The following is a 288,358-nucleotide window of genomic DNA, read 5'->3' as shown; positions in this document are numbered from 1 at the left end:
AGTTCCCCCGAGGCTGATGTCGCCTGCCGTGAGATGCCTCAGCACCCTTCCTCCCCTGGGTCCGACAGTCCCGCTCCACCCTGGCCGGGTTCCGTGTCATTCCTGTCCGTCGATGGGGACGGTGGGTTCAATTTTTTAAATTTCCGTGGGCCAGTCTTTTTTCTCCTCTCTCCTCGTGACCGGCGCGCTCTGGCTTCATCCGCGGCGAACCCGGAGGGTTCCCTCCACGGGGTCGGGTCCGTTGCGTATTCCTGTATGGCTCCCCTTATATCTTCCTCTGTAATCAGGTTCACTCGTTGGCCTTCGTATTCAAACGTGAGGGAGAAGGGGTACCCCCATCTGTAGCGCACCCCCTTCGTTTTCAGCATCTGGGTCAGCGGGCGGCACATCCTCCGTTTGGCCAGCGTGTATGATGAGAGGTCCTGGAAAATGGCCACCTGAGCGTTGTTATAGGTTATCTCTCGGGATTTCCTGGCCTCCTCTAGAACCTTCGCTTTTTCAGTATAGTAGTGGAAGCGGACCAGAATTGACCGGGGGCCCCCAGCTCTTCCCCCCGCTCTATGGATCCGATCAAACGTCGGTTCGGTTGTCATCTCATCCGAGAAGAGGAGGGTTATGATGTCCCTCACCACCCGGGTCAAGTCTCTTTCCGTCTCCCCCTCCGACTCCGGCACCCCAAAAATTCTGAGGTTGTTCCTCCGCTCTCTGTTTTCAAAGTCGTCCATTTGTCTTGCCCTCTCCTCAACTCTCTTTTCCAGGGCCGTTAGTCTCAGGGCCGTGTCCAGCTCCTGGGTCGCTGCTGAGGACTGGTTGGACTCTAGTTGTGACAGTCTATCCTCGACTTTGTCCACTCTGCGGTCCATGTTTTCCATTTTTTGGGCGATGTCTGCCCGCATGTCCCTAATCTCCTGCAAGACCGAGGCAAAGCCCTTTTCCATGGTGAGGGTGGGCAGGGGTGGGGTCTCGGAATGGGACATGCCGGTCCGTCGGTCCGGGTCGCTGTTCTCCCTGCTGGTGACTTGGTAGCGGTACTCCTGGAGGGTATGGCGCCAACTCATTCGGTCCTCCTACTTCTCCCCTCCGCTGGTGCGCCCCTGGGGGCAAGGGACAGAGCCCGGTCGGGGAGCGCGCTCTCTCTCCTTCTGGTGTGGCCCTCTGTGGGGGGCCTCTCGTGGGCGAGCACTCGCCCCACCAGACCTCCGGTGGGGGCCTCACACCCCCTCCCCCCCTTGTGTCCTCTGCCTTTGGTCAGCAGTTCTTAGGGTGGGGGGGGAGCGGCCATGGATGTCCAATAGCGGTCTGTTGGGGGGCTCTCAGGTGTGATTCCCCCAGCGAGAGCCCCCAGGCGGGCACTCGCCCTGGGATAGAGCCCAGGGGCCTCCACCTAGGGAAGTGATGAGCTCGAGGATACTCTCCTCCGAATGTTTTGTGTCACCTCCAGGACTGGGGACGTTTTCCCCCTCGTCTTCCTGACTTTTCTTTTTTTTTTTTTTTTTGGGCTCGACAGGGGGGGGGCGGGGCCGACTCGCCCCTCCGAGCCCTCCGGTGCGCCCCGCGACTGGTCCCCCGGGGTCCTTGAGGGTTGCGTGGGGGCTGGGGCGGGCTCCCCCCACCTACCTCGGCTCCGAACTCGGGAGCGCGGGCAGGCCGCCTCTCCTTAAGCGGGACGCGGCCCGCGTATCTTCCGGCTCCTCAGCGGGGGACTTCCCCTCCGCGACGGCTCCTTGGTCGGGTGCTGCAGGGGTGTCGCCGGCTGGTCTTCTGCCGGGGCGCCGGCGTGCTCCGTGTTCGGGGAGGAGAGGGGGTCGTGCGCGCCTTCGAATCCAGGCCGCCGGCGCACGCCACTTCCTCCCTCGATGGTCAAGACGCTGCCTGGGGCTCTCCGGGGCTCCTCCCTTCGGGCCGCAGGGCTCGTTCTCGGGCACTCGGGGGTCCCCAGATACCGCTCTTTCGCCCCGGGGGGCACCCGAGGTTCACGGGTTCCGCGGACCGTGAATGTCCCGTGGGAGGGTCCCGGGGGGGGGCTCAATCCCTCTGCGTAGCCCAGTTACGGCGGGAGCGGCGTGTTCAGGCTGCCATTGCCTGTGCGCCCCCTGGTGGCCTCCGAGGTTCTTTTTTGATGTTTATGTCAACCTCTGGTTCAGCTCATGGACGAAGAAGGAACTAGAGGTATAGAGGAGAGAAGCGTGAGAATTGTGCAAATCGGACAATTCAAGACTCGCGGCTCCTCGGTGCGATCATAAAAGTACATGTGTCAGGAACCAGAGTGGACAAGCTGGGCGCACATGGTACTAAGGCAATAAGATAACTGATCAAAGGTCCTCTGAGCAGTATAAGAAAGGACAAGTGATCTTGCCTAAAAAAGAATAAACAAATCCAGGCTAAAAAGGACAGGCAGAACTGAACTGTGACAATTCCGTTGAACTTATTGACATCAGAGCAAGCGCGACGAAGAGAGATATCCACAATGAACTGTGATAAGAAAGAAGAAGGACGACGAGAAACATGCCGGGACCGGTTCCAACCTCCTCCTGCACCACCACTGCTGAGAATGAGTCAATTATAAAGACTGTAAGGTTAAGAAAAACGCATGGTAAAACGAATTGTATGCTGGTACTGACAATAATAATGTGCTTTATGAGCGTGGTAGCACCAATATCGACAGCCCTAATATTATGGTATGTGGAAGCAATACACCCATTAGAAACGTTTTTACCAATAATTAATATATCCACTACTGAAAGCCCGGTTCAGGTGATTACTTATTCCCTGCCCCCAATGGAAGAAAGACACAGGGAAGATTTTGGAAATAATACATTGCTATTGATCATGAACATCACACATGCAATTCTAAAGAAAACAAATTGCTGGGTATGTGCCCATTTACCACAGCATGCTGGGAAAGGAATAGGGTGTTATGTACAGCCACTACCATTAAGTTCTGCATGTAGTGCATCTTTAGGTGCAATGTTTTATGGGAGATGGAATGAGAGTAGTACGGGTCAATTAGACAGAACCAACATGAATGAGTTTGAGGAGATAATAATGAAGCCTGTGGGTTGTTCCATTTTCCATAAAGCAAGGTAATAGCGCCAGAACCCACGAGGAAAAGTACATGAAAGATAACACGACAAAATAGACGAGATAGATTGTCCCCACCAGAAAAAACATCTGTAATGACGTTTCGTGTAAGAACAGAAGGGGACAAAGATGCAATCCCCCCATCTTACACAGTGAATTATAGCCCAAGAACTGTCCCTTTTTGTCTAAAAAAGAAAGGCTCTTTTTCAGTCCGAACATATACTGGATGCATGAATACAGTGGTATTAAAATGTGAAATAGAACCAGTATATGTAGGTGATCCAGTTTATTTTATATGTGGAGAGAAAGCATATCCTTGGTTGCCCAGAAACTGGGGAGGTACATGTTACCTAGGTCTACTGTTCCAAGGAGTATTCCTCTTAGAAACAGCAGACATGGCCAGACTATCCAGAACTAGAGTCAAAAGGACTGACGAGGGTGTTTTAATACCAACTGATGTAGCAAAATCATTTATTCCATTCTTAGGGCAGATAATGAACTCCTATAATATAAGGCAACTGTCCAGAATCCTAAAAAATATAATAAACACAACAACAGATATACTATTTAACATGACATTGGAGGAAAGAGGAATCAGGTTAATGATGCTGCAAAATAGAATGGCTCTCGATGTGATCCTGGTTGATCGTAGGGGAATTTGCAAGATAGTGGGATCAGCGTGTTGCGTTTATGTCGATGACTATTCCCCCACGATCTTTGAAGCAATAAAGAAAATGCACGTCCTACGCTCTGAACTCCCTACTGGAGAAGGAAGCTGGGGAATAGTATCTTGGTTTTGGGGAATACTACGTTCTCGGGGATGGAAGTTGATCTCAATATTAGTAGTGGTGTTTGGAATATTTCTAACGTGCTGTTGTTGTATACATTGTCTACCCATAGTTTGCACTTAGGTAACTGAGGGATGTACGGAAGGATGTATGCATATGATGAGAAAGAAAAAACAATCTCATGGTCGAACTGACCAAGACCCAAATAAGATGAGAGCAGTAAAAGAGTTGATGGCAATAGATATTGATGAAGACGATGATGTTTACGATAGCATGCAAAATTCAGACATAAGTACTTCAGACTCATCATCACTAGAGGAGGTTTCAATAAATAGATGAGACGTTTGGCATACGCGCCAAAGGAGGGTTTGTCAGTCTAGAAAAATGGATACCTCTACTTTGTGACCGCAAACGTATTTTGGTGGCCGTGGGCCAACCGTCTCATGCACGATATGACAGAATATAGGTTTTCGAGGTTGCCGGTGAACGGCCATTTTGATGTAACAAGAATCACCATTTTGTTTTCTAACCATTGCTCATTGCTTTCTGTTCCTATTGCTTCGCAGAATATTTTCCGCTTACACTGCTCGACTGTAAAACATTGTTGTCTGTACGTAAAAAGGACAAGGCCGCAGGGCCAGAGGATAACAAGAGTTCGTTGAAACACAAACGTAGGCAGCGCCAGGAAGAATACCCGGCTCCCTCCCGAATGTAGCCTTGAAGCAGATCTGCAGGGCATTTAATCATTTCGCAGCTGCCAGCCAGTCTCGTTATATGGTAGAATATGTTAGAATAATATAGCTAAAGGCTTGAATTATGCTTTTCTTACGGCCCCCCTTTGCTGAGCCCGCTAGAGCGTGTCGGCTCCCAGGACACGAATAGCACCTAATAGATAGGAAGGTCCGTAATGTAACTCTCCCCCCGTATGTAGCTCGCTTCCAAGAACAGAAGCGCTGTGTTCTATTCAACAACAGAAAGATGCCTCCACACTCACAAATTGCAAATTGTTACTAGATGTCACGAGCCGCGCAACACCGCCCGCCTCCCAACGCATAACACCCCCCGCCTCCCAGCGACACCCTACCTGTGGCAGTGGTCCTTCCCGGGCGCGCCCCTTCATAGGCCGTGGCGCCGGGCTCCCCGTATGGGGGAGGCGGCGCACGGCGTCATGGAAACTGTGGCCGCGATGGCGCTGGGGTGGATCGGTCCTCACCACCCCAGCTTCCTGGTCACGTGGGCAATGCCCACGTGTTGCTGAAGGAGCGGCCCGCCCAGCCAATCCTGTTGCCACTTCCTGGTTGCAAGGGTCACGTGATACGCGATGCCACTCACGTGACCCAGTGAGGAAGCGATCACGTGACCCAAGCACCGGCTCAAAAGAACACTGAAGCCGAGCTTCCGCGCTTCTCAGCTGTTTTCAGCATTGCGAGTGGCGTTGTGTTTATCCTGGATCTTGACCTTCCGGCTTTTGAACCCTGGCTTCCGGTGATTTTGGACTGTCTTGCCTGCTCCTTGGATTTGGTTGCCTGGATTTTGCCTTGTGGATTTTGGACTTTCTGCCTTGCATCATTGGACCTGCTTCTTACGGATTTCGGACTTGGCTTTTGGAACTTTCGAGTTTTGCCTTTCTCGGATCTTGGACCCTTTGGCTTTGGACATTTTGGAACTGTTTCTGGAACTCCCCTTTGGCTCAAGGTTATTTTGGACTTCGGCTCAACACCACGTCAAGCCCAAAGTGAGGGGGTTCTGACCCCCAGCACCCCTGGCTGTCTCCCCATCCTGGTTCTTCTCCCATGCTAGGTAGGTCGCACTCCATTTTCTTGATTATTGGTCATTCCCAAGTTACTGCCTTATACTCACACTCACCTGCTTTTCCCTTGCAGCACCTGGTACCCGTGTTCCTGACCCTCTACACCTGTGGCCTCAATAACTGGTGAGGGAGTATACTATTCTCTCCTTCACTGGTGCTTGGGGACGGAGGTACCCATAGACATCGCAGAGGTTCGTTGTGACAGACTGAGAAGCCTTCTCTGCCTTGGCTATGGATGCCGCCGCCGGGGACCAGGTGGCTGCTCTAGTACAGGCCATTACGGTTCTCAGAGCTGATATGTTTGCTGCCACGGCTGCTATCCATCAACGACTTGACACTATACAAAGCGAACGCCATGCACTCCCTCCTGATCCTGAATTTGGGGATAGCACTTCTCAGATGAGCCCACCAGCCCTTGTTCCGACTCCTGCCCCGGTCTACGTTCCCACGCCGTTCCCCTTGGCCCCTCCTGAAAAGTTTCAGGGAGACCCCAGCAAATTCCGTACTTTCATTAATCAGGGCAAACTTCATTTTTTATGCCGCCCCCTAGCTTTTCCTGATTCCACAACGAAGGCGGCATTCACTCTCACACCTGGGAGGCATAGCAGCCGCCTGGGCCAACCCATTGCTAGAAACAAACAGTCCCGTACTATACGATTTCGATTTGCTAATCACGGAAATGACAAGAGTGTTTGATATCAGACACAAAGCACAGACACGGGATCTAGAATTGTTAGAATTGGCTCAGGGTAAGACTCCACTAGTGGATTACATTACTCGCTTCAACCAATTGTCAGTGGAGACAGCATGGCCGGAGAATAAAAAGGCCGCGGTGTTTTATCGTGGTCTAAATGAGGCTATGAAAGATGCACTGGCAGTTGTACCTTCGCTGCCGGCACAATATCGCGAACTCGTGGATCTGGCACTACAGGTCGATGCCCGAAGGGCTGAGAGAAGAGTTGAGGCTAAAAAATCTGTTCCCTTTTCGAACCCCAGCACCAGCGATTCCACTACTGAGCCTATGCAAATTGGTGGGGTCCGTAGCCCCATCACGGCTACCGAAAGGGAACGCTGTAGAACCTCCAACGCATGTTTTTACTGCGGGTTGAATGGCCATTACGTCCGGGAATGTCCTCGACGTCCTAAACCTAAAGCAGAGGTTTTTCGGAAAGCCCGTGCCTAAGTGAGGGGGTTCGGACGGGTCCTCCCTTTTCTTCCTCCTCACCTGCAACATTAGCGGGACCCATGCATATTAAGGCCCTTCTATTTTCCCCCGGCAACACTCCACATCAGGTTCACTTGGCGATCGATTCAGGGGCCACGGGGAACTACGTCGACATAGCACTAGCCGCCTCACTGAACTTACCCATTTTGAACAAACGACGACCGGAACCTGTGCAAGCTGTTGACGGTTCATTGCTCGTCTCAGGCCCAATCAAGCAACAGACAGCACCATTGCCCCTTGTCATCCACGAAAAACACAAAGAAACCCTGTCATTTGATCTTATCACGACACCACAATTCGGTCTCATCTTGGGTCTTCCGTGGTTGCGAACCCACAATCCAATCGTTGATTGGGCCCAGAGTAAGGTGTTATTCGAATCCCCCTATTGTCAAAATCATTGGTATACCCTGAGCCGGTGACCTCCGCTTCCCAAGTGTTGGGCGCTTTGGCCCAGTTGCAGCTCATGGATGAGCAGGATATGGAGTCTGATCCTCCTAACCATGTCGTGGGAGTCACCGCTTCTGGCATACCTGCAGAATACAGGGATTACCTGGATGTTTTTGACAAAAGAAAGGCTGAAGATCTCCCGCCACACAGACCTTTTGACTCCCCCATCGACCTCATCCCTGATGCCGTAATTCCTTGCGGTCGGATCTATTCCTTGTCTCCCACGGAAGATCAGGCCATCAAGGACTACCTACAGACCGCCTTAAGAATAGGCCACATTCGCCCATCACAGTCCCCTGCTGCCAGTCCCATCTTTTTCGTCCCCAAAAGGGAAGGAGACTTACGTCCCTGTGTAGACTACCGCCGTCTCAACCAAATCACCATAAAGAACCGATACCCGATTCCCTTAATAAACCCCCTTCTAGACAATCTTACTCATGCTGTACTGTTTACTAAACTTGACCTCAGGGGGGCCTACAATCTTATTCGAATAAGACAAGGGGATGAGTGGAAAACCGCCTTCTGTACCTGACATGGACTCTTTGAATATACTGTCATGACTTTCGGACTCTGCAAAGCCCCTGCGACATTTCAGAGATTCATGAATGACATCTTCCATGATATCCTAGAAATATTCGTCATAGTCTATCTAGACGACATTCTGATATACTCCTCTTCTTTCTCATCACACGTAACTCATGTTAGAGAGGTACTCCACCGGCTTAGGACCAACGCCCTGTTTGCCAAGCCTGAAAAATGCCTCTTTCATGTTACAGAGGTGGATTTCTTGGGGTTTCACATCACTCCTAAAGGTCTGTCCATGAATGCGACTAAGGTTGATGTTGTTCTGAACTGGCCAGTACCCACGACAATTAAGGCTTTGCAATCATTTCTCGGGTTCGCAAATTTCTATAGAAGGTTTATTGCAGGGTTTTCCTCCATAGCTGCACCGCTTACTCGCCTGACCAGTCCCCGAGAACCATATGTTTGGACGAAAGCACAGGATCTGGCTTTCGAGACATTAAAGGCAGCCTTCACTTCCGCTCCAATTCTGCAGCACCCAAATCCTGATTTACCTTTTATAGTGGAAGCAGATGCCTCATCATTTGCATTAGGGGCGGTGTTGTTGCAACATTGTCCTGCCTCAGGGTTGTTGCACCCCGTCGCCTATCATTCCCGCAAGTTCACTGCTGCAGAACTACATTACACTGTAACCGAAAAGGAGTTGCTCGCTGTTAAGGACGCATTTCAGGTTTGGAGACACCACTTGTTGGGAGCAAAAAATCAAATCATCGTTTATTCTGACCACCGTAACCTGCAAGACCTGGCGAACCTGAAATGCGTAAACAGTCGACAAGTCCGTTGGCACCTGTTCTTCTCCACCTATGACTTTGTCATACGACATCGTCCTGGCACCGGTCATGGTAAAGCAGATGCTCTTTCACGTTTACAGGGTGGAGAGTCTCTTCCTGTGTTCCCTGAACACCTCCTGGGCAAAAATCATGTTATCTGTCTATGCACTCCTTCAACCGACCTGGTCAGTTCTGTCCACAGTTGGGCTTCTACACATTCCAATGAAATGAGTGAATGGGATTTAGTCTATCACAAGGGGTTACCCTTTATGCAAGGCCTATTGTTCCTCCCCACCACGGACACGCGTATTCAGGCTCTCGAGTGGTCTCATGACGCTCCAGTTAACGGGCATCCGGGACAACAAAAAACCCTTGCATTATTAAAGAGATGGTGTTGGTGGCGGTCCATGCGCAGAGATGTAACTAACTATATTTAAAACTGCCCAATCTGTGCTCAATCTAAAAATACTAAAGGACGTCCGTTGGGTCTGCTTCAACCATTGCCCATTCCTCCCCGCCCCTGGCACACGGTAACAATGGACTTTATAACCGATTTGTCGAAGGTCCAGGGTCATGATACCATATGGGTCGTGGTGGATGCATTCACCAAGATGGCACGCTTTGTCCCATGTACCGGCGCATTCCTTCAGCACCGACACTAGCCAGATTGTTTTTTCAGTCGATATTCTGTCTCTTCGGATTACCTTCAGTAATCATTTACGATAGGGGTTCCCAGTTCACCTCTAAGTTTTGGCGCTCCCTCACTCGTCTCTTGGGCATGGATGCTCGTTTCTCGTCTTCATATCACCCCGAGACGGACGGCCAGACCGAACGCTGCAATCAGACACTAGAACAGTATCTTCGCTGCCTCTCTCTTCAACATCAATATACCTGGTTCCAAGTTTTGCACCTTGCAGAATTAGCATATAACAACGCACCTCATTCTGCCACCGGTTTCTCTCTGTTTTATTCCATTTATGGACAACATCCCAGAGTCTTTCCCATTCCTGACTTCTCCACTACATTGACTCCTGCGGCAGCCGACTGCATTAGGGATCTGAAAGGCGTACATGCTCAGACCCTGGTGCATTTGAAGGATGCCCAGACCGCCATGTGCCGTGCGGCCAATAGACATCGTGCCCCGGCCCCTTGCTACTAGGTTGGGGATAAGGTCTGGTTGTCCACCCGCCACCTACGAATACCAGGTTGCCGTAAGCTCCTTCCCCGTTTTGTTGGCCCGTACCGAATTTCGAGGGTCATTAACCAAGTAGCCTTTCGTCTGACCATACCCTCCTCATGGCGCATACACCCAGTGTTTCACACTTCCCTGTTAAAACCTTGTCGGCCCCTCACGAGGCCACTGCTGCCGCCGGCTCCTCTTGTGCAAGGGTCCTCAGATGAGTATGAGGTGAGGGACATATTGGGATCGCGTCTTCGTAATGGGGTCTTGTACTACCTGATTGATTGGGCCGGCTTCGGCCCGGAAGAGAGGTCATGGGAGCCTGCATCTAATGTTCACGCCCCCCTTTTAGTGTCACGATTCCATCGGGAGCATCCGTCCTGCCCACGTGGACGTGGGCCTTTTGGTGGGGGTTCTGTCACGAGCCGCGCAACACCGCCCACCTCCCAACGCATAACACCGCCCGCCTCCCAGCGACACCCTACCTGCGGCGGTGGTCCTTCCCGGATGCGCCCCTTCAGAGGCCGTGGCGCCGGGCTCCCCGTATGGGGGAGGCAGCGCACGGCGTCATGGAAACTGTGGCCGCGATGGCGCTGGGGTGGATCGGTCCTCACCACCCCGGCTTCCTGGTCACATGGGCAACGCCCACATGTTGCTGAAGGAGCGGCCCGCCCAGCCAATCCTGTTGCCGCTTCCCGGTTGCAAGGGTCACGTGATACGCGACGCCACTCACGTGACCCAGTGAAGAAGCGATCACGTGACCCAAGCACCGGCTCAAAAGAACACTGAAGCCGAGCTTCTGCGCTTCTCAGCTGTTTTCAGCATTGCGAGTGGCGTTGTGTTTATCCTGGATCTTGACCTTCCGGCTTTTGAACCCTGGCTTCTGGTGATTTTGGACTGTCTTGCCTGCTCCTTGGATTTGGTTGCCTGGACTTTGCCTTGTGGATTTTGGACTTTCTGGCTTGCATCATTGGACCTGCTTCTTACGGATTTCGGACTTGGCTTTTGGAACTTTCGAGTTTTGCCTTCCTCAGATCTTGGACCCTTTGGCTTTGGACATTTTGGAACTGTTTCTGGAACTCCCCTTTGGCTCAAGGTTATTTTGGACTTCGGCTCAACACCACGTCAAGCCCCAAGTGAGGGGGTTCTGACCCCCAGCGCCCCCGGCTGTCTCCCCATCCTGGTTCTTCTCCCATGCTAGGTAGGTCCCACTCCATTTTCTTGATTATTGGTCATTCCCAAGTTACTGCCTTATACTCACACTCACATGCTTTTCCCTTGCAGCACCTGGTACCCGTGTTCCTGACCCTCTACACCTGTGGCCTCAATAACTGTTGAGGGAGTATACTATTCTCTCCTTCACTGGTGCTTGGGGACAGAGGTACCCATAGGCATCGCAGAGGTTCGTTGTGACACTACAATAGATGTTTGAAGGTGTCATAGTTGTCAGAGATGTCCATCATCACACCAAGCTCAAAGAAACCCAATAAAAGGGGGGTGTTAAACATGTCATAGCTGATTGTTTGATATGCATTTTGTATATATGTAACTGATGTACGTAATTCACTCTCTTGCGTCCCTCGAGGTCTAGAGATACACATCGAGGGCGTGAGACCGAGTTGGCCAACTGAGACTTTTGCTTTGCAATAAACCCTAGCTTTGGGAATATAACCTCGTGTCTGGCGTATCTATCGTGTGTGGTAACTCGCCTTGTTTCCATAGACGTTAGGGACCCCTAGGGGCCCCTTTCAAATAATTCCAGGAGTGATCCAAGGGACTATTGAACTTGCCATGCACACCATGATCAAAATGATATGGAGAATACTGTAGTCGACTATGCTGCGTATGAGTGATGCTTTTTGTGTAGTGCAAGGATGGTGGATTGTGGGCTGTTATTCCCTACTAATTTTAAGTTGTAAACCAAGTAGGTGCTTGTTGGCATAGATGAATTTATTGTTCCGTATGTATAGTTCATTGGTGTCTCCAATGCTACATGAATACTTCATAGTTGATCTAAAAATATTATGGCAATTTCAAAGAATCAAACTGAATACCAACAATTATAAGATGGGGCAGAGTTCTAAAACTAATGCTGGCCTCCACTAGGGATGGGCAAAATGGCCGAATCTGGATCCATGAAAAAAAAGACAAATTCTGGCCAAAATCCACTCACCTTCACCCTTTCGGCCATGTAGTGAAATAGTCATTTTTGTTTCCTGCCCCAAATCTTGTTTTTGGTCTATTTTGCACTTAGGTGTGACAATATCTGCTAATCAGGGGTCTCTGTAATATTTTGGCCTGCTAAATGTAAGATATTTTGTATTCCTATGAAGGGTCCGAAACTGCTGGCAGCTATTTAGCTCCTGCTTCTATACTAGGAGTGCCTGGTTAGCTTAACACTAACAGTTAGTAGGAGCTAATTTTGCCTCCGTAGGCCAAAAGGTTCCTTACAAACATGCATATGTTATGTTATGTTAAGCTGATTTATACAGGGCAACACTGCCATATTCATGGTATCCAGGCGCTCAAAAGGGTCATTAACTTTGAGTGGTTGGGAATGTAAAGAAGAAGATTTAGGATACATCTAGGACACATTTAAATATAATGGATCATACATAACGGGTGAAAAGTTAAAGTGTGGATTTAATGTGGAAGATGCATTTGCAGTGCACTGTTTACTGGCTCCTGGTTCCCCATCAGTAGCTCCTGCTGACACTCAGGAGTTGGTTTTAGCTCCTGCTCGCCTAAGCTTAATCTTAAATAAACACCACACAAAACTGTAATTTCATCAAAAAAAGTTGTGGGCCAGGCTGTAATCCGGTCTCCCAGCGAAACAGGATATCAGACACATTTCACTTGTTTCACTGTGCTGCAATAATTTCACCTAACCCCCTCCTCCAAGTAGGTAAGATGCAACATATCTATGCAAAGATGCAACCTGATGTGGAGTGCGAGGAACCTAGATCCAGACTGGTGAAGGTATTGCTAGACTTCACTGGGTATTGAACTATGATGGTTATGAGACCATAGTGGCTCCACTGGAATAGATAACCTGCAAGAAACAGAGGCTCTTGACTTCGGTTACAAACTAATTATCCAGAACGACGCTGCCCCTAAGGGCTCAGGACTTTCCCTTCAGTTTGTTTGCTTCTCCTCACCTACTATTTTTCCCCAGAGTTCTTGCTGGTCTCTACCTCTTGTCTATCTCTATTCACTCCTCCATCTTTTTAGCCTTTACTTATACTCTTCATTCTCATTTCTCTTTATTTCACTCTTCTCATTCTTGCCTTACACATACCCTTCCGTACCTGTTATGAAACCTTTCATCCTTCAATCTCTCCCCATCCACTTCTTCCATCTCCCATCCCTAGTACACATTAAGCGTCTCCCTTGCACCATCCTGCCTCATGCATAACCATCTACATCACCAAGCTTTCTCTTGCATCCACCACTCACACAACCTGTCATTGCTCTCTCAATTATCTCTCCAAGTGTCCCTTTCACTATTGGCTTTCAACTCCCACTAAGCCTCTTTGCTGTGCAGTCTCCTTTACACCTCTACCAGCACTGTCCTTCTCTCATCCAGCCCTCCACTGCTCTATGCACCTTTCTCTTCAATCTAACTCATTTGTTCTGTCAAGGAAATTCACCACTCAGCAATAGCCCAGTCTCAAGAAAGGATGAGAAACGTCTTTAACGGCATTCAGCAAAGCAGCATACAGACATCCACAGAACAGGATGGCACGAAAACACCCTGATCCCAGTGTTTGGACAGAACACAGTAAAGCAACCCCCCTTCTCTGGTTTACGTTGCGTTTATACTTTCACATAACATGGTCTTCTATGGAAGGGGCATGCCAGACAACTTTAGATGACAACAGTATTAAATGTATCGGGTTATCTTATGACCATTTTACAGTTTTCTCATAGTATGGTTCATAACTTCAACTACCTTCTCGCCAGGGTGGGCGCACCTTGCAACATGGAGCAGACTTATTCTGATACACTTTTAGCAAGTCAGCAGTATCTAGCTCATACTACAGTTCTCACAGGACTCGGGCAGTGCCTGATCTGCTTAATGTTGCTTACTCTACACACTAAAGCCATCTTGCCAAGAACGGCAGCGATTTACATCTCGCTTGTCTGAGCCAGAACGGAAATATGTAGGAAGCGAGCAGTCTATGAAGCAGGCTGCTCATTGAAGCTTACCTGAAGCACATTCGGTTAAGGCATGTACAAAGCGACACAGTGTTGGGCTGGTTTGAGGCAAAGAGGCACAATTCAATAAGGCAGATACAGAGGAGGATTAGCTTTGCAAGTATGGCACAGAGGAGCATTACATGAATAGCCGCATATGTACATTTCTATCACAGTTCTCAAACCCAACTCTTTCCCACTTTTCACCTTTATCTCTCCTAGTCAACATCTCTCCCACCCACTTCCACCTGGCCTGGTTCACCACTCACCTACATTTTAATCTGTGCTATCACATTTACCTCTCCAGGTTGTTCTGATCCTATGTCACTCATTCTAAGAATATCTGCTATAAACCTCACAGTTTCAATTTTGCACCTCCCACACTCACCCTTTCTCACTCACCTCTCATTTTCTTAACATAGTTTTTATTTTCCTCTTACCTCCATCGGTTCATTTTCCCCACCGCTCGATCAATGTCCTGATTTTCCCCTTTTCACACACTCTTTATTGCTTACTGTCATGCGCCTCTTACCGTGGCGCTTGATGTCCAGAGCGCGATTGGGAGGCCATGGGTTTGGCTACCGCGTTAACCTCGGCAGGTAGCAGTATAGTGTTCCACGCACACTGGACGCTACTTAGCTACGCCCAAGGTGCTCCGCTTTGCGTTGCAACCTCTTTGGTTACTTTCACTGCTTCGGCTGCATAACGCTGTGAGTTTTCCGCTTGTTCCTTGCTAGGAACCGTTCTTTACTTTTGGTTTCCCTTCTTGCTCTCTTTTGGCCACAGCTCCGCTCTGCTTCGCTCTCTGCTCTCCGGCTCCGCAGGCGTTTCTGTTGTTCCACGGTCATCCGGCCGCCCTCTCTCCCTCTCACTAGCCTTCCTGTTCCCTTGTCTGTAACCTACCTGTCTCTCCTCCTTCTGCAGCGGACTCTCTTTCCGCCTGTGATCTCCTCGGTGGGCCTCACTATTCCTCTCATACTGCTGTATCGTACTGGATTAATGCATTCTGGAACACTCAGACTTCTCCCTTGTCAATTCCACATCACCGTCATAGGAGCCCATCTGCCCTTCATTCCAGTGACGATCCTCTGCTGGAACACTCTGGATTCGTCTTCACAGGGTTTTTTTTATCCCGTAAGAGGCTTTTTCCCCCAGTTCTGTCTCCTTCCAGGAGGGAGTCACCAGGGGAGCTGTCTCATAGCTTCCATTGTGGCTTCACTTTGGGAGAGACACTCTCCTCCAAAAAAAAAAAGGCGAAGGATTACAACGCCCACAGACCTCTGCTACATACCAGCCCGGATTCAGACTCTGCAGGTGAGGAGGAGGAGGAGGAGGGCGAGAAACGGAACCCTGGGAAGACAGGTGAAATTGACAGTTTGCAATGCCCAAATAAAGATATGGCCACGGCCGAACAGATCCAGGAGCTAGTCGCTGCTGTCCAAAACATGTCAATTGAAATGCAGAATTTAAAGGCAGAAAATAATGTGCTTCACCAGATGGTGGCTACTCGGGACCCTAGACATACCTATTTGCCCCAGATGGCTCTACCTACTGGCTAGTATGATGGGGCCCCAAAGAAGCTAAAGGAATTCTGCGATGCTTGTCAAGTACATTTTGCCTTCCGTGCCAATACCTTTTCAACAGATCACTCCAAGGTGGGATATTTAATCGCTAACATGACAGGTAACGCCCTGGCTTAGGCTACTTCATTAGTGACCAGCTCCTGTCCATGCTGCAGGACTTTGAGGCATTATAGGCCAACTCAAGCAAACATTCGAGAGGCCAGAGATCACATATACAGCATGCAAAGACTTGCTAGATGCCCAACAGGGACAGATGGATGTCCTCTCTTACGTCCCCTCATTTAAGAGACTCTCTACAGAAGCCGGATGGCTGGAACAGTCCCACTATGTGATTTTTCAACACAGACTCAAGGATCAAAGATGAGCTGGCTGGAGCGCCCCTTCATGCTTCCTTTTCTGAGCTAATATCTGGTGCTCTGCAAATAGAATTCCGCCTCCAAGAACGAAGCCACTCTTCGATGGGCGACAACCCCCCTCCTCCGGTTACTGCCTCACAGAGGAATGAAGAACCAATGCAGATTGGCACCACCCGAGCTCCTCTAACACCAGAATAACGGAGATGCCAGAGGGAAAAAGGCCTATGCGCCTATTGTGGTTCGGATGCTCATCTGATTAAGAACTGTACAGAACTTCCATCCAGACGTTCGGGAAACGCGCACCCTCGGTCCTAGGAGGGACGTGTAGCCGAGAGTTTCCTTCCAGTCCCTATGTTTCACTCTCAATTGGACCTACCCCTACAACAGAGGACTCCAGACTCAGGGTGATTGGAGTAAGCCTTGATATAGGCTCACAAAGGTTAGAAGTAATAACCCTCTTGGACTGTGGGGCAGCAGGCAACTTTGTGGACACTGTCTGGGCAGACAAGGTGGGGCTTTGCAGGCTGGACCGCAAGGAGGACCAGAAAGTTGAAGGAGTGGATGGTTGTCCTCTCAGTTCCGGTCTTATCACACAGACCACAGAGGACCTGCACCTCACCATTCTTCAACATTCAGAAGTACTGAGGTTTGATATCATACGCGCAGCACATTTTCCCATGATTTTGGGTATATCTTGGCTTCGTAAACACAACCCTAGAATTAATTGGTCCACAAACCAGTTGACCTTTGACTCTTATTACTGCAAAAACAACTGTCTCCAGAATTTGAATTTTCAGGAAGTGCGCACACTTCCACCGAATACCAGCATCACTGTTAGAGTACATTTGGTTCCTTTATGCCTGACCGAATACGAGACGGTATTCGCTGATCAGGTCCACCTTGAATTAGAGTTAGTACCAAACGCTTTGGTTCCTTTTGGGCGGATGTTCACTTTGTCACAGGTTGAAAAGAAAGCTCTACGCTCTTACTTAGATAACAATCTGAGTAACAGTCTCATCCGACTTTCAAAGTCACCTGCCGGGGCCTCTTTATTTTTCATACCTAAGAGGGATTTGCCAGAACTCCGGCCTTGTATCGATTTCAGAGGCCTCAATAAGGTCATCGTTCGGGATCGCTACCCTATGCCCCTGATTTCGGACATCCCAGAGGTGGTACATGGGGCCAGAATCTTTTCCAAGTTAGACCTGCGCAGTGCCTACCATCTCCTAAGGATCCACGAAGGGGATGAATGGACGACTGCATCCTGTACGGCTTTTGGGTTATTTGAATACTGTCTGATGCTATTCGGCCTGGTAAATTCCACTGCGATATTCCAGTGATTCATGGACCAGATCTTTTCAGACCTCTTGTTTATTTCCATAATTGTCTACTTAGACGATATTTTGGTTTTTTCCCGGAACCAGCAGGAACACAACATCTATCTTGGAGAGGTCTTGAATAGGTAAAAGACTCATCATCTCTTAGCTAAATGAGAAAAATGCCTGTTTGGGGTGGAGTCTGTCCCCTAATTAGGATATGTGCTATCGCAGAACGGCATAAAAATGGAGAAGAAGAAGGTGGAGGCCATCCTCAGTTGGACAGCTCCTACTTCAGTTAAGGAAGTACAGAGTTTCTTGGGGCTGGCACATTTTTACAGATGCTTCATCCTGCCTTCTCAGTGGTGGTTCTACCCATAACACAGGTACTAAAGAAATCCACTACCTCTTTTGTCTGGAACCCCAGAGCAGAAGAAAGCTTTAACAGGTTGAAGGACCTGTTCTGTACAGCTCCCATACTGCTTCATCCAGATCAAAATAAGCCCTTTGTACTGGAGACTGACTCTTAGGCAGCCGCCATCGGGCGGTTTTGTTGCAAGAATTCAAAGGAGAAGAGCATCCGATCGCATATCTTTCCCGAAGTCTCACCGAAAGTCAATGGAACTATTCTGTATTGGAGAGAGAACTCTTGGCCATGAAACTCACCTGCAAGGAATGGCAACATCTCCAGCAAGGAGGGTCACATCATTTCACGATAGGAACCGACCATAAAAACCTCCAGGTATTACAGTCAATGGACTGTGTTAGCTCTCGACAGGCCCAGTGGGCCCACTTCTTTGCCCAATATGATTTCAGGATCACCTACATTCCGGTCTCACAAAACTCTTTAGCAGATGCATTATCACGCAAGACAGCTCAGAAACCTGCAACATCTCCTCTACCAGACCGTTTTTTCCCTCAAAATCACATCATCACGCAGATCACTCAATTTCTCCAAAAGGTCAAGAAAGCTTGGAGTACCAAAAGGTACTCACCCCCACCCACAATAAAGGCAGGACCCTGGACTGGATCGCCACCTTGAACTGCGATACCACCATTACCAAAACCACCCCTCAACACTGGACAGACCACTATCTCATTGACTTTACATTATCACTCAATAAAGAAGCCAATAAAGAAAGGACCATGGCACCATCCCTACCTACTAGAGCAAAAAAACACATAACCCCCGACAATATCATACCACTCCTACTGCCAACCCTGAATGCCCTCCCTGACAATCTAAATCCATGATGCCTTGTAGAAAGCTACAACCATGCTATGAAAAATGGACTTGACATCATTGCCCCACTAAAAATGCAAAAAAGCAAACAACAAGCTCACCTCAACAACTGGTTCACCCCCACCTGAAAGAACTAAGAATGCGCAAAAGGAAATTAGAATCCCAATGGCGCAATACTCCCACAGAAGAGAACAAACTACAGCTTAAACTCTTCGCCAATAACTACAAGAAAGAAATCCTTCTCACTAAAAAGAAGATATTTTATGAAAGAATAGAAAATTCCAATTCCAACACAAGAGAGCTATTTGCTATACTAAGGGAACTAGAATTCTCCATACCCCCGCCTGACAGCATAACCAAGGATAAGCAATGGTGTACCAGCGTACAAAACGCTCTCTCTAACAAAATCAAAATGCTCCAATCCAAAATCAGACAAAAAGATTCCTTAAGCCCTACCATATCATCACCCAGTCACCACGCTAATACAACCAATCCATCTAACCCAAATCCATTCAGGTTCACCAATATATCTATCCTAGAAACTGAAAGGGTTATAGCCTCACTTAAACCATCGAATTGCAAAGGCGACAACTGCCCACCCCAAATTATTAAGGACGCTGCCAGGGACCTAGTGTAACGCTTACCTTAACTCTGCGGGGACACCACTCTCAATGCTGATAACTTTCTTCTCTGGGTGCGTTGTGCTCAACTAATTCTTTATCGCTACTCTCCTTCCTGAACCTTGTATCTAATGAGAGAACACAGGAACAACTTATTAGAAGGATTCTTCCTATAACCAGGATATAACTATAATTCCCACTGTTCTTTATAATTACCTTAGGTTTTTATGGGGGGAGCTCTCCATCCTGCAACTGGCAGGGGCGCTAGTTCTGAAGACTGAGGAAACAGAAGGGGTCGGAACTTCACTGGACGGAAGGCGCTGGCTAGAAAACTGACAGGGAGTACATTGAGGAAAACACTAAACCAGCCTGAAGAACTCACACTTCTAATTCTCCCAGAACAGCTGTGTCAACAATGCATTAGTTCAATAAACGTTAGTAAACACACGCCTGAATAGAATGCTTGCATAAGTGTTTCAAAGGTTTCTTCACAAAAAAAAAGAAGGTGCGCGCCTAATGTGAAGCGTAAAAAATTCTGTTCATAGACTTGTCAGGGAAAACATGTGCGCATGGCGCTGAAGGAACACTTGCATGTGACGCATGACTAATTGCTAAAATGCGCGTGCCTACTGAGGAGAGCGAATACACGGAGTGTCTCAACAACTTGTTACAAAAAACAACTTGTGCACAATTCAAAGAGCGGAGCGCATATATTAACTGGTTCACCTCATACACTCAAAAACTAACTCCAACCCTCTGTACCAGAGGAACAGAGACAAGGGCAGGACTAAGGAAGGACAAGGATTGGGAAGATCACTACGGACAGTGAAGGGAAAATACTGAGGAAATTATGCAGGAGTTCCGGACTTCGGTAAGCGTCTCTGATGAAATTTCAGACACGAAGCGCGGAACGAAAAAGGGGAGGGGCTTGAATACCCAGTGAGGTTTGAGTGATTGCCACTAGACTGCACATTCTATTTCAAGGAATTTCGTGGGCAGCCATGTTGAAATCTAATGAAGTGTCCTACTTTTAACCACCATGTCCTCTTTTACCTTTAACCCATGAATTTACCCTGCTGCACTAAGAACCTAGGAAAATCTCTGAAGGAAAACCCAGTGATCATGACACCTAGCCCCCTTTATACCAAAACTGATCAACGCATCCTTCTCCTCTAACACCATACCTAACAATCTCAAAGAATCTTGGGTCCTGCCTCTGCTCAAGAAGCAAACACTAGACCCCGCTATTCCCACCAACTACAGGCCCATCACTACAATACCGTTCCTGTTAAAGATAATAGACAGAGTAGCTTACCTACAAATCCAGCAATACCTAGAAACCCACAAACTCCTTGGCACACACCAATCAGGCTTCAGACCACAACACGGCACGGAGACAGCTCTCATCGACCTAAAAACCCAGATCAACAAAATCAATAACAAAGGAAAAACCGCCATGTTACTCCTCCTCGACCTGTCGGCAGCCTTCAACCTGGTGGATCGCGCAGTCCTGTGTGAACACCTGGCCTCAGCAGCCCACTTCTCGAATGAGGCCATAAACTGGATACAATCATTCCTGGACAACTGCACTATGAGAGTCTTCTCTTCAATAGCCTCAGCAGACCCCATCAGCATAACTTGCGGTGTGCCTCGGGGATCCTGCGTCTCCCCTTCCCTCTACAACATGGGTGCTTAACATACGGCCCGCGGGACAGTTGCGGCCCGCCATGCCCTTTTGACCGGCCCGCGAGGCACAAAGACTTTTCTAATGGAGGGCGGCCCGCGGCCACCCTCCATTAGGAAAGTCTTTGTTGTCTTCCGGCCGGTGAAAACACTGGCCCTCATTGGCTCAGCACACACACGCATCACGTCGCTCCTACGAGCCACGTAATGCGTGTGTGCTGCACCAATGGAGGGCCAGCACTACGGCTGGTGTGGTCCATAAGGCTTGATGCCGGAAGGCATTTCAGCCTTGGACCACGCCAGCCATAGTACGATTCCAGCGTTCCAGCTTACCTGTCGCTTACCTGCCTGCCTTCCAGCACGACTCCGGTAAGTGGTCTGTTTGTGTTTGTGTGTCGGGTTTGTTTTGCTTTATGTTTGTGTGTGTATGTTGCGGGGGGGTGTGTGTCGGATGTGTGTGAATGTTTGTATTTGAATGTATTTTGTGTGTATGTTGAGATGCGGGGGTTGGGGGGTGTCGGATGATTATGAATGGTTGTATTTGAATGTATTTTGTGTGTATGTTGAGATGCGGGGGTGGGGGGTGTCGGATGTGTATGAATGTTTGTATTTGAATGTATTTTGTGTGTATGTTGAGATGCGGGGTGGGGGGTGTCGGATGTGTATGAATGTTTGTATTTGAATGTATTTTGTGTGTATGTTGAATGCGGGGGTGGGGGGTGTCGGATGTGTATGAATGTTTGTATTTGAATGTATTTTGTGTGTATGTTGAGATGCGGGGGTGGGGGGGGTGTCGGATGTGTATGAATGTTTGTATTTGAATGTATTTTGTGTGTATGTTGAGATGCGGGGGTGGGGGTGTGTGTCAGATGTGTATGAATGTTTGTATTTGAATGTTTTTTGTGTGCTGAGTTGGGAGGGTGGGGGGTTAGGGCCTGTATGGGTGCATGTTTGTGTGTGTGCTGAGTTGGGGGGTGGGGGTTCGGGTCTGTATGGGTGCTTGTTTGAGAGTTTGCTGATTTGGGGGGGTGGGGGGTTCGGGTCTGTATGGGTGCATGTTTGTGTGTGTGCTGAGATGGGGGGGTGGGGGGTTCAGGTCTTTATGGGTGCATGCTTGAGTGTGTGTTTGCTGATTTGTGGGGTGGGGGGTCCGGGTCTGTATGGGTGCATGTTTGTGTGTGTGCTGAGTTGGGGGGTGGGGGGTTCGGGTCTGTATGGGTGCATGTTTGTGTGTGTGCTGAGTTGGGGGGTGGGGGGTTTCGGGTCTGTATGGGTGCATGTTTGTGTGCTGGGGTGGGGGGTTCGGGTCTTTATGGGTGCATGTTTGTGTGCGTGTGCTGAGTTGGGGGCTGGGGGGTTCGGGTCTGTATGGGTGCATGTTTGTGTGTGTGCTGAGTTGGGGGGTGGGGGGTTCGGGTCTGTATGGGTGCATGTTTGTGTGCTGGGGTGGGGGGTCCGGGTCTGTATGGGTGCATGTTTGTGTGTGTGGTGAGTTGGGGGGTGGGGGTTCGGGTCTGTATTGGTGCATGTTTGTGTCTGTGCTGAGTTGGGGGGTTTGGTTGGGGGTGAGGGGGCCATGGGGTGGGGGGTTTGGTTGGGGGTGAGGAGGCCATGGGGAATAGTGTTTGGTTGGGGGTGAGGAGGCCATGGGGCATAGTGTTTGGTTGGGGGTGAGGAGGCCATGGGGCATAGTGTTTGGTTGGGGGTGAGGGACATATGGGACATAGTGTTTGGTTGGGGGCGAGGGGGACATGGGGCATAGTGTTTGGTTGGGGGTGAGGGGGACATGGGGCATAGTGTTTGGTTGGGGGTGAGGGGGCCATGGGGCATAGTGTTTGGTTGGGGGTGAGGGGGCCATGGGGCATAGTGTTTGGTTGGGGGTGAGGGACATGGGGCATAGTGTTTGGTTGGGGGTGAGGGGGCCATGGGGCATAGTGTTTGGTTGGGGGTGAGGGGGCCATGGGGCATAGTGTTTGGTTGGGGGTGAGGGGGCCATGGGGCATAATGTTTGGTTGGGGTAGGGGGCCATGGGGCATAGTATTTGGTTGGGGGTAAGGGGGCAATGGGGCATAGGGTTTGGTTGGGGGTGAGGAGGCCATGGGGAATAGTGTTTGGTTGGGGGTGAAGAGGCCATGGGGCATAGTGTTTGGTTGGGGGTGAGGAGGCCATGGGGCAATGGGGCATAGGGTTTGGGTGGGGGTGAGGAGGCCATGGGGAATAGTGTTTGGTTGGGGGTGAGGAGGCCCTGGGGCATAGTGTTTGGTTGGGGGTGAGGGGGCCATGGGGCATAGTGTTTGGTTGGGGGTGAGGGGGCCATGGGGCATAGTGTTTGGTTGGGAGTGAGGGGGCCATGGGGCATAGTGTTTGTTTGGGGGTGAGGGACATGGGGCATAGTGTTTGGTTGGGGGTGAGGGGGCCATGGGGCATAATGTTTGGTTGGGGTGAGGGGGCCATGGGCATAGTGTTTGGTTGGGGGGAGGGCCATGGGGCATAGTGTTTGGTTGGGGGTGAGGGACATGGGGCATAGTGTTTGGTTGGGGGTGAGGGGGCCATGGGGCATAATGTTTGGTTGGGGTAAGGGGGCAATGGGGCATAGGGTTTGGTTGGGGGTGAGGAGGCCATGGGGAATAGTGTTTGGTTGGGGGTGAAGAGGCCATGGGGCATAGTGTTTGGTTGGGGGTGAGGAGGCCATGGGGCAATGGGGCATAGGGTTTGGGTGGGGGTGAGGAGGCCATGGGGAATAGTGTTTGGTTGGGGGTGAGGAGGCCCTGGGGCATAGTGTTTGGTTGGGGGTGAGGGGGCCATGGGGCATAGTGTTTGGTTGGGGGTGAGGGGGCCATGGGGCATAGTGTTTGGTTGGGAGTGAGGGGGCCATGGGGCATAGTGTTTGTTTGGGGGTGAGGGACATGGGGCATAGTGTTTGGTTGGGGGCGAGGGGGCCATGGGGCATAATGTTTGGTTGGGGTGAGGGGGCCATGGGCATAGTGTTTGGTTGGGGGGAGGGCCATGGGGCATAGTGTTTGGTTGGGGGTGAGGGACAGGGGGCATAGTGTTTGGTTGGGGGTGAGGGGGCCATGGGGCATAGTGTATCTGGGAGCCCGGAAAACTTAGAAATAAAACTGCAGCTTTAAAAACGTTGTATTTATGTTTGCGGTCGCTTTTGAATAACATTTTTTACTAGTTTCTCAGGCTCCTCCGGAGACCCAAAGTGATAGCCACAGCAGGCAGAAACACAACGCGGTTATGTTTACATGCCGCATAGTGTTTCTACCTACAGCTGATTTCCCATTTGGGTTTCTCTCGGGCTCCCCATGGGGAGCCCGAGAGACCCAAATGGGAAATGCTAAATGCTGCGTTGTTTCTGCCTAAATCTGCTTTCCCTTTTGGGTCTCTCGGGCTCCCCATGGGGAGCCCGAGAGCCCCAAATGGGAAAGCAGTTTCGGGCAGAAACAACGCGGTTGTTTTCCGCAATGCCGCGTTGTTTCTGCCCGAATCTGCTTTCCCATTTGGGGCTCTCGGGCTCCCGAGAGCCCCAAATGGGAAAGCAGATTCGGGCAGAAACAACGCGGTTGTGTTGGAAAATGCTGCGGTTTTTCTTTCTGAGTTTCTCAGGCTCCTCCGAGCTGGAGGAGCCTGAGAAACTTGGAAAGAAAAACCGCAGCGTTTTCCAACACAATAATGTTGTATTTATGTTTGCGGTCGCTTCAAAAGCGACCGCAAACATAAATACGTTTTTAAAGCTGCGGTTTTATTTCTAAGTTTTCCGGGCTCCTCCAGCCCGGAAAACTTAGAAAAAAAAACACAGCTAGTGCTTATTTTTAAAAAAAAATAAATAGCACTTACCGAGATTCAGCTGCAGCTTTCCTGCTCTGGTCTCCGGTCCCCGTCCTCCGCGTACAGCACTAATGAAGGGAAAGCCACCCAGCGGTAGCTTTTGTTTACTACAGCTGGCTGGCTTTTCCTTCATTAGTGCCGCAAAAGCAAAAGCCAGAACAGGAGGGCATCCATTTCATAAAATGGATGCGCCCATGTGCTTGCTTTTGCGAATTTTGAGCTTGAATAGCTCAAAATTTTACATAGGAAGTTTTAAAAAAGAGAATGCTAGTATTTTTTTTTTATGTTGCCTATCTATTTTCTTAAATAACATTTTTTACTAGACCATGCCTTTAAAGCATAGGAATAAATTACTTAAATTCACCCACATGATCAGTAATATAGAGGTCACATTTGCGGACCTTAAGAATTATGTGGGGGAGAATACACTTAAAATCAAACCATTTCACAAACCCATGAACAGAGATGTCCTACTCCATTACCAAATCATCATAGCTGACATACTAAGATGAACATTCCATTTGGCCCGTTACTTATGCTAGAAAGAAACCACATGGAAATGAACATGTATCGGGAAGAAGCCACATTTCTAACACAAAAGTTGATTGACAGAGGATAGCCCAGAAAGTTGATAGAATATTCTGCAAAATGAGCTCTATATTACAATAGTGAGGCCCTACTCACATCCAAGCAAAAACAGAGGACCAGAATTTGGTGTGTGTTACCACATACACAAAATTGTCATTGAATATAAAAAACCTAGTGAAAAAGAATTAGAAGAAATGTTTCAATAAAAAGGAGATGTGTGGATAGTGGCCCATTTTTGCTTACAAGAAAAGCATAAATACAGGTAGATTGTAAAAATAAATAACTTGATGCATTAAACTAGGGATATCAGGGTGCCGAAAAGGATTACCAATGAATGGGGTTTTGGTGCCTGTGAAGGGCCATCATGCATGTGGGGAGTGTAGTGTTTGTGCACTCACTACACATACTAATGAGATTAACATTGGTTTGTCCAGTGGGGGGCGTGGCTAGCTGCGATGTGAATGAGACGTGTTCTGCGTGAGCTCCCCACGCGATCCTGCTAAACCAGATACTTCTGTGCTTCAAATAGACTGTAAAACCCATAACTTGCACAGCGTTATATCACGCAACAGCAGCCCAGGAGAGGAATTAGCCGCCCGGGAGAGGAGAAATCAGCAGAGTCAGGTCGGTGAAGGCTGCCACCAAAATGGTGGCACGACCCTGTAGGAGGAGAGAGCCTTGAGAACTCCCTCCGAAAAGAGCCTGCACACCCCGGAAGGCCCCCTGAGCTAAGTGGGATGGATCGAGGGCCAACAGATATCACTGGTGACACTGACGAGAAAGGGAAGAGCTGGCCCCAGACTGCGAGGCGAAAAGTGAAGGGCAGATCAGGGCAGAAGTGAGGAACTGCAAAACGCGAACCCTCTACCGAGGCACCAGCAACACTTCAGTGATCTGCTCGCAGAGAGCAGCCCAAAGCTGGACCGAGCCGCCGCAGACTTCCTCTGCCCAGACACCAGTAAGGCTCCAGTGACCTGACCATGGAGAGCAGCTAGGAGAGGTAAGAGCTGCCTCCCTCTGGCGCCCCCCCTGAGCATCCCTGGAGCGTGAACAGGGAGAACAGTGGACCAGCAAGAGCCGACACGCATATTACAGTACTCCAGAATCCTTGAGGTGATTGCAGCCCTGCAAGCGTCCAAGGAGACCGACATAGGAGAGGTGAAAAGCGATGTGAGCCTCCTGCGACAGGACGTGCGCACCTAGCCAGCAGAGTGGGTGAAACGGAAAGGAAACTGGGGGATGTCTCAATCTCTGCAAAGAAATTGCAAGAACCAGTCCAAGATTTGAAGGCAAGAGTCTGGATGCTCAAGGGCAGGGCCGAGGACGCAGAGGAAATGGCGAGGAGAAGCAACGCCTGAATCCTGGGGTTGCCTGAGGGGGCAGAAGGTAGTGACCCCACCACCTATATAGAAAACATGCTCCTCCAGGAAATCGGATGAGGGCCTCTATCGCAGGGGTTCAGAGTGGAAATAGCCCAGAGGGCACTAACGAGAACCCTCCCAGAGCCACCCCCTCGGCCCATTATTGCACAACCTCTAATTTACCTGAACAAGGAGAAGATCCTGACCTTTTCCAGGTCAGGGGGGGGGGATCCGTCGTGAATCACCATTACTGCCGATCTACCCAGAGTACACTATTCAGGTCCAGAGGAGAAGTGGCCAGGTTGTCCCGACAAAAGAAAGACTCTGACTCCAGGGCATAAAGTACATGCTCCTGGACCCTGCAAAGTTAAAAATAATTCACAAAGGAAAATACCTCTTTTTTGAGACGCCTGAATGGGCGAACGTTGCATGAAGTAGATGCCAGAGAGAAAAGAAGAAATCAGAGGTGCCAATAGTTGAAGGGGAAACAGCAATGTAAATACTTAACAATGAATGCATAACCCAGATATGAAAACAATAGTGGGGGGCCCAGGAACTCAGTTTACAAGACTTTATTCAGACAGTATCCTTGATTAAAGCTATTGGGAAGGGTACAACGAATGAGAATTTCCACCTCCACTTCTCGTTTTCTCACCCAATGAATTCTGTTTTGCTCCTCTACCAAGTCGTAGTTAGAGTAGTATAGTACTCGGTCATCAAACCCCAAGGTGCGCAGGGAACAAATGATGGTTGGGCCTCTACAGGTAAACCCCAGTGGGAAGTATGTTAAAGTTTATGTTGGGGAAAGTTTGTTCAAGTTACAACACAGTCTTATTAATCACACAGGTAGGAGCACAGCAGAAACCCATAACTTAGTAGTGCAGTGGAAAAGAAAGTGGGAGCTCTTTAGTGGGATGGGGAGAGTGGTGGGGAACGAAGAGAAACCCGATGGCAGAGACACTTAAAATCTCCTCCTGGAATGTAAGAGGACTATATACCTATGTTAAGAGGGCACGAGTGGCTAAGTACCTACGTCGCAAAGGGATCCAGATAGCCCTGGTGCATGAGACGCACTTTACATCAGAAAAACAATCCCAGATACTGAGAAAATGGGATGGGAAAGGGTTTGGATCGATGTATTTTAATTATGCAAGGGGAGTCCTTATTTGGGTGGCCCCCACCGTCGTTTTCCAACAGATAGGAGTACAAACAGATACTAAGGGGAGACTGGTACTGCTACACAGGTTCCTTGACAGGAAGGAAGTTTGTTTGATCAATATTTATGCACCCAACAATAGCACAGCCACCTTTATTCCACGCCCTATATACTAGACTGGCCCCCTTTAGAGGTATGACATGGATCTGGGGAGGAGGCTTCAATTGCACATTGGATCCGGAGCTGGACAGTTCAGATGATAGGGCGCTATCCCTATCCCCCCCGACCAAGGTCCTGAGAATGCTGATGGAAGAACTAGAACTACAAGACATCTGGAGATGGGTACATGGACCGAACAGAGAATTCTCTTCTATTTGAGTGTGCATAACGTATATACACGGATAGATTACATTCTCACAGGCAAAGACCAACTGGGGGACTTTGTTAGTGCCTCCTATGAGGGAAGAACTCTCTCAGACCACTCACCCCTAGTGGTTGAGTGGATATTCAGCAACCATTGTGCCCCGATACCCACGTGGAAATTTAGAGTAGAAACCCTATGAGACTGCCCCTTCAGGGAAGAACTTGGTCGGCAGATAGAAGAATATTTCAGCTTCAATATGGATAGCGTTAAGGGATTGTGGACCGTATGGGATGCTTCAAGGTGATTATAAGGGGCGCAGTCATAGCCAAGACAGAGGTCGGGGGGTCCAGAAAAAATTGGAACAACAACTGGTAGATACCGAGGCTAAGATTAAGTGGATAGAGGGATCTAGGACCAGGACGGTGGAATCAGAAGGGAAGCTTATCGAACTCAGACAGGAATGTCCTGAACACTAGAAAAGGTTGGGGAGATACAGCTACGGAATGTATTCAGAAAAATTGCACGGGCAAGGGGATAAGCCAGGTAGGTTGCTGGCTTGGCTAACCAGAGACACAGGAGTTTGGGAAGGGATTGTCGAGATAACAGATGAATGCAGTGAAAGTTGGAGGTTACAAAAAGAAATAAATGAGACCTTTCGGTCCTTTTACCGAAACCTCGGGAGGCACCAAAGGGAGGGAAATAGCAGAGACCCTGGCAGATACTGGCTTTCCCACACTGAACGCGGAGCAGAGGAAAATGCTGGACTCGCCACTCACAGCAGAAGAGCATAGGGAACATAGCCTTGCTCCCAACAGGCAAAACACCGGGGGAGATGGCCTCCCAGCAGAGTTTTATAGGGAATTTACAGATGTAGTGGGCGCAGAATTACTCGTGAGCTTTGAAGAGGCACACAAGAAAGCAAAACTACCCAATAGTATGGAAGAATCCATCATACTCCTGATTTTGAAGCCTGGCAAGAATGGGAAATTTTGCGAGTCCTACAGGCGATATCACTAATTATTTAAGACACCAAAATCCTCACAGCAGTGTTAGCCGAGAGATTGAAAAATTGAAAAAAATGATTACAACACTAATACACCCGGACCAAACAGGTTATGTCCCGGGCAGAGCAACAATAGAAAACCTAAGGTTAAACACTGTAATAGACAGAACACGGAAATGGCCAGAGGGCTGCGCAGTAGAGGCACTAGATGCCATCAAAGCATTTGACTCAGTAAGGTGAGAGTGGCTGTTTGCAACCCTAAGAAGCTTCGGCATGGGGGACAACTTCATGAAGTGGGTCCAAATGTTCTATTCAAGCCCGACTGCAAAAGTATGCACTGGCAGATACATATCAGAACAGTTCCTAATCCACATAGGCATGAAACAGGGTTGTCCCTTATCCCCCTTGCTGTATATTCTGGCACTAGAACCCCTAGCAATATTCACGAGGAAAGCATTCAAAGACACAGGACTCCATGTAGATGGGGTACATCCTGTTATATCCCTATAACCGGAAGATATGTTATTACATTACATAAAACACCCGAGGACAACCTGGAGTCGTATCTAGAGGTGGTGGAGAATTTTGCAGTACTGTCGGGGAACTCGATCAGCAAGACAAAATCCTGCCTATTTCCACTAGCGGGTTTGGTGGGGGTGAATGAGGAATGTCTCCCATGCCTGGGGCTACAATGGAAAGTCCATACCTTCAGGTACATAGGAGTTGATATTCACCATGACAAAAGAGACACACACCAACATAATACACTGAAGGTGAAGTCTGGGTTAGAAATAGCACTCTTAAAGATGATGGCCCTCCCCCGCCTGCTGTACCACTTTGTAAATATTCCATACCTCATAACCAGGGCCTTCTTTAATAACCTAACCTCGATGATAGGCAGCTTCATATGGGGGTGCGGCAGAAGAAGGGTAGCCCTGAACGTCTTATGGATGGAATACGCAGAGGGAGGACTGCACCTCCCGCATTTCGAACTCTACTACCTGGCAGGACCGCTCCAGCATGTTGCACGATGGTTGGCTGACTCGGAAACAGGCGATCATACCTTGATGAGCCGAGGTATAGACCCGTTCTTTCTAAAAGAGGTGTTGTGGCTCAGAAGGAAGAGGATCAAGGACCCCCTGGGTCTCCTGCAGTTAAGTAAGAATATATGGTCCAGAACCAAGGCGATACTAAAACTCAAAGAACCCTACTCCCCCTAGAGCCCTCTGGCAGCCATATACGGAGTTAATGTAGAACATTTAGCACAGGGTAGAATGTACTGGGAGGACAAGGGTGTAGTAACGATTGGAGATCTTTACTCCTCAGAAAAGCTCCTAACATTCCAGGAATTGAGAGAAACATTTGAGATACACATGGGCCAGTTCATAAGGTATTTCAGAATATTACATGCATTAAAAAAAGAATGTCCCGACTTCCTGAGCCAAGGTGAAGAGAACACGGTACTAGGACTGCTATACGACGTGTCAGAATGCGGACATGTAGTGTCTAGATTGTATCAGGGACTGCTAGAGGCATTACCCAAAGATCTACTCAAAAGGAAAAGCGCATGGGAATCATAGATAGGCAGGGAGCTCATGGAAGGGGAGTGGTGGAAAACGATGCTATATCCCAAGAAGGTTTCAATAAATGCCAGACTAAAACGAGCCCAATACTACACACTCCATCGAGCATACATGACCCTCAGTTGATATTGTGTTTTTAGGACGCAGAGGTAAAGAGGTGCCCATGGTGTGGAGTAGAAAAAACAGATATGGGGCAAATGTTCTGGTCCTGCCCAGTAATCTGAGGGTTTTGGCTGGGAATGGAAGCAAGGTTGAAGAAGGGGGGCATAACAGGATATGAATGGTCGCCAGAAGCATGCCTCCTTGGGGTGTACATATGCCTAAAAAAGCTAAGCCGTAGAATAGGATGATAGATCTGGCCTGGGTACTAGCAAAATGGAGAATAGCAATGGCATGGAAGGCACGGGGACCCCCACACATAGAGAGATGGTGGGAGGACCTAAAAAGATGGTCCAATTGCAGAGGCTGTGGTGTGGTATGTAGCACTCCAACTGGGAAGAAGGGAAAGCTCAGATGATAGAACGACCTGGAATACCCTAGTGCATGTTCTCTTCACCTCACCCTATGACAAACACCCCTGATAAAATAGGCTTACCGTACATGGAGAACAAATTGGTGAAGGGAGACAACCCGGGGAAGGGGAAGGAAGCCAAGAGCTCATCAGAAGATCTCGATTACCAATGGGAGAGAATGCCAGCGAACCTTCAGAAGATGATAGCTGTGTTTACAGTTCTAGTTTGAGTTGGGGTTTGGGACGGACCGGTGGACAAGGGATGGTGGAAAGGGAATGAGTCATATGTGTAATGTGAGATCTTGAATGTGATAATGTATGGTAAGAGCTCAGATTATGTTATAAAATGAATAAACAAATACAAATGTTTTTAAAAACGTTGGTTTGTCCAGCTTGCAGACCGAAATGAACTTTACCAATTGTGAATCTGAGAACGTAATCTAACACATTCTATCCCCATGTGACCTGAAATATTTTGGTAAAACCACACACATGGTAAAAACTAGAATGATAGATCACAGAAGCTGCATCAAAAACAAAATCTTGATATAACCACTAGTTAAACACTTTGTAGAGAAATCAAGTGGACAGTTGTACAGAAAGTATTAAGCAACAGTCAACATGAAATAGAAAGCAAGTTGATGGAACTTGAACATTGATTCATTATTCGGACAGACAGTCACATACATGCCTTAAGTGAAAATATTGACTGCTATATGTTGTGGTAACTGTACTAAATACGGTGTTGCTTCATTTCACTTAAGGTTAAATTCCAAGAACTACTAGTGGGTTAGACATCCGCCTTTCAAAAATTGTGTTTCTTATCGCTGCATCTTCAGAGTCACATCTAACATGGAGAAACAGGGTATCATTTGTGTTTTTTAAATACGCATCACCCTTTTTGAAATTGTGTTCCATATCGCTGCATCTTCAGATTCCCTTCATGTATGGAGAAATAGGGCACAATTAGTGTTTAGTAAATAGACACTACAAGATGGCCCCCGAGTTTGACTCAAACCCATGGAACAACGTGGAGCGATCACGTGTACTTGAACAGCTGACTGTGACGCCACTGGTACTCAGAGGATACAGCAGTGATTTAGACACTGTAGACACGGCTTGGGCTTAAACAGCTACCGCAGCGGTGTACGGAGCACATGTCCTGATCGACACGGGAGCGCCTGTCTGAATCGGGAGACAGGTTAGTTAATAATAAAGGTTAATTGATAATTTACATCGATCTTTATGTGAGGACTTAGGACTGCACAAGAAAAGAGATTAATAAGGCATCAATGATGTAGTCTTACCCGTACACCACACAGATACAGACACATGGGGCCTCATTACGAGGTAGGCAGTAAAAATCTGTCATTACCGGCATGCCGGTATGAACGTGTCCATGCAGTACCCACTCTACAAACAACGTACGATTACGAGTCTGCGTGCACGCGCGTCCCTGCATGCCGGTAACGGATGCAACGCCTTGCCAGTAAAGTCCCCCACGTCCCCATAGCGGCATCAAGGAATGCGTTGAAACCTCCCCCGCCACCATCGGCACCCTAAATAACAGTACCGCTGATAATGGTACCGTCATTACCAGTACCGTCATTACTGGCACCGGAAGTAACATCATTGCGCCGGAACAGGAAATCCACCGGCGGCCATCTTAAAAAACACAACCCATTGCAATCCTCCGCAGACAGGACCTGATCACCCAACTTCCCAATCCCTACTGGTGGACAATGTCAAAAGCCACCAAGAAAGGCGCAGCACATGTGCAAAAAACGTGTTTCAGTGATGATGAGCTGAATATGCTTGCTGATACGCTAGTGGAGCAGGCGGATGTTGTTTTTAGTGCAGACCTGCGCCGTCCAGCACAGCTACAGAAAAATAAAATATGGGAGGAGGTTGCCAGAAAGGTGAGTGCAGTTAGAACCATGGCATGCTCCGTAAAGGACTGCAAGAAGCGGTGGGACAACCTGCACATGCGAGTCCGTAACATCTTATCGGCCAACCGCAGCCAGGGGCAGGCAACAGGCGGCGGTCCAAACTCCCCCATTAAGCTGTCGAGGTGGGAGGAAACCTGTAGCTCCACTATCGACATGGAGGCCATTGAAGGAGTTGGTGGAGCAGAGTATGGAGTACCATCATCGTCTGATGAAGGTGAGTGACCCTTTGCGCACCACAGAAGTCCTCACAAACATCTGACATCCAAAGTACAATGTAGGCCAACAAATGTGATTTTGATGAGAGCAAATACATGGCCCATCATACACACATACACACATCCCTGTCGAGATGATGGACCCACCACTGTCACATCAAAACCCATGCTGCATGCGGCTCCTATAACCAATAGACACTCGATACACAAACAAAAATCACAAGTCCCACAGCACGCAAGCCACAACACACCTGTTGGCCTCACAGCAGACACCATGGAAAACATGTCTACACCAGAGGGATGCCAATACTACCCCCACCCCAATCTTGCAAGCACCCTGTCCTCCACGCCAACAAGCATGCAACGAACCACAAGGCCCAAACTGCACAAACACTAAAGCATGCATGATGCAAGGACTCCCATCACTGATACCCTGCCTCTCTGTCCCCCACAGGCAAGGATGCAGACAGCGATGAGGATGATGCAGCGGCACAGCCCAGGACACCTGCCAAGAGGTCCAGGGCTCAGGACGATGGCACCAGGCCATCCACGTCCAGGGGCACAATGATGAGCCAAGGGGCTCACAAGACACACACCAGTGCCCAACCGGCTGCACAGCCCCCAAAACAGGTCCATCAAACACCTGCTCCTGCCCCCCTGGAGACACACATTTCACTGGATGAGCCCACATTTGTGGCAAGCAACCATGACGGCAAGCAGTCGGCAGCCACAAGTTCAATTGGGGAGGTTGCTGCATCCGCCCAACATAGTGCCAATGAGGACGAGGGACATGAGAAGGACACCTATGAAGGAGGCAGCATGTTGGTAGATGGTGGATAAATGCCCAGGCTGCAGGACACACCATTAGGGCACCTCTCAGCATGAGCCTAAAGGCCAAGGCAGCCAGGAGGAGTGGTCTCCAACAGAGGACAGCCCCTCTTGCGCACGTCCACACCAGCCATGCAAACATCCACTTCCACCGCAATACGGGACCTGGAGGGACGTTTGACGAGGATGTAGGGCCGTCAAGGGTCCATGAATGCACTTGTGTTGCCGATGGGGAGGCAACACACCGGGCGATGAGAGAGAACATTGTGGCCATCATCATGGCTGTAAATTGGAATTCAAAGCGGGTCCATGAGGGCTTTGGTTCTGTGGCCCAGATATTGGAGAGAATGGCCAACACCATGGAGCAGCATTGTCCTGCGGCATCCGAGCCACATCATCCACTTCCTCGACTACAACGCCTGCTAGCTCAACATAGTCAAGCCCTGTGCGCAGGTCCCTGCGCAGCATGCGCCGCACAGACATGCAAACCCCACCATCGAAAAGGGAGCTGCAGTAGCAGGGGTACCCTGCACGTTTTGACTGTCAGTGCATCTGGACACATGTTGTGCTCTTGATGTGTAGGGATGTAGGGGGGTGTAGGGTGGGGGAGGGGCTGTGTGGGGGTGTTGGGGGTGGGGGGGTGGAGGGGCTGTGTGGTGGTGTTGGGGGGAGGGGGAGGGTGAGTGATTTCATTGTGTTCAACTGGAACAGTCTACATGGGGGAACATACTCATGTTTTTAAAAGATCATGGGCCTCATTACAAGGTTGTCGGTCCGGTAATAACGATACCGGTAAAGCATTACCGCATTGTTAACCAGACCGGCCCGTCACGACCTGCAAAGCAGGTCCTACCAGCATCGACAGGGAACCGCTGTGGCCGTGCACCACCATACCGGCATGTGCGCGGGCGCCCAGGCACCGTGCCAGAAACACTGGCATGCCGCAAGGAAGAGGACATTATGAGTCACACGGACATGCACATACCGGCGTCCAGATGCCAGTAAGAAGGGCCTCCATGATGCCGGCAATACCGACATCACAGATCACCCGTTAATAGTAAACTGCTGTGTTCCCAACTGCCACAGGTGCACACAATCAGCACAGGTGAAGGCAATGGAGCCTGGCCCTGCACAAAAGGAGCACACCCACACACCACACCCCTTCCAAGACCAAAATGATTCCACTTGCAGTTGCGATACTGGAGCTGGAGGACATGCCTGCACTGCTACTCCTTGAGCAGGTAGTACACCAGGGATTACAGAGGAGACGCAGGAGGAGAAGGAGGGTGAGACTGCCCCAGCAAATTCCACCAGTGCAGGCAGTGGTTCCCCGCAGGCAGCCACCAATCCCTCGCCAGTCCATTCAACTTAACCCCAGCACAGATCCACACCCTGTACCGCCTGGACATCATCACCATAGTGGATCTAATACATGAAGCCTTGGTCAGCCTGATCAACATCTGCAATGCCACCCCCCCTCTGCTGAAGGTGGCGTCTGTTCTCCACTTCCTGGCCACAGGCACCTACCAGCACACAGTGGGCCAGCTTCATGGCATCTCGCAACCATGTTTCTCCGGTGTGCTAAACCAAGTGCTGGATGCACTCCTAAAGCACGCAAGGGCCTACATATCCCTACCACGGACAGTACAGGAGGTGAATGACACCTAAATAGCATTTCATACACTGGCAGGCATGCCCAATGTCATTGGTGCCCTTGACTGCACCCACATGGAGTTGGTAGTCCCGCATGCCGTGGAGGTGGTGTACCGCAATCGGAAGCTATACCACTCCATCAATGTGCAGATGGTGGGTGATGCGCAGTGAAGCTCCTCTATTTCTCTTCCCTTATTGAAGTTGTTCCCATTTCTCTGTTCTCTCCTACCATGTAGCATCTTCTACGATTCGACCCTCTGAACTTTGTGACAAACTCTTTGATATACCTTAGGCCAGGTAAGTAAAGCAGGGAGCAGGAACCAGACTGACCCAGGTAGGTACAAAAGAAAAGGATGCTCTTTGCTCTTGGTTACAGCTTACAGGTGGGAGAGCAGGGTCTTAGCCTACACTCCAGGTTCCCACCTTCACTCCAAGTCCCCAACCGCCTTTCTTGGAACCTCCAAATCTCCCAGGTTACACAAACCTCACCACATTCCACAAGGTCTCTTAATACAATCACATAGACACATACACTCAAGTCACGCCAGCCTTCAACATGTCAGGACAAACAACCTAAGATAAACCAAAACACCTCCTAACCTAGCCTGCCATGCCAGGTTCACGGGACTGCCACTCCCGAGCACACCCTTGCCACACATGGACAAAATTACATACCAACATTCGTAACCACCAAGGAACTGAACCTTCTTCCACCAAGGACTACAACTCCCTGGCCACAGGTCTGCCACACCTGAGTGCACACCTCACCCCACCAACCGAGGCATATCTCACTGGCCACAACATTGCCCTAAGGCATCCCTGTAACAAAACAAATAAATACAACATCCATGTAGCAACCTACACTTCATCCCTTTTCTCACAAGAAAACACATAAAAGAAATGAAAAATAAACAAAAAGCGACTTACACCACAAAGAAGACACTAAACAAATGCGCAACCACATAGGCATGGTGCGTAAAGAGACACAGACCGTTTGAGTGAAACCCACAAGCGTATTGTGAAAAACTCCATGCAAACACAGCAGGGTGGAAACTACTTGTGATTGTGAGAAAAATCTTAGATTAGCAAAAAAATGTTTTTCTAAAAGTTTAACTTTCTAATATCTCTTACCAATGTCTTCACAACTACATATGTCTAACATGTTCACATGCGACCATAGAAACTTCACCTGTATACTTCAATAAACACTGGTTCATACTTTGTGTGCAGAAATAGGAACTCCAATCCTAATTCTCAAACTGCATAAACTGGCATCTGCAATCCACAAAAAACGTCCTCATAAGGACACTCCAGAAATATATGCTAGTCAACTAACTAGAGATATAAATGGAAACTCATTACCAAAACATCACCACCAATATGTCACATGTCTAAACATTTCATGGAAAAGCCCATGCATGTAAGTGTCCTTATTAAATGTCTCCATGTTTACTCACTAGGGCGCACTCAACCTTTATGCCCCACGTAAACCTCTACTCTTATACTGTATTCTCCATTTGTCACTTGTCCTTTATATCCACCACAGGATAATACTACACTAATGGACGCTCTACTACATCTGTGTCTCATCTCACTACAATTATCCACCACAAGATAACAGTTCATTCTCTCACTGCTGTGCGTGCATGAGAATGCTGAGGAACTATCGAAGGACATTTCCTCTAATGCTCATCTTCTCCAAAGCTCCACGAAGGAACAATGGTGCCAGGTCCTTTGCATGCGTTCCAGTCAAATGGCTATGCTGGAACGCAGGGGCTCAGTTTACCGTACGTCACCAACAGCCCCTGATACCCTCTCCATAGATCCCAAATTTGCTACAGACGCTATCCAACATATGTACCTCATTGACTGCTGGGTTACAGGGATTGGACATGTCCCACAATCCACTTGTTTTTCTAAGCGCAATGGCGCTCGATGCTGCAACGCCATCAGCAGCTTCCCAACGGTGACAGCCAGTGTCCCCATTTCCCTAGCTGCCCTTTTTTTTAAACATACATTTATATTGACATTTTATCAAACCGTTTTCAGTTACAACTTATTTGACTCATGACAAAACAACCACACAAACAGCTGAAATGTCCCCTCCCTCTCTCCCCACCCCCACAAAACTCCAGAGATGGTTGCTTCCAAAAACAACCAAAGATGTGATACGTGTAATTCAAAAGAAAACAGCTGTCTGGACCATAGCGACCAGGGGTGAGCCTGCTCTCTAACCTTAAGAGCTGTGACTCATACATTTGGGTAGCTCTGTGAGTCAGGCGATGGAAGCCTCCCCCCTAGCCCTCCCTCTGCACTGTAATTCCCACACCACATTCTTGTCCCCCTCGATCAGGTCTTCCCTCCCGCCTCTTAACTCACACCCCATTTAGCAATCAGTGGGCCCCACTCCTCATGAAACACTTCCACTTGATCATTCACGATGGCCGTTAGCTTCTCAATTGTGTAGATGTCCCTAGATTTCTGTTCACAGGCCACCCTGTCGGGGGCTCCTGGGGACTTCCACTTTTGCACAAGTGCAATCCTACCTGCTTGGAACATTGATTGCCATAGTCTAGGAAACCTCACTTCCCCACCCTCCGCCGGGGGGACACCCAAGAAGTTCTGAAGGGGATCTGGAATTAGGGGGATCCTTCATCCAGCTAAGGACCTCTGACCAATACATCTGGATCACAGGGCAATCCAACAACATATGAAACCTTTTAGACCGCTGTCCTCAGGCCCTGGGGAAGAGCGGGGAGGAGCACCAAAACATCTTGGAGAGCTTAACAAGGTCTCTATGCCAGCCATGGAGAACCTTAAAATTGTGCTCTATTGTGGACGTGAGCAGGTTACCATGGAAGACAATTTTGAAAATCTTGGACCACTTCTCCTCTGGAATTTGCTTCCCCAGCCAACCCTTCCACCGTGGCTTGAAATGTTGTCTATTCCCCATCTCTGCCGTGATCATAACCCTATACAGTCACAAGAGGATACCCTTCCATCCCTCCATAGAATCCAGAACCAGCTTGAATTGGGTGAAGTTCCTTGACAAGTTACCTTCCCAGTTCCCATCAGTAAGCAACCCTCTTAGCCTTAAATAACAAAGATGGACATTGAGTCTCTCCCTACACCATCGGATAAGGTCTCGTTGCCTATGAAGGTAGCTTCCAAAAACAGCTTGCCCACCCGCTCCACTCCTTTGTCCGACCAGATCTGGGAGTGTCGAAAAACCCTCCTTTGCTAAGTCTTTTGGGGGCCACCTCACTGAGGAAAGCGGGGGCGGCCAGTAGGACAATTGGCAGCTAAACTTACATTTCTTCCATACTGTCCACAGAACCCCCAAGTTGGGGAGAGATGGCAACGATAAGGGAATCGTACACAGCGGGGCCCGCAGATAATCACTAATCATTTTTGGGTGTGCTGCAACGTCTTCGTGGAAGGTCCAATAAATGCCCAGGTCTTCCTTCAAATGTTCTACCAAAACCCTTAACTGAGCCGCCTTGAAATAGGTATGAAAGTCGGGGTAAGTAAACCCCTCTCCAGTTCCTAGGCAATGTTAGTGTTGAATGTTTATTCCTGGGGACTCTGTTCTGCCAAACAATTTGGGCCAGCACAGAGTTCAGCTCCCGAAGGTTACACCTCAGGGACCACCGTAGGCAAGCTCGAGAAGAAATAGAGCAGTGGAGGAAGAACATTCATTTTAACAGAAACCATCCTCCCATACCACGAGATCACCCGGGGAGCCCACCTCGCCAAGTCCTTCCTCAGTGTCACAACCATTGGGGTATAGTTCAGGGAAAACAGCCTGGTCAGATCTCTGGGAAGCTGGACCCCCAGGTACGTAAGTGCCTCCTTTTCGGCTCTCATCCCCTTACCAGGCAGGAGCCCTCAAGTTGGATTGGCATAATACAGGATTTGTGCACATTAATCTTGAGTCCTGAAAAACGTTCAAAAGTCGTAATACGAGACAGAAGCTCCGGGATCGATGAATGCTTATCTACCAGGTATGCCAAAATATCGTCCGTGAATAAGGACAGCTTGAAGGACGTTTCACCACAAATAATATCTTTGATTGTTGGGCTAGCCCAGACCACAATCGCTAGGGTCTCTAAGGTCATAGCATACAGCTGGAGTAGCAGGGGGCATCCCTGCCTCGTCCCCCTAGCGAATGGGAAGGAGGCAGTGAGATTTCCATTAACTAGCACCCTGGCCATTGGGAGCCATAAATGGTTGCTATCCAACACCTCATATGTGGCCCCACCTGAAACTGGCTGCCCTTTATGATGCACCTGAGTCCAGCCACTCATTTCCACGCTCCAGGACCACCACTCCTATTAGTCCTTTATCTGGCAACTTTGAACTCCATGGATGCCTCTGGATTTCTCTTCCACCATGGCATCTCAACTACAGTACAGACCCTTCAGCTTCTCATGGTCGGCTTTCCTCAAGGGCTGGCTCACCCCAGGCAACAGGCTTCACTCCACTTCACTCCCCCCCCTCTCCTGGGCTCATTTTCAGGACCAACCCGTTGCCAAAATGATGTACCCTGGCCCAGGCAAGTAGGACAAGGAGCAAGAACCAGACTGACCCAGGTGGGTACAAACTAAAAGGATGCTCTTTATTCTTGGTTACAGCTTACAGATTGAAGATTAGTGTTTTAGCCTTCACTCCAGGGTCCCATATTCACCCCTAGTCCCCAACCGCCTTTCTTGGAACCTCCAGATCTCCCAGGTTCCACACACCTCACAAAATTCCACAAGGCCTCTCAAGGCAATCACACAGCAATCACACAGACACATACACTCAAGTCACAACACTTGCTTTTCTTCTAAAAAAAAGTGGCCGACATTGGAACAACCTCTTCAGCATCTTTTCTGTTACCCCTGATCCTCTCCTTCGTTCTCCTGCCATTTCTGTTACTGCTCTCTCACCCCAATACCCTAACACTCTTTTGCGACTTCTCACTGAGACGTAATCTGGCGCTCCCCTCTCGATTTATTCCTGGTGAAGATTTCGAAACTCTGCCCCTCTACTATTTTCCATACCCTTCTCCCTGGCCTTTATGTCCCTCTTCCACTTAGTCTGGTTCGCTCATTACTTAAAACAGCAGTATTTGGACCCTCTTGTCCCGGCAAGTTCCATCTTGGCTCCCTTCTTCCTGCACCTGCTAAAATACTCACATCATCTGTTGCTGTATATACTCCAGGAGTTGGGCATAGGACCAAGTGGGTCCTCATAGCTGCCTTGTGCACTACCTTTGATACTGTCAGCCTTTACGTCATACTTAAACATCTAATTGGAGGCAGTGCCATAGCCTGGTGATCTTATTTTCTTACTAATCCCTCTCAGACAGTCTTCATGGCCTCTTTCTTCTCTTCTCCACCCCCTCAGGTATGACCTTACTCAAGGCTACTCTGTTGCCATAATTCTTTTTAGTCTTTATGTACAGCCTCTTGTTACATTCATCACCACTTTTAACTTCACCCTTTACACTTAACCAGATGACACCCATTCAGCTCCTTTTCTGTCTAGCCAAGGAGCTGTGTGCCACCTCCCGTTTCCAAGCCTACATGTCAACTGTTGCTTGCTTAAAATCCCCTTCCGTGGGCCTCTTCCCCTCTCCTATCTTCTCTGTTAAGTACCTTCGAGTAAGATTTGGTAACCTTTTTTTTCTCACTCCTCAGATCAGCCAACTCTCCAACTTCCATTTTTAGCTTTAGCTCCTGTCACATCTTTGCCTTTCTTACTTGTTTTGCTAGCACCTCTGCCGTCTCTGCACTCATTCTGGCATGTCTTGACTGTTGCAACTCTCTTTCCTTGGGTGGCCCTCCCTACCATATTCATTGGCCTTAGCTTCTTAAAAACGCGACAGCTCTCCTTGCCTATCCACCACTATGACTGCTTACCTAGCTAGACTTCATTGACTTCTAGTCCTCTGATAATGCTTATTAGGACCCAGGACCCCCGTGGTCAGGCCTTGCCCCCGTGCCTAAAAGGAGACGCGAGGCACAGGTTTTAACTCTTCGGGTTCCCGGGAAACGCACTGGCGAGCCCGGGTATGCCCACTTCATTTCACTTGCGCATGTGCGACGGCGAACTTTGTAGTCGCGCTCACATGACACCATCACAAGTCCTACAGTGGGTTCAGTTCAAGGCCCTCAGCATTATGTACCGCTGCCTCTCAACTGGCAGACCTTGCTTTCTGCCTTCTCGAGTCCTCCCAGGTATATGCACTTGATCGGCGGGCCTCCTACACCTTCTTATTGTCTACAGCTTCTGCCACACTCACACTGTAAGACATTTGGTCTTTGTTCTTGACCCCACTCTTTGTAACCGTGCCTACATCTATTGGACAGACTCCCTCCTAGCACGTCTTTTTGCTTAACACTTTCAGCCCTATCTGAAGACCTGGCTTTTTTCCTCTGCCTTCCTGCACTGGCTTGTCCTCCCCTGTCTCCCATAAATTGCCAAGGAACACCCAATTGGTGTATGGGCATTCTGCACACTTGCATGGCTGGCCAATCCCTTTTTGTGAGATTGCAGCTTGCACTGCTGCTGACAGTGCTGTTCTTATTCTTTGGGAGGGCAGCGTGCACATTGGTTGTCTGTGCTGGGAAAATACGCCAGGGAAGTATCCACTGTTGCTACCTGTGCTGTACATTGTCCATTGGTGGGGACCCTTCACTTCAACACTTGATGGAAGTGCTCTCTGCCAAGACGCTTACACTCCTGCCTGGCGGTGCTTTATGAAGGAAGCTTGCACTGCTGGTAACTGTATTTGAAAGCTTCTTCTGCGGGACTGTCTTCAACGGGGGGCAGGGGGTGGGGGACATTGAACTGCCGCTGCACGTGCTATACAGTGATCCTGCTCTGTGGAAGGGAAGCATGTACTGCCTCCCAACTTAGTGGACATTTTGTGGATGCACAAGCATTTACTGCCGCCCAGGGGTGTTGCTAGGTCTGGAAAAGACCCGGGGCTATGCTAATGTGGAACTGTTGGGACTGGGGGCTAGCTAGCCTTTTGGTTGTAGCTCCTGAGATTCTATCCGGGGCTACAACCAAAAGACCAGGGGCTATAGCCCCCTTAGCCCCCCCTAGCAATGCCTCTGCTGCCGCCCAACTTAGTGGACATTTTGTGGATGCACAAGCATGCACTGCTGCCCGTACTGAACTTACATTGTGAGAGAGGGGCGCTTGCACTGCTGATCCCCATGCTGGACCCATGGTGGATGGGTGAAGGAGTTTAAACTGCTGCTACCTATTGTGTGAGGCATGCCTGCAATGCGGCTACCTGCACTGTATCTGTGCTGAGGGCCATGTGGAATGAGCGCTTGCTTTGCTGCTCGGGATGGATATGATTCTGTGAAACTGGCCCTGCTCCTATGCTATACGTCTGTTGTAGGTGGGAACCCTGCACTGTTGCTGTCTGTGTTGTACCTACTCTTTAGGAATGATGCTCACTTTTGACTGGGCTGTGCTTGTTCAATGGGAGGGAAGCTTTTGTTGTAGTTGGCTGCACAGTACCAGTTGTTGGTGTATGTGTTATGTGGGAAGGGGGGCTGCCACTGCTGCCTCCTGCTATACACTATTCTGTGGGAGCTAAGTGTTGTAATGTGCATAGGCGCGTGTGGAATGTTGATGCCGGTTCAGGAATCAACATTCCACAAGGGCCAGTTGATTTCTGACTCTGGTGGTGGTACCTCGACATTGGGGTCCATGCAATAAAGAACTTAAATACACTTACCTGTGTGAGGAGATCGTGTCATTGGCGACGAGGATTTGTGTGGACCCCGGCTTCACGCGTGCGTTGCTGTTTCGGTTGCCATTCCCACTGCTGTCGGCGCACCGTTTGCCCGATTCGCGCAGCGAAGAAAACACACTGCAAAGTCGTTGGCATCTATCCGAAAGGCCCGGAGAACGCTGTTGGGGTGCCGGAGGATTGGCGGGGGCCCTGTTGGGGCACCGGAGGATTGGTGCTGCCCGTGCTGTCATCACCGCCAGATGGCAGGTGCTCCGCGTACGGAGGGCTCAGTGGAGTCGCATTGAGGTGACGGTTGCAGGCGGGCTCCGCCTGGACGTATGCGGCCCTGCCTGGCCGTCTCATCACCGTGCGAGCTGACCAGTCACAAGTTGGTGTGACTTGCGGTGGCCTCTGGTGGCTGCACAGGAGTCCAGCCTAGGCTCGGGTGAAGGATTGGTCAAGACGGGTGAAGGAGTGGCCCGGGACGCGATACGGATACGCGTCCGCCCCATTGTCCTCTTTTTGTTTTGCCGGGTGCTGCCATCAGGGGGCGGGGCTATTTCCTGAGTCTCTGCGTCCGTGGGGGAGGAGACGCGGATGTAGCGGCTTCTCCAGGCTACGTCCTAGGAGGATTTCGGAGTGTTGCTTCGTGTTCCATGCCAGCTGAGTGCTGCGGTGCTCACTTTGGACAGGTTGACGGCAGCAAGTTGTTGATGGATACGGCTGCTATGGTGCACCGGTAGGTTGCTTTGGCGTTTTGCATACTGGACTGTAATTCCATGGATTGTCTGTCTCACGGATTGCCTGGATTGCATCTGACACTCTGACATTGACTTACTTGGGGCCAACCGGGCTGATTTTGAGTACTGCATTTTATGTTTCAGTGCATGAAGACAAAGTGACAGTTTACAGAGACGCTTCCTCATTGGTTTGGGACAAGGAATCCTTTTGGTTTCACGAGGAGCGTACTGTTTCCTGGTTTGGGGTCTGCAAATTGATTTTTGGTGACCAGGGCACCCTCGATTTAACATATTACATACAGCTGCAAGGCCTCCACCTGCCTTTTTGCCAAACCCTGGTGAACCTACTGCCCCTTGGGAGCAGTGGGTGGATGCCTTCAAAGTATACCTGAGGGCCGCCGGCGGTGCAAAATTCATCGATGATGAAAAGGAGGCTGCATTTCTCAATTGTATTGGTACTGAGGGGTTGAGGGTTTTTCGTCACCTGCCTGGAGAGAATGTAATGGTTCCAGGTGGCGGTGAGGGAGAGATGGTTATAAGTGCATATGAGACTCCCCTGAATAAAATGCAAATTCGCTTTGGTAAAAGAGTTAATGTGGTTTTGGAGCGATATAAATTCTTTTCTAGGGCACAAGGATCCACGGAAAGCATAGATACTTATGTTACGGCATTACGAGCGCTAATGGCCACGTGTGGGTTTCCTGGTAATGGGGATGAACACATCAGGGACCAAATTATGATGAAGACCTCTAATCAAAAAATCAGAGAAAGATTGTGGATTGAGAGTGACCCATCCTTAGATAAGGTGTTGGAGATTGCAAGGGCAATTGAGGCATCCAAGACGAGCGTACAGATTGTTACTGAGAGGGATGCGTCTAGGGAGGTGGTTCATGCTGTAATACCAAAGAACAAGAAAAATGTGGATAAGGTGAATGGTCAAGGGGGCAGGCGGTCTAAGGGTAAGGATGGGTGTAAAAATTGTGGTTGGTCCAGCCATGCGGCTGATTCTAAGTCCTGTCCCGCTAGCAATGTTGAATGCAGGAAATGTAGACGCGTGAGCCATTATGCACGCATGTGTAAAGTGCAGGTGGTGGCTAATGTGGCTCCAGATGATTCCAGAAGGTTACAAGAAGGTGCCTCAGGCGGTAGACCTGAACAGGGTGTGATTCTGCATGTGGATGGAAGTGTGCGAAAGGGTCCCTGGGTTTCATTATTGGTGGATGAGCATCCTGTGGATATGTTGGTGGATTCAGGGTCACCTTACACATTGGTGGCTCCAGAAGTGTATCATGAAGTATTGGGTAAACAGATTTCAACTTTGTTGGCTTCGGACATCAAGCCATGCGCATATGGGCAGAACCCTATTGATGTACTGGGATACAATTGGTCCAATTTTTCCTTCAATGGGAGGCAATCTTTGGGTAAACTGTATGTGGCCTCCAAGGGCACTAGTGTGTTGGGTTGGGATGGGCAGGCAGCTTTAGAAATGCAGATTCATCCGGCTAAGGAGGTGCCAGTTCTCAGTATTGTAGAGGGAGCGGTGGATAGCAACATAGTTACGCCAACGGTGCTCATGAATGAGTTTCCAGAAGTATTTTCGGATACTCTCGGTAAGCTCAGAGGTTTTGCCCATCGCATCGTGCTGAAGAGGAGTACAGTCCCTAAAGTACACAAAGTGAGGAGAGTGCCGGTAGCGGCAAGGGAGGCATTGAAAGCAGAGTTGACTAAATTACAGACGGCAGGTATAATTTAACCTATTGAGTCGTCAGAGTGGTTGTTTCCCGTGGTCTTGGTCAAGAAGGGTGATGGGAGTATCAGAATGTGTGTAGACCTTAGGGAGCTTAATTCTAGCATTTGGGTAGATCGGCATCCCTTGCCGAACATTAACAAGTTGTTGTTGACATTGGGGGATGCAAAGTATTTTTCCACCTTTGATTTGTCAACGGCGTACCATCAAATTGACCTGCACATTGACTCTAGGCCTCTCACATCATTTGTGACTCCTTTTGGGTAATACTGTTTTTGTTGCATGCCATTTGGCCTTGCTTCAGCTTCTGCTGTGTTCCAACGGTTAATGCAGCAGATGTTTGGAGGGGTGTCTGGAGTAAGTTATTTTCAGTACGACATCTTTGTGTGGGGCAGTAGCAGGGAGGAAAATGATGTTAGGGACAGGAAGATCATGCAGATTCTTAAAGAGACAGGTCTGACTGTAAAACTAACCAAATGTCAGGTGGGTGTGGAGGAGGTTACCTATTTTGGTCATACCCTGAGTTCGCAGGGTGTTAGCCCTAAGGGGGAGTTGGTACAGGTTATGAGAGACACGCCAGTTCCTGCCAATAAATACCAGCTGAGGGCTTTCCTGGGCCTTGCAGAGTATTATGTTAAATTTATATCCAACTATGCTGAGAAGACGGTGGCCATGAGGGCCATGATGAGGAAGTCAGTCAGATTTGTGTGGTCTGAGGAGTGTGGGGCAGAATTTGAGCTGGTTAAGAGAGATGTGGAAAATGTTCCGTGCCTGAAGTCATTTGATCCCAAAAACAAGACTGTACTTACGGTGGATGCGAGCGAGATGAGTTTGGGTGCGGTGCTAGAACAATGTGTGGATGGTGAATGGATGCCGGTGGCCTTTGCCTCGAGGATGCTGAGAGATCTGGAAACCAGGTACACGGTAATTGAGAGGGAGACCTTGGCTGTGCTGTGGGCTTCAAAACATTTTAGGACATTTCTTTGGGGTATACCGTATATAGTCAGGACGGACCATAAACCGTTGGTGCAGGTGTTTTCTACCAAAGGTGTGATGGCGGTATCCCCAAGGATTGCGAGGTGGTCGTTGGAGCTACAGGATTACAATTTCTCTTTGCAATATTTTCCAGGGAAGTGTAATGTTGTGGCGGATTGTTTGTCCCGTTTGCCTGTGATGGAGGGTGACAGTCACAATCAGGCACGGTTGGTGAAAGAGGAGGACTTGCAGGGGTGTCAGGTTGCTTATGTGGCTTCTGCTGTGGAGAAGTCATTGTGGGATGTGGAGTCTGAGGCTGATGTTGAATTAAAATGGATCAGGGAGGGTCTGGTTAAAGGTTGGCATACCGTCAAGGACAAACCCGAGGGGAGAGGTTATTCCCAGGTATTGCATGAATTGGCTGAGGGTCCTTGGGGTGTGTCCAGAGGTGTCAGGTTAATTCCCCCTGTAAGTCTAAGAGGTAAAATTGTGGAATTGGCGCATGCTGGCCATTTGGGTCAGTCTTTGACCAAGAGGAGACTTAGGGAAGATTACTAGTGGCCGTCTATGGACAAGGATGTAGAACAGGCGGTGAAAGATTGTCAGGCTTGTGCCATCAGTGATGAAAGCAAGGTATTGCATCCCCAACCTGTACATCCTGTGGATGTCCCTGAGCAAGTCTGGACTAAATTGGCTTTGGACATCATGAGTCCTTTTGAATGTCTGCAGCCTGAGTGTAGATATCTGTTGGTTTTGGTGGACTATACGTCCAGGTGGATCGAGGTAGCCGCCTGTGGTAATATCACTACAGATTCTGTTATTGCTTTTTTGAGGAAAGTGTTTGACCGTGAGGGATTGCCGGCCAACTTAGTTACAGATAATGGTGTGCAGTTCACGTCCAGAGCCATGAGAGAATTTTTGGATCAGCATGCCATTTCCCATCACTGGACTGCTTTATATAATCCATGTGCCAATGGTCTGGTTGAGAGGGCGAATGGTACCATTAAGTCTGCTATACAATTGGCTTTGGCTAATGGTTTGGATTGGCAGGAGGTTGTGACACAGTACCTGGCTGCGTATCGTAGGACTCCTTCAGTGGCTACGGGGAGGTCTCCATTTGAACTCATGAGGGGCCGAAAAGCAGGAACTATGTTGAGAACTTTGGCTTTGGGTGGCGGTGGCTCATGTAATGTGGATCTGCAAGGTATACATCGCAGTATTCTGGCGCGCCAGGAAGCTATGGTTTCTTCCCAGAAATTCAGGAAGGAATTAAGCGTTAGGCCTGGGGATAATGTGTACATAAAAAATCCTAGGTTGGTTCACAAAGGCAATGGTACGTTTTTACCCCCGAGGAGAGTTGTGAAGACTGGTAAGGATCATGTACAATTGGAGGATGACTCCGTGTGGAGTAAAAGACGTGTGGTGGTGGATGGAGTCAAGCGTGTTGGAATGTCAGGTGCAGATTTGAGAGTAGAATCTCAGGAAGTGGCTCTGGATTTTGATCCTGTGGGGTCCCAAGGAGTGAGGTGCGAACAGGAAGAGGATGTTCCGGGCTCTTCTGGTTCAGGTGTGAATGTGGAGAGTGAGATTGTTCCTCCTCAGCAAGCTGATGTGGGCAAGGTGGGGGCCGCCTCGCTAGGCGGTGTGGGCCCCCCATAAGGTTTAGAGACTACATTTGTTAAGTGTTGCACTGTTGTGTATTTTAGGTGCGATGGTCTTGATTACTATTCTGTATCATTGCGACATGTTTTTGTTTATGGATGAAGGGCAGCTATATGTTAATGTTTCTTTCACCATTACTTTTATTTCCTGTTCACTTTGCATTTTGTTAATGTTGTTTTTGGTTATGTAAGGGAAGAGGATATGTTGTAATGTGCATAGGCACGTGTGGAATGTTGATGCCGGTTCAGGAATCAACATTCCACAAGGGCCAGTTGATTTCTGACTCTGGTGGTGGTACCTCAACATTGGGGTCCATGCAATAAGGAACTTAAATACACTTACCTGTGTGAGGAGATCGTGTCACTAAGCTTGCAGGGCCACTGCCTGTGCTATACCTGTTCTCTGGAAGGAAACCTGGCACTGATGATGCCTGTGCTGAACCTATTATGATAGTGAGGGAAGATTACACTGTTGCTGCCTGTCCTCTCGCTGCTCAGTGAGTGTGAGAGAAACTTGCCTCACTTGCCTCTGTGGTATATAGAATGCCAATGTGCAAACTGGCCTGGCAGTTTATTTCCGGGGGATAGAAACTGCCAATTGAATGTGTGCTTAAGTAGGCAATGCAGTACTTAGGCTCGTGAGGGTGACCCTGGGCACATGAGGTCATTTCCAGCATATGAGTCTGTATATGGAACATGAGTCTGTACCTAGGCATGCAAAGTTATCACTGTGCATGTGGAGTAGGCATGCTTGTGAGAGTACACCTGTGAAGTTGAACCTGGCATATGGAGCTGCTCTGTCATATGATGGTGGTATGTGGGTCTTTGAGGAAATAACTTGTCATATGATGGTTAAACCTGGATTATGGTGCTGGTCATGGGCACGCAAGGCCCAACCTGGGCCTATGAATGTGTCCATTAAAGTAGGAATGTAGTCCTGGTATTTGATGGCTCTCTATTGAATGCAATATTAAACATGGACGTGTGAAGGTTTTCCTGGAATATGCTGGCATGGCTTGTGAGAGTGGATATGCACATGTGAAGGTGTCTCAGATATGGTCAGAAATGGGGGAAGTTGGTAATTGAAAAATGACAGTACTTCATGGAAATATCAAAATTATGTATGTGACGCTATTTGGGTGATCTCTCAGAACTCACTTTTATGTTGTCTTCTCAGCCCTACATCAACCAAAATGTGGAGACTTGCTCTGCCACTGTCTGCATAGAGCTGCAGATGAGCTGAGGATACACAATACTGCTGTGTCTGGTTTTGGAATATGAACCTGAAAGCAGGGAAGAGATTTCAGAAGTGCCTGGTCACTGGGGCGGTCTGTGTTTGCACTTAAATGCTACGTACCTGTTAGCCTAAAGTTGGGCAGCAGCTTGTGGTATCTTCACGTTACTTCACCTGGGCGCATGTACAAATGGTAGGCACCCTGGAAAGTGGAGGTCATAGGCTAGCCCAGGTGAACCTAAATATGTGTGCAAGTGGGGCGATGCCGACGAAAGGGCCACAAAGTCGCTCCCATAAACCCGATGGCAAGTTCTGCTCCTGAAGTGCTACCACAGAGCTCCTGGGGACACCAAAAGCAAACATGGAACGGTAACGGAATATTGGTTTAAGAAGCAGTGCAACACTTGATCAATACAAACAATGGGAGCCAAGGTGGAATTTACTGGTACCCACCCGTCTGAACAATGGCAGACGAGCGGCAACTGTCAACAGACAACAGCGCACTAGCAAACGGACCCGATTGTGAAGGTTGCTCTAAAAAGATTGTCCAGTATTAGCCCCATGTCTGACTTTATACAAAAATAGAAGATGTCACTAATTTTTGAAGCAATATTGTATTTTGATTATTGAACATTTGTATGGCGCCTATAACAGCAGAAAGTGTTTCCAGGCACCACAAGACAAAAGAGGGAGAGGACAACAGAGGAGAAAACAACAATAACGCCTTGTGACATTCGGACCGTGCAAGTGCAGTAACTAGAAGTGCAGGGGTAGGGGATGATGGGGGCGAAGGGAAGGGATAAGAAGAGGGATTGCGGGATAAATGGAGGAGGGAGAGGCCACAGGGGCAGGGCAAGTGCCTGGGGAAAATAAGGGGAGGGTCAAGTAGTGCAGGGATGGGAGTGGACCAGCCTCAAGGCAAGTCAGGGAAGGGTGCCCATAGGAAAGTGCTGGTAAAAGTGTGCAGGGGAAACTGGTTGAGGAAGGGCCTGGCCCTGGTGAGGCTCATAGGGACACAGGCAACCAATTGCAGCATCAGGGGGAAACTTACAAGGGAGGGGGAGAAGGAAGGAGGAGGAGAAAAGGAAGGTCTTGAGAAGCTTCTGGCAGAGAGGCCGTTCCACAGGGCGGCTCCTGCCGAAGAAAGAGATCTACCCCCACTCTCTGCTTGGAGAAACATCTGACCTGCAGAGAGTTGATGCTAGAGGACCGAAAGACTCCAGCAGGGGGTGTTTAGGGAGAGAGTGTTGGATGTAGCGAGGTCCCAGGCCCGAGAAAGCCTTGTGGAGGATGCAGAGGGTCTTGAATTTGATCATTGCAACCACCGAGGGCCAATGGAGAGATTTTAGGGCTGGAAAGATGCAGTTCCTGGGCTTGGGGCAAAGGATAAGTCTTGCAGTCCTATTCTGGATTAGTTGAGAAGGGGTGGAGGGAGGAGAGAGGAAGGGGGTGTTGCAGTAGTCCAGCATGGAGAGGACCATAGCTCGGGAGACATTGAGGTTCTGGGGGAATGTGAGGAAAGGGAGAATGCCTCTGAGGAGGTGAAGCTGGTAGTTGACTTTCTTGGCCAGGTCAGAGATATGATGTAGGAAGGAGAGAGAGGAGTCGAAGATGACACCAAGGTTTCTGGCAACACAAGAGGGTGAAGGGAGAGGGCCCAGGGAAAGCAGCCAAAGAGTTGAAGCGAAGGACGGGGCAGAGGTCCCAATGAGAAGTATCTCAGTCTTACTGGCATTAAGGCAGAGATCATTAGAAGCACACCATGCCAAAATAGCAGTCTGGCAATTGGGAATCAGAGAGGAAGAGGAGGAGGCGTAAGAGGAAGGAAGCGTAAAGGAGAGTTGTGTCTCATCAGCATAGCACTGGTCATGATGAGAGAAGGTGGAGATCAGGTGGGCAAGAAGGGAAAGGTAAATGTTGATTGATTGATTGATGGATTTGTTTATTTATAGAGCGCCTTACACCAAGGCACTGTACAATGGAACAACTCATACAGTGAACAACAATAAACATTGGGAGCAAAATTACATAATGAATCATTCGACAACAAAACAGTGCAAAAAGCAATTAACTGAGGGGGAGGGGAAGTGGAGAGGGAGTAGGATTGGTGAGGGGGAACAGAGAAGGATAGAACTAGTGAAGAATAGAAGGGAGGGAGAATGAAATGGGAGTGGGGAGAGAGGAGTTAGAAGAGGGAAAGAGGGGGGAGGAAGAGAGAACAGGGGAGACCTTCAAGGAGGAGAGTGGAGGAAAGGGAGGAGAAGGGATTTAAGGGAAGTGCGAAATGAGGGAAGGGTCGTAGAAGAGCGGATTGAGAGGGGGAGTGAGTTCCAGTGATGAGGAGCAAGGAGTTGGAAGGAGCGGAACCGGGAGGAAGCACAGGGGGAAGGAGATACAGTGAGGAGGAAATGGTCAGCAGAACGAAGTGAGCGAGAGGGGGAGAAAAAGGTGAGAAGGGAGGCGAGATAGGGAGGAGCAAGACCATGTAGGGATTTGAAAACAAGGCAGAGAAAGCAGAATTTTAACTGTAAGTGGAAAGGTAGCCAGCGAAGGTGAGAGAGCGAGGAGGAGATGGAATCACGGGAGGTAAGGAGACAAAGAGTACGAACAGCGGAGTGGTAAATGGATTTAAGGGGGGCAAGCTGGGATGCAGGAAGTCCAAAGAATAAGGAGGAGCAGTAGAATAGTCGGGAAAAGATGAGAGAGGAGATAAGGAGTTTGGTCGCATGGAATGTGAGGGAGGGACGGATTTTGCAAATGTTGTATAGGTGGTAACGGCAGGAGCGAGAGGTAAGTGAAATGTGTTGTGAAAAGGTGAGAGAGGAGTGAAATATAACGCCTATATTACAAGCATGGGAGGAGATAGGGAGGTTGGAGGGGGGAAAGTGGATGAAAGGGGGAGGAGAGGGAGGAGGAAGTGAGTTAGAAGGGAAGAAAAGGACTTCGGTTTTATCAGTATTAAGAGAGAGGAAGCGGGAGGACATCCAGTTCTTGATGGCTGTGAGACAGGAGAGTTTGAGATGGAGGTCAGGTGTGAAGGAGGAGAAAGAGAGAAAGTAAATGTTAAAAAGCCACAGTAAGAGGATAGAGCCCTGGGGGTCGCCACAAGTAGAGAGTGAAGTAGAGGAGAGAAAATGGCCCAATTGCACTTGGAAGGGTGGATTTTAAAGAAAAGAGGTCAACCAATCCAGTGCCCGGTTCGTAATGCCGAGGGAATCACAGAGCTGATTTATGAGGGTGGAGTGATTGACTGTGTCAAAGGAAGATGATAGGTCGAGGAGAATGAGAACAGAAGGAGAGTTGGAGTCGAGGTTTGTGAGCTCCTCACGGGTGTTCAGGAGAGCAGATTCCGTGCCTCTGGCCGCTCTGAAGCCAGAATCGTGGTCATGGAGACAACCAACAGTGTGATGGATTATATGGGAAATTACCAACTTCTCCAGGAGGTTACCCAAGAAGGGGGTAGTGGAGATAGGGTGGTAATTAGCCAGGCAGGAAGGGTCAGCAGATGGCATTTTAGGAGAGGGTGCCCAAGGGAGTGCTTCAGGGGTGATGGGAAGGAGCCAGTGGCAGAAGAGTGGTTGCAGAACTCAGCCAAGGAGGGAGCGAGAGAGGTAATGTTGTCCTTGATAGTTCTAGAGGAGCAGGGAAGCACCTGTTTGGAGGAGACTTTCATAGAGCAGACTGTCTTGGTGACCTCATCCGGTGCTATGGGTGATAAGGAGGAGAGTAGGGGGAAGGAGAGAGAGGGCCAAGGGAGGCCAGGGTGAAGGCAGAGGAGGAAGGTGGAAGAGGAGAGAGAAGACAGGATGTCCTGAGTTTTGGTTGAGAAAAGAGAGGCCAGTGCCAAACAGAGGACCTGAGAAGGGAGATGAGAGGTGGAGACTGCAGCAGGATTGGCAAGTTCCTTGATTTTCCTTGATTTTGAAAAGTTCAGCCGTGTTGCAGAGATGCAAGCTTAGATATGGCCCATTTCTTGGAGCAGATGGAGAATCGGTATTGCCTTTGAAGCAGGCGACAGGCCAGTTTGTCAGAGGATGTGCTAGAAGCCAAGCACTTCTGTTCCGCAGCTTTGCACTTTCGTTTCAGTGAGGCTAACTCGGAATCATAGCAGCTGTTGCACTGGGAGGCAGGCTTCATGCAGATCATCTCAGTCCTGTGAGTTTCATGTATTCTGCCGCCTCCGCTCTTTTTATTCCATAGTCCAGCCACAGACAAGGTCTCTGCCGGTAGTGGCACACAACCTTCCCCCAACACGGGCAAGCAAACAGCACTATATTAGTTCACTGAGTACGGCCAGCCCTTTTCAATGCAGTGCCCCTCATCTCTGGTACAGAAAAACCCTGCTGACACCGGGCCCAGGTCGAGAGAAAAAAGCAGGGGGGTGGCGCGGAAGAACCGCCCGACAGGATCTGGAGAGCAGAGGTGTAGCCTGCGGTCCCCCAGCTCCCGCTGCCCCCATAGCACACACCGCGCCTGAAAGGGGGGAATTAGGTGGATTGGGAGAGCTCTAACTGTAGTTTATCCACCTACCACGCCATAATGGGAGCCATGGGGCAGCGTCCGTTGTCCTCCTCGAGGTGTCGACACTGCCGGCTGTAGCACCAATCAGTTATAGGGCACCGAGTATGCAGACCACAGGAGCCGTACATCCAACGCACACCGACAGTGCCAAATCATGTGTTGTCTGGGGCGGCGCTGATCAGTGCACAATGTTCACTATGGGTTCCAAGAGTGGGCTCCAGTGGGTCAGCTTGAAGGTTAAACATTTATCATGGGCCAGAGGCATCTGCAATGCGGTGTAGAAGAGAGGCTGCCGGCAGGCACACGCCTGGCCCACCGCGGCAGTATCCGGACGTGGGGTCACCTTTAAGGTGCAGAGACAGTCCGCAAGAGTAAGTAGTCACCGTGGGGAGGTCCAGGGGTTTGCGGGTGTCCGGGCTGTACTATTTCGTGTTGCGGCCCCAAGGCGAGCCGTTCCGTTGCCGCAGATGCATCCAGGTCAGCAGGCTCGCCGCAACGTGGTAGACTTGCCCCACCAGAAGGCTCGCCAAGTACCTGTGCTGGGGTGTTCTGTTACGGTGTTGCGGGGCCCAACACCCAGCAGGTAGGGACGAGGACGATGTTGGGCACCCCTGCTCCATCCACACCAACTTCTATGAGACCGCACTGTGTCCAAGTCTCCAGCAGGGAGTAGCAGTCGGGGCCAGTGATGCGACAGAGGAGTCGTCGTTCGATCAAATAATCTCGCCTGGCCCCATGCAGCGTGAGTGAGCCCCCCGGCGATGATCGTCTGCTGAAGGAGATATCACCTTCACGAGGAGTGTAGGATTATGCCGCAAGGAGGGACCAGGGTTCAGTAGTAGCTGCCACAGTGGTGATGCGCGAGGTCCGAAATGGTGCGCGGCCCCTCCCCTCACTGGGCCGCGAGCACCGACCCTTGCGCACCCAAGGAGCCGAGCACCACAGAGGTGCGGCGCGGGTAGGGACAAGAGGAACTCACCAGACGGCCTAGCAGCAAATCAAGGGAAGGAGAGTCAACTGCAACAGGTGAAACAAAAATGAAGGGAAATGAGGGCTAGGGCCTAGGTTACACAAGGCAGAGAGGAGAGCAAAACATTTCACAAATCGAGAGGCACAGCTGGTAAAGTGCAAACCCAGAAATGATAGTAAGGCAAAGGCAAAAAGGCATAGCATTTGACACAGCACCATTTACAGCTATTTACAATATGTTTGTTTTCCATAATGTTAAATGTTGATTCTTTTTAAGGGGTCTGTACTGCTGTTATCGTCAATCAACAGGAAGTGAGGCAAATACAAATGTATACAAGAAATGCTCCTTCTTTCTTTAACCCATATAGAACTTCAAAAGAATTTTGATGTATATCAAACCAATTTTATTAATTCATGGGACAAAAAACAATTTTTTTAAAACAGAGGAAACCAAACTGTGTTTCCAACTATAATACAGTACCTATAAGAGGAGTAAACATTGAACAAAGTTCAAAAAGTGCTGTCATACAAGATCAACTTCTAAAGTGTCAGTGCTTCTGTGAAACAACAGGTACAAAGACAAAGGACTTCTAACCACATCAACACAACTTTATGATTAGAGACAATAGTTTGACAAAACGATTTTCCCTTAAGTACTCATAGGTTCTCAGTTTCCTAACTTCCAGGTAGCATAATTCGTGTACTCCTCGTATATGTACTGTGTTATAATTCGAAACACAGTTTGGTTTCCTATTGTGTTTTTTTAAAAATATTTCTTTCATCCCATGAATTATTAACATAGATTTGATATTAAAAAAACATCTTTTGAAGTTCTATATGGTTTAAGGAAAGTAGAAACATTTGATTATTTTTAAGGTGTCTGTATTTTAAGGTCAAAATCCTTTATGGGGCTCCGAAAATATTCTTTTGCTTTCAGCTGTGGTTTAGCTGCTGCATAAAAAAAGGGTTGTGAAGTTGGGCCAGTTGAAGCCGTTTCCAAAGAAGTTTTTTTGTAAGAGAAGTTTGTGAGGATGGCCATTTTGGAAAGGGGAATATACAAGGGGAATATACAGTGATTTGGAATGTTCTAAACATTTCCTGTACTTAGGTTCTGCAGTTGATGCTGTATGAGAAAAGTAATAAATGGCAAGCAGGCAGTACACCCTGGTGTATGTAATACAAAAAATCCGCAATTCTGGGTCATTTAATCAGGAAGAGTGTTATTTTCAGGTGACTTGCCTTGACAAAGCTTCAGGAAAAGGGGCAAAACGCATCAGCGGTTGCGTCTGTCTTAACCCTGGCCATGCATTCAATTATTTTCTTTATCTGAAATATAAATCAAGCATTTTTTTTACCGTCAAGTTAATTCTCCTATTTTGCACTTGTTTCGAAAGTTGGAGGTATCTGGGAGCACTCACCTTTACTTGCATGTGTGGTGCAGGTGAGTAAATATTGTATTGTGTGTGCAATATGTTTGGCCAGTGCTTGCCTTTGCATTTTGGGACTTTTAGTTTTATTTGTTTATATCGATGAGAAGCAAACATAGCAGGACTGCAGGCTGGAGGCAGGCAAACACACACACACACACACACACACACACATTGAAAACCCACGTAAACCTAACTCTTTTGAACCAATCATAGTACCAACATTTGCAAATCTTGTCACTTCAAGCAACCAAGCCAGGTACACAGGAGCCCTGCCCACAGACATCTTCAAGATAATTCTCCCTCGGGAGGCTCCTGCAAGTCTGTTCAAGGCATTGCTCAACTCTTCCCTATAACTAAAAGTCATACTCACAAACTTGAAATATGCTTTTGTCAAATCCCTACTAAAGAACAACAGCGAACCCAGGGGACCCAGCAAATTATCAACCTATAATCAGCATGGCATACCCAGAGAAACTCCTGAAGAGGTGCGGCTTTGTGAAGTCAATAATATCTTACATAAATTGTAACTGCTGGGCACCACCTTTATCGTATCGCCCTCCTTGATGTTACGTCTTGAAGTTAACAGTGCGCATGCGTGAGCCTCGCTCTGGCCACGCATGCGCGTTTGTAATAAAGACGATCCGTGCGGCAGTTGCCGCCGGGACCCTGGAACGTACGGACGTGTGGCTCATTGTGTCAGTGTGTGCATGCGTGCTTGCATCAGTACAGGGTGTCCCGAGGTACGGGTGCGCCCTTCACATTGGCGACGAGGCGAGAGAAGCGCTCGGCACGTGTAAACGTGTCGTTTGTGGGCATTTTTCTTCACGTGTATTACGAACTCGACACGAGTGATGGTGGCCATTTTGTTTTCGGTATGGGAGGCAGTAGCGGCCCGTGAGGGCGCTCGTGCACTGCCCACATACTGAGGAGAACGATACCTCAATTTTTGGACACTCTGCAGCCCTCCAGCTGGGAGGACTGCATTTCAGACCTGAATATACAGGTTTTAGGTGATCAGCTGCCAGAGGACATCACCACAGTGCCACAGCCCAAGGGGCCAAGTACATCAGAGCCAGTTTCAGCCAGGTTTGCGGCCTCTACTACCAACTGAGGTGCCTGTGCGACCTGTGAAGATGGCGGACAGCGATGGAGAAGCCCCTCCAGCGGCAAGAGTGGTGAGGAGGCAGCATGGATCCTTACAACCCATGCAAGAATTCGACACATCAGGCCCACCTTCGAAATTGGGCCCAAGATGGCTCCTATGGATCAAAAAACTGGATATGTTGTTCGCCGCGACCGGAGAAACCGATGATGATTCGAAGGTGGCGACACTGCTATACTCAGCAGGTACAGAAGTACTGCGCATTTACGAATCTCTCAACTTACCAGCAGCGACTTATACAGCCGTCAAGACAGCACTTCACAATCACTTTATCCCTTTGTCGAATGTTGACTTTGACAGGTTTGTCATGTGCGGAGAGAAGCAGCATGGCAACGAGGCATTAGACAAGTTTTGCGCACGCCTAAGACAGCTGGCAAGTACCTGCAGGTGGGCAGACACAGATGTAATGGTTCGCAATCAACTGATCCAAGGCTGCAGCTCAAGCAAGCTGCAGAGACAGATTCTGAGGGAGCTGGGTATGACTCCGACGCAAATATTGGACAATGGAAGGGTGTACGAGCTCGCTGAAAGTAGAGGGGCGAAAATGGACGCCGCAGTACGCCCAAGCAAATGTGAGGAGGCCTTTGCTGTGGGAAGACAAGCTCAGCCGAAACCACGCTAGACTCAAAAGCATCAGGAAGCGACAACACCGCAGGGTGCCTCTGCCATATGCCTCTATTGTGGATATGACCTGCCACACTCAGAAGATTTTCCAGCAAAAACCAGAGTCTGCAGGAGATGCAACACGCTGGGACACTATGCCAGAATGTGTCGGGCCGCTGCCTCGGTTACCACTCAGAGAGGGCCAGCCAGAGCAGGTGGTGGTTTCAGGAGACAACGTAGTGTTGCCGCGCTGGAACAGGACACCCAAAGCTCAACATTGCCGAGGAGGAAGAGGAAGACGAAGAAGTCTTTTTCATTACGAATTTGGCTACGGGGACAAAGAAACGCAGACAACCGACATGCGCCGTAGACATTCAAGGGACCCCCACACAAGTGCTAATAGACACAGGGGCATCGGTGTGTGTGCTAGCCACAGAACACTATGAAGCCATCCTGGGCCCGCCTCCCCTGGACAAGTCGAGTGCCAGAATCTTCATGTTTGGAGGGGACACCCCGTTGCCCATCAGGGGGGTGTTTGTGGCCCCTGTGGCCCGTGGAGCCAAAGTCATTAAAGCTAGGTTTTTTGTCACTGACATCAGCCCACATTCCCTGTTAAGCTGTGCCGCCTCGGAGGCTTTGGACCTTGTACACTTTGCACTCAAGGTCTACCAAGGAGACATCGACTCACTTCTAGAGAAATTTGCTAGTACCTTTCAGGGGATAGGCAAGCTGAAGGCAGAACCAGTGCGACTACACATTGATGAGACCATCCAGCCTACGGCACTGAAACACTGTTGTATCCCGTTCCACCTCCGATCCCAGGTTGAAGAGGAACTTAAATCACTCATCAGAATGGAGCAGGGTACCATCAGCTCGAACTGCATACAGACTCGAGGTGCATTACTACCTTCACCACGCACAAGGGTCTGTACCAGTTCAAGCGCCTCAGCTTTGGTGTATGCTCTGCCGCAGAGGTTTTCCAAAATACCATCAGGGGTGATCTGGCGGGACTCAAAGGGGTAATCAATATGAGTGATGACATTCTCGTTTTCGCCACATCCCATGCTGAGGACATGAAGAGGTTGGAGGCAACCCTACAAAGACTGAAAGACCTAGGCCTCACCTTGCATCGGGTAAAATGTGAATTCTTCAAGGACCGTATTGGGTTCTTTGGGTTCGTATTCCACGCGAGCGGGGTGTCTCCAGAGCCGGAAAAGATCAATGACATCCGTGAGGCTGCGGCGCCCCAGTCGCCTACTGAGGTACGTAGTTTTCTGGGAATGGCTAATTATTGCGGCAGATTCGTCAAAGGGTTGGCGTCACTCTCTGAACCCCTGCGGGCCCTAACAAAGAATGACACTGTTTGGGTCTAGGACAAGCGTGAACAGGAGGCGTTTGTGGCAATCAAGAGAGCACTCTCCGACCAGGACACAATGGCATATTTTGATCCAACTGCGGAGTCTGAGATCGTTGTGGATGCCAGCCCTGTGGGCCTATTTGTGGTTCTCATGCAGGCAGACGCCAGAGGTGACATGCTACCCATCGCGTATGCGAGTAAGGCCCTCACGGAGACTGAGAGACACTTCCGGTTATACATCCTCGGAAAGCCAGTTACCGTCGTAACAGACCACAAACCCCTTCTGCCCATCCTAGCGGGGGTGTCCTCGAAGCCTCCTCCGCGGATAGAGCGCTGGATGCTCGCCCTCATTGAATATGGCGTCAAATTGGTGTACCGACTGTGAACGAACAATCCTGCGGATTACCTGTCGCGCCACCCCAACAAGGACAGTACGACAAGCCAAGGGGAGCTGGTGGAGTGCCAGGAATTCATCCACAACACCGTAGAAGGGGCAATGCCGGTGGCGCTGGCCAGGGATGTCGTGGCACGAGAGTCATCCAATGATGAGGTGTTTAGGATCATCCAGGCCGCGATTCGTAGCGGGGAATGGAGAGATGTACTGCAAAACAACACCAGCCGGGAAGAACGAGGCCAAAAAGACCTTCACGCGCTATGGAAAGTCCGTGATGAATTGTCAATTTCAGATGATGGACTGTTGCTGCACGGGCGGCAAATAGTTATAACTCGGTCGCTAAGGACCAGAGTACTAAAGCTGGCCCATACAGGCCATCAAGGGGTAGCGAAAACGAAGGCGAGGCTACGTCCGAAAGTATGGTTCCCGGACCTGGAGGGCCTAGTAGAATCACATGTGAAGGGATGCCTGCCGTGCCAAGCAGCGAGTCCCCTTGAAAGAGCTCCACCGATCAACTCCATGGAGAAGAGTGAGAGGCCATGGGGCACGGTCCACGCTGATTTTGGGTCAACCGGGAGGGGCATGTACTTTTTAGCAATGGTTGACCAGTGGTCGAGGTATCCAGAAAGGGAGCTAGTCGATTCAACAGCAAGCGACAACACAATCCTAGCCCTGGAAAAGATGTTTGCCACGCACGGCTTCCCGGAAGTCCTGTGTTCGGACAATGGGCCGCCGTTCACGGGAAGCCTGTTTGCGCAATATCTGAAGGAAAAGGGGATTCAGCACAGAAAGGTTTCACCGCTTTGGCCCTGTGCGAATGGAGAAGCGGAGAGGCTCATGAGGACGCTCAATAAGGTCTTCCGCATAGCGGCCAATGGTGGAGGGGAACTGAAGAGAAACCTCTTTGAATTCAGTCGACAGGGGTTGCACCAGCCGAAGCTTTGTTTGGGCGCTGCCCGAGAGGACTCCTCCCAGAAGTTGAGGGCCATGAGCCAGGGGTCATAGACAACGACCGAGTGAGACAGGAACGAGAGGCCCACAACGAGAAGGAGAGCGGAAGGAGAGGATTACAAGACAAGGAGGTAGCTGTGGGAGACTCTGTGCTGGTCCGGAACCGCAGACCCGAAGGGAAGCTATCGCTGCCGTACGAACCACAACCCTGGACTGTCACCCATGTGAAGGGGTCAATGGTAACGGCGGCGAGCGAAAGGGGAACCGTCACCCACAACAAGTCATTCTTCAAAAAGGTTGACATCCGACCCCAAGAAACTGGAGTGACGGAATCTGCAGCACCAGAGAACAATGTCGAGATCCCCGAAGAGGACACAGCAATGGACCCCCCACCAGTGGCAGGGGCCCCGACATCAACCCCGACCAGCGGTAGGCGTTACCCGATGTGACAGAGTCACAACCCACCTGTTCGTCTCAAGGACTACGTCCTGGACTCGGTAGACTGAACGGTAGACTGGCACAGGTCAGCAACCCACCGGTGGGCCAGTTAGAACTGTTATTGGTTGCATTGTTTTGTTTAAAGAAAAAAGGGATGTTACATCTTGAAGTTAACAGTGCGCATGCACGAGCCTCGTTTTGGCCACGCATGCGCGTTTGTAATAAAGACGGTCCGTGCAGCAGTTGCCGCCGGGACCCTGGAACGTACAGACGTGTGGCTCATTGTGTCAGTGTGTGCATGCGTGCTTGTATTAGTACAGGGCGGCCCGAGGCACGGGTTCGCCCATCACACTAGATACTGACCGCAAACAGTTCTTCAATCAGCATGCTTGGCTTGCCACATTTGAAACTACAGAGCGTATTACAGAAGCAATCCTTTTGATGTTCTTCTGAAATCAAACCAATCCTCTTGCCTGATAGTTTCAATCCATTTTGCATTGTGTTTCAGGCTTCAAGTCGTGTTATATTAGCGATTCTCTAAATCTTCTTCTGGTGTTTAATCTGAACTTAAATACCACATTGCATTGAAGATTATTAAGATTAACTGACACTTCTAGTGATCTGCGCCCATTTTTTCTAATGTATTTGCATGATCAGAAATGTTATAGTCAACATAATTTAGCATTTTTTCATCTGGATTCCAATTGGTTGCAAAGCATTCTGGCCAGGATTTTTGCCACCCTAGGCAAAAGGTAATTTTGCCGTCCCCACTACCAACCCCAATGCATACTGACTTTTGTGAGGATCCAGCAATGAGTCGCGGACACAGCGGGTTCATGATAGTTGCTATATACGTTTATTATATAATTAGCCATTCCCTGCATAACATAGACCGTTCTAGCATATCTTGAAGGTCAATGTAAGTTGGTAATTCATAATGTCACTTCTGTCCCCTTTCTAAAATATCGGAATTACCACTCATCGCTTCCTGGTAGGTCCCTGTGACTTATTAATAGTCATTGAAAAGGCTACATGTATAGGTAAATGTCTTCTATCATTATTATTATTATTATTATTAATAATAATATTATTATCCACTTATAATGCACCGGAGCCCGCAATCATCAGGGCGCAGAAAAATAAAGAAAGAAAGAGGAGACAGGGGACAAATCGGTCATCCGGGAGTTTATTACTCAAAAATGATGGTTTGCAGCCCTGTCCTAAATTTCAGTAAATTGCTTTCTGCGCGCAAGACTTTAGGAAGTTTATTTTATAGAGTGGCTGATTGTACGGCAAATAATCTGCCCATGCCTCTAGCGCACTCCTGGGAACAGATGGGCAGACCCCGTCACTCGATCTGGTGGCTCTACTCGAGTAATGAACCTTAACACAATCTTTCAAATAGCCTGTGGCTTGGCCATACAAACATTTGTGGGTGATTTTCAAGTCCCTAAAATGGATCCGAGCTTCCACCAGGAGCCAATGCTAGCTCCTTCCGTGGTAAGAAATAGGTTCATATATAGGAACACTTTTAACAATGCGTACAGCATCATTTTGTAAAACGTGGAGACGCCTAAGGCTGTTTTTACTGACCCCAATCATCAAGGCATTGTGAGCATCTGAACTCAGAGAAGATTCAAAGGTAACGCCCAGTGTTTTAACTTTGCAGACAGTTTTAAAAGAATGGTTCTCAACAGGGAAACCAACACTGAATGTCCAGTTTGGATCTATCTAGCCTGGGATTAGCAGATCAGCTTGAGCTTGGTTTTCATGGCATTCAGACACATCCCATTATTAGACATCCAATTCTGAATTGTGGCACAAACTTTATTAATACACTCCACTTCCTCTATGTACTTGCTGCTCAACTCAAAGACAAGCTGGGTGTCATCAGCATAATTGGTATAATGCACACCCGGCTTGTCCAAAAGGTCACAGAGTGGGCGGCAGTAGACATTAAAGAGAGAGGGGGACACACAGGCACCCTGTGGGACCCCACATTCCAGATGGTCGTCAAACGAGTGTGGATTGCCCCATGCTATCCGAGACATACACCCAGTCAGAAAAGATTTGATCCAGGCCACAGCCTTTGCCGAATAGTTACCTTCTTTTGTCAAGCTACATAGCAATTTATCATGGTTGACAAGGTTAACGGCTGCTGACAGATCTATGCGTGGTATAAGAACAGTATCTAAGTTCCATCGATTACACAGGCCCTTATGAGCGTGATCAAGCGCTCAGGGAAGCGCGAAACGCGTCGTTAAGGACACTGCCTAGGCGTCCTGTATTGCTTGCTGTGTGGTTTTGCCATCTATTTTGTATTTTTTACCATTCATTAAACTCGACTTTTCCACTTATCTGGATTCGAGTTTTTTTTTATTTGTTGGGATCCACTGACCTCCTGCATGGAGTGCAGGTTTTTTCTATCCTCCATGTGTTTATATATATATATATATATATATATATATATATATATATAGAGAGAGAGAGAGAGAGAGAGAGAGAGAGAGAGAGATAAAGGGGTTGGGGAAAATGCCTCACTATCCTTAATCTAAGAGGTATTTCCCTAACTCAACCAAAACTAAGGGTTTGTCCTGTGTCAAGATGTCCAAAGCAAAAATGTCCTGTGTCCGAAATCCTATGCTAGCCCTCATTAGGATAGGATAGGGTGGTAAGGGTATTGTCTTTGGCTTGCAATGTGCACGCATGTTGAAGTTCAACAAAAAGGTATAACTCCAACAAAAGTTCCAAATGGATAATGTTCACAGTTACGGGTTTCTCTCCACAGAATTAAAAGTTCAAAAAGAATAACCAAGTTCTTTATAACCCAAGACGTTCAACAAAAAGGTATAACTCCAACAAAAGTTCCAAATGGATAATGTTCACAGTTACGGGTTTCTCTCCACAGACATAAAAGTTCAAAAAGAATAACCAAGTTCTTTATAGCCCAAGAGGATGACCCCCTCCTCTTGGTGTTGCAATCCACTCAGGTGAAATTAATCCCTTCGCCAGTTCTTTTCCAGATTCAATGTAATTCAAAATCCTAAGGGCATGAATCTTCCTTGGGATTCTCTTTACAAGATATCAAAACTTGGGGTGTGGGTCCCAGACTTGCAAAACAACTGCTATACTCTCCTGCAAGGTCTTTTGTACAGTTCCGCTCAAATATCTCTTTGTAATCACTCCAACCTGCCTGGTATACTCTCCTGCCAGGGCTTTTTAATTTCGCTTCATGGGTGCGAGTACAAGTCTCACAAATGGCCTGGTATAATCTCCTCCAGGACTTCTGCAATGTTAGATCACTTTATGAACCACAGGGCATGTGTCTTCCCCAGATTCCTCTTCTCACTGGTGTACTTGGATTCTCTGCTTCCCCATGTACTCGGACTATGAGGATTAAATGCAAATACATATAGGGATGTCTTGCTCCCCACTCATGTACCCCTTCTTGCAGTCTCTTTACATCTTTCTCCTGTGTCGCATTCCTTCATCATGGGCTCACCGGTAGTTTGGTCTTCTCCTGGGTTCGCCCGAGATTTTGTTCGGGTTCGCGCTCTGCCTTTCTCTGAGTTCAGGTCAGCTTTCACTTTTCTCGTGGTTCGGGCAGCTTTCCTTGACAGCGGGTCTAGTGCTTTCCTAGCACCCCCTCTGCAATGAATCGCACCTTGGTTTCATTTTCCTGCGGCCTCTCTCGCTCCTCCTCTCTCAGGGGTCTGCTGTCTGCCAGCTGCGTTTTATCATGCTGCTGGTGCAAAGCCTGTGATGGCTTCTCTCCTTGCTGGTGGCGCTTTCCAGCAATGGTTCAGTGTCCCGTTGGTTTCCAGGCTCACTGGTCTGGTAAGGAGTCTCTGGGTTGGACTTCCTTCTCGCCATATCTGCTCCAAAGCCGTCAGGGTTCTGTCTCAGATGAGGAGTCCATCTTTCTCTCACCTGCTGCTTCCATACCGCTCTGCACATCATTCCCTGTCTTCCCAATTGGACCCTGTGAGGGTTTCTATCTGGCTTCCAGCTGTATGGGATATAAACTCCCACACTGGTAAAGGAAGCCGACTTACACCAATCAAATTCGTTAAATCACTAGACTGCTCACTTGGGTTCACCCGAGTGACCTTCCCTCTTGCAGTCCTCTTTAGCTGAGTATTTGTCGTTTCACTTAATGTAAGATGTTTAAAAGTTCTGTCAGCTTTTGCAGGATATTGTGGGACACTGTCACCATAAGTCATAAAGGGATGAGGAATTCAGGAGGAATCCTTAAAAGACAAGCGGGACCCTGCGTAGGTTCAGGATCAGGATCAGGTAGCAGCTGCCATCCCCATGCCATATGGGGAGAGGCTACGCCTGGGAAAGGAGTGATGACATCATCAGATTCATCACACTATACAGTGTGAAGGCATAATGAAGTAGACACAGACAACAGATTCAAGTTTGGTTCAGAAATTGTTTATTAACTTAAAAAGCAGGATGCAGTGAGGCCTAGCATGCCTTATGCTAAGGTGGAATTTCCCTACCTGAAGAAATGAAAGGATAGTCTGTGTCAGGAAGTCCAAGTCAAATGTCTTTCTGTGTCCAAAACCAATACATGTCCTCACAACTAACTGTATATAATGTGTAGGGATGTCAGCACCAATATAAGTAGTGTTCAAAATAAAGTTCAAAGCTTCTTCCAGCTTTTGGCTTGTAATCAGCTTCCCCTTCCCCAAGTTCAAAACAGTTCTCAAGACACTGGGGTTCCCTTCCCCAAGAGTAAAAATCTTCCAGTTTTTCAAAAACAACACAGTTCCTTGGGCCACTTCCCAGCTCTCTTGATATTGGTTCTTTTCACTAGTTCACATAGGTAGTTCAATGTGTTAACTTTATGGATACTTTCAGTGGCTTCTCCATAAAGGGGGGCACTTGGTCTAGGCACAGTTGTTGGACCACATGGTCCACCCATTACAGGTCATGCAACCGATACCCCTTTCTTGGCTGCTTTTCATCAACAATATGCCACTACTTCCATTTAACAGTGAGGCTTGATTCCATACACTGGTGTCAAACTCTTCTGACACTGTCCCGTGGCTTTGTTGGCCACCATGCACTTGTTACAGCTTCCTATATTCTCCTGGATCTTGCAGGCTTCCTCATAACATGCAGCTTCTTGAACTCTTTTGGCTGTTGCTAATACTCGTTTTCTCATCTAGTGCGATTCCTTGAAATTTGTTGGTTTGGCCAATGCTTAATTTCTCATTGCATACCCTTCTTGGTATTCTCTTGACTTTGCCAATACTTGTGCCTCAAATAATACAGTTCGTGGTATGTGCCAAATTCACCAACTTTCTTTCGCTCCACTCAATGTTCACGAGTGCTCAAAACTTGCTTTCGATATTCAAAAGTACTTGAAATGCCTTTCATTTCGTTGGCATATCCACCTGCCAACCTGGAGGTTCCCCTTCTGTGCACGCGCACCGGTTGGTGCTCACAGCGTTGCGAGGTTCTCTGCTACCAAGGGGTTTCACCTTCCCGTGCTTCGCTGCTTCTCCCAGTGGCTGTGCATGGCGTTGCCCCCTGGCGATGCTCCCGCTGCAGGTCAGGACTTTGCTTGGTCTCCCTCTCGCGGTCTGCGACTGGCTTACAGCGTCTCTCAGCTTTGCTTCTTCCTGCACAAACTCTGCATCTCTGAACGGGTCTCAAGCACTCTGCGTGACATACTGCTTATCTGGAGTTGCTTTCCCAGCTGCTGCTTCTGCCTCCATTGCTGTACTGATTCCATCTTTTAAAGTTCCCGCCATCATGATTGGACCAAAAAGGACTAGACCGCTCACGGCTGAAGCAGTAGTCCTGCCTGACTCTTGCTATCCTCTTCTTCGTCTCAGTACACAGTTAAGGTCTATATGTGTATACATTATTAGAATGAGGATGTGTTGCTCTAGGTAGTCTCTTCCTGGTCCCAGTAGAGTACTGTTGATTCTTGGAGAATATTCTAGTGGAAGAACAGGGAAAGGGTTGGAAATAGCCTATTAAGAATTGTGGGATGGAAGGTTCATTATGAAAAGGAAATGGAGGATACCATGTCTCACCTAAGGATGTCCTCTCCCCACTCCCCAATTTCCCTCCACCCAGGTAATCCTCTCTCGCATATCCACCACTAGGGCCAGGATCCAAAAGCGATGGTCTTTCCCTGGCCACCGGAGAGGAGGATACAGGGTGAAAAGAAGTGAGGACACCCTTAGGTTCCTCACAATAGTCCCCTCATCCTAGATGTGTCCTTGCCACATTAGCTGCATGTCTTGCCCACCACATTCACAAGCTGCTGTTTCTCCATCATGTTTTAGACCTTTTCATAATAAGGTAAAATGAAATCACCCTCTCTTACACACACAATATATAATATACAGTAGAGGCTGGAGTAGAAACTATGACCAGGCCAGGAAAGATTAGCAATACAAATAGGCACAATCTATGATGTCAGTAGATATCCCCTTCCCACACTCCTCCCCTCGACCTCCCTACCCCACACACACAGACAAATGGCAGTTTTGGGGGCTATTGTGAGCCTCTTTAATAGCATACAGTAGACGTCTATTTAAAGCTTGTTGGAAAGAGGCTATTGTTTCCTTTCCCCAACCCCACTGGATCCCTGCAAGCACCCCCAATTTGGAAGTGGAACCACCACTGGCGGTGCTTGCCATATCTCTGCGTCCATGTCCATCCCTTAAGCCTCCACCATAGAGGGTGGCAGAAACCACTGCTCCAGTCACTGAAAGTGAGAGGGTGTTAGTTGCTAAAAGTAGCTTTGCTACCACCACTGCTAGCTACGGGTGGGTGGTAGACCCCTCACATCCTCTTTCCAGGTATCACGGATGGAAGAGACATACCCTTTGCTCCACTGCATTATTCTGGTGTCTTAGAGATGGAGAGGATAGTAGTAAACCAGCTGGCCCAATCCCCAAGCAGGTGGTACACTGGCCAAGGCACTATCTGGTGTTTCAGGAAATCCACCTGGTGAAAATGTTTTGCCCAGGCAGATTACCACCAATTTACTGGCACTAGGGCCATGAACAAAAATGGGCCAGCGGCTTTGCCTTCCCGCCAGGACACTACGAGATGGAGTGGAGACATGAATGCTTTACTTACACCAGGTTTTCTAAACAGGAGTTTTAGTGCACTGTGCAGCTGGGAGTTTTAAGTCCCATTTCTCACACACTGCCCAAAAAAGGTACTCCTTGTACTACTTAGTTTGTTGAGTAAAGTCATTAATTGTGTTCCATGAACGTGTGCTCCGCTGCTTCCTTAACTCAAAACAGGTACAGTACTGGATCAAATATTGCAAACTTTATTCACACAAAGGAAAGACAACATGCAGCAGAAGTTGAAACTTCCCTGACATACAGGAAATGTACAATATGGGTATCAGAGCAAGTGATGCAGAACCAAAGAACAGAATTGAAAACTCCCATCACACATTGGACAGATGCAGCACGGTCAGCAACACTGCAAGCTACTATCACACATCAAACAGGTACAGCATGGGAAGCCGCACCTCCAAATTCCCGACTCAGGAACCCATAAATCACAGTCTATGCAGCAGTTCTGCCAAGTTTCCAAAAGTGTGAGCTTTCCTCACAAATAGAGCACACATAGTTCCAATATGCACAGTAGCAGCACATGCTTCCATCACAACGAGAAAAAACAGACAAGGACAACATAGACCATGCTATTGCAATCTTTCCTTAAAAACCACTAGGTACTGCATGGGCAAGGCTAGTGGGCGCTTTTCACAAACAGGTACAAAATGTGCAGTCACTTCTAGCTTCCATAACAACCACATATACATACAGCATGGACAGGGCTAGTGCAAGATTCCATCTCAAACAAATACAGCATTTATAGAGGAAGAGCAAACTTCTGTCACAAACAGTTCAGCATGGTAAAGTGAAAATTGCCTCATAAAAAGTCAATGCAAGCGTCCCTCACAAACAGGTACATGTATAGAGTGGACAGGCCAGTGCATGTTTCCAACACAAGTGGGTACATGTACAACATTGGCAATAGGTTACATGTTTCCCTAACAAATAGGTGCATGGACCACATGGGTAAGGCAAAGCAAGTTTCCCTCACAAACAGGTACTTTAAGTGCAGAGTCACTGCAAGCTTCCCTCACAAACAGGCACACCATGGGCAGGGTCAGTGCACGTCCTCTGCAAACAGATACTGCCACAGTCAGTGTAAGGTTCCATCACAAATATGCACAAGTAAAGCAGTGGTAGAGCAACTGATTGCAAGGGTCTGTGCATACTTCACTCTAATCAGTACATTTATGGCACAAACAGAATCCGTGCTAGATTCCATCACATACTGATACAGGTACAGCATGTACAAGGCTAGTGAGGTTTACCTCCTAAACTCGTATAGGTGCATCATGGCCACAGCCAGGGCAAGATCCCTCAAAGGACAAATTGCATGACACAGGCTGTAACAGTGCAGGTTTCACTTCAAAGATAAGGTACAGCATGAGTTCTAGATCAATACAGCCTGCTATCTCCCATGCATGGGAACTCGTCTTTCATATGAACTGCTACCCCATTCAACAGATTTTCCCAGTTACCATGTGCTGGCTGGGGAGAGGGGCGGGTACAGATTGAGGGAGCACTGTGCAAACGTACCTGCTTTGGTGCACTCGTAAATAGCTCATTATTAAACTTATGTGTGTGGGAGTGGAAGGGCCAGGTGAAAATGATGATATGGTAAGCACAGTTCTTGCTGGCCTGCTCAACACACACAAACACAGCACTGTTGCCCATTGTAGAAAGCCTTCACTCCGAAGTCTGCCCAGAATGCCCACATGCCAATTTCAGGCTGTCCAAGCAGGTGGGAAGGGATATCCAAAGAGCAAGTCCTAAATCCTAAGACTGTTGGGCAATGCAGCTTGGTGCATATGTGGCCATTTGGATGGCAAGCGCACTGGAGGCAAAGTGCCATCAGCGTATTCTATATTCGCTGGCACACTCAGTGGCTTATTAGTTGCTCTGCCCCTGCTTTTAATTGACATATATTTGGAGGGTGTAAGGGTGCAGACGTAGGAGGCTGACACACAGGTGGCATGTTGTTGGTTAGGTTATAAACTTACTTATTTCTCACAATGCCAAGAGAGTTACTCCCTTCCCTTGGCTTTTCTCATAATGTTCACATATATCAAGGGGAATTACTCCCTACACCTAGTCTCTCTTAGACTTCTCACAATGTTCGTAAACACCAGGTGGAATCACTCCCTTCCCCTAGTTTCTCTTAGACTTCTCACAATGTTCATAAAAACCAGGTCAAATGACTCCCTTGCCCTGGTCGCTCTTGGGCTTTGTTCCACCACCAACCTGGCTTGCCAGTTGGCCAGGTACTGCTATCATGAAGAACAATGTTCACAGGACTATGTCAAGGGTAATGCTTCCTTCCCCTTGCTTTCGCTGCTGGGTTCACAGTCAACCTTCTCTGTCAGGTACTGTCAATATGAAGATCAACAAAGATGCACTGAGCTGTTGTTATGGGTGCTTGATCTCCTTTATGTACAGTCTACCTGGTTTACTCTCCTGCCAGGTACTATGACTATGAGGAACAATGAGGATGCTTCAAATTGGTGCGGATCCCAGACTTGCATGCACATTCCACCTGATATTCTCTCCGGCCAGGTCCTGTGACTATGAGGAGCAACAAGGATGCCTTTATGGGTGCGGGTCCCAGACTTGCATGCACATTCCACCTGGTATTCTCTCCGGCCAGGTCCTGTGACTATGAGGAACAACAAAGATGCTTTTATGGGTGCAGGTCCTAGACTCACACTTTCTTTCTTCCTTTTCAGGATCCCAGACCCTATATTCACAGTATTTTTGGGTTTCCCAGTTTCTTAACCACTTGGTTTGAGCCCTGTCGCCTACCCCAATACCTGCATACCTTTTCTTTCAGTCCGTGGTGGTCTCTGGGTCTTTTCGCTGCCTGCGGGCCGCAGTGGGGCTTGCCTGAGCTTCAATTGGCCTGTGGCAGCTCTGCAGCGCCAAATGTCTTCCTGGTAGCGGTTTTGCTGCCTAAGATCCTCAGTCACCTGGAGACTGCTTCCACAAGCCCCCCCGTCCTCTCTTCTCACTGGGGCCAACCCCAGAGCTTTCGTGTTCTTTGGTGGTGTCCTGGTCTTCTTTTTTGTGCACACGGAACCGGCACTTACGCTTCCTTCAGGAGGTCTGACTCATTTGCCAAGTCCTTCTTCCCTTTTGATCTCACTAACCGAATTAGCTGTATCAGATTGTTTTAACCACTCACTTTGGTTCCGAGGGGTACTCCTTAGTACTTTGGTCCAGTCTCCTAGGAGTTAACAGTCCTCTTCTCAGTACTTCCTATTCTAGAGGTATAAGAAAAACATATAGGAACATTAGGAATGGTAGTGGTGTGGGTTGGTGAGGAAGATGGGCTCGGGTAGGTGAGCTATGGGAATATCATGTTCTCCTCAGGTCGTCACTAATCCCATGGGGTGTGTCTCTCCCCATGAGATCCACCCGCTGAATACCAGCCCCAGGGGGACTATCGGGTAGCGGCCTCCCCTCCCTGGCCTCATGGGAAGGGGCTCCCCCTAGGGAAGAAGGGACGACATCCAAGGATTTGCCAGAAGGGTCAAACCTTTTTTCAACCATCAAGTAGCTAGTATGACATTCCAAAATGTTCAATTAGTTTAATACTTATGACTGTAAGATACATTTTTGACCAGCATTAATGTTAGAAGAGCTACATAAAATGTTGACAGGTTGAGTGCTAAGCATTTGCACTCAACATGCACATATTCTCAGCCAGCATGCTTATCTTGGATTTATAACCTGCACTGGATATAAATGCGCTAGCAAAGATAGCAGGGTTTGATCAGTATGGTTCAGTATTGTTTGGGAAGTTAGCACAGAAAATCACAACATTATTTGGCCATCTTTTCTTTGTTAACTTTCCAAGAAATGCTAGATAATGCTTGCATCTGTGAATTCAACCAGATACAAAGAATTTCAACTTTTAAATAGTGTGTGCGCCCAAAATAAGGTCTATTTTTTCATTAAGTAGTTTAAAGTAGCATGAATACATATGTATTACATCTACTTCAGCTGCAACACATCAATTGTGGTGTTAGTACTCCGAATCAGCCTTTCCATATCTATCAGGTTGTTCATGCCAAGTAAAATGTTCTGCAAGCTCAGCATACTCTTGCCTATTGTGAAATGATGTGGATAAGGCCCTTTAACTCTGTGTTGATAAACTTGATTAAGACCCATACAGCCAGCTCATCTGCGTCTGCTCCTACCTGATGGGTGTACTTTGCCTGGCCCATGTTCTGCTGACAGAAGTGTGGGTGGTGATTTAAATAGGTTCCAAAAGATAACCCCTATTCTTCACTATCTCTACCATCAGGGGATGTATAGATAAATATTAATTAACAAAGAGATAGGAAACCAAACACAAATGAGCAATTGTAGGTATCAAACCGGGAACACAAGCACCTCTCTAAATGATGTACCGGTACTTATATCTTGAAAAAATAGATAAAGTACAACTAGACTATCCAAAAATATATAATTTATTGCAAACAAAAAAGACCCTAAGCTAGCACAACAGTTGATCGTATTGAATACAATTGTATTACTCCATTTTCATAAAAAAATCACAACTCAGACAAATACATAGACACAAATATAGCAGCATATCACAACATCACGAAACGAATGTGTCACAAAAAACGTATATGTTCCCGACATGTAGCATGTTTCAGTTCTTTATGCCTTTATGTGGCTGAACTTTCTAAACAATTCTTTTTCATTTAAAATTCCTTCAATATTGTGCGAAAGGTGTCCTAGGAACATCCACCAACGGATGTTGTCAAGGAGCTGTAAAACAAAAGAGGCAAACAAGCCTTCAGTTCCCAGAGGTACCATCCATAATACAAATCACAACCTTCCCCACTAAAGTCAGTCCTGAGCCTAAACCGTGAGAAGAGATAAACGCCTGTCACCATGACCGATTCCTCAAGAGTCTGAAGAGTCACCCTTGAAGTGAAAAGTAATTAGAAAGCAGTAATTACAAAGAAGAGCTGTTAATTGCGACTTATTGTAGGGCAATATATCAATTAATAAGTTTGCCTGACCACTAATATAGAGGTCAATTCCGTATGATAGGTGCTGTAGTCACCCAGGGTTTGTAGAGAAATAGAACCCACCACCAGAAGTAAAAAAAAGAAGAAAATTACATATAAAATCATGTTTCAAAAAGAGGTCCAAATACCTGAAAAGTATCCAAAGCTGATATTAATCGGCTCTCAAACGTGTGTATGTAATATTAATATCATGGGCATCGACCTTGACGCCAAAACAACAGGGTCCGAAGTCCACCGCAAACTGGAAGGCAAGCAATAACAGTGAATGCGCCAGAAGAGGACTATCTGGAAAACAACGTGCCCCATTAAGTAGTTGGAAAAATTCATGAAAGATAGGTGCACAGATAACATCCTCACATCGGTCTCCTAATGTATACATATGCCCCCAAGTATTCTGTACACATCGACTGGAAAGTTTGAAAAATTCTTTATATCACAGTTGCTGCTAAAAGTCAGTGCAACGTGGGTGAAACAAAAACCGAGTTTGTATTATGCGGACTTAATTCGGTAGGCTAAATACATCACCCTAAACCACACTCAAAGCGGTCACAACCCGCGGGAAAAACTTACTTCTAGAATGTAACATGGACAAACACTCTCGCCTCGGAAGCCGGCACGACTGAAATAAACAACCTACGCGCTGCCTGTGTCTACAGCGGTGTAGAGAGAGGACTGGGACAGGGCAAGGTGTTCATTGCAGCACGGCCCCATATTGGAAGTAAAAATGGCGGTATAAAAGCAATGTGCAGAGCAATGTTACTAGTAAAACACCCTATGATGCACAATATTGTTGGAATAGCAATAGCATAGGCATTAAACAGAGAACCACGATATTCCACAAATTCAAAATAGGTTTTTCTCTCAATTTGCGAATACCATTTAAATATATTCGTGGCACAGGGCTGGACCGAATAACCAGTATTTTTAGTACGCACATGCAATCCAGTATGCATTAATATCCATTTTTCCTTTATAATACAATTTTATACAAGTGCATATACATTCTTTTTATCTCTTTTCCACACAATGCGTTGTAGTATATTTTTAAGATACAATATGTCAGCGTATTGAATGCCAACATACAACTTGATTGAAAACAGAAACATTTTCATTTAAGTTTCAATGCAATTATGAACAAGTGCTTATTGTTTCAGAAAGTACATGTTTTCTTCTATTCTTGCATCATGCCATATTTGAAATTTAATATATGCTGTAACCAGGCACTAACATAAGTGCTATACAAATATGTAAAACGATGCAACATCCTTATTATTTGATAGAACAGATATCAAAGCTGTCTCAAAGGTGGACTTGGTGCCAATTGACATTCTCATTGATCCCTACAACATGGCTTTGTAGTTTAAACATCTTCTCGTAACTTCTGATAGTGCTTCTGCAGTGTACACTTACAATTCCACCTCTACAGCAACCCCAACAATTATAAACCTCTGAGACCACACAGAGCCTCGTAAAACAGTGATTTAAATAGGTTCCAAAAAATTACCCCTATTCTTCACTATCTCTACCATCAGGGGATGTACAGATATATATTAATTAACAAAAAGATAGGAAACCAAACACAAATGAGCAATTGTTGGTATCAAACTGGCAACACAAGCACCTCTCTAAATGATGAACTGGTACTTATATCTTGAAAAAATAGATAAAGTACAACCAGACTATCCAAAAATATATAATTTATTGCAAACAAAAAAGACCCTAAGCTAGCACAACAGTTGATCGTATTGAATACAATTGTATTACTCCATTTTCATAAAAAAATCACAACTCAGACAAATACATAGACACAAATATAGCAGCATATCACAACATCACGAAACGAATGTGTCACAAAAAACGTATATGTCCCCGACATGTAGCATGTTTCAGTTCTTTATGCCTTTATGTGGCTGAACTTTCTAAACAATTCTTTTTCATTTAAAATTCCTTCAATATTGTGCGAAAGGTGTCCTAGGAACATCCACCAACGGATGTTGTCAAGGAGCTGTAAAACAAAAGAGGCAAACAAGCCTTCAGTTCCCAGAGGTACCATCCATAATACAAATCACAACCTTCACCACTAAAGTCAGACCTGAGCCTAAACCGTGAGAAGAGATAAACGCCTGTCACCATGACCGATTCCTCAAGAGTCTGAAGAGTCACCCTTGAAGTGAAAAGTAATTAGAAAGCAGTAATTACAAAGAAGAGCTGTTAATTGCGACTTATTGTAGGGCAATATATCAATTAATAAGTTTGCCTGACCACTAATATAGAGGTCAATTCCGTATGATAGGTGCTGTAGTCACCCAGGGTTTGTAGAGAAATAGAACCCACCACCAGAAGTAAAAAAAAGAAGAAAATTACATATAAAATCATGTTTCAAAAAGAGGTCCAAATACCTGAAAAGTATCCAAAGCTGATATTAATCGGCTCTCAAACGTGTGTATGTAATACTAATATCATGGGCATCGACCTTGACGCCAAAACAACAGGGTCCGAAGTCCACCGCAAACTGGAAGGCAAGCAATAACAGTGAATGCGCCAGAAGAGGACTATCTGGAAAACAACGTGCCCCATTAAGTAGTTGGAAAAATTCATGAAAGATAGGTGCACAGATAACATCCTCACATCGGTCTCCTAATGTATACATATGCCCCCAAGTATTCTGTACACATCGACTGGAAAGTTTGAAAAATTCTTTATATCACAGTTGCTGCTAAAAGTCAGTGCAACGTGGGTGAAACAAAAACCGAGTTTGTATTATGCGGACTTAATTCGGTAGGCTAAATACATCACCCTAAACCACACTCAAAGCGGTCACAACCCGCGGGAAAAACTTACTTCTAGAATGTAACATGGACAAACACTCTCGCCTCGGAAGCCGGCACGACTGAAATAAACAACCTACGCGCTGCCTGTGTCTACAGCGGTGTAGAGAGAGGACTGGGACAGGGCAAGGTGTTCATTGCAGCACGGCCCCATATTGGAAGTAAAAATGGCGGTATAAAAGCAATGTGCAGAGCAATGTTACTAGTAAAACACCCTATGATGCACAATATTGTTGGAATAGCAATAGCATAGGCATTAAACAGAGAACCACGATATTCCACAAATTCAAAATAGGTTTTTCTCTCAAATTGCGAATACCATTTAAATATATTCGTGGCACAGGGCTGGACCGAAAAACCAGTATTTTTAGTACGCACATGCAATCCAGTATGCATTAATATCCATTTTTCCTTTATAATACAATTTTATACAAGTGCATATAAATTCTTTTTATCTCTTTTCCACACAATGCGTTGTAGTATATTTTTAAGATACAATATGTCAGCGTATTGAATGCCAACATACAACTTGATTGAAAACAGAAACATTTTCATTTAAGTTTCAATGCAATTATGAACAAGTGCTTATTGTTTCAGAAAGTACATGTTTTCTTCTATTCTTGCATCATGCCATATTTGAAATTTAATATATGCTGTAACCAGGCACTAACATAAGTGCTATACAAATATGTAAAACGATGCAACATCCTTATTATTTGATAGAACAGATATCAAAGCTGTCTCAAAGGTGGACTTGGTGCCAATTGACATTCTCATTGATCCCTACAACATGGCTTTGTAGTTTAAACATCTTCTCGTAACTTCTGATAGTGCTTCTGCAGTGTACACTTACAATTCCACCTCTACAGCAACCCCAACAATTATAAACCTCTGAGACCACACAGAGCCTCGTAAAACAGTGATTTAAATAGGTTCCAAAAAATTACCCCTATTCTTCACTATCTCTACCATCAGGGGATGTACAGATATATATTAATTAACAAAAAGATAGGAAACCAAACACAAATGAGCAATTGTTGGTATCAAACTGGGAACACAAGCACCTCTCTAAATGATGAACTGGTACTTATATCTTGAAAAAATAGATAAAGTACAACCAGACTATCCAAAAATATATAATTTATTGCAAACAAAAAAGACCCTAAGCTACCACAACAGTTGATCATATTGAATACAATTGTATTACTGAGACAAATACATAGACACAAATATAGCAGCATATCACAACATCACAAAACAAATGTGTCACAAAAAATGTATATATTCCCGACATGTAGCATGTTTCTTCAAAAAGGGCCTATAATAACAACAGAGATGCTTTGCTTGAGAAAGCAAACAAAGAACGAAGAGAAGTAGGGACTGTATTTGTTAATACCTGTTACTCACCGAGCCGGAAGGTGTGCGTGACCCCAACCTGGATCGAGATGTAGGATGAGCCATAGACGTCTCCGAAAACCCAGTTCCCCTGATTTCAAGAATCAGGCTTCCTCTTCGAGAGGGGCTCTTTTTCACAATGTACCACTCTGCTATTTATGTAAGAACAGACAGAGTAATCTATAATGCAAAAGAGCGGGATTGAGCGCACCGCCAGACCAATGCTGCAAGAGATACAGAAAAGGTTTTGAGTATTATGTCTAACTTGTTTCGTTTTAATTAATTCTATTAAACATAATAGAATTACCGGTACCTGAGATAGTATGTGTGAGTAGACCTGAGAGGAAATCCGGGACCAGTTTCAATAATGAAAACAAATCCAAATGGTTGATGAAAACGATAGGAAAAAATAATAAAATGGGGAGGTTAATATAGGGAGGACAACCCGAACGGAACGAGGGACGCACTAGGGCCAGGTTGGTGCATGTCCTGGAAAGCATTCGTAAATGCACTTCAGTAGAACGACCAAACAGTCTCTCAGTATACAAACACAGTTAATCCTGAGTTGGAGCAAAGGAAGTCCTTGATAAGCAGCACTGGTAAGAATGATCTTATAGTCCAAATAGATGATTCAGGTAGAACAGCAATGTAGCTGAAGCGGATCTCAGCAGATCTTGATCGAAGAGTTGGAAACTCCAGATGGAAAGCAAGGGCGCTTGTGCAAGCGTAATATGAATGAGAACTGGAGTTCAGTTTTGAGCGGAAGTGAAGAACCGCAGAGCCCGTAGAACTGAAGGATGAGCGGGGAAGCTCCTGCGGTTTAACGGTAGTAAAGGAAACTACCGTGGCAACAAGTCCTTAGGGTAATCCAAATAAGCAGAAACAGAGTACAAAGCCGAAGTCTGGTAACAAGAAATCAGAGTCAAAGATTCATGGAGGGTAATCCGAGGAAGGCAAACAGTGCCGTAGGCGGGCTACGAAAAGGCACGTAGTAACGTACAATTAGCAGCAACGAAGTTCCCGCGGCTGAAGGCTTTAAGGAACAAGGGGGCGTGGCTTCCGTGTAAGGGAAGCACGTCCGATCAGCTGACTAGCACGTTTACGTGACATGAACAGTTTCCAAGGCAACTTGTAACGATGCCAAAACGGAGTCCATGGTTGGGAATTTCTTCGTAAGAAAGCTCTTTGCTGCCGTAGTGTAACAATACCTTCTCTAATTTGTCTTATAAAATTAAGACCATCATCAGCAAGACATGGAAGAAAGTTTATAACAAAAAATAAATATTACCCCCGTTGGTAGCATACAGAAAAAGCCAGAACCTGCAAAATATACTTATCAGAAATGATGTCACCATAAAACCTAGTTCACCTGTGAAACAAACTACACTGTGGGGCCTACCTTCTGTTATTGGTCACATCCCTTGTGGCCAATGTGTCATGTGTGACTTTACAAAAGTAACTAAGTCATTAAAGATCAGTCCTGATGTGCTATGGAACATGAGCAGAATGACCAATTGTAACACACAGAATTTGGGCTATATGATAACTTGTCCCTGTGAACTCCGCTACATTGGTAAAACCAATAGAAAATGTCGTACCCAACTGATTGAACATCGCAGTTGCATTAAAAACAAGGTGTTAACAGCCCTGATGGTGAAACATTTTGTAGACAAAAAGCATGATTACAGCAATTTTAATTGGGTAATTCTAAAGAGAGTTGAAGGTAACAACAAAAATGAGATGGACCAGAAGTTGTTACATTTCGAACAGAAACTGATTTTTAAACTACAAAGCCATGTTGTAGGGCTCAATGAGAATGTTGATTGGCACCAAGTCCACCTTTGAGACAGCGTTGATATCTGTTCTATCAAATAATAAGGATGTTACATTGTTTTACATAGTTGTATAGCACTTATGTTAGTGCCTGGTTACAGCATATATTGAATTTCAAATATGGCATGATGCAAGAATAGAAGAAAACATGTACTTTATGAAACAATAAGCACTTGTTCATAAGTGCATTGAAACTTAAATGAACATTTTTCTATTTTCAATCAAGTTGTATGTTGGCATTCAATACATTGACATATTGTATCTTAAAAATATACTACAACGCAGTGCGTGGAAAAGAGATAAAAAGAATTTATATGCATGTGTATAAAATTGTATTATAAAGGAAAAATGTATATTAATGCATACTGGATTGCATCTGCGTACTTAAAATACTGGTTAGTCGATCCAGCCCTGTGCCAATGGTAGTCGCAATTTGAGAGAAAAACCTATTTTGAATTTGTGGAATATCGTGATTCTCTGTTTAATACCTATGCTATTGCTATTCCAACAATATTGTGCATCATAGGGTGTTTTACTAGTAACATTGCTCTGCACATTGCTTTTATACCGCCATTTTTACTTCTAATATGGCGCTCCGCTGCAATGAACACCTTGCCCTGTCCCAGTCCTCTCTCTACATTGCTGTAGACACAGGCAGCGCGTAGGTTGTTTATTTCAGTCGTGCCGGCTTCCGAGGCGAGTGTTTGTCCACGGCAACCGGCCCTGTTACATTCTAGAAGTGTTTCCCGCAGGTTGTGACCGCTTTGAGTGTGGTTTAGGGTGATGTATTTAGCCTACCGAATTAAGTCCGCATAATACAAACGTGGTTTTTGTTTCACCCACGTTGCACTGACTTTTAGCAGCAACTGTGACATAAAGAATTTTTCAATCTTTCCAGTCGATGTGTACAGAATACTTGGGGGCATCTATCTATATACATTAGGAGACTGATGTGAGGATGTTATCTTTGCACCTATCTTTCATTAGTTTTTCCAACTTTTTAATGGGGCATGTTGTTTTCCAGATAGTCCTCTTCTGGCGCATTCACGGTTATTGCTTGCCTTCCGGTTTGCGGCGGACTTCGGACCCTGTTGTTTTGGAGTCGAGGTCGATGCCCGTGATATTAATATTACATACACACGTTTGAGAGCCGATTAATATCAGCTTTGGATACTTTTCAGGTATTTGGACCTCTTTTTGAAACATGATTTTATATGTAATTTTCTTCTTTTTTTGACTTCTGGTGGTGGGTTCTATTTCTTACAAACCCTGGGTGACTACAGCACCTATTATACGGAATTGACCTCTATATTAGTGGTCAGGCAAACTTATTAATTGATATATTGCCCTACAAGAAGTCGCAATTAACAGCTCTTCTTTGTAATTACTGCTTTCTAATTACTTTTCACTTCAAGGGTGACCCTTCAGACTCTTGAGGAATCGGTCATGGTGACGGCCGTTTATCTCTTCTCACGGTTTAGGCTCAGGTCTGACTTTACTGGTGAAGGTTGTGATTTGTATTTTGGATGGTACCTCTGGGAACTGAAGGCTTTTTTGCCTCTTTTGTTTTACAGCTCCTTGACAACATCCGTTGGTGGATGTTCCTAGGACCCCTATCATACAATATTGAAGGAATTTAAATGAAAAAGAATTGTTTCCCCTGAAGAAAGTTCAGTCACATAAAGCCATAAAGAACTGAAACATGCTACATGTCGGGAATATATATGTTTTTTGTGACACATTAGTTTTGTGATGTTGTGATATGCTGCTATATTTGTGTCTATGTATTTGTCTGAGTTGTGATTTTTTTATGAAAATGGAGTAATACAATTGTATTCAATACGATCAACTGTTGTGCGAGCTTAGGGTCTTCTTTGTTTGCAATAAATTATATATTTTTGGATAGTCTGGTTGTACTTTTTTTTTTTTTGAAACGTTTTTTATTATATTTCAACCAACAAAACAATACAGACCAAATATATAATACAAGATGCATAATACAGTTTCGAATGTGTTCATTATACAATTTGATCTCCGTTCCCCAAAACCCACCCCCCCCTACGAGCCCGTCAAGTCTGTTCACTTTGTGTTTACGCTGCACGGTGGGATCCGTTCTCCATTAGAATCCGCCAGGTCTGGCATCGTTCCAAACAAATCCGCTATCAGTGATTTCCAAGCCAACAGGGTTCCCACCTCTTCTTCCCCTTCCCTTATACTGGACTCCTGCCATACCATTGTCTCTGCTTCCGCCCACTTTTGCAATTCCTTCCACCATATCTCCACCTGTGGTTTCTGACAGGCCTTCCACCCCATGGCAATCCTTCTCTTAGCCAGCACATATGCCAAGTCTTTCAATTTGTTCACATGCTTCAGTTTCTGCGATCTAGGGAACCCCCCCAATAAGCAGGCCCAAGCTGACTCTACAACCAGTGCCACTCCTTTATCTGCCAGTCTCGCCGCTATTTCGCCCCAGAAGCGCCCAACCACAGGGCAGGACCAAAACATGTGTGTCATGTCAGCCTGTTCTTCGTCACACTTGGGACATGCCTGTCTACCTGCATTTTTAAACCTCGATATCCTCAGGGGTGTCATGTACGCTCTATGCGTAATATATAATTGTATCTGTTTCAACCTAGCGTTTCTCGACACCTTCTGATGATACCACAAAGCCCGCTCCCACATCCCATCCTCCATTGGGGCTCCCACCTCAGTCTCCCAATCTAATCGGAGTTGCATTGGTTCTTTACCTATCCTAAGCATCAGCATATCATACAACCTTGAGATCTCATGCCCTCCCTCTGTTATGTCATATATAGTGTCTACTGTATCGTCCGGCTCTGCTTCGAGGACAGTTTCGGGCCAAGTCTTTTTAATTTCGCGCGCCAGTCTATGATATGTAATATATTGGCCTGCGTGTAAACCTGTTTCCTCGCCCAACTCCTCGAAAGTTATGATGGATCCCTCCCGCCAAACATCACCAATCGTTGCCAAACCCACTGGCTCCCAGCGGCTTCTAATCCTCTTTCGCAGTTGCTCATCTCCAGTAGCCAGTGCCACCAGCGGTATCTGCAGAGAGCGCGGAGCTGAGGTTTCCATCATCCTGCACGCGCAGTTTCCACAATGCCATCCTGCATCTAGTTCCCTGCCATAAAAAGTCCCTGCATATGCTATTCAGTTTGGCAAAAAACTTCCCAGGTATGAGGTATGGAATGTTCCCAAAATAATGCAAGAGTCTGGGCAGGACCACCATCTTAAGCATTGCACTACGCCCCATCATGGCTAGCGGCAGCTTTCCCCAAAATTGCATACTGTGCTCTATCTTTCCCACCGCTACCTCTGTATTGTGCTTGTGTTCTTGTTCAACCGTATGATACACATCTATCCCAAGGTATCGAAAGGTGTCAACCGCCCAAGGGGCTTGCAATACCGGCAACTGCTCTGCAAGGAGTCCCCTATAGTTACCCAACGGGAAAATTACGGACTTCTGAGGGTTCACAGCTATTCCAGACAGCTCCGCGTACCGATCCATAACCTCTAAAATATACTGGAGGTTCTCCTCGGGATGCTTCAGATACAATAACATATCATCTGCATATAAAGAGATTAAGTGTCGCTCTCCACCCACTTCAATGCCTATGGTGTCATACTGCTGTCTGAGGTATATAGCCAACGGTTCCAATGCCAATATATATAACATAGGGGACCATGGGCATCCCTGTCTAGTACCTCTGCTTAACCGCCATCTCTCTGAAATAACTGCACCCGTCTTAACTCTAGCGAGCGGCGCACTGTATAACATCTTTGCCCATCTGACATATCCGGGCCCCATCCCATATTCCTCTAACGTCAACAGCAACCATGGCCACCTAACAGAATCTAAAGCCTTTACCGCATCCAAGGACACTACTGCCATATCACCTTCATTCCACCCCACCCATTCAAGGACTCGGTGGAGTCGCCTGTGATTATGAGTTATGTTTCTGTTTGGAACATAGCCCGTCTGGTCCGGGTGTATGAGTTTATCTATGACTCTCCGCAGTCTGCTCGCCAAAACGGCTGTTAATATCTTGCTGTCTTGATTCAGCATTGATAGTGGTCTGTAGGAGCCGCAACTGTGCCCAAGCTTATTTGGTTTAGGGAGCGGAATTATAATTGCTTCCCTTAGCGACTCCGGCAGCTGTCCCGCCTCAAACGCCTCATTTAGCATGTTCAGCATCGGAGGGAGCACCTCTGCCATGTATGCTTTATAAAACTCGCTCGGAAACCCGTCCGCCCCTGGGGTTTTACTAGTAGGCAATTGTCTCACCACCGCCTCTAATTCTTCTAAAGTGATTGGTGCATCCAGCTCCTCTCTCTCTTCAGCACTTATCCTTGGTAGGCCTATATCTTCGAGTGTTTCTTTTATCCTCTCTTGATTATCCTCTTCAACATCCCCATATAGTTCTCTGTAATATTTGGCAAATTCCTGATTAACTCCCTCCTGGGTGTCCACTACACTACCGTCCTCCCTTGTTATCGCCCTGATGGTGGGTCTAGGGGTTTCGCTCTTATATAACCACGCTAAAAGCCGTCCTGTTTTGTCACCTCCCGCGTGCTGCCTCTCTATATATTTCCTATAATTCAGTTTACACAACCTGTCCCAGTGCTCTCCACACGTTTGTTGAAGTTGAAGTATCCGCTCCGCATGCGGACCATTATCGCCCTCTTCTCTTTGTGTTTTTTCTAAGTCCCTCTCAGCCTCCCGTAAATCAGCCAGGATACCGCTTTGCAGGCTGTGGGACTTCGCTATGGCCACGCCCCTCAACACTACTTTAAAGGCCTCCCACAATGTGCACGCTGAGTCTACACTACCCGTGTTCTCCTCAAAGTAGGTTATGATCTCGTCCCTAAACTCTTCCTTGAACACAGGTTCCTTGAGCGCTTCCGCTCGGAGCCTCCACGTCGGGATCCTCGCTCTTGGAGGGCAGTACTGCCAAGTGACAATCAAGGGCGAGTGGTCCGACAGGACTCTCGCTTTATATTCCGCCTGCACCACTTCCATTATTAGGCCTGACGTAGCAAAGACATAGTCTAATCTGGTGGACAACTGGTGTGGGGCCGAGTAATGAGAGTACTGTCTTTCTCGGGGGTGCTTCGCTCTCCATACGTCAGTCAGGTCAAAATCACTGAGCAGTGCTTGCAACACCCGTGCCGCCGGGGCGGGTTTTTCCATTTTCTGGTCTGATCTGTCCACCCTTGGGTCTAGTACGCAGTTAAAATCCCCACCCCATAGTACCGCACTTCCCATACACATACCCAGGGTAGAACTCAGGGTTCTGAAATACCTCGCTGTATTCTGATTGGGAGCATATGTATTGATTACACTTATCTCTCTGTTCTCTACCAGGCCCCTGAGTGCTACCATTCTCCCGTCCGCTCCTGCAGTTTCCTGTAACACATGAAAGGGGACATGTGGGGCCACCCAGATAAGGACCCCTCTAGCATAAGCCGAGTATGTTGAGCCCACCACCACTCCTTTCCATTTCTTCTTGATCATTCCCAGTCTCTCACTTGTCAGATGGGTCTCTTGTAATAACGCAATGTCTATTTTTTGTCGTCGCAAGTATAGCATAACCTTGTTCCTCTTCAAATAACTGTTTAGACCCCTAACATTCCACGTAATCATTTTAAGGTCCCCCATGGCCCGTTATGTTTTCCGCCCCCACCTCTGCAACGCAATCAACTGTTTGTACCCATTTTTGTCTGTTTAGGCTCGTATCCCAGTTCAAACTCCCCTTAACTACACACACCCCTGACACTCCTCCCTTCCCCTTCTCCCACCCAACCACACCCAACTCCCCACACCTCCCACCCCCCATATTCCCTCCCAACCCCCCCTCCCCCCTCCCCAACTGTTGCCCAGCTCCATCCCTGGATCTCAGGCTCGCCCGCATCTAGCACTTTTCTGGCTTCCGCCTGTACTCAGTGCTCCGCGGGGTAAGGCCGCACTACTGGCTAGCCTACTAAGACTAGTATGGGAGGGGTAGGGTGCTCGCGTTCTGCCGCTCCTATTTGCTAAGAATTCAACACACACAACTGTACAATTACCACATATGTCTATCCTCTTTGCTATATTCAAGTCCTTGCGTTCACTCAAGTCCATGGGATCTGCTTCAGGTGCCACCCGTACCCATTAATACCCCTCAGCCATAGTCATCACTCATAATTCTAATGGATACCCACTGCGCATCATATCCCGCCACATGTAATGTCCCAGCCACTTATCGTGTTACTCCTGCGCCTGATCCGCCTCCTGTTCCGGGCACCCCTGAAGGTCTAGCCAGGTCGTCGCTTCTTCGGGCGTGTGGAAAAGAAACATCTTGCTCTTATGTATCACTTTTAGCTTCGCGGGATACAGCAGCATATATTTGATCCCCACCGCACGTAGCCTTCTTTTGATCGCCACGTAGCTGTATCGCTGCCTTTGGACCAGCATCGTGTAATCTGGATACGCCGTGACGGTGCACGACGCCCTCTCAATGGTTCCACCCTTGCGGAAGTATTCCAAAATCTTCTCGCGATCCTTATAGTTCAGTATTTTCGCTATGATAGGCCGGGGGGGAGCCCCCGGTTGTGGCCTCCTCACGAGGGCCCTATGCGCCCGCTCTACAGTAAAACCTTGCGAGAGTTTTTCGGCCCCGATTTCTTGCAGGAGTAAATTTTCGATGTAGTCTGTGGGGTCTCGGCCTTCCTCTCCCTCTGGGAGTCCGACGACGCGAATGTTGTTTCTCCTCGCTCTACCTTCCGCCTCCTCCGCCCGATTCTCCAGGTTAGCTACTTGCTGTTTCAGCGCGTGGACCTCCTTTGCATTGCTGCTACTGGTGTCCGTGTTGGTTTTCACCGCACTTTCCAAGCAGCTCGTTCTCTCCGCCAACGCCCTGACATCTTGCCTCAGCAAGGTGATATCGATGCCCACTGCATCTATCTTGGCCTCCAGGGAAATGCGCAAGTCAGCCATCGCTAGCCCCCATGAATCTTTTAGTTCCGTGATAGCCGCTAAAATCTGGTGGTTTTCGATCGTTATGGCGCTCTCCATCGGTCCTGACGCTCCCTTGAGTGCCGTGGTCGCTGGAGACAACTGCGTCTTGGCAAATGTTTCCATCGTGGACTGTTTATTCTTGCTCTTGGTTATGGTCCCTCTTCCCGCCATCTTGCCTGTGGGCGCTTAGTCTCTGACGTGTCTGCTCCGCACTTCTGTTCCGACGCACACCCAGGGCCCAGAAAGTTGACCAGGAGAGCCTCCGTACCGGCTTACATTCGCCGGGCTGTTCCTGGAGTGGGTTGTGCTCTCCCACGTATTGGCTCCTTTTGTTGATCGCAGGGGGCAACTCCTTATATCGCTTGCCCCTGACTTTTGGGCTCTTGCGCAATGTGCACCGCTGGGTATATCCTCAGCCGTCTTCCCCGCGCACCACCATATACCGTGGTGCCGGCTGCGTTTACGCACTGTCACATCCCACTTCAGTGTACCACTGGGCAGCACCTACCAGCATAACAGTTCTGTGCACCATGCCCCCCTAGCCTCTCGCATGTATTCTCGCTGGCTCACCTTCTCGGTCTTGTCGTAGGTGGGGTCCTCACATCAGATCCCTGTGAGCCGCTATCCCAAAGTCCATGTGGCATATCCCTGCGCTTTCACCCTTCCGCGCAGACCTGTTAATTATGCCCCATTTGGCGCTCCGTCAGGGGCCAAGAGCTCTGGGTCCATGAGTCCCCCTCGCTGTAGTGCGGCGCACGTTCGTTCTTTACAATGTTCCAATTATGGCCTGCGGGGAGCCCCACGTTTCCAGAACAAAGGGAAGTGTTTCCCTTCCAGTCGTGTGCCAGTCCTTCATGGGCCTCCTGCTTAAGCTTCCATTCGTTGGTCTCCCCGTGTTATGTCAGCATACACAATGCTGGTTGCAGGGCCTCCAGTCCTCCTCTGAGCTCGCCGCATCCACTTCCAGCTCCGTTCTATTTGTTCAGCTGGGCAGCGGAGCCTCACCATGCGTTCGGCTTCCTCGCATAACACGCCAGCCAATGGTCTGAGTGACGCTCCTCACGTCCTCTGCCGCTACATTATATCTATCTCGTTCATCATTACTCGCGCCTTTCCATTTTAGGCCCCCGATGCTTTTGTTTCGTTTTCTGCAGGCAGCAGGAGCCGCGCATCGAGTCAGCTGGTGGCCGAGGAAAGCAACCTCGGCTTCGCGTGTAATTCTCCCTCCAGGTCGTTAGCAGGGGATCGGCCCGACTTCTTTGTGGCAGGGCAGCAACGTGCGGTGCGCTTTCATCCGCACTGCAGTTACGGCCGCTCATCCTTTGTTCGCCGCCATTTTGGATACAATGTATCCATGCAGCTAGGCTCCTCGGGTTCCTCGGTCTCGCCGATAATTGCCCAGTCAGCTGAAATCTTCTTGGGTCTGGTAGCGCATACGTTCCCACGCACGCACATCCCTTCTGATGACAATTTTGGACGGTATTACGTGCTTTTCCTCAAGGATCAGTGTCGGATCATCGGAGCAGCTCTAGCCCGCACGTCCTACTCCATGGCTGGTAAGCCACGCCCCCCCTAGTCTGGTTGTACTTTATCTATTTTATCAATATATAAGTACCGGTACATCATTTAGAGAGGTGCTTGTGTTCCCAGTTTAATACCTACAATTGCTCATTTGTGTTTGGTTTTCTATCTCTTTGTTAATTAATATACTGCTGACAGAAGTTCCAGAATTCTACCATGACTTTTGACTTACCTGATTTGAGTGACATGGTCCTGATCAAATTGCTATATAAACATTTCTTCCTTCTAGACCCCTGTGCTTTATTTGAACCAGCCCATGTAGACTGCTGCTCAAAAACCTGCGCCAGTAGGCAATAGCCCTGCTTCCACTGCCATGTTAGAAACTCCTAGAAATATGAGCACTGTGATTTGCAGCAGCACAACTCTAATTGCACAATGAAATGTGTAGCTACTTTAACTCATATTGGTTTCCATCTCTCTTGTAATTCATGAAAGTAGAGGGAGAAATCTGCCTTTTGGCACCCGCTGCTGGCCAGTTTGCCCAGTGCTTGCACAGGCCCTGACTCGGGCAATGCTATTCAAAAACTAAAGATGTATGATAATTTCAATACATTCAATGTAATTCAACTTTCTGATTGAAGTAATTCAAAAGTTCAAATATTTTTAGAATTACAGTACTTTCTGTGTTCATTCTGATACTTGCTCCAAACTCTTCATTCAACTCTTGACTTCAAAGTTTTATAAAGTTTGCATGCTTTCACATTGTCTGCGTTATGTATAGCTGTTAGAATTGTGCTTGCTAAACTACAGATGCTTTAATCTAGTTTTATTCCAAAAACACATAAAGGAAAGAGATTATATGAAAAACGCATACTCTTGTTGGAAATATTTCTTGGATGTGTGATAGCGACCAGTTGTTTCACATGACCTGGTTTGGATTCAATACTAAAAATTCTGTTTGTTCATGTGTGAATTTTAAACAATGTCATGTATCTTTCATTGCACTAGTATGATTTGTCCAGTATGGTTCTCCATGTTAGTTTTGATTGATTGGTGATTTTGTTCACATTTCAATGAATGTCTGCTGCAGATGGAAAAATTAGATATCATCGCATGCCCTTTTAATGGAAAAGATGTTATTAAAGAAAACGTGTAATCTTGATATTCTTTCATGCCTTTAGTATTAAGGCTTGATAATGTTTGTATCCACAAGCGTTCTTTCTTTAAAAGTGTTCTTTGTCCAATACCGTCTCTTGAATGTTTTTAAACAACTTCCAACAAACAGAATCAAAGCGATGATATGATTGAAGCTATGAAATAAACAACATTTCATGGAATAACATTTCTCCTATTACACCAGATCAATAGAACCTTACTGTAGACAAGCATCCACTCCAATAGAATCCAAGCATCCACTCCAATAGAATCGTACTATAGACAAGCAATTACTCCAATGTTCCCAAAATCATCTTTTTAGAGTTACCTTTCAATTGAACAATAGACTACATGATTAAGATCATCACTGCATTATGTTTTTATTTTGTGTTGCTTGAATATCATTTGAGTGTACACTGCATTCCTGTTCTTTATTTACGATAACATTTCGTTTTTACCCATTTTTCTATTTCTTTTTTTTCTTTACTTACTATTTGTGCACTTTTGTGCTGATGTTTCAAAACATATTTTAGTTCATGTTTCTGCTATAAATTTTCATATTAATCCTTTAAAAAAAAACCTTGAAGGCAAATCAAGTGTTGGCTTTCTTGATGTTTAGCTTTTTTAATGTTAAAAAAGTGTTTACAAATCAATCATTTGCATAACTTTGTCCTGTTTTGAAATACATAAAGTGTAAAGAAAGGTCCACCTTCAGTTTTATAAATGTATCAACCAATCCACTTCCAGTAGCAGAAAGGGATTACCATTTTTATCATCAGGAATGTATCAGTACATGGGACATATCATGCATAATTACATTTAAAACACCAGTGATATTTTTCCTGAAACATGAGAAAACATTTGCTGCAAATCAGTTTATAAGACACCGTGCAATGGTTTCCTGTGCATGAACTGAAAAATTTTCATTTTCCAACATTAATTCCCAGGCCATAAAATTGGGAAGGAAAAAGGTTGGTGGGAACCACAAACAACTGGCCACTGGGTGTTTGTTTTACCAGTTAGACCAGGTTGGTTTAGTATGACAGAAATTATCAGTCTTTGTTGACTAGACTGGCTTTCATTGCTTGCTTTATTAACATCTAAGGTGCTGACCCGTGTTTTGACCCAACAGGGGTCTATATCAAGGCTGTGCAGGTTCGAACCGCACTGCGATGGACATATAGTTACATGTCTATGATAATATGTCAAGCAACAGTTAAAGGTGACATAAAAAGGGGGGGCTAATGTGAGCCGTGCGAGTGATGGCTTACATTAACCCACCCTTTTTTTGTCACCTTTAACTGTCGCTTCACGTATTATCATGGAATACATGTATCTATATGTCCATCGGAGTGCGGTTTGAACCTCTGCAGCCTTGATAAAGACCCCTGTTGGGTCGAAAAACGGGTCCGCAGTTTTCTTGCAAATGGCACATGTAGGTCAAAGTACAGCTATGGGAAAGGTCTGCCTGAATTTCAGGGAGAAACCGTGTACACAGTGGCATTGTTTTTTGCAGCTGGAAATGCCAGGAAAGTCAGGGTGTGAATGGGCCTCATTATAACCCTGCCAGTCTGGAATCAGTTTGCCGGTAATTCTGTTTACCGGCATGCTTCCGGACTGGCAGAGTACAAGTTTACTAGTGGGGTGGCATGATTTACCTCCAGCCAAGAGCTGGAGGTAGGTCAGGCACTCCATCGGCAAAAAACAGCCAGTATTACCGGTGCCGGTATTGGACTCCATGGAATGGGGATTAACCTACCATTGCTGGCACCTGTAAACTGCTGGTAATTCTGGCAGATTAGGCGCTGGTAATGGTATTACCGTTTGCTGGTTGGTATCCCACCTGATTTACCAGTGGGATACCTGCAAACTCTTAATGAGGCCCAATGTGTTGAAGGGAACGAAGGAGGAGAGGGGGACTATAGGAGAGGGCATAGAAGGTGAAGAAAATAAAGGGTGGATTTGAGGAGATGAATAAATGTAAGCATCAATGCATGATGGAGAAAGGAATAGCACTCAGATAAAATGAATAATGTGACAGGAAGGACTGGAAGGGAAATGAATGTATGATGGGGGCAGGGACACGCCTAGAAGTGACCGAAATTGTGTGTTGGACACAAAAATGTACACGGGGCAACCCCATAATGGAAGAGTGAAGGTTACAAGAAAAATACAATGTATGGTGGAGTAAAAGAACACATGTGAATGTGCAAAGAATGTAAGAAATGTATAGAAGTAAATGTTTGTGGATTATGGGACAGAGAATGGAAATGAAGCAGATCAAAAGCTTGGGAGGAGAAGCAAAGATCAAACAAAGGTGGAATGATTAGGACCAAGAAATCACAATTCCTCACCTATTCACTATCACTTGTGTAGACCCTCACAGGGAGCCCAGCCCAAGGGGAGGAGTTACAGGGTTATGTAAGCCCAGAGAGCCACTGCAGCTGGCAGTGAGATTTTGGTGTAAATTGGAGTAAGTTGGAGCAAGAAAGGTGTTCAAAGCAGTAATGGAGATGAGAGAAGGCTGAAGATGAAAGAGTGAGATAAGTCATAAGTAGTAGGAGGTTGTTTTGAGATATGAGAAGAAAGTTGTGTTGAGTCATCAGGAGGAGGAGGAGGTAGGTTTGAGAGATAAGGAAGAGGTTCAATTAAGTAATTGGAAGGATGGTGAAAGACATCTGGAGGAGGTTGGTTCAAGAGATTGGGAGGAATTTGGTTGGAAACATCAGGAGTAGTTTGAGGTGAACATCAATAGGCTAGCAAGGTCAGAGTTCACAACATCAGGAAGGTACGAGAGGGCATGATTGGCCCAAGGCAGCGGGTAGTGGTAAGACCCTGACATGAAGGCGTCTGGAACAAGTTGGGAGGAGGAATGACCATGTGACGTGGCAATGAGGAGGAGCAGGATGAGAATAGGAGTAGAGAGGCGATGAAGAGGGTAGGCGTCAGGACTGTAAGGAAGGTAGGTGATGGAGGCCCCTGTAAAGTCCACCTCTGGGAAACAGGAGAGGCAAGCCCTTATGTCTCAGTGGAGATGTTACAGATCAAAGGGGATCAGAGATCCCAGAAACCATAGAAGAAGGCTGCAGGTACCTCTTAAACATGGAATTGAAAATCAAGCTGTTAGAGACCTCAAGAAGACAAGAAAGATGTGGTAACCCTTTAAACTCCAAGACTTAGAACCAAAGACATTGAGGATCCAGAGAAGACCACAGAAAAAGGGTGCAGGCAGTACTTATGCCTGTTACTAAAAGCCAAGGAGAAGAGATTCTCATAAGTCCAGAGACGAAGGGTGCAGGAACCCTTTGTAAGTGAGGATCACGAGAGGAGAATATCCAGAGAAAAAGGGTATGGGAAACTATCTAACCCCAAGTTTGACAACAAAGGTCTCAAGAAGCAGAGGGAAGAAGGGCACAGGAAACCCTTTAAGCCTGAATATATGTCAAGCTGCAGGCTCACACCTAGGAGCCCCAGGCCCAAGAAGGCTCGTTCAGTTTCCTTTGGTTTACATTTGCAGTCCCGGTTTGTTGTTTTGCCCACCTTGTAGAATTTTCCCTAAATAAAAGAAAGTTGTTTTAACTCATTTCCATCTTGGCCTGGTCATTGATCCCTGTCATCTTCATGACACAATCAACCATCTCTTACTTACAGAGCCCAAAGTGCCATGATGGAACACTAAAGGCAGACGATTTGCTATAAAATACCAAACTAACATAGCACGTAGACATACACGCAGACCTTTACTACCACCATCGTATATATTCAGTTTATGGGCTTGGTCTGGAGTACTGTGCCAACTTATGCAAGGTTTTGTAGATTTGTGCAATATTTGTGACACCAGATGATGCCTGCAATGCGCTGATTTGCCAGCAATGTGTGCAATGTTTGCATATTTCTTTCTTGGTCAACAAATAACCCACATCCAGGTACCGTGCGTGTAGGAACTGCAGAAGGTAGAGAGTGAAACAAGGAACTGGTAACAGAAATGCTGGAATAAATGGTCCCACATAGCTTTCCATCTATAAGTGGTGGCTGTGACGACTGCCCCCTCTTAGTGATGTGTCAATTTCCTGCAGGTGTGGCCTGCAGTGATTGTGTCCACTGTGATGTGCTGCTTTCCCACAGATGCAGGCTGCAGTGATTGCCTCCACTCAGTCAGAGGCGTTGCTAGTGGAGGCTGAGGGGACTATAGCCCAAGGTATTTTGGTTGTATCCCTGGATAGAAGCTCAGGGGCTACAACCAAAAGGCTAGCTAGCCTCGAGTCCGGACATTAGCATAGCCCCACATCTTTTTCAGACCTAGCAACACCCCTGCACTCAGTGATGGGGTACTCTCCTGCCGGCTCGAAAGCTTTGCATTCTTTCCTCTGGGAGATGGGCCACTGCCTGCGCTAATGTCTTCAATGGCTGACTCTTCTAAGCAAAATGATGCCCTTCCATGATTGTCTCCTTTGAGTGATGGTCTGCTTTCCTTAAGGACGGAGTGTGGTGATTGGCTCTTCTGACTGATGTGCTGCTCCCCATACAAGCAGTAGCTGCAGTGGCTTTGCCCACAATCGTTCGTTGGGGGGTTTAATGGTGCATTTTGTTTCAGAACCCAAATGTGAAAAGAGTTGAAAAGGAAAAACACACTCACCTTGAAAAGGCTTCACCAGAATAAACATATTAGCGGTCTGCTTCAGTTGTTAGTTTTAATTCGTGATTGTTTGCAGCACTGTAGTTAGGGTCGGACTGGGCAAAGATTTGTCTCGGGCCCCAATAAAAAAGTGGGCCACAGTTGCAAATGGGAATTCATTCCTTTTGTGACAAACTGTTTTAAGTAGTAAACCAAGTGGAAGGATTTTGATCAAAAGTGATGCGAATTGTGCATTTTAAAGAACATTTATTCTGTAACAGTGGTCAAAACTACTAACCGCATGGTGAAGTAATTTATCAAACTGGCCCACATGTGCCAAAAATATGGCCCATACTAGTATTTTGTGTTTTTGGTTTGGGCATTGCCCTGTAGGCCAGTCCGAGTCTGACTGTAGCTTCTTTTTTGTTGACAAAGCAGCATTGACGTTGATACAACGATAATGCAGCATTGAGAATATCGTGTTTTAGTAGCTGCAATGATGTCAATGCAAAGATGTCAACGCTAGCACAGCCAACACAGCGATATTTAAGTTAAAAAGGTCACACTGTAGAAACACTTGGTTCGTTGCGTCGAGCTATGCAGTCGGGAGGCTCTTCCGCCGTGTGTCATTCTCCACTACGTCATCATAGCCCGCCTTCCGCACACAATCACGTAGCACGCGTAGCACAGTCTGTAGACGGCGGTCCAGGGCCGTGAGGTGTGGTTCAGCCAGCACGGGAGTGAGGTGGTCTACGGCCAAGGATTCACGCATGACGTCGCTCAGGCGGTATGCGTCAGACGCCAGGAGCTGCAGGCGTAGATATGTGGACTTCTTTATCCTTTTGGAAGAAACAAACAGGAGTTTGTGAGGCTGAGAAAGCAAACAAGAGATCGGACAATGGATGGGGATGAGTGTACCAGTATATATGGATAGCATAACACAAGAGTGACTGGGAGTCTAAGAGAGAGGACGAAAAGACCGAGAAGGGAGATTGATTCTCGCTTCCTGTAAGGATTCAGAATTATATCTGACATGGGATGGAGAAGAAGATTTGGAATTAAGGAGCTCTCCCACCTGACCCCTTCAGTCATGATAAATTGAAGCCATCATCAGTGCCCAAAGTGGGATGCAACATCGAGAGGGGGTGTGCATCTAGCAAGGTTGTGTCATAGGAGATGGATGTGGCCGAAAGCTGAGGTCTGCAACATGGGAATCCCTATTAAAAACTGAATGGTAGATTTGTTCGAATTCCAGCTGTACGAAAATGACATACAAAACTTCGGGGGAGAACCCAATATCCACTCCTTACGCAGAATGGATACCTACCTTTGTTTTGGGAAAGGCACATTTTAGTATAAAGGAAGGTAGGAAGATGGTTTGGTCAACAATTACTTCCCATAGGTAGAATCTACATACATTTTATATCTTTTTTTTTAAATAATTTCAGCATAAAAAGTCTCTTAAAAATAGTGAGAAAGTTCATATTCTTTGCAATCATCACAACACTCTAAAAATATACTAAATACATATAAAGACAGAACACTTATACACAGTTTTTAAAAAAATTGAAAAACAGTAAATGGGTTTCTCACATCAGTACATAACTCAGCCTATAGAAAGAATCCTATTAGGTCTTTATTTAGATCATTTATGATCTCTAGGTTCTTAAAAACAATCTATTATTTATTCTAGACTGTAAACTCGACATGTTTCAGTCCTCTAGGTGGTAATGGGACTTTCTTCAGGAGTAATCTTTAGTTGTGTTAAGAGTGGATGCATTGCTGTTTATAAAATCTTCTTTTAATGAAGCTTCACGCACTAACGGGGAAGGTAACTGAATTCCCGAGTGTAGTTGAGCCCTCAAGGAAAGAAGAAAAAGCCACTGAAGTTGGACAATTTTCAAATGAGGAGATAAATTCTTCTCCATGTTCCTCTATATGTTGAGGCTGGATAGTCCTGGTTTCTTATTTCAGTTTGAGCAGATGGGGGGGAGGGGCTCAGCATAGTATAAATAGCAGGGTAAGTCCCTTCATCGTTTCTACAACTCGACAAGTGGATACATGTAGCGGTAAAACAATGGCAGACATCTTGTAACGTAATGGCAAAGTGCTTGTGCCTAAAAACAAATGCATGACATTAGGACACAACCCGATCACAAAAAGACAGGGGTAATGAAGTAAGAAAAATTACCCGAGCTAAAATGTCTAAAAGAATCAAAATTTTCATACAGTTGCATAGGTTATAAGACTGCAACACAAAATCAAACCAAACTGTACGAATGCTGAGTAGCAATGAAATAATGGCAGATTGCAACAGCTTCTATATGTCATGATTAAAAATATTAGAATGAGCTAAAATCATCAACCAATTGTGTTGATCACAGTTTAAACAGCACAGGATAAAAGCAAAGTGCAAGTGCTTAATAGCAGCATGATGTTAGCAAGGTGCAAGTGCTTAATAGTAGCATGATATTAGCAAAGTGCAAAGCTTTGATAGCAGCATAAGGATAGCAATAAAGTGCAAGTGCATATAAATGAGTGAAAAATTCATCAGTCAAAATAGCAACATGAAACAGTTAAAGCGCAAGTGCTTGAATACAAAACAGTAATTGATAACATTGATGGATGATAAAAAAGATCAATAGGCTCAAAAAGTGCAAATGTCAATACAAAATTTAAAACCTTGAAAAGCGAAATTGCAAATGCACTGCAGCAACCGGACAAGATATGTAGAAAGAAATGACGGGAGTGTCCAAGGTAAAAAATTGATAGCTATTCAACAGCAAGAAGAAATGTGATGATGTCATAGGATTACAGATGTTACTGAGCATCAAAGAAGATGCTACGCCAAAACAAGATAAATAAACAAAATATTCAGACCATAAAGGAAAGAACACTCCATGTACCAAAAGAAACCTATAAATAATGACCAATAACATCCCCAACTCCCCCATTGACACAGAAGCTTAATTACTTACTTAATACTTTAATGTGGTATAGAATGAAAATAAATTCAGACTTTACACATATTACAATTTACAAGAATTACAAAGCATTGAACTTAAATCATAAATATATACAGATATATAAAAAACATAAGTAAATCTCAAATATAAAAGCGGCAGTTAAAAGGAACAGTTACGCATTACCTTTCCTTATAGGATTTACAAATGATCATATCGGGGTAATGACTAATAACTAAGTTGGAGTTGGAATGAGTATATTTAGAAATAATGATCAATTTCTGTCTCAAATAGGGTACTCTATGCATTCCTAAATCTCCTCAGTATTGGGGCGATTCCAATCCACACTCCATAGCAAGTTCAACCTGTTGCCAGATATTGTAGAATGCTATAAATAGATGCATATTGCTAGAGTTAGTGCAATAGCGCCAGAAAGACGTTTTGCGTATGGTTGCAACATCATGTACAAATTCTCCCAGATAACGTAAAATTGTGTCCTTCAATATCCGGCATTCAGTGAGAAGATGTCTGGCTGTCTCTAGGCATTCTGAGATTTACAGAGACGGCAAGTACGCTTATCAACCGGGATGTTCTCCCATGCACCTCTAATGTACAAAGTAGGCAATTGTTCTAATCTAAACAGGATGATGAAGCGTCTGAGTTTTCTGGAGGGGCAGAGGTATAGGTAGGCTTGAGGTTTCATGAAATTATATAGTCTGTATTTCACAAAATGATAGGTCTTAAGGCTACTTATATGTGCGAAATTCTCAAGCCAATCCCACCGGTCTACTTTTTTTCCTAGTGCATAAAGGGTTTCCTTGGTGACAATTGCCCCTTGATGTATCCATCCAATGTCTAAGAGAAATTCAGTCATATCTTTATGTAGGGGCGAAGTAGTATATTTTTTAGTCACCTCCTGATGGATCACAGTTAATAAGGGGTTATTGGTACCACCTATCATCTTAAGGTGAAACCCTGCTCTTTTCCTCAGTACCATTGCTTTCAAAGAAGGGAGGCCCAATTCCAATCTGATCAGGGCCATTGGTACCCCGGGGGGTAGTCCTAATATCCGTCTCCAGAACTTGCCCTCCAGCACTTGCAGCCACGCAAGATTCATTGTGTGCAGTGACTCAAGGCCATAGATGATCATGGGGGCAAACACTTGAATGTAAAGATGGCGCGTACCCCAAAGGGTAAAGCCACCCTGCTTATTTGTAAAAGAGGAAATAAGTGAGGTGACTTGCATGGCCCTAGTAATTCGACCCTGTCTACAGAGTGAGTAATCGCCCATGGGCTCAATTTCGACTCCTAAATAGCGATATGATGGAGCATAGAGTATGTGATTTCCATGTACTATCAGATTCACACGCGATACTCTTCTCCTAGTAAATCTTAGCACCTTCGTCTTATCCAGATTAATGGTCAGGCCATTAATCTTGGCATAATCCCATAGGGCAGAAGCAGAACGTCTCAGGCCACCTATGGTGTTATCAAAGACGACCAGATCGTCCGCATACGCTAATACCGCGCACGGTACTGTACCTACTTTAGGAGGGCAGTTATCAACCTCGGCTAATGCTGCAGGGATGTCGTACACATAGAGATTGTAAATCAGGGGTGCAGTAACGCATCCCTGTTTTACCCCACTGTCTTGGATCACCTTTCGGGTCATGTTTCCTTCCTGATTCAATCTTAGCCACGCCGTGGTATTCTGATGGAGTAATCTCAGGTAATATAATATACTTGACGGGCATCCCAATTTCTCTAACTTGGCCCAAAGCCTCTCACGGGGGATGGAGTCAAATGCGGCTTTAAAGTCAATATACAGGGCATACAACGGGGGCTGCCCCTTACTAAGTGCCCGTGTACGAAGTATATCCATGACCAAAAGGTTATGTGAGGTGGAAAAGTCCTGCCTAAAGCCGCATTGAAATCTGCTGAGTATTTTATAATTTTCTACCCATTTCTGCATCTCGTCAAGCAAAAGTGAGGCAAATAATTTGCCTGAGATATCAAGCATGGATAGCAACCTATAGGTATTAGGGTCAGTTCAACTTCCTTTTTTAAATACAGGAATTAGAATGGCTGTTTGCCAGGACTGGGGGATAATCCCCTGCTCTAAGATCTTGTTAAAGAGTAGGGAAAACAAGTCAGCCCAAAATATGGGATGACTCTTGATCACTACGTTAGCTAGCCCGTTGGGTCCGGGGGCTCTAGAGGACTTAAGAGCCGCTATTTTATTCCGTATTGCCTCCGTTGAGACATCGAAAGGCAACTGAGTGGGGGCCTTTTCCAAAGATCTATTTAAGGTTTCCTCTCCTCCTGAATTGCGGCCTAATAAGAATTTTTCCCATGTCTCCTTACTTATTGGATTAATTAATGGGCCTTTGGTCTTCTCTCTGTTCTCATTTAGGAGTGACCAAATGCCGCGGGAATTTCTAGAGCAGATAGTTTGTATCAACTGCTGGTATTTAAGATTTTTCTCTGTTATCTTAATGGTCTTAATCTCTGCTCTGTATCGATTTTTAATTTTTCTTAATTTCTCGCGGTACAGGGCCCTGGATAGGTTCATAAGCTTCATACTTCGAATATCCGCTCTTAAGCCTCTCTTGGCATCCCTGATTTCTCTATTGAACGGGAGTACAGCCCCCCTGTTTTTAGCATATATCTCTTATTTGCCGTGGCATGCTGCCCTGAGAACCTGGTGATCCAATCTTCAATCTCATTTATCGCCATAAGTTTGAAGTCACAGAAGCCTAGAGCTGAAATAGGTTCAAGAGCTTCAGTGGCCAATCTTATGTTTCTCTCGGACCACACTATTCTGGATCCTGCACAGTTGGCTTGGATGTTACCCATGTTCAAAGGCATGGGGGTAGAGCTAGGGCGAGGGATCCGGAATGTGCATTGCAGCGACGCATGGTCGCTCCATACATTAGGCTTCACAACCATATCGACCACTCTAGACTGCAGCTCGGGACACATAAATATGTAATCTAATGTACTAGATGATGATCCATTAGACCAGGTGTGTTTACCCGGCATATCTCCCAGAGTACGGCCGTTAATCATAGCCATATCCCAAGCTCCGAGCAATTGCAGCCAGCCTAATCCTTCAACCTCCCTCTTTCCATGGGTCATTGAGCACCTTACATTGAGATCAGGATTAGAGGATATAAGTGTTTCATCTATCATCTGACAATTGAAATCCCCCATGACCACCACGGCGACATTACCCGTTCTCAGCCACCAAGAGGCCAATAAATCCTGTATTGCCTCTTGAAGTGAGTCACGGACCAACTCTCCTGGAGGGTTGTAAAGATTGATTAGCAGGAGCCTTCCCAGACCATTTTCGTCATAATATTCTACTTCTACTGCCAAAAGCTGCTCTTCCGCTTTACACTGAATCTTGCGGGACGTGATCGTATTTACTACCCCAATTAATAAGCCACCATATGGGCGTCCCTTACTGCCCCGTTTAGCCACTGATTGATGGATAACAAAACCGTCCAGGAGTAATGGGTCCAAAGACCATGTCTCTTGGAGACAAATGCAGCTATATTGTGACAGTAGGTCTACCGAGCCCTCCGCCCTCAGAAGGTGTGAGAAACCTCTGCAGTTCCATGAGAGAAGTGAGAAGCATCAATGGTTCTTTAACAGTTGCGGAATGGACTCTAGGAGTGACTTTAGCACTTGCTGTATTTCAGCCAGGGCAGGGTTTTCCCCTCCTCCAGATTTAAGCATATTAACCGCAGGGGCCATTGTCATAGAATCCACTGGTTCAGGCAAAAGAACCTTCTCCAGTGGGTCCACATCAATATCTATGTCCACAGCTAACAGATCTTCTTTGTATTTTCTAATTAAAGTCGCCGTAGTCAGAAAGGTACAATGTATAGCAGAGACATTAGGATTTGGGCCCTCCAGAGGTTCAATGAATAAGAAATCCTCAGATTTTAGGACACGGAGTTGAGGTATATGGTAAAGTCTTGCTAGTAACTCTGAGCGTGTTAACCAGGGATTTTTGCCACTGGGTTACAGGTTCTTGATGTAGCAAATCCGATTCGTGTTTATATCATTCACTGACCTCTTCTGGGGCAATGATGGTGGCTCGACCGATTCTTCTTGCGGCCGTGGCTCAGGGATATACTCCAGCTGTGTATGCGTACTGGATTCCAGATCAGGCTCAGCAAACATCACAGATACATCCTCTACATCCGCTCCCGAGGGCTTCTCATCGGGTATCAACCAGTCTGATAGAGGGCCCTTTGCCTTGGCCGCCCTTTGGGCTGCTCTCGCCATTCTTTTCCTGGCCTTTTTTGATCGGGTCTCAGGTGCTGGGTTAAGTCCTGCTATAGGAGGTTGGGCACATTTTGCAGCTGACTTGTTTTTCAGTGCCTTTTTTGCCAATCTACGTTGTTTCCGTGTGGGAGGGGACAGGGGACTATGCTCCCGCTCTTGATCGTCAGCCTCCTCGGGGATTATCTCCATTATACTATTGCTGCTAGGTACATGTTGCGCCTCGCCCTCTTCCATCGCTACTTCCTGCTCGTCAATCTCATCAGCTATATGCAATGCAGTCGATAGATTAATTTCTGCCTCTTCACGAGGGAGGCCCATTGAACCTAATGCCGTGGTGATGGTGTTAGTATTGGCCAGGATACGTCCCGACATCTGTAGGAGTATCTTAAGGGCAAATTGCAAAGCAGCCACCGATGATTGAAGTTCAGTTATCTTTGCTGAGCTAGGGTGTTGTTCGGTATTATCTTCAATCTCATTATCTGGTACATCCTCCATCGATGCCATTACTAGATTAGGAGATGCAGACAGACGTCCGCTGCTTCCCAGAGCATTATGCTCCCCCGCAATGCTGTTCATGCTGTTTTCTTTCAAGGATGTTATACCACTAGATAGCCTCAGGGGAGTTTGTACCCGCATCTCTCTCTGTATAGTCAGGCAGAGATCTAGAAGGGAGTTATTGTCTATGTCATCAAAATTGGTGGTGTTTTGGGAGACGCCATCGTTATGTATCAATGCTGCCGTTTCCTCGATCACAGTGGAATTGGTGGCCAGGGGAGGATTCACAGAGAAAAACTCGGTTATGACCCCTTGCGCCACTGGCAAAGCATGTTTGGCATTCTTTTTAGCTTTACCCCCTTTCTTATGGGGCTCTTTAGGTTCCTTTATGGGTTGAGACTTGTTTTTACGTAAATTATATATCGAGTGGGAAGCTCTTCTGCCCCGCTGGATGTCTGCGTTATAACTCACTTCAATTCAGAATCCAGATAATATAGATCACTCCAGACAAGGGTACTAAGAGTGGGCTGGTGTTAATATGCAGGGATAATTCCCCTTATTCTGCACAGGAGAGATGAATGGATTTCCCCCCTTTCCCCTCTTTCCCCGAGACCCTCCCTTACCAATATGGTATACCGGGGAGCGTTGTTAACCCGGATAAAAGGCCGAAGCCCGCAGTCTCCGGGAGATACTAGTAGACTCCCCTTCTTCTTCAAATCAGCTCCAGCTTACTTCCAAGGTAGGGGGTCGCACTATCTAAGCGGGACAGCCAGGTCGATGGAGGGTGTACCGGCTCCCAGCACTATGGCCAGCACTTGTGAGGAACTCGCTGCCTCTTCTAATCCCAGGCCCCCTCCTCCTATCAAGGAGAGAAGCCCACCAGGATGGAGCGCCCAGTGAGTATATACTCTCACACTGATTTATGAAGTGGGCACTGCAGAGCGTGCCCACCTCTTTCCGGGGGGCTCCTTGCAGAGATGAAGCCAAACACCCGGGACCTCCGCAGCTAACTGCGTGCCGTGACGTAGCCTATTGGGAGCGAGTGCCGCAGGGAGCCAGAGGAAGCCGCCGCGCCGTGCCTTGCAATATTTATATCAGCTGTGTAAATTTTGTGTCACGGTGCGGCACGGCTCAGCGGCAAGCATCCACGTTATTCCGTTCCTCAGGGTCCTCAGGGTTCTCACCTGCTTTTGCCTGGACCTGCCTGCACTTCTCCCTGCTGCCTGAATCTCTCTTTCTCCTTCGTTTCTCCCGCAAGATGTTTCTCCGTCACTCGCTCCGTCGCTCGCTCACTTACTCGAGACGCGAGATACGAGATTCGAGGAAAGAACCCACTAACGTGGGCTTGCGTGGATTTGCGTGTCAAGCCGCACCTCTTGCTTCAGCACCAGCACAGGCACAACTTCTCACAGAGGCCGCCTCCGACAACGGTATCAGCCACAGAAGCCAAAACAGCAAATCAATGTATAAAAACAAAGATTATAAATGAGAAAAAAATGACCTCATGCTGGCAATTGGAGATCTAATACAAAAGCCAGTCTAATGAGCAAAAAAAAGGGTAACTATAGCAGACACTGCCACTGGACAACAACTATATATGACCAGTGTGTAAATTCAGAAAAGAACATGTGTGATACCACATGAAATGACGCTAAAAAGAAAAAGGCCATGATACACAGAAAAATCCTCTATGAAAACCAATTGAAACTCCCAGAAAGGTATATAACTCCTCGTCAACATTGTGACCATTTGGTGTCTTGGTGTCAAAATCCAGTATATATTTAGTTTCGAGCTGTCGTAATTTTAAGACACGGTCGCCACCTCTGGGGGTCTTGGTCACATGTGCCGCTGAAAAGAAAGTGAGCAGCCGAAAGTCATTATCATGTTTCTCTTTAAAATGCTTGGCCATTGGGTAGGCCCGGTCCGAATTTTTTATGGCCCTTAGGTGTTGCAATACTCTCAGCTTTAATTTAAAGGTGATGCTGCCCACATACCATTTCTGGCAAGTGCAGCATAGGACATATACCACAAATGATGTATAACAGGTCATAAGAGGCTTAATGTCATGATGAATGGAAATCACTGGGTGAATAACGAATTTCTGTATAATAGCATATACACAAACTTTGCATTTAGAACATTTTGTAAACCCCATCGAGGGAGCAGCAAACCAGCTAGGAGTCTTGGAGGTACTCGGTAAGATCCTTATCCAATCTTAAAACTCGCCAATGTTTTTGGATAATTTTTCTCACTTGACCAGATGAACCGTCATAGATGATGATAAGACGTGGATCATCATTGTGACAGACTTAATGGGTCTGTTGCCATGTAACAATTCATCCCTTGATAGGGCACGTGCCTTGTTGCAGGCAGTCCCAATAACTATTTTGGCATACCCTTGTATATATATGTACATCATTGTCTGATTTTATTTCTGTTTATTTTCCCACACAGATTATTTTTTTTGGTGGAGGTATATAGATGATGTTTTTGTTATTTGGAAGGGCACAGAAAAGGATTGGTTATCATTTGTTAAGCTCATCAACATCAATCGGGTGAATTTGATTTGATATATATATATATATACCAACCAAAGCAGCAGTCCACCTAGTGTTCCTTGTACAGAGTTAGCCCCACTCCCTTTGACTTATTGTCTGAAGTAGACCAGTGGGGAGCATTACGCTGTCTTTTGGCAAATGTCGCTCAGAAACAGACACAACATATGCAGGATTACTGTTTCTGTAATCTGTGTCCCTAACAAGTAGGTACAGCATGGATAGAGCAATTGTAAGTTTCCCTTCCAAACTCATACAATATGGGCAGGGCCAGTGCAAGTCCCATGCAAATAGGTACTTGTAGTGCATTCCTTCGCCAGTGCAAGCTTCCCGTATAAACACGCACAAGTACAGCATCGGTAAGGCAACTGTCTGCAAGGGTCTTTGCAAACATCTCTCCCAAATGGGTACAAGTAAAGGACAGAATGGAACAATGCAAGCTTCCCTCACACCCTGGCAGAGGTACAACGTGTACAAGGCCACTGAAAGCTTCCCTTGCAAACAGTTACAGGCGCAGACTGACCAGACCATTGCAAATGAGTACATGTACATCACGGGCAGAGCCAGGACAAGCTCCTCTCACAGACACAGCTGGCTTAGGCTTGGCAGTTCCAGGGAGAGATACATTTGCAAAAAACAGTTCCAGCATGGGTGCTTGCTGCATGCAGCATGCCAGCTTCCATGCATTCTGAGCTTTCTGCTTCCGGATGCCCCTCATTCCAATTCACCAGCTCTTACAAAAATCTGGCTGGGGAGAGGGGCAAATATAGGGATGCAGGTAGGGGCGTGGAAGGGGTAGGTGCGGACAATGGGCTGGGAAGTACAGCTTTTGCTAAGGCTACACATGCACAGCACCTTGTTAGTATGCTGAATCGCTGAAAGGAACTGTGATCTTTGCCTAAAAATGAAAGTCTCCACTCCCTGGTCTGCCAAGTATGCCCGCTAGCCGATATCAGGATGTTTTATGAGGGGATGAGCCACGGGGAAGTCCTTGGACCACAGGCCTGTGCAGCTTAGCTGGAACACAGCCCTTTAGAGCGCAAGCGTCCCACAGGTAAAGTGCTAGAAGCGATCTAATATTCATTGGGCCACATTACGGGTCCGGTGGTAACCATGTCGGTGGCCGGGAAGTCATGCACCGGTAAAATGTTGTTTCCCATAGTCCCAAAGGTCTCTATGGGAGTAGGGACCACGGAAGCCGGTGCTTCCGTGAAACTCTGCGAGTGGGTGCCGGGGCACCCGCCCGGCAGAGTTGTTGTATGCCAGCCCATAAACAACAGAGCCAGTAATCTTACCAGCACAGTTGTTTCTGGATGCTTGTACTGAGGCCCATTGTCACCCAAAAGTGGCCTATGAGTTGCTCTGGCCCGACGATTAAGTGTTCCCTGTTTAAAGGGTCATACCTTTTTTAATCATCAAATTACAAGTATTCAGCAACAGCCTTCCAAAATGTTCAATTAGTTTAGTGCCTTTTACTGCAAGTTTAATACACCATCAAATGACCCACATAAAACTTTGACAGGTTGAGTGCTACTTATTTAACCTCAGCATGCTCATGCAGTCAGTCAGTACGCTAATCTTGGTGTTATAACCCTCACTAGATGAGCCGAGCGGCATACAGAGGCAAGCCCTGGCCATTGCCGTTTAGCATTGATCGAAAGTTAGCACAGACAATTAGAATTCATTTGGGTAGTTGTTGTTTGCTAACTTTACAAGAAAGGCTATTTAATGATTGAAGCTATGAATTCACCCACATACAAAATATGGCAACGTGCAAGCATGTTCTCAAAATAAGGTCTCTCATGCAGGAGTTTTAAAGGTGCATGAATAGATCTAGATTAGCTTGAGAGCAAATGCTGCAACAAATCAATCATGACGTCAAAACGCAGAGGCAACCCTGCGCATTGGTTAAAAACGCTCTATCTGTCAGACTGTTCATGCTAATTACACTGTTTAAGAGAAGGTGTTTTGCACGGACAGCACACTTTGCCCTACTCTGAGATTGTGTTGAACAGGCAACGGGAGACAAGGACTTCACCTGTTTCTGTGCCTGTTTATGCCTGAGTCTGCCGTCTGCTATACCCCATGCCCGTCTCATTCCAGGTAACTTTTGACCAACACTACTGCACTACTCCCAGCTACCCCATTGCCTCCACCACGTGTGTCTGTGGCACCCCAGGAAATAGTATCTAAAAGTGCAAAATCCGTGTGCAACACTGGACTGTTATGTTAAAACTGCCACTTAAATACTAACGGACCAAAATGCTTTTCAGCTCGCTGCAAATGTCCGGTTTAATGCATATTAGTGACCTGCACACCAGATTCAGCCTGAATGCCCAAAATACAAGCCTGTTTGATTCTGCCTGAATGTGCTCACTACTGCCAGCATCCCAGACTTAGCTCACTAAAACTAGGTGCCTTCTGCTGCACCCATTTCAATCACTGTCAATTTATTAAATTGCCCCCTTAGCCAATGCATTCCAATATGTTTAGCTATCTTCGGCGCTGCGCCCTGTGTCCCAGCCTAATTGACATATCCTGCGCTTAGGTGCTACCCCACTGCATCCTTGCCAAATCGTGCTATTTTGAACTTAGGTGCTATCCCACTGCATATTTGCCCAATTTTGCTATTTTGAACTTAGGTGCTACCCCACTGCATCCTTGCCAAATTGTGCTATTTTGAACTCAGGTGCCACCCCACTGCATATTTGCCCAATTGTGCTACTTTGAACTTAGGTGCTATCCCACTGCATATTTGCCAAATTGTGCTATTTTGAACTTAGGTGCTATCCCACTGCATATTTGCCAAATTGTGCTATTTTGAACTTAGGTGCTATCCCACTGCATATTTGCCCAATTGTGCTATTTTGAACTTAGATGCTACCCCACTGCATTTTTGCCCAATTGTGCTATTTTGAACTTAGGTGCTACCCCAATGCATCCTTGCCAAATTGTGCTATTTTGAACTTAGGTGCTATCCCACTGCATATTTGCCAAATTGTGCTATTTTGAACTTAGGTGCTATCCCACTGCATATTTGCCCAATTGTGCTATTTTGAACTTAGATGCTACCCCACTGCATTTTTGCCCAATTGTGCTATTTTGAACTTAGGTGCTACCCCACTGCATCCTTGCCAAATTGTGCTATTTTGAACTTAGGTGGTACCCTTCTGTGCTGTGCCTGCTGACCTGTGCTATGCCTTACGGTCGTCAATAGGTGAAACCAATTACTTCATGTATCCCAAAGTAGACTTTTGCATTTAGGTGATACACTGCCATAGTTAGCTTATCTTTACCTGCCTTGTCCGCCACTACCTGTCCATGTACCGCCCATGATAGCTACATTTAGCCTGCCCACTGAATGCTGAACTTAGCCTACCTATGATAATATGCTGTATTCAGCCCGCCTATGTTAGCTACATTTAGCCTGCCTATTGAAAGATGTACTTGTCAACTGTACTGCCGATTGTACTCTAGTCAATTGCCACCATCCCAAACTTAGTCGCCATCTACTATACCTGAGTTAACTGCCTCATCCGCACAGACCCTAACCCTGATCAGGCCGGACTACACAGCCTACTCTAGTTCATTCTGCCACCCTCCACGGTGACGTCACAAGGTGCAAATCTTACAAGCCACATTAGCGCTTCTCACTTTAACAACTTTCCTAGTCCACATACCTAGACTCACTCCCACCATTGAATACACTACCCACCAACGCTCAGCTCACTCCCCTGCCATGACACAGACTCTACCTCAACCATTATTAAGTCGGAATGACCAAACTGAAGAACCTCAACAACTTAGAACCTTTGAATCTAAACCATGCAATACCATATCTAGAAATGCTAGACTCCGAGCCAGACTTGCAAAACTATATGAACCACGCGCCAGAACACTGACCACATCTAACCGTAGCAAACCCTCACATAATAGGGGCATAGAAAAACCACACAGCCTACACCCAAAGACACAAAATGCATGTATGCACACTCCTGCCACAACCCAGGAAAAGACATGCACACCCCCATCCACCAGCCCACTTCTAAAAGGTGCACTAGTTAATGCTAGGTCCTTGATTGCTCATGCCATTGAGATTGCTGATCTTATCCAGACCGAAACTTTTGACTTCCTGGCCATCACGGAATCCTGGCTCCATGCCGCCGCAGGACCAGCCATTATGCTAGCAACCCCCAACGACTACACCATCCTAACAGCAGATAGAAGCGAAGCCCGCGGAGGGGGCATAGCCCTTATTATTAAATCTAACCTATCCATCAGGCTAGTGCCCTCGAACAACACTAATTCATGCGAAAGCCTAACAGCTAAACTAGCTATTAACAACTCCCAAACCCTCACTATCCACCTTATCTATAGACCTCCAGGCCCTATTGGAACCTTTGAGGAGGACATTTCTATCATCCTCTCGCACAACCTAAAACAATCATCACAAGTCATCCTGCTAGGGGATCTTAACCTAGGCTTCAATGACCAAAATGACCCACAGGCAACTCGAATAGCCAACCTACTCTCTGAACTAGGCTTCTCACAAAAAGTACTTCACCCCACCCACAACAAGGGTAGAATACTCGATTGGGTGGCAGACCACAACTGCAATGCCTCCATCCTATCGATCTCCCCACTAATTTGGACAGACCATCTCCTTATAACTTTTGCTCTAGAAACGATCAGACCCACTACCGCCTCAGTCCAGCCAGCACCATCCATCCCAACCAGAAATAAGAAAACATCACCCCGGACAACCTACTCCCGCTCATCCTCCCCACACTTAATTCACTACCAGACAACCTGGACCCTGAAACACTAGTGTACGAGTACAACAAAGTCATGTCCTCTCCCTTGGACATAATTGCACCACTCAAAGTGAGACGCAGCAAACCTAAAGCCCACCTCAACTCCTGGTACACCCCCTATCTAAAAACTCTTCGTACCATAAAAAGACAATGCGAGGTCGCATGGCAATTACAACCATCGGAAGAAAATAAAAGCACCCTGAGTGATATATCTACCCTCTACAAAAAGGAAATAATAGCAGCCAAACGGGAAACCTACAACAATAGAATAGCCCAATCCAACTCTAGCATGAAAGAACTCTTCATTATCCTAAAGGAAATAGAATCCCCCATCTCAGTGCCTGACAACTGTGTCAAAGATAAAACATGGTGCACCAACATTCAGCAAGCCCTAGCTAATAAAGTAACATCTCTCCAATCTAAAATTGCCACGAAAAAATCCTCGCTCAGTCTCTACACTAAGCCCAAAACAGATATCACCCCTCCTAAAAATAGCACCAACTACCCTCGCTTCAAATTCTCAAAAGTATCTACTATTGAGACTGAAAAAATCATACTGTCACTCAAACCATCTAATTGCCAGGGGGATCAATGTCCTCCTCAACTGATAAAGGACGCAGCTAGAGACCTGGCTCCCTTTATCTGAAAACTCATTAACGCCTCATTCGCTACAGGGTCCATACCAAGCAACCTAAAAGAATCTTGGGTACTCCCTTTGCTCAAAAAACAGACACTAGACCCTGCCATACCCCCAAACTACCGCCCAATCACCACTGTGCCATTCCTCTTAAAAATCATAGACAAAGTGGCGTACTCACAAATACAGAAACACCTTGAAAACAACAATTTACTAGGAGTACGGCAGTCTGGCTTCCGTCCCCAGCATGGAACCGAAACTGCCCTCCTAGACCTAAAGGCGCAAATTGACGAGCTAAGGGATCAAGGCAAACCAGCCTTACTCCTCCTCCTGGATTTATCTGCCGCATTTGACCTTGTTGACCACAAGGTCCTCTGCAGGCACCTGGATACAGCCGCGCACTTCTCAGAAGAAGCCACAAAATGGATCCAATCCTTCCTCAATAACAGGACAATGAGAGTCTTCTCCACCACTGCGGCAGCAGACTCCATACCCATTACATGTGGTGTGCCCCAAGGATCCTGTGTTTCGCCTACACTCTATAACATCTTCACTAAGCCCCTTTTCGATAAACTGGACCTTCTTGGTATCACCTACACAAATTATGCAGATGATACCCAGATTCTCCTACCACTTACCGGTGATTACGACAAGGATTTGGCCTTGGTGAACAGAGTGTATCTCATCATCCAGGCATGGATGGCCACACACAGTCTATGCCTGAATGATGACAAAACTGAAATCATCATCCTGGGCACACCACCCATCCTCAAAAAACTGGGCACCAACTACTCCTCCTTCAATATCGACAACAACCAAATCACAACCGCCCACGCGGTTAAAACTCTGGGTTTCTACCTGGACTCCACCCTTTCTTTCAACAAGCAGGTGAATGCGATGGCTTCAGCAACCGCCTATACCTGCAAATTGATAAGAGCAGGCAAACCCTTCCTATTAAACGATAGCTGCATCACACTCGCTAGAGCGCTCGTGTTATCAAAACTGGACTACTGCAACTCGCTCTATATTGGGGCTAACAAGGAAGTCATCAAAAGAATTCAAATTCTGCAAAACAACGCGCTTAGAGCAGCACTTTGCATTCCCAGGAGAGCCCACATCACCGCACTCAGACGAGCTAACAACTGGCTCTCTACTCAGGAGAAAATCCAACTAAAAGTTGACTCTTTGGTCCACAAATGCCTTAACAATGCCGCACCGCAGTACCTCTCTGCCAGATTCACCAAAATAAAACCAACACGACTTACTAGATCTGCTAACTCCAATAACCTATCCATACCTAGAGTCAAACTGACTAAAGTCGGCGGCTGCAGCTTTCAGGTGAAAGCAGCTCAACTCTGGAACGCCCTTCCATCCACCTTGAAGACTGACCAACCCTACCCCACCTTCCGACACAACCTTATAACGTGTATCAAAAATGCAGATACACTTTAGATCATCTACTGCCTGAACATATTCAAGCCTAGGAATCTCTGCCTAGGACCGTAAACACATGCTTTTACACGCCACATGCTGTATATTCCTGTATATTTTGTGTATACTCCTGTATATTTTGTTGTATACTATTCTTGTTGATCTATTTTTGCTATTTTTGCCATGTGATCTTGTAACAAAGTTTTGATCTGTCGTATAAAATGCGCCCGGTTACCCTTGGGTCTGGTGCCCAATATAAGTAATAACAAACAGGCTATTCTGCTCCTTGTTGCTGATCGTGTATGAAACCCCTCCTCACACCCCGTTTCCCTCCTGCTCCTACCCTTGAGGTGTCTGCTTCGCCTGGTCCATGCCTCTTGAGGTTCTAGGGGGAGAGGATCTACCATGACTCACCTGCTCAGTGAATCAGGACTTCTTCCTGCTAGGCCTACATGTTTGCGTTTGAGACAGAATTTGTGGTGAGAAGCCCAAAAATAGGCGTCAGTAGGAAATAGACCAGCTTTAATTGCCAAATTAGTCACTCATTAGTCACTCATAAAGACTGTGAGCACTGTAGTTTACAGGACGGCATCAGAGGTAGAAGTGTACTGAAAAAAGTAGTGGAGCTGTGGTCTCAGCAGTGCAGAGGGTAGGTGGAAGCATAGTGCAACATGTGACAAGTTGGGGCGGCCGGGGCGTTCCAATAGTCTAAGTGACTAATAACTAAGTCTCCTATTACAACTTTACACTTGCACAGGGACATGAATGGACAAATCCTCTGTTTAGAATGGTGAATATGGTCGTAGAAAGAAGAGGAATGGTAAACAGAAAAAAATAAAAGTAGTGGAACACTGTTCCCGACCGTTTCTGCTTACTTCGATCACTGGACGGAATCACTCAGCCACCTTAGGTCAGATTGTTTTTTTTTTTTTTTTGTAATTCATGATTACAGAGGGAAAAGACTGCTGTTTTGTGTCCTTTCTGGTCTGCACCCTAGTCAGGCTGCTAGTTTACCTAGTGCGGTGAAATCGGGATGAGCCAGGTTAACTGTGCATAGCATACATACAGGAGAATGAGCTCAGAGCTCAGTATGGGCTAGAATTATGATGATGATGATTATGATTATTATTATTATTATTATTAGGGTATCTATTGTGTGCAGACCAAGCTTTGGGAAGTAATGGAGCACTTTACAAGTAATAGGGGGAAATACACAGTGAGGAAAGCAGAGATACAAGGGAGCGGCAAACTTACAAGGGGAAGTGGGAAGGTGGGCAAATTAGCAGCAAGGGGTCCACAATCAACTAGGGGAGGGAACGGGAGAAGCAGATCACACAGTCTTAGGTTGGGTTCCGACTTGAGTGTGTGTGGACCTAGGTATTAGGGAGAAGCCATTCCTTGACGAAATGGTCTTGAGCGCCTCCTGAAATTTCAAAACCAAGGGGCGAGTCTTGTGTTGACGAGGAGGAGTTTCCAGAGTATTAGAGCATAGGCAGAGATCGCCTGTCTTCTGGTTCTTTTCTTCCTGCACCAGTGGAGTTCAAGTCTGCACATGTTCTTAATTTTGGTTAATTGTAGGCCTCCAGAGAAGATGCTGGGTTTCTTGGTGAGGTAGATTGGGGACGTCAGGGTGATAGCCTTGTAGATGATGCATCAAGACTTGAAGGTGATACGTGCTTGTAGTGCGAGTCAGTGCCGTTCAATGAGAGTTAGGTGACGTGGTCGAATTTGCAGAGTCCTTTGATGGGTCAGGCTTCAGCATGTAGAACACCTCTCATGGGTGCCTGGATGGTGGATGGAAGGCATTCCAGAAGGGCTTGCCACGATCCAGGTGGGAGAGGACCCAGGCGTTGATAAAATATCTGAAGTTGTTTGCTCGGAATCAGCCAATTTGATCGTTAAAAATCAATCGAATGGTACATTTGACTGATTTCGGCCAGTACCATTCGATCGATTTTTTAAAATACTGAACACGTGGAGCGGGCTTGCAGGGGTGTCCCCCGTTCCACAAGTTTGGTATTTTTGGACTTGGGAGTTGCAGGGATGTCCCCCGCTTCCTCAACATTGGAGGTGGGGGGCCAAAAAAAAAGAAAAAGAAAAAAGAAAAAGGGACCCTGCGGTGTCGGATTTGATCCGCGTTAGAGGGATGGATCTGACCCCGCAGGGGAAGTTGCGGCGATGAAGGAGGTAAGTAGGGGGGGGTGTAGGGCATTTTGGTTTGTTTTGCAGAAGTGCAAAGCGATTTGCGACAAAATTGACTAGGTTCAATTCTGCCGCAAATCATTACACTACGGTCAAACAACCCAAAACTGTTTGCTCGGATGAAGGGAAAGTTCGCACCAAGCTCTTTGTGTCTTTTTCTGTGTGCTACTTGAAGGAGAGCTGCTTGTGAATGTAGAACCCAAGGGACCTGGCGCAGATAGTCAGCTTGGGTCTGAAGCATTTCAGGTACATAGCGGAGTGCTGGGTGTGGATGTCAGGGTGTTCGATGTTGTTGGTCAGCAATAAGAATTCGGTCTTCGGGAGTTGAGCTTCAGTAAAGTACTGGACATCCAGGACTGGATCAATGTGAGGCAGCCCTTGAGCCTTTGGATGTCTTTGATGGAACATATATTCAGGTAGAGATGCATATCATCTTAGTATTCATAGATGTGAACATGTGCGGAGCCAGGAGGGTTCAGAGCAGTACCTTGTAAAGGGTGAAGATCAAGGGGAGATGGATCCTTGCGGGACTCCACAGGTGATGGATGGGTTTGGTGATCTGGAGAAATCCATTTTGACGAATTAGTGGCAGTTAGCAAAAGTAGGATTTGAACCAGCTGAGGACAGTTTCACTGATCCCCATGTTGTGCATGTAGAATGTCAATCACTGTCCGATGGCCTACTGTGCAAAATGCTAAGAGGTCGAGGAGAACCAGGAGCCAAGGATGGCCATCTTTGAGGATGGTAAGGGCATCATTGATCACCTTAATGGTAGCTATTTCTGTGCTGCATCTGGATCTGAAGCCATATTGGTAGGATTGAAGGAGGTTGATCTCTCATTGCTCTAGTTCTACAGCAGACTTAAATAGGGCAATACGAAACATGTGACAGTCCAAGGCAAACTAGGGCTCTGGATGTTAAATCCTCTACTGGGGGATTCCACACTCATTTGAGCATTGGGCAACAAAGGAGCACCCTGGGACATATATTTCAGGAGGCAGGAGTAGGGTATGGTGCATAAACAGATTCACACATATTTCACACCACTATACATTCAGAATATAGATGGGAACGTAGCTAGGAGAAGAAAACTTGGATGGTTTCCTATATTAAGAAACCATTCGGACAAAATGTTCTCAAGACTGCAGAATTATAATAACTGCTGCTAGACCTGCAATGTTAAATAGGTGAATCAGATGATGCTTCATTGAGGGCAAAGTTTAATTTCTGTGTGCGCATTGCTATCAACATGACAGGGATTTCCCATTTCTGCCCAGTTTGCCAACTTAGATGTGGGTGGAGGGTTTGAGAAACCGGACGGTGTTCTCCCACCTACTCCCACAGGATCTTTTATTCAGGTGGCCAGGGATGGCCCATCGCTTTTGTATCCCGACCCTGGGGGTGGACAAGCGATGGAGGATTACCTGAGTGGAGGGTCGCAGGGGATTTAGAGAACACCCAAAGGTAAGACATGGTATTCCCCCTTCCCCAATTATACACCAACCCACTCTCCCTCAGTCTTAATGGGGTATTTCAAATCACGCCCCATCTCCCCCTCACCATGTCCAATAAGTACTGGGACGAAGAAGAGACGATCAGGAGCAATGAGGAATACCCATAGAAACAACATGGGAATACAAAGGGAAGCCGACCATCTAACACCTCTGAATTGTCTCACTAATAGAGTCAGGCAAGGTCAGGCACTTTCCCCCAACTGTGCACACCTGACACCACTTGACATTCTTAGGAAATTAGTTGACAAGAACGGAACCAACTGGGATCAGATGATTCCGTGGGCCTTGTCTGACATAAGAAAAACATGTCAAGCCTCCACTGGTTTCTCACCCTTTGAATTACTGTATGGGCGAGAAGCGATGGTTTAGACATGCTTCGAGAAACATGGGAGGAAAGGGAAGAAGCTCCAATACCACTTTCCCAGACAGTCTCTTGGTTAAAAGAACACATGACAGCTGTTCGTTCTCTGGTACAAGACCACCTTGGTAGTACCCAAAGTCAACAAAGCCGTCTTATGATAAGAAAATCTCCCTTGGATCATTCTCCATCGGGCAAAAGGTCCTTGTACTTCTCCCTGTTTCAGACAACAAGCTTATTTCTAAATGGCATGGGCCATAGGAGGTATTGGACAAGACAGAACTTTGTAATTATAAGATCGCCCTACCAGACCATCACCAGAAGACACAGATCTACCATATAAACTTGTTGAAAGAGTGAAAGCAGAACATCCTGAGTCTAATGCCACAGTGTTATCTTTTTTAATACAGGAAGAGGTGAATAATAACACTCTAATTCCGTTCTGATATTACTAACACTCAACAACAAGATCTCTTTGAGTTGCTAGAACAATTCCCAGACGTTTTCTGTGAATTGCCTGGCAGGGTGAAGGGAATATACCATCATAACCGCACCCCTGCAGGCAAGGTAGTACATCTTTAGCCTTATCGACTGCCTGAGGCCCGTAAAAATATTGTCATCAAAGATGTAGAGCAAATGTTCCAGGCCAACATAATTGAACCATCTACCAGTCCCTGATGCTCTCCAATTGTGCTAGTGGAAAAACCAGACAAAAGTTGGAGGTTCTGCATAAACTTCTGGAAGGTGAACAACATCTCAGCCTTCAACGCCTACCTAATACCTCGCATTGATGATCTCATCAATAAATTGGATAGTGCTGTCTATTTGTCCACCATATACTTAACCAAGGGTTATTGGCAAGTCTGACTACACGGACCAGCTAAAGAAAAGGCTGCCTTTACTACCCCGATAGGTCTATATCAGTTTAAAGTCTTACCCTTTGGGTTACATGGTGCTCCAGCAACTTTCCAAAGCTTAATTGATAAGATTCTCCAACCGTATTCAGAATTTTGCGGGGCATACATCGATGACAATGTAATCCACAGTCCAACCTGGGAAGACTATTTGTACCATCTATAGACTGTAGTAAGAGCCTTACGAAAAGCGGAATTAACAGCCAACCCAAGAAAATGCAAGTTGGCCCAACCTGCCGTTAAATACCTACGGTTTTATGTCGGAAATGGCAGCATTCAACCTCAAGAGGAAAAGGTTAGAGCTGCTTTGACTCCCCTATGCTCAAAACTAAAAAGGATTTGAGATCTTTCCTAGGGTTAATTGGGTATTATCAGATATTCATACCTAACATTTCCAGAAAAACTGCTAGAAAGACTGGCAAACTACGAAACGCAGACCCCCAGAAACTTAAATGGCATGAAGAGGACAAAGTATGCTATCAGGCCCTCAAGCATATGTCAAAGCCCTATTCTCAAGGTAGCAGACTTTTCTAAAGACTGGTTTAGATGCAGTATTATCTCAGCAGCATGATGGGCTAGAACATCCCATTCTATATACCAGTTGAAAACTGTTTGCCTGGGAAAATAACTATTCAATGAACGAATTAGAAGCTTTAGCAATCAAATGGGCCATTATGCATCTCAAATATTACTTATTGGGCCGAATGTTCAGATTGATCACCAACCATTCCCCCCTGATATGGATCAGCCAAAGGAAAGAGTCTAACCTAAGGGTTATGCAGTGGTTCTTGGACTTGCAACCCTATTGCTTCTCCGTGGAACATCGAAAGGGCCGAGAACAAGGAAACATAGATTTCCTTTCAAGATTCCCCCGTGAAGCAATTCAGTCCAAACGCATAGGGGAAGGATCTGTGAGAAACCTGATGGTGTTCTCCCACCTACTCCCCCGGGATCTTCCATTCAGGAGACATGGGAGGGCCATCTCCTTTGGATCCCGACCGTGGGTGTGGACAAGCGAGGGAGGATCACCTTAGTGGAGGGTCACAGGGGATAGGAAGAACACTCAAAGGTGAGACATGGTATTCTCCCTTTCCCAATTATACACCAACCCACTCTCCCTCAGTCTTAATGCGGTTCCCTCAGTCTTAATGCGGTATTTCCAATCACACCCAATCTCCCCCTCCCCATTTCCAATAAGTACTGGGATGAAGAAGAGGTGATCAGGAGCAATGCGGATTATCCATAGAAACAACTTGGGAATACAAAGTGAAGCCGACCATCTAACACCTTTGAATTGTCCCACTAATAGAGTCAGGCATGGTCAGGAACTTTTCCCCAACTGTGCACACCTGACTCCACTTGACTCCAGTGAGGAATTTAAAAGGTGTGGTTCTGCACAGGTGAAAGAGCGAGCTGGAGATGCAGTGTGGAGCATGGGGGCCAAGCAGCAGAAGGAAGCAGTAAGAAAGTCTGTGCGAACCTGGAAAAGAACAGAGTCCGAGACGCTGACCTGGTAGAATCTAAGTGATTTAACCGAACCCAAAGGTTCGACTTGCCAAAAGTTCAACTTTAAAAAAAAAAATGTAATTTCCCGCAAATATAAATGTGGGGGGTCCCACAGCCCCCCATATTACCCCTATACATTGTTTATATACTGTGATGCTGAAAATGTATCGGAGGGACAGGGCCTCCGTATCCTTGTCCTTTACTGCTTTTTATCGTGTGTTCTGTTGTATTTTCCGCACAGGAGTTCATGTGGGACTCCTGGCGGTGCAGCTCTCTCTCTTTTGGTTTGGTGAACGGACCCGTGGGATACCCTTATGGCACCCATGGGTGGGGGTACAACCCTGTGCCCCTAGTGTATGTTATTGAGCACCTGTGGGTGGCCCGCAGAGCAGGGTATGGGCTGGTGGCAACTCCATGCTGAAATTGACAGGTGCGCGAAGTATCCTCCATTTTGGGATACCCCGGCCCTGCCATTGGGATCCTTTGATTCCTGATGGAAAACAAGATGGCCTCTGTGGCCTCTTGCTTTCTATTCCCCATTACCTTGTTTTCCCAAGGTCCTGGGAAGCCCTGACTCTGTCCCTTCCCCCTGACTGACTGTTGGGTGGAAGTGCCATATATGGTGTTGTTGTGAAGGCCCGGCCAGACTGGCTGGAGCCTTCCCGGTGATGTATGTTGTGGGTACCTCCTGTGGGTGGGACCTGGGTGAATAGAGTGTGTGACGAATATGCATTCTGTGTTGTGGGTGTCTAGTATCTGGTGGTTGACACAATGACTGAGACAACCCTGCCCGAAACCGGTATGAATGCAGCTTGGAGTGTTGAATGGCTCGGTACTTGTCCCAATACACCTAACTTGTTGTGAGTGTCTGGAGAGAAGTGAATGGCCTGAATACCTTGTGTGCCTGATCGGCTGCCTGCCTGCATGAATGCCCGTAGTCGTGATTGGATGCTTGAGTGTGACCCAGCGTAATGAATGGGAGATCAACAGTATATCTGGGGACATCTCACTGCTAGGAATCGTGTTCAGAAGCTGAAGTCCACTACGACGAGTAACTGGAGTAACTGACGCTTGACCTTGAAGCCCTGCTGGACGAGAAGAATTGCTGTTACTCTCCTTCACAATCTGAAAGCTGCTGTGCCTCCAAGTACTGAGCCAGAGAGGACCTGGTAAGGCGACCTCTTCTGCTGTGGAACTCCAAGGAGAAGCACTCGGACTGTTGTCCGCCACTGTTGACAACCGCCGTCGCCGACCGGAGCCGCCGTGCTCCCGTTTGCCTAAGAACTTCAATTGATCATCAGACGCTCTCGTCTGCATCGTCACCCGCTTGTCTCCCGCTGGAGAAGGCCTGACCGTCGACACGCCGAGGAGCATCCACCGGTGGGTTTCCCGCCACCTAAAGACCACAGAGACGCCGACGACTCGACGCCCTTGCTGGGCCACAGTTCTTCATCATCTCTTTGCGGTCCAGAACTATCGTCACCGAGGTGCCCCGCACGCCTCTTCCTTGCAGGACGCCAACGCTCTGTCGTCGACGAGCACTGCTAGGAACGAAGCTGCCACTTCCCTGCCGTAGTTCACCCTGTTCACCGTTGGACGTTCGACGACCGGTGACTCCTGCCTTAAAGGGAGGGCACTCAAGAAGGGCCGTCGATTCCCCGACACCGAACGCCAAGTTCCGCGACACCTCTCGACGATCTGTGGCTCCCGCCTGAAAGGGAGGCACTCAAGAAGGATCGGTCGACGCATCGTCGGAGAACTCTACTCCACCAGGTACATTGGGGGGGGTAAAACCTTAATAGAAAGAAGTGAGACTATTCAACATATGGACTGGGCTTGTGCGATATATCCTTATTTTACAGGTTGCCCAGGTGGGGGGATCTCCACACAGAACTGTGTCTAGGTAACGGGGCCAGCATTCTGACTATTGTTTCAACCATCTTACGTTCCTGCCCATCTCTATTGCTGGTTTCCTCGTTATTAATCTGTGTGACATTTTAACCATACAGTTGATGCACTTTAATGAGATTCGATAACATTAGTGGCACCACTTTAGAATTGTATATATTTATCATTATTGACTTCCGAGTACAAAGTGCATTATTGTGATCGTGTACATACCTTTGAATATTAATTATATAAAGACTGTGTTTTCAGTAATACAGTGTGTGGACATTCCTTTGTGGGGGTTCGGGGACTACACTGTACTTAAGAACCAGCCCGCATCACCTCCTGAGAAGCTAGGCCTTGATTGCTCGTCCATTGCTACCTTATAGAGAATCTTGGCTGGGGTCCTCTGTGCCTCTCCTCTACCATATAGAGAGCGGAAGTACAGACACCCCCTACCAGTCTTTACATATACTTTACCCCCCACATATATATATATGCAGGAAATTGGGTTCAAACTTTTGGGAGTCGAACTTTTGGGGTTAGGTAAAATTGTTCTAAACCGACCTGGTATGCCAGAGGGGGTGCAGTGTGGCTAGGTGTCCTTGTCTCCCAGGAGCTAGAGTGCGATACTCCACTGCAAACTGCTGGCCATGTTTAAAGAACTGCTTGTTCCCTTGGGATGTGTGCCCATCCCAGTTGTATCAGAGGGGCTGCTGGTGGGACCCTGGCCTCCACCCAAGCAACCGTCGGAAGACTGCTTGCCAGTGCTGCGCTTACCGGTGAGTTTCCTGAGAGAGGAAGAGAGAAACTTGGTAGAGTGCGGGTGGCTGGAGCAGAATTGAAACGTTGTTTCAAGCGGCATTAAAGTAAAGAAAGTTCAAAGGAAAGCGAATTGCAAGCGTTGCGAAAGGAAAGAAGACAGAAAAGGAAGCAAGGTTTGATGCGCTAGACACGCTGAGTTAAAAGGAGAAATGTTCTTCAAAAGTGAAAGGCACTAGCAGCGATGGGACGAGAAAAAGCAAAGAAACACAGAGAGGGGGCAAGCAACTCGAAAGCAAGGAGAGGGGGCAAGTGACCTGGAAGCAAGGAGAGGGTGCAAATAACCCCAAAAGCAAGGAAAGGGTGTGAGTGAGTACGATAAAGTGAAAAGGAGCAAGAAACAGGTACAAGTGCACAGTTGCCCAGTAAAGCAGGAAGAAAGTATTAAAGGCATGGAAAGTTTGAAAAGAGGTGCAGAAAACCCCAGCACAGGAAAGTTAAGAGAATTGTGAAAGTAGAAGAAAAGGAGAGGGGTTATTTATCAGAGTGGTCGCACTAAGGATGAGCAAAGAGCCTGGTGTTCTCGAAAGTCTCTCATATTGCCCCTGAAAGAACTGTGATTAATAAAGGGCACATCCTGACAAGCAGAACATTTGTGTGCTGCATCAAAAAGGGCCTAAACTTGGGGAAGGGAGCCCTGCGAGCCCTATACAGTTATTGGAAGCTGAACCTTTGTGTGTTGCATCAAAGGGGCCTACGCATGGGGAAGGGAACACTGAGAGGCTCAATACTTATTTTTGAAACAAAGAGGTATACGCTTGGGAGGGGTACCCTGAGAAGTCTAAGGAGGAATTGTGTGGTATTCTGTTTGAAACTTGAACGAATTGAAGCTTTGGGAATGGAATCCCAAGGAACCAGAGACCTTGAAGGTTGTTTGAAAATATTGCAAGAACCCGGTGGAGAAGGTTTCACGAACAACCCTTTTTGGTTGTACTAATTTTTATGATATTAGCAGAACTACACCTGGTGGGAAAATCATCTAAAACCTACCTTGGTTTATATTGCTCTTTGGAACCAATATTTTCTTTTAAGAAGACTCCCTATCACATTTTGTCAAAGAGTGAGGGCAAGCATAGGTTTAGATACAGACAGATATTTTAGTTTTGGACTTGCACACATTGAAGGCCCTTAGAAACATCAGTTGAGGGAAGAACCCCTTTAGAGTTAGGGCCAGTTAGGTATTACACCAAACCCGGAACTTTATTAAATAAAGGTTTTTCAAACTGTTACTTTTGAGTCTGTGTCTCTCTTTATACCATGCCTGTCTCACAAGGTACTGATGTTAATAGTACAGAACAGTATAGATAATGAGTTTGTGTATAGTGAGGGAAGTGTAGAGTGTTTCATATTGCCTCAAGTGATCCAAGAATTCAGGTTTGCGTCTGCCAATGCCACGCATCTATCCTCTCTCTCTATCTCTCTCTCTCTCTCTCTCTCTCTCTCTCTCTCTCTCTCTCTATATACATATATATATATATATATATATATATATATATATAAATATATATATATATATATATATATATATATATATATAAAACTCTTGGGTATGTTTGCATACTCAGCTGTTGCAATTTATCAATGTTAGGTTGCCCTCTTTGTTGGTCAAATGGTAAAGTGCACCCACCTCAACAACAGCTCACCCTCTTTTGGCGCTGCCGTTTCGCCGCAGGCCGGTTCGGCGTGGCTGATTTGGCATGCCCATTTTGGCGCAGGAGCCTTTCTGGCGCGGCCGATTTGGCGCGAGGGGTGTTTGGACGTGGCTGACATTGCAGCCAGGTCTAAACTCCCTCACACCAAATTCAAAAGCATCATTCTTTGCAAATACAGCATGTTGACAGGTGCAGTGCCTGTTAACGTGTTGCATTTGCAAAGAATGATACGCCATTGCAAAGGTCTGACTTCCAGAGTATTGCAGCAGATTGGTGAATGAATACACACTTCTTGATATGCAGTATGTTTTGGCACCCAGACTGGCTTCCACCCAAACCTCTCAATTGGAAAGCTTTTTCCAGCCCCTCCTCTCAGGTTTTCCTTTAACTGGTGTAATGTACTGCCAGTCATTGGTGTTTAGCTCTTTATACGTACAGGGCCTACAAGCACCAGAATGCACAGTGAACAGTGCCACACAAACGATATCGCTCCACACGTGCATGTTTTACCCCAGTACAGGTGCTTTCTCATGACTACTCAGCAGAGCAGTGGGGCACGGTGATGGTTTAGCCAGAAGGACGCGTACGGATGTTTCGTAAGCGTCTGGTACTAATCACATTATTCCTCACATTACAAGTAGAATGTTAAGTGCCCATTTTAATTTGCAATCACATGTACAGTGATTAGATCGCAAATAAACTGTTGCATGAGCTGATGCACTCTTACGCAGATCTAAATCCAATCTAAATGTCCAGTATGTTTCAGTATGTTTTGGCACGACAAAACATACTGGCGTTGTAACGTCCCCGTGCCGAAATGGCTGCGCCAAACAGGGCACGCCAAACCGGCTCCTGCAGCAAAACATCTGCATCAAAACGTCCCTCACCTAACTGGCCGCGCCAATACATCCTGCTCCGATCATTTCAACATACAAGTGTAATGTATCAGTGTTAGGTTGCCCTCCAGCTACCATTTCAATAAACAGAATGAACATGGTTCTATGCGGTCACCTTCACATTCCACTATCGCAAACATTCGGAAGTTACTTCTTTCCACCCCCACTTCTCTTAACACAGGGTAAGGCGGTTCTAGTGTCAATGAACAATGAATGACCGGCTCAACATTTCAGTCTCTATAGAGTGAAACGCTGTAGGACGAATGCCTCCTGACAAGCTAAAACTGAAAGTAGGTTCTGTAATCATGCTACTACGCAATCTTATGCCATCACAGGGTCTCTGCAATGGAACAAGGTTGACAATTACGCATCTACAAAGACACATCATAGAGGCCCGTGTGATTGATGGAATTTACATACTGTTCTTATACTGTGTATACCTCTCATTCCATCAGAACCGTTTAGCCTTTTCAATGGCCATTAAAAAAGTCACAGGGACCTACGCCCCCTTCCTGGAAGTGATCAGTGGTAGTTCTGATATTTAAGAAGGGGGACAGAAGTGACCCTATGAATTACCGACCAATTTTGACTTAAGATATGCTGGAACGGTGTATTTTATGGCAGGAACAGCTAGTTACTTTTAACTGTACTCAGCAACCAATTACTGGTCTGAACCAGTAAATGGTAGACTACTTGGCAGCACTTTATTCCACTCCATCTCTCCGAGCACAATGCCAGCAGTGGTCCATCAAAAAGGGGAATGAACCTCTGAGCTGGCAGGTGAAGCCAAATCCATCAGTGGTCTTATTTGTTCACTGTACAGTGTCCCAGACTTGAAGGGGGAACACAGAGTGTGTTGGGGCCTGCTTTCTCGCTGATCAAGAATGGAACAGAAATGGGGAGAAAGGATGGATGTGTCAGAGCTGTATACAGATGATACAGAACTAGTTATCAAGACTCATTTGGCCACGTTGCCGGCACTTCAACTCTTATCCTTTCACTCAATTGGCTCTCCATTGAGCAGAGCTAACATTAAGATTCCCTTCTTGGCACATCATACCTTTTGCAATTCCAGACCCTTTCTGAGGTCCCTTCTGTAATCAGATGTTTCCCTCAAGCTATTCCACTCTGAGGCTTGCTTCTTCTTAACGTCTCCCTGTTCTCTAGATTATGCCTAGGTATCAGACCTGTCTCTATGTGTGTTCAAACAAATTGAAATTCCCTCCCTCAGCCCATTTGCAGTACCCAGAGCAATCTGTAGTTTACAATGGCTACAGATATAACAGTGTCTGGCCTGCATGTATCCAATACAACCATGTGGTATAATGGTCAGGACGGTTCCTTGTTTTGATCCTCCTGAAAAAAGGGTAACACCTTCCTCCAGGACACGGGCATCCTCCTGGGAACTGGGAACTGGTGCTTTAAAGACAGTACTGACATAATATAGCCACATTCACACCAGGGTGGTGACAACTGGAGTCCCTTTAAAATCAGCAGGTATTGTAATGGGCAGAGGTAGAGTAGCCAGATGAGAGAGGTGGGTTGATAGAAGGGTTCCACTAACTTGTTTTCTGTTGGGCCTTTCTACCACTTCCTATGCCCCCCATGTCCTGCAGGATAAGACACTCTGGTTGATGTCAGGAGGAAAAGGCACTCACAGGATGAATTTGACCCTTAGAGCAGGCCTCCCTTGGACCAATCCTCTGTGACACTTTGCCTTTGTAAAGAGAGGAAATCCTCCCCTTTGTTGATTTATCTTTGCACTCTCATGACCTCTGGTGGGAGTACAGCCTGCTCCAAAGTCCACAGCATTAGAGGTGAAGACGGCATGCAAGGCAGATGTGAGATCTGTCCCCAGACCATACCCATGGAACTGTGGGGGTGATTGTTGGGCCAAGGCCTCGCTGCGGGCTGTGTACTGGAACCAGGATCCTGCTCATTGGAGGTGAAGGACCCCTGCATGTGCCAGACAACCTGTTAGAGTGGAATTTCAGAACTAAGGACTCACCTTGTCCCTAGAAACTCTGCATTGTGGCTCCCAGCAACCCAGAAGTTAAAAAGCAGCCCTGGGCATTGATTCATGCATTGAACCGATTGTGAGCTGCACCTACCAGGACATCGCCAGCCTGTCTCAAGCTTCTTTGTGACAAGTGCTGGCGCCCTACTGGCAAAAAAAGCCATCATTACCGGTACTGGTTTGCTGGTGACGGTAATGACGGCAAATCCCCTCATGGAGTCCTATGGGACTCCATAAATGGGGAATAAGACCGTCACTCCAGCACAGCACTCGTAATCCACCAGAAACAGTAATATCCTCTGCCAGTATCCTGGCGAGTTTACCGCCAGGATACCAGCATGGTTATACAGAGGATGTTATCCAGCTCACCAAACCCGGCACTGAATCACCACCTCAGGATGCTCATAGAAGCCTGCCTCAATTCTATTGAGCCTCCAAACACAAGACAATACATATAAGGTACAGTGAAGAGGCCCTGTCCCTGGCCCACCTTTTGGAGGAATAGTGACTTTTAAGCCCCGCTTCTCTACCTTTTCTACAATAACATAACCTTGGAAGGTTGGCATTGTTGACATGTCTCTTTTCTGAACACCCCTGCTGATCCACCCAGAGTGCATTTTAACACAAAGCTCTCCATTCTCTGTGTTTCTTATACAGGGGTGTATATCTAGTGTTTTAGTTAGTTTGGTGCATTGATTGCTTTTATTAAAGTAGTAGTTTTTTTTATAGACCCTTGGTTAGACATTCTTTTATTTTGGAACCATGTACTAAAGCTGTATGTGTTACGACTGTTATCAGCTTAGAGCCCTCCTTAAGATATAGTCTGCCCTCGGCTTGTGCTACCAAAAGAGCCGAAGGAGGTTTTTCTTTTGGGTTGTGGCTCTTTCACCTTTCCGATTCGGATCACTGATGGTTAGTAGTAGGCGGTTTAGCAACTACTTATCCCGGTACTCCTGCAGAGCAGTAGTCTTTTTATCACACTTAGTTCTTGATAACCCTTCTTTTAAACATTACATTTTCAGCGTAGTCATTTTCAGCAGATACCTCTCGTGCTTGGAATGTTCTTCCCCCTTTTATTTACCTCCTGCCTACCCTGCCTGAGGTCAGGAAGGCCCTTGCAGCACACTTATTTCAGCTTGCATGGTTTAATTGTTCTCTTTTCTTTGTATTACTGTATTGCACTGTTTTACTTTTATCTTTTTTTGCTGGGCATGTTTAATCTGTAGATCATTCTGTTCTATTGTAGTATTGTTGCTGATGCTGTATGTGTTGGTTGTACAGCACCCTTTTGCCTTCGGGCCATGCTCGCACTTTATACAGTCTATATATATATTTGTGAAAGTGTGTTTGTTTGTTCGGGGGATGGCTCCAGCCCCATAACAGGTGGTGGGCTAAATTTTAGCCCAGGGTCGGCATACCAGTCTGGGGTGTACTAGCGGTAGTGAAATCTGACCAACCCCACCCATTCGCCCTGCACAGGGTGGGGTCTGGCCCTATGCTATCAGTATAGGCGATTTCAGGAGATTGCCGATTTTGCAACTTTTCCAATAATAGGAAGTTAGGACACAAAGTCGGTATACGAGCCTGAGGTGTACTGGCTATAGTGAAATCTGACCAACCCCACCCCTGCACCCTGCACAGGGGTGAAGCAGGGTCCGGCCATGTCCTATTAGTATAGGCGTTTTCAGTGAAATTGACGATTTTGAGATTTTTTAAAAATAGGAAGGTATGACACAATAAAACATACACAAGGCTATATCAGACCCCCACTTGCATGTCAGCTACAGACCTGTGCAACGCCGGGTGGTACCACTAGTTTTTAAATAAAAACAATAAAGGATGGAGATGACCAGAGGACAGATCGCTTGGTTACCTAAAAATCTTATAGCATTTGTAAAAAAAATGAGGGCTGGCTTCTGTGTTGCTAGAGGGAGAACAGCATGGTGTCCGCCTTTTCGAGACTCTCCTATTTGAAGGGCCTAAAATAGCATTTGCATGCAGAACCCTAATTGTTTCTAAACTAGTCAGTGAGCAAAGGGCCCTGGAATGCCGAACAGAGTCACGTGCTGCTAACAGACGGTGCGTGTTATGATGCAGATTCAGGATTCAACTGATGACGCAGGAGGAAGGATTATACAAGGATGAAGGCTTTATTCTTGAGGTACATGAACAGTTTCTTAAGGGGCTTTCAGGTTGCATAAAGGACAGCGGATACCCACCGCACGCACACCTCACTCCTGCGAGCTCATCCCCAGACTAACCGTCACATGGATCATTCATTCAAACCGCTCTCCCATCTTTCTCAGTGCTCTTATGAACAAAGCATGCACCACCATTTTACCTTTCTCTCATGCTGGCCTGCCGGAACAGGAAGAACAGCACATAACAGTGCACTCATTTTCTTTTGTTGTTCACTTTGTCTAATTCCATTAAAAGTCGGAAGGCAGATGGAGGATGATCATGCCTTCTGTGAACGAGTCAGTCATTCGGCAGCCATCCAGTCCCTCAGCATAAGGCCACCCCGTATACCTGAACCAATGAAAGTTTGTATGAGTGAAATTAATGGGTACGGCTGGATGGACTGTCAGGGCTGCAGAAGTCACTGTTTCATCTTCTTCACCGTCCTACCACTTGCACGAGGCGCCGTAAGGGACATGCTCTAATGGCAATTACGTCCACCGAGTGAGGCAGATTGAATTCTGGGATAAGTAGGCACATGTGTTAGGATCTGTGTCTGCGGCCAGCAAAGGGTGAACTAGTTTGATAGACAAGGAAAGGAAAGTCAAGTTATTTCTCCCAAGAGCCTTTGTCAATAATCTCCTTATTTGCTCAAGATAACAACACTACATCTCCCATGATGCAATGGACTTGTCTACAGCAAGGCCAGAAACCAAGCATTGTATTTTCCAGCGACCCTCCACAACCCACTGTGCATGGCTGATGGAAGAACTGAACAAGAATATTTTACGGAGGGGTGCATGCTTCTAGCTTTTACCCCCAATATAGGAAGGTAAACTGCAACTTTGCCAGTGGTGTAGTCAACAGCGACATTCGATTGCTGGCAAATTGACTTATTATGTTTTTATTGAATGGCACCAGTTAGTGAAAAAGGCTTTCATATAATGACACCCTGACATATTAGAATAAATTGTGGCACAGTTTGGTCAACTTCAAATTTAAGAGGAATCCGCCACGAATACCCCCTTCACCTGCCTTTTTCCTTCTGGCGTTGAAGGCCTTACTAACCAAAATCAGTGGGAGGGGAAAGTGTCAGGTGTATGGGCTTAAGGAACCAAGGTTTAACTAGCTGTACCTGGAATATCATATGCTGATCTAGCGCTCCCACTCCCTTTCTTATCACTTTCTTTCTGTGCTCTCTTCTGGCTCACTCCATGTCTCTGTCTCTTTCTATGTGGGTGGGAGCCACACAGGCAGGCACACATTTACTAAAGCCACCCCATTCATTGCTGATAGCTGCGCGGGGGCTCTTTAAAATTGCAGAATGCTCATTTCCATTTCTAATTATCACTTCCAGTATATATTTTAGTTAAAGTAAGAACAATTCATTTATCTTACTGATCAAAGCACATTACCAAAACCTAGAATAACCATATTATGATATTTTTTGATAGAAGGTTATCATTCCAAAATGGAGAGTCTGGCATACTCCTTGTGTACTGTTTCGAAATACTCCAATGAGAAAGGAAAATGAGACAAATAACAACAGTGTGGGTTCCGTCCTCCTTTCCATCAATTCAAAGAGCATTTTGGGAACATAAGGATGACCATATATATCCATATTTGACAAATAAGTCTGTGAAAAAAGGGATGCATGCTTGAATCGGCAAGTACTTAATACTCAATGGGCTTGGTGCTCATTTAATTTTTGACAACATTCACCCGAACATTAAAATGTTTGTAATACTGAAGCATGTATATTGATTCTGGCATCCTTTCGGTTTGGATGTGCGGATTAACCTGGCTGTAACATCATGACTCCATTTTGGGCTGAGGGCAATCCAGAATTAATGTTTCCTTTTCCCATGCAGAATTTTAGTTGGGTCTCAGGGTAGGGATATCTGTGCACATGCTCTGTTCCCAATGCACATCCTGAGAGAAATATATGTATATATGTAAATATTATATATATTTTACAGGGCCTTTGGTAGCGGCCCTGTAGTTATGGTTAAATTGCTCAACCCGTAGGAAGAGCACTTTTTGGGCAGCTTATAACTTTGCCCCCTGCCCCCTTCTGGATGAATCCACACAACACTCTGCAGGGGGAAATGGGGGGGGCAAAGTTATAGGGGGACCCAAAATGTGTGGTTTTTTCCATAGACGCAATGGAAAATATATTTTACTCACACAAACAGCCCAAACCAGCTGTTCGGTCCGTGGCAGGTCTAGAGAGTCGATGTGATGCCCGCAGACATCGGGCACATCCGCTGATTGGTCAATAAAAAACGTGAGGTGCGTCAGATTTTTGGAAACACCAGCCATGTTGGATTCGTGGACAGCGGCCGGTGGCTGTGGGCAGCGCAGTAAAAGCATATTAAAAAATAAAACATTGCACTTGTCAAACTAATGAAACAATCTTTGGGGAGCTGAGGGGTGATGAGGATGCGATGGGATATGGCCCTAAAAAGCCCAAAATACAGGTGCTTTTTCAGCTCTGACGTCCAACGAACAGTCCAAATGTCCGGGGAAGTCCTGTGATGTTCACGAACATCTGAGATGTCGGGGACATCTATGCCTATTTCTGCATTACAGGGTTGGTGAAAAGCAGTTTTTGGATGGCTTATAACTTTGGCACCACTCAATGAAACTGCATGCAATTTTGGAATGTCATTCTAGACCTGTCTCCGAATGGTTCTGCAAAGTGTGGTGCTGTTTTGCCAAGAGGGAACAGAATTAGGGGGTCCCAATATATTTTAAAAGCTTATAAATGTGGTGCAGTTTGACGAATATGGACAAAGGTTTGCAGAATGATTTTAGAACTAGTTATGAATGTTTGTGCACAGTTTGGTGTGATTTTGTCAAGAGGGGGCAGAATTAGAGGGGGTTCTCAACATTTTTAGATGGCTTATAACTTTGTTGCCGTTTGACGAATTTGCAGAAATGTTTTCCTAATGATTATAGACCCAAACTTGAATGTTTGTGCAAAGTCTGAATGCATTGTGTCAAGTGGGGGCTAAGTTATATGAATATTTTATGTACATACATTTTGACACTTTAAAAAAAAAATGAAACATGGGTGGATTTGCAGCAAACCCTTTCAAGGAGCACTGGCAAGGACCTGAAAGCATGGTTTTGCAAATGTGTCAGTGTTTTATTTTTGGAAATGTCTCATAATGTAGGTACAAAAAAAGTGATATACCTTTGGAGACTGAGGTATAGCCTATGGCCATGGGCAGTGGCCTGGACAATCTGGCTTCTGGCCATGACCACGAGGGACTAGCAATTGGGTTAAAGTGAGCATGGCCACCAGGGACCGGCTATGTGGTAAAGTTCTTCGAAATTGGGTTAGGTTTGAGTGTGAAAACAAAATGTCTGCTTGTGGGTACAGGTTGGCATGCTGAATGGGATTGCAGCAAATATGCACGAGGAGGGTCATTAAGAACTTCAAAACATGGTTTTGCAAATATGTCCTGTATTTTATTTTTTTGAAAGTGTGAAAATGTAAGTACACAAAACAGTGATATAACATTGGTGTCCGGGCAATGGGCCTGGCTGTCAGCAATGATAAAAGTGTACTGTAATTTGCTTATTGGGGCATGCGGCATGGGTAAAGCGGTAGTTTTGAATGGGAAAAAATATTCTGCTTGCGATTAGAACCTGCAGTGGTGGACTAGATTACAACAAACCTGCGTGATGAGCATTAGCAAGGACTTAAAAGCATGTTTTTGGAAATATGCCTTGTGTTTTATTTTTACAGTGTAAGAATGTAAGTAGAAAAACTAGTGATATACGTTTGGTATCTGGGTAGTGGGCCTGGCCCTTGGCAAACGCAAATGTGTACTCTGATTTGCTTATTGGGGAATGCAGCATGGCTGAAGCCCATGCCCCATGGATTTGGAGACTGGCCATGGCTGCAAGCCATGAGCACTGGCCATTGGTTACATCGTTAGGGTATAGTGGACACTGAGCTATGATGCAAGGTAGGTGCAGTGAATAATAGGAGTGGTTTGGTTTGGCTGGGGTCATGGTGGAGCCTTATGCTGTAGGCAATTGAACGATGATTTCCATTCCCAGCATGCGCTGCTGATAACGACAGACATAAGTATGTGTTGCAAAAAAGATGTTTTTTAAAGGAAGTTTGTAGTTCTTTCATATTTATGAAAAGAGGAATTATTAATAACTTATATACAGTGATGTAACACCATGAAACATTTTCACTTATAAAAACCTATTAAATGGACAGAAAAAGCTTTGTTAAAGGGATGTTACGGTTAAGATGCATCCCAACCTTTGGACTCCTCTCCTCCAGTAGTTAGCCAGTGGCGTCCCATCTTGGCTTCCGAAATGCAGATGCAAAAGATTTGTAGTATAATGTTAAGTGGCAGTTAGTGTGTGGAAGCTTAAAATGGTCATAGGTCTATATGTACAGTTTTTGGAAGTGATTGGTGGATGGATGTCTGACTGAAAGCAGGCATTGAGGGAGTGTTACAAATATAACATTAAAGAGGGTAGAAGGGCTGCCCTGTCCGATGGCGTGTAGTGCCATCTGAGTTTTTTTAATGATCCATGGCCTGGAAAGGGGACTGTGGAAACCGTGGATAGTTATAAAGTTCCATTGATTATGGTCCTTATTGTATGCTAGAGAAATATATTTGTGACAGAAAATTGTTTCTGTCCTTTTATATTTTTCTCTTGTATACAATTGTCCAATAGCACTCTTGGCGGGGGAGCAAGCCAATCAGGTGGCTACGAACACAGGTTTGAACCGCTGGTACAAGCTCACGTTCCAAGCCGGCTGACGGCTGGCTTTCCCTGCTTTCATCTCCCTTTATCACATTTGTGATGTCATCTTTCATGTCCTGGGTGTTAGTCTTAGCAGTGCACGATGGTGGTGCGAGTTATGGTTGCTTAGCTTACTATAACTGGAAAATTTTACTTGTAACCATAACGTCCCTTTAACAAAGTTCCCCTTCAAATATATGCCCAGACCTTTTGATTATACAATCATTTGCTAAGTTTACTTATTACTTCCCAAACAAATCCAAGACAATTCTTTTCCTACTTCATTCCTATTGTCAGCACTGTGGCATACCACAAGGAGTCAGACTCAAGGACTTCATTTCAAGGGTGTTCATTTAAATAAAATGGAAACATGCATTTCTGTCCCTATTGCGAAGTGGGATTTCCTGCCTATAAACTAAATTAAAGGTGCTCGTCGTATGTCAACACAAAAATGAGTCCTCAGTCCAAAACCTATTTGCTATCTGGCCGTACCACTTAAAAAAAAGGAAAACCATAAAAATAAGCAAAAGCTAAGCTCAGGCTTTGTCCGACCAATGTTACTTGGATCTCTCTCTGGGTATTGGTCACAGTTCTCTTTTTAGGCTCCTCATGAAAGGTTGTAAATATTTAAACAATATAAATGTGCCAAGTTCTTTGAGTAGAGGGATGATTCCCTTAGTCCTTCTCCACCAACTTGGTAATTTCTTTTTCAATAGTTTTATGTCTTGTACCGACTGATTGAACCCTTCAGGTTCCCTTCTTATCAAACATGTCACTTAATTGTCTAGGGCTCTTCAGACCCCTCTGGCTCTCTTGCTTGTTTAACATTTGTGGCTGTATTTTTGGCCTCTGCCAATGTTTACCATAAGGAATGCTAGGGCTCCCATAATACTCCTTGTTGTTCTCTCTCTTCTCACTTTGTTTCATTTGCCTCCCTCCACCCTGGGCACCCCTGGTACCTTTACTGTCATCGGATGTGCTCCAGTGGAGTGGCATCTCTTGCGGGGATGTGAACGTTCACCACTCTCTTCAGCGTTGCTGTCTTGTAAGGTTTTGCTTTCTGTTTCCCACCTGTCGATTTGTTCCTTCGCTGCTTGCTGGTCTCAGCGTCTGTTTGTGGGGCCCAGGCCCACCATGACAGCAGCGTGGTCACACGACCAGGTAAGACATTCTCCCTTCGGTCTCTGTCCCAGCAGTATCGCCCTTTCCAGAGCTGGCCTCCCGGCGTCTCTCCCTCGTCTCTTTGTTCCTCCATGCCACCGCTAGCTCCACAGTGTAGCACGGCTCTGCCACTCCAGGACATTCTCACGTCAGAGGCTTACCTCTGTGTAGGATTCTTCTCTCTGCATTGAAGGATCCTAGTCTCTTTGTTCTCGCCGACCTTAGAGGCATCAGTCTGGAATATAAACTCCTGGGTAAAGTCTGGCAATTTCAGGATGGGATATTCACATACAACCTATTCAAGCCTTTCAAAGCTTCTCTGATTGTCTTTCCCCCAGATGAGCATTTTTCAGTTTGTCCGTGTGATTGGCGGCCAAGGTGGAATAGTTGGGGAAGGAATGCTCAGAGTACCCTTTTGGTTTTAGGTGCAGGGGTTTGTTGTACAGCCTTAACATTTGAATTCTGGGGTTTTATTAGCCCATTTCCCACGAACTGCCCCAGGTACTTTATGGCTGACTGGGCTAGGTGGCATTTCTTTGGGTTTGCTTTTAAGCCAGCTCTCCTGAGGGCCAGTGAAATCACATATAGATGGTGCATGTGTTCGGGCCAGGTTTTACTATGGATGTCAATATCGGTGGTCAGTCATTTTTTTGAAAAATAAATGTCGAAAGACAATTTTTTCGAAAAAAGAATGTCGAAAAAAAAAGTCAAATTCCTTTTTTTAAAATTATATATTTATTTTGGGGTCTGGGAATAAAAAAGAAAAATGGGTAAAACAAAAACAAAATTTAAAAAAAGGGGGGCTGGGGGGGAACCCCCCCATTTCGAATAAAAAACGTATTAAAAAAAAATTCTACTTTTTTTTCCGACATTATTTTTTTCGAAAAAATGACTTTCAACATTTTTGAATTCGAAAAAATGACTATGAACCGTCAATATCATCCAAATAAGCCCCAGAAAGGTTAGAGCAAGGTCTTAACATGTTGTCCATCAATCTCTGGAAAGTAGTGGGTGCTCTGTGTAAGCCAAAGGGTAGTACTTTACATTTGAAAAGCCCCCGAGGTGTGGAGAAGGCTGTCTTTTCCCTATCAGATAGATTTAGGAGAACCTGTCAATATCCCTTTATCAAATCGAGAGTGGAGATATACTTGGATGACCCTAACTTTTTAATAAGTCTGTGCTTCTCTCTGCAAGAGATCTGGTTGTGTGCTCCTTTTGCTTTAGACGGTTATTCCCTCATTTTCCATTTGTCAGGGGCACCCATAAGGGGGCGTCCAAAAGGGGGTTTATGTATTGGGGCCAAAGTTTCAATCAATTTAAGCAAGTACAGTGCTGATAAGGGCCATCCTAATTTTCTGGCTGCCCATTTAAGGAACTGGGGATTAAGAACTGTCCCAGTGTTGCTGACAACCCTCTATGATCCCCTGGGGGAAGGGGGGACCAGACATCGGAAATAATTGATGTTGCTGTAGAGACATTCAGAGCCTGGCTAGTACTTTTTCAGGGAGGAATTATTATCCTAACCATGGATTTTAAGGTTGATTGCGGTGGCAATGCTCAAGGGGGGTGATGGGTGGGGAAATAAAGGAGGTTTGAGACTGAGGGCAAAGGAGTGGCTAGGAGCATTGTCTGAGTTCGCCTCTTTCCTTTAAGTGTGCAAGGAGGGATGGATAAAACTACGTGGTATAACGGCCCACTTAGTAGCCAAATTGATTTTATTTTCAAGAACAAATCGCTTGGCAGAGTACACCCCACAGTAAAATTCAACATTTTCCAGGGTAAGTGACCATGTGATGCTTATCCTGAGCTGTCAAATTAGTCAGTATAGCCCAAGAGACAGACTGGTCTGTAACCCAGTGGTGAATCTTCTGGGAAACAGGCTGCGCTGGACTGTGGGAACTATCACCAAATTCAACTGTAATCTACGAAATAGTGACTTATTGATCCTGAAAGTTCCCACATGGCAGCACAGATCTTGCAAATTTGTATGCTCTGTTTGATCCTCTCGACCGTATGTTCTTTTCCAGATGGAATGGTCCTATAAATAGGCCTCCCAGTTTTGACAGTGTGATCGATCGCCGAGAAGAAAAGAGAGAGAAGTAGGGTCTCCCATCGGATTAGGAGAAATCATCTCCTTATGGACTGTGATAAACAGAAATTATTAGCGCGACTTAGGGTTAGGTATAAGAACTGGTTGTGGGGGCATAGGTTTTTCATGAATGACATGGGGTGAAACTACCTGAATAGGGTGATATCCATTAAAGACTCGAGGAAGTTCTGGCACTGGCTCCGTATCCAGGACCCAAATCCCTGGGCTCAGGACATTTTAGGTGGAGCGGAAGATCAATAGGTGGCATTTATTGTCAGTGCCTTTAATGGTGGGGTTAGTGGGGCAAGGGTGAGTGAACCTAAATCTATGCTTAACTCCCTGGTAAGTGTCCATATAGATGAGGCGGACTTAGAGGCCCATATAATTAAAGCAAAGGCTTCAAGAACAGTTGGCCCGGTTGGTTTGTCCAATTTGGTGCTGAAAGCGAATCCGCAAATGTGGGCACACAATTTATTACAATAATTCCAGCGGATCTGTGAATCAGGAAGTATTCCAAGATCATGGAAAGTATTGATCCTAATTCCTGTTTTCAAGAAAGGACTCCGTGCTCTGCCATCCAACTACAGACTCTTAGCAATGCTCGACTGTAGTTCAAAGCTTTTTGTTAATCTACTATTGGAGCTGCTCTCAGCCTGGGTGGAATAAGGAGACATTTTAAATTTCCAACAAACGGGATTTAGGAAGGGATGCTCTACTTCACATTCAATCTGGACCCTCCTGACCCTGATTTTCGACAACCAGACCTATCCAGGGACGGCTCTATATCTATGCTTTGTAGATTACATGGCCGCGTTTCATAGCGTGAGCAGAGCAAAACCCGGGGCTTTGCTCGACTCCTGGCATATCAATCCCTCCCTCCTCTTTTTCATTAGGGCGTTGTATAGTGAGACTGAAGTCAAAGTCAGACTGTCTCAGGAGGGTGAACTGACCATGCCTATTTCTACCAAGCAAGATCTGAAACAGGGGTGCTCTTTATCCCCCCGGTTTTTTAATCTCTATATTTCCCAACTACCTTAGATCATGAGCCAGGTACAGACTTTCCCCCCCATTATATGGTGGAAAGCATCTTCCTTGTCTATTCTATGCAGATGAAGTTGTCATCCTGGACCGAACACCGATTGGTCTTCAGCGCTCTCTTCATGCTCTTCATGAATTTTCGAGTGCTTTGGACCTTAATCCAAATACCGCCAAGACAAAGGTTATGGTTTGTGGTGGGGGCATATACTAAGGGCCCTTGTAGTTGGTGGGTGGAAGGAGGCGGGGAGGGGGTTAAGCTGGAGTGAGTACCGGAATGCAAATATTTGGGCATTTCCATCAGGTTGATATGTCCTTCGCCCATTTGGCAGATGATATACCCTGTAAGGTTTGGTACTAGTAGCTTGCTCTCAGGAGGAGAATAGATGCCCAGGGAGGTAGATGTATTGAAGCAAAAATGATGCATATCAGACCTGCAATGTTGTATGCTTTAGAGGTTTTCCCACTGGAAGCAGTTGAGTTTTCTATCCAGACTCAAAGGGAAGATACTGCAGCCATTGTTAAATCTACCACCCTGTGTACCGGTAGAGGCAATTAGGTTGGAATTAGGCCTGCCATCACTAATTTCCCTATGGGATCTGGCGGGCTGTACAGTTTGGGCGAGGATACAGTTCAAGCTGGTGGGTAGAAACTCGCTTTTGGGCCTCATGGGTCAGCATTCCCTGAGACTCTCTAGGAGTATTCGGTACCGGAACTTGGATAACAGGGTGAGGACCTACTTTTGGGAAATAGCAGTGTCCCCAGTTCCTAAATCGTGGCTTGATTTTAACCTTGCAAAGATACCAGAGAAATCACGGGCCGCGGTGTTACGCCTCGGGAGGCCCGCAGAAAGGTTATTGCCCTCCGTAAGGGTATGCGTCATATTGCAAACCCATTATACGCCCACTGGCAACTGCCCTAGAAAATAGTGGCTTCGACTCACTCCGCAGCACTCTGCTGCAAGTTTGGACTACGATTCCCAGCTTTCCGCCTCCCGCTGTCAGCTGAGAGGCGATGATGCGTGAGCCTCGGTTTCGTCCAGTTCCGCCTTCTCCTTCCCGATTTAAACCTCGGAACCGGGCGAAACGCTGCTTCTGATTAAAGTTGCATCCCGGTATTTAGAAGTTCCGTCTTCAATCCTACTTTACTTACCTGTGTACCAGACCTGTTTCCTTCTTCACAGACTGCTTTTGTCTGCCGCTCTTTGGAAAACTACTCACCCGTGTACCAGACCTGTTTCCTCATTCACGGACTGCTTTTGCCTGCCGCTCTTTGGAAAACTACTTACCCGTGTACCAGACCTGTTTCCTCATTCACGGACTGCTTGTGGCTGCCGCTTTTGGAACCTTGTGATCACGGCATCGGTAATATTCTTCTTTTCACCACTTGCTAACAAGCACATCTCCTGTACTCATTGTACCTTGCCGCTGAACTATATCACCTGCAATACTCCAACTCAATTGTGTCCTTTATTGTTGCTGTTACCATCCTCTCCACAATCAGACTTCCATTGGACATTCTTCAGTAGTGCACAGGGACGCTTTGCGGATAGTGCACCTACCCGACTCTAGTGCGGCCCTCGTTCCGCCCGGGTTCAGTTTCCCTAACTAACCTACCCATTTGTTATTTTGCACTTCCGATGGCCACCCAATTCCCATTGGCCCCTCCGGAACGTTTTACTGGTGACCCAAAGCAGTACCGGACATTTATCAACCAATGCAAATTGCATTTTCTTTGTCGCCCTTCTGCCTTTCCCAATCCCACCACGAAGGCGGCCTTTGTCCTTTCACACCTTGGAGGGACCGCGGCAGCCTGGGCTAATCCTTTGCTTGAATCCAATAGCTATGTTTTGTATGACTGTGACGCTCTTATCACAGCCATGAATAGGGTGTTTGATACCCGGTACAAGTCACAGGCCACGGACCTAGAATTCTTGAATTTACGTCAGGGTACGTCTTCCTTGTTTACATACCTCACTAGGTTCAATCAGTTGGCAGCCGAGACGGATTGGCCAGAAGAGAAGAAATCTGCGGTATTCTACAAAGGATTGTCTGAGGAGTTAAAAGACATCCTGGCTACTGTGCCAGTAATTCCTACCACATTCGGGGAGTTGCTTGATTTGGTGTTACAAATAGACGCTAGACGATCTGAAAGGAAGGGAGAACGGAAAAATGTGACTCCAGTACCCCTTTCCCTTGATTCCGTTAATCCTCCTTCCTCTGCTTCTTCTGAACCTATGCAGATAGGGGCAGTGCGTGGTCCGTTGTCTCCTGCACAACGTGAACACCGACGATCCAACAATTTATGTATGTACTGTGGTTCGTCTGAGCACCAACTCAAGGATTGTCCAAAAAGACCCGTTAAGAAGGCGGGAAACGCCAGAACCCGGCGATAGCAGGAGTCCCTACGCCGGGGGTATTATCTTTGGACTCGAATGTGGCAATTACCATACCTGTTAGTCTGCCAGTGGTATTTACCACTACAACTGACTGTTCTTTCTCTTCTCAGGCTATAATTGATTCCGGTGCTACTGGGAATTATATGGATTATGACTATGCCGTGAGCAATAACGTTCCTGTGGTTTCTAAACCACAACCTGAAGCCGTACATGCGGTAGACGGCTCTTCTCTGGTCTCGGGTCTGGTTACTCAAAGCACGTCTCTCGTCCGTATGCAGATGGACGATGGACATACTGAAACACTCACATTTGACCTAATTAAGGCCCCCCAGCTTCGCGTAATTTTGGGCATTCCGTGGTTACAGCACCACAATCCTGACATCGACTGGGCCAGGAAGGTGGTACAATTTCCTTCCTCTGTCTGTAACGAAAGGTGTTTTCAGACTAGTAGCATTTCCGGTACTTCCTGTCAAGCCCTGGTGGCCTCAATGGCCTTGATAGGTGCCATTACCAATGCCATCGAACCTCGCATCCCTGTGGAATATGCTTCTTTTCGGGACGTCTTCGATAAAGGTGGAGCAGACCAGTTGCCCCCACACAGGCCATATGATTGTCCTATTGACCTGGTACCGGGGGCTAAAATACCTGCTGGCAGGGTTTATTCGCTCACACTGCCAGAAGACAAAGTGCTAAAAGAGTACATTGACAAGGCATTGGCTACAGGGTTCATCAGACCATCGAGATCACCGGCAGCGTCTCCTCTGTTTTTTGTTCCTAAAAAAGAAGGCGACCTTCGCCCTTGCATTGATTACAGGTCATTAAACGCAATCACAGTTAAGAACCAGTACCCTCTTCCCCTGATCTCTGTACTCTTGGATCAGCTAGGTTCTTCTATAATCTTTACCAAACTTGACCTGCGGGGTGCCTACAACCTAGTTCGCATAAGAGAGGGGGACGAGTGGAAAACCGCCTTCAAGACCCGGTACGGGTTATTTGAATACCTGCTAATGCCCTTCGGGTTGTGTAACGCCCCGGCCACCTTTCAGGCCTTCATGAACGATGTCTTTCACGATTGTCTGGACCGGTTTGTTGTGGTCTACCTAGACGATATACTGATTTACTCCTCATCCAAGAGTGAACACACCGAACATGTGAGATTCGTCTTACAAAGGCTGAGAGAGAACCGTCTCTTCGTCAAAGCCGAGAAGTGTATCTTCAATTCATCGGAGGTTGAGTTTCTAGGTTATGACCTTACCAATCGGGGCATCCGGATGAGCCAGTCCAAGGTTAAGGCCGTTTTGGAATGGCCTGTTCCTACTACAACCAAAGCCCTACAGTCATTCCTGGGGTTCTCGAACTTTTACAGGCGCTTTATCTTTTCATTTTCTACCATCTCGGCTCCTTTGACGGCTTTGACTAGCTCAAAACAGCCATACCGATGGACACCAGAAGCGCAATCCGCCTTCGAGGCCTTAAAAGCGGCTTTTTCTTCAGCTCCAGTGCTGCAACATCCCGATCCGCTCCTACCCTTTTTTGTGGAAGCTGATGCTTCTGGGACGGCCATCGGGGCTATACTGTCGCAACCCTGTCAGGACTCGGGTGAGATTCATCCGGTTGCGTTCTTTTCGAGAAAACTGACACCATACGAACGCAACTATCCTATCACGGAAAGAGAATTGCTGGCAGTCAAGGACGCTTTCTCTGAATGGCGTCATCACCTATTGGGGGCCCGTCATCCGGTTACTGTCTTCTCTGACCATCGGAGTCTATTGGCATTCAAGTCAATGAAGTGTCTCACTGCCCGGCAGGCCCGCTGGCACCTTTTCTTTTCTCAGTTCAATTTCACCATCACGTATAGGCCAGCCCGTCTCAACGTTTGTGCAGACGCCTTGTCTCGCCTGCCCTCTCACCCGGAGCAAAGCAAACCCGATTGTCCTCTTCTGCTGCCTTCTAGGGTAGTATGTGCATGTACTCCACGCCCTTTGCTCCGTTCTTTAATCTCGGACTGGGTGAATACACATAAAGAGGAATGCGTAGCCCTAAATCTTGATGTGGTACAAGGTCTTCCCTATATTCAGGGCCGCCTGTTTGTGCCCCCGGGGAAAGCTCGTCTCCAGGCCCTTGCGTTGTCCCATGACTCCTTGATAGCGGCTCATCCAGGCCAAAAGAAGACTCTGGACTTGCTCCGTCGTTGGGCCTGGTGGCCGTCTATGTCTCAAGACGTGGTTAACTATTTGGCCTCCTGTTCTGTGTGCGCTCAATGTAAGGTCTCCCGGTCTAAACCTGTGGGTTTGTTGCAGTCACTCCCGGTCCCTCACAAGCCATGGTACATGGTCTCTATGGATTTCATTGTGGACCTGCCACCGGTTGACGGTTTTGATACCATCTGGGTGGTAATTGATTATTTCACAAAGATGGCGCTTTTCATTCCTTGTGCGGGTTTGCCCTCTGCTCCGACATTGGCCTCATTGTTCCTTAAAAACGTATTTCGTTTCTTTGGTCTGCCTTCTATTGTGGTTTCGGATCGCGGACCGCAGTTTACGTCACGTTTCTGGAGGGCTCTGACGGCATCTCTTGGCATTGATGACAGATTCAGCTCTGCCTTCCATCCACAAACAGATGGGCAGACTGAACGGCTCAACGCTACTCTCGAGCAATACCTACGCTGCCTCACACTTTGTTTCCAGTCCTCTTGGTTGGCGTTGCTACCACCTGCTGAATTCGCTTATAATAATTCTCTGCATGCCGCTTCTGGTGTATCTCCCTTTTTTGCACTTTATGGACACCATCCGCGGTCCTTGCCCCTGGATCCTGACCTTCCCATTGACAATCCAGCGGCTCATGCGTGTGTTCGGGACCTCAAGTTCATTCCATTCATGGGGTCGTTCGTCAACACCTGCTGCATGCTCAGGCAAAGGCTAAGAAATTTGCAGACATGCATCGGACACCTGCACCCAACTACCGTGTGGGTATGAAGGTTTGGCTGTCATCACGCAACCTGAGAATGCCTGGTAAACGAATGCTCTTACCCAAGTTTGTGGGTCCCTTTCCTGTCACTAAGGTCTTAAATCCAGTTGCTGTGCGTCTTTCACTGCCCTCGTCCTGGAAACAGCACCCAGTGTTTCATGTCAGCTTGCTGAAGCCTTGTCCGGCCAACATGCGGTTGCCGGTCCGCCCACCCCCGGTGCGGGTGGATGGCAATGATGAGTTCGAGGTGGCTGATATCCTGGATTTTCGACTTCGGAGGGGTCGTCCTTTTTACCTGGTTGACTGGAAGGGTTTTGGCCCTGAGGATAGGTCTTGGGAGCCTTTATCTAATATTCATGCCCCGGCCCTGCTTCGCCGCTTCCATGCCCGTAGGTGGGTGGTGCCGCCTTTGGGGGTGGATGCTGTTATGCTTCGGCAGGCCCGCAGGAAGGTTATTGCCCTCCGTAAGGGTATGCGTCATATTGCAAACCCATTCTACGCCCACTGGCAACTGCCCTAGAAAATAGTGGCTTCGGCTCACTCCGCAGCACTCTGTGGCAAGTTTGGACTACGATTCCCAGCTTTCCGCCTCCCGCTGTCAGCTGAGAGGCGATGATGCGTGAGCCTCGGTTTCGTCCAGTTCCGCCTTCTCCTTCCCGATTTAAACTTCGGAACCGGGCGAAACGCTGCTTCTGATTAAAGTTGCATCCCGGTATTTAGTAGTTCCGTCTTCAATCCTACTTTACTTACCTGTGCACCAGACCTGTTTCCTTCTTCACGGACTGCTTTTGCCTGCCGCTCTTTGGAAAACTACTTACCCGTGTACCAGACCTGTTTCCTCATTCACGGACTGCTTTTGCCTGCCGCTCTTTGGAAAACTACTTACCCGTGTACCAGACCTGTTTCCTCATTCACGGACTGCTTGTGCCTGCCGCTTTTGGAACCTTGTGATCACGGGATCGGTAAGACTCTTCTTTTCACCACTTGCTAACAAGCACATCTCCTGTACTCATTGTACCTTGCCGCTGAACTATATCACCTGCAATACTCCAACTCAATTGTGTCCTTTATTGTTGCTGTTACCATCCTCTCCACAATCAGACTTCCATTGGACATTCTTCAGTAGTGCACAGGGACGCTTTGCGGATAGTGCAGCTACCCGACTCTAGTGCGGCCCTCGTTCCGCCCGGGTTCAGTTTCCCTAACTAACCTACCCATTTGTTATTTTGCACTTCCGTTTTTTATGAACTCTTTGGGACAACAGACTCAACAGCACATCAGTGGTAAGGGTTTTCTGTTGTATGATTATCCATTCTCCTTAGCTAACTGACAACTATAGTCAGGATAGGTTACAATCTCCTCTCTTACTTGTAGGTGGTTCCGGTTGCCTTGAAACAAGGGGAGGACATAGCTCAGGTACTACTAGAAAGAAGTATCGAGGGAAAGGGATCTTTCTTAAATTTCCAATTGCTCACCTCTTGTTTTTCCTTTACAGCTGGGTTCTTGGCGGCGTGTCCTCCCCGCCCTTTTGAGCGATCAGTCCCTCTGCCTGGTCCTACCCAGCAGAGGGTCATATCGTTAAAAAGGTCTTGTGCCCTCACAGAGAGGAGGCTAGGTTGGAGGCCCCGACCTAGCTCTTCAATCAATAGTTCAGTCCTGTGCCTTCCGGCCACCAATTTGGTATACTTCCCGTCCTGTGAGTAACACGCGGATATGGACCGGGCACTGACATATTTAGCAACATGCCGGAAATGTACCCAATATTCTTATCCAGCATTTGTACTGGGAGCCCCCAAGCCATACTTATTAAAACTTCATATCCCACCCTTTATTAGATTCATCATCGCACAGTGGATGCAGACCCTCCAGGTCCTGGAAATTACAGTGGTTTGGGAGGGAATTCCTCACAAAGATAGAACCTGCAGATTATGTAACAAACAGGTTAAATCCTCCCAACATGTCCTGACCCAATGTGAAACGCTTGAAAGCGCCTCTGAGAAAGCTTATGGCAAATTTAGGCTCCCTACGTCAGACCAACTGTGGAGTAGAATTTTTGGGGCTGAGTCGCGGGTTACAACAGCATCAGCATCCTATGATTGGAAAATAGCGGCTGATAGACTACTAATACCTTTGGGGAAGCCTTAAGGGTTTGTAAGTTATGACTTATTATCACTCAATTTGTAGATTGTGTATTTATGTTTTATGTGGTCAAATGGTCTCTTTTAAGAATAGCCCTGTTTAGGCATGGTTAAGAATGTTTATCTCTGTTGTAAATTCCCTTGTAAATTGTTTTTAAATGTATTTTGTATAGTGTAAAAGGCTACTATGTAACCAAATGCACTCAAAAACATAAACAAAATAAATAAATAAGTTCATCGATTCGTGGCATGGGGTATTTGTCGAACATAGAAATGGAGTTCAGTTTTCAAAAATCAATACAGAACCTTCAAGTCTTGTCCGGTTTTGCCACTACAAAGATGAGCAAAATCCAGGGGCTTTTCGATGGCTTAATGATGTTGGCCTTGAGCATTTCCTCGGGCTCAGTCTCTGTGATTTTCCTTTTTGCCTCTGGGATCCGTTAAGGTTTCAAGTTTACCGTTTGACGGGTTGGTGTCCACATATAGTGGAACTCTACCTGGTTCTTCAGAAAAGACCTCCCGGAATTGCTTTAACAAGTCATGAAGGTCTTCATATGTTGGGAGGGTGTTAGATTCCTAGGTATTAGTTGTGTCTCTAATTCCTGATCTGTAAGGAGTGTGGACATGGTCACGGTCACGGTAGTTTCCTCCAGTGGGTCAACCTTCCACTCCTTTAACAAATGAATCTGGTGTTTTTGTGTCTTCTGATGTCTATCTGGTTGGGCGATTTACATAGTTCAGGAGACCCTTTTTACCAATATTTTATAGGGACCGTACCATTTGGACACCATTTTATTCTCCGAAGTGGGGAGGAGAACTAAGATGGATTCACCTATATACAGAAGGATCTGGATTCAGCTTGTTTGTCACATAGAGCCATCTGGTGTTCTTGGGCTTTACCTAAATGGTATTTCACGATTTCCCTAACAGCAGCGATATGGGTTCTACGTTTCTGGGCAGTTTGGGAGATGGATAAGGTAGCGTCTTCTCTTTCCACTCATGCCTCTTAAAGCACGTCAAATACATTGTGAGGTTCCCGTCCACACAACAATTCAAAGGGGGAGTATCCTAGGGATGCCTGAGGTGTTTTCCTAATAGCATAGAGGGCCCAGAGAATCATGACATCCCAATTATGGCCTTTGGCCTCTACCAGCTTGTGGAGTGGTCTTTTTAAGGTTTGACCTTTTCCACAAGGCCATCTGTCTGGGGGTGGGACACTGAGGTACTCAGGGTTTTAATGTGTACGATTTTCTTGAGCTCTTGTATAATCCTGGATATAAAGGTGGTACCTTGCTTCAAGGATTTCCTTTGGGAATCCGACTCAAAAAAGAAAGGGCAGTAGGTGTTTTAAAATCTGTTGATTTGTGTTATTCCTGAGGGGAAATGCTTTGGGATACCGAGTAGCGTAGTCAACAATTACAAGTATACACTTGTTTCGCAACTTGGGGGTTTCAAATGGGCCTACTACGTCCATCACTATGTGGGAAAAATGGCACCTAAGTGATTGATAAGAGCAGTAATGGGGCAAGGGGTTGCGGGTGTTTGGTAGATATCACAGGTCGTGGCATAGTTCTTTACATCTGCAAATATTCCTGGCCAATACAACCGGGGTACCACCTGGCTTTCAGTTTTCCCTACTCCCTGGTATGCTGCAGTTAGATGGGAATGTTCCAGCTCCAACACTATCCTTCTGTGGCTTTGAGGAATCACCAATTGAGTTTGAGGAAGGCCGTCTCTACCGGTGTGCCGTCTGTAGAGCAACCCTTTTTTTAATGAAGAATAAGGGCCCTGTTTGACTTGACATTGTTCATCTGCCGTAACCCTCCCAAAGACCTCAGCAATGGCGGGATCATTCCTTTAGGCAAAGGCAAGTCAGGTAACGGGGTGATGTCCCCATCCACTATGCCTATGTCGTCTCTAGGGAGGTCAGCGTCCCCAAATCCTAATGAGCCCATTGCTGTTTCTATTAGTTCCTCTACCTCTTGGCGAACTGGGTTGAGGGCCTGTTGAAGTATCCCTGGGCTACGGCCTCCCCATCCTTGACCACTAGGGTGTAGACCCATGGTTATGTAGGAGTATCTTAACCTCTCCCCAGTAGTCGGGATCTATTACCCCGGCTGTGAAATGCAAGGCATAACCCCTGGCAAGTCCTGACTTCATGGCCAATTGTACATAAGTCCCAGGTAGAGGGGCGATACTAAGACCCGTAGGTGTCTCAAGTTCTTTGAGTGGAGTGATGATTCCCTTAGTCCTTCTCTACCAGCTTGGTTGTTTCCTTTCCCTTAGTTGTATGTCTTGTACAGACTATAACCCTCCCTGTCATTTTGTCTCTTCTCGCTTTGTTCTGTTCGCCACCCTCCACCCTGGGCAGCTCTGGTACCTTTACTGTCGTCGGGTGTGCTCCAGTGGAGTGGCGTCTCAGCGGAACACAGCCGTTCGCCCTTCTCTTCTTTGTCGCTGCCTCATAAGGATTGGCTTCCTGTATCCCGCCTGTCGCTGCACACTCAGCGATCCTTGCCCTGAGAGTAGAGGATTTATTCCTCTGTTGCATGCTGGTCTCTGCATTTGGTCGCGGGCCCCAGGCCAATCACGGCTGCAGTGTGGTCATGCCACCAAGATTCTGTCTCGGCAATATCACCCTTTCCAATGCTGGCCTCTCTCTCAGTTCATCCAAGCCTCCGCTAGTTCTCCGGTGAAGTGTGGCTGCGCCCCTCCAGGACAATCTCACGCAGAGGCTTGCCTCTGCATAGTATTCTACTCTCTGCATTCAAGGTTCCTTGTTTCTTTATTCTCACCTCTGTACTTAAAAGGGGCATGTTGTTTTCCATCAGCTGCTGAGTTTGTGAAAATTCTGCCATTACCTTCAGCCAACATTATGGAAGTAATGTTGATTTGTTTTGAAAGCAGATAAACAGAAACAACACCAGTCGTTTCTATTCTCACATAGGCAGACACGGTATTCTTTATACGGAGTTCCTGATAGGAATGGGAGTCTTTGTCCCCTAGAAGGGAGTCACTCCCAGTGAGGTCCCACTTTCCCAAACCCATAGCGAAGATTTTTCTCAGCGGGCTCACCTTTCTGGCCTCAAAGGGGTCAGCTCCACCCTTGGAAGAAGGGACAGATTTCCCTGATTCGTCACAGCCCCTATGACTGATAACTCAGAGGTTCAATGGATACAAAAATACTAGAATTATCAAGATAGCATTTATGACAACACCTATGGTTGATGTGTGTGTGTTAAACTAAAAAAAGTATACATTTGCACCCATTATACCGCTACCGTTGGGGTCTAGTAGATTCTGTTGAGATGATGATTCACCAATTCAGCTATCTCCTTTAATTCTTTCAACACCTATTGTATTGATTTCCAAGTTTGTATGGAAAATAAACAACCTATATTTTGTCTAAAAAATATATAAATGTGTAAATTACCCGGAGATTTATGAACATCTAATTTCCTTCTGTGTTGGTCAAACCTGATGCCCTTTTGCAACGCACAACACCAGGAGAATTCCAATCAACCCTCATCTGACCATTGTTTGGATGCACATTCAGATCCCAGCCCCTCCTAAACTATTTAGAATGTGGAAAGTATACTAACATGTGGGTAAGGTGTAGAGGTCGGTGTAGGGTCTGGGGGATCCTTGTGGTTAGAGGTGGCTGGCGGAATATATTTTCATTGAGAGGTTTTGTACATATCCTTAAGGGAAACTAACCATTTGCTTTGTAACAGTGTCAATAGAATCTAATGCATGCATGTGATATTCATAACCTGAACTAACACTGCAGCTGAGAGTAGGCCCGGATCCTCGCAGGCCGTGTTGGAAACACAGAACAAGGAGTACTCTTCTCTGTCTTGATCATTACATTCCAATCCCCTGCCATGGCAGAGAACATGGATGCACACACATATATAAATGTATCCAGTTAGTCTTTTGCACAATTAGGTAGGAATGCCAAATTGGAGTAGGGCTGTGGCCCAGCTCGAAGGCCAGACCCATGGGAGCCTGGGCATAGGTCCTGGGCTGCCAAAACATGAGCTGTGATTTAGGACACCAGCGCCCCCCAAGATGTTTGGTCACTTCATTTGAACTACCAGATGCTTAAGGAAAAAACTCTTACTCAGGAACTGGATGGACTAGTGGGACATGTGGGGCTAACAGGCCTACCTCCTGGGAGGGGTAGCTGATAAAGGAGGGTGCAGAGAACAAGTTTCATGATTTGTACCACAGAGAGCCAAGGGTGATGCCAACGTTCATAAGACTGCAACAGGGAGGCGTGATGGGGGTGCCTGCATGTCTGGGATGAGAAAAGAGTTGATTTGTTGGTAGGGACCAGGCTGACCTCAAAGTTATCTTCCGAGCTCATGTTGACGACCAGGTGCACATCATGTGGTTAGGTCTGAGGGTAAGTATAACCAATTATTTTTCAGTAACCCGAGGTGACAAGGCTGTTGCCCACGTGTGAAGAAGACTAAAGAAAAGATAATACGGACAACGGCAGAAGGGGCTATGTGTGACTATTAGCATGTAAGTAGGCGACAGACAATGAGGGTGGGGGATGAACCCTGTATTTCAAATGCATCATGGATGACGATGTTTTTACTTTTAATGAAATGTTTGTGTGAAGACAGAGAGCTCTGTGGCGTTGGACCTGTAATACCCTGCCACCATTTCCCTTTTGTATACAAAATAAATCTTGTGTTCTTCTCCAAAAAGGATGCACCCATGGTGGGTTGTTTTTTCTATATCTGGATGTCGTGAGGTTGCCCTAGACCGCTGTTGGTGCCATCCTGAAAGAGGATCGGCTGCACCCTGTCCAACTGAATAATACTGCAACCTTAAACAAAGGGTTGTAAAGTGTTTACAAAGTGTTTCTATCAGATGAGTATTGTTGGCTTTTGATAATGCTCTTGAACACTAAATGGTGCACTGACTTTTGCCTCTTCATGCCATCAGACAATGCTTATAATAATGGAGGAGCCCTTGTCTATAGAAGGTCTGGATAGACATGTGTGAACTGAGCAAGAGATGTAATAGGCATAACCTGGATAAATTACTGGCGGAGGAATTTATTAATCCCCACGGCTACAAATGTGTACATCATTCGACTGTGGAATCTGAATGCTTCAAAGTTTAAAATGATGGGTGTAAATGACTTGCATGTCAAAACAATGCAAGTTATATAGTTAGGATAGCAATAGGAATCCTATTGACTTGGGTTTTCAAGGCTGAGAACAAGACAACAAGCTGAGCTGGTATGTGAGTTTCTAAAAGCCCCAATCTGAGCACAGGTACTGGATGGAGGGACTCGCTGAGATCTTAAAATGACTTAGTCAGTTCAATTATACCTCTGATGCAACTATGAAGAATAATTTCGATTGAACAATGAAACACATAAAATGTCGACCCCACTGTTACCATGAAGACACTAAAAGCACTGTAATAAGAATAGAATTCAGTGCATGCCTTTGCCCACTGTAGTTCTCCGGGAGCTGCACTACTATTGCACTTTGAACTGGAAACGTGTACTGATTCTGCATGACTATTGTACAGTAGTATGTTGTAGACCACATCATGAATTTTAAGGTGTATAAATCATACCCTCCTGCAACCCCCACAAACTAGGTATATTCCTTCTGCCATTTTAATTTATTGTGTTACAGGTTCCCTAATGCCGTCCTCTTTTGTCTCCACATAGTGCGAAGGCAAGAAGGGATACTTCCTGAAATAACCCCTTGCACAAAGCTATTAAATCAGATATCCAACCCATAATCTTAGGATCACAATTTACCTCCCACTCACCCAGACTTCTCATGGGAGACATTGATACACTTCTGTTTACATGTGATTGTTAATCAAAGTATTCCTTAATTCCTGCATAATGTATCAATTTTAAACTTTTGGGAAGTACCCCTAGCATCATGCCACCAACCTGAACATTCGTAGATCCATTATAATGGATATCGATGGTAACGCTTCGCAATGCTAAGCACCAACTTTGTGGGATCACAATACTCCCTGTAACTTGGGCAGTATCCCGCATGTGTCTACACAGTCATTTTCCCCCACAGTTTTGTGCACCATTTCTATTCCCTACACCTTGAGTCACTACAAAGCAGAAAGATTTAACACTTATCATTGGAAACGTTAGAATCCACATGAGGCCACACCTGTGTTGCTTTATTTTCATCTGTATGTAGGGCTTGGGCAAACTAGCCTTTACACAGTGAACATCTGAACCAATAGGCCTGTTCTGTACAGTGTCACGACATGCCAGGGGACCCACTTTTAAGATCCATGTCACATATCAGTACCTAACCCCTGCGCCTGTTGTGCTGTTTATGTTTACACCCTTTGGACTAATTACTCAATTTACTGTGAGTTCCAGTCTTTCAATTGAATTAAAATGTGATCTCGTTGTGTGCTGATCGCAGACATTTATTCCCAAAGATTCTGTTCATTGCATTTATTTGTATTTACTGTCTGACCCAAACTCATCCGATTGGCCAGGACATGTGCCATAGAGCCTGCCAGCGATGACAGCCTTCTGAAATCCCACCCTGCGGCACATGAGAGGCTTTCAGAGCCAACACGACACCCATCCGCTTGAAGACATTGAAGAAAAAATCTCGGTTCTCCAGAGACAATCAGTCATGAATCCTTACCCATGGAGGCTCCCAAAAGAGAGTCTGGTGATGGAAAACTCTTATTCTGGAGAGGAACGGAGAAAGAGTGTTCCGGTCACTATATTGTTCTCCAGGTCAGATAATGACCTGCTGAGAAGTCATTATGAACAGAGACTGAGGCTCTGGCTCCTAGTTCCAGTGATGAGGCACGTAGAGTTAAGTACCTGGTTTGTGAGGATCACTTGAGTTGAATTCAGAAGCTCTGGCATCTAGCATAGCACTCTGGTGCCACCATTCCATGGTATTAGATGGGAACATGGAGTGCTGAAAATCAACTTGTAGGGCCTGAATTATCCCTTTAGAGGAGCAGGCCCGGGCAGTGTCCAAAATAGTGCTGATGCAGGGAAGGGCTTGTGATGGTTGAAAGACGTCTTGGGCTTGTGCAATGAGAGGCTGTGCGTTAATCTGAGCAAAGGCGGCCCTAATTAGCCAGGTATCTAAGTATATATGACAATGTATGCTCCACTGGCACAACTGCTCTATCACTGCCAGTATGATCTTGCTGAAGAAAGGCCAAAGGGAAAAACTTTGGACTGATAATGAACCTTTGTGGACACAGCATGGTGCCGTTTTATCCTGCATTGTCCCCAATTGGAATGTGGGAATAAGGATACATGAAGTTGATAACACTGAGCCAGTCTATCCACTGAAGGGCTGAGAGAAGCTGGGGATGGGAGACCCCTCCTTATTGCCTTCTCTGATTTTTTGTGAGAAGAATGATGGGCTGCAAAAACACTTTGGTAGAAAACAGGTACCCAAGACAGTCAAAGTCTACTTCATTCTACTCGAACCCATTGCTTTTAACTGAAGCAGCCAGATGAATATTCGTTTAAGGCAATATACAATGGTTTTAAGCAAAACCACGGCTAATTGTTATATACTGCGGCCCTTGAGTAACTTCATCTTTGATGGAGGGGCGGTGTTGTGAAAACAACACCTGTTCATTCAGGGGATGTGGCCACAGCCATGGCCCGATTTACTCCAGAATCCCCATGATTGTATGCATCAATGACATGCCAGAGGGGCCCTTTCATTGTACTGAAGCCTTACCTGCATACATGGGTCGTCTGGTACTTCCGGATTCCTAGTTTTTGGGACTGGACCTCTCCCAGGGCAAATACTTTCCAGTGAGTGTGCTTGGGATGAAAGTCTCCTGTTCGAGAGCCCTGAAATGAAGGAGCCATCACTTGCATCAACAGGCCCTGCTGGTTTCAATAAATGTGGTGTGAACTGATTAGCCCATGCCTGCATCCAGTAGCCTGTGTCTTGTGATAAACTGAACAGTAGCCTGCGCTATTGGACGCCCTTTTAAAGTTGCTGGGGATTAACATTTGCATCCAAGGTTGCCTCAAACACTACTTAGCAACAAAGATAGTGGGTGGTGTGCTATTGAACCTTATCTGAACATCCATAATCGATTCCTTACCGAGCAATTCCCAGGAATCAGCATATGGAAGTTGGTGAGATAAATCAACGGGCCTACTGCATGCCAGCCACGGTGGTATATCTTCCAAAATCGACGCATTCCTTAGGTCAATCATATACAGAGGGAAAACATGTCAAAAAAGACTAAAAATAAAAATGCTTCCAAAGGGGAAAAAAGGCAAAGCAGAAGCAACCAGAGGCAAAAAAACACAGCTGTAAAGGAAGCAACGCGACAACGGTCATGCAATGCCCAACCGGGTGTGGCTGTTGGCAGGCACCTACACAGGGATGGAGGTCTTATCTTTAACAGTGGCTTTCCAGACTTAAATTGCCAACCAGTTAGGAACAATGGAGCTCAGAATGGCAGAGGAAAGTGCCCTCCTTTGGCTTCCATGCCCACCTTGGACGTCGTACAGGGTGTGGGGCCCTGGAAGTCAGAAATGAAGGACGCGCTTCCACCAATGAAGACACCTTAAAGGTAATTTCTAGGCGAGCTATTGTATATGTGAATGTTCAGGCCCGAAGCACTGAAAGCAAAGCCTATGTGAATCAGCTGGAGAAAGAATGTGTGGCAGCTGCGGTATCCCGTTAAGTTCCTTACCCAGACAGGTTCTATTGGTATGGGGAATTCACCTGCAAGAAGGGCGCCAAGGTGCCTTGAGAAAGCAAATACCTGGGGGCCAGGATAAGCAGGGATGCAGGCCGCGAGGCAGACCTTACCTGAGATCCTGGCAGATAGAAGATGGTGGCCTCCCGCTACGAGGAGAATCAGACGGCGGGATTACCATGTGGTAATGTTCTCGTTTTGAGCCTACTCGTTGGCTGGGAGGCCGACACACCCCCCTTGACGGGTACTAATACTTGCTGAGCAGTTTCCTGCTTAACAACAATAAACAGTATTCTTGGCAAACTCATCTTGCCATGGTGCTTTTTGTTTTTGAAGCATATGTGGTGTAATTCACCTCACGAGCCAAGAGTATAGGTATGGGTTTTTAGAGAGCAAAGAAGATGTTCTGGAGAGGAGCATGTGATGCAGTCCCACCCACTGCGCACACATGGGCAAGGCAATGGCTATGAGTTCACCTGCCCCATGCCTGCCCTTCACTGCCCGAACACACAATCTGGAAATCTCTTTGTAGCTCAATGTATTGATTATTCCGGGTCCCATAGTGCTCAGAGTGCCTTTTGTTCCCTGTTCTCCTGCGACCTTCGTCACTTTCTCTCACTTCACGCATCTCGCACTTGTGCTTTCACCCAGGAGATCCAGTAAGAGTTGTGCTAAAAAAATCTTTTCTGTTTCGGGTCGACATTGCCTGTCTCACTTCATATTACAACCCCACAATTCAGCATTGATTGGGTTCTGGGTGGCGGAAAACGGACATTTCCGGAAGTTGAAGGTGAGGTGAAAGGCAGAGAGGAGGAATCCCATAGTCTCCCACCGCTGCCCTCCCGCCACTCAAATGTTGGTCAGACAGGCTCCATTATCACCACCTGAACATAAACCGAAACCTTCAAACCTCGTTGCTATGGCAGTGCTGCCCACCTTTACTTTAATACATTTGTATTGCGCAGCCATTGACACTTGGGTTTAAGGGCGCAACAAAAACAAAGACAACAAACAACAAATAAGATCACAGAGGCAGAGCCAACAGCAAGGTCCTAAAAGTAATGATCTCATAAATGTAGGCAAACAAATGAGTCTTTAGCTTCTTTTTGAATATATCCATTGATTCGATGGATGGTAGTTCTATTGGGATGCCATTCCAAGCCTTCGGGGCGATTGCAGTTCTGCATCTTGGGATGGTAAGGACATTCTGATGGCTAGATCTTAATGATCTGTCATAGGTTTTATTAATCAGATGTTCTTGTAGGTAAGAAGGCATGTTTCCCTGTAGGCACTTCTGAGTGATGGTCAGGATATGAAAGAGAATTCTTGATTCGACTGGTAACCAATGCAATGCGCATCTTGCCGCCGTGACATGGTCTCTACACCCAAGCTTCTTTACCACCCTTACTACTCCATTTTGTGATACTTGTAATTTGTTACACACAGCTCTGTCAATGCCTATTAAAAGGCTAAAGCAGTAATCAATTGTTGCCCCTATAATTGCTTTAGCAATTGTTTCTGCGCTCTTCTGCGAGATGAACTGCCTAAGGTGGGCAAGCAACTTTATGTAGTAAGCGCAAGAGGATACCAGGCTGCTTACATGTGGCTTCATAGAAAGGTGCTGGTCAAACACTACCCCCAAAGTTTGAACTTTTTTCAATGGGGTAATGTTTGTTACTCCTAACGAGAAACTCTCGTAGGTGGGACCCAATTTCTGTAACATGTGAGGAGAGCCAATCACCAACAGTTCGGTTTTTTCTCTATTAAGCACTAGTTTATTAGAAATCATTCATGACTCAACCAAACAGTAGATTTTATTAATCACTACAGTATCCGAGTCGTAGTTGCCGGACAGAGGAATGATGCATTGCGTATCATCAACGTAGTTCGTAAATGCCACACCCTCATGAGCCAGTTTGGCAAATAGGGGGGCAGTAAATATGTTATATAAACAGGGCGATGTACATGCACCCTGAGGTACACCCAAAACAACATTAATAGGGTCCGACTCCGCTTCCCTGAAGAAAACCCTATTTTCTCGGTTACTAAGAAATGAGGAGATCCAGTTGACCGCTAGGGGGGAGAAATTAGCCAACTCCTTCAACCTGGTGGACATGATGGAATGGTCCACCAGGTCAAAGGCGGCCGAAAGATCTAATAGCATCAACAAGGAGGCTTTGTTTTTGTCCATACGCGCTAGAAGCTTAGATTTGAGCTCTAGGAGGGTCGTTTCTGTTCCGAAACCAACACGAAAATCTGACTGGTGGTCATTTAAGACCGTATTACTTTTAAAAACTCAGCTATTTCTTTGTAAGCCACACAGTATAGGATTTTAAGATGAAAGTTGGTATGGGTAATTGGCCTGTAGTTTTTGGCCAAATCCGCAGCTAGACCTGGCTTTTTCAGGATAGGCATAACCTTGGCATCCTTCAGTTCCTGTGGGACACTCCCTGGTTCCAAGGAGGCATACATACATTTGCAGATAGCAATTCACACTATTGGGGGGCATGTTTTAATCATCATGGCCGTGTGGATGTCGTTTTTGCATTTGGTGGTTTTAAGTTGATTAATTATGGTAGCCAATTCAGTTACAGTAATGGGAGAAAAGTTAAAAACAGAAATAGAAGGACATCTTATATAGTTCTCCTGTGTTCCAGCAGCGCTTTCTTCTAGATTATTGTTTTTTGTAGAGCTATCCTTTAAGATGTTGTAGAGTTTATCTTGCATGGCTTTTTGCATAGAATTGCACCAATCATTATCCTTGTTAACTTGATCTAAATTTGCATGGCTGGTACTTTCCTGCTCCTTTAGGATTTTAAAAAGTTCCTTAGAATCAGATTGGGCGTGTTTTATCCTGTTGTTGAAAGAATTTTCTTTTTTTTCTTTTTTGGATCAATAATGCCTCCTTATGCCCACTCTTCTCATCACCCCTCCCTGCATTCAAATACCAGGGCAGATTGGCCATCCCATCACGATCTACCCCTAAAATAAATTCAACCTGCTGTGCTGGCAACCGAGCCTGCGCACACATCATCATTGCTGCCGCTTACGGAGGGTTTGGTAGGACACTTGTGTTCGTGCAAGGTTGGAGAGGCATCCAGGTAGGGGCCTTGTGTTGTTGGTGAGAGACAGGACAGCAAGTAGGAATATTTTGTTGTGGGATTGGGAGGCAGTATGTAATGTAGGAGATTTGTGTTATGGGAGAGGTGGAAAGAAGGGCCACCAGATAGGGGTTGTGTGTTGTGGAGGTGCAGGATACAAGGCACATGTCAAATGGGGATTGCTCGATTGGATAGGTTTTGAAAGCTTGTACTGCTCCCAGTATTTACATGGCCATTCCTTTGCTCGCATTTGGCTCCATTTGGCTCTTAGAGATAAAACTCACACGCTGACTCAGCTCTGGTTGAGCTCTACCATACATTATCTGAGGGAGGAGCGAGGGTACAGTGAGGATGGCACATTGAGGACAGCTTTTTGAGGATGTGTTTACTCCATGTGTCTCCACTGTCCCTCGTGCTCAGCACACTTGCATACTGCTTGTGCTTACTCCTTGGCCTTTCCCTCTACTCCTTCCTTCCTCCCTCTAGAAAAACCTCAGTTTTACTACCCACACTTTCTACAACCTACCCAGATCGCCCTCACTTCTACCACCATGATGTCTGACTCTCTGTGCACAATGGCTCCCTTTTCAAGTTCATTCTCCTAATCTACAAAGCTACGAATGGTCTAGCTCCTCAGTATCTGGCTGGATCTCTCTATACTCACTATTTCCTCACTTTGCTCATCCAGTGCACTCAACCTCACTGTCCCATTCCCCCATTATGCCTGCTTCTGCTCTTTCTCCCTACTTGCCCCGCTTCTTTCAAATCTTCGCCCCATCATGATCAAAGCCAGTCTGACGATCTCTTCAAATCTTGGCTTAAGCTTCACATGCTTGCTACAGACGGATCTGCCATGACCCTCTTCCCCAACCTCCCTACCTGAAACCATCACTCTCTCCAGTGCTGCATAGTACTGTAATTTTGTAAATGTGTACAGTACTAATTTTTTAGTTAGCTTGAAGCACTTGCCACCCTAGGTTAATGTCACCTTTGTAAGTGACCTGTTTCTGTTATCTTTTTGTTTTGTCCCAGGCCTATGTCCCACTTTCTTTACACCCTTAAACTGGCTCACCACTTGTTATAATTGGTTCTATAATTGTTTTTTTTATAAAGCGCTTAATACCTAAGAGGTTTCTAAGTGTGGACCCGTGATTCAAACCTGTGTGGCTCTACGTCGTCTTGCTTCCAAGACAAGCGCTGTTCTCATCTTTGTGCTAATGTACAGGTACCTTTGCCTCTGCCTTCTGTATTTCCCTGGAAGGAATTACGCTGGCCAGGTGTGCAGATGCTTTTCCCTCCCTTTTCCCTTGGAGTCTTCACTCCGCGGTGAACAGACGCCTACGGCATATTTAGGTCCCAGTTATTTATAAATGTAAAATGCAATAAACACAGGCAAATGCTAAAACATTGTCTTTGCCAATGCTTGTTTTACAAGGAAATAGTTGGAGCTGTAACTCTGGCCTTTAGAAACATGTGTGAATGCAAGTCTCAACCAAGGCGCATGTGTGGTCCTTCTGAAATGCGTAGGGACATCTCAGAGCTGTAAGGTGAAGTGCTAATAGAAAACACTGAACATTGTGTAGGAGAGAGCCAAGTTGTGGTGAAAGATACAGAGGAAAGGGGATCAAAAACAATAGGCACAATGAAAGAAAGAAATCTGGAAGGAAACTTAAGATAGATAGACATAAGCACTCAAGGATGTCTTGGTTTTAGACGGTTACCTGCAGCACTGTTGCACGGGAGCCAGAATGGAAATCTCATCATGAGAATAGCGTCCAAATCTAAACAAAGAAGACACAGTCATTACCTTAGAGCATGCTCTTCTCTCTTTCCTCGTTTCCATCTTTCTCTACCTGCCGTCTCTCTCTTTTTTCTTTCCAGTTCATATTTCACCTTTAAAATTGCATCTATTAATCACACCAACTCTCCAATAATTCTTCCAGTTTCTGAACCTGTCTCCCCCTCATTCCCTTTCCTTCCGGTTCCCCATGCCTTTTGTATTCCCTCCCTCTGATCTGCATTCCTCCCAAAATGTTTCCCTCAGTTTCCTTCTCCCGCCTCTATTTTCTCCAAGCTACCACAATTTCATCACTTTTCTTGTCTACTGTTCAATCTTTTCTCCTAAGCTCTTTTTTTCTTTCCTCTTTCTTTTGCTTCCCTCCACCTTCACCCCACACTTCTCTTCTCTGTTGAATCTCTTTGCTCACCCCCGCCCGTTGTCCAGATGAAGAAAGAAGGTATTGTTCCCAAACTTCTCAAAGGTCTCGTAGTGGTGCCGGTCGAGGTTCCCTGCCAGGAAATAACACACAAATTTGTCTTAGACCTCATTGAAGGCAAACAGGGGAAAAAAGAAGTAAGCAAGAGTTGGATAAAGTGTTATACTTTTTAGAGACATTAATATATAACTTGGGGGGAATACGGTACAAGTACAGTGAGGAAGAAGCTGTTTATGCGCTGCTGATCAGCAAGAACAGGAGGCAGCATGGGCGACCATGCTGGAACTGAAGAATTGCTTTTTGTCTCCAAGTTAGAGACCGTGAGTTGCAGTGTTTAGACGTGAGTAGAGGTCGGCATTGGTGACAGTGGTGGATTTGTATAGTTTGTGGGTTGTGAGGGTTGGGACTCTGACAGCATAATATCTTTGGTGGGTGGAATCTCTTGCACTGGTATTTCACATATTTTCCTGTGAATTGCTTAGCTGCTTGTGAGCATCCATTAAGGAGCCAGTGGACCGTCCTCTGAATGAGGCTAGTGTGGGACATGTTTACCTGCCCATGTGACTCCATTTTAAAATTGCTGTTGATTACCATTTGCATCCAAGGCAGCATCAAATGGTTCTTTGGAACAAAAACCACTGCTTGGGATCATGGGTGCTGTGCAAGGCGTTAAAAGACTACTACATCAGTTGCATTTACCACTACACATGAGATCCCACGGAGTGAAAGCATAGATGCGCTTTGTAGAGGTCTGTTGTGTTTCAAGACATTTATGAAGATGCACAAGAGGGTGAACATCTTAGGTTGATGGTGTTACAGTTTTTTCTTAACAGTAGGGGAAATGGCCTGAATCTTGGGGTGGTGCTGCAGTGGTGCGAGGAGGTGAGACTGTGTTTGATTTGTAATTGAACTGGGCGGCCAAAGGTGCAGAGGAAGTTGAGATGAGGAAGGCGAGGGGGGAAGAGGCCATGGATGGAGAATATAGCGCTAGAATGAGCATCTTGCAAATAGGCCTGTTGTACACTGTGAGTTAGCCTACATTAGGATGTCTTTAAAGGGGGAAGCCAAGATGGATTTAGGATGAGTAAATGGAGGGTTGAACAGGTTTCCAATGTCAAAGTTGAGCAAATGCTGGAAGGTAACGTTGGTGAATCACAGGAGGCGGCCCTTGAAATTACCAATTTTGCCGAGGAATAGTGTTTAGTTAAGGGTCTTGGCCAAACGCTCTGGCGGGGAACATTTTGCAGATGTAGAGCAGGTGGTAAAGCGTGGCGGTCGAGGCAATAAAGTGCAGAGCCTAATTTCATCATCACAGCAAACCTAAAGATGTCATACGTAGACGAAATGGAGAACAGAGCCGACAGGAAGAATACTTTGGGGGTGATGTAAGACTACTGCAATACTTGAGGATAGTGCCTGACGTAGTTTGTGGGATTAATTCGTGATCCTCTTTGGTCATGAAGGACTACATTTTATTTAAGAGTTTCAGGTATTAGCAGCATGTGAGTATGGCATGTGCATGTGGGCCTCCCACAACATTTTGTTCTTGAAGGGATATCCCAGGTTGTTTCCCTTTTTCCTCAATGTGCCCCTACTGATTTTGCTTCCTTAGATAAAAATGCCATAGTGCCCCCATCACTTTCAATCAACACACTAGGGGCCAGATTATCTAACATGTGTGCTGGTGCTAAACACTAGCAAATGCATTTAGCACCAATGTTGTTGCTTAGGTTAATGGGAATGGTGAAAACATGTTTTATCAACATCAGTATTAATCAAAAAACATTTCCATCAGGCAAAAATGTATTTTACCGTTTTTGGACTATGATTGCTTACTGACATAAAATATGAGTGAAACTGGTATTTGATGTCATACATGGCAGCTTAGTAGTACTATACTATGTTGTTTTTGACTTTTGTACAAACCAGATTTACACCTAAGATGGCTGCCATTTAGAGACCGTGTTTTGCCATTAGATGTAGCGGTCTAGTAATGCGGCTTTTGCTGTTTAGCTATGTCCCGTTTGTTGCAGGTGTATGAACACTTTCCATGGAATTTAGCACCTTCCCGATCCTGAAGAAGAGAGTTTACATCTGAAATATTTTTAGATGTATACATTAAAGGTAGCACGTTAGAGAATTTGCACTTCATACCTGTGCCCCCTATACAGAGGCACTTCTGGAAAATCAGGCACTTTACTATTCTGGAATGGATGCCAAACAATGCACTAACAAATTTGAAATAGCAATGGGAGTTTCAAAAGGATTAAAATAGATAGGGATATGGACCTTCATTAGTTTGCTGAGTGAACTTTCCTGGATGTGTGCCGCCACTTTTCCTATGTAGTTTCTTATAAATAAGAAATGTGTTTACTATTTTTTGTTATGTGACGCAGCAAACATTGTAAAAATAACAATTTGCTTAATGTTTGTCCTAGTGAAAACATTTTTGGTTAGTATGGATTGAGACAAAACCTGATTGCTTCATTCCTTATGATGCAAGCCAGAAAATTGGTTATACATTCGTTTGCTGCATTTTCTTTTATAAAAAAAAGGCCAACATTTAGATAATAACTTTAAAAGTCTTCATTATGACTTGTTGTTTCTTTGGTCTTCAGTGATGTCTGTTAAACGATTTAGAGACACAAACTCAGAATCTTTTCCCGTCACAGGTGCTTCCGTCCTGAAAAATCCTATAGCACTAACATCTTGGGCTTTGAATTGGGATCTGTGTAGCAGGAGTGTTGGGAGCTATGCATCTACTTTGCTTGCTCAATATTCCAGAGGGAATGTTCATAAATGTGTTGGTAAGAGTTGCTACATTTAAAAGGATAGATGCAAAAAAAACAGACTAATTAAAGGACAACCCCAAGAAGCGGTACCGACTTCCAGCCACAGCAAATCTATCTGGACGATATCTTTCCCACAAAGTTATATCATCACCTTCAAAGTGACCAAATTACCCCAAAATCAATGCACAGGTTTTGGAAATTTGATTTGGACAACTTGGTCACTTCCAGTGTTCATGTGATGTATACTCTGTATAAAGTCAACAGTCTGTCCCCAGAACGAACAGCAAAAAAGATACTGTCAGTTCTGTTCTGAAATGTTACATTCAAACAATGCCAAACTTAATGGGCAAATAAAAATCTGTTCTTTCTGCCCTGAAATGTCCCTGCAGTATTGCCCAATGTTGTCACCCCTGTTATGTGTTGCCATGCCAAGTTTAAACAAATCAACTCAAAAAGTGAGCTCATTAGTCACTACACAAAGCTCTCAGCCATGCAAGTGGGCTCCCTGGTACTACAATCCGTGCCCAACTTGGGGTGTTAAGGCATTGGACTGCATGAATATCTTATCGGATCTCAGAAAAAGCAGTCTCTTTTTTTGACAAAATGATGTTAAGCATGCACGTGGACTTTATAAAGTGCAGATTTGACATTTAAATGTTGGCCAAGCTTAAGAGTGCGATTCAAATCAAATGCACGAAACTGAATGGACACTTTTGAATTCACTGCAGGATATTGCCTCTGTTCATTGGTTGAGCATTTTGGAGGGTTGCATAAGAAATATGCATTGGGATGGGAGGAAAACGCCACAGTGATATCTGAGCAGCAATGAGGATAATCAGGACCTCTGACCCTGAAATACTGTTCACTTAAAGCTTCCATTACAACGTTAGTTAAGAACAGAGGATAGCACAGGGGCAACGTACTGATCTTGCAAGCAAGACCACCCCGCGTCTGCTCTTAGAAACCGAACTCAGATACGGTATTAGCCGCGCTATAAAAAAAAGCTATTAAAATTAAATAATACACTGTATCTGTTGACCGGAGTGGGCGAAACTTCTGTGCCACAGTAGAACTTGCCCATTTTGCGGTTACAATTAGGGTTTCCTCAGTGTGCATGGTAAAAAGAATGCATTAAAAGTATGCATACTGTTTCAAGCAGGCTTTTCATGCATGGTTTGATTTTCCTGGGTTTGTATGGCACAGCAGGGCTCTTGATTCTATTACTCGATCTGCCACCCCTCTCTGTTCTGCCACACAAAGCCAACAGCCTCTCCGCCCGCATCAGATTCTGATGCGGACAGAGATGCTATGGTTTTCATGTACATGACTACTCCCATGTACATGACTACTCCCATGTACATGTATTGCGGCAGGCATTTATTACTGTTTACATTATGAGGAGCAGTAATGCACAGGAGCCTGCGAGCACCCACCATTGTGTGCATTACTCACACCTCGTAGTGCAAACAATTACGATTTCACGGAGGGGACTGCATTCAAGGAAGTGGATTCTTATGTGACCTGCTCTGTGAAATTTCCGGGGACATGGAAAATGACACCCTTAGTGCATTGTCAGGACTTGGTTATACTATGCTATCTGGTACATTACATGTCAGAATCAATTGGGTTTCTTGTGGGTTTAGGAAATACACCTCTAATTAGATAGAATTATCAAATAGCAACAGTGCCATAGGGCGCAAGAGTGAAGAAGCGGGTAAAATTCACCGAAAAAAACGTGGGATATTCATGACTCCATATTTCAGTCTTGTAGGCCAGAGGGAGAGATAAGGAATGAAGGTTTTGGCAGCTACCTTCCCGAAGGCTGGATGTCCACCCATTGTAGGCTGTTCTGTATGTGGCGTGCGGGCTGGAACGTGGATCCCACGTTCCATCCAGCTTGTAAGACGGTAGACTAAGTTTAGGTTCCTTGCTGGCTGATACAGTCAGTCGGGCTCCTTCCAATAAAGCTCCTTACATCAATCTGGTCTCAGCATACTCACTACAGATTTGGAGACAAGTGCTCCCGACTCCACCGATGGGACCCAACACGTGTGGTGCAACACTCTTCTGGACCGGAGTCGGACCGGATGCAACTGGCTACCAAACACTATAAGTACAGGGGCCAGGGCCAACCCTCCTGGCAGCTCCTGAAATTGCCAGCAGCCACCAGGCAAGCCACTTTGTTAAAGAAACGGAGAGGGCGGGCAAAACAGACCAGGGCAGAGGGTGACATTTGGGTACCCTATGTTCTTGCTCAACTACCAATGCAGTGAGGCATTGGAGCAAGGTATCCTCACATGTTTGACATCTCTATGTTGGATGACAGGAGGCCCGGTGCCTCATGGGACTTTTAGTGCCAATCCTGGTGCCAGGTAGGAAGGCCAGATAGCCACCTGCAAATTCACTGTCATCACAGATTTATAATCCAGGATCAACTGATGCAGCACAAGTCTGTTACCAACATTCAACAAAAACTGTGGTAAGTCGAAGATCCCACATTAGAGCAAGACATAGGCGGGTCGTGCAAAATAAAACTTGGCAGGAAGTGCATGAAAGGCACTCAAAAAAGAGACAATGACCAGTCGAGGCAAAAATAGTTAGGTCCGCCATTCAAGGAGGTAAGACTGCAGAAGAGGAAGAAGTAGTATTAGTCAGCTGCAACGTAATGCACCCACAACCTGATAAATCCACTGAAATCACCAACAACCAACCTACCAACTGTCAGGACTCATGACCCAAAACAAACCCCAACCAGACAAATCCACGAAAAGCTCCAACAATCAACATACCACTAGCGTGACACATGATCCAACATGAAAACTCACCCGGGCACCAACCCAAATCCTCCACCAGGTGCAAAATGTGGCATATGTGTCTGAGATAGACAATCATAATAAAGACAGGGATTGACCTGCCATCAGGGCTGAGTGTGTCAGGTGCGGAGCCATAGGCCATTACTGTGACATCTGCTGCAAGTCCAAAGAAAGGCCAAGAGTAAACACTGCGGTTGCAGCAGATGACTCAGATGATCCTGACTACCTCTCAGCAAGTAGCTCCAATGGGAAGAAACATCCTTGAGGAAAACTTCAGATTGACAGGAATACAGTAGAGATTATGTTAGACTCAGGCTACCCATATACCATGTTGGGTGTCAATGTGTATCAGTGCCAGCCGGGTGGCAGAAATAGTGAACTACTGCTGAGTAAAAATCAAACGAACAGGTTATGGGAAATCTCCCATCCTTGTGCTGAGAAACAGATGGATAATTCTGAAGTTCATGGCCAGGGCTATCACTTGCAAACTACATATAGCCCAGGAAGGATCACCGGTCATTGACTGTGATGAGAAGACTACCCTCAAGGAGAAGGTCCACTCAGGAGTGGCATGCCTCTTCCTCAGTATTTTGAGAAAACCCTTGAAATGGGGCAGAATATCTCAAGACAGAATATGTTGGAGGTTTCAGTCATGGCAAATATGTCCTGTGGGGATTCAAACATAGGATAGTTCTTACAAGATGAGAACACTGTGTTGCTCACAATGTCAGGCCAGTAAACATTGGGTGAAAGAAGGACCCCAGAGAGAACTGGACACGTTGTGATGAGATAGAATCATTGAGATGGTGAAGTAATCCGACTGCTTGGCTTCAATTGTTATCTTAAATAAACCCAGCAGCACAATCAACAACACAATCAGTATGTGCGTAGACTTATAGGTCATCAACAACAACTTTTGGGAGGATCGTCATCGAACATCATCCAAATCCTAATGACTGTGGGCAGAGCGTGGATGTTCACTATACTGGATCTATCATAGGCATATCACCAAATTGAATTGTGCGAAAAAGCTAGACCCCTCACATTATTTGTTATACCTCTAGGAGCGTACAGTTTCGGGTCCAAACCTTCCAGCAGCACTTCATCAACAGGTCTAGTCCAAAGGCTCACACATTCACTCTTTGTGGGCCTCGAGGGTGTCTACTTCTTCCAAGGTGACAGTCTAGTCACTGGATGAGATGAAGACGAACACAACGCCAGCCTCAATTGTGTACTGAATAGATAGTCACCCATGTACCTCGTGGAGAAACTCCGCATCTCCAGCAGACAGCTCACCACCAGAAGCCAGGACACGTGCAGATTTGAAATCCGCCCCTGCAAAAACCAAAGGACCAGAAAAACAAGCCTTCTCTGCCTACGCCCCAAGACTATGGAACCTCCTCTCCGTCTGCATCAGACTCACCCCCCATGCGCCTACAATTCAGAAAAGAACTCAAGACCCACCTGATCAAGGAGTCTCTCCTAAACACCCAGGCAATCATGTCGCCCCCACGCCACCCGACTCGCTAGGTGCTGTCCGACCCTCTCCTGCCTGCTGCCGTGTACATCTGTACCCCTGCTCTCTGCCCCACTGTATCCTACCCCCGGCTGTATATTTGTTCTGCTGTTACCTCTGTAAAGTGCTCTGTTGCATATCTGTACTGTTGTATAGCTGTGTAAAGCACTCCATTGCTTCTTGAAGCTAGGTCTGCACTCAATAAATAGCATAACAATAATAATAATAATAACAGAAGGAGCAGGCACCCAAGCTAGATAATTGTTGCATTGGAGTTAACGAAGTGGAGTATCTGTGCCATATCATCAGTCTCCAGGGCATCAAACTCAAACAAGAACTGGTGATCACAATCATGAGGGCACCAAAGCCAGCATGCAAGGAAACATTTGGATCCTTTTTTGGGAATGGTAGAGTACTACTCCAAGATCATAAAAACCATTGCGGTCAAAACACAAGCCATAAGAGACCTGCTACAAAACACATGTCATTCTGCTGGAGAGAGGCATGTCAATGGGAATTTTCAGAAGTAAAGGATGACATCAGCACAGCCCCAGCAATACAAATGTTGAAACCGTCTGCTCACTCCCTCATAATGGTGGATGTGAGTAACAAAGTATTCGGCGGTATCCTCAGCCAAATTCAAGAAGGGAGCCAAGTCCATATAGCATTCGCTTCCTGTGCACTCGAAGCGCCCAAACTGAAATACTCTAAAGACAGAAATGCTGGGAGTTAATTAATCTCTAACACACTTCAAAACATTGATATGGGGGCCCTCCCATCACTAGTAGGACTGACCACAAGCCATTGATACACATGCTCAGTACAAGAGGGGTATCCACTGCACCGCCCAGAATCTTCCACTGGGTAGTAGAGCTCATGACATACAATGCAAAAGGGATCTACGTGCCTGGAGAAAAGAACTTTGTGGCAGGCAGTCCCATCCCAGCTACAACCTATATCCTCTAGCAATGTCCCTGAGGACAAGGAAATGGAAGAGGAACAAGACAAAGAGGTTTTGATTGTCTTGATACTTTTGGACATCAGCAAACAGGAATGGCAAGAACCAACAAGGAGGACACAGAAGCTAACCAACTGCAGAAGGGACCCAAGGAGGAGGTAAGGGCAACAAATATGTGATACGGCACATTCTAAAGTATGCCCACATAATCCCTGAGATCTCACAAAACCAGTGGGGCATCATGAGGTGTGATTGCCTCATTTCCCCAGTCTGCATATGCTGCAAGATCCGATTCTTAACCCACGAAAGGCACCTGGGGTGAATATGACCAAGTGACACATCAAAGAGAGGTACGCTCGTTAGCCAGGCATGCTCGTTAACATGGAAGACCCCATAAGAGACTATTATCCCTATGAAATAGGTGACAATCCCAAGATAATGTCAACCACACCCCTACACCCCATTGAGGACCAGAAGGCAGCAAGAAGGAAGGTAGGATTGGACTTTCGTACCCAATTTGAAACCAAGGGCACATTGGAAGTATAACTTTCCACACTCAAAGATGATACCAAGAAGTGGATGGAATGGGGAGTGGTCAGTGGGGGGTATCCAGAAGAAAGGTCCTTACATTCCTAAGTTACATATTTGATCAAGAAGGAATCCTTGAAGAGATAATAACAGGCAAGAAGGGACAGTTCATTTCTGACTAAGTCATTTCTGAAAGATTACAATGTCAATCATCGCCACACTGCATGATGCCACCCTTAACGGACTGGTTGAATGCATGAAAGGGTGTGTACACCTCAATGTCGCTATCTGCATGGGCTGGAGAGATGTCCTCAATGCGGCTTTGGACACCCATAGACTCACTCCAGCCCCGGCATCAAACTATGTCCTCATGAGGGGCGCTCAACCCTGCAGCCACCGGTACCCCCCATGGCTAAAGAAGGGTGAAGCAAGGAATCCAGATATGTAGTCCATGCTGAGGAGGGTGAGAGTCAAGATAAACAATAAAAGGAGAACTACTACTGAAGGAATGCAGCAAGGCCTCCCCCTGTGATGCCTATTGTATTCCTTGAATATTGGCATCCTCATCACTCCATTGATTTCATCGCGCTGACAAATTACCGGTGTCAATAGGGCCCTGCGGCCTGCGCCCTGCTGGCTGTGGCCAACACATAGGAACGATCTGTGAAATGCCGCGTTGAAATGGCCGGTGTCTAAAAGCTTGCGACGAAAGAGGGTGCACCGTTCCCAGCCTGATGCGGGCGGATAAGTTAGATTCGCAGATCACTCGTTACATGTGCGTTGACAGGCTTTCCAGGTATGCTCTGTAAAGGTTGAGAACACTGTTCTGGGTGTTGGAGTAGCTGAAATCAACAAGGGCCCTCTAAAAACTGCACATTACAATGTAGAGCGTGCTCGTTCATTTGCAGCCTCTGACATTAACAGCACTTTAAAAACCCTCTCTAGTTGAATTATGCACAAGCACCTCTCAGTAACACAAACACTGCTCTTTCTTTGAGGTCATCCACACCCTCCAACTCTGCAGATTAAACTACCTCTCTACGGACCAGTCAGGCTAAACATTTTTCCGGACTTCGCAAAGCACTATTAACGGAAAGTGACAAATAGGGATGGAGAAAAATGGGCTCATTCGAGAAACCCGTAGTAGCCAAAATGGGTGATTATGTGTCAAAGCATACCCGCGCCACATGCCCCTTCCCGAAATGATTTGTGAAAATTAAGAGGTAGTCGCCAAACGTTTACAGGCTCAGAGGCCAACAACTACCACCTCATCAACATAATCATTGCCCAGAGTCCAAAACACCTTCACCAGTTACGCATATGCAACTGGCTGGCCATGAGAACAGCAGGCGCCGACCATTGCTTCACAGACGTAGTACAACCCAAGGCCCACATTGTAATCATGCTCAAAGCACTTGCAAAGACAAACTCTGAACTCACTGCAACATACAAGGAAAAAACAGTGCACATGTACAGATACCCTAGCACCCCTCTTGGAGATGTACTGACTTCCTAACGATGAACCCAACACACAACCAAATCATATGAGACATAGGTATGGGATTCACTTGCGCCAATCCAGACATCCTGGTTAGGACTGAACTGCACTGTGCCACACTTAGAGCGATGGATATGGGCATAGGTCGCAAGTAGATAGATCCGTGGGGACCAGTTTGCATCAACCCCAGATTGGCATGTAGGGGCTGGCCTGAGTAAGAACATAGAACTGTAGAGATGAACTAACACAACATATAGACGGAGAGATGAGAGACCGCCTTGTCATGCTGAAACTAGATCACTGTAAAGAGGAAATGCTGTCTAGATCTCGAAAGACACAAAATATGCATATGCGTTTCTCCAGACAACAATGCTCATAACCAACCCTACTAAAAGCTCACCCCTCGTCACACACCTCTCAAACCCTAACTAAACATAACCATACCTCTTAAACCGCAGCAACCCGCATGCACTTCACCACTCTGCAACAACAAACACACCACACAGATCCTCACACAACAGCACACAACGGACTCCGACCGGATTCCACACCAAAAAGCTCATTCAACAGTGTTAACCGAACTGAAGCTGTCAACAGCACATCACAGCTCCCTTGCTCTCTCTCCAAACTTTATCCTACTAACATGTCGTAACCTACCCCCCTTTCTTTCCGATCCACCAGAGCACCAGGGGACCACTATGGTGGTGATAGTGCGCGGTGTAAATATCCTTTAACATTAACATTATTACAAAAGAAAATATATGCCAGCAACAACACAGCTTTAAGACAAAGCACATCTCGGATTCACAAAAGGAAAATGGCTGAGCACGCAGAAAATAACTCAAATAAACTGAGATTTGGGCGAGACGTCAACCAATTGCTTTGCCTTCATCCGTTTCCCTCAACCCACATGTGAGAGACAATGCACGTTAGCACCCTCATTACATTAGGGCCTGATGCACATCACAAAAGATGCACATACAAGAATATGCGCCAGACCCATGAAATACTCCTCGCCCACACAAAGCAGTAGGCATATGCCCGATTTTACAGTGCCCTCAAGTACTTTGCAGACAATCAATCAATCAGGTATTTGTAGAGCGCATTGTCACCAGAGGCATCATGGTGCTGTCTAGATGCAGAGAGAAGGAAAACACCCAAACCCTGCCATGCTACCTATGCAATCACACATGCAGCGTCACAAGATGGTACAGGTGGAGCTGGTGCTACGGTCTTCTGAAGCATTCAAGAACATTGTTCACAGCAGGTGGGGTGCACCCAGAGTCAGAATATTACGCAGGCACAGAACCCCAGCATGGTAAACAAACCATGAATGCATCCAGTAACGAAAATCTCCAGTACATGATAGGAGACAACATCACCACACAAGAAGAAAGCCCTATATGTAATTCTATCAGATCCAACCCTGCTTACTCCACCACACTGTCAGAATGAGTGCAAAGAGCCATGGGAAACATGCTGGTCTGTCCTAACCCTCCATCCGCAAAGCCGCAAGGGAAGTTAAGGAAGTGCTATAGCCAGGACATCCGTGCCACGAAGAAGGCCCTTCGCGACAAAGTCAAGTTCCCCATGGTTGTGGGTGCCATTGGTGGCACACATCTGACCATCAAAAGACCTTTCACAGGGGCATTCATCTACTACAGTAGGAAAGGCTACACCAGTCTCAACTTACAGATAATTTGTGTTGCACACCAACGGTTCACCATATACTCCCGATGATTGCGCAGATGTTGGAATGATGCAGGCAGCTTGGAGGCTTGCTGGGTATCAAGGTACATGAGAAAGACTGATACAAGAACTGGGTCCTGTTAAATAAGTCAATGTACTTAAACACCTGTGAAGGACGCTACATCCTTCTCACAGCACAACAGCCTTCTGGGTTCACAAGTGCTTACCTGCAGACGGACAAGAGCAGGACTGTCAAGTCACACCACCTTCCTCTTCTTCTCACAAGTGACAAAGGTACTCACTGAAGACATGGCTCATGACGCCACACTACAACCCCAGAGCATGAAAGATGAGGAGCTACAACAGGGCCCACATGCACTCTCAATGCACTCTTAAGAGAAACAAGGCACATGCGGAAGCCAAGTCAACCCCTTGAAGACTGGCAACCGACTGCTACACAGCATGGCCACAGATGCCCGCCTACCCATACTCAACCAGCGTGGACAGCCTCTGCTGGAAGTGCCACTGAACCAACTGTGCAGAACTGTGCATAGTCAAACACCACAACAACCTTGTCCCGGTGCTGCTGAGAGACTGAGGAGGACAGCCATGGCCCAGGCTGGCCAGATGGCATTAGGCTTGAATGGTACGTGATGGGAAGTGCAGTCAGAGAGCCTGGCATGTTGCAGTCAATGTTCGTTCGGTGTCAGCAGCAACACAGTGTGTTCTATATGCATAATGTTCTCACTTTTATTTTCCATTTAATCACACCCGTAGATAGGGCTTGCTCTTGGGGTGCACAGTTTGTTAGTACCTTTGTTATTAGACCCAGGTCTTTGGTCATTTCTGTGGGCGGCGTTTGCAGCATGTGAATGCCCCATGAATGCCCCATCGCTTCTGGTGTGAATGCCCCATCACTTCTGGTGTAAATGCCCCATCGCTTCTGGTGTGAATGCCGCATTGCTTCTGGTGTGAATGCCCCATCGCTTCTGGTGTGAATACCCCATCGCTTCTGGTGTGAATGCCCCTTCGCTTCTGGTGTGAATGCCCCATCGCTTCTGGTGTGAATGCCCCATCGTTTCTGGTGTGAATGCCCCATCGCTTCTGGTTCCTGGATAGATTGCATATCTATGTGTGTGAGACCCTGGAGCAATGTATGCCTCTCTGCATGTTCTGCCATGGCTCCCATGGAAGCGTGTTTCAGGCTTTGCATTTGTGCAGTGTATTTTTTGTGTTGTAGTTTCATAATTTCAACCATGTTGTACACCTTTGGCTGCCAGACGGAAGTCACCATATTGAAGCGCCATTTCCTATACGTGACATTTTGTGCAGTAGTGTTGTGTTTCCTGGTACATTCGTGAAGACGAGCTAGCGGGTGTGTTAAAAGGGCATAATCACCTTATTCTTTGGAAGCATGAGCCAGCTTTCCTGGGTATTTGCATTATGTCCCCTGTGGGCCCATTCCCTGGATCGTCCCATGTTTTTACACCCTAGAAACCGTGAGAACTAAGATTTTGTTTGTTATAACTAAAATATTCTCTCGGCGCTCTTTTTAAAGTATCCAAGAGTCTTTTTGGGTACAGTTATAACTTTGCTTTTATGTGTATTGCTGCTCCTCCACAGACCTGGCACCCATCTTGCTCTTGTCACGTGTGGTGGTCACGTGCTTTGGAGTGCACTCACCCATCAGGAAGTCCAGGATGGTCATGTCGATGAGGTCCAGCAGACGAGTGCCACTGTCGTACGGTGGAGTCTTTTTCACGAGGTCACAATAGTTGGGGTCCCCTTCCCACCTTTAAAAGAGTCAGAAGAAAAAATTGAGACATTAAAAAGGCAACATTTATAGCTTCTCCCCTCACAAGCCATCCTCCTATTTAATTACTTTCATTACCCATCTCCTTTCACATCTACACTCTGCCCTCACACTCTACCACTCTCCACACAACTCGAGTGACTCCCTCTCCCAAACCTTTCTCCCATTAGTCAACCCACATGCATCACAGCATGCTATCCCCTGATCACTCCCCCACTTCCGACTCTCCCCTTTCTCTCTCAGTGTCGACTTGTTGTCCCTTGAAACACAGGATGCAGAGAATTGGCAAAAGCTGTGCACTGTTAATAGAGTTTTTCCGCTCCTGTTGAGACCTAAGAAGGCCACCTACTCCTCCTGCTCTACGGCAAAGCTGGTTTGCTCCGGCTCAGTAGACCCTGTATGTGTGTTTTCTGATATTTGAGGCATTTGAATCTTGCTTTTACATAATATTACTCAACGCGCTGCATTCGGGCACTTTTAGGTTGTTCTTTTTATAAAACGGGGCAGATTGAAATTTGTATTGTTTTAGTTAAAAATAGAATCTTTGCACAGTATCTACCTAGTTGTTTCCAGCAACGTTCGTGAGCTGCAAAGCACTTCCTGGTTTAGGCATTATCTTGTTTGCTGCCTTAAGGAACTGCAACTCCCAGCTGAGTTGTAGTTCTCCGGCACTTTTTTCAGTCAACAGACGCGACAGCGACGGCGTAACAGACTTAAGCCGGTCTTTGCCGGTCCATTAGCCGCCAGGTAAGACCTTTCATCTTGCACCCTTGTTGCTACTTATACATGGCTAGCATGCATCCACTTAAAGCATTGGAGACAGCCAGAGACATTGGGCCTCATTACGAGGATGGCAGTAACCTGCCGGTACTACTAGCGGGTGGCAGCCGTCCTCGTAACACCGAATCTGGAACCTGATTTCCCATTGCCACCGGGACCTTACAAGTCCCGACGTATCGGGAAGCCAGGCACCGTAAAATGTTAGTCCCCATTCCCATGGAGTCGGGAATGGGGACACGGAAGCACTGGCACCATTCATAACGGTGCAAGTGCTTCCGTGAAAATTCTGTGGGCGGGTGCCGTTTCGCCCAGCAGGTCAGACCTGGCGGGCATAATGGCCCCTGCCCGCAGAGTCGGATTGTGGCTGTCCGGAAAGGGTGCTGGTACGTTGCTACCGGCACCCTTATTTCCAGACCGCCACACTCATAATGAGGCCCATTGTGTGGGACAGGACTGTGGACAATACCGCTTTCCGTTCAGAGATCACTAGACGATATCTGAGCACCACACTGCTCACAAATCAAATGAACAAGGGGCATATGGAAAAAAGTGGTCATATCACCAAAGTGTTAGTACAGAATGCCACACCGGAGGAGAAAGCGTCAGGTATTACTAATACTGTTAGCATCCAGGAAGCGGTTGTACTACAGGTCAACAACAGTGATCCTTCTCCTGTATCACCACCAGTTGTTCCTACTGTTAATATAGGGGATCTCACTATTCGCCCACCTAAAGAAAATAGACAAAGTACAAAAACCCCACAAACTGAATACCCTATTACTTAACACAAGATCGGTAGTAAAACATGCCACAGAGGTGGCCAATTACATCATGGAATATGATGTAGACATATGTGCCATAACCAAAACATGTGTCCACAAGGCAGCCGGCGCTTCTATGATACTGGATATGCCCAAAGACTATACTATGTGATATAGGAATAGGCAGAACCAAGTGGGGGCAGGGGTTGTTTTTATTCATAAATCAAACCTGGATATCTGAGAAACAGATATTTCTAGTCTTAATGGGTGTGAAGCCCTTCTTATAAAAGGTACGTGCTGAAGCCACTACTCCAGGTTACTGTATAGGCCCCCATACCAATGGCGTATTTTGTTACTCAGATGTGTAATTTCATACTCAGACTGCTTAAACCCTCCTCTAGATTTATGTTGATGGGAGATCTTAACTTGCAGAAAGGAAACAAGAGTGATTTAAAGGCCATAGCGCTGGAGAATATGCATGCCACCTTGGGGTTCACCCAATGTATTGATGGAGCCACCCACATAAAGGGTAACATGCTGGATTGGATTGCGACATATAATATTATACTTAGCAAACGCTTAATCACTCCATGCCCATGGTCTGACCACTCTTTTACTTACAGCACCTTATTTCTTCCTAATCAAATAAAACCTGTATCAGTGGCTAAAACATGGAGTACATTGAGAAATGCGAGGAAAGTGAAGCCGTATAATATGCAAGAATGGATCTGGCCTCTAAACAATAATTTACCCAACCTGAATATGTCTGAACAACTAATCAAATCATACCAAGAGACAATGAAGAAGGATAGTTCATAGTAACACTCTAGCCCCTATCAAAACCAAATTGGTGACTCAGAGAAAAGTAACACATGGTGTTCTTCTGAGTTGAAGGCTCTCAGGATTTGTAAAAGGAAATGTTTCTTCATATGGAAACATTACCAATTAGATGTCAATAAAATTAAATATAGCACAGCCACAAAAAAGTACAAACCTACTGTGAGACTTTGAACCTTTGGAGCCCCTCTTTTCCAACTCCTCCTCACCTGAATCTCCGGTGGAGTCCTTCCGTCTAGGCTTTCTGGGTTCCTTGCTCTTCTTTTGATGCAGATACGGACGTGACTCCCCAGAGGCCACCGTGACAGGATGGGGAACCAAGCCCCGGGAGCCCCCCCGGGAGTCAGTCCCCAATGTCAGGGAAAAAAGCCGTTGGGCTAGAAAATAACCCTGTTGAGACAGAGTCCTTCCGTAGGTTTCAGGCAGTGAATCCGTAGTATAAATAGTCCAATGAAACTGAACACACTGTTCCCAGTATCCGGGAAAGGAGTCCTTTAGAAGTCCAGCTCCTATTACCGGTGGTGAAGATAAGGAACAGAGATGAGAGGAAACGGCAATCCAAAAGGAAATGCAACTTGACTGTGGAGCTCGCAGGCGTCCGGAGGCCGGACAGAAGCACTCGCAGGCGTCCGATAGCCGGACAGAAGAGCACTCGCAGGCGTCCGATGGCCAGACAGAAGAGCACGAAGGTAAGACAAAGGAAAAAGCGAGAGATTAAGAGAGAGAGGGAGAGATAGGAAGGAAAGGAGAGCTGAAGACAGGAAGAGCCAGGACACGGAGAGAAACGGAGGGGAGATAGACAGAGGTGTAAGGCTTACCTCTCGGTGCACTTTAACAGAGACAAACCACAAGAAGATAAACCCACTAAGATGGGAACCGCGGTGAGAAAAGAACAACTGTATGGAATTACAGGGAAACTGATAGTATTACAGAATAGCACGAAGGCTCGGAAAACTAGTGTTGAGCGCAAACAAAGTAAACAGATACAACGCACCGAAGCCTGGTGCGTCCCACGTAAATACGTGCCAGCGGCCATATTGGGAGAAGCATAGACCGCTAAAGACGTTCCCAGCCGCCAGACTAGGCACGTCTCCAGCGACTCCAGATCTTCCACGGGCGATGCATTACACCTACGCTGATACAAGCTAAGAAAGATAGCTTTGAATCAAGAATAGAAATAGCACAGGATGACTCCAAGGAGTTATTCTAAATCCTCAAGGAATTGGAAAAAACACTGGCGAACACACAAGAGGGGCCACCCAGAGTCAAAGCGTGATGCACCTCAATCCAGGATGCCATGATAAAGGAATTGGAGCTTATAATACAGAACATACAGAAGGCCAGGTCAGTAATTGACCCGATAGCTTCTCAGCAATGTGATAGCTGTTCAGCCATGACAGACTCTCCACAAAGAAAGGCAATACCCATTTCTAACTTCAGAGCAGTTACAAGAGTCGAACTTAGTATCATCCTAAGCAAGCTTAAATTGAGGGACTTCAGATACATGGATATGAGGAGCAATGTAAATAAGTCGTTCTGGGCTGTCCTCTGGGAGAGGAAAACACATTGGCATATATTTAACTCTCTGTATTGCTATGGCTGTTCTATTACCAAAAGTAACTAAACCACCTTTCATCCTTCTAGTTCTTCATGCAATCTGGCATATAACAAATGGTGTCAGCTGTGGGATCAAAAATGTTCACCACATAATAAACTGTGAATTCAGTCACAGCTTTCAATCCCAGGGAACAGTAATCTGCCGGCAGGCGAATATTACCACTTCCAAACAGGCTAAGGTCCAGGGGTCTTCTGCCAGAAAGGGGGAGAAAAGCTGAACGGAAGCAGAGTCAACGATACAAGAATCCCAGGAATAACACAATTCTGGACTTTCCTCTGGACGATCAACGTATCCTGACTTTTCAAACAAATCCAAGTAAAGACTGCTCTCACAGAACCACCAGGTCTCACACAGAACCATCTAATTCAAAATATGTATATCTTTACAGGGGGTCCCTCTGATAACTATGTCAGGGATGCCCTCAATCTATATTTATGTAGCACCCATTTGTATTCCTGATAGCCTCTTCCCGCTAGGTTGCTTTCCTGAAGGACATATACCAACTCACAAAGTTTCAGGAAGGAACCTATTTTCACCGCCAGATGTAGGCAAATTGTGTCCCTCCCCCAGGGATCACGGGACCGTAGACCTTTTGTTTGCAGATAATGACCTGGAAATAGAGTGAGATGAAAGAAACATAATGTAGGCAGTGTAGTAAGGAAAGGTGGGAGTTTGATAATGGGTGTTAATTAATGATTGAAGAGAAGAGAATACTGTATTGTAAATGAGAAAAGGCCATGTAAACGGATAAATACAACAGTACAGATGTAAATATGCTACTTAACTATTTTCACTTGTAAAACATTCAAAAACGGATATGGGCTCAGCGTTCTATCTGAACTGGAGACAGAAGAAGTTATGATTACTGGCACAAAGGCTATTTGAGGAGGCACATTTACAGCTAAAATATGGATGGGGTACAATAACAGGCAAAGCCTAACACCGGAGGAGGGTTTCAGGAACAATACCGAATTGGACATCATTAACACCAAAATAACAACTCCAGGCACGATATTGGACAAAATAGCTGAGGCAGCCCGGTTTGTCGTAAAATAACTGATGTGTCATAATAACAGGCAAACTAACTGCCAACTGCAGGATTAGTGGAAAAATAACCAACGGGCATGGTTACATGAATATTAACTACTCGGCATGGCTGTGCGCAAAATAACTTACCAAGCTGGATTATTTCCATAATTATTGATTTACTGAAAAAGCATGATTATTAGCTGCGCTTACGCTGGAGGGCAATTACTGTTAACATGATGTATGAGGCATGAATAGTTGGTATTTGATTATGGGAACCAAAGTGTTGAAAACTGGAGAGAATAATGGCAGGAACAGAACTGCTGTCAAAACAAGGAGTGAGGTATGGATTTGGATAAAATGCCAGATGAGGCGGGTTCATTAAAAAAGTAACAGAATTGTTGCAGGCAAAATACTTGGCTAGGAAATGATTACTTATTTTGGGACTTGCCAGCCTTTAATGTAAAGAGGCAAACGTTTGGTGATATAATACCAGAAAGGTAACACAGTTAATACATCATGTTGAATACTGTAGAAACTTCAAAGGCCTTTCTCTTCATAGGCACAGAGAAAGCATTTCACTGTGTTTCAAAATATGTTTTCACCACCCCCTTCCTATGTCTTCTCACCCACACAGCTTGGGCAATTATATAGCACCCACGGTGCAGATACAAGCATATTTCAGCAATGCGGGACCCCTTAAGTTACAAAGCAGCCCCAAATAGGGATATCCTCTCCCATCTCTAATTACCATCTGGATAATCAGAGAAGCCAGTCAGGTGGCACTCGTGTATTCAGATGAAATCATCTCAACTGTTAGACCTTCAACCTCCACCTTGCTAGTCATTATGGATGAACTAGACAGAAAAGTGACTGGTGACGGGGGAGTGGGGGGGGGGGTACATTATCTGTTATAAAAGGAACTACAATTGCAGAAGGTTTCATGTAGAGCGGAATTGTATGTTGGTGATTGCCACTTCTCGTCGGAGCACAGCTAAAGTGCTGGGTCAAGTTGGAATATGTCTACATAACTTCAATTAAAAGATTTGTCTTAAAAAGAGACTGGCTTCAAAGTAATATGTAACATATCAAAAAGCATATGTTTCTAACGACCGTGAGACAATACAGATTAAGCAAAGGTCACAGCACCTTCCACTGGCCTTCATTTTAGATGACATAGCGGTGCTCAGGGGAGAAGAAGGTGGTGGAGAATGAAAGTGCCTTCAAACATGACACTTTGTGAACGGAAAACTATCCAAACATATTTGAAAGCACTTCTAAGGAGATTTCAATGTGATGCTGATATGAACTGTAGTAGATTGGAAGATTCATGATTGTGATACACGGCTTTGTTACCCTACCAGTTACAAAATATTGATCGGACTTGTGGGGTTCCTACAGGCCCTTCCCAGGCGCTCACACGCATGTAATAATACGCAGGACACGAGCAGGACGTCGGGGCCGTTGCAGGTCTATGCCGTCTATCGCGTCTCTCACAGGGAGGTGCGCTGATGCGCGCTAGTTGTCTGGCGACAACCCTCCTCACACGCTGGGTCAGCGTTCTGCGACTTCGTCGCCATTGTGGGGTTCCTGCAGGCCCTATCAGGCGCTCACACGCATGTAATAAGACGCGGGACACGAGACTTCAAATGCATGTCTTATTTATTTAAATACAACTCTAGAACTAACTGTTTCCCCTGTCCCCCTCCCTAACCCAACGTCACTTCCTTTTCCCCTTAGGGCTGCAACGGCGGACCTCCTACCAAACGATGTGAAGGGGCGGCTGATCGGGATGTGCAGCACATCCTGACAGGACCTGGCACATTTGCGCATTTACACTGGCGCCTTTGGTTGGTTGTTTGTAGCAATTTTACTCCTTGGGGTTTGTCAGAAACTACAACTACGTTCCAAACAGGAAGGATGGTGTATCTTTGATGGACATGAAGTTGCACTCTTTGGCAACACAGCAGAGTGAAAATGGAAAATAGAACACCAAGGAAAACACTAGTTGGTGGACAACTCATATTGTTGACTGTTATTGTAACACTTAAATGTTATCTGTTTATTTTGTATGTGCTTTGTTTTGCCTCTATGCTATGGCCATTTTGTTCACACCCTCATAAACTGACTCGCCACTTATTTTCATCTATTGTGTTATTGTACAGGTACTCTTCCGGGGAATACCTCTGCCATTAGTAAATGTGTTATTGTAAGTAATTTCTGATCGTAATTGAGACACCTGTTATTTAAATAAATAAACAAATAAATGTTGCCCAGCTCAATAGATATCATATGGATTGCCCTGCTGAATTTTTTACCTAAAGAGTTCACCTTTCCTTTAGTGATGGTTGGCACTTCTGCCACTGACATGCGAAGAAGCCACAGGAATAAGGGTCACGAGTGTATGCACACAAGGGCCCACATGCACAGGTCTGTCACTTTCATTGTGCAACTGACATTTGCTGCTCTTGCTGCCTATTTGCGGGCCTGCCAGGATGGAGCTGATTGCATAGTTAGATAGGAGGAACCCCAAGCGTCTCCCCCATAAAAGCCATAATATTCGAGGTTTACAAAGAGGGAAAGGGGTGCCAATTGTGTTGACTTTTTTCACAATATTTTCAGGTTAGACCTTTTGATTTGAGCTATTAGAACGAGAACCCAACATTATGTGCCAACACTGCCCCCTTTCATGCTCCTTGTAGAAAAAACAGATCATGCGGCATGTCAACAATACTTTCTAGTGCTGCCCAGCTTTCATGATGCTGTACCCAAAGCAAATCACAAAGCCTATCTCAAATATAGATGCCAGTGTTTTCCCTGTAAATCACATTTTTTATGATTGTGGTGACCAAGCAATATATGCCATCATTACAATTGTAAAACACATTTTCATGCTGCTAGTGCCCAAAGGAAATATGAGGCCTGATTCAAGAATATATGCCTGTGCCGGCCCCATTCTTGTTGGCTGTGACGAATGCAAATCATGTAGTCTGTCTGAACAATATATGCACAGTGCTGCTCCCTCATCATTTAGTTGGATTGTGTACCAGAGTGCGGCACAGGTCCCTAAAGTAACGTGCCACCAAACTCTAAAGTGCCTTTATTATAAAGCTTGCCCCTTTGTTGACACGTGTTGCGGCCAACTGTGGTCTTTATCAAAACTGGGCACTTATTCTTGTCGTCTCCCACCACTTCCGGAGCAGTGTGGACTCAGAACGTGCACAAATTAATAGGGCAATTCCCTGGATCCTGATGTGATGTACACCGGATCCCCGTGCTTAGGTGGGATCCCGAACCTGATGGTGAGCCGCGTTTTGTTCCGCACCCTCATCATGCTGCTAGTACCGAAAACAAGCAATGTGCTCTGTGAAACAATACATGCCCCTGATGCTCCTTCTTTCAGGCTGCTGCACCCAAATGAAATCATGCATTCTAGCCCAACAATATATGCATGTGCCGTCCTCAGTTTCGCCATATGCCTCTCTGTGCCCACAAACCGGCTCCAACTGTGCCTTACACAAATGCATTTGCACACACACACACACACACATTCTCACCAACACTTTAAACATTGCTTATACTTTGGGAGGTACAGATATTTTCAGATGCAGCAGGAGCAGGGGGTTTCGGAGTGTTTTGGGGGGGAAAATGGTGTGCGGAGAAATGGCCTGAACTGTGGTTGAAGGAGGGAAGGAGTATAGCATTCCTTGAGTTTTTCCCATTACTGGTGGCATTGGAGTTGTGGAGGAAGGATTTGCGGGATAGGAAAGTGAATTTCAATGTTGACAATGAATGCATGGTCCATGTGGTGAACAGGCAGTCAGCTAGGGATCAGAGGGTGGCAAGACTCATGAGGGAGTTTGTGCTGAGATGCATGGAACTGAATGTGGTGTTTAAGACAACACATGTGCCAGGGAAGGATAATGGCATCGGTGATGCATTATCTCATTTTCAATGGCAGAGATTCCGTGGATTGGCTCCAGAGGCGGATCAGGAGGGGCAGCAGATTCCGGAAGAGCTGTGGAAGATAGGAAGATGAGAGCGCTGGCTTTGGTGGAGGGTTCATTGGCCGGGTGTCTAAGGAGGCATACAGGAGGGCCTGGGAGGATTTTATTTGGGGGGGGCGCGTAGTTGGAAGGGCAGATGGGATGCGGAAGAGAGGAGGAGGGTTGATGTCGTGAATTTCCCCCTGAGGTGTATGGACAGGGGCTGGTCAAGAGCGACTATAGCGGGGAAGTTAGCAGGAATTGCCTTTTACGGGAAGTGGTTTTGGGGTTTCCAGCCGAGTGGGGGGGAAATGGCGAGTAGGATGTTGGAAGGATGGGCAAGGGAAATTAAGAGGGACAAGGACAGGAGGAGGCCAATATCGGCGGACTTGCTGCAGAGGTTGGTTAAGGCAGTAGGGGGAGTTTGCTGGTCGGTATGGGAGGGGGAGCTGTTTGCGACATGTTTTACGTGGTTATTTTTCGGGGCCTTTCGGGTTTCGGAGTTGGTGCGGGGAAAAGGGGGGTCTGGGGGTTTGCAGTGGGGGAATGTGCACATTACAGAATTGGGTTTGGACATAAGGATTAATAAGTCTAAAACGGACCAGAAGGGAAAGGGTTCCTGGGTTTTGTTGGGGCGGGGGAGCAAGGATTTATGCCCAGTGCTGGTAGGTAGGTTGTGGAAGGAGCGGTGTGGGGGGAAGGTAGGCTTGGTGTTCAAGCATGAGGACGGGTCATCGGTTTCAGCGGCACAAGTTTTGGGGGTATTGCGGAAGGCTCTGCGGGTGTTAGGAGAAAAGGGCGAGGAGTTTGGTACACATTCATTCAGGATGGGCGCAGCATCAGAGGGAAAGAGGTTGGGTTTCACGGAGGATAAGGTGAAAAGTTTGGGGGGTGGAAGTCTGAGGGATACAAGGGGTACATCCGGGATTTTCATAAGGGGGATTGTTGAAGGAAAGGGGTAAAAGTGGGCTGACAACAACGTGGGGTTGGTATTGTATTGTGGTGGTAATTTTGTAATTTCTTTTTCAGATGCTGTGCGAAAGGAGGGGGAGTTGGCGCAAGTGTGGATTGTCGGCCATTCAATTGTTAAATGGGCTGGGAAAGAAGCGGAGAAAAGGGTTATGGGCAGGCAACTGGGGTGTAGCTATAAGGATGTGGTGGTAAGATGGCACGGGTTAGGGGGCCTGCGCTGGGACCAGTTGCTGCTTATGCTGGCGGGGTTGCGGGAGCGCTATGGGGCACCGGAGGTGTTGATTATTCACGCTGGGGAGAATGACTTGGTGAGGGATACTGGGGTGGCCATGCTAAGGAAAATGAAAAGGGATTTGGTTTGGGTGCGGGAAATGTGGCCTCAAGCGGAGGTTTTCTGGACTAAGTTGTTGCCGCGTAGAGTATGGAGGGGAGCGAGGAGCGAGGGAGCTATAGAGCGGGCTAGGAAGGGGATCAACAGAGAGATGGTGAAGTTTTGTGCCTCGGTGGCAGTACAGGTGATGGATCATAAGGAGATAGTATATGAGGGCTTTATGATTTTTAGGGAGGATGGGGTGCATTTGTCGGTTTATGGGAACAATCACTATTTGGCGGACTTGTGCTGTTGGCTGGGAGATTGGTTGAAGAGTTGGAAATAAAGGAAGGTGGTTGGGGGGTGGGGCAGAAAGAACACCTCGGGGGAGGTCATGGCCCCTTTTGATGTGGGGAGAGGGAAGCACAATGGGGGAATGACACGGAAAAGGATGGGGTGGTGCCGTTTGCACAAGCGGGCCACCACGGGGGAACAGGTATTGAGCCTGGAGGGGCATGGCCCCAGGGAGAAAGCGGGACGCCTGGAAAAGGGGTAAGGAGATGGTAGGGTCCAAGGGGCAGTTAGGGAGGAAATGGCTTTATTTAATTATTTAATTGTTGGGGGGAAATGAAAAGGTGTAATTAGTTAATTGGTTGTTTAAATATTTCGTTAGTCTGTAAGGCCATCGAGCCAGGTAAGCGTTAATTGTAAGCTTTGGCCTGTCACATTAAAGCGACCTTTTCCACTTTTAAATGAGTCTGGGTTTTTGTGCAGTAAGCCAAAAAGACATGGCACGTGCTCACTGGGAGCCAATGGAGTACTGAGGCCAATTATCTTGGGGATAGTTAGTACTAGAACGTCTACTACCAGCACCTCCATTTTGTTATGTGCATTCGTTTTTCTTTTTTTGCTGGTGTAAATGACAGACAATGCAGCTATGTGACTGTTCATGGAAAAAAACGAATAATACATGTGTAGGTTTGTACTAAGCATGTGTATCTGGTTGGAGACTCACATCCAACATGTGATAGTCCAGCTGTAGCACACAGAGAATATTTTTGTGAAGTTTGCTAACTTGTTCAAGTAACGATGCAAAACGTGACCATATTGCAATCTCCTTGTGCACACACTATAGTGCCCCATGTTCCAGACCCCCACCTCTTGCGGCTAGATTATGGCGCTATACTCTCTGCTATAACGGATGCTTAGGGAGATTATCCAGAAGCCAGTCGCAGCACAGGGAACCGGTTTACTAAACACAACTCCCTCAGGAACCTCCCTGAGGAACTGCTTCGAAGAATGCAACATAGAATGCAGCCAGGCATATGTGCCTACCAAACCTCCATGTTATGCACAATATGCCTCCCGCTTCTGGTTGCACTTGTGTACTCTCAACATCCCACCCTGAGAGGGGGTTCTAACACTCCCTGCTACTGTCCTGGGCTGCCTGGCCCTTTAACACTATCTCTTGAATGTACTGCTGTCTTAAATGTACTGCTAACAGAACGCCACTCGAAAAAAGTTACTTTCTCCAGAAAAGTGCGTCTCTGAAAGCGACCGCCTATAAAGCGTTCACAACAGACACGGTGGAGCTTTTCCTAAGGCGCTGTTTCTCTGTTGCTTGTTGTGCCTGACGGATTCTTCATACCTTTGCCCAAGTGGAGTGAACATCTTGATTATGGTTGGACCCTTAGGGGGGACACCTTGCCACAAACCGGTTATCAGTGCTTGAAAAGAAATGGTCGCGGTATAGGAGCTAACTACCCCTGGCTGCTGTCTTTCTCCTCTTAACTGTGTGCAATGGCTGATGGGAAGAGCTGGTACACTTCCCTTCAATGAAAGAGCAGCAGAAGCTCCGAAATAGACAACACCGGCCCACTTCCGGCGCTGATTCTGCCCGCCTTTTAATATCTCCGGATACTTACATGACTACAGGGAGAGACCACTCCATTATATTAACGCCCCACTATAGTCATATATTTTTCAAACTCTCTTTCTCTCCCACTATTTCCAACTACCTCTGCCCACCCCACACTGCCCCGAGCCGCTCACTCCCTGAAAAGGAAACCCTACAGCACCATATGACCCCCGTTGCCAAAAGATGGCTCTCGTTCCTCGGCCGCCATGTTTACTCACTCGGCCTTCTTGCTCTTGTGGTAGGATCGCCTCCAGGGGCTGCGCCAAGAGTGCCGCTTGGCCAGAGACTCGTCAGGCAGGAAGGCAGCCATCGACCCCTCGATAAGGTCGGGCTCACCACACAACGCGTGCTCCGTGGAACAGTAGTACGAGCACTCCCCATAGAAGCAGACATTGTTGGCTAAAAAAGAAAAAAGAAAGTGTGTTTTGTCTCTGAGGCTTCCTAACATCAAAGGCCAAATCAAATGACGATGATGGGAAACCAAACTTAGCCTGGCAGCGTTGCCATCTCAATGCCCCAGGTCTGCGGGGGCTTCTTTCTGGGTGGCTTGTTATGGCCATGTACAAGCTTCGGGAGCACGACACATAGGGGAGGGGGAGTGGAATGTTTGCTCAGAACTCTACGGGAGCTTTGCTATACAATGATCCCTGTCAAATGGACCAAGAAGGACTAAATGATGTGATTCCATGGACCAACCTTGCCTACTTTGGGAGAAAGGGCGACAAGTGAACCCATTTGACACAATTCTCAAAAATAAATGCAAGGGAAAACAGCAGAGAGAATGCACTTTTTTTCATTTGCACTCATGGCTGAAATGCACTGGCCACCTTATTCTCCAAGGTGACCGCAGCATTTCAGCAGGGGCTGGACAGTGGGGCAAAGACGCGCTTTCCAGCCTCTGTGCACACTTGAGTGTAGGGAGCATGCTCCAGGCACGAATGTCTGATAGGCTCCCAACACCCAGGGGCCCATCTCTGTGAAATGATCGGAGAAAAAAACATGTCCATCCCCGTTTACAGGTTGGAAAAGCTAGTGTGACAGCTGGGGTTTCAACCACGGATGTCACTCTTATAAGAAATGACCCTGCCATGATTTGCATCTCCCCCTGCACCAGTTCCCAACAGGCACAAGGGGATAACCCTGATTTCTGTGCATTTAAAAGCGCACCCTGTTTGTGAATTCAGGATTCACAGGAACACCCCCTTATTTGCCCAAGTGGAGGAGGAGTTGCAACAGCTGGTCGACCGGGACATCATTGAAAGAGTGGAAGGCCCCACCCCTTGGGTTTCGCCCATCGTAGTAGCCCCAAAGCCGAAACAGCCGGGGGCAGTACGCATCTGCGTGGACATGAGGCTCCCAAACGCCGCCATCAAGAGGGAGCGTCACCTCACACCCACTCTAGACGACATCGTCGGAGAACTCCAAGGTGCCAAAGTCTTCTCCAAACTGGACCTCAGGTCTGGGTACCACCAGTTAGAGCTACACCCCGAGCCGAGGTACATTACAACATTCACTACTCACGAGGGGTTGTACCAGTACAAGAGACTAAACTTTGGAATCTCGTCCGCGGCAGAGGTCTTCCAGAATGCCATCAGAGGAGCCCTGTCCGGACTGAAAGGTGTCATTAACATGTCCGACGACATCTTAGTCTTCGCCAGGTCGGAAATGGAACACCTTAAACGGCTAGAGAACACTTTTCAGAGACTACAGGCGGTGGGCCTGACCCTGCACCAAGAAAAGTGCGAATTCCTCAAAGACCGACTGGAATTCTTTGGGTTCACCTTCCATGCGGGGGGCATATCCCCGGACCCTGGAAAAGTGAAAGACATAAGGGACGCGCCTCCACCCACATCACCGGCGGAGGTTCGGAGCTTCTTGGGGATGGTCAACTACTGTGGCCGTTTCATCAAAGACCTAGCCTCTCTGTCGGAACCACTGAGGGCACTTACGAGGAATGACGTGGCTTGGCAGTGGACTGAGATTGAACAACGATCCTTCAAAGCCATCAAAGAAGCCCTGTCAGAGCAGGAGACAATGGCCTATTTCAACCCCAGCCGGGAATCGGAGATTGTGGTCGATGCCAGCCCGGTGGGACTGGGGGCAGTCCTCATGCAGGCAGACGAACTAGGGGTCATGAGGCCCATAGCATATGCAAGCAAAGCCCGCACCGACACGGAAAGGCGGTACTCCCAGATAGAAATGGAAGCCCTCGCCATCCTGTGGGGGTGCAAACACTTTAGAATTTACATCCTCGGCAAACCCGTCGTCGCGATTACGGACCATAAACCCCTGATTCCTATCCTGTCAGGAACGTCATCCAAGCCACCTCCCCGCATTGAAAGATGGATGCTATCCCTCATTGAATACGGCGTCAAGCTAGTATACCGCCCGGGCACCCATAACCCAGCCGACTACCTTTCTCGCCACCCAGCCACGAGGGACACCCAGAGTCCCGTAGAGACAACAGACGCTGGGGACGCCGTGCATCTCGTCATTGAATCAGCCCTGCCAGTAGCCTTGTCGAGAGAGGACATTGCGGACGACTCGAACTCCGACGAGGCGTTCCGAAGAGTGAAAAGGGCGGTGGCCACAGGAGAGTGGCGGGACATCCTTCTGAACAATGCCAGGAGGAACCCAGAGGTACAAAGGGACCTACAACTGCTGTGGAAAGTTCGACACAAGCTCTCGGTGTCCACGGATGGCCTGTTACTGCGAGGGAACCAGATCGTGATCCCCAGGTCGTTGGTCATGAGAGTCCTCCAGTTGGCCCACACAGGGCACCAAGGCATGGCCAAGATGAAGGCACGCCTCAGGCTGAAGGTCTGGTTCCCCGATCTGGAGCACAGAGTAGCCGAGTTTGTGAGGACCTGCATTCCCTGCCAGGCCACGAGTCCTGTGGACAGGGGCCCACCCATTCAGGCCATGGAGCGGAGCGACGTGCCATGGGGAACGGTGCACGCAGATTTCGGCTCGACCGGAAGAGGCCTATATTTCCTGGTGGTCACAGACCAGTGGTCGAGGTATCCGGAAGTGGAACTCGTGGAATCCACCGCCAGCGATCACACCATCCTGGCGATGGACAAAATTTTCGCCACCCATGGGTTCCCATTTGAGATCTGCTCAGATAATGGAGCGCCGTTCCAAGGACAGCGGTTTGCCAGTTACTGCGCGGAACGAGGCATCAAGCACCGGAAGGTGACCCCGCTATGGCCATGGGCCAATGGAGAGGTTGAGCGTTTCATGCGGACACTAAACAAAATTTTTCGTATTTCTGTCAATGGAGGGGAGGACCTGCGACACAACCTAATCGACTTTCTCCGTGAGTACCGGTCCACCCCACATCGATCCACCGGAATCGCACCCGCCGAGGCGCTGTTCAGGTGAATACCCAGAGGGCTGATACCCGAAGCGGGAGATCGACGCCCAGGAGTGATCGATAGCGCACGGGTGACCGCAGACAGAGCAGCGAGAAACGAGAGCGAAACAACAAGGCGGAGGCTGCCGGGAAAAGAGATAGCAGTAGGAGACACCGTCCTAGTCCGGAACCGGAAACCGGAAGGAAAACTCTCGATGACTTACGAAACCCAACCAATGGGAGTAACTCATGTCAAAGGTTCAATGGTCACAGCTGCGAACGCGCGAGGAACGGTAACCAGAAACGTGTCCTTCTTTAAGCGCATAGGACCTGTGGCAACGGAGGACGAAACCAATCCTGCCCAAGGACAAGCAGCAGAGGCGCCGCAGGAAGGCGGTGAACCGCCCGAGGACCCTGGGGGACCAGAGAACCTCGAGAGAGGCTCGCCCAGGTACCCGCGCAGGGAAGGACGCCGTCCGCCGCAAAGGTTCCAAGATTTCATCATGGACTCAGCAGCCTGAGTAACGAAGTCTGTTAAGTACAGTTTGATTTGAGCCACGTTGGCTCCCTTGTTTAATGTGTTTGTTGTTTGGGGGGAAAAGGAGGGATGTTGTGTACGTGGTACAGTAAGCGCGCATGCGCGGCCCAGCGGGCCGGCGCATGCGTGCTAGTTAATAAAGGCGGTGCCCGGGCAGTTCGCGCCGGAGCACCGGAACGAGCAGACGTCTCCGGTGTGTGTTCTAGCGCGCCGCCTACACGCGCTGGTGTCCCGACCCTGGGAGGCCCGCGCACCACCACAGGGCTTCCCCAGGGCACGACACGCTCCTTCTGATGCCCTTTGTGAATTAGACTTCTCCTCTTTTGGCACAAGTGATGAGACGCGCCAAAACACGTTCAGAGAATCTGGCCCATTCTCTGTAGAGACTTCCTTTGCCAAGTCATTTACAGGGTGACGGGTGTTCAGACATTGAGTGGATGCGAGGCTGCCAGGAACCCAACTGTATTTGGAGAATCTTTCTTCTGTTTCTCACAAGATGACACCAGGAATGTTACTCCACTATTAGCGCCACATTCTGGGGCTGTGAGCATTGTATTGTATTGTTTACTTATATAGCGCCTATACACATGAAAGTGTGGTGGTGTGGAAATTTGATATGGCCCATGCCACATTCTAAGGTAGGTGTAATGAGTGGTGTGTTGCAGTTGGGAAATCTGCGCCATCACCGCACTGCAACACATGCGCTGCAGCACCTGCGCTCGCAGCACATGTGCTCAGACACCTTGGGGCTAAGCGCTCCAATTTAGTAATTTAACAAAAATGGCACTGGTCCTGGTGATGATAGCCAACGTTTTCGATGCATTAGAAAAGTCGAGTTCTTGGCCTGAAAGAGTGAGTGCCTAGGATGAGTTATTTTTCTAGAAGAGTGCAGCACGCACTTTCGGCGCCCAATTTTGAGCTGTGGCAAAAACTGGAGTGGAAAGATGACATTTTCCCCAGCAGTTTCCAGCACCACCATTCTGGGTGTCTAGAAGGTTTGGAGGGGAGCTCATCAAACCTTTCGTTGTGGGAGAAGCGTGTGCAGCAGTATTAATACGAGGATCTGTAAAAAGTCTGCCACTTTTCTTATTTACCAAAGTCTCGTTGAGCCTTCAGTGAATTAGAAACTGGTGTTACCATCCCGGGAAAAGCTTTTCAAGGAAAAGCTTGTGTAGAAATGTTAATGCCATATTTTAACACTGTTTTTTTTTTTTTAACAGGCAAGGGAAGGCTCTGCAGCGGAGAATAACCTCGCAGTGTGTGCCTTGAATTGAGGACGGTCACTAGGGCCGTTGCCAGGCCATGAAACAGGCACACGCAAAAGCAGAGGCTTTCATGCGCAGTCGCTACATTCTTAGTTTAACCAATATGGTGCTTTTAAGAAAAGTCATGCTCTTCCATGGAACAACACTTTTCTATTTTTGCATGCACTTCAGAATCTGGCCCTTGATAGCTATACAACACCTCCAGCAGCGCCAGTATTTAGCGCCTCTTTAGCTCAGTGTTGAAAGGGGGACCTGGCATGTGAATAGAGTCGCTACCACAACCGTAGGAATCAGGCGGTTGGCAAGGCTGCTGTCATGGCTTTGTCTCTTAATTTCTTCACGCCGCTGTCTGGTTTGTTTTGAATCTGGTGCTTAATGGGAAAGATGTGTTCTTCGGCAAAACCAGCCTTTTCCCATTTTGGCCTGCCCCGCTTAATGTTGTCGCCAAGTATTGTGAACCTCATTGAAATGGTAACCATACTTGTTCTGACATTTGTCTACTAAGACCTATTCCTACTCCCTCCTTCAAATTACTTTTGTAATTTTTCTTTTTTGAATAATTGAATGCAAATGTGTGCCATTTTTATCAGGGGTTCACTGCTGCGCTGTTGTCAGACAGCTTGCCCTCTCCCTTAGCTGGAGCCCACTGTGACTGTCCAGAGAGCTTAGCAAACATGCTCAATGTTATGATGGGTTTGGAAATGCATGACATAAACCATCATATCTGAAATGCGAGAGTAGAATATGCGTAAAGTGTGTCAATTCTGTCTCTTTCTGCTTCCTACAGGACATCAGTCAGTGCCATCCTATGATTGGCCACGAGATGGCACTGCTATACCAGTCTTGGTTTGCTTTTTCCTACACCTTGATGTGAGTGGAACAGACATACAGAGCCGTTTCTTTATTAGAAAATATATACATTCACGAGGGTCACAAAGTGATAGCCCCTCCCACCCCGCCCTCTGACCTGGGGAGAGGTAGAAGGTCTTGGCCAGCCTTCGGTCTGTAGTGATGTCCCGGATCTCCTTGGTCATATTCACCAGGCGTCCAGCGACGGGTGGAATCCTGCGGAAGTCCAAGATCCTTCCGGGAAAAAAAAATCAGAAAGATACTGGTTAGCTCCAAGCTGAAGGCTGATCACTCCCCGTATAAAACTGGGGGTGTTTGGCACTCAGTCTTTCTTCTGTCCGCCCACTCCTGAGTGCACAATGTTCCCACAGAAGAGAGTGGAAGCAGGGACGTCATTTCACCAAAATGCCAGGGGTAGCGGAAGTGACATCACATGACCCTTGAACCCCCGATGACATCACAGGAAGTGATGTCATTTGACCCCCACCCCGAAGTGATATCGCTGGAAGTTGATGGAACACGACATTTCACCCATTGACAAAACAAGAAGTGGCGTCACATAGCATTGTACGCTATGAAACATGGACTATATTACCAGAACTTGGCCCTCAACATCTGCTTGTTTAAACCTTTTCCCAAATGCCCCCTCTGAGCATGCTTTGTCAACTCACACCATAATGAAGACGGCGTTATCAACCTCTTCCCTCTTGCCAAATCCCACACCAAACTTCTCAAACCCTCTTTCACCTTGTAATATGGTGAACTGGCAGTCTCCCCAGCACATCAACCATGTTTCATTCTTCTTCTCACCTTCTTCATTTCTATGTTCGCCCTAACACTCTCGAACCAGACTATCTTCGGAAACGCATTGTTCACAGTATTCTCCACCTGTGCTATCCACTCATCACACACGTCATCCTATTGTATGTTGACATCGATTGGAGCCCTTGGTAAACAATCAGTCACTGAATTGCATCACCCTGGTTCAAATTCCACCACAAAATTAAAACCCTTTAAGGCAGCCAACCACCTAGCAATTCTTGGAGTCGCCAAACCAGACCCCCTTATCGAAAATAAATTCACACGCGGCTTATGATCGCTCCTGATTATAAAGGGTATGCCCCAAACACACATCTCAAAGAATATGGAGGCCCAATAACACGCAAGACTCTCACGCTCAATTGTGGAACATCTTGTCTCCATCTCAGTCAATGCATATGAAGCAAATGCCACCGGCACCTCCACCCACTTCCTTGTTTGGCTGAGAACAGCCCCCAATCAAAGCGCACATGCATCCACTGTTATAATTGACTCTTGAGATTGGATCAAATCTGTGCAACATCAGCGTATTCACCACTTCTTTCTTCATCCTCTTGAACGCCTTCTCTTCCTCAGCCCCATCCGCTCAAAATCATGCCTCACTTTCAGCAGGTCACGGCCATACTTCTATGAAAAATGATCTACAAACTTTGCATAGAATTCAGTAAAACCCAAGAATGATCTCAACTAATCCTTGTTTGCCGGACATTTGACTTTTAAAATGGCATCAACTATCTCTGGTCGAGTTTCCAGCCCATTCCTAGACAGTATATGGGCCTCATTATAGGGTTGGTGGTAACCTGTCGGTGCTACTGGTGGGTTGCCGTCAACCTCGTAACACAGCTTCTGCTGCCTAATATCCTGGTACCACTGGGATATTACAAGTCCTGCGGCGAGAACTGTAAGTCTCCATTCCCGTGGAGTCCCGGAAGCATTGTTACCTTTGCTAACAGTGCTGGTGCTTCCATGAAAACCATGCCTGCAGTGGCCAGTGCTCCTGGCAGATCAGCCCTGCCGGGAGCACCGGCCCTGCAGGCATTCTCATAGTTTGGTGATCCGGAAAGGGTGCCGGTACATTGCTACCGGCATCCTTATTTCCAGACCGCCAGACTTGTAATGAGGCTTATTAAAAGGACATTTTTCTTTCCTAACTGTCGACCCCGCTCTTTCGAGTTTCCGCAACACCTCATACACACTTGCGTCATGCTCTGACTTACTTACTGCACCAATCAAGATGTCATCTTGGAAACACTTTTTTACCCCAGGAACATCCCCCAACAAATCATCTATTACCTTCTGAAATACGGCAGATGCCAACGCCAAACCGAAGGGCATCCTTTTGAACTGGTAAGCCCACATTGGCGTAATAAATGCGCTCAATGCTTTAGACATATGATGCAAATCCACATAATTGTAAGCAGAAGAGAGGTCCAGAGTGCTGTACCACTCCGCCTCCACCATTGTAGTTAATATCTCATTCACTTTAGGCAGGGGTGCCTATTGACCCAAATCCCTCAAATCCACACACAACCTTATGTGGCCATCAGGACACTGAGTCACCACAATAGGAGATATCCACTCACTACTCTCACTACTCTCAATATGGTCGACAATGCCCTTTTTACATAACCCACGCAATTCCAACCTCACTTTCTCTCTCACCGCCAATGTCAAATTCTTAACCTTATGCACACAAGGCACAGCATTTGCAACCAACTGGATCCTGTGGCATACCCTCGCAACTTCCCGATACCCTTCCGAAAAACAATCAGGAATCTCGTTCCAACTTCTGATGCAAACTTATCTGACCTGTCCTTCCCCTCCATCCTCACTTGTAAATCCATTCCGGGATGTAACTCCAGCCCTAGTTTGCCCTGGTGACTCTACCTCAGCAAACAATCCCCTTTGGCCGCTCCATACACCTTAGCATGAACCTGTTTAGCACCATACATATTACTCCAAACAAAACCCAGAATATCAATCCTACCACCCCCATACGCCTTTGGCCGAATATCACTTTTGTGCAAAGTATGATTCCTATCATCCCAAATCTGCTTATACTTCCTCTCAGGAATGATGGTGTAGGGTGACTCTGAATCCGCCAGTGCCCTAACAGCACAACCTGCCACCACAATCTCCACTTCAGGGGGAACATATTCACCATCTTTATCCTCCCCCAACTCACTGACAAAGTACACTAGACCCCTAGTCCATCTCCTCCCGACATACTTGATGTTTTAGTAATATTCTGGTACTTTGTTGTTTGTTTACACATTCTGGCAAAATGCCCCATCTTGCCATATTTCCTGCACTTGAACCTCATGGCAGGACGCTCCGTTGCATTCATTTCAAAACTGTATCTTGCACATTGCCATTTGCACAATTTTTGTTGCAATTCCTGATTACCTCCCACAGCCACCCGATCTTACTTTTTTCCATTTTTATAATTTTTCCTAACCACACACACTTTGTTTTCTTTCACCCTTAACTCTTTGCCACCCTCCACATCTTTCCCCACTTGCACTCACTCCTTGCCATCATTAACCTCTTTTAAGCATTTTCTCGTTTACTCCATTCCATTGGCAATGGTCAATGCTTCCTGTCAAGGTGGATTGTTTACTTGCCAGAAATGTTCCAGGATTTTGGGGTTGGACATATGCAAAATTAAATGATCTCAAATAAATTCATCCTCCCTCCCTGTGAATTATCTCAAATCGGCAACAATGAATCTACTGATTCACCAACCCCTTGTTTCCTTGAAAAGAATGCATAACTTTGCAACACTGCATTAATCTGTTAGCCAAACTGTGCCTCCAATTTCTTCATTCTGCTTTTCCATACAAGCCACCACCAGCCCTTCTTCCCCCTTCTTCCCCTTCATTATCCAGTACATCTGGTAACTTTTTAAATATTCTCACAGCCTCAGCTCCATAAGGGTTGAGCATTTGAGCTCATCCGAAAATCTCTCTCCACCAGAAGCAACAAAATACAATTTGAATAAATCCTTCCAGTCCTACCACAGAACTGGTGGCTCCACTGGGTAGCCTAAACGTGGGAAGTGGTTCCAGGTTTTGCATCATCCTACATCTGTATATTGAGCTAATGAAGAAACAGGCACAACCTCTTGACACAGGAGCGACCTCCCACTGCGGCACGCTGTATCTTGTAGCTTCAGGCAGGATCGACCTCCCACTGCCACATGCTGTATCTTGTAGCTTCAGACAGGATCAACCTTCCATTGCTACACTTTGTACCTTCTAACTTCAACTCACACCTTCTTGCAACATATTGCTTGTATAGACTCTAGTAAAGTAGCGCTAGACCAATTAGCCTGACCTAGCCATGGATCCTATTCCCAAAACCTGACCAGTGTCCGGGCCTGCTGCCTGACTTAAAGAGGGCCACCGCAACTGTCAGGCGTGCGTATGCTCATACACCCGCAGTCCAATGCTCTGCTTCACCAGACAAGAAGAACTCCTCGTAGCCTACCTCTGCCTACCACACCAACTGCTGCAGTGGGACAGCAGGTTCCACCATGTGTACCGCTACTGATAGGCTTCTCCCAGCGTGCTGCTGCCACTCTCCTCAAAACACTGCTGAGAGCTAGACGCTCCACCAATGGCTTACACCAGCCCTGCTCCGTCACGCTAACCAGCCACACTATTAACAAGGCTGGAATCGATTCCGCAGCTTCACCAGCAATGCTGCTCATCTTCAGGTATCACCACAACACCTTAATGCCCTCCTTCAACACTGCGACAGGACCATCCAAAACTCTAACCGCTCCATGCCAGGGCCTCTACCTCGCTCCATTGTTGGGGTCTGCCACCTCGTCGTGAATTAAATAAAGTCAAAATCAATAAGAAGACCCTAACGCGGGTCCAACCAACATGGATCAAAATCTGGAGCCAACTGCCAGTTTTCTACAGCTGCACGCATTGGCAGGCCAATATTCTATCATGGAATGCCATCGCGCTCGCACTGCACATTACAACAGCATGTAAATAAAAAGTAGTTATTCAGTTACTGCCGCAGTGTTGGGGGTCCTTTGTAGCTCATATTTAGTCTATGTGATCCGGCTTGACATTGGTGATGAGCAAGAGGAGCTGATCTGCGGCCAACCATATACGACAGGCAAACTGCCAATCCACTGCCACTGCCCAACCAGTCACCATGAGAACCATCCATTCCACAGAATCATTGGCTTCCACTGTTCGTCACAAATGTCGAAACAATTGGACGTACGGATTTATCCCTCAGGGCAAACAAAGTCATGTTACTGAAAGCCCTGTTGGTGGAGGGAGAGAGAAAATGTGCTGGTCTCAAAGAAACACACCGCAAAAGGTTTCTGGTATCATGTCAATATAGGAATTATTAGGTTGATCTTCCCTGCGCAGGATACCATCTCTGAGGTGGCTTGGGTCTTGCACTTCGGAATCCTGTATAGCGGGGACAGTGCCTCTAATGGCTTTAGCCAGAAACCCACCGCCCTCTATACGCCAGATGTGAAGGTTGCCGCCCCATTGGTGCTAACGATACAGGACATTAAGAGGGTGTTAATGACTATTACTATATGGCTTCCCTGTCTGCATAAACATTTTAATGGTTTGCTGGTCGCTGACAGGGTTCCCTATTCCTGGACCCAGGCAATCCTCGTCCCCATATTTTAAAAGAGTGACAGGGGCTGCCAGGCCAATTATTGTCCAATTTTCCTTCTGGATGAGGGAGGAAGTTGTTTGCAAAGGTGGTACTGGGCCATTTGGTGGCCTGATGCCCGGAGGTGGGGCCATCCATCATCTTCAGGCTGGCTTTCAACATGGTGTCAGCACGGTTGAACAGGTTCTGCGACCCTCATTGGTATTTCAGAAGTATACTGTCTTAAAACCGATGAAGATCTATGCGGTCTTTGTGGATCTGAAGACTGCCTTTGACAGTGTTCCGAGGGTGGGCCTGTGGGCTGCCTTGTCCAATTTAGGTCTGCCACCTGGCATACTGGGTGCATTACAGTCACTGTACTGCAACAATGGAGCAGTCATTTGGTACACAGGAAGGGTGAAGGTATCCTCTAGAATAGAAATTGAGACTGGCGTACAGCAGGGTTGTGTTCCTGCCCCGATTCTGTTCTACTTTTTTATCAACAGAGTGATTGAGCTGCTTCTGGCCGAACAGACTGATGCCCCGTTTTTGGCACTGGAGAAAATCCCTGTCTTGTTATTTGTTGATGAGGCAGTATTGCTTTCTCTGACCCCTACGAGGCTAGGGAAGCAATTAGCTATTTTTGAGGCATTCTGCGTGGCCAATGGACTTGAAATTAATTTGCAGAAAACTCAGTCCATGGTGTTTTGCAAATCCTGTGCCAAGAAGCACCCACACCTGAAAGCGGCTTTGAGGGGTGGATGAATTGAACAGGTTGCGAGCTTCGATTATTTAGGGGGTCAGTTTAACGGCCAACTGTGTCTGGACGGAACAGGTAAAGCGGGCAGGATTTAAGTTGGCCAGGAACAGTGCGGCCATATCGAGATTTATTCAGGCGCACGTTGTGTGTGCGGTCAGTGTAACCCTGCAAATTTATAAAAGCTTGGTGTGACAAATAAACTTCCGGGGCACCAGTGGTCCAGGGATGAATATCGGTTTCTAAACCATCAATCAGCCCCACACATCTAGTACACCAGAAGGGATCCGAACAGATTGGAAACACAAGTAATTGTAAACCCCCTGGTCAAATTTTGGTAACATGGACGGAACGGCAAGCCTATCTCCGCAAGGTCGTGGATCATTGGTTAGTTGCAACACAGCAAAAATACAATTATTATCCAATGATAAAAGGGACTGTTCAGTCAAGGTTGTATACAGATATCTACTTTATTATTATTGTAAAAGACAGTTCTAGCACACTACAAAACACAACCCACCCTCTAAAGGAACACAGAGGACAGACAGTTTCATGAAGGAAAGGGAATCACTCTGGAAACTGACAGGAGGGTAGCCGGTAAAGCAATCAGTCTGAACTGTTCAATGTTATTTGGTTTCAGCACCAAGGGAGCAAGGGGTCGTGAATGTTACTAGGGGCTTTCGGAGAAGGACCAGGAGGACAGAACCACAATGTACCTGGTGCTTGAGATGATCTTGATGCTCAACAGCGTCAAGTTGGCTCCAGGATGCTTTTCATCTCCTGCAACAAAGTTCAAGATAGGAGACAGCTGCGGGTATAAGGCGGCAGGCAGTTCGGCAAGTGTGGCTGGATGGACAGCTGCAGGCTGGCCTGCACAGTGACTCAGGGTCAAGAATCGTTGTCTCTGTGCTGGTTGGTAGATCTGGAAGGCTGATCGAGGCATCTCGAACGGCCTTAGTGACTGCAGCGTGACAACACTCAGTGGTGCAGCTGGTTGCTGTTCGAGGGCTCGACTGCTTCGGAAATGTCCGTAAAATGTGGACACTGGTTGATGCTTGTTGTGGCACTCCCCCTTGCTTCTTCACATGGCTTGTATCATCCTATAAGGCAGACAGCCCAAAGCTGAGGAGAGTGTTTACAGGCAACTGCCTTGTCCTTTGTTCAGAGACTCTCTGGCACTTCCCACCTAGGAAGCTTGCTGGCAGAACCTAGCAGGACACGCTGTGTGCTGGCTGGTTACAAGTTCTGGAGCTGCTGGACTGGTCCTCTGAGTCAGGTATCTCCATCTGTTCCCTGGGAGATGTTTAGGGGAGGGATCTTGCGTCCCTCTTGGAAATCCTGTCCTTCCTTCACTCGCAGAAGCTGTAAGGCAGACTGTACCTTCAGTCAGGGTCCAAATGAGTCCTTCTTCTTACTCCTTTTGAAGCCGTCGGATGATCTGCTAATTGAGGGGCTCAGCCCTCTTTTAAAGACAAATGGGCCCCAATGATTGGTACAGGCAAGCCTACCTTAATGAATGAATTCTGGGTCCCCATATAACGACTGGAGGGGGGTTATCTGTACTCCTGCCCTCTATATGGCAGAGTAGAAGCACAGAGCACCCCAGCCAAGATTCTCTATTGAGGTAGCAATGGATGACCAATCAAGGCTTAGCTCTGTCACAACCCTCGCCCAAAACCCCCTCTGGCAAACCCATTGGCCATGTGGAGTCAGGACTCGGGCCTCTAGAGCCTGGCATCCTATTCAAAAGCCCTCAAGGGGCCAGTCCTGGCGCCTATGGTGCCAGGCTCATACACCATGAACAACAATGTGCTTGGGAACTACTTTAGTGTATTGTCAGCCAACATGGAGGCATCCACATAGCTTGGTTCCTAAGAACCAAGCTATGCGGTCTAGTGTTTTGGGTGTGGCAGGCCTGGAACTACTTTCCCTGGTACTACTTTACCTGGGCTATATAAACCACGCCCTGACTGCAGAACATGCTTCGTGTTACTTTGCAGCTTGCAACGGGACGCTCACCGTGTCCAGCTATTCCCTCGAACCTCGGAGAAGCAGAACCTGCAAGGAGACAAAAGGAACATCAGCAGCATCTTACCTGCAGTCTTCATCTTTAAACACTCGCAGCTACTGAGAACAGCATCTTCGAATCTGCACGCCTCCCGGACAGAACAACCTGAAAGAGGAAGATAGAGGCAACATTAAAGAAAGCTGTAGAGACATTTACAAATTACGAACTGCTCAAAAGGCTTACCTGGCTTGTCGCCTCTCGGCTGGCACCACTCTGGACATTCCACTTGCGCTGAAGAACACCGCGACCTACAAGGAAGAAAAATACAGGTTAGCAAAGGCAAGACTTCGCAGCGCTGCGCATGGCGCTTACTTACCGCATCATAGCGCTCTTAATGCGCCATCATTTACCAGCGGGGCTCAACCAAGCCAGTTCGCCACGCTGAAGCTCTGCATACCTAAGGGAGAAAAGAGAGACATTTTAAACAAAGAAAGGCATGCAGGATAGCAACAAAACTAAAGAACAGCAATAAGACCTACCTGAACAATATCAAACGGGCCGGCGTCAGTGAAGTAACTGGACCGCACTCGCTGATGAAAGACAACGCGCCCCTGCAAAGAAGGCAGGACGGAGAGCACGCCTAATTCTACCACAAGTCTTGAACACAGTTCTCCTGTATTTTCAGGCAGAACCTTCCCCGCACACCACATCAGGGCAAAGATGAGAAGCATACCAGCGAGTAACCCAGGTGGGTGGCGTCCCTGTGGATACCAGGTGAGCGTAACAAGCTCTCAGGAGGTGATGCAGGCTGGTTCTTAAGTACAGTGTAGTCCCCAAGCCCACATGGTGTACCTACAACATCCAGTCACTGGGAGGGATCCAGCCAGTCTGGCCTGGACCTTCCCACAATACCATGTATGGAACTTCCACCCAACAGCCAATCAGGGGAAGGGAAAGAGCCAGGACTTCCCAGGATTTTGGGAAAACAAGGGAATAGGAAATACTAATCAGGAGGCCACTGGGGCCATCTTGTCTCCTTTCAGGAATCAACTGATTCCAATGGCAGGTCCTGGGTATCCCAAAATGGATGATACTCAGAGCACCTGTCAAATTCAGCATGGAGCTGCTACCAGCCCATACCCTGCTCTGTGGCCACACGCAGGTGCCCAAAAACATACACTAGGGGTAAAGGGTTGTACGACACCCATGGGTGCCATACGGGTATCCTAAGGATCTTTTCACCACAACCAAAAAAGAGGAAGAGCTGCACTGCCAGGAGTCCCACATGATATGATATGATAGGTTATTTATAATGTGCTTAATACACAGAGGTTTCTAAGCTCGGACCCGTGGATCAAACCTGTGGTGCTCCGTGTCATCTTGCTTCCAAGGCGAGCATGTTGCCCCGGAGCTATCCTCCATGGACTCCTGTGCAGAAAACAACGCAGAAGACACCTGATAAGGGAGTACGGGACAAGGACATGGAGGCCCTGTCCCTCCAATGCATTTCCAACATCACAGTTTCCCCCCTCAGACTGAGGTTAGAGTGGTCTAATCTCCCACGAGATTGACACCCTCATCCAAACGGTCAACATACCTTCTGGAAAGGCAATCTGCATTATCATGACTCTTCCCTGGTCTATGCTCAATAGTGCAGGCTAATGGACCACCTGAGCAGTTTCGGGTTTTCACCCTTCATCTGCATAAGCCATTTTAGGGGCTTACGGTCTGTTTGGACCTTGAAGGTAGACCTGGTAAGGTGGGCCTGAAATGCCTAAGGCTCCGAACTATACACAAACATTCCTTTTCAAGAGTAGCCCAACTAAGTTCTCTACCTTTCAGTTGCCTACTGATGAATATGATTGGATGTTGCCTCCCTTTGTCATCTAACTGGGACAAGACAACTCCAATTCCGGTGTCAGAGGTGTCAGTTGGAACAATAAAGGATTTGCTGTAATCAGGCGCACACAACACAAGTGCCCTAAACAGACTTTCGTTCAAGCCAACAAAGGCCTTCTGACAGTCTTCCGTCCAATTAACCTTCCTCGGTTGCCTGGGTGAAGTCAGAGCAATCAGAGGAGCAGCTATGGTTCCATAGTCCGCCATGAAGTTACGGTAATACCCAGTGAGGCCCAAGCAATCTCTCACCTGGGTTTGACTAGTAGGAGTCTCCCAGTCATGTACACCTTGCACCTTACTAGGGAGAGGTTGGGTTCAACCCCCCCACCTCATGACCGAAGTAAGTGACTTTCCCCTGAGCTATCTGGCATTTGGAGGCTTTGATAGTGAGGTTAGCCCTTCGCAAAGGCCTGCAACACCCGATCCAAATGAGTCAAAGGCTCTTCCCAGGTGGAACTGTAGATAGCAATGTCGTCTAGGTAGGCCACACCAAAGGCCTCCAGCCCACTGAGCGCATGGTGGACTAATCTTTGGAAGGTGACAGGTGCGTTCTTCAATCCAAAAGGCAGGACTCTATACTGGTTGAGCCCCTCAGGTGGTGAGAACACAGTCTTTTCCTTGGCATGGTCCATCAGAGCTATTTGTCAATAGCCTGAGGTAAGGTCAAAGGTGCTTACAAATTTGGCAGCACCTATGGGTCCCACAAGCTCATCATCCTTAGGCAATGGGTGTGTGTCAGTTTTGTGATGGCATTGACCCCTCTGTAGTCCACACAGAACCGCCAATCCTTGGTACCTGCCTGGGAACTTGCCTTGGGGACAAGGACCACTGGACTGAACCAGTGACTGATTGAGGGTTCAATTACACCAAGATCCAACATCTTGGCGACCTTAGCCTGGATGTGGTTCTTCACATTATATGACATTCAATAGCACCTGCTTTCGACTGGTACATTGTCACCAGTGTCAATTTTGTGCCTGCACAATGGGGGTAGGCCTGGTGTTAGTCAGAACAGAGGGGCATGCTGCCTGAGCAAAGCACTGAAGGCCCTCTGCTGCTCTGGTGTCGGATTGGGAGAGAGATACACTCCCTCCACTGAGCCATCCTGAGGGTTGCTATGCAGCAAATCAGGAAGGGGCTCACTCTCATCCTCCTCTTGCACTGAAGTTAGCAGAAGGCATGAGACCTCCTCTCGCCTGTGGAAAGGCTTGAGTCTGTCAACGTGGAATGCCTGAGAAGCTAACCTAGGGAAACCCATGTCAACCAGTTGGTTGACTTTGCCCATCTTGGAGATTATCCTGAAGGGTCCAATCTGCTTATTTGACAAAGCTCTAGGGTTGGTAAACTCCATCACAAAGATGTCCTGTCCTGGAGTCCAATCCGGTTGTGAGGCCCTAAGGTCATGCCAGTACTTGTTCAATTCTTGGCTCGCCTTAAGATTCGCTGTTGCCTGGCCCATCATCTGTGCCATTCTCCGTCTGCGGCCTAACACATAGTCCCCCACTTGCTTGGCAGGACCTGGAGGGATGGCTTCGAAACCATCTCGTACTTAGGCAAGGGGGGGGGGCCCTCACAGGATGTCTAAAGAGAAGCTCAAAGGGGCTGAAACCAACTCCCTATTGAGGAACCTCTGTATAGGCGAACAACAGGCATGCTAGGAGGAGATCCCATTTCCTCCTTAGGGGCTCTTCCAAAGCACCTAGCATGCCCTTGAGAGTTTTATTAAATCTCTCAATGGGACCATTGGTCTGTGAATGATTGAAGGAGGTGGAGAACTCATATGTTACTCTGCACTCCTTCCACATCGCTTGCATGCAACTCGACATGAAGTTGGATCCTCTATCAGAGACCACCTATTTAGGGAATCCAATTCTGGTAAAAATGCACAGGAGATTCCTGGCAACCACCTTGGCAGAAATGGTCCGAAGGGATATAGCCTCAGGGTACCTGGTGGCATGATCAACCAGGACCAGGATGAACTGGTGTCCACCTGATGTGGGAGGGTCAAGGGGACCGACAATTTCGATGTCAACTCTCTCAAATGGTGTTCTAACCACTGGCAAAAGCTGCAGTGGGGCAATGGCACTGCCTCCAGTCTTGCCAGACAACTGACAAGTGGGACAGGTCCGGCAGTGGGACTCCACTTCTACTCCCATCCGGGGCCAGTAGAAATGAGCAGAGAGCCTTTACTTAGTCTTCTTGGTCCCAAGATGACAAGCTAAGGGCACCTCACGCACCAACAGCATCAGAAAGGGCCTGTAAACCTGGGGTACCACCAAACTCTTGAGGGCACTAGTTTCAGGCTTAGTGGGCTCACTACAAAGGAGCTCACCCTCCCAATAGATTTTGAAAGACCTAGACACTTCACCTTTTACCTGGGCTTGGGCCTGTTTTTTTAGACCTTCGGGAGAGTGGCACTCTCTCTGACCCTGTAACACATGAAACTGAGTGGAAACCACAGAGCTAGTCAGTCGCTCACAAACTGTACCCCTTGGGGGATTACCATAGACTTGCAAAAGGGTCAATGTGGTAATAATAGATTCCAAAGGTTTCTGACAAGCTCAATACTAAGAGTGAAGTAAGGATTCCACACAAAAATCTTGATTATATGAGATCAAATAAATAATTTTAATTTTCAACAGAAAAGGAGGTCAACTGGTGCCTCTGCAAGTCAAGAGATCAAGTGCCAAAGCATTTCGGAGTAAACAACTCCTTCATCAGGGCTGAGCCCTACAGGATATTATTATGTATCAAGTAATAATTTACAAATTCAACACAGTTAAATCAATGTAGAATGTTCATACAATAGTAAGAAAGCAGACAATCCAATGTGTAATCAAAGAAAAATGATATGGTACATATCGCATTTTCAGTGCGCAGTGATGTTGGCGAAAAGGAAATTGAGAAAACAAAAAATGAAAATGGAATGATATTCGATACAGCCCACATAATATGCCGTGGATCAGAAAACAAATGGTACCTTAATCTTGTGACCAAGCGGTCAATTGTAAGTGTCTCTATAAAAAGAGAGATTTTCTCTTGATTCACCATTCTACAGAAATGAATAAGACACAGGTCTATCAGCAAGATATAAAACTGATGGTGGTTTACTGTACACACAGCGGTGTACAGGGCAAACACCTACCTGCAGTTAGTGCAAAACCGATCTAAATCTGGAGAACGCATGCAAGAGCGTGTGGTCAATTGTAAGTGTCTCCATTAAGAGAGAGATATTTTCTCGATTCACTGTTCTGGAAGTGAATAAGACACAGGTCTATCAGCAAGATATACAATTGATGGTGGTTTACTGTACACACAGCGGAACACAGGGCAAACACTTACCTGAAATTAGTGCAGGGCCGATCCGAGTCTGGAGAACGCGTGTAAGGGTGCGCTAGAATGGATTATAAGTGGTTTCCATGGTGACTGATAGGACGCAGAGGCGTGGCACACCAATTGGTTTAGCTCTGCCCTCGGCGTCTCGCGTCCCGACCCCTCCACGAATGGAGAGATCAGACGCATCAGCCCATCATGTAATAATCTGATCAAAGGTTTAAAAGATAAGGTTATGGTCACTAAGCGTTAAATAAACATTTCAACACAAAATGGTAAGTGCTAGACTGGACATATCTGAAAGAAATTTTAAAAATGGTGACCAATGGGGTTGTGTTACGCGGTGCACCTCCAGTGGTAGCCCCGCCTGTGTAACTAGATATCACAGCGTATCAACGGTAACAGAATGGTAAACCGGTTACTAATGTTTGTCAGATAAAGTAATAATCAAGAAATAACAGGTAAGTCTGTCTAATATCGGATCCCTGTAGTGCTATTCTTGTAATAGGCGCTACCTCGGAAGTAGCTAAGAGGAATAGTGACCAATGGGGTTGTGTCCCGCCGCGCACCTCCAGTGGTTTTGCCGCCTCTGTGGATAGCTGTAACCGTGTGTGCACAGTACAACGCTGGAAAACCAGATGTTAATGTCAAGGCCCGAAGGTTTCCGTTTCAAACAGTAAATAAAAGAAAGTATGTCTAATGCCGTAACGGTATGCTGTAAACAGTGTCAGTACCTGCGGTCTGTCAAGCACAGCGTGCTCGTGTGAGTAAAGTGAAAACAGAGTGAAAAACATGATGGTGAATAGGAGTTATACAAATACTGTATGTTGAACAATGGGAGAGATACCAGTGTCCTTAGTGGAACCAAAAAACAAAGAAATATGTAATGCTATTCACAATGATAGACAAACCCACATGGATTGCTGCCAGTATTAAGGCATACCACTGAAATCCAATGTAATTGCAAGAATGAAAGTACAAACAAATTAGGTGTAGCACAACATGCTGCAAGTATTAAAGCATACTATTAGAGTTCAAGAACATTACAGGATGAACAGTTAACAATGTGGTGCTGCAAGGTAGAATTAAAAATCTATGAATCAAATGTAGCAGAGGTAGTTGTTCATATGCACAACTTCACCACAAGCACATTAATATCAAACTGGACAGGAGGGAAACCTTTTGAATTCACCGCCTGTGGTCTCTCACCCCGTACAGGAAGAATGAAGAAATCAACTCCCTCTGCTACATCTGATTCATAGATTTTTAATTCTACCTTGCAGTACCCCATTGTTTACTGTTAATAATTCAAGTTCCAAGGAATCCCTTGAAGAAACATTGCTGGGTTTCAAAATAGAGGCAGCAGGAGAGGTGGCACTCCCAGAAACAGATTTAATAACAACCCCAGGGGCAGGTTCCTCAATGGTTGCATTCCCCCCTTCATCAAGAGTATCACAATCAGTCTGGTAGTTCATCAGGGCAGCTATCAGCTCAGCCCTAGATTTATCTTGACAGTCTAACTCCCTGGCTTCACAAGCACTCTGGAGAGCCTATAAGCTCATCCTAGTCAATTTACCATTTGCAATAAATTCCATTGCTTGTAATGTAGTTATCTTAGTACACAACACCTCAAATTAACAAAGTGTGGATATTTTGTGAGTGGCAAGGTTACATCCTGATTCTTAAAACTATTGGCATTCCACCGCTGCCACCAGTGTAAAGACTGGAGGGTGGTTATCTGTACTACTGCCCTCTATATGGCAGAGTAGAAGCACTGAGCACCCCAGCCAATATTCTCTATTGATTCTCTATTGAGGTAGCAATGGATGACCAATCAAGGCTTATCTCTCAGGAGGTAATGCAGGCTGGTTCTTAAGTACAGCATAGTCCCCAAGCCCCCACAAAGGAATGTCCACACACTATATTATGTGAGAACAGTTCTTTACATAAATAAGGTTCAGAATATTTACACAATCAATGCGCTTTGGCAATACTAATATGATAAAAGTGTACAATGTCTATGTGGTACCAAAGTGAACTCTTGGCTCCTTTAAAATGCACCAACTGCTGACAGTCGCAATGGCATACAAATCAAATACAAAATAAAATAGTAAAGTGAATCAACAATAGACATAGGAAGGAAGACAAGTTGGGTTAAACAAATGGCAGAATACTTTGTCCCTACCAAAGACACAGTTCTGTGTTAGGATCCCCCCACCTGGGCAACCTGTAAATAAAGGGTATCAACAAACCCAGTCCATATATGTTTAAAATAGTCTTATTTCCTGCTAGAAATGTTCTACTACCCCAATGTACCTGGTTTAGCAGAGTTTCTTCGGCGGTTCGTCGACGGATCCTCCTGGGTGAACTCCTTTTAAAGCAGATGCCACAGGGCTTCGAGATTCTGCAAAGAAAATGTGGCCACTATCGTCAGGACAGCCGCTTTGACCTTCGCGGTGCTCGTCGACCATCGGTCAAGGACGTCCTGTGAAGATGAGGCGTGCGGTGCACCTCAATGATGAGAGTTTGTTGCTGCAAAGATTACTCAATGAAGAACGTAGGCCCGGCAGCGGGTGTTGGGTGTCGGCGTTGGCATCATCGACAATCGGGACTCGACCACGGCTGACCTTTGGATTTTCTTTGGTCTTTATGGACTTCGGGTGGCGGGAAACCTACCGGTGGATTCTCCTCGGCTTGTTGAGGAACTTGACTTTCTCCGGCGGGACAAATCGGTCGACGGTGATGACAAGGGAGTCCTTGGTTTAAATGTTCTTAGGCAATGGAGCATTGGGGCTCCGGTCAACAAGGTTACAGTGGTCCTCCAAAACTGGGTCAACATCCTGGTGCTTACTTCAATGTTTCTTGGCGGATCCCAACTCCGGTCGACAACTGTTTGGGACTGAATAGAAATGTGCCTTGATGAAGATCAGCTCTTGCACGATGTTCCCTTGTAACTCGGGGAGAGGTCTCCTAGTCAGGTCCTCTCATGGATCAGTCCTTGACAGAGGGCTTTCAGAATTTGACGATGGCCAGCATCAGCTAAAGCTTCTTCTTCCAGCTGGGCTTCATTGTTAAGCATCAAGTTTCGACTTCAGCTTCTGAACATTCTGGTAAGTGAGAGGTCCCCAGATATGCTGTTCTGTCTCTCATTCACACTGCTGAGCCAAGTACAGGCAGCCAATCATTCAGAAGGGCATTCATTCAGGCAGGCAACCAATCATGCTCACAGTGCATTAAGGCCATTCTCTTCCATCGAGACACCAATAACAAGGAATGTGGATTGGAGCAAGCACCCAGCTTTTCAGCACACCACACTGCATTCATACCAGTTTCGGGCAGGGCTGTCTCATTCATTACGGTACACACCGGAAGCCAGACACCTATAACATGAAATGTATATTGGTCACACACTTAATTCGCCCAGGTCCCACCGCAAGGGTGTACCCTCAACATACAGTCACTGGGAGGGCTCCAGCCAGTCTGGCCTGGACTTCCCCACAATACCATTTCTGGAACTTCCACCCAACAGCCTGTCAGGGGAAGGGACAGAGTCAGGGCTTCCCAAGACTTTGGGAAAACAAGGTAACAGGCAATAGAAAGCAAGCGGCCACAGGGGACCTCTTGTCTCCTATCAGGAATCAACTGATTCCAATGGCAGGTCCTGGGTATCCCAAAATGGAGGATACTCAGAGCATCTGTCAAATTCAGCATTGAGCTGCCACCAGCCCATACCCTGCTCTATGGGCCACACACAGGTGCCCCAAAACATACACTAGTGGTGCAGGGTTGTACCCCCACCCATGGGTGCCATTAGGGTATTCCAAGGGTCTGTTCACCACAACCAAAAAAGAGGAAGCACTGCACTGCCAGGAGTCACACATGGACTTGTGTGCAGAAAACCACACAGAACACACCTTATAAGAGCGTATAGGACAAGGACATGGACGCCCTGTCCCTCCAATGCATTTCCAGCATCATACCCCACCAAAAACCTTCTGTTAAGCATGAGGTCATACCCAGAGTGCTTTGCAACAGGAAAGGTAAGAGGTGACAACATGGACTACTATGTCCTAACCATCTTCCTCTCTGTTGTGGATCAAAGTGTCTCTCTGGTGCCTCACTTAAAGAGGCCCACCACAACTGTCAGGCGTGCACATGCTCATACACTCGCAGTCCTATGCGCCGCTTCACTAGACAAGAAGAACACCTCGTAGCCTACCACACAAACTGCGGCGCTGGGACAGCAGGTTCCACCACGTGTGCCGCTACTGATAGGCTCCTCTAAGCATGCTGCTGCCACTCTCCCCAACCACTGCTGAGAGCCAGTCACTCCGCTCAATGGCTTATACCAGCCCTGTTCCACCGCGCCAACCAGCCACACTATTAACAAGGCTGGAATTGATTCTGCAGCTTCACCAGCAACGCCGCACACCTTCGGGTGTCAACACGACACATTAATGGCCTCCAACAGGACCATCCAAAATTCAAACTGTTCCGTGCCAGGAACTCTACCTCACTCCGTTCTGTCATTGGGGTCTGCCACCTCGTCTCCAATAAAGTCAAGTCAAAACGAATAATAATAACCTAGCGCGGGTCCAACCAACAAGCATCGAAAGCTGGAGCCAACTGTCAGTTTTCTACAGCTACACCCAATGGCGCCAACATTCTATCATGGAATGTCATTGCGCTTGCACCGCACATTACAACAGCATGTAAATAAAAAGTAGTTATTCAGTTACTGCCGCAGTGTTGGTGGTCCTTTGTAGTTCATATTTAGTCTATGTGATCCGGCTTGACATTGGTGACGAGCAAGAGGAGGTGATCTGCGGCCAACCATAGACTACATGCAAAGTGCCAATCCACTGCCACCGCCCAACCAGTCACCATGAGAACCATCCATTCCACAGAATCATTGGCTACCACTGTTCGTCACAAATGTCAAAACAATTGGCGGTACAGACTTATCCCTCAGGGCAAACAAAGTGATGTTACTGAATGCCCTGTTGGTGGAGGGACAGAGAAAATGTGCTGGTCTGAAAGAAACACACCGCAAAAGGTTTCTGGCATCACGTCAATGCAGGAATTAGTAGGGTGGTCTTCCCGGAGCAGGATACAATCTCTGAGGCGGCTTTGGTCTTGCACTTCGGAACCCTGTATAGCAGGGACAGTGCCTCTAATGGCTTTAGCCAGGAACCCGCCACCCTCTATAAGCCAGGTGTGAAGGTTGCCGCCCCATTGGTGCTAACGATACAGGACATTAAGAGGGTGTTAATGACCCAAAAGCTGGGGAAAGCTGCTGGCCCTGATCTAGTTCCTATTGACTGGTTTAGACAGGAGTCCACTATATGGCTTCCCTGTCTGTATCAGCATTGTAATGGCTTGCTGGTCGCTAACGGGGTTCCCTATTCCTGGACCCAGGCAATCCTCATCCCCAAATTTAAAAAGGGTGACAGGGCTGCCAGGCCAATTGTCATCCGATTTCCCACCTCAATGAGGGGGTGTGGTGGTCACCAAAGGCTGTGCTGGGCCATTTGGTGGCCTGGTGCAAGGAGGTCGGGGCCATCCATCATCTTCAGGCTGGCTTTCAACGTGGTGTCAGCATGGTTGACCAGGTCCTGCGCCTCTCATTGTTATTGCAGAAGTATACTGTGTTAAAACCGATGAAGACCTATGCAGTCTTTGCAGATCTAAAGACTGCCTTTGACAGTGTTCCGAGGGCCAGCCTTTGGGACTGCCTTGTCCAATTTAGGTTTGCCATCGGGCATACTGGGTGCATTACAGTCACTGTACTGCAACAATGGGGCAGTCATTTGGTACACAGGTGGGGGTATCCTATAGAATAGAAATAGAGGCTGGCCTACAGCAGGGTTGTGTTCTTGCCCCGATTCTGTTCTGCCTTTTTATTAAGTGATTGAGCTGCTTCTGGCCGAACAGACTGATACCCCATCTTTGGCGCTGGAGAAAATCCCCATCTAGTTATTTGCTGATGATGCGGTATTGCTTTCTCGGACCCTTGCGGGGCTAGGGATGCAATTAGATATTTGTGAGGCATTCTGCGTGGCCAATGGACTTGAAATTAATTTGCAGAAAACTCAGTCTGTGGTGTTTTGCAAATCCTGTGCCAAGAAGCACCCCCACCTGAAAGTGTCTTTGAGGGATGGGCGAATTGAACAGCTTGAGAGCTTTGTATATTTGGGGGTCCGTTTAATGGCCAACGGTGCCTCGACGGAACAGGTAAAGCGGGCGGGCTTAACGTTGGCCAGGAACAATGCGGCTATATCGAGATTTATTCAGGCGCACAGGGCGGGTACGGTCAATGTAACCCTGAAAATGTATAAAAGCCTGGTGTGACGAATCAACTACTGGGGCACCAGTGGTCCAGGGATGAATATCAGTTTATAAACCATCAATCAGCCCCACACCTCTAGTACACGAGAAAGGATTCAAACAGATTGGAAACACAACTAATTGTAAACTTCCTTGTCCAATTTTGTTAACATGGGTGGAACGGCAGGCCTATCTCTGCAAGGTCATGGATCGTTGGTTAGTTGCCACACAGCGAAAATACAATTATTACCCAATGATAAAAGGGACTGTCCAGTTAAGGTTATATACAAATATCTACTTTATTATTATTACAACAGACAGTTTTAGTAAACTACAAAATACAACCCACCCTCTAAACGAACACAGAGGACGGACCGTTTCACGAAGGAAAGGGAAGCACTCTGGATACTGACAGGAGGGTAGTCGGTAAAGCAATGAGTCTTAACTGTTCAATGTTATTTGGTTTCAGCACCGAGGGAGCAAGGGGTCGTAAATGTCACTAGGGGCCTTCGGAGAAAGACCAGGGGAACAGAACCACAATGTACCTGGTGCTTGAGATGATCTTGATGCTCAGCAGCGTCGAGTTGGTTCTGGATGCTTTTTAGCTCTTGCAACAGAGTTCAAGACGGGAGACAGCTGCGGCTATCAGGCGGCAGGCAATTCCGCAAGCGAGGCTGGACGGACGGCTGAAGGCTGGCCTACACAGTGGCTCGGGGTTAAGAATCGCTGTCTCTGTGCTGGTTGGTAGATCTGGAATGCCGGTTGAGGCATCTCGGATAGCTTTTGTGACTGTAGCGTGACAACAGTCAGTGGTTTAACTGGTTGATGCTTGTTGTGGCACTCCTCCTAGCTTCTTCGCAGGGCTTGTGTCATCCTATAAGGCGGACAGGCCAAAGCTGAGGAGACTGTTTGCAGGCAACGGCCTTGTCCTTTGTTCAGAGACTCCCTGGCACTTCCCACATAGGAAGCTTATGGCAGAACCTAGCAGGACACGCTGTGTGCTGGCTGGGTACTGGTTCTGGAGCTGCTGGGCAGGTCCTCTGAGTCCGGTATCTCCATCTGTTTCCTGGGAGATGTTTAGAGGAGGGATCTTGCTTCCCTCTTGGAAATCCTGTCCTTCCTTCACTCGCAGAAGCTGTAAGGCAGACTGTACATTCAGTCAGGGTCCAAATGAGTCCTTCTTCTTACTCCTTTTGAAGCCATCGGATGATCTGCTAAATGAGAGGCTTAGCCCTCTTTTAAAGACAAATGGGCCCCAGTGATTGGTGCATGTAAGCCTACCTTAATGAACCAATCTTGGGTCCCCACCAACAATCTTCTGTTATGCGTGAGGTCATGACCAGAGTGCTTTGCAACAGGAAAGGTAAGAGGTCACAACATGTACTATTAAGTCCCAACCATCTTCCTTTCTGTTGTGGATCAAAGTGTCTCTCTGGTTAATTGAGCTGTCTGTGGCTCCTGATCAAAGGGCCGGTCTCCCTTGAAATTTATTTGGCGAGAACAGACTCTTTCCATCAATTCACATACTTTTTCCCTCTGTAGTGGTTGCCTACTGTAAAGAGTTGTCCCGGACATGCCATGTACTGCCCTTCATACAGAGTGGTGGGAGCTAGCTTCAAGTTAGCACATTGCATATCAAAAAGCTGTTGAGTTTTCTGCCCCTTTTGTCAGTTGTGTGATCGGGCTTATCGCAGGCCTGTTTCAATTAACTCTCATCAGTATGCGCTGCCACCAGCAGAACTTACACAATAGAGAGGGCAGATCCCTGGAGACTTTTATATTTTAATGAGGCTGGCCATGGGCAGAGGAAGGTGTTGCCTTCCCGATGCTTGAGATGATTTGATGTACCTGTGGCTGTTACATTCCAGCTAAATGTGACAGGGAGGACTGCACCTGTAGGCTGTGTCCCCGAACTACACATGACTATGTGTTTGTTGTGTGGTGAGCAGAGGAAAATATGTTTTTGATTTAGCCTCACACATTTTCTGAGATTGATCCCCCCATCATTCATTTTCATTATGAAACTTCAAAAAAAGCACAGGCGAGCGCACACTGTGCACATCCCCATGCGGATGGTCGATTTCCTCACACCAGGCAAGTGAGCTGTGGGGTATTCATAATTTAGCGGATCTCCAGGCTGTGGAACAGAAATTCCTTAAATTGCTCTGGGGCTCCCGTTGAATACGCCAAATGCACCGCTACTGTGGGAAGTGGGCCTGCATAGTATTGGGTTTATATCTTGGCTGAGGCCGGTGTTTCTTTTGGCTAGACTGTGGTCTAGCGGTAAAATGGCCCAATATATGAGAGCGGTCATTAATGTTCTGGTGTGTCCGGGTGACCCAAGCCTACCTTGGTATCAGGCGATTCGCAGGGAGTTGTCCGCAGTGGGAATGGAAGGCTTCTGGCTGCAGCCTTATTCTATCCCAAGGAATTTCAAACAATAATTTAAGAGGGTCTCTAGGATTAGATGGGAGAGACACATCAGATCGATCCTTGAGCACTCAGCCAGTCTAGCTCCCTACTTGGCTGGAAATTAACCCCAGAATTTGAATATTACCTCGATCTCATGCCCCCTAAACTATTGAGAGCCCTGTACACGAAGTTGCGCATTGGCATATTGCCTTTGGCATCTCTTAAGCATTCCTAGAACGCGTCTTATATTCAGCTATTTGCCCATTCTGCCCTAGTGTGCTTGAAAGCATTGAACATTTTGTTTTCCCTGCCCAGCCTATAAGCACGCAAGGAAGAAATATTTGCTACCCCTAGTTATGCTCTCAAACTCTAATAGGGCTTCCTTGGTGTTGTGCTTTTGCTTGGCCGGTGAGCCTATCGTGCATTTCGGCATGGGGCATTTTTTGTAGTTGGCATGGAGGAAGCATATGGCTGCTGCAGGGCATGTGTTATGAGCTGTATTTAATGCATGATTTTATTTGATCTTTTAACGTGCATTGATTTTACTTTTCTGGTTTTATTTTTCCGATGCAGTTTATTGTCTCTCTTTGAATCTTATGACTTTTATGACCTACCACTGGTCGAAAAAAAGTATTGAATTGACAATCACATTCCACAGGGATCCAACCCATCGCTCAGTTGTATTCCCAAGACTCACGCGAAACATGGCAACATGCTCAGGAAAAGCATGAAACAAGAAGAAGCCGGAAAATGTACGCAAGGGCGAGCGCATCATGTGACAGGTGCCGCAATTAACATAGTTTAGCCAATGATCGCACGTGCCCGGCTAGAAACAAAGGCTGCACATCACGCAGCAGTGTTGGCCACTTTGCAAAGGCATGCAGCCAGCAGGTCAGAAGATACGCAACCACAGGTGAACATGAACTCAACAGCGGAACGAATCTGGTGACGATGATGGCACCATCTTAGCCAATAACCTCGAACCTGTGAGAAGAACAAAACTGCACTGCACCGTCCTGGTACATGACAACCTTGTAGAATTGATGGTGGATTCTGTGTCATACCTATAGGGATCCAAAACAGACCTACAGAAAATGGTAGGAAAGTATGTAGTCAAAGTAAACAACATAGATTTAAACCCCACAGTTTATGGGGACACACAGTGACCTTGCAAGGGTATAACACTTGCATGCTAAGGTGCCAAGCCAAAACTGAGGTGTACTTTGCAGGACACAGACGCACTGTACCATGATGGCATGATCACGCAAAACTAGACATTGTGCCTCATTACGAGGCTGGCAGAATGGGTTTAACGGCGCTGTTAATGGTGCCGGTGCAGTTCAACCCATTCCGCCCAATTACGAAGTTCCCTTGCGGGACCCGCTCTGGACGTCTGATTTTACCAGACGTCCATAGCGGTTCGCGCGAGGGGACCAGGGAGCTAACAACGGGCCCGTTATTAATTATTAAGGGCATGGCTGCCTCCAAAGTCGTAATGAGGCCCATTGTCCTCAATCCCCAAAAGCAAAGATCAAGTCCTCGGCGTGGACGGAGCAAGTTGAGAACACACATTGGAGCAACAGATGCATCTTTTCAGCAACAAACTGGGATGCATAAAAAACAATGTCCACAGAATCAGAAGTAGGAGCAATCCTGGAAAAACACAAAGGCTTAGCCAAAGCAAGGCAAGCGCTCATGGAGTTGTTTCAGAAATGGCAAGATGACAAGACAAAGACGCCGATAGAAGCCTCAGAATGGCTTAGCCCCGTCGTCCTCATTCAGAAGCCACGTACAGACAGGATGCGCCTCTGTGTCGACCTTAGGAGTATAAACCAGGAGATAATGGACACATATCCCACACTCAGCATATTGGAGCTGATTCTGATGACGAAGGATCTTAGTATTTACCCAAAATTAGATATGAGAGACTCTTACCACCAGATGAGGCTACACAAAGATTCACAGTCGCGTGCCTCATCTATCACACCATAATATCATCCATCATGTATTGGGTACATACAGATAAACACACGTGCCATTTGGACGTTCGCCAACCGTATCAGTCTTTCAAAGAATGACTGATTCATTACTCAAAAACGTACCCAAGGAAGCATACTCCCAGGATGACAGCCTCGCATGCGGTAAAACATGTTCGGGCCAAGATTCCAGCCTGGGAAGAGTCTTTTCAAAATGGCAGCCGCATAGAAAAATGCATCTTGCATGCAGAGGCAGTACAAGTCTAGGGTACACCCTGTCAGCTGATGCCTTCAACACAATCAAGACTTCTTGGAAGTCGCTGTACATGCCCCAGCGACTGGATAATAAGAAGCATTGGAGTCGTATCTAGGGTTAATAGAGTACTGTGCTAAATTCATCCCTCAGTTTTCAGAAAAAACGGAACCACTGAGCTCCATTCCAAAGAAATGTAGACCCTCGCTAGCCATTTCTGCAGCAAAAGGCGTTTGAACAAATCGAATGGCTTCATCTCAAAGCACTTTGCCTTAAACAGTTTCATCTGAGGCTGGGCACATGCGTCACGGCTGACGCCAGCACCTAGGGCATAGGAGCCCCCTCACGCAGAGGAAACACAGAGTGGAACACATTAGAGTCTTTCCTCAAACCCTCTCTCTTCATCAGAACAAAATGACTGTGATTGAAAAGGAGATGTCGATCATGAGCCACCGAATGCTTCTGCCTGTGCAAACAAATTCAAGCTCCTCGTGGACCAGAAACCTCTGGGTCATATGTTAAGCCCCAGAGGGGCCATGTCTTCCCCCCAGGTTTCGTCAGACTAGCCGCCACACTACAGGAATACACCTTCACCATACGTCACCTACCCGGGTGGAAGAATAACCAAGCTGACTGCATGTCATGACCCAGGAAAAATTAAGGCGCATAGACCTTTCTAGACATTTCTAAAGGAAGAATGTGTCGCAGCCTCATTAGCAGAGCATGCGTGGAAAGCTCTCTGGCGACCACTGAAAGTGAATGTCAAGAACTCATGGATTCTAAAGTCATGCTGAAGAGAGAGCACGACATTACATAATTCACAGGTGGCCTGGCGAGATGGCCCTGCTCCAGTGTCACAGTTTTTGTGCCAAATGTTTCCAGAACGTTCAGTAGCCCATGAACAATGCAAGGCTTATAACACTGCAGGCCAAAAGCCAAATGAAAAGGTCCAACGGCTGGATGGTTGGACCCTCATGGCAAGTCTCCAACTAGCACTCGCCTCTCACAAAGATCAGTAGACAACATTAGTACCCAGCACGCCGATGCTACGGCAACCACTGAACGTGGATTGGCTCAATTGCGAGCCTAACCACAGTGTAACCCTGTTTACCATCGGCGTGCATCTCGCGCCGGGTCTCAAAGCCTCCTCACTCAACCTCGCCATTCCCTACTACGGATCAACTTGGCCCAAAATGGCGCCCTGTTGATCCGTAGTAATAAACCAGTATGCGCGTTCTAGTCTCTCTATAACTAACGCTTTCTGCAACGGCCGTTTTTTCAAATGGCAAAACAAATGCGGATTGAAAAATATAACAACACCATTAGTATCCCAGGGCTAAAAACCCCAGAATACTAATGGCAATAAGCCCCTCGCCGGCGGGCCATTACCGGCTAATTGTAATGCCCCCGGGGCCTTCGTTAGGCGGTAATGGCCCGCCGGCTCGGAGCATATTGCCACAGTAATGAAAGTCGTAAAAGCACATAGGCTCACTCACTCCCAATGCGTTCACTGGAGTATCCCCTTAGCAACTTCTGAGAGGACAAGTTTCTATTCTGGGCTGATACCGTCTTGGCTCCCTGATATAAGAACAGATTCCACGGTCCCCATTGAGGCTGTACTGTGGAGAGTGAAGAACAAGCAAGAACAACAAAAAGAGGTGTATGATCTAAGCAACTCGACGCAAGAAACAGAAATAAGAGAATGTCTCTGGGTAAAAATCAAGCTCAAACACAAGGTATGTCCTCACAGAGGACAATCGACTGTGGAATTTGGAAAGGGTACCCTTCACCACAAAGGCGGCCTAGAAGGTAATGGGAGCAGCCCGCTCAATGGAACCCGCATGGACCGCGATGATCTTTGTGGTTATGAGAACTTAGACGAGATACATGAGAATGCCACTAGGAGCAACACAGATCTCCATATGTCATCGAACCCGGCAAACAATTGTTGTCTCAGTCAGAAAGGTGCTCAAGTGTGCCCAACAGCCCCAACTCCCAAGCAACTGAAGCTGGAAGTATCCACAGTACCAGGACTAGAAGAGCATGAGTATCATGACTTTGGCATGACCTGTTTGCAGGCAGGAATGTCATTTCTCTGAGAAAAGGTGGTATGTAGTACTGTCGCCCTGAGCCCAGCACCCGACACTGTTACAGGAGTGGCATGACGCGTGGGGCGAGAGAAGCAGGAACATGCATGCATGGCTTGTAAATGCACACTGACGAGGGAGCAGGCGCTCGTAGGAAGCAGCACCGTCCTCTGGGCCTGCTCCGGGACTTTCCTTTCTTTACACCTTAACAGCATGTAAATAAAAGGCAGTTTCTCAGTTACTGGCACAGTGTTGGGCGTCATGTATAGCTTATACGTGGCCTCTGGGATCCGTATCCAGGCACAGTCTGGGCCCATTGACAGAGAAAAATGTGTAGTTGAGTTGGTGTTTTTAACATTCCAGGAATGAACATAGAAGCTGCACTCGCCTTTTCCCCATCTGAGCAAAGGTCCCACCGCCCCATTTTAGTACGACTGTACATGAGAGAAGAGTCCATAATCAAAATGGCAGTGCTTGGCCCTTTTGGACACTCACCTGTCCAGGTGGAAAGCCGCGATCTCAGCGTTGTGCCGTTCAAAGTCAGAGAAGTAGAAGAAATCGCCGGGCGTCTCCTGATCCCGCTGCTGCCTGGAATACCCAGAAGACATGGCATGAGTGTGAGCCCACACTGGGCAGCACCTTACAAAGACCTTCTAGGAGAGATGCGGCCTGGGCTGGGAACATGGGCCGATACACTTCCTCTCGTTGGCGCTAGGAATCACTGGGGATCAGAGCTGTGTCCTCCGAAGGGAGGGGTGAGTATAAGGTGGAGTCCTGGCTATATGCTGATTACAATGCTGGGACTGCCTGCCTCTGTGTAGTGTGGGGCTTGCATTGCCATATGCAGCGCAAGGCGTGGAATGTTGGCTTGTGGTGGAACCCTGGGTCCCCTCAGGGTTCCATGGATGACAGTTAAAGATTCAGGGTGGGAGACACAACTGAGAGGAGGCTCTCCCTCTGCCCGGAAATACACATAAAGCACTTCCACTTTTTGTACCCACCAGTGTCTTACCTGCACCCTGTGTCTTCCTCCTGAAGCTGCACACTACACTCTGTGAAGACCACGGAGTCCAGAGGCAAATGTGTGCACCAGACAAATTCCCAATGCAATAAATCAAGGCCATTGAACATAAGCATGGGATGGGTTATTTTTCCAGGTATGTCTGGAGCAATATTCTACCATTTTAGAGAGAGTTGAGGTGATTGTGTATTCATTTGAAATGGGTTAACAGGAGCATTTTGGGGCTGTCAATCATTGAGTTTCTGCAAACTAGTTCTGACTGAAATATTAGCACAGGTTTTTCAGCCTAACCCCTGCCCCAGGCCTCCTCTTCACCAACAAGTCTTTCAAATAACTGACATTTTGAGAACAGTATAAGTCCTACTCCCACAAAAGAAGTGTTTAGTGGGTCTTTGGTTGCAAAACAAGGACATGTGTGTGCGATGATAAGGGACTGGTGTTTAAATGGCTGCTCAGAGTGGGTGGGGCATTGGGTGTGAGCATGCTGGCAGCAGCCGGACTGGCCGGCCATAGGTTGCCGGGAGATTTAAACGATCCAATTGGTCAGTTGGGAGACCCGCATCATTCTAGTAGAATGCTGCCTCATAGGAAGATTCAATAACAGGCAAAACTCTCCAGTAGGGCTATGGCAGAGTTAGGGGATAGATTCCTGATTGGGTGTTCCGACTGGGCCAATCAGCGTCGAGACCACACCCGCTTGTTAGCGGAAGCAGGCATTGTGGTGGGAGGTAAGGGCAAATCACTGAAGTACTTCCCGGCAGCTGGGCTTCTCTGCCTTCCCCTCTGCAGACCCCTAGACTCACTTCATGGGTTTGAAGAGCGCCTGGCCGTAGTTCGGAAACGTCATCACCAGCTTCAGCTGCGTCCCTCCTGGCTTCTGGACTGGAAGCAAGAGGGGGTCACTGGGTTAGAGGGGTGAAACCGAGGAGGGCAATACAAAGTGGTATGCGCGATCCACAGGCAAGTAGGGCAACAGAGAAAGGAAGGGTAGTGTAGAAGGAGAGGAAGAGAGATATAGCAGGGCTCTGGCGAAGAGAGAGGCGTTTGGATCCAGAGAGAAGACTGAGAAGATTGCGGGCGAGGAGACGAAGGGAGGGAGTGGACAGAGGGGGAGTGCAAGAGAAGAAATGTAGTGACTGAGAAGAGCCTGGGGGAGTTACAGGGCACTACGGAACCACATGGGGAGACACATAAGAGACACAACAGAAAGGAGACAAAAACAAAGAGAAGAAAGAGGCGTAGAGCCCGAGCGGGCAAGGCCCACTGAAAAAACTGTAAATGCCCACTCAGCAGCACTGCGTGGGCATTTAAAGGTGTTAGTGTCACTGCGGTGGTCCCAACTACATTAGCTTCAGGCCCCACTTGTTTAACAATCCTGGCTACATCCCTAATAGCAGACTAAGGGGGTGCAGAGAAAGAAAGCAATTGAAGCCACATGGAGGGATTTCAGGGGAGAAAGACGCAGCTAAGTGGAGTGAGAGACGTTGATTAGGGGAGAAAGAGAGGCTAAAAAATATATAAAGTAAAGGGGGGGTCAGAAGAGAGACACTGAAGATCAAGCAGGGGAGACGCCCCAAGATTTGGCATGTGCAGTTGTTTATTGCCTCTTACGTGTATAGGCAAGAATACAGTCAATAATTGCGCCCGACATACTCAATAATTTAAACATTTTTCCAACTTAGTGTTTGCAAACACATAACATTGGTAGTCGAGATAGTAAACATACGTCACAGTGGGGTACAGAAGCCTGTCTACTTTATGCATTATTATAGTTATATGACTTCAAACAGTACATTGTAGTCATGGAACTTTTTTCAGTGATTACAGTGCATTTAGGCTTTTTTGGAGCAATCACGGGGATTGTAGGGGTGAGCAATTGCAGGAGTGAGCAGGCAGGGGTCGAGCCATGATGGGTGGCCAGGCATGTGCAACGTTGTGTTAGGGAAGCAGGCGGGGGTGATCTAGGGTTGCTGGGTAGGGATAGGCACGGTTGAGACAGGGTGGCTGGGCAGAGCAGGCAGGAGTGAGTTAGGAATGGTGGGCTACACGGTTGGCCAGGTATGGGTGAGCTGGGGCATTGGGCATGGGAAGGCAGGGTTGAGCTAGGGTGGGCATAGGCAGGGGTTCACTATCATAGAAAGGAGTGAGCAGGTGTGGAGTAAGTAGGGGCAAGTTAGGGTAGGGGGTAGGTGGGAAGGGGTGAGATCATGTGGGGGAGGTGAAGGAGCTTATGTAAGTAAGGCGAGCGGGTGGGCAGAGGTGATCTAGTCTAGGTGGGTCTGCAGTTGGCAGAGGTGGAGGGTTGCATGCCATGACTCGGGATGGGTCAGCCAAGCCCTTGATAACCCTCTTATATTCCACCACTCACCACAGAGGTGCACATAGCTTGTGTACGGGGTGGAATGCAGTCAAGTGCAGCTATTACACCCTCTGCGAAGCAGGCAGAGCTTTTAGACACTAGGTACAGCCCACCGTGCAACAGGATTACTGTGTCGAGTCCATCTGGGAAGTTATGTTATGTTATTTGGCATTTATATAGCGCTCTATATATCATTGGTATGACCTTAAAGCGCTTGTGGGTTGTACGCCCTAGGGAACCGTAGTCCAGGTCAGTCGAGAGTGTAGGGTATCATAGGGGCCTGTGCACGTCCACGGATAGCAGAGGCGGTATTGTGGTGTGGCGTGATGAGGGCGCAGCGTGTCACCTGGCCACCCTGCTGCCCCATCACACCCACTTTGCCTCCTGAAGGGGCTATGGGTAATGACCAGGATCTAAACACTGGGGCCTTCTCGATTCATTAACTAATTCATCTTTTACAAGGTGCTTAAGTCTCTAAACGCGGGCCCTGGATTCGAACCTGGCTGCTCTGCATTGTCCTGCTTCCAAGGCAAGCGCACTGCCCCTGAGCTATCCTCGCAGCCCTGGGATATTTCCAGTGATTACCCAGGCCTAGTGGCCACCAGGAAGGTATGTGGTAAGAAAGAGGAATACGAGGAGCCCGCAAGGGTGAGAAGATTTTCGGTCTCTCCAAAATCAGCATGAGCAGTTGGTCAGTGTGAGTGAGACACGTGAGGAAGCTCTTCAACCAGGAGCGTGCCACACTGGCCACACTGGCCACACTGGCCGGCCTCAGTGGGGTCAGTTTAGGCCATGGGGCAGGAGGGACGTGTGTGGACCAAGACAAGGACCTCAGTGTGGTTACGCATAACAGCGGACCATGCCAGCGTTCGCCAAAGAGACAGACTGCCATTGCCTGTCTGCCCTGGGCCAGATGAACTGTTCTACTAGTCCACACATGAGCAATGAAGAAGGTCCCATGTAATGACTCTGGGGGTGAAATGAATGGCCTCGCTTAGGGGATACCAGGTATGCTCATCTCTCCGCTTCCCCCTCTCCAAGTAGGTCCATGCTTGTGTCTAGGGAGCAGGTCGGGCATAGAAAGGTGCCCAGTACTGCAATAAGATTCACTGCACGGGTCCCCTGGTCCCACGGGCAGCAGCCCAGCCGCCGGCGGCATCTCCAATGTGGGAGTGGGTTTCTCCAAAGCCTCTGACGCTGGGTCAGGCGGCAGCTGATCTATAGATCTGGCTTTATACAAGGTGGAGGAAGTTGATGGCAGACATTTCATCCTTCCACGCTGAATGTAGGTATACATGGAGTTCCTTTAGCACAAACCAAGCAGACAAGCAAAGCAGCACTGGGCAGGCAGTGAGGGAGGGGTGCCAGTGAATCGCTTCCGACAAGGGAGAAGAAGGAGGGGAGTAGCAAAAGGTAGGTGGGTGTAGGGGAGGGGGTGGCCAAGTCTGAGACTCAGAATCAGCTCTGTGACCCTGTCTGATGGGCCTGGGTAGGCTGATAGCTGGCGGAGGCCCCTTTTCTGGGGTTCTGCTAGTTGTACTCACTCCTTTCTTCTGGCGACAGCGTGGCTTCTTCTAGAGCTGCACTGGCCTCCAGTGCTGGTAGGGTTCTGGGATAGGAGAAGCAGTGCTAGGGCTGGAAATGGACATGCTTTACTGTAGGATCCCACCGGCGATGAGGGTGAGGGGGGCGGAGGGAGCTGGTGGTTTGCTCTCTTTATTCTCACCCCCGAGCCCCCATAAACCTTTGCCTTTTGGAAGATCGATCATGAACACCTGGAACATTACCCAAGAGTGGAACATTTCCTATGATGTTGCTGGCAAAGTATATAAGGTGCACATCTTTAAAAGCTATAATTAATTTCAGAGTTAGGGTCTAGGAGAATGAGAATGGGTGGGAATGGAAGGAGATTGGGGGCATCTAAGGTTAGAAGTAAGAGGAAAAATGAGAAACATGGTAAATAACGAGGAAGAAGAGAAAGAAAAAGGAGCCTGATGGCTGAGGAGAAGAGTGGAGATAGCATCTGGCAAATTAAAGGGAAGGGAAAAAATCATCTGGCAAAAGAAATGAATACAAGTACTGCTCAATAAGCATTAAGGGTGTCTGCAGACAACATATAACCATGGCAGGGTACAGACAGTGAGACACAGCAGAGAGTGCAGACGGGGGCTGAAGGAGGGAGGCCTTACCGGTTGCAATGATCTTCTGTGTAGCCAGCTCGTCCAGCAGCAGCGGGGTCAAGGGGTCCTGCCGGGGGTACAGCTCATAGCGGTTGATGCCAATGTGGAACTTGAGCCAGGTCGGATAGGTGTCGGAGGCTGCATCTCCAGTGGGAAGGACAAACTGAACCCCATCACTGACCCTGCAGCCAGAAAATAGCCACAGCATCACCCTATAGCAGACCATTGTCATTGTCATTGGTTATTTACAATGCGCTCAATACCCAGAAGTTTCTAAACGCGGACCCGGGGATCGAACTTGGGTTGCTCCACGTCGTCTGCGCGTTGCCCCTCAGCTATCCTCCCGAGACACCATTGAGGTGTCTGAGGGTTTCTGAAGGGCAAGACTAGCAATGACCTATCTGTTCTGGACTATAACCCATACTAATCTAACCGAGACTAGCACATACCTAGCTATTAGCAATACTAATATCTGCCTCTTATTTTTGGCTATTAGGTGGTGCTCAAGCTCCACCAATAAACCAAAACTATTGGGTTGGGAGTACAGATGGGAGAGAGATGGGATGTGAGGAGGGACACAGAGCCTGTGGATTTTGTTTGCCTTTTAACCACCCATTGACCATTCTAATTCCTGTGGCCATGGAAATCTACTACCCACCAATACACTCCCATAACACCGCTCCCAGGATCTCCTTCGGCTAACAATCACGCAGCAATATAAAACTAGGTTCTGTTACTTGGTTGCCATTGTTATTGGTAAACCATCTCCCGAAAGAGAATAGCTGTAAATCAGCTCAAGCTGTAATACAAATATCTTAACCATGTGTGCCACTAACACTTGATATAAAAACACATCCGGTGTTTATTTACTAGGATACACTGTTCACTACTGTTTCATGATACAGTACAAATCCTATACTGGTTGCTAAGGGACCGGTGCTGATGTACTTCCCAGGACATAACAGTGTTGTGCACAATTTGTTCACCGCATCTGACTGCATGACTTTTAGTTTCACGCCCCTAGCAAAAGTTTCATCTGGGTGTAACATTTCTACTTTCCTCTTTCCATGACATTTGAGTGCTTAAGTTCATGCAAAATAAATCCAGAGTTAAGAAAAGGACACCAGTTAAACACATCAGCGCTAACTGCTCATCAGTCACAGCACTTGGCGCCACGTGTGTGGCTGCATTGTGCATGTAGGGGCCCTGCTGAAGGTTTAGTGCGTGTCTGGGCTGTGACACGTGCAGATATTTCATTGCTTCTTTCACTCATTTTCACAGAGTTCCATATGAGTCGGTATATCTGATTTTTATAGAAGGCCAAAATACCTAATTTTGTAGAGAGGAAATACTTGGCAGCCGGCCTTCATAGCTGCAAAGTGGCCCACTCTCGACCCAATCTTTACTTTTCAAACAACACCTCGTTTCAATTCTGGGCCTTGTCGTTTAGTTTTCCCTATAATAAGTTGGGGGTCTGCAATCTGCAGCTCTCTAGATGTGTTGGACTAAAACTCTAATTAGCCACAGCCAGCATAGTCTATGGTGAGAGACCACAGAAGTTGTAGTCCAGAACACCTGGCGAGCCACAGGTTGCAGACCCATGCAATAAGTATTCACCTAGTCCTAGCATCTAAAGCACTGTTGGGAAAAACAGCAAGGGTTGTTTCAAAGTGTCACATGACATGGACTCATTTGCCAGCCATCAAACATGTGAACAGCCGTTCTGTTGGTTTGACTATTGCAGTGGTACATATTCACCAGTGTGGCTAGTTTCATGCTGCTGTTATGCTCTTTGTAGTTTTTAACACAGGCTAAACGTGCTCGCTAGTGCACTGGAGAAGGCGGCTGTGTGTGTCTGTGGCCTTTTAACCTGGAATGCTCCTTTTGCACAGGTGTATCTAGTGCGTCACGTTTCAAGGTGCACGAGAATTCTCTCCTGTAGAATGTGTACAGTGTGCTGTTGCCATCATTTATTTTGCAAACTCCTCTGCAGCCTTTATTCTGTGGCATGCAAACTCTTCCTTCTTCTCCCATCCCGGCATCTTTTCCCTCGTCATCCACCCATCCCTGCCTTGAGCCTCTGCATCTTCCATCTTAGGTCCCGTCTTCTACACCCCAGCCCCCTCCCCACCACCTTCCATCTGTCCATTCGTGTTTGCCACTCAGGGTTCACAACAATGTTTTCACTGATAAAACAAAAATATCTAGACTTCTTGACACATTTGGTTCCTTTAAGTTTCACTATCAGTGTCATGGCTCCGGGTGGGAAGCCTGACAGCAAGAAGGGAATCTGGCATGTCCATTGATGTCAGGCATGTGACTGCTGTATTACACATGTCACCCATTACTGCAATGTTTACACGTCTCCTTTTCTGCAGAGTCACAACTGCCCCTGGCGTTATGTGCCAATTACTGGCAAAAGAGATTGCCAGTAAACGAAACCTAAAAAAAAATCAGTGTCAACTGCTCACGAGACCTTCATCAACCACACTACATGATTCACCCTTGAGCTGCTTGCTCATTTGCATTATTGCATTATGCACATATACATATTAAAGCTTTACTCCAAAATAGACCATGGGTAATGCATAGAGTTTTCTATTTCTCTCTCTAACTTTGCAGAGTTCTAAAAACGTAGTTGCTTTTATGTTGCCAGAATGCCACAATGGCAGACCCCTCTAATGTTGCAGAGGAAATACTTGAGGATTGGCCATCAAAGTTGCAAACTGACCAACCTTGAGCCACGTTTGTTCCTTTAGCCAATTGCTCTTTGCATTGTTGGACTTGTAGTTCAGTTGTCCTCGTTATAAGTGTTACATGCCTACAGTAGGCCAATGAGAGATGTGTGTGCACCTGAAGGCATATCTGCAATTGTGTATCATGCATGAAAGAGGTGGAAATAGAGCATACCAGTGACACATGCACAGGCGGACTGCATAAAACGCCGAACTGTGGGGAAATCAATATGTACAGGAACCTTGATTTTAGGCTGTTCTGTGCTACCTTTTGAGTGTTATTATAGGTGTGTTCTCGCACATGCTCCTTGCACTAAATTCCCGTTAAAACAAACATTGTCAAAGCCACAGTTCTGGCTCGTGTATAGGCTTTAGAGAGCTTACTTTAAAGGGAATTCAGTTCAGGAAACATGATTGTTGAGGTAACACCTGCTACCACATTGAGTTGGTACTGACCTACCAGGGATGACAATGACAAGAGTCATCCACCCATGGATTGTCTTGACCTATTTGTGCCACGTCCATCTATCTATGGATTAACGCTGATCGAAGGGCTACCAGGAACTTATTTGGGGGGGTGGTGGGGTGTGTGTCGTGTAATAGTAACCTATTAAGCTTTTACACTGATCTTTTGGGGATAAGACTGACATATCTAACCAAGTCTAGAGCCAATACAGAACTGCTGAGGAGTGGCCTTGGCCCGGCCAGAGCGAATACAAACCTTTGCAGGGTTACACCCTACATCTACATCTCTGGGATGAAAATTGCCCTACCCTGACCTCTCTGGGTGAATATGTTTAGGCAGGGCTATCACCAATATAAACTGGGCTCAGGCCGTTTCATTATGGTACAATACTGCAGTTCAATAATGTGTTATTATTGATTAACACAGGAATACTATTGACTGGTCCTGAATTAATACTGAGCTATACATGTATAACGCTGCCTACCCCTCTGACGTATGCAAGGGAAGTACTCACCCATCGAGAGTCAATTCTCACCTATTCCGGGTGGATATTAATCGGTGCCTAGCGCACACCAGTCCTGGACTAATTCTGACGTACACATGGATTTGTATTGAGCTATGCTTAGCAAGTGTTGTCCCCTTCCGGGACTTAAACCCACCTAACTAAGGCTAATCATGTCCTACCGAGGGCTAGCATGTTCCCGATGCCACACAGCACTACCCAGGGCTACTGCCGACTCACCTGGTGCAGAATCTCACCCTTCATAGCAAATACCGACTGGCCTTGGTTAATATTGACCTATCCTGGGCTAATACACTCCTATCTGTGCTCAGTACTGACGTATTCTCAGCTCAATAGGACCTACCAGGTAGCAGCACTAATACAGACCGGTCCCAGGCTCCCAACATATCCTGGGGTAGTATTCGTGTATCCTGGGTAAATATTGGCCTGGCCATTGCGAACATTGACTCAACCCTGACTAACATTGACCTGAATGTGGTGCTGTACATGTGGCTGACATATGTGGGGTTCGAACTAGCCGACGTATGGCCCATACTGACTGGCCTGGTACTTATACTAATACTAAAGCGAGTGCCATGCTGAGCTCTTGCTGACCCTCCTGGGGCCTATTCAGGGCTATCGTGCTCCCGCCCAGGGCTAATACTGCCCTTCCCAGAGCTAACGTTGCCCCCCCCCGCCCCCGAGCTGCTCCTGACCTGTCCAGGTATAGTAGGATTACATTGGGTGATAATACCCCCCTATCACTATGGCACTTAGAAGCAGGAAGAACTGAGCCGAAGCACCACAGAAAAGCGTCAGAGTGTTCTCATTACACCCGAGGTTCATGAAAACCCAACTATATTACTCACATCTGACGTGTGCCAGGCTTTCACTGGCCTATCCAGGGCCAACACTGGCCTACAGAGGGAACGTACCAAACTATTCAGGCGAAATACTCCTCTATGAACATTTAATATCGCCCTATTCTGGCCCCATACGACTGGTTCTGGATGCATTCCGACCCATGTAAGGACACTCCTTGCTTTATTAAGGCCAGTATCCACGTTGGCACTTCTAATACCAGGATACTCATCGGCAGGACTTGCTTATTCAAACAGTAACACCAGCCTCTTAAGGCATCCTCATAACTGTCCCAGCCTTGGCCGTGTGCTCCTATCACATTCAATACCAGGACTGGATCAGACATGCTTAGTCGCTTGGAGCTCTGTGGAGTAACTGGAAACGGACTGGCCTGTCTGAAAGGCACTTGCGTTCTGTGCTCTCCCTTACCTTTATTGCCAAGGACTGGACATGCCCTTCCCTGGCATCCTGGGCCTTTGCACTCCAGATCCCACCTTTAGTGCCGAGGATTGGACCAGCCTATGACATGAGAGGCTTACGCCCTCCTTTAATATCAGGGCTGATCCACATTCTCTCTCATGACCAGGAGCTCTGCCCTGAACAACCACTCTTAACACAAGGATCTGGGTCAACAACAAACTTAATGCACAAGTCTGGACCAGCCTGGGCCTAGTGACGTGGAGATCAGTGCTCCCACCCCGCTGGTGTCCACCCTTGCAACCAAGGAAAAACCAACCTGTCTCTTTTGGCCAGGAGCTCTGCGCTCATGACCCCACCCTTGCTATTTTTTTAGCACACAAAAACACTTATTGGGGTCCACCTTTTCAGTGTGGAGGCTGATCCTTATGTTGGTACCATTTAATGGGTGACCTCAGAGGATGGATTTCACAGAAGATTCCTCATAATATATGGGGGCTCCTGTCCTTAGGCATGGGGTGCCTGGGGCTGTTGCCCATTTCAGAGACAATTGTGTGGTTTCATAAAAACTTGGGGCCACATTTCAGTGAGGAACTATTTTTATTTTTTATTCGACCTTCATAAGAAGTGTGTGGTCCCTGAGTTATACGTCACTCGGTAGTATTTCAAGAGTGAGGTTTTTGTAGGAGAAATTTAAAATTTAAAAGCAACGAACTTCGTCCATAGTGCAGAGTTATATGGTGTTGTTCACAGGGTATCCCGAGTTGGTTTTTGGAATATCCTTAGTTAAAAAGTGGTCGACCGGTTTCGATGAATTTGATTGATCATCTTCTTCAGGACCTTGATTTTGGCTTGTCTCTAGGAGATCAGGGGTATGGAAGGGGCACCGTCATCCCTTTTACCTAAGAGAAATCAAACCAAAATGGGTTTTAAATCTTGAGGTCACAGTGGTTCTTGAAGTTTTATTCTGTGGTATTTTCTATTCACTTAATACAATTAAATTGATATACTAGCATTTTTTGACAGTCATTTGGCTATTTAGGCTAAAATGGACATAGAAGGCAGCTGGTAATTACCTCATATATAGTAACTGGCAGCCGGGTCTTTTTTGTCATGCGTGACTCCAGTCCTGTAAGACATTAACAAGGTGTTTTTTATAAGACAAAAGCCAACGTGAGGCTGTATCATAAATGAGTCGTAATACGATTATAGGAGTGTCTAGTACCGTCTGATTTGGGGTTGACAGACGAAGCGCTGGTGTGCGTTCATATCTCTGTGTTTACTTCCAAATGCGGTTCGCGGTATAGTGCGGGGAAACCCTTTGTTCTAAGAAGCGCCACTTTCTTGTAAAGAGGTGCTATCCCAGTACCAGGCGCTTATGCCGTGTGGGAATACATCTACCCACATTCATGCATCTGCCCACATAAAGACTCTACATGAAAAACATGTACATGCGCGGTGAATAGGTCTACATCCCTGTCCAAGATACCGATCGCGGGCGCGGCTGGTATCCCAATAATAGTTCGCGGTCATGCACGAGGGATCTTAATTCTGAAAGGGCCATGAGTGTTGACGCGTAAATCGCGTTCGACTTGGAATTCACTCACTGTGTGGCACAAATGCTTGCTGGTGTCTGTGAGACGCCGAAGGAGTTGTTCAGTTTTAGCAGCCGTTGCCCAGCAACGGCGGCATTTATACGTTGGCCGTTTTTGCTGTTGATGATCCTCATTTTGAGGGCCATCTTAGAGTGGCTAGAGTTACATTTAAGGGGTATGCATTTTTGCATGGGCGGTTTAAGTGCGGGCTGCAAAGTAGCTGATGCAGTAGCCTACTTTCTTTTGACTCCTGTATTCGTTATGGCAATCCTTTTTTTTAAACAAAATATATATACAGTGGTCTCATTCCCTTATTAGTTTTTAGAAGGGGGGAGAAAAAAGCAAAGACAGTTTTTGCTTTTTTCTCCCCCCTTCTAAAAACTAATAAGGGAATGAGACCACTGTATATATATTTTGTTTAAAAAAAAGGATTGCCATAACGAATACAGGAGTCAAAAGAAAGTAGGCTACTGCATCAGCTACTTTGCAGCCCGCACTTAAACCGCCCATGCAAAAATGCATACCCCTTAAATGTAACTCTAGCCACTCTAAGATGGCCCTCAAAATGAGGATCATCAACAGCAAAAACGGCCAACGTATAAATGCCGCCGTTGCTGGGCAACGGCTGCTAAAACTGAACAACTCCTTCGGCGTCTCACAGACACCAGCAAGCATTTGTGCCACACGGTGAGTGAATTCCAAGTCGAACGCGATTTACGCGTCAACACTCATGGCCCTTTCAGAATTAAGATCCCTCGTGCATGACCGCGAACTATTATTGGGATACCAGCCGCGCCCGCGATCGGTATCTTGGACAGGGATGTAGACCTATTCACCGCGCATGTACATGTTTTTCATGTAGAGTCTTTATGTGGGCAGATGCATGAATGTGGGTAGATGTATTCCCACACGGCATAAGCGCCTGGTACTGGGATAGCACCTCTTTACAAGAAAGTGGCGCTTCTTAGAACAAAGGGTTTCCCCGCACTATACCGCGAACCGCATTTGGAAGTAAACACAGAGATATGAACGCACACCAGCGCTTCGTCTGTCAACCCCAAATCAGACGGTACTAGACACTCCTATAATCGTATTACGACTCATTTATGATACAGCCTCACGTTGGCTTTTGTCTTATAAAAAACACCTTGTTAATGTCTTACAGGACTGGAGTCACGCATGACAAAAAAGACCCGGCTGCCAGTTACTATATATGAGGTAATTACCAGCTGCCTTCTATGTCCATTTTAGCCTAAATAGCCAAATGACTGTCAAAAAATGCTAGTATATCAATTTAATTGTATTAAGTGAATAGAAAATACCACAGAATAAAACTTCAAGAACCACTGTGACCTCAAGATTTAAAACCCATTTTGGTTTGATTTCTCTTAGGTAAAAGGGATGACGGTGCCCCTTCCATACCCCTGATCTCCTAGAGACAAGCCAAAATCAAGGTCCTGAAGAAGATGATCAATCAAATTCATCGAAACCGGTCGACCACTTTTTAACTAAGGATATTCCAAAAACCAACTCGGGATACCCTGTGAACAACACCATATAACTCTGCACTATGGACGAAGTTCGTTGCTTTTAAATTTTAAATTTCTCCTACAAAAACCTCACTCTTGAAATACTACCGAGTGACGTATAACTCAGGGACCACACACTTCTTATGAAGGTCGAATAAAAAATAAAAATAGTTCCTCACTGAAATGTGGCCCCAAGTTTTTATGAAACCACACAATTGTCTCTGAAATGGGCAACAGCCCCAGGCACCCCATGCCTAAGGACAGGAGCCCCCATATATTATGAGGAATCTTCTGTGAAATCCATCCTCTGAGGTCACCCATTAAATGGTACCAACATAAGGATCAGCCTCCACACTGAAAAGGTGGACCCCAATAAGTGTTTTTGTGTGCTAAAAACATTGTTCTGAATAACACTTCGGGAAAAATTTTGAAGTCTAAATGCCTCCCTGAATGTGACCCACCCTTGCTACACAGGATTGGAGCTGGCTGTCCATTGTGACTAGGAGTTCTGAGCCCCTGCTCACCTTCATATCCAGGATTGGATAATGAGCTTTGAAGGTACCTCGGTCCTGGTCTTGTACCCCTTCACAAAGATAACCTATTCCTAGAGTGTCTTTAATTCCCCAGATCATTCCATCCCAGGTTTTCACTCACTCCTGAAGTTACCCCATGCCTGAAATTACCCACATCAATAAAGTCGCCCCGTTTCTTACCACTCTTCGCTTCCACTGGTCTTCAGGTTAAACCTTTCCTTTGAATTGACATTGAAGAGATGGTCCCCGTTTGCAAGGGGCGGCAGTGGGGTCTGGTACAGCGAATGCTGGAACAGGGCGGCCAGTTTGGAGCCTATGTAGCGCCCTGCCTCACCTGCCCCCTCTCGCGACCCCTTCTGCCTGGAGCTGTTGCTGCCTCTGAAGTCCTGTAGGGCCCTCAGCACCTGAGTCTTCGGCCGGCTCTTGGCCCGGAGTGGTGGGGCCCCAGCTCGGGCTGGGCAGGGGCAGCCGCTCCCTATGACCTGGCCCACGATCGGTGTCAAGTCCAGCAGCAGGTGCATCAGAAAGGTGAGCAGGAGAAGCGCCAGGACCAGCACCTTAAATCTCCGCTGGATCACACTCTGTACCCTACGGAGCATCTTGAGGTCCCAAAAAAAAAGCCAGCAGGGCTTTGCATTGAGAAAGTGGCTTGAAAAAAGGTGAAATTAAGAAATGAAATCCAAATTCCTACTCCAAAACATAATGGTTTAGTTAACGGCAAAAACAATCTACCCAGAATCAACCCAAAATGTTCTTGGTCATTCCTTCATCAAGTGGTTTTGCACAGCTGCGTCCCCACGGCCTGCGTCTGTCAGGTTCGGCACAGCTTTTGGAAAGATATGGCCAGTGTGGAAAGACCTGCATGGATCGCCTTATCAGCATGTCAACACCCATGCAGGAGTGTGTGCCAGGGCGAGGGTAAGGTGAACTGGGTACTATTGATCCAGGGAAGTGTGCCAAGGCTCAAGAGGAACGGGACAATCAAACACGTCAAGCACTGTTACAGCACATTGGTCACATAGAGAGAGAGAGAGGCTCTTGGAAGTACTGAGGAAGCCATGGGGGAGTAGCAGAAACGGATCCAATCGCAACCCCCTGAGCTAGTGATCGGTCCCCTTTTTCAGACCAATAATCGGTCACCCAAGCCAGCACAATGCCCATCTGCAAGACCTTGAAGGTGGCTGCATCCAGGGCTGTCACAGACTTTGGTGAGGCCCAGGCACACACATTTGGTTAGCCCCCCCCCCCCCGCTTCCTATCTTTTGCAATGGCCAGTGGCGCCAGTAACAGGATATGTGAGGACTCTCCCGTGTGTTTAAGGTGGGAGGACCCTGAATTTGCAGAGCAAAGCTATGTTCGGGCCAATAACCAAGGGATAGGCTGCTGAATGCATAGACATGCCAATCAATGAGCAAAACGAGACACCTTTAGACAACAATAACCAGTTCCCAGATGGATCAGGATTCAACTCCATTGCTAGTGCAGAAGAGGACCAAGACCCCACATGCCACCAAATGGATTCAGTGCAAATGATTTGCAACTGCTTGACTAGAGTTTCCGAGGGTAAAATGAGCAACAGTCTCACCAACAGAGGTTCACTTCAGAACCATGAGTGTGCACTATCAGGAGCCAACGTACCACGTGCACCCTCACTGGCTGGCCAGTCACTCATGTCAAGCCAAACAATCACCTTCGCTTTCTGCATCCCAGTTATCTCCCACAATCCCCACTGCTTCCCAAAGAGAAGGCGTATGTATCATTTGGACCCAAATATCTCAAAGTCTTGCTCGAAAAATCCCCACTTGGGACTCTTGAAAGCTGCTGTTGTCTTTTAGCAGAGGGCTTCAGCACTAAATACACAAGGGACTGGCTATGCATAATAAGCTTCTTCCGCAGAGCTAAGGATTGGTCGCCCATTGCTATTGGCAGAGTCCTACCTGTGGCTTCCTTGTTCCTGCCGGAATAGCTCCTCATCGACATGGGTGGAAGCCTAGCCATGGCGTGACATTGCTTAATAAACATAACTATCTCATACTAAACAAGCATGATACAAAAAGGCTGTCTAGTGTGTGTGTGCTTGCGTGCCACTCAGGAAATAACACCCCGTAGAAAAGACATGTCAAACCTCCCATGAAACGGCGTCCCCTCCATTTGGGGGTATGGACACCTGAGAATTTAAACCAGAGCGATCTCAGCATCTGTACCAGTGGGAAGGACGGCTCAAAGGGGGGGACGAGTTTCTCTTTTATACCCGGACACTGCATGCATAAAATATCACGGAGTGCTTGCTATGTAGAAGTCGCCCAAGTTTCCCATCATTCGAAGGAGTCTCCTGAATGTCCAATAATCGCCCTAGTGCTAGTGCTGTAGCCCAGCTTCCCCGAGATGCAGTGGAGTTGACCTCAGTTGCTCTGACCGGGTTCCATAATGGCACCACCATGAATTGAATACAACCTTGGTGGGTTTCTACTGGATCCTGTTGCAGCATATGCGGTTTCAGCATTGGATTAAGGGAATAAATAACAAGTAGAATTGACCTCATTAAAGAATACAGTCACGTGTCTCTGGATCGGCCATATGATATGATATTTATAACGCGCCTAAACACAGCTGTTTGAAGGCGCGACGAGGCAAGGGAGGGGAACAGAGGGAAGACAGACAGCGATCTTACTAGGCCAGGTGACATTGAGATTGCGAAGTGCGGGGGAAGCGGGAAGGGTGAAGGAGAAAAGTGCAGGGGTGGGGGAGGGAGCAGTGCAGTACGTGGGAACGACAGTAAAATAAATAGAATAAATAAGCAATGAGTAAAAGTGCACCCTGCTGGTGGTAAGTGCAAGGGTAAGTGCAGACATCAGGAGTCAAGTGCTGGTAGGGGGCTGTAGGGATACAGAAACATTCCCCAAGTGCGGGGATGCCAGGGAGGCAGTGCAGGGGTCCAACTGGTGGTGGAGGGGACCTGGGCCCCGAGATCAGAGGGTAGCCAAGTGACCAGTGCAGTTTCGGACAGGTGTTCAGCAGGGGAGAGGAGTAGAGAAAGCTGAAGCGAAGAGCAAGGTTTTGAGGTGCTTCCGCAACCGGAGATGGTTCTCCTCATGTTTCAGGGAGTCAGAGAGGCTGTTCCAGAGGGAGGCCCCAGCCGACGAAAGAAATCTACCAGCAACTCGTTGCTTGGCGAAGCGACTGACCCTGAGGGAGCTGGAGGTGGATGAGCGAAGAGCTCGAGAAGGAAGATATTTAGGAAGAGAGAGTTGAAGTTATTGAGGCCCCATCCCCCAGAAGGCCTTGTGGCCAATGCAGAGGGTTTTGAACTTTATCCTCACAGCCACTGGGAGCCAGAGCAGAGATTTCAGTGCTGGAGAGATACGATCCCTGGGCTTGAGGCCAAGGACAAGTCTTGCAGTCCTGTTCTGGATGAGTTGCTGATGGCAGAGTAGAAGCAAGCAGATTTATAGCCGTCAGGGAGGAGAGTGTCAAAGGTCGTGACAGAGCTGGCCGTGAACCATGTCTCGGTGAGACCGAGGACATCGAGGCCAAGTTCTTCCAGGAGGCGGCAGATGTCAGAGGAGTGTTTGACAGCTGAGCGAGAGTTAAGAGTAGCAACATGGAGAAGGTTGCCATCCTTGAAAGACTTCCGTGGAGGGGTACAAATCAGAGGTACGCCCTGCTGAGGTGTAGAGCAAGCCTGAGTGGGGACAGAAGAGGAAGGAGGAGCGGGCAAGGCAGCCAAGGAGGAGACAGCAGGGGGAGGCAAGGAAGCCGCGGAGGGAAGAGAGGGGACAGGAGGAGAAGGAAGGAAGTTGATGAGGTGCGGGAAGCATCTATCAAAGAGGAGAAGATTGGCCTGAGGGCCTTGGACCAAGACGGTACCATTCAGGTAAACATTTATGATGACCTTAGAGGATTCGAAGGAGGCCAGGAGGGTCTCCCACCGGGCGCCACCATTAATGGGAGAAGATTAGAGAGGAGAAAGCACAGAGACCATATGAAGAGTCCATAGGTCTGGCGAGGGAACAACAAAGAGGATGTCGGTGAGGGTTTGCCTAGAGGAGGCACTGGTATAGGTGTCAGCTATAGGGAGGCCTGGGTTGGAGACCAGGATGTCCTTTTTAAACTTCTATCAGATTTAGTGAGGAGAGCAGGATAGCTGATAGAGAAGCAGTTAGAAAAGATGGGAGAGACAGAAAGAACCATAAAATAGGTGGGGTTTGGTGAGAAGAGGAAAGGTAGGGGATGGAGGGGGGTAGGGGCAGGGAGAACACTAGGGAAGGACGCAGGGAGGGGCGCAAGCAGATGAGACAGAGAGAGAGAGAAGAGACAATAGTAGACAAATTGGACAAGACGACAGGCGCTCAGACAATGGTAGAAAGTTTGCTGGATAAATGCTTTGCTAGGAAGACAAAACCATAGAATGTCACTACTTTCACAGTGTCATTTAGATACTGGAGAAAAAAGCACACCTAATTCTGAGAGTCCTCTATAAAAGGGGAAAGGACCTAGGTTTAACATAAACATCTATATGCAACACTCTATAGCAGCAGGACACACTCACGTGTCTCTGAATCACCCATGCACATCTATATGCAACACCCTACAGCAGCAGGACACACTCGTATGTCTCTGAATAACCCATGCACATCTATATGCAACACCCTACAGCAGCAGGGCACACTCACGTGTCTCTGAATCACCCATGCACATTATATGCAACACCCTACAGCAGCAGGGCACACTCACGTGTCTCTGAATCACCCATGCACATCTATATGCAACACCCTACAGCAGCAGGACACACTCGTATGTCTCTGAATAACCCATGCACATCTATATGCAACGCTCTACAGCAGCTGGACACACTCGTATGCCTCTGAATAACCCATGCACATCTATATGCAAAGGTTACCAGACATTTGGTAGAAAAAAAAGGTCGACAGGACAAATGGTCGACACCATTTGGTCGAAAACCAAATGGTTGAATCTTTTTTTTTTGTATTTTCACTTTAAATTTTTTATTTTTGGGGGGTCCCGCCTCCAACCCCCTTTTTTTTCTAAAAAACCCTTTTTTCCCTAAACGAAAACCTAAAAAATATATATATAAATTTTAAAAAAAATTCAACCATTTGGCTTTCTACCAAATGGTGTCGACCATTTGTCCTGTCAACCTTTTTTTTTCGACCAAATGTCTGGACACCATATGCAACACCCTACAGCAGCAGGACACACTCACGTGTTTCTGAATCACCCATAGACATCTATATGCAACACTCCATAGCAGCAGGACACACTCGCATGTCTCTGCCTTTGCCTCCCTTTGCTGCATTTTATACAAAAACACCTGCAAGACTCAAAGGCTGCCAGCAAGAAAACCTAATTAAAACAAGAACAAAACTGCAAGGATGTTACAAAATTTCACATAGGTAAAATGTTATGCTGTTCATAAATGACTTTTGGAAGGATCATGGGAATTGAACATACTAAGTATGGTAACAATAAAGCCTTTTAGTGAGGGAGTCTGTTTAAGGATATGACCCTATATGTGCTTAGTGCTTACTTCACAAAGTATACATATTACGTATTGGGAATTCATTCCAAAATATGTTGTGTTGGTGCATAAAAACAGCACCTATTTATTTTCTGCCATTGGCATAGGTTATGTAATTGTCAAATAAAGTATATGTCAGCAACTGGCTTCTGTAGAAGTCAAGTGCCACACACCAGCCTTGATGTAAACACTCTTCTGTCTCATGCTTTTCACCTGAAATCACGGTGCCCGGGTATAAATTACAGTTAACTAGTTACAAAAGTTTTTAATAGACCCAGTTGTTCACAGAAGCCTGTATCATGTTCAAATCCGTCTGCACCATCTACGGGGCTGTTACCCTGACGTCCCCAAGCTACCTCACAGAGAAACCCAGCATCTTGGTAGGCCTACCATCCACCAGAAGTAAGGACATGTGCAGAATTCAATCCCGCCCGTGCAGGAAAACCAGAAGCCAGGCCTTCTCTGCCTATGCCTCAAAACTCTGGAACCTCCTCACCATTAACACAGACTCATCCCCTCACTTCTACAGTTCAGGAAGGAGCTCAAGACCCTCCTCTTCAAGGAATGGGTCCTCCCCAACACCTGGGTCCATACTCCATACACTCCCCACCCTACCTGAGACTCGGTGACATGATCCCCACTGTTTACTCCCCTGGTTACTTGGAGACCCATTGATGGCCATTGTCCTCCTCTGTTGTTAGAGCCCGACTCCCTTGTTTCTCTGCTCCCTAACTTTCTTCATTTACCCCTATGAATATAAAGCGCTCTGTTGCTTCCCAAAGTTAGGTCCTCACTCACTAACTACACTAATACTAATACAGAAAAAATGAATACAGGCAGTGAACTAGCAAATCACCTGTGCTGGTCCTGTAATACTGTTAGTCAAGGTATACTGCCTGCTACGTGTGTCAGGGTGATAGGGCCAGAGTCCAACCGGCCCAAGCAGAATGTCTAAAGTAACTGAATACCCAAGACAACAACGCGCATGGAGTACTGTTATTAGTGTTATTAATGGATTCCAATTGTTTTGGTTTTATGTTGCTAAACAGCCTTGAAAAAGACCTGCATTCGGTAGAAACACGTGTCAGCTGAATTTGCCATATCCTTTTCTATTTTTGAAGGTTCAATAATGTTATGATTCCTTTACTATTTAGTTTGGATGACATATCAAAGGATATCCACTAATTACAGTACTCCATGCGCGTTGCTGTTTTGGGTATTCAGTTACTTTACATATTGAATTGAATTGATATTTTATTTATATCGCGCTGGTACACAAGTGTTTCAGAGCGCGACAAGGTAAGGGAGGGGAGGGGAACGGGGGAGAACAAAACAACGATCTTACTAGGCCCAGTGATATTGAGAACGCACAAGTGCATGGGAGAGGGGAAAGTGCATGGAGGGGGGGAGAAATGGAAAGTGCGGAGCAAAGGAGAAACAGATAAATAATAATAAATACATTAATGAATAAATAATAAAGGCAACAAACAGTGGTAGTGCAGCCAGCAAGTGGCACATGTATTAATACAGATGACTGTTTAGAAATGTCCAGTGGGATTTTTAAGACAAGCATGGTCCCCTTTTAGAGGAGAAATTAGCACAGCAGAGTATTCACATATTGCAAAGGCAATGTCGTAAAATAGTTGGAAATAATTATTAGAACTGCATCTGTGTTTTCTTCTAAGTAAGATGCAAAATTCCAGGAAGGAAACATGCTTGAATTAATATCTGAGAAGGTGACAAACCTGTTGAAAGAAAGCATACATCCGCACAGCAAAAGAGGGGGCGAATTGCTGCATTTGAAAAGAAAAGGACACCACTTGTGTAAAATCTTTGTACCTGGTTACACGGATGCAGACAGGTCATGACACGTGCAGCTTCACACCTTTGCATTGTGTCTCCCAGTCTGATGTTCACTAGGTGAGAACAGCCAAGCAGAAGATACCAAAACATGGAGGCAGCATGGCGGACCTTGTAGCCCGTTCATCAAAACAAAAGATACAAGCATTGTCAATGCCAACAGTTTGGGCTTTTGTATAGGCATGGAAGAGTCACTTGCCAGGCACTGCCATAATGGTATTAACTGGACATTGATTTTTGGTGAAAAATGGTGTGAGTACCTTGGCATCTAATAGCAGTTCCTGGCAAATGCCTAATATATATACGCACACCAAAATGATTGGCTTTGCAAATGCTTGTTTTTAACTGGACTTCAGTAATGGATACACATAGTTCTTATAAATCGAGTGGATGAAGGCAGACCTGGTTAAGACATTTCTATCACACCAGTAGCGTGTGTACAGCTCCAATTAAGTCATTGGGCCTCATTACGAGTTTGAAGGTTTGCCCTTAATAAGGGTCCGGGTTCCCTGAATGGGGAAATACCGGGCCATCCCATTCAGGGAACCCAGACCCGGTCCATCCCCATTCCCATTTGAGCCCCCATAGGGCCCAATGGGAATGGGGAGCATGCTAACAACAGGCCCGTTAATGACGGGCCCGTTGTTAGCATGCTAGGCCGCTCGCGGGACCCGCTAGGACGTCTGGTAAAACCAGGCATCCTGAGCGGGTCCCGCGAGCGGACCTCGTAATGGGGCGGTAAGGGGTTAACGGCTCAGGCACCTTTACCGGCGCCGTTAACTCCTTACCACCCTCCTCGTAATGAGGCCCAATAACTCTTAGAAGACTGCTTTGAAAAAACACTGGCAGGCCCTTTCAAGTGCAACGTTTCATGGTAAGGGAGGATAGCTCTGTGGCAATGCGCGGGTCTTGGAAGCAAGACCACGCTGAGCAAACACAGTTTTTAATCCCAGATCTGTGCTTGAAAAAACAGACTGTGTTATAAATAACCTGCACTTCCATAATTCAATGAAACTAGCGCCTAGATACCTACGGGTTATGTGCACTGCAAAGGAATGCACATTTTCCTTTTTTTTTTTTAAAGGCGTGGTCAAAGTGAGCTCAAAGAGTTCCCGTGAGGAGGTGTTTTTGACGAGAGCAGAAGGCACTGGGTGGGAATGGCCATACGGATTAGCATGGCATTGGGCAGTCAATGGGTGGGTTAATAACCAAACAACACCTACAAGCTTTGTGTCCCTCCTCGCATGCCATTTCTTTATATCTGTGCTTTAATGCAATAGTTTCGGCTGGTAGGTGGCATTGCCACCTAATAGCCCAAACTAATAAATGCTGTCTTCAGCCATGAGAGTTGAGAAAGGGTGACGCACCGTGAATCAATGTCCATAAAAGTCAAATCTAGCATTGGCCACAAGACGGTGATGGTGAAAGTAGAATGTATCGGGACAGACTCCTGCAGAAGTAGGCTGGAGGGTGGGGGAGGGAGCAGGGTAGAAGAATCATGGAGACACTGGGCCTCATTCCGAGTTTGAAGGTAAGTTCCGTTCATTACCAGCATGGTGCAAATAGCGTGCCCGAGCTGGCAATAGACCGGTAAAAGCGCCCCATTACGATTTTGCGGGCACGAACTTTGCGCCATGCAAGTAATGAACCTAGCGCCAGACCGCAAAAATGGCTGAAAAACCCTCTACCGGCATGAATTGCACCGTAGCGAACACTACCGCCCTAGAGCAACGCGGCATTATCGGTGACTGTAAATAGCGGTCACCGTTATTTGCGGTCACCGTTAAATTGCGGAACTGGAAACAGCGTCATCGCACAGGAACTGGAAGGAGCACGGCGGGCATCTTTAAAAACACAATCCATTGCCATCCTCACCAGATAGGACCCCTGGCAAACTTTCGACACACTGGAAAGATCCCATCATCAAGGAGGAATGCCCAAAGCGCCAAAAAAGGAAGCTGTCCGCCTCCGAAAGGAGCGCTTCAGCCCTGATGAACTCCACATGATGGTGGATACCCCCCACGAGCATGCCGACACTGTTTTCAGCAGTGACATGCGGAGGGTGGTGGTGATAAAAAAAAAGAGAACTGGGCTATGGTAGCGCTGAAGCTGAGTGCCGTCGGCAACACCCCCCCGCACCACTAAGGATTGCAGAAAAAGGTGGGACTACCTGCGGCTGAGGGTGCGGAACATCCTCTCGGCTAATAGAAGCCAGGCCCTGGAGACAGGAGGAGGCCCAGGTTCGTCCATGAAATTAATGCCGTGGAAGGAGACATGTGCGGCCATGATAGGCCCCGAAGCCATCAAAGGGGTTGGAGAGATGGAGTGCGGGTCAACATCATCCGCTGATGGAGGAGAGTGTCCAAAGTCAATACTGCCAAAGCCAATGTTTTGAAAGTCACTGCTAAGGGCTGGCCAAGGTGTCACGGCATGGTCGGCCACACCCCCCTTTAAATCATGCCGAAACAAGTGAGACCCAGGCTAGTGCCAGGTGCGAGGCCGTAACCTATATGACACATACCACACAAAGTGGGCCATTCCGTGAGGCACACAGGGCAGTTGATGTAAACAATGTGCATGTGAGCCAGCACAGTACCCGGCCAACATGAGTGACACAGACATATGCATGCATTTACCACACAAGCATAGAATGTGCCGTTCTCCACCCAAATGCTGATAACCCACTAGCATCTGATTGTGATATTGTAGCCATGTCCTAATACTGGCTGTCAAATCATGACTCATGCCGTCCCTCTCTTCTACCCCCATAGGCAGCGAGCATGACAGCGAGGATCAGGCAAGCAACCGGCCCAGCACCTCCAGGGGCCAAGGCAGGGGCCGCCGTCTAGCTGCGAGCAGGAAAATACCTGGAGGCACACCACCGGCTCCAGCAAGGCCCATGGAGGATGCACAACCCCCACCCCTACCCCACCCTGCACTGGCGGCAGACACATGCCCTACGCTGCGCTCTGGGGAGTCTAGTGTGGCTGGGGAAATTGCAGCCACAGCCCCCCTCGATGTTGCCGACAGCCCCTTATCCATATGCGGAGCAACTGAGGAGGACACATATGAGATCGTCCACACCCCTGATGCCCAAACCAATCACCAGGTCTCCTATAGTGACTCGGGTGAGAGTGACACACCTGGGCTTACGGGGCAAGGAGCAACACAGGGACATGCCAGTCCTGTGGCCAGTTCTCTTAGTGAAGTGCCGGAAACACATGTGAGCCCGATTCCCAGCAGGCCCATAAGATCAGCCATTGATGCAGAGCGGGCTGAGCAACTCACAGGCCTGATCAAGGACTTCATGCAGGACAATCAGCAGGCCAGGGAGGAGTGGCGGAATTAACTGAGGGCACTGGGCGAGGTCATTACGGACAGAACAAACCGGCTCTGTGAGGTCCTTGGCCGGATAGCAGATGCTCTGGAGGCTGCACATCCTGCACGACAGCCCCAGCAGGAGGACACACCTTCTTCATGCTCCTCCACCCAGACCAGCCCGCTCCGTCAGTCCCAACGTACGATGCGCCGCCAGGACATGCGTCCCCCTGGCTCTGGGAGCACACAGTGACAATGCTGCCATCCACATGTGGCCTATGTGGTCCTTATGGGACTAGTGTGGGGTTGTTGTGGTGGGAGGGGAGTGAGGGTGTGTTTGGGAGTTGTGGTCACTGGCATAACGGGGCCCCCGCAGCCCCCACGGTGCAGGGGGCCCCGTGACCACATGTCCTGGGAGGGGGCCCCACTTGGACACAAAAAAAATGGAAGAAAAAAAATTATCTTTTTTTTTTTTACATTTCTTTTTGAATTCACTCTACATTTATAAAGAAATAATTTCTGTAACAGAGATAATTTCTTTATGAAGGCAGAGTGAATACAAAAAGAAACCTTCTTTTTGAAGTCCCGGGGCTACTCCAACCACATGAGATTAAGACCCTAGGTTGGAGGACTTCATGTCATGGGGTGGGGGCAGCCCTATGACTTCAAAAATAAATAGTTTATTTTTGAAGTCACTTTGCCTTCATAAATAAATTATTTCCGTTATGGTATGGTCCTTAAAAGAAATAATTTATTTATGAAGTCAGAGTGACTTCAAAAAGAAACAATTTATTTTTGAAGTATTATGGCTCCCCTCAGCCCCATGACGTGTGCGTGTGTGAGTGCATGGTGAAAGAGTGCACACAAATGTATGGGTGGCTGGGTATGCATGTGTGCGTGTACGGTGAAAGGATGCACACTTAAATGTATGGGTGGCTGCCTTGGTGTGCCTGTATGGTGAAAGTGTGCACACTTAAATGTATAGGTGTCTGCCTATGTGGGTGTATGGTGAAAGGGTGCACACAAAAATGTATGGATGTCTGGGTGTACGTGTACGGTGAAAGGATGTACACTTAAATGTACAGGTGTTTGCCTGTTGGTGCCTGTATGGTGAAAGGGTGCACACTTAAATGTATGGATGGCTGGGTGTGCGTGTGTATATATGGTAATTGGTGTGTGTGCTTGTGTTAACGGTTGCAACAAAACCTTCATTTCAAGGGGGCTAACCCGTGAAATGTTGGGAAGGGGCTAACTTCACGGGGGAGGGGGAGGAGCAAACTTGTCTGTGTGGGGGAATCTAACTTCTTTACACATTTTAATGAGACTATTCTAGTGCAGTCTCAATTTTACAAGCATTTAACTTTCTCCTTTAAGTCTGAAAGCACCCACTTATGGACTGCTGTGAGAATGACTGGTCTCCTGATCCCTCTCTACCCTTCCAATCTCTCTCCTGGCATGCAAGTAGTAAAATCACATCACAATTTCAATTGCCTAAACAATTTGGCATTTGAATGCAGGTACTAACAGTGAAATGCTGTACGTTAGTAATTGCTGGGCCGGGCCCTTGTTAACAGCGAAACCCAGGTGACGTTCAACATCTGTTTCCTTTTCTGTCAGGAAACTGCTCTGTAGGTCAGCCTGGTCAAGTCAACATAGCCCACAATTTCAGGGGTGGGGTGAGGGGTGCTGAAGCCCAGTTAGCTCAATGGTGTTGCACCACTACTTATGTTTAATGCCTTGATTACTTATTGGTAATCTGCATTACTCCTAGCCCTATTCTTCCTCATCCCAGTACTTGTGTATGAGGCAGTACTTGTGTATGAGGCAGCATGTCTCATACACAAGTACTGGAATGAGATAGAAGTACATGAAGGTAATGCCCGGCTTGGCTACCTGTAATCTTCATTACTCCTAGTCACACTCTTCCTCACCCCAGTGCTTACCTATGAGGCAAGGAGCCTCATATGTAAGCACTGGGACAAGGAAGAGGGACGTGGAGGTCATTCTGGGCCAATGAGCTGATTTTGGAGGTTGGGGTAGGGGATGGGAGGGAGAGGAGATGTATGGGGTCGGGATTGTGTGATAAATCATAATGGTCGTCCATGTCTATGCTAAGCAGGCATGATATGTGGTATTAGTGGCTAGAGAGGCATTTTGGTGCAGCCAGTCTAGTAATTCCTCAGTTTGGTATGACTTTTTAACTGGGCATTTCTGATAAAGCAGTCCTGCTAAGTGTAATCACCTGGCTAGATTGGCTTTTGGGTTCTTCCAGTCTAGCCGTTTCTTACTGCGGCATTGTATATTTTTCTGGGCATCTGTGATAAAATTATGAAATTATATGATATGATAAATCATATATAAAGCGCCTGTACACAAGTGTTTTAGGCGCGTCAAGACAAGGGAAGGAAAACAGAGAGAGGACAAGACAAATTATCTTACTAGGCCTTGAGTCATTCAAATCGTGCAAGTGTGAGAACGAGACGTGCAAGAGGAAAGGGAGGGGGGAAGTGCAAGGGAGATGGGAGGGGACAACAGGGCAGCAATGCTCTCAGTAAGTGCAGCCAGGGCAGCGCGGCTCTGGGTAGTGCAAGGAGAACAAGGGACTCTAGGGCTACAGTTACAGTCCCTAACTGCGCGGTAGGCCCAGAGGCAGTGCAAGGGTGACTGATCAAGAAAGAGCCTGGACTCATTGAGACTGAGGGTAGCCAAGTAACCAGTTGGTACAGCAGACAGGTAGGTCAGCAGGGGAGGGAGAGAGAGAAAGCAGAGGAGAAGAGGAACGTTTTGAGCTACTTCCAGAACTTCAGGTGGTCCGGCTCAAGTTTGGGAGGGGCAGGCAGGGCATTCCAGAGGGAGGCACCTGCATAGGAGAGAGACCTACCCCCCCACTCTCTGCCTGGAGAAACATCTAACCCTTAGGGCTCGAGAAGGAAGGTATTATGGAGGAGAGTGTTGGATGTAGTGCGGATCCCAGCCCCAGAAAGCCTTGTGGACAATGCAAAGGGGCTTCAACTTGATCCTTGCAGCAACCGGGAGCCAGTGGTGACATTTCATGGCTGGAGAGATACGGTTCTTGGGCTTGAGGACAAGGATAATTCTTGCAGTCCTGTTCTGGATTAGTTGCAGAGGGCGGACAGTAGAGTAAGGCAGATTGAGAAAGTGGCTGTTGCAGTAGTCCAGCCTGGAGAGAACCAGGGCTCTGGAGACAGTGAGCATCTGGGGTAAGCAGAGGAAGGAAGAGTCCCTTTGAGGAGGTGCAGCTAGTAGTGGGACTTCTTGGTGATGTCCGAGATGTGAGGGGAGAAAGAGAGAGTGGAGCTGAAAAAGACACCAGGAATGAGCGAGAGAGGAGAGGAGGTTGAGGGGAGCCTGAAGGAGAGCTAAGTGAAATCTGCATGACACTGAAAGTTAGAGGAAAAGGTAGAGATCAAATGGGCCAAAGGGGCCAAGTAGAGGTGGAAAAACCAGGGTGAGAGGATAGAGCCCTAGGGAACGCCACAGGTAGAGAAAGGTGGTGGAGAGAAAGGGACCAAATTGGTCCTGGGGGGGGTGGTCCAAGAGGAAGGAGGTCAGCCACTCCAGGGCCTGATCAATGATGCCCAGGTTCTCACAGAGTCAATTGAACAGGATGGCGTTGTTGACCGTGTCGAAAGCAGAGGAAAGTTCAAGTAGGATGAGGACAGAAGGAATGCTGGAATAAAGGTTAGAGATCAGATCTTCACAGGTGTTGAGGAGAGCAGTTTCCGTGCCTCTGGCAGCTCTTATACCAGACTATTGGTCATGGAGACAACCAACAGAGTCAGTGTGGAGAGAGGAAGAGGGAGAGGAAGAGGAGATAGTGGACAGGATGTTCTGAGTTTTAGCGGAGAAGTGAGAGGCTAAAGCCGTACGGAGGGCCTGTTGAGGGAACAGGAGAGGTAGAGACCACAACAGGATTGGCCAGTTCCTTGGAGATTTTAAAGAGTTTGTCCGTGTTGTTAGAGCACACAGAGACACAGGCTTGAATGTTTGCTCTCTTCTTGATGAGTGTTATTGCTTCGACTGGCATTTTGGTGCAACCAATCTAGGTATAAATGTGGCCTGGCATGCTTTACTGTAATGTTATTACGTGTCTACACTGGTCTACATTGTGCAGCCAGTTAGACATGTTTTCATTGTGGCATGCATTTTTAATAGCAAAGCATTAATGTTCATGTGCACTGTTGGTGACTTGCATATATTGGATTGGTGTTACCCTACAAAACAATAGCAAACACTGTGGCTTTTTAGCCAATTCTTCTCAGAAAGTGTGCTGTATATTGCATTAAAACACAGATTTATATATTTCTCCTAGTGCAGTGTGCGGCATATCCCTTCAGCAGCATGTGTGTGCGTATTGTACAAGCGTGGTAATCTAGGCCGGCCCAGAGTGCGGCGCGACCCGTGATTTTTTGCCAAGTTGGGGGGGCCCCAGATCTTGTGTTACGCCACTGGTTGTGGTGGGAGGGGGAGGGGGTGAGGGTGTGTTTGGGAGTTGTGGTGGGAGGGGGAGGGGGGTGAGGGTGTGTTTGGGAGTTGTGGTGGGAGGGGGGAGGGTGGTGGAGGGTTTGTTTTTCACATTTGAACCTTCAATTTCAATACACCGGTTGTTCATCTAAAAAAACCAGAGTGGACATTCATCATTGCACATGTGTCATTTAATATTGCACAGTGCATAGTGTACATGTATCCCCACACCCAGTGCCCAATGTCCTGACATCCTCACACCCTCTGCTGACTTGTGTGTGAGAAATATTGTCCAATCAATGCTTGGTGCACAGCACGTCCCTCCTGTGCATCGGCACCGCGATGCTGTCCTTCCTCCCCCTTCTTCCTCCTCCTCCCCTTCATCATCATCAGGTGGTAGCAGTTCCATGTCAGGGGGCAGGGGCACGTTCCGACGGATGCACATATTGTGCAGCATTACACATGCCATGGTGATCTTGGACACCTTCTCATGGCTGTAGATGAGTACCTCACCTGACCGGCTGAGGCAACGAAATCGTGCCTTCAACAGGCCAAAGGTCTGCTCAATCACCACACATGTACGGGTATGGGAACGATTGTAGTCCTCCTCGTGCCTGTTCTGTGGGTTTTGGACAGTGGTCATGAGCCACGGCTTCAAGGGATAGCCACCATCATCTGCATGAGAGGGGAATGAAGGTAAGTGTTTGTACATTCATGGTGGACAACTGAACTAGTCTTACATGGCAGCAGGTGATTTCTGCCCATACGCCCATATCCCTGGTTGCATTGACCCCATTTCTGGCCCCGCTATGTGTCCTGTGCAATGGAATGATGGAGGGGATAGCATCTTCAAGATGGTTTATGGTGTGCACTCACATCTGTTGCACGTGCATCGTATATGCATGCAGCAGTCTTGGGCTAAAATCATTGATGTGTTGTGTTCTGTGAGATTTGGTAGCAGGGAGTGTTGGCTGTAGTCAGTAGCATATTTGTCATTCTGCACTGATCAGTACCATGGTGACTTGTAGCACTCCTATGGGTGTGCGGAACCAGTGACACGCTGTGGTATCCCTGTTAGGCTCACCTCAATGCACTCCCAGGAATGACTTTCCTGTGTGGTGATATGCTGGAGGCAGCGACATAGTGCATATGCAATGCATAGTACAGGAAGCCCTTACGATGTGTGAGGGCCGCCTATGCGTGGTGCATCTGTTGTTGAATGCGGCCTGGTTACCTGTTAGTCATGTAGTGTTAGGTGTCGGCCTTACTTCATCACTGTGGGATTTGGTAGTCATGTGCCGTTTCACTTGCTTTGGGGCACAGTGTTCGGTGAGGTGCACATCGTGCACTGGCTTCAACATCTCCACCCAGGTGGAGCATATATCCCCCCCCCTTCCCACCCAGGTGGAGTATGCAGCCACCCACCTCACAACCCCGATGCACTGCCCTGGCCCAGTCAGGCAACTCACCAAGCAGCCAGGCACGTCATCCAGCATGTCGCTCCATATAGCGTGGTGGCGTGGAGTTCCGCAGTACCAAAGAGTCATGAGTTGATCCTGGATATCAGGCACAGCAATGTGTGATGATCTTGCTGGCATTACATACCATCTGCACGTTGATGGAGTGGTATTGCTTGCGGTTGCGATATGCCACCTCCATGGCATGCGGGACCACCATGTACAAATGGGTGCAGTCGAGTGCACCTATACAATTTGGCATGACTGCCAGTGCATGGAAGGCGACTTTTGTATTGAATATCTCCTGGGGAGTCCGTGGTAGGGATATGTAGTCCCTTGTCTGCTTGAGGAGGGCATCCAGCACTTGGGTCAGGATCCGGGAAAATAAGGGTTGTGATATGCCATGCATGTGCCCCATTGTGTGCTGATAGGTGCCTGTGGCAAGGAAGTGCAGGACAGATACTACCTTCAGTAGAGGGGGAATGGCGGTGCGCATTTCTATGAGGCTCACTATGTCGTTGTGTATCAGGTCCACTACGGTGGTGATGGTGTCACGGTCAAGCCGGTTCAGGGTGTGGATCTGCTCAGGTGTTAGGTTGAAGGGGGTGGATCTGATGCGAGGGGTTGGGGGCTGCCGGCGTGGTAACGGTGGCTTCACTGGTGGGGCATGCTGGGCCTGTCTCACCCTCCTTCTCCTCCTCTGTCTCCTCTGTGGTGGGGCCTGTTGTTGTTGTTGTTGTTGTTGAGGCCTTGCAAGCAGGGTCTCCAGCTCCAGTAATGCTACCACTATTGGTATCATCTTGGTGTGGGAGGGGGTGTGGTGTGTGGGTGTGCTCCTTCTGTACTGGCCCTGACTCCATTGCCTCCACCTGTGCTGATTGTGTGCACCTGTGGCACTTGTAAACACTGCTCAGGGTTCTTAACACCTTCTTGGAGATGCCGGTATTTACTCCATGCCGGTAAGGTCTTTTTAGGCCTTCAGGAGGCCGTTATTTGCATGTCTGCATTACTTGGGATCAGCTCCGGTTTACGGCATGCCGCTAATGTCGGCTTGGTGTGTCACATGCGCGCGCCCTGACCGCTATTTACGGCATCGTACTTTACGGTGCCGTAAATAGCAGTCTGGTTGGTCAGAATAGCCGTAGCGGTAAGCAATGCTGGTAATCCTTTAACAGCACCGTTTTTCCCTTACCTCCAACCTCAGAATGACCCCCACTGTAAATTACAGTGCCCTCAATCAAATAGTTCCAAACAAAGGGTACCATAGAAAGTCAAATGAATGCTTAGTGAACGTTGAAGCCTGGAGGTAATATTTAGGAAATCCAAAAAACTGTCAACAAAATGCTAAGGCAACATACTCCATTGGAAATTGTTGCTGCGACCAGAAACCAGACCACATAACTATTGCAAAACCACCAGATTCTCACCAAGGCTCTGGATGGCAGGTTAGTGGCAATCCTTCCACAACACATAGAATTGCAATAGAATTGCATTTGCTGTGTGTCTTTAACTATTGAAGGTAGATGTGCAAAACCTAAAGGGCAATTTCTAGGCTTCCATACTAGTAGTCTGGAACTTGTACTCCTCAATGCAAGTGGGTGGGGGGAGAAAGCCACAGTTATGCTTGTTATGCTTAATATATCTCTATACGCATTTATATATTTGTTAAACTGTTCATTATGATCTCTCTACTGTTCAAGACATCTTCATGAAACAGAGTAGTCTTGAAAGCCAAGAATTAAAACGTACCTCTATACAGAACATATAGTACTTAAAGGTGCTTCTAGTGTGTGAACACTGCAGGCTGCAGAAATCACAGGGGTTTTCATTCACAAATGTAGGCAGGTCTGCTGTCCTGGGATCTGCCTCCTCTGCACCGGCCTTTAGTGTAGGTGCTGCAATCCTGTCCTGGCAACTTTGAACCTTCATACGGTCACTTACATTGCAGAGAACACCCGTCTGGAATATAATATCCAAGTCCACCGCCCCACAAACCACATGATCATGCTAAGCTCCCTAATGGGAATTCTGGGCCCAACTCTCTAGGTTGGCTTCTGTTCATATCTTTCTCGGCATACAGTAGAATTCTGACCAGACAGGAATTCAGTCTAGCGTGGAGCATCACAACTCTCCACCTACTTGGTCCCTATACACCTTTCCCCAGTCCAAGGTGGTCCTCTGTGTTTATTCCAGGCTTACAGTACTCAGTATGCGCTTAATCTGAATCAGGGCTTGTTTCTTTGTGTGGCGAATACAGCTGGCCAACCATGTGTTCACCTCCGAATGCTGGACAATGACTCTCCCTGAAGGCCAGCAAAGTCTTCCTCTCTCAGGAGACACAGGCCTGGGACATCAGAACTGACAACACACAGCACGTAGTAGACGTTCACCTCATAGGTGGAGGCGTTAGTCCAGACAGGTCTGCCTTTACCATGCTCAGAGTCCTGCACCTTCTTCTGCAGCATCTTCTAAACTCATCCGTCCTATGGCACCAGCCTACCAGGCCCTGCCGCTAGAAATGGCGCAGAAAAAAGTCGCAAGGCCTAAAACTATTGTCCACAAAAAAGAGCTTTTGGAGTCTGATGGTTCAACAGGAGCCCGTATATTGTGCGCCCTGAGTCCCATAGCGCCATACAAGAAAATATATATATATATCTGTGCCTACTGAAAAATGTCATCCAGGAAAAAAGGTCTTAATGGAGCTAGTCTGACCATAGGTTGTGCCAAATCCCAGATGATGAAATGTGGATACCCTGATTAATAGCTAGAGGACTTGATCAGTGGGATAACCTTGCCCAGTAGTTGCATCAGCTGGAAAATAGTAGGAAATCCTACATGCATTGTTCTTTCCGGTTGTAACAGCCCTTTGGACACATACTCATTTTAAACAAAATTAATAAACCTATACTCAGAGTGCCACCAAGTTCTTCCCGCTTCTTTAGTATGTAATATTCCGGCCAATGGTGTTATTGTTGGACGTTGACTGAAGTCACCAGAAACGGAGGGAGATCATTTAGTTGTATTGTTTTCTTTTGCCCGCTCCTGTGACCAGGCTGAAGTTTGAGCTTTTATGGACTATATCCATTGCTTTTCAAATAGCAGATGTTATTATTATCCAATGTGATGATATTCCTTGCATCCACTGTGTAACCAAGAAAGCCAGAAAGGGCCTGACCAGAATTCAAACATACACACAAAGGTTCCAGAAAAATCTAGGTAAATCAACAGAAATGTAGAACTGTGTTAAGAAAGGAAGAAGGCCTTGCCTATGGCAAGGGGTAAAGTGCACAGAATTGCACAGGGAACAACTTAGGAACTAACAACGTGCATAAAATACCCAAGGCTTGTGTATGTATAACCCAGGAGTGCAAATAAAGTATTACCAATATACAATAAAGGAATGTAGGGTAAACACTTAAGACCTCCTTATAACTGAAAGGAAAGTCTGCAAACTCTTTACCCACTATGCTCTTACAGATACTGACAGCGCTAAACCCACGTAGCGGGCAAGCAAGTACAGATTCTGTGAACTGACACTCTGTAAAATACTGAATAAGGAACATTCAAACAGTACTCACGAGGACCGGAAAGACCACTAGAATGTCAGTAATATCACGAACCCTGTAGATCAAACAGGAACCCAGAAGGCTGTAAAAGCAAAGGGTTAAAGCTAACAAAATACATAAAACCTTAGTCAGGGGAAAGTATGAATTGTGATGTTAACTTGTGAGGAAAACAAAAGGGGATACACACTGGAACATGTTACAACAACACCCACACCTAATATTCGATGGAAAGTAAATGCAGAGGTGCAATGGAAAATATGGAATGGACTCTGAATGAAGTAGGATCAGGAGCAGGGGAAACGCTATTACAAAAGGAAACCTTTCCCACCCAACCAAGGGAAAAAGGCAGTAAACAAATACTACAAGGTACGATTAATGCATCAAGCTTTTCAGTAACCAGGACAGCATAAAGAGACAGAACGCACCGGCAACCTGGGCTGCAACTAAGCGTTAAACACAGAGAAAGGCTGTCTGCAGACAGAGGAAGACAGAAAGGGAATGTCAGAAAGCATAAATCAATTAGCACATTAATCTGAAATCCAGGACAAAGGAACAAGATACAGGAGCTAAGGAACTGGGCGCAAAAGCTAGGAACTGGACCTAGGTACAAGGCACAGAAACCAGGAACAAGGAACAAGGAACAGGAGACTAGTCACAACAGGAACACTGCTACAATGACCAGCGCCGGACTGAAGCAAACTGAGGCTTTTAAAGCTGCTAAACGAGCACACCCCTCAGGCGTGCCGCCTGCTGCACCTGCAGCCACAGGTGTTGCCTATCCTCCACCCAGCCTTGTGCTGCAAGGGAGGAGACGAAGCAGTGAGCCAGGCATTCTGGGAAGCAGGAGGTGAAGCAGTGAGCCAAGGCATTCTGGGAAGCATAGTCATTTGATTTAAGTAACATGCTGGCTGCCAGAGAGGAGATGAAGCAGTGAGCCAGGCATTCTGTGAAGCAGGAGGTGAAGCAGTGAGCCAAGGCATTCCGGGAAACATAGTCATTTGATTTAAGTAACAAGCTGGCTGCCAAAAACCTTTAATGGATCCGGAAGGGAAGTAACTTGGGATATAAGTGTTTAACGTTCCCAATTCATCAGAACACTGTAGCATAGGATTCGAAGGAAATGTCCAGTAGGGAATAAACCCCAAAACATGCCCCCAAGTGGCGGGAACGGGAGCGAAGGGAGCGAGCCGTGACACTATACCCCCTCCCACGGCCGACTCCAGGCGGCCGTTACTCGCACAAAACGTCCTCTTTCCATGACAGGAGCGCTTCGTCTTCAGAAGTGGCACTGACGGAGACGATGACCCACGGGCAGAAGCAGAAGGACTGGAATGAATAGAATCAGGCCGCAGTCTATAAGAGCCATAGGCAGGTTTTCGGTGAGGAAGAGACTCATGGGTCGAAGAAAGGCATGAAGGACTTGCAGGACCCGAAGCAGAGTTGGAAGGTCCAGGTAACTTAGTCATTGGAAGAGGATATGCATACATCTTTGAGGAGAGAGGCAGGCTGGTGCTACATGCCTTAGACAACGGTAGAAGTTCTGTTAGCCTCACTGCCGAGAGTGGACACACAGGAGGTGAGGAAACAGCAGGTTTCAGGAAATGTTTATGTTCGGAAGAGGAAGGTGGCGGCTGAGGTAGAGATTCGGATACTCTGTCATCCATTTGATTAAAGGCCTGTGGTTGAGGGTGACCAAGGTTCGACTGCATCAGTCCCACGCCTTGGGGACCTGGAAGTCCAATGGGTTGTACGAGGTTGGCACTCGTGGTGTCAGTCATGTAGCCACCTTGTTGCTCATGGAATACAACCGCAGGAACGTTTGGCATACCGATAGGAGTGATATACGCAGTACTTGGCACATCAGGCACATTCGCAGCAGGAGTAATAACGGGCACATTTTGAACTGCAGCAGTAATGTCCTTCCTTTGGCTACTAGTACCCGAATGGTGCAGCAGTTGGGGGGCCGTGCCCGTCCCTTCCTTCAGGATCATTTGTGATCCGGCAACAAAAAGGCTGTCAAGCGGCTGATCCAAACCGGTCCCCAAATGTGAACCGTCCAGCCCGTTATCCTGGTTGGCTACTTGTCCGATGTCTGGGCCATGGCGGATGGTATCCGTCTCCCAATTGTAACACTCCAGGCAAGTCCAACGGCCTTGCATGTAAGACCCTCCCGAGTCGTGATCCAGCTTGATGTTTCTGGCAGAAGATTCAGACTCAGATGTAGCATATGCGGGAGGTGCTGATTCTACAGTCAAGCAGTTGGGAGTATTAACTTGTGTAAGAGACAGGCCTTCTGGTGATCCTCCTGAAGCACAAGAAGGGCAGATTGGACGTTCATCCGTAAATGGTTGTGATTTAGGAGGTAGCTCTGAAGTAGATGAATCTGCAACATGATCAAACAGAGCAGACAGGTGCACCTCCGATGTTGGCAGCGAGGCTGAACAGGATACAGGTTCTTCATGAACTGAAGCCAAACTAGCAGTAGGCTCTGGGACCGAAGACAGGCACTCAGGATGTGCTACCGGAGGCTCCGTGGCTGAAGGATAATCCGCTGGATGAGTCACTGTAGCCGAAAACAGGCATGCCAGAGGAAATTCAGAGGCTGAGGGCATGCAAGCTGGAGCCGTCACGTTAGCTGATGACAAACTTGTCAAAGTCTTTGACTCTGACCACATACATGGTGAAGGCTCTTGAGTGATTGGCAGACATAGCAATTGTTCACTGATTGAAGACACGTTAGACAATGATGACTGCAGAGCCGTGGACGGGATAATCGAAGAGTCAATGGTTGTAGGAGGACAAACAGAAGTCCCAGAAGTCAACAAACACATTTGTGGCTCAGGAATGGAATGCACCTCTAGGGCGGTTGACTCCTTGGCACCAGTAACAAAAGACTGAGCTGTATCCATGCCGTCCCTCTCCTTAGTGGATGACACAGAGTCTCTTCCTTTGTAAGAATCAAATTCAACCAGAGGGATCACCGTAGTAAAGTCTCTGTTAATCAGGATTTCGTCGAATGTCCATTCCTTTGTCTCAACTTCTGAAGGTGGCAGATTATCAATCAACAATTCAGGAATCGCCTGCCGGGTCTTTGTTTTAGTATACTGTGGAATGAGTTCATCAAAACAAGAATTATGTACTGTCTTTGATTGTTCATTGTGACATAATTTGGCAGAAGAAGGAATGAGGTAGCATCGTTTTCCACATCAGCTTGAATGTTTACTTCAGTCTCAGCAGCTAGATCAAGGGCAGAACCTAAGCCTACGGTAGTGACTGATTCTGTGTATGCCACCATTGTGGATAATGTTTGGGAACCAGAAGTATGTATGTGTTCAAACTCTGAATTATGACTGACTGCTACAGAGGAAATCTTAGGTAAAGGAGTGACTTGTAAATCCTCAACTAATAGCAATTCCTGACAAACGGTAGAACGTTTGTCAGAATCTGTGCTCTGAATAAGTGCTGTGCAAGAAAGAGGACTTTCACTCCCAATAGGTTTTTCATATTGACAAGTATCATGACCTACTAAAACCTCCTCACTCAGAGATTGAACAGTCTTCACTTCATCAACGGATAAAGTTTGAAGTGTAGTCAGAAAAAATCGTAAAGTTTTATTCTCCTCGAGTAAACTGATGTATTCTCGTTTTAACTCCTCAAATTCAGCTTTTAGCATGCCCGGGCTTAACTGTACATCCCTGTCAGTAGGCACAAGGGAAGGCATGGTGACATCAGGGCTAGATCCTACCCTAGTCGTCCGGACGTTTACTGATTGTACATTGTCATTTACTGTTTGCAAGTCTTGTGATCTATACTCTCTCTTACCGACTTGGTCTGTGTTACCCTTAAATAAACTACTGACATCAGACCTCTTGACACTAGGGACTACAGTAAGTACTTGTGCAGAGGAGTAAGTAGTTGACTGAGGGCTGAAAACAGAAGATATGTAATGAACCCCTTCATTCTTTATTCTTTCTTTATGTTTGAATCATGAAACTGTTCAATCTGAGGTAAAGCACAACCGGAATCATGGGGTTCAACAACAGATGTACTCGTATTTAGTAAATCTAACAGTGTTTTATTTTCCGCTGCTAAGGCTTGTGCGGACATATCTGGATCAAAATTAAAGACAGAATTAGGATCAGGCAATGTATGATGGGCCACCCAGTGGGTAAAATACTTTGCACGTAAATGCCCATTCGTGTCAAGGAGTTCATTTAAGTCAGGAGCAGATTTTTGATTTCCACAGGTAGACTTAGGGGGAACATTCTGTGCTAACTTGTTAGTGACCTTGCTGCCTTTCTTTCTTAAACTGGCCCTATTCAGACGGGAATAATGGCTGGTCATTCTGTTAAGAAAGGAAGAAGGCCTTGCCTATGGCAAGGGGTAAAGTGCACAGAATTGCACAGGGAACAACTTAGGATCTAACAACGTGCATAAAATACCCAAGGCTTGTGTATGTATAACCCAGGAGTGCAAATAAAGTATTACCAATATACAATAAAGGAATGTAGGGTAAACACTTAAGACCTCCTTATAACTGAAAGGAAAGTCTGCAAACTCTTTACCCACTATGCTCTTACAGATACTGACAGCGCTAAACCCACGTAGCGGGCAAGCAAGTACAGATTCTGTGAACTGACACTCTGTAAAATACTGAATAAGGAACATTCAAACAGTACTACGAGGACCGGAAAGACCACTAGAATGTCAGTAATATCACGAACCCTGTAGATCAAACAGGAACCCAGAAGGCTGTAAAAGCAAAGGGTTAAAGCTAACAAAATACATAAAACCTTAGTCAGGGGAAAGTATGAATTGTGATGTTAACTTGTGAGGAAAACAAAAGGGGATACACACTGGAACATGTTACAACAACACCCACACCTAATATTCGATGGAAAGTAAATGCAGAGGTGCAATGGAAAATATGGAATGGACTCTGAATGAAGTAGGATCAGGAGCAGGGGAAACGCTATTACAAAAGGAAACCTTTCCCACCCAACCAAGGGAAAAAGGCAGTAAACAAATACTACAAGGTACGATTAATGCATCAAGCTTTTCAGTAACCAGGACAGCATAAAGAGACAGAACGCACCGGCAACCTGGGCTGCAACTAAGAGTTAAACACAGAGAAAGGCTGTCTGCAGACAGAGGAAGACAGAAAGGGAATGTCAGAAAGCATAAATCAATTAGCACATTAATCTGAAATCCAGGACAAAGGAACAAGATACAGGAGCTAAGGAACTGGGCGCAAAAGCTAGGAACTGGAACTAGGTACAAGGCACAGAAACCAGGAACAAGGAACAAGGAACAGGAGACTAGTCACAACAGGAACACTGCTACAATGACCAGCGCCGGACTGAAGCAAACTGAGGCTTTTAAAGCTGCTAAACGAGCACACCCCTCAGGCGTGCCGCCTGCTGCACCTGCAGCCACAGGTGTTGCCTATCCTCCACCCAGCCTTGTGCTGCAAGGGAGGAGACGAAGCAATGAGCCAGGCATTCTGGGAAGCAGGAGGTGAAGCAGTGAGCCAAGGCATTCTGGGAAGCATAGTCATTTGATTTAAGTAACATGCCGGCTGCCAGAGAGGAGATGAAGCAGTGAGCCAGGCATTCTGTGAAGCAGGAGGTGAAGCAGTGAGCCAAGGCATTCCGGAAACATAGTCATTTGATTTAAGTAACAAGCTGGCTGCCAAAAACCTGGAATGGATCCGGAAGGGAAGTAACTTGGGATATAAGTGTTTAACGTTCCCAATTCATCAGAACACTGTAGCATAGGATTCGAAGGAAATGTCCAGTAGGGAATAAACCCCAAAACCTGCCCCCAAGTGGCGGGAACGGGAGCGAAGGGAGCGAGCCGTGACAAACTGGACTAATGGGAGGAACCCACTAAATTGGCCTCCTATCCTCCAGCTCTTCCAGTCGTTGTCTTTGTTTATTCTCCTCTTTCCTGTACGGTGCTCTGTTGCTTGCTCTATAAATCCCAAACATGCGTAGCACATTGCAGGGTGGGACCATTCGAAAGCTACTCTGCTGACAACACTGTCCTTTTTTCTCAACCATCTATTTTAGTCACACTTCCGATTCGTGCACCATGCTGAGACTTAGCACTCAAATCATGTTCTGTATGTGATAGTGTTCTTACCAATACCACATGCCATTTTGCATTCTGTATAGTTCTTAAACACCAGAGTAGAATGCAATATGGCTTTATCCAAAATGCACCCCTACAGATAAGGGGTGTATCAGCCACCTTTACTCCCTAAAAGTTGGCAAATACTCCCGAAAAAAAATAGGGAGTAAACATACTCCCAACAAAAAATTGAAAAAGACACGTAGAATGTTGCACTCCTGCTTTCACCCTCATGGATCCATGGATATATTTGGACTAGTAGTGCATGTAGAACCACAGGAAGAAACTACTATTTTAACTGCCTGAATGGAAGAAGTAAACATGCATCTTTTAATGTGCATCAATAACTTGGTGCAAAGAAATTAATATTACAAAAACATTTCCGTTTTTCAGTTAAAACATATTTTTTACTCGCTTATAAAATACTCTCATTGGGAATTGGACTTAAGTTTTTACTCCCTAAAAATCATTTTACCCCCAACTTTAAAAAATAGGCAGTAAAATACTCCCACTTCCAAATCTTATCTTGGGCACGGCCTAAATGTTAAGACAGGTTCATTATTTCACTCCTTGTATCCCAGACATTTTTTGCCGGAAAGCAGGACAACACGACCAATATTACTGTTGTGTTTAGATCGCTCAATGATGAGAAGCGTCCAACACTCTGTTACGGCTCTCTTCCGTTTCCTGGGAAAGTACACTGGGTCTGATGTCATAAGGCAAAGGGCACTTGTTACAAGTGGGATTGCAGCCCTTACAGTGGTCTTGCTTTGGACCAATCTCCTGTGATATTTTGCCTTCATACAGAGAGGTGCGCACCCTCACTCTTTGATTCGCCTTTGGACTGTGAGAACAACAAGAAAGGGTCACTGGATCTCTGTTGGAATTCATGGCAATTTAAAGTTAAAGTCCTCTGCCATAAAGGTGAAGACAGAAATCGTCCAGGGCAGAGGAGAGCTCTGTCCCCTCACCATCCACAGGGAATAGTCGGCGTGACTGCTGTTGCATCAAGTCTTCACTGCTGGCTGAAATGGAACCACAACCCTATTTGTGCAGATGAGGGGAGTACAGAACAGAAGGACTTACTGTAAAGGTAGCCCAATTTACAGGTGTACCCCTTAATTATACGGGTACCCCTAATCACGCTGACACCAGAATGAATGCACTCCTCGAGGGAAGCAAGGCCAAGAGTCTTTATTCTATACAGACATGACGATGGGGCAAAGAACTCTGCTCCCTGAACGACATCTTCTGTCCCTCTTCCGTTCCGGGCTCCTCCAGACTGGTGCCAGGCAGGAGCTTATATACTCTTAACTTGGTCACTGGATAGGGGCATGGCTCCAACCAAAACTGTCCTTCTACCCTACAAGGGGTGCTGCAGTTGTCCTTTGTTCGTGGTCGGATTTCTGTTTAGGACATACTGCTTAACATATTGCTAGCACATGCAAGAATACAGTGTAGCTCCTGTTTTTCATCATTTTGCTACATTATGAACTTTTATGTATAAAAACATTTTCCTGTCATGCTCTCCCTATTTCATTCATTGTACACATGTTTTTATCTGGTCCAGTAATTCCCCATAAACCTTGTTTTTCATAATTCTGCATTGTGTGCATCAAGCCTTAGCCTGCATGGGATTTTTGACAGACTGCCAACAGCTGGAGACCCACTTTGTGTGCTCTGCTAGAGCTACTCAGTGACATAACACAGCACAAGCTCTGCAATCTATTTTTAGCCCAGGCCACATTCCTTTTGGCAGAGAGCCTGCTTCTGTCGTGCGTTGAGATTTTAAAACTAAATAGAATTTAACATTTACAAATGTATTCAGCTAATAGATATTTACACCTTATATTTAAATAATAACTGGCTTCCTTTTAGTGCCCTTCCTCCCCCTGGTCTCTTGTAGTGCCCAGAAACAGTTAAAAGAAGACTTGCCTAATTCTAAAGTGCTTGGGAATGAAAGAAGGCTCTAGCTCCTTCCCAACATTACCCTGTCCTGAAGCTCTGGATTAGGACTCCCAGCAACCATAAAACCAAGGAAGTGACCCCTGTCTCTCTCTACAGCTCCAAACCCCCTCAATGCCATGCAATCTGTTGTATGGGAAGCACCGGAGTAACCCTTAACCCTCATCTGCATTTCCCAGTTTGCTTTACACGGATGCTAAAGCTCTGCCGTCCCTGTACCTGAGACACAAAGATTCTTCGAGCATCCCCAACTCTACACTGCCACCTGGCCACCAGCACTCTTGAGCTCCCAGTCAATGCTGATTCAGTTCTATAACACTGTGTTTATCCAGCTGAACCTACTCGCCGCCAAAGGCAAGTCTCTGGTTCTCCATCCTTGAGGTCATGAATTGTCCACTGCCATTGAATCAACACTGCTTGACAATTCCAAGCCAACCCCACTTCAGGACAGCACTGCAACGTTGTGACATGTTGCTGCCTTTCTATGACCGGCCACAGAACCCAAACATTTGGTTTCATGCCGGAAAGCCTGGCTCAACAAAGAACTACACTACTGTGAATAGCCCTGCCCACCTGTTCCACTTGCTGTGACCACAGTAGCCTTTAAGCCTCCTGCACTACCTTTTTATTCCAACTCACAACTTGAACAATGACATTGCTGCTAATTGATTCCCTGAACAACCCTGCTCATTTACCCATAGAGCCCTGTCTTAAAAGCCTGCATTCTCTGTTTTCCTTTACATGGGTGGATTTATGTAGTGTGTTGTAGTTCGTGGATTTCATTTGACTGTTTTATTGAAAGTCTATATTTGTATAGAACAATTATTGTAGATTCTATTTTTTTGCACCATTGTACTTGAGTTGTGTGTGTTGCTACTGTTATCAGCGCACACCAATCTTGAAGAGATAGCCTGCCCTCGGCCTGCACTACCACACAAGACAACGAGGTATGCATTTCTAGCTGTGCCTGTTTCATCATAATCAATGCTGGTTTAGTAGTGTGGGGCTGAGCAGGTGCTTTAGTGTTGTCATTTGGTCACTCACATTGTGCTTATTGGCTTGAGCTTACTAGAATCACAGTTGCTGCAGGGAACAACTAGGCACCATTGCTAAAGGATTGAGCAGTTCACTGTGCACCGATGCCTGATGATTGTATAAAGACTAAGGGGGTCATTACAACCCTGGCGCTAAGGGGTTAACGGCGCCGTAAAAGGCTGCGGTGCCGTTAACCCCTTAGCACCTAATTACGAGGTCCCTTTGCGGGACCCGACCTTAACGGCTGGTCTGGACCAGCCGTTAAAGTAGGGACCCGCAAAGGGACTCTGGAGGTAATTACGGTACCGCAATTTGCGGTACCGTAATTACCACCTTCCCCAGTCCCATTAAGACCTATGGGGCAAAAATGGGAATGGGGAAGGGCCAATGTTCAATGGGGAATTACCGCCCCGCCAACCTTGGAATGGGGTGGTAATTCCCCATTGAACATTGGCGGACTTGTTACAATACCGGCAGTACCCATGGTGCTAATAGCGCCATGGGTTACCGCCAGTATTGTAATGAGGGCCTAACAGTTGCACAGATGCAGCGCCTTCATGTGTTTGGACGTGTGCTTACTGGTTTGTGCTTTGCTAGATTCATGGTGACAGTTGGGAACAACTAGGCCCCTTTGAGCCATGTGTGAAGGATAGGGTGGTGCCCACAACAGCTACACCCGCTGATGATATAAAAGCCAAGTCACATTGAAACAGTGCAAAACACGCGAGAAGTGAGCAAAACGAGTTGCGTCCTGCAGTTGACTTCTCCACCGGGAATAGGATCAGACAGCAATAGTTTCATCGTTGGCAGCTTGTATGAAGAGATGGACTGGAATGTGGCCTGAGAGCTCTTCAGTAAGCCTTGATGAATATGCGGAAATCTTTGGTGTGGATTAAATAGTGGTAACCAATAAAATTGCATGGGATTGTATTCATTGAGCTTCGACCACCCCAGCCACGAAAACAACAAAGTAGGTTCAAGCACATCGGCAAGTCAGAACGTGTTTACCCATCTGGTGGCAACGCCCTAAAGTGGGAATGTTTTGATCCTCTATCCTCGCAGAAATAAGAGATATCAGTGGTAGAATTGTCATAATGCACCCGACAGCGTGCCTACTGAGCAAACCACTGCAAAGGATTTGCCCTTTGAGCAAACTTGCAGGAGATTGTGTCTCCAAGGCTCTGTAAGGTTCCCAGATTTTAATGATCGTATGCTAAAATGTGGTTGATAATTCTATGACAAGACTGCAGGCGAGCATTATGCTTCATCTTCATTTATTCTACTCTTCAGTAGTTCAACGAAACATATATAAAAACCATGAAAAGTGTATAACAAAACATTTCTCCATTCCAAAACTACAAAATCCATGAGCCTCTGTAGTCCATGCTCTTTCCACCAGTCACAACCCACTTCCTGTGCTTGGACTCCTCCTCTTCTTTTACTGCTCTTCAAGCACATAAGTGCACATTTTTCCCTCTCCATATGTCAGTGATAAAGTGACTGTGTGTGAGTGGAGAATTTCGTTATAAGGGAGCTAAAATCCTTTAGGAAGGATAGCGCAGTCGCATTGTGTGTGAGAGAATTTTATTTCAGCATTTGTGAATAGTGTAAAGTACTTGTTTTATTGGCGCGCCTTCACGCTCAGGATTAGGCGTCTTCGTCGTAACCCGTGCATTAGATAGTCACGTATTGCTTTAGAAATTGATTTTATTGAGAGACTCTGGGCCGCGAGGCTGACGGCCCTGTGCCGTATTCCCGGCACTCCGGGGGCTTTCCTCTCAGCCTCGCAGGCTTTGTTTGCGGCGCTCGCGGGGCCCGGCCTCCATCTTCGGGGAGGAGGAGCCAGCGCCCCCAAGTTTCGCAGCACGCCGAGTCACACGTACTCACGACGGCAGCCCCCACCCGCGGGAAGGCGGAGCCAGCGTGTTCAAAGCACGGAGAGCAGCGCTCCACAGACATAGCCCCCACCCGCGGGTAGGAGGGGTTCATGCGCGACAAGTCGCGCTGAATAATACGAAGCAGTGCCGGGCTCCTTACTACCCGCTCTGCTGCAGTTCACACATACGCGCATCACGGATACAGTAACCGGAGACAACAGAACTTTGTCTAAGATTCCAGCGATTGATTAGATTGCGCGCCATGCTCAGTGAAATAACACTCATTCAAACATCCATTGAGCTTTAAGAAACAAGGGGCTGTGGATCCCCTACACTGCTGATAGCAGTAGATCGGCGCAGTGAGAGCGAGGACCCTCGCAAGAGCCAGAAGGCAGTCTAGTTACAGAGGTGCAGCCACAAAAAGAAAAAAAAAAGAAAAAAGAGTTGGAAGTCAATAGCATCAAGAGAGAGCAGTGGCCGTGCTAAGACACCTGATTCAGGTATTTTAGGCACACAGCACAGCAGCAGATTGTCAGAAATCGAGCGGAGCGAGGAGGAGCAATCCCAAGACCTCGCTGCCAGCTTTAAGCAAGTGCTGGGTAGCTCTCTTATTGACGCAGTGGCAGAGGGGGTGAGACCCCTCCAGGAGAGGCTGGAGACATTGGAAGCCATACTTTCGCTGCCGGATAGTAGCACCAGAGTCTGTAAGCGCACGCCCACGGAACCCTTGAAAGAGGGACATAAAGGGAGTAAGCTAGCCCTCAAGAGGAAAGCCTCTGACGACCCCCGGGGCTCACTGGAAGAGGCGGTAGAAAAGGCCTCAGAGGTGCCTGACGCTTTCGCGAAGCTTAAAGAACTTATCTGCAAAGGCAGGCGGTGCCAATCCTCATGACCCCCCACTCCAGGGGATGACAATATCGGAGAGGACCCTGGCTCGGAAGAGGAGCTAATAGATGACCAGGCTTCACAAGAAGAAGAGGAGGCCGAGGAGGAAGACAGGGCGAGACCCAGTGGGGGTAAGAGAGCACGGAAGGAAAAGCACCTCCTGGAAGCGCAGGACGCATGTTCAACCCGGACAGCATCCGCAATTCGAGGTCCACCAAGTGGCAACCATCCCCCAGGGTAGCTCAATATATGGCAGCAAGACTTTGCAAGCCTCTAGACAAGGAGGTACGACAGCGTCTACGGGCAGAATGCCCGCGACCAGACCTGCCAGGGAAAGTGGCGGAAGCCCGCGAGCTCGACCCGAAAATGCTGACCTTTGTATCAAAAACGAGCAAGGACCCCCGCAAGGGTATTGATAGATCCTGGAAAAGCTGCCAGGAAAAGGTATTAGATTTGGCAGGACCTCTCGCCAAGATCATGGACCTCGCAGAGAGGGCAAAGGACACAGGAGAAGAGGTTGACCCTGAAGCCCTCGCAGGGTGGGCTCAGAGAGCGGTCTGTCCTCTCGGAAATGCGAATTGTGCCATCGCATCAGAAAGAAGAAAGGGGCTATTACTCAAGATAGATTCAAAGCTGAGTGATTTGTCATCGTATGAAGCGGGAGAAGGAGCCCATGGCCTCTTGTTCGGAGAGACCTTTGGGAAGGAGATGGGCCGGTTTGTCCGAACATACGCTTCACTAGAAAAAGCACAAGCATCAATGCGTAAGATATTCCCCAGTAGAGTTTTTGGAGGAACCGGTCGCTTCAGGGGTCGTGCTGCCGGTCGTAACCAGGGAGGCAGAAGACCCCAGAACCCCAGAGCGCAGTACTGGGAGAACAAAAGTCAAGACACATTCTTCCCGTCCAGAGGGAGGTTCCCGAGGGGCCGTAGGTCCAGAGGATCAGGACGAGGTCAAGGATTTACACCAGGTGAGAACGATTCAGTATCCTCCAGTGGGGTGGAGGACGCACATGTTTTTAGAAAATTGGCGCGAGCTTTCAAGCGATTCCTGGATATTGCAGACCATCAGAGGTCTTCAGCTAGATTTCATAGAGACCCCGGTTCAGCGCTGCAGAGCGCGAGAGCAGAGATTAGCACAAATAGAACAAGCGTGCTTAGACCGCGAGATAGAGCAGCTAGCCAGCAAGCAGGCGATAGAGAAATGCGAGACTCCCCCGAAGTTCGTGAGCAATATGTTCCTGGTGCACAGGAAAGAGAAGGTGCGCCCGGTTATAAATCTCAAGGAGCTAAACAGCTGGATTATATATCGGCACTTCAAGATGGAGGGCGTCCATCAGCTCAGAGACTCCTTAAGAGAAGGAGACTGGCTGACGCGTCTAGATCTGAAAGAGGCTTACCTTACAGTCCCAGTGCTCGAGGAGTACAGGTCATTCCTGGCTTTTCGCTGGCAGAATCAATTCTGGCAATTCAAGACAATGCCATTCGGGCTTGCCTCTGCACCCTGGGCATTCACAAGGTTAATGAAGCCAGTAGCAGCAGCGATCAGGGGGAAGGGCGTCAGGCTGATCATTTACCTGGACGATCTCTTGCTCCTGGCAGAAGATCGGGAAGTTCTAGTGTACCAAACAAGATGGGTGCAGGACCTTCTGACCTCACTAGGTTTCCTGGTGAACACAGAAAAGTCAGATACCACGCCAGCACAGAGGTTAGACTTCCTAGGGTTTGTCCTTGACACCAGGAAGGCGACATTGGAACTTCCAGCTCGGAAGATGAGAGACATCGAGAGAGAGAGATCAGGGTATGCTTGGAAAAGCAGCAAGTATCTCTCAGGACATTAGCGAGAATATTGGGGCTACTAGCAGCTTCTATCCAGGCCATATTCCCTGGCCCCTTACACTACCGAGCGCTGCAGAGATTGAAGATAAAGCATCTGCAGCAAGGTCTGAAGTACCATCAACTAGTGCCTCTAGATCAAGACTCCATTACAGAGCTAGAATGGTGGTTAAAGAATATGGATGCTTGGAATGGGCGAGCCATATTCGGGGACAAGCCAGATCTGATAATAGAATCATACGCCAGCCGGAAGAGCTGGGGAGCCAGATGCGGGTCCCTACAGACCGGGGGCAAGTGGAGCGAAGAGGAACTTCGGCTGCACATAAACCTTCTGGAGCTCCTGGCAGCATTGTTCGCGATCAAAGCCTTTACGAAAGAAAGAGTAAGATCTTGTTTCCTGCTGAAGATGGACAACATATCAGCAGTGCGATACATCAACCATTTAGGCGGTACGAGATCCAAGATGCTTGCAGAGCTAGCGAAAGACCTGTGGCACTTCTGTCTTCTATCAGGGACATCAGTGACAGCAGAGTACCTGCCAGGAACACTGAACGTAGTAGCGGATTGGAACTCTCGGTACCTGACAGACTCCAGCGATTGGAGACTGGATCCAGCAGTGTTTCAGAGGCTGAACACGATATGGGGACCATTGCAGATGGACCTTTTCACTTCCCGGCTCAATGCACAGAGGAGCCTCTACTACAGCTGGAGGCTGGACCCGGAAGCGCAAGGAACCGATGCGTTCCTACAAGAGTGGACAGGAGGTCCGCACTACGCTTTTCCCCCCTTCGTGATGTTGAGCAGAGTGCTGGCGAAATGTCGGAGGGAGAGAGCGGAGCTGGTATTAGTGGTGCCATTATGGAAATCACAAGTGTGGTTTCCCACTTTAGTGGAGCTGGTGACGGACATACCCAGAGTTCTCCCCGAAGGAGAGCGACTGCTCACAGACCCAGCTGGGTCGTGTCATCCTCTGAGAGTGAGAGGGACACTCCCGCTAGTCGCGTGCAGGATATCAGGAGACGTTGGGCGCTGCCAGGAATTTCGGAGCAGGCTGCTCAGCTTATTGCTGAATCCTGGGCTCCGACCACTAGGAGGAGCTATGACGCAGCTTGGGCAAAATGGACAAGCTGGTGTAAGAACAGAAGTGTTCTTCCCGTTTCAGCCCCTGTAGTGGAAATCCTGAACTTCCTAGCGAGCCTGTTGCAGAACGGGAGAGCCTTCCGTACGATAGGAGTCTACAGATCGGCAATTTCAGCTGGTCACATACTGATAGAGGGTGCTCCAGCAGGAGAACATCCCGCAGTAGTGAGGCTCATCCGAGGAGCAAGATTTAAGGTTCCTCCAGAGCCCAGGTATAACACAACGTGGGACGTGGCGACGGTACTGCACTTATTGTCAAGTTGGCCGACAGATAAGTACCTTTCGCTTAAACAGTTGTCAGGCAAACTGGGTATGCTTTTATGCTTAATTTCCTGCAAACGAGTGTCAGACGTAAGAGCGCTCGAGATTAACAGGCGGTCTTTTGGACCGGAGGGAGTCACATTTTCCATTGTAAGGAGGACCAAGACAGGGACCTCGTCGGTACATTATCTGTATTTCCCTAACAACTCGAAATGGTGCGTAGCACAATGTATTAAAGAGTACGAGAATAGAACAGCAGAGAATAGGGCAGCGAATACTACCCAGTTATTAATAGCGCGCAGAAAGCCCTATCATGCAGTTGCACCGGCTACCATCGCAAGATGGGTAAAGGAGGTCATGCATGCAGCAGGTGTGAATGTGAATACGTTTGGAGCTCATTCTGTGAGAGGGGCAATGGCCTCGACAGCCGCGAGGGCAGGAGTATCCTTAAGTGAAATAATGTTGGCAGCAGACTGGTCAAGCGACTGCACATTTAAAGAGTTTTACTTTAAGCCAGCAGATTGTTTGGCTAGTACGGTGTTGGGGAAGCTTTGAACAAGCATAATGCTCGCCTCCAGTCTTGTCATAAAATGAAGATTACCCCTGCTAGCTGCGCAGGGAGTATGAATTCTATTAAAGACTAGGAGGCGAGCATTAAATTGCCACCCGAGTATTGTACTGTGTATAAAATGTCAATGCATTATATGAGCAAGTACACTACGTACGCACCACCCTAAAATCTCCTATTGTTGTTTTTTCATAGGGGAAGATCAGAAGAATAGCTGAAACCAGTACCGTAGCGGAGAATGGCAAGAGGCCGGGAGTACACCAGCAGTTGAGTTTAAAGTTTAGGAGGGCCTTCGCACTGTTAGCGAGAAGGAATTAAAGACCATGAGAGACTGTCAGAGCAAGTAAAAGCAGAGGAGGAGTCCAAGCACAGGAAGTGGGTTGTGACTGGTGGAAAGAGCATGGACTACAGAGACTCATGGATTTTGTAGTTTTGGAAAGGAGAAAAGTTTTGTTATACACTTTTCATGGTTTTTATATATGTTTCGTTGAACTGCTGAAGAGTAGAATAAATGAAGATAAGGTATAATGCTCGCCTCCTAGTTTTTAATAGAATTAATACTCCCTGCGCAGATAGCAGGGGTAATCTTCATTATTCATGAGAAAATGTTGTTTTCACGCAATGACAAACTGTCAAGATTCTTTCTGAACTGGGGGCCGTTTCTTAATTGTGTAAAGAAATATAACAAGGATTTTACTTGTCCTACCCTTCTGTGAGTTCTGGGTCTTTGAGGTATTCGCTTGAAAGCTCCTTTCCAAAACAAGGAGCTTAAGGCAAAACAGATGTGACATGTACAAACTATAGCACACCCGATGCAATATTTGTACTTTTGCATGTTTCTCTTCTGTCATAATTTGGAAGGCTGAACATGAGAGGTGGGCGGTTGGGAATGGGTTTTATAGTGACTTTCATTATACATGTTATACATGTTATACATATTGTAAGGCTACTGGCTGAAAATCCTTATATATGTACATTATTGATAATTATGTTGTGAGCTTCCTAGCTTTAAGGTTTATTTTTTCTTTTCTGTAAAACAAAATTAAAACTATTTTAATTATTTTGTTTAAAAACGTATCATGACACACTTCAGTAACACGTTCCCTCATATCTTGGACCACCTGGACAAGAATGGAGCAACCCCACCAGGCCCAATATGGAAAACCAAGTACTCCAACAGTAACATCCTTTTGTTTCTTCTCCATCAGTGTTACTTCACCAAGCTCAACACAAGCAACCGACAAGCTCTCTGGAAGTCCTGTGCCCCCCAATATCGACAAATAATAATCAAGTAACCCCAACTAGCACCTGTCTTTCTAGTCCACCTCAATGCCCCCATCAAACAAGGAAGGGGTCATCCATCACATCTACAAAAACAGACTCTCTAAAACCTTTACTTAGAAAACCAATGGTTTGCCCCGATGACACAGCTAACTTTCGACCTATTTCCGACACACCCTTCACTGCCAAACTCCCTGAGAAATGTACTACATACAGCTTCAGGAATTATTAGAAAACAACAACCTCCTCCATGAGTCACCTCACGGATTCAGACCAACAAGAAGAACAGGATCAACACTAAGCCCTATATGCGAGACCCTAAAACAAATGCAGTGCAAACGCAGCGAGGGCGCTCAATTTGCTACACATTTCCGCTGCCTTTGTCACTATCAGCCACATATTTTCCTAAAAAGACTAGCGGACATCAGAGTGAAAGTAACTGCCCTGCTCATATGACCTCATCCTTTACTGAGAGGACACAGGTCACGTCACAGCACCTAACAGACTGCCCTGCTCAAGTCCCTGGATGGTACTGAATTATTTCTTCCTTGGATTGCACCCAATGTATTCATTTTCCCTACTAGGTGCGCTCCTGATAAGTCTATATCTCTATCCTCTTCGGCTAACCAATTCACCACTAAAGTATCCTGGAGATACCTACACTAGTAAATCTTGCGAATTGCCCCCCAAATAGTATACTGTTAGTGCCACTTTGTCTGGTGGGTTTACGCAGGATTACGAATTTTGGCAAGGCAGTGTAAATATCCATTTTTGGAGTCCGTAGGACTCCATAGGGATTTTTGGAGGAATTACTGTTACCAGTAATTTCGCTGCAATAATTCAGCCAATTTTTGAGGTAAACTCCAGATTTTTGCTGCAGGTGACTTCTCCGCGTTACCTCCAAACTCAGAATTTGTCAGAGCATTAAAAATGGGGGCAATTCCATTACCATCAAAAAGGTGGTGGGCAGGGAATTACTGCCACTTTTTGAATGCACCGCCAAACTCATAATGAGGCCAAAAGTGTTGGGGCATTTTTTTAATGTTTACTCTGCTGCATCGTGGCTCCCAATGTCTGGTAGGCTGCCAGATGTTTAAATGATACGTGGGGTTGGATTGTGTGTGGGGTTAGGGTAACCCCATCCATGTGTGTGACTGTATATCTGTGGAGACCTCAGACCGTTAATGAGTTACCTGCTCAGAACTGTCCTGGGCTGAACCTGGATGAAAATAATTCAGGACTCCATGGGGATTTTCGGAGGAATTACTGTTAGCGGTAATTTTGCCGCAATAATTCTGGTAAAGTGGAGTCATCAACTGCAGCTTTTTGCGACAGGGGACTCCTCCACTTTACCTGCAAACTCAGAATTTGGCAGAGCATTAAAAATTGGGGCAATTCTATTTCCATCAAAAAAGTGGTGGGGGCGATTCAAGATGGTCACCGGAACGTGAGGACGTGCCAGAGTGAGCTCCGTCCCGATTCATAAAATATCAGTTGGATGGCCCGCCCTAGGTCGAAAAGAGGGTTCAATATTATTTAACCCCAGAATCCTGCACTGATCTGTCCCCGGATCCGTAGACTGACTATGCCTGAAATCTATGCCTGGAGTTAAAAGACTCTGCCCTGCAGGATAAAGAAGGGCTGGAGGGGTGTGGCTGCTGAGACTGCTGAGTCCTGCAGCGGTCTCCGGGATTGAGTGGCACCCCGCAGGACCTTTTGTCCCTTTCACAATTTCTAGACTGGGAATGGCGAGCTGGAAGGGACGCTGGTCAAATGCAGTAAGATTAAGCGGTGACGCCTCCTCCCACTCGCAGATTTAGCGCATCTTGTATAGTAAGTGTATTGTACGTGACACGGCCAGTCCCTCAGGGAACACTACAATTGAAGAATATCCCTCAATGGTGTTAGGTGTCCCGCGTTGCAGCAGGTGTTATCTAAAGCACACCTTTTAGCCCCATTACGCTGCGCCTGGGTCTCCCTGCAGCATCAGAGTTCTTCTGGAAGATTCCCAAGTTTTTCTGTATTTGGGTACACCAGAATAATGAATGTATAAAAGGTGCCTGCAGCGTTTGGGAATAGGGCGCAACTTTGCCTTTGTTTTCACTTTTGCAGAAGCGCACCCCAAAGTGGTGGTCAACGGGAAGGCTGCTTGCTGGTTAGGTGCTGCATAAAACACCTGAAGAGGCGTACTCAGTGAGGAAGAGGCTGGTGTGTGTAGCAATTTAGGACCTTGATAACCTTAGTCCTCTTCTGCTTTTTTGAGCATATGGGTGCGCAGTGCCGGAAACATACAATCTTTTGACTACAGAAGAAGGGCTGTATTTCAACGGATCCGTGTCGGCATTAATGCAATCAATATTAGCTCTTAACTCGCTGCACCATGCACATGTCGAGAGGTAGAAAAAAGCATTGTCCGCCAGGGTTCACCAGTCTGTGTCTGAACAATTCATTAGAGAAACTTTGGGCAAAAGACGCAGCTAAGCCCTCAACCCAAGCCATTCTAGGAGCCAATTCAACATCGGAACCAGAAAACGTGGGCATGGAGGACTTCACTAAAGGTTTTCAAGAATTTCAAGACACATTTTCTGCATCCTTTCAGCTTAAATTTTCTGTGTTCACAGATTCAGGCGCTGTAATATTTGTATCAAAAATCTTCCAGAGGTGGTGCTAGATACAGAATTAAAAGACACGGTTGCGCACATTTTTGCAGATCTAATCTCAGAAGAGGAGGCCAGTATGATTGCCCTAGATTCCGCTAGACCAGGTTCACAGGATGGGATCGATAAGATCTGAACCAGATGCCTGCCCTCGAGATGTACGAACTGCCTGTGCACAATACCCACAAAAAGAACAAATCCTCAGAGAGGTGAGGAATGCGACTCCAGTAACATATTCCATCCTGCTCAACCGTCTCTGTGAAAACCTGGGTATCACTGATCAGGCTCTGGCCTGGCTGACTTTTTTCCTCTCAGATCGACCCTCCCAGGTCCAACTTGGGTTCTTCCTTTCATCTATCTTCCTCTCTACCTGTGTTGTTACCCAGGGGTCTAACCTCTTGCCCTGGCTTTTCAACCAATACCTGGCAACTCTCGCCCATTGCATTGCCATTTTCTGCTCAAATTTCCAGTGCTACGCTGATGACACTTAACTCATTTTCAAGCTGCCCTCTGTCACCTCCTCTCCCTCTCTCATCTCTGATTGCCTAACTGCCATTCAAGATTGGTGTGCCGCCAATGATCTTTGTCTGAATGCCAGCAAGACGTAGATCCTCCTCATCGGCACACCTTCACCATTCTTTCCCCTCACTCTCTGGTCGGCCTCCCTTGGCCCTCCTTCTACCCCCACCTGCGAGGCTAAGAACCTCGGGGTCATCTTTGACTCCACCCTTTCCTTCTCCGCCCACATCTCTGAGGTCTCTAAAAAGTCAAATTTCCGACTGCACCTCCTCAGAGGTACTCTGCCTTTCCTCTCCTTCCCCCAGAAGCTCATGGTATATCAAGCTCTGGTTCTCTCTAGCTTGGACTATTGTAACAGCCGCTTTCTAAATCTACCTGCCTCTACTCTCCGCCCTCTGCAACTAATCCAGAACAGGACTGCGAGACTTGTCCTTGGCCTCAAACCTTGGGATCGTATCTGTCTAGCTCTGCAATCTCTCCACTGGCTCCCAGTGGATGCAAGGATTACATTCAAAACCCTCTGCATTGTCCACAAGGCTTTCTGCGGCCTGGGTCCAAAATACCTCCAGCTATCCCTCCGCAAATACCTCCCCTATCGCGCTCTTTGCTCCTCTACCTCCAACTCACTCAGAGTCAGTCGTTTTTCTAAGAAACGAGCTGGGGGTAGATCTCTGTCTTCGGCTGGGGCCTCCCTCTGGAACAGCCTCCCTGCCACTCTAAAACCTGAGGAGAAGCATCTCCGCTTCCGAAAACACCTCAAGACCTTCCTCTTTTCTTCTGCCTTCGCTCCCCCTCTCCCCTGCTGATCTGTTCTCTCTTGGCACCGTGCACCTGGCCACCCTCTGTCTTTTGGGCCCAGGTACCTGCTCATCCTGCCACCCTCCTGCACTGCCTCCGGGCCACCCCTTGCACTGGGGTCTGTATCTGTACCCATACAGCCCCCCACTTTTTCTTCCTGCACTTATCAGACCTATCCTGTCTGCTGCCTTAAACCTAGCACTTGCAAATTACTGGCTGCATTACCACTGTTTGTTGCCTTTATTATATATTTATTGTTATTTATCTGTTTCTCCTCTGCTTCGCACTTTCCACCTCTCCCCCCTTCCATGCACTTTTCCCCTCCCCCCTCTCCCATGCACTTGGCGTTCTCAATGTCACTGGGCCTAGTAAGATCACTGTTTTGTTCTCCCCTGTTCCCCTCCCTTGCCTTGTCGCGCTCTGGAACACATGTGTACGAGCGCGATAGAAATAAAATATCAATCAATATAATCGGTTCTAAATTCCGCTGTATCAGGACCTCTCGCAAACTATTCAAAAAAGTGCAGAGACATGCAAGTTGTAGTCAAGACCTTGCAGTCACATGGGATCAAGTATAGATGGACTTTTCCATTCGGGCTGTCCTTTTCTCTGGATGGTCGACAACATAAAATAACTTGTCGAGAGTTTGGAATTGCTTTACTTCAGATTGAGGAAGAGGTAACTGCGAGTCCATCGGAGGATACGAGCACTCAATCCATCAAGCAACCTAAACCTTAGGAATGGTCTTCAGGTGATAGACAAGGGCGCAGATAAAGGGGTATGCAAAAAGAAGAATGGAAAAGTTATCTAAGAGCACCGAACCCTAAGGCACTTACATAGAGTAAACGCAACGGGGGAAACATTGGCACAGTGTTGGGGAAAGAAAGGCTTTTCTGCACTTAGTTGAGACAGAGCTCGACATCTTGGACCTTATCTGTTCAGGTAATAGATGGGGTCTTTAGGAGACCCTGCACTCTACTGTGGGGAAATAATGACTCACAGCTGAGGGTTTGAACCCCAGGTTACATTAGGTACTGTGACTCATGCTAGGGGACCTTTGAGAGGTTAGGAGGGGGGGGGAAATTGTTTTCAAAGTTGGGGAATTCAAGGGTGGGTTAGGTGGTTGGGGTGCAGTGCATGGAGTGTGTGGAAGCCTGTTAAGCATATATACACAAACCAGACCCGATATTGGCAGTTCATGTAATTAGGGTCTTTTCCACGAAACCAATTCAAGTGCCTTACATTGAATATTAAGGGCCTAAAAACTCTGACGAAATGGAGAACATTGGAGCGCTTTCTGGCACACTACCAACCGACCTTGGTGGCGCTTCAGGAGACTGACATTTTGTAGGTTAGACAGGCACAAACTCTGACTACAACATTATTCAATAATCTTACAAGCAAATGCTGAGGGGAAGGTGGCGGGCGTTCTCATAGCATTTACGACCAGGGTTTGTATTAAAGTACTCTGCAATAAGGCTCACAAAGAAGGCTGTTATGTCTTCACAATTGTGGAATTGGGTCCTCTGACGTTAACAGTGGTGTCTATATACGCCCCTAACGTGGGCCAAGAAGCCTTCCTAAAAAGGACTCTTGCAGATTTAGATGCTTTTAAGGATGGCGAAATAATTCTGCTGAGAGATTTTGATATGGCTTGGGATCCTATTCGAGATCGGGGAAAGGTCAAACGTTATGCTAAATCCCAGCCCATCTACCACCGTGAAACAAAGATTTGTTAATAGGTCCCTGGTAGATGTCTGGCCTATGCTTAGAGGGTCAGAAAAAGGATATACTTTTTACTCACATGTCCATCGCTCATTCTCATGGATAGATTATGCGTGGGCCTCAGTTCCAGACCGTCTTTTAGCCAGAAAACCCCAGCAAAAAAATGACAGCTCAGATTATACAATCTATTTGTCTCCCATTAGGGCAAGATGGTTACCCAGACCCCATAATATTGCAGAATTTGTATCAGTCTGAGCCTCCGGATCTGCAATCTCAAAAAGCATATTTGGATACGGTTACTCTTCCCCCGTTAACGCTAGCAGATAAGGAGTTGCTTGAAGGTGATATTACTCAAGAAGAGGTCTCCAAGGTCACATGTAATTTGCTGCTAAATAAATCTCCTGGTCCAGATGGGTACTGTGAGAAACCTGAAGGTGTCTCACCCGTTAGTCCCCGGGGATCTGTCATCCAGGTGGCCAGGACATGGCCATCACAATTGGATCCGGTTCCTGGGGGTGGACCAGTGCAAGAGGATCACCTGGGTGGGGGCTCTTTGGGGAGTGGAAGTGGGACACTGAAGGGTCAGGCGAGGTATCCCCTTCCTTATGACACCTTTTCCTCATCCTGCCTATTAGGATATTTATAAACTCTACCCCACCTCCCCCTTTTCCAACACAAACACTTTCTCACACCGTGAGCGACAACAGACTAAAACCAGAGCAATTTACCTGACATGTCAAGGGTCAGGCAGAGTCAAGCAATTGCTGACAAGCCCCTCAGGAGAATCTACGGCACGCAATTAGACGCGAGAATAAGGCTGTTAAGGATCTAACCCGAGAGTCGAAGAGAGACTACTATTTGCTTTAACCCATAAGGTGTAGTAGATGAAAATAAGCCCTGATTCGAGAAAGGTCCAAGAAGGACCGAAACACGTGTCATCACAAAGGGCATCAATATAATAAAACACTTGTTGAAAAAACTGGGTGCAGTCTCAACTTGGGATCTTTTCTCTTTACTTAAACATTTATATGTGGTTTTCACTTGGCTAAACCACCACCCAAGTGGACGCGACCGCAGGGAGTCTGTTGCAGAGAAAAGAGCATTTTTTACTCATTAAAGATGTCACCATGTTAGACCTGACCAACATAGCCAAGCTCTTCTAAAACTACACATACCTGACTGCCCATTCCTTTCCCCATAGGGATAAAAGGCAAAGCACGAGAGCACACTCTGAGCAAGCTGAATGCATGAGGAAGCAGCTATTCCAGGACGGCAGTTCAAATGGAGAGAAAGGCGGCAAGACCTGAAAGGACGTCAAGGAGGGAGTTGTCATTGCCCTTTTCAACCCAGACCGGCGAAGCCTCAAACAAAGGAAACAGAAGACCGGGAATCACAGCTGACGAGTGGTGTGACGGATGCCAGGTACATGAACCCTCCTGCACTGATAGCCAGGGTGGGGAGACGCAATTGGCATTGTGGTAGCGTCCTTGACTCCAGCGGCAAAGGAAATGCCAATGAGTTCAGCACAGCCAGTGAGTCAGAAGAATCTGATAGTGGACCAGACAGTGTTAGGCTCAAGGTTGTAGTGGCAACATCAAGAAGATTAATAGACAGAGGGGGGTCATTCCGAGTAGGGCGGTAAGGGTTAACGGTCACCGGTAACGAGACCGGTGCTGTTAAACCCTTACCGCCCTATTCTGAGTTCCCTTTGCGGGTTGGCACTTAATGCCTGCTTTTAGCAGGCATTAAAAAACGAACCCGCAAAGTGACTTTAAAGGTAATTACGGTAGCGTAATTTACGGTACTGTAATCACCTCCTTCCCCATTCCCATTAAGCCCTATGGGGGCAAAAATGGGAATGGGGAAGGGCCCTGATGAATGGGGAATTACCGGTCCCTCCAACCTTGGAATGGACCGGTAATTACTCTATTCACCAGGCCGGATTTGGGACGAGTTGGGAGACAACCAGGGAGCTAATAGCTCCATGGTTGTCGTGATGCCTACCCCCAGGCATCAGGACCAAGGCCCTCAGCTCCGGGAGCAGGCATTCAGACATTTGTTTAAACCTCAGCAGCCCCGGCTAGGGGCTGTCTGGGTTCAGTCCTGGCACCTTAGGCGCCAGGCTCATCATAGAAATCAGTCCTGGCGCCATAGGCGCCAGGCTCATAGACTTTACTTACCTGATGCAGACCATGCTGCAAAAGAGTCCAAGCCTACATGAAGCCTGGATGGGACTATTTTGTTACAGGGACTATTTTTTACTCGGGCGTGGCTCTAGGGAACTTCTTACCTGGAACTACTTTGGAGGCTATTTAAACCACACCCGAACAGCAGCACATGCTTCGCGTTATTCTGCATCCAGCAGCGTGACACTCACTGTGCGTGCAGCCAGCATCCAGTCTTCTGCCACGCCCGCGTGCCTGCAGCCAGCATCCAATCTTCTGCCACGCCCGCCTCGAATCCGGAGCTCCTAGAATAAAGAAGAAGAAAAGGACAAGGTTAGAAAACAAACTTATTTCAAATTCCTCACCTAATTCCGGAACCATTTCATCTCCGGACCTGGAAAGTACATCAGTCCTGCACACGTCGCTTCGCCAGCTCCAGCACGGCGCCATACTCACCAGTTCTCACAGCATCTTTCGATCCGGCACTGTCTCCATCATTTCTTCGCCATAATCCGGCACCTAGGGGACACAAGAAAAAACAAGGTGAGCCAAGGGAATCAACAAATACAACCTCTTACCACCATAGACTTACCTGATTTACCACCGGCGGTATTATTCCATAACTCTCCACATTTTCATATGCCGCATCTGTAAAGAGGGAGAAAAACAACATGTTAACGCATGCAATAGTTACCGGACAGCTTTGGGTAACACAGACTCTGACCTGAACGCCAGCAGCAGCTACGAGACCTTCTTCTCACAAACTCAGTTGCAACTTAAGGAAGGAAGGGGACAAGAGTGAACATCGGGCACATTGAACTCTTTGAACTTGATACTTACTAATCCCGCCAGGGACTTCAGAGTCAATACTTATCGGAACTCTCCCAATGCCTTCAAACCAGTGAAGTAACTGGTATCTACGCACCCCTGCAAGACACGCAGGATGGAGAGCTCATCTTTTACGAAAATAAGGTGAGGTTACTAAGGGGATATCGGAGGTGATTAGTGGGGGAGAGCGAGAACAGTTGGGAGGCCATCACTAAAACCCACAGGTGGTTAATCCCTGTCTCCACTTGCAGGAAAATACTTCTTCGGGTCCAGCAGACAAGACTAGGCGGGCCAGTCCAGACAGTCATCTCTGCACTACGCATCACGTTGAAGGAGACCGCAGCTCTCTGGGTCCGATCGACACCCCTGTGGGGTCCAGGGGAGCGTAACAGAACGCGAAGACTCTCTACAAATACCCACCCGGGTGTTATGGAAACCTCGGAAACCGACCAACTGGCCCAATTATTGGGGGAACTTAGGGAGGAAGTACATGCCGCTCGCCAAGAGACTAATGCCCTCAGGAGAGAAATGATTGTCTCAAAGGAGCGCACGGATGATCTGGCTAGGCAACTACTGCAAAACCAAGCTGGGCAAATGCCCCTACCTGGATATGGGGGAAGCCAAACCCCCGTTTCATCAAGCAATCCTGTGCAAGTGGTTTTACCAGGAAATATTCCGTTAGCTCCACCCGAACGCTTTGCTGAGGACCCCAAAAGGTTCGCCGTGTTCATGAACCAATGCCGCTTGCACTTTTTATGCAGACCGGGAGCCTTTCCAAATGACCAAGCCAAAGTAGCCTTTGTATTGTCATATCTTAGTGGCAGCGCAGCGGATTGGTCCATTCCATTAGTCAACCAGGATGATCCTCTTCTCCGGGATTTTCAGGGTTTTCAAAGGAACATGGAAAAACTATTCGCCAGACACTCACAGGGTCAAGCCCTGGACAAAGAACTTTTATCCTTACAACAAGGTAACCAGGATCTGCTAACCTATATTGCAACCTTCAATAGGTTGGTGGTGGAAACCGGGTGGCCGGAGGAAAAACGAATTACATTGTTTCATCGTGGACTTCGGGGAGAACTCAAAGATGTCTTGGCTCAAGTTGTGAACCCACCTCAGGATTGCACAGAATTAATAGACTTAGTGGTCCAGCTAGACCACCGACTTCAGAACCGATAGACTGATCGAGCTAAGTTCGAGAACCGGGTATTGGTTAAACCCAACATTGCCCCCAAAGGAACAGATGCATCTGAACCTATGCAGATCGGGGGGGTTAAAGGACCCTTAACTCAAAAGGAAAGAGAAAGAAGACGACAGATGCAGTTGTGTCTGTACTGTGGAACCTCAGGACATTTTCTACGGGATTGCCCTACAAAACCACTCAAGAAGGTGGTAGGAGTTGCTGATAAAAGCCACATAGAGCCTGACTCGGGAAACGACCAAGCTCGACAAGCGTAGAGGTTCGCTTGCCGAGCTTAAAGAAGGACACTCAGACCTCGCATCTGATCATCCCAATGGTCCTACTTGATCCCAGGCAGCCATCACGTATGCACGCAGTAAGGGCATACATAGATAGTGGGGCCGTAGGAAACTATATGGACCACGAATTGGTGTCAAGGATGAATCTACCTCTTTGCAAAAAGACCACTTCGGATGTCATCACCACAGTTGATGGAACTGAGATTGCCTCGGGGCCTGTAACTCATTCCACTACAGAGATGACACTGTTGAGTCAAGATGGGCATCGAGAGACTATTGTGTTTGATCTAATCAAAGCCCCACAGTTCCAGATAATACTGGGGATGCCATGGTTGGAAACACATAATCCTTGTATAGATCGGCGAGAGAAGAAAATAACCTTCCCGGCTTGTGCACACACCTGTTACCCGGGAAAAACTATGAACAAAGGCCTGGCTACAGTTGTTAACCCAATCGTGCAGTTACCTCAGGAATACCAAGAATTTCAGGATGTTTGTCAAAAAGAACAGGCCAATACATTATCTCCTCACAGATCATACGATTGTCAAATCGACCTCCTACCCGGTGCACAACCCCCATGCAGTAGAATCTACGCCCTCACGGAACCTGAATACGTCACCTACGGCAATACTTGGACCAATACCTTGCTAATGGCTTTATTCGTCCTTCCAAGTCTCCTGCATCCTCAGCTTTATTCTTCGTGCCAAAAAAGGAAGGTGACCTTAGAACGTGCATAGATTACCACGCATTAAATCAGATTACGGTAAAAAAACGATACCCATTGCCTCTGATCCCCGAATTACTAGACCAAGTAAAGGATGCTTGTATCTACACTAAGTTAGATCTCCGAGGGGCATATCATCTGGTACGTGTCAAGAAAGGCGACGAATGGAACACTGCCTTTCGCACCAAGTACGGATTATTCGAATATCAGGTGATGCGGTTCTGGTTGTGCAATGCACCAGCAGCCTTCCAGTATTTTATGAACGATGTCCTTCGTGAACTCATTGACGTCTGTGTCGCCATATTCATAGGTGATATTCTAGTGTACTCCTCCTCAGAATCAGACCATGTTAAGCACGTGCGTGCAGTCCTTGAGAAACTACGCCAGCACAAGTTATATGCAAAATTGGAAAAATGTGTTTTTCATGCTACGGAAGTTGAATTTCTTGGATTTATCCTGACTCCAAAAGGAGTCCGAATGGACTCTCGAAAGGTGGACGCAATTCTCAAGTGGCCATCACCCAGTTCAGTCAAAGGGGTACAAAGCATGCTTGGATTTGCTAATTTCTACCGCAGATTCATTCCGGACTTCTCCCATGTTGTACACCCCATCACAGCACTTTTGCAAATAAACAAACACTTCTTGTGGACCAAAGAGGCTGAAAAGGCCTTCCAAGAGCTGTGGCCGTCAAATTGGAATTACCCTCCAATATGCAAATTCATCCTGTCTTTCATGTTTCACTTCTAAAACCAATTCAACCAGGGACAAGATTAACCAAACCACCTGACCCCCATCTTGATAGATGGAGAACCTGAATTTGAGGTAAAAAATATCCTGGACTCCAAGATGATTGAATCAAACCTTTTTTATTTGATAGATTGGAAGGGCTACGGACCACAAGAAAGATCATGGGAGCCTAGCGACCACGTTCATGCACCTCGGTTGGTGAAAACATTCCATCGGAACTTCCCAGACAAACCGGGGCCAGGGAGAAGAACAACTTTAGGAGGGGCCTTGGAGGGGAGTGCTGTCATGATGCCTACCCCCGGGCATCAGGACCAAGGCCCTCAGCTCCGGGAGCAGGCATCCAGACATTTGTTTAAACCTCAGCAGCCCCGGCTAGGGGCTGTCTGGGTTCAGTCCTGGCGCCTTAGGCGCCAGGCTCATCATAGAAATCAGTCCTGGCGCCATAGGCGCCAGGCTCATAGACTTTACTTAACTGATGCAGACCATGCTGCAAAAGAGTCCAAGCCTACATGAAGCCTGGATGGGACTATTTTGTTACAGGGACTATTTTTTACTCGGGCGTGGCTCTAGGGAACTTCATTACCTGGAACTACTTTGGAAGCTATTTAAACCACACCCGAACAGCAGCACATGCTTCGCATTATTCTGCATCCAGCAGCGTGACACTCACCGTGCATGCAGCCAGCATCCAGTCTTCTGCCACGCCCGCGTGCCTGCAGCCAGCATCCAATCTTCTGCCACGCCCGCCTCGAATCCGGAGCTCCTAGAATAAAGAAGAAGAAAAGGACAAGGTTAGAAAACAAACATATTTCAAATTCCTCACCTAATTCCGGAACCATTTCATCTCCGGACCTGGAAAGTACATCAGTCCTGCACACGTCGCTTCGCCAGCTCCAGCACGGCGCCATACTCACCAGTTCTCACAGCATCTTTCGATCCGGCACTGTCTCCATCATTTCTTCGCCGTAATCCGGCACCTAGGGGACACAAGAAAAAACAAGGTGAGCCAAGGGAATCAACAAATACAACCTCTTACCACCATAGACTTACCTGATTTACCACCGGCGGTATTATTCCATAACTCTCCACATTTTCATATGCCGCATCTGTAAAGAGGGAGAAAAACAACATGTTAACGCATGCAATAGTTACCGGACAGCGTTGGGTAACACAGACTCTTACCTGAACGCCAGCAGCAGCTATGAGACCTTCTTCTCACAAACTCAGTTGCAACTTAAGGAAGGAAGGGGACAAGAGTGAACATCGGGCACATTGAACTCTTTGAACTTGATACTTACCAATCCCGCCAGGGACTTCAGAGTCAATACTTACCGGAACTCTCCCAACGCCTTAAAACCAGTGAAGTAACTGGTATCTACGCGCCCCTGCAAGACACGCAGGATGGAGAGCTCATCTTTTACGAACATAAGGTGAGGTTACTAAGGGGATATCGGAGGTGATTAGTGGGGGAGAGCGAGAACAGTTGGGAGGCCATCACTAAAACCCACAGGTGGTTAATCCCTGTCTCCACTTGCAGGAAAATACTTCTTCGGGTCCAGCAGACAAGACCAGGCGGGCCAGTCCAGACAGTCATCTCTGCACTACGCATCATGTTGAAGGAGACCGCAGCTGTCCGGGTCCGATCGACACCCCTGTGGGGTCCAGGTGAGCGTAACATGGTTACCTCCAAACTCGAAATGAGGGCCAGAGGTCTTTTTTGTCAATGAACCTGGTACCAGAGATAGAGTGGTCCGCGCGCCATGTGGGCACTCATTCAAAGGTCTCTAGCTGGTATCCCTCTCCTGAACGAAGAGAATGTGGAATTACAAAAGTATTGAAACTACAAGTACCAAGAGGTCATAGGGAAGGCCGGCGTGAGGTATCAAGGGGGTCATGGAAGGGTCAAGCCAAACCCCTTGTACAATCGAAAGTCCTTGACACATTGCAGAATTTTTGACAATTGTGAAATTGTGAACCCGACTGAGGGAATTTTGAAACAGGCATTTTCGCCCAGCTGAGGGGAACGCCTTGCGAAATGTGATTTTGTGAAGCTCACTATAGGCTAACAGAGTGAGACGAGATCGCCCTTCGGAAGTCTATGTTTAAATTGGCAAGTGCTTTGGGAGGCTGATGCTGAAAGTAGGATCGGAGCCCAGCTGAGGGGGATCCTATGGTGAAGAGTAATCACCCGATGTGAAGGTTAACAGAAGGAACTTTTGTTTTGGTGTTTTTGGCATATCAGGTCCTCTGAAGCAAGAAAGTTTGCATGAGAAGAGACTTGGGTACAGAAGGCCCTGATGTAGAGAAAAGGAACTGTAATCTCATGCCATAGAAGCCCAGGAGTGTGCTGTGCTCAAGAGTCCTGCCTTGTCCCGTGCTAAATACGTTGGGAAGGGAGACCCCGGCCATAACATCCTGATTTATCATTATGTGAACACTTCTTTCTTTTCTTGTGAACGTTATCCTGCACTATTTTGTAGCATAGCAGTAAGGATTGGCAATATGTTTTTTAGTATAGGCCCTTTTTATTTTACTAGATTCCACTATGAGTATATTGTTATTTGATGGTTGTAGCTTGTTCCCATCTTAGATTTAGGTTTAGATTAGGCGTTTATCTCACCAATTTTACAGATTAATAAACACCCTTGAACTGTGATCACTTGTGTCTGTCTAACTTTAATACCATGCCTTCCTTACATAACCCAGTGCAGTTTTATAAAACTTTCGGGAATATATTGGTTCCTAAACTAACTTATCTATACAATTCTTTTGCACAGTCGGGTTGTATTTCTCCCACCATGGAGGACGCAAAAATTGTCTTATTTCCCAAACCTGGCAAAGATCTGTGTAGCTGCGGATCATATCGCCTAATAGCTTTAATTAATCTGGATGCAAAAATGTACATTAAGGTATTGGCTAATAGAATGGAAGAGCTTCTCCCTTCATGAATACGCCCGGACCAATCTGGTTTTATAAAAAATTGCCACACCCATTACAATATCAGGAGAATGTGTCATATTTTGTAGAAAGTGAAAAAGAAATCCACACCAATGATTCTGTTATCGTTAGATGCGGAGAAAGCTTTTGACCGGGTCGAGTGGTTGTTTCTTTTTCAAACCCTGGAAAAGATGGAATTTGGTCAAAAATATATACATACGATACAGGCGAACTACATTCATCCCAGCGCCAGACTATCAATGGGCACCTATCTTCCCCTATAGTTCTACAGCATGGGACCAAACAAGGGTGCCCAGTCTCTCTGCTTTTATACGCTTTACATTCAGAACCACTTCTTGCCAAGATTAGACAGACGGACACTATTCAGGGGCTAGACTTTAGTGGTATCTCACATAAAATAATGGCTTATACTGATGATATCCTACTTCTAGTTTTGAATCCTTCCTTATCCCTGGATGCAGCGTTAAATAATTTGGTGAGGTTTGGGTCTGTAGCAGGGTTAAATATAAACATCACCAAGTCGGAAATTTTTAATGTATCCCTCCACGTAGAGGAAATACAAAGCTTATGCTCACAAACGCTTTTTGGGTGGGCACAGACAGGGATTAAATTACTTGTTGTAGCTATAACACCCACATTAGAAGGGTTATACGGGGCCAACTATCCCCGGTTGCTGCAAGAAGTTCAGGGTCAAATGTTAAAATGGGTACCACTTTCGGTGTCTTGACTACTCGTCCTATATATGTTTCACGCATGACCAATTTGGGTACCCCCCTCCTTTTTCCATAAATTGAATAGGGTGATTACTTCCTTTATTTGGAATAAGAAATCTCCATGGCTAGTCTTGAGTACGTTGATGATCCCTACAGCAAGGGGGGGGGGCTCTAGGTCTGCCAAACTTCCTGAAATATTATCAAGCCCCACAAATCTGAGTCATGAAGGAGTGGAATGCAGAAAACTCTGTGAAAAGATGGGTCCAGATGGAGAGGGCATTTGGTGGGTCACAGCTCGGAGACATGTTGTGGCTGCCGAAACAAGATCGGCCCTGAACATTTATAAAAGTGTGATAATGAGACTGGTCGAGGAAGTATGGGACACAGCAATTAGGCACCTCACAACGTTTCCTATACCTCTTACACCTTTATTCCTCAATCCACAGTTCACACCAGGCCTCGAACCCCACACATTTGCAAATTGGAAGCAGGCCGGTTGCATTAGATTACGCAATATGTTTCAGGGAAAAGAACCCTCATCTTTTGTACTCTGTAAGTAAGAAATTAGGCTCCATGAATCTGCTTGATTCCAATATTTTCAGGTTAGACATATGATTTTAGCTTCTGCATATAAGAAAGCAGCAGTTAGAGATCTAACTCCTTTTGAAAAACTTGTAACTACCAATTCAGGTGACACATCCCTCATCTCCAAATTATATAACATTTTGGCTGATATCACTCCCACAACTCTGTTGAAATACACACAACGCTGTCAGCTGTCCCTAGGGGAGTCATTATCGGAAGCGGAGTGGGAGACATTGTGGTAAGATATACCCAAATACAACAGGTCTATCCAAGTTAGGGAATTTTGGCACTATACACCAGCCAGTTTACATAGAATTAAGCCTTCAATTTCAAATAAGTGTTGGCGGAGTGTGGGGCGATTGGGGATTGGGTACATAGCTGGTGGGGTTGCCTGGTGCTTAGAATGCATTGGGATGAAGTGAACAATCAGATATTGCAAATGTTTGATCTGCAAAGACCTAGGACTACAAGATCAGGCATATTGGTTGTTATTGAAGAAGATATGAGACATAGCTCAATGTAAAACCTTTGTCACCTTGCAATGACCGGCTCATTTGGTGATTGCTCAAAACTGGAAATAAAAAAAAACTCAACACATATCAACGAATGGTTTATTAAGACCTGGAACTTTGTGGCACTCAAATGGATTACATACTCTACACAGGGAGAACAAACTAAATTTATGAAAGACTGGGACATGGTGCTGAACTTTCTTCAAAGGGACTATAATATCTCTTACTGCCCTCAAAAACTTCGAATTCTGTGTATCGCTTCCTTTATTAATCACTGTTCTTTGTACCATGCACTGCAGGGAAAGGAGTTGGGGGATGGGGGGGGGGAAGTGACAGGGGGTAGGGGATAACTGTGTGTTATCATTTAAAATGCCAATAAAAATCAAATAAAAAAAGTGGTGGGCAGGGAATTACTGCCCCTTTTTGAACGCACCGCTGAACTCATAATGAGGCCAAATGTGTCTTCATGACAGAATGGGGCATCTTTTCCATTTTTACTGGGCTGCATCGTGGCTTCCAATGACTGGTAGGCCGCCAGCTGTTTAAATGGTACGTGGGGTCGGATTGTGTGCTGGGGTAGGGTCATCCCTGTGTGTGACTGTATATCTGTGGAGACCTCAGACCTTTAATGAGTTGCCTGCTCAGAACTGTCCTAGGCTGTATTTAGATGAAAATAATCCAGAGAGGATCCTACTGGAAGCTTTGTTTCTGGATTCTACTGGAAGCTTTGTTTCTGGATTCCTGATCCTTCTGAAAGATGAAGCTTTAATACACCACGACCAGAGGGAACTGGCTGCCGAGCTGTTGTGTGCTTTCCTAGAGCTGCTGACCCTGTGCATCAATGTTCCAAAAGTGAGAGCACTGTTTTGCTACTGAAGACTCAACACAATTGCCTTTGCTGTCAGAAATTGCCTGATCCATCTTTGGACACTTCAGGCCAGACTTTGCTTCTGTATTTTCTCAAAGGGAACCCCAAGTGTCCTGCCCGACATCGTTTAATCCAGAATGGAGCATTTGCTGGCTCTAGCCAAGGGCAAGCATTCTGCAAACCCCTCAGTGCTCCTGCTGCTGTGTCCTCCGCCCTGAGCACCACCCTTTGGGATCCACCGACCTCATATGCACTATTTCCATTCTCCCATTGCCTTGGGCTATGACTGCAGACCCTGCAGTAGGGAAACATTATCACTGTGTGTGTGTGGCACATGCAGCCATGATGTGGATGTCAATGATGCATTAGACAACAGGGCTCCTGTGTTTGTGTAGGCATTTGAAGTGTGACTGCATGATGTCAAATGTTTGCTCAACAGCTGCCCACCTGTTATGATGTGCATTGTTATAAGGTTGCTGGGCATGAAGCGTCAATATCCAGGTTCAGGTGACACATGTCTCCTGTGTGGGGTGCACCTGGTTAAACCTCTGTTTAGAAGAGAAATGCATCATTCGATATGACATTATGCTGTTCTGATGCAATAACCATCCATCGCCTAAACCTCTCGTGTAGCACAGTTTGTTGGAAGACTCATTAGTCATGGGCACTCACTTGCCACTGTGTTCAATAGAGCATATTTGCCATCTGAAACGACCTGCATACGGATGGAGTGTTTTTCTTTCCTAATCCCGGACACATACAGCAGGGTCATTCCAAGTAAGCCGTTCCCTAACAAATGCCGGTAAAACGGCCAGGATTACTGGCTCTGGCATTTTGTCAGGACTGGCTTACTCAGATTCTGCTGGTTGGGGCAGTGAATTATCAGCAGACCCGTCCTGCCTGGAGTTCAGACCTCTACTGGCAGAGATATCACTGAAGCACCAGCACCATTAACAACAGTGCCATTGTTTCAGTAGTTACCATCCCATGGAGTCCTACTGGACTCCATGAAATGAGAACTTACCGCTGTTGCCGGCACCTGTAATATCCCGGTAATTCCGGGCTATCAGGCTCTAGCAATGGTAAGGCGAGTCTGATGCTAACCCGTCGATAGCACCAGCGGATTACCGGCAGACTCGTAATGAGGCCCATAGTGTGTGTCCAGTGGTGTAGTAACCGGATTTGTGTGTTATGTCTATCACGTCTACAGCAAGTCTGTCAGTGGATACACATTTGTGGGTATATAGGTAATGAATGTGCTCTCCCACTTTGAAAAGCAAAGCTACAAAAAATGGCCAGATGCAGTGTGCGGCAATCTTCCATCCATGGCCACATTATTCGGGTGACTACCTTCGTTCAGGAGGTGCAAGAATAGCCATACATGCACATTTGTAAGCAGGGTTTGGGCATGTTTACTGTCTTTCTAGGTAAGGTATTAGCCCATGCAGTTCTCCGTTAGGGAAACTGTGCTGACTGATTATGGCTCTATTCATTCCCTTTGCTCTCATTCCCGCCATTTAGGGGCATTCTTTGTAGCCTTTGCTTCCAGGCCTCGCAGCAAATGGCTATAACGATCCTGAAGTTCGAGTCTTGCATTTTACTACTCTCATTTGACTAGGATGTATTTTGGAATTGCAGCTGGTATGTCTTTTTCATTCTGAAGACTGCATTTCCCAGAATGCTTAAAACACACCTGTGTCTCCACACTTGCAGGCCAAGGTTCGTTATTGGAACCAGACCACCCGCATCTGGCAGCATGGATCCCTCCTAATGTAACTGGTGATCAGTCATCTCTACAAGCCTCGGATTGCTTCTGTCCACAGCGCTCCTACTATGGTTGACCACTTTGTTTCTAGTTTTTGATTGATACAGAGTTTTTTTTGGGGCAGAATATTAATGCATAAACTGATTTCTCTCATTTTAGCAGAGTCAGAATTTGTGAAAAGACTGATGTGAAGATTAGAGAACTGATCAAGTATTGCTAATGTTAATGAATGAAGATGATTTGTTTTGAATTGCTACATTTAGATTAAGAGATGGGTTTATTGTTACCTGCAGTAATTGATATAAGACGTCATTTATTGACGTACATTTGTGTAAGGTTTGTTTTTATAGCAATTCATAATTCAAATAAGTATTCCATGTATCTCTATATTATCATGGAAGTACTTGTTTACACTTTATCAATGGCAGTACAATAACGTCTATGCAAGATACCAGCTTTACTTGCTACTCCATTTCTTGAAACTGCTTCCATCAGTTCACTTGGAACTTTTTCTTCCCAAAAAGTTCATGTTCACCATCTTGCAGAGGCACTTAGTACTTCTTTGTTTTATTTATTGCACATGTGCTCTGGGTAATGTTCACTAAATTAGCGTTCTGTTATTATTGGCATGTTTGCAGTTCTATTTTTATTTCATACATTTAATTTAATTACATTGATTTTTTGTAGTTTCCAAAATGGCTGTGGCGAAGCACTTGGTGCGAAACACGCATTGGCTAACTTTAACAAATAAATGTAGCATATATATTTGTGAAACAATGGGCCTCATTACGAGGTATGCCGGTAGCCATGCCGCTTTTGGCGGCATGGCTGCCGGCAAAACCGCATCCGTGTCCTCGGAATGAGGACTTACCGGACCATTCCGAGTTCGGATGGCCCGGTAATTCCTCACTCGAGGACACGGACACGGTTCATCCCCATTCCCATTTCAGCCCCCATAGGGCTGAATGGGAATGGGAGAGGGAGTAAACAACGGGCCATTATGAGATGGCCCGTTGTTTGCTCCCTCTTCCCCTCGCGGGACCCGGTATGCACGCCTGGTTTTCCCAGGCGTGCTTAACGTGTCCCGCGAGGGGACCTCGTAATGTGGCGGAATGGGTTGAACGGCGCCGCAGCCTTTTACAGCGTCGTTTAACCCGTTCCGCCAGGGTCGTAATGAGGCCCAATGTCCTTTATTTGAGTGTTTCAACAAAGACAAACAGATATTTAATTCTTCAATATGATTAATCAAAGGATAAGGTGTTAAATCACAAAAATGTTCATTTACAAAAGCAGAAGGCAACCATGTTGATGTGAATGGTATTGAGAAACTAAACCCAAGCTCTACTGGTTTCTGCTGTTCCAGCCCCACTGATGTTTATGCTGGAGAAACCAAGGATATTCAATCTAAAGGGCCCTCGTAGGATCTGTTACTGTGACATGGTTATCAAAAGATCACAAGAGCAATCAGTGCTCTTTCA

At 46.9% G+C, this 288,358-nt stretch overlaps 1 protein-coding gene across 1 annotated transcript; it reads right to left on the bottom strand.

Moving 5' to 3' along the window:
• Positions 1-94,609: 94,609 nt before the first annotated feature.
• Positions 94,610-231,488, bottom strand: LOC138582031 (extracellular serine/threonine protein kinase FAM20C-like). The gene is made up of 10 exons (XM_069652959.1): positions 230,814-231,488; positions 222,005-222,177; positions 218,260-218,338; positions 216,931-217,023; positions 190,048-190,163; positions 184,141-184,321; positions 171,585-171,694; positions 158,099-158,180; positions 157,613-157,672; positions 94,610-95,201 (listed from the first exon to the last, which is right to left on the bottom strand). Exons 1-10 carry the CDS (start codon positions 231,230-231,232, stop codon positions 94,958-94,960), a joined length of 1,557 nt encoding a protein of 518 aa, XP_069509060.1. The 5' UTR covers positions 231,233-231,488; the 3' UTR covers positions 94,610-94,957.
• Between the last annotated feature and the right edge of the window lie 56,870 nt (positions 231,489-288,358).

Source organism: Ambystoma mexicanum, chromosome 3q, assembly GCF_040938575.1.
Source record: "Ambystoma mexicanum isolate Mex_15411 chromosome 3q, UKY_AmexF1_1, whole genome shotgun sequence".
Taxonomy (NCBI): Eukaryota; Metazoa; Chordata; class Amphibia; order Caudata; family Ambystomatidae; genus Ambystoma; species Ambystoma mexicanum.
This window is presented reverse-complemented; position numbering and strand designations above follow the sequence as displayed.

Bases quoted from the DNA above. Each gene is read 5' to 3' on its own strand.
- LOC138582031 (XM_069652959.1), bottom strand. From the start codon at position 231,232: ATGCTCCGTAGGGTACAGAGTGTGATCCAGCGGAGATTTAAGGTGCTG. The intron at 222,178-230,813 runs GTAAGAAACGGG...TTCTGGCTGCAG, and splicing joins ACCAGTGGAAGCGAAGAGTG to GGTCAGTGATGGGGTTCAGT. The intron at 158,181-171,584 runs GTGAGTGCACTC...ATTTCCTGGCAG, and splicing joins CATCCTGGACTTCCTGATGG to GGAACCTCGACCGGCACCAC.